The sequence below is a fragment of the Echeneis naucrates genome, chromosome 2 (genome assembly GCF_900963305.1).
Source record: "Echeneis naucrates chromosome 2, fEcheNa1.1, whole genome shotgun sequence".
Classification (NCBI taxonomy): Eukaryota; Metazoa; Chordata; class Actinopteri; order Carangiformes; family Echeneidae; genus Echeneis; species Echeneis naucrates.
The window spans coordinates 9,612,565-9,822,811 of NC_042512.1; the positions used below are offsets into that span (position 1 = coordinate 9,612,565).

The following is a 210,247-nucleotide window of genomic DNA, read 5'->3' on the forward strand; positions in this document are numbered from 1 at the left end:
TCATCCAGACCGTCAAAGATGAACACAACCTGGAAGTGATCAAAGCTGCAGATTCCTGCTTCTTTGGTTTCAGTGAAGAAGAGATGAACAAGTTCCACCAAGCTGAACTTCTTCTCTTTCAGCACATTCAGCTCTCTGAAGGTGAAGGGGAATGTGAATTCTATGTCCTGGTTGGCTTTGTCCTGAGCCCAGTCCAGAGTGAACTTCTGTGTTAAGACGGTTTTCCCAATGCCAGCCACTCCCTTTGTCATCACTGTTCTGATTGGTTGGTCTCTTCCAGGTGGGGGTTTAAAGATGTCTTCTTGTCTGATGCTTGTTTCTGCTCTGTCCTGTTTCCTGGATGCTGTTTCAATCTGTCTGACCTCATGTTCCTCATTGACCTCTCCAGTCCCTCCCTCTGTGATGTAGAGCTCTGTGTAGATCTGATTCAGAAGGGTTGGGTTTCCTGCTTTAGAGATCCCCTCAAACACACACTGGAACTTCTTCCTCAGCTCAGATTTGAGTTTACGCTGACACACTCGAGCAGGACTTCCTGAATAAACAAAAAATAAATAAATAAAAGATGAAAAAAAATTACTACAAGGTTGATATTTACTTCTCCTAAGGAATAAGAATATGATCATATTTCTCTCCGTCTCCTCAGACTTTAGTAAATGTCTAATTGATCCATCATGTTAGATCCTCTTACTGCTCTGCAGACAGTCAGCCAGCTCCTCCTGCTTCATCTTCCTCAGGAAGTTCACTGTGATCTTCAGAAATGCCTCTCTGCTCCTCCTCTGCTCTTCATCCACCTCATCATCCTCATTCTTGATGAATTGTGGGTAATCTGGACTCAGACTCGTTTTGATTTTCTTCAGCTCGTTCTTCACAAAACAGACGATGTTCTCCTCCAGCAGCTGGAACACAATAACATCCTGTGTAAAGTTCACTCTCAGTATAAACTGATGGATCAAAGCATCAGATCATCAGTCAGCAGAGTTCAACTTTAGCTGCTGCTGTATCATCTGCTGCCACGTCTCTTTCCAGAGCTACACAGAAAGATTCAGACCTGCTGACTTCACTAAACTAACTTCACTGGTGTAACTTACTAAGTTTGACTTTAGATTCTGACAACACAGAGATCCAGATCATCACATGAAGACCAAACTGATACAGCCCTTCAACACATCAACTTAGGAAGTTTTCTAGCTAAGTTAATGGTCAAAGGAAGACTTTTCTTTAGGATTCACTGTAGATGAAGAAGAAGGAGCAGAAATGTTTTTGTAAAAGTCTCCAACAGACCATATTCATACAGAACATATCTGTTGAGGCTGATGGATTATTGCTCTGTGGTGAACTACAACTCCCAGTCCTCTCCCACTCTCTCCCACCCCAAACCTGTTCAATCCCAATTCAACTCCTGTCTGTCACAGAGTAAAGCTCTACTGGTCTAAAGAGTGCAGCTTCAAACTCAAGTCTTTGTTGGTGTCTGTTGTAGTCACTGGATGAACATTTACACACCATAAATATGGAGTCCAGGTCTGTGTGATGATGTTTGTCAGACTGAACTCTGAGGAGAAAAGACACAAACACACAGTTTGTTCCAGGAGTTTTCTATCAACAGCAGAGAAACTGATAGACAATCTTTGATACCTTTAATGAGTCAAACAACAACAAATGATCAGCTTTTACCTTTTTTCTTTGATAAAATCATCCATAGACTGATCACTCTTCATGGACACACAACTGGATACAGCAGACTGTTGTCCATCCTTAAACATAATAGGTCGTTGCATAGACCCATCACTCTTCATGGACACACAGCTCAGTTCAGGAGAATCCGGTCTTGACTTCTGGTTGCTAGTAGAAACAGAGTTGACATTAAAAGAACTAACAACCAAGAAAGTGGGCAGAAAATCACTTTAAAATAAATCAGCCAAGTCCAGCTTTCATTTGTTTAGCCACAAATCATCCAGATTATTTTAATGTGCAATATTTTTGTTCATTTTAATGACAGTTACATATCACTTTGTGTGTTTGGATGTCATTCCATCTTATTATCATATTATTCCATTGAAATGTGCAAATCAAATAATAAATATATCTCGACATGCAGGCAGCACAGCAGCAGTATGGTTAGTGCTGTTGCTCCACAACAGCCATGTCCGTATGTCTGAGTGTGAGAGTGGCATATTTTTTGTCTCTGTCTGTCTGTGTGTGTTGGCCCTGTGATGCACTGGTGAATATGAATGAATGAATCTCCACATCCTGGGACGGAATAATGATGGATCAGTGATCTGAGTGCTGAGCTCTGACAGATGGACAGTTAGAGATCCTCATCTCACCTCTGAGCTTTGGTCTGACTCTCATGTTCCCCACACAGAGTGGTTTTAGAGGGAGGGGCTCCCTCCTCTCTGTCCTCACACTGATTCATAGCTGAGCCTCCACCTTCACACAAACACAACAAAAAGATTATTACAATAGGATTTACATCACAGGACACAATCCGCATTACTTTCACAAATGTGTCATTAACTTAAGAGTTTTACTCCCAACAACAAACTGTTTGACTTTTCTTTCTCTGTTTTAATTTCAGTCAGATTCTGTTATAAACAGAGAACATTCCTGATTCATGTTAATACCAATCTTCAATATTATACATTGGAATTAACACTAAATTTCAAACAAACTCAGATCATTATTTACTTTTAGCAGTGCAAGTTGAAGAATTATACAACCTTGACATAGTTGTGACCACCATAGGTTGGCACTTTTGAAGGTCCAGAATTTTAATGAAATACATTTCTGAGGGCCAAATGATTCCTTCAGAAGCCAAGTTAAAAAAACAAAAAAAAAAACAAAACCCAACTGTTACAACTAAACCAGTCTGACCTTTCAGGAAACCCCAGACCAGAGGAGGTGGTTCTCCCATCTGATGTTCAGGATCCATCTTAAGCATTTGTTTCTTTAACACATTATTTAAATACTGTGCCTCCACAACGTCACAGAAATCAGTCTGATCTGTCAGTAATCACTTCAAGTTCCAGAGAAATTTATCTCAGGTCTGATGGTGCTTCTTCTCTCTGTCCACTAGATGGTGGTATCTGACTGTAGGATGTGTTGATGCAACTGTGATTTAATTCATGTCACCTCATTGAGCAAATAACTTGACAATTTTGCCTTAAAGGATTCCAAAGAATAAAAACAAGGAGTGCTTCTTTAAATTTTCAATGGCTTCACTGTATCTAGAAATACTGAAAAGATACAATTAACAGTCAGAGTTCAAGTCACTCAGTTCAAGTTGATCCAAGGTTTCAGACCAGTTCTGACATGTTTGTTCTGTCATGGCTCAAATATAACACTCCATGCCAGTTCAAGGAAATCAACTTAAGCCTTATCAAGAAAGTTAAATTGATGAAAATTTCTGCTTCACTTTAGATTAATTTATGGTGACCATTTAAACACCTTTTAAGAAATGAAATCTGGTTTAACTCTGGTGAATCTTGAGTTTACTAAGTCTAAGAATCTTACTTTACATCAGAGCAAGAACAAAGTGAAGGAACTATTCACTACAAATTCCAGATAAAATACTGATAGATTAGGTCTGTAAATAGGAAGAAAGGAAGGAAGGTAAATAAACATGTCTACTGTTGTCAGCTCAGTGTGATCACAGTGATCCTGTTCAGACATTTACAGATTCTCACCTGCTGAACTCACTTCAGGGAGACTTTCTGACACTTTCCAGCTTCATGTGAAGAGAAGAAGCTGCTTGTTCTCCCTCATCAGTCCTGGTGTCTGTTTGATCTGAGGAAAAGTCACATCCTCATAACTTCAGAGTTCAATTTTAAAAAACTTTAGTGACATGAAAACCGTTCTAACCTGTGTTAGAAACCAAATCAGTGCCAGAGGACTCTTTGGGATGGTGCTGTGATTCTGCAACAACACCTCTAATGTCCTGACCCTCAACTCAGCAGAGGAAGATGTAAATGTGCTGCAACAATGTCAGTTTCTAAGTCTTGATGAAATTTTAAAATATCAGTAAGCAGTAAACAAATTATTCAGATCCAACAACAACTATGTCATTCTGAGTTTAACCAACAGATGGAGCCATGAGAAATCTGGATTTCTGTATTATTTCAATATTCAATTCTAATTTCTACTATTCATATACCTTAGTAATTGCCAAAGAGGACAATATCATGTAATAAAGGGGAAAATTATGTAAAAACAAGACAAAACATAAATGTCCAGGGGCAAGTGTTTTGCTGTTTGCTTCAACCTTGAACTGACATCTCTTTTCTAATCATCACCTTCTTCTCTACTGTCTTCAGTTTAAACTGTCCACTTCCATGTTTTTTGGTTTTGTTATTAAAAAGCAACAGAACTGAGACAATGTTTTCAGGAGTCACAGACCTTGAATATTACATGTTTTCAATCAGTGTTCTTATGGACTATGGTGATAAACAATAAAAAAATATTTTCCTAAGAAATTATTGTTAGCTCATCTTTGCTCTGGAACAAAATGGAAAGATTTTACATTAATGTTACTGAACCAGTTTTCTTCCTCATTACAGGAAACAAACAGGATGTGATGAAGTTCTACTATCTGTCCACTAGATGGTGATAACCAACACACCCTCAACGACCTGGTTTGCATTTAGTTTTGTATTTTTCTTTGGGAAAAATATCATTATTGAATAAGTATGCAAAGAAGAAAATGCTCAATTATACTGAAGAGGAAACAGTGATTGATCATACTGACAAAAGAAAATTATTATTATTTGAAAGCCCACGTTCTGATCCTCGCAACTAAATGAAACAAGATGAATGGCAGAAAGTAACTTTAGAAGAGAACACTGTTAGTCCTCAGCGACAGATTGTCACGGAAATGAAAAAGAAGCAGTCTGATTTAGAGCTGTGGCCAAGAAATACATTACTGCTCACAACATTAGTGTGCGATGCTGCTGGAGGAGCAGAGGGGACCCTGCTGCTCTCTACACTTGATGATCTATCCTTATCACAAAGAATAATAATCTGACTGATGTAGATCGTGCATGTTTCTGTTTATTTGTATAAAGATCCTTATCAGAATTAATAAAGTGTATCGTGACATTTTCTCAGGATTTAATTATATTCATTCTTAATATAAAAAAAAAAAAAGAATTGCTCACACTTCACTATCTTCAGCTTTTCTTTTGGTGAATTGTCAGATGACATTCTGCTGGTTTAACTGATATCATGCTGATGTTTTCAGCAGTAATTTTATGAGTTCATGTCTTCAACACAAAAACTTTAAGAGATCTTGTTACTAAGTAACCACATCATCCACAACCAACCCTCTTTATCTGGAATCTGAACAGGGAGCTGTGAGGAGTTTGATGGCTCATCATCACGATTAAAGCATTCACTGACTGCAACATTTAAATTAACAGTTTCCTTTAATAGTGAACATTAAACAGAACTGAGCAGTTTGTATTCTTTTATCACTTTGTCTATCTCCCTGTCTTTTTGTCATGTTCTTCAACTCTGAGCCCATCTGAGTTAGTAACTCTTCTTTATAAATCTGAGAAGGTAGCTGGTTGAAAATGATCATCATGGCCACAGATATGAGCATCAAACTGTCAGTTTTCAAATCAAATTTGTAAATGCCGATTCCTAAATAATAAATAATAATTTATTTTTAAGAGTCAGCAGGAGTGAAGTTCAGTATTTCATACGTCACTGTAGCTAAATCTTTTAATATTTTGTTGACTTTATAATCTGTTTTCAAATTGGTTCAACATTCACTGACACAAACAGGATGAAGGCTGTTGGTTACGTTACCTGATGGTCGAACTGATCTTCATGCAGCTGATGAGTGAAGGTGAACTTTAACTGCAGCTTCCATGAAAAAAAATATATAAATGTATATCTGACAGCAGGTTTTCTAAAGTTGTTGATCCAAACACAGTCTGAGCTCTCTGTGGAAAACTGAATATGACTTAGAGAAAAATCCAATACCAGAGCAGTTTCTGAACTTTGGAATGAATTGAAGTCAATCATTAACAGACAGTAATAATCCACATCAGGTAGATCACAAGGCTCCAATGACCTTTGATTTATATGATGTGGTGTACAATATGGGACAAATATATGATTTTATATTTTGATACTATAAGGCAACACTATTATACATGCCCACAGTCACAGTTATGTTTGTCTACAATATGCAGTTGAGCTATAGCATAAACAAAATGATCAGATTAGAAATGGCATAATGGCATACTATATCAGGGTTCTTGCACCATTTTCAGAGTAAAATGTAATGTTTTTTAAGACCTCAACAAATGAAATTTTAGACTTTTTTTTTTTTAAACTTGAAGACAATTTAAACCTGGCCCCGCTGTGGCAGCACGTGAGCGCGTTCCTCCTTTCATATGCGACTGGATGGCTTTGACCCCAAGGTCCCTTGCACATTGCCTCATTGTTGCTTTCAGCTGGTGCCAACCACCTCCTAAATGCACCCTCTTCCATCCATTTTTCATTAAATTTGCACTTCCCCATCTTTGCAAGTTGAACCGGTCACTTCATTTCGGAGTCTCTCATTAACTACACAGTCTTTGTACAAAGTTAATCAAAAAAATACACACTATGTTTTCCAATCACATAGCAAATTTATGGTGATTTTAAGATCATTTCAGGCCACAAATACCCAGATTTTAATTTAAGACATTTTAAGACTTATTAAGGACCCACCAGAAGCCTGTATATGTCAGCGCTTATTCACAAAGCTGGTTATCAACTTGCTAATCAAACCCAGATTTTCCATCTAGATCTGTGCACTTTCACCGACCCCAGGGAGAGGACACAATACTGAATTTCACAACTATAAAATTAAGAAAACAAAGACTATAAATCAATAAAATGAACAAAAAGCAACAGAGTTGCTGCTCACAGAAGCTGCAAAAAATGCTGGGAAATCAATCACAGAGTCTGTCAATGAATACATTACTGGGATTATATTATTAACGCTTCAGCACATTCAATATAAACACACATCATACAGCCCTGACCACTGTTGTATCCAGACTATGCTGACTGCTGCTTTTCATGGAGAGCAGCTGTGTTTTATATGTGTTGGATATTCCAAGCAGCACTGAGTTTCTCATGTCTGGATGTTGGTAAGAAAATAAGTTATTTAGCATTGTCTGAAAAAATGTACTGAATATGTTTTGAGCTACAAATGAACTGTCCGCTGTCTATTCTTCATTTCTTGTTTGTCACAATTCCAACCCTGCTCCTTTATCGGCGGCTTAAGACCGACAAAAGGAGGTCAAGAATTTCTACTATCACATCCTCCCCCTGAACACAGGAGTTTGGAGGACAAAGTTTACACATCATTAACTGTCTATAATCAAAATCAAACACCAAGTCAATTTCTTCTTCTCTGTATTTTCACCTGTCTGTCCAGGTGTGCTCTAACTAACAGGACTTCAGCCTGCTGACCTACACTGAGCTGCTCTGTTTCCTCTGAAAGAACAAGTCTTTAATTCATGTTCAAACTGAGGCAGTAACTGCAACAGCGAGAAATGTTTTTCCATGCTAACGAAGCCTAATTAGCTAATTAAGATACGTTAGCATGCTAGCTAAATTAGCGAAGTTAGCATGCTAACTAAATTAGCTAATTTAGCTATGTTAGCATAAGGACGTAAGGACCTTAAACAAGGAGGACTCTGCTAAATATGTCTATTAAATGTTGTTTAAGAACAGTTTCACATGCAAACAGAGAAAAGACAAGTTCTCATTAAAGTTCTTACCTGAACTCCGGTGAATATTTGCTACAGGAAGACGGAAGTTTGTTTCAAAACTCAGACTGGTGAATTTACAGCATTTAGCTTGCAGCACAACTTCCTGAACTTGTTTTCAGCACTGCTCCTCTTTTCAGTTCACTTCTAAGTTTTATTTTGTTTTCCATTTTCTCACAAAATGTCGAGTTGTAGCCACTTAAACAACTTTACACAACGCGCTGTCACTCCAAATGACTGACACCACTGACAGCCAATGACAACTGAGGGGACATGGAAGGACCAATCAGGTTTTCGGGGGAGGGAGCCTCAGCTGTGATCACGAGAGAATATTCTCATTCACTTCGACTCTTTCCTTCTCCTAATTTGTCCTAAAAAGGAACCAAGAAAGCCATCAAAGCTGAGCCACTTGGTTTTTCTTCATGCCAATCTGAACCAAAGACGAACTAAAACTGTTAGGATTTTCATTTACATCCTGTTGTATCATCCTTCATACTTGTCTATGTGGTTTAAATGTAAATAGTTCAACATTTTTAAATGATTTACATTTAATTAAAGATTACAAATATTTTCAAACTGAGTTGGATCTTTGGGTTTTTTCATTTATTATTTGTCATTATTATTTGCCATTTATCATTCGTTCGCGAAACGAGTCATGTGCGTCTTTGTGCGCATGCGCTCATCCATCTGACACGAGTGTCACGCGTGGGAGAGCGATTAAAGACAGGTAATGCCTTTGATCTCCAGTGACGTCACACACATCCTCAGCTCCATGTAGGTTGGAGCTAAGGATGTGATTTGAGAATGAAGTTGTTCTGAGCACACTCAGAAAACAGACAGGAAGTGTCATTTCTCCTGACGTGTAGCATGATTTTTGTGCTGGAAGTTGTTCATCAAACATAACCAGAAGCAGCCAGTAACCAATTTGAATGAAACCAGAACATGCTGTGATCCATCCAACCGTTGTTGGCAGGATTTGAACCTGCGCGGGGAAACCCCAATGGATTTCAAGTCCATCGCCTTAACCACTCGGCCACAACAACCATGCGCAGCAACGCTACCATGACTCAGCATTTTCCAGCCTGGAGAGTTTCCTCCTCAAATGACAGGCTCTTGCTGCCTTCACTTCCCATGGAAGAAAAATGTTCATGTGGCTACTTCTATGAAGTACACTTCCTGCTGTCTGAGTAATGATTGTTACAAAAGGCCATTTAGGAACAAACATTGTGCTTGATTGTAAGCGGGTGTCAGTAATGTATCTATTCACACTTTTATTCATTTCATATTTTGGTTGCAGGTTATGCTGGCAGAAAGCTAAATATGGAGAGGAAGGCCCAGAAGAAGTGGAGCAGAGTATTGTTGGAGGAAGAGCAGGGAGCAGGTTTTCAACTTCTGTTTAGTTGGATTTATAGTTGATTTGATTATATTTGATTTATAGTTTTTTTATGTCTAGTTAAATGAAACACACTAGTCCTGCGAGTTTAAAGAAGGACTAGTCAGATCACAGAAAAAAGATTAACCTTCCTCTAGTGTTAAGGTCGGGTTTTTTGGGGATAATGCTTCAGTTTTTAGGAAGGATAACAGGAAACTGAGATGGCCAGAAATCGAACCCAGGTCAACTGCTTGGAAGGCAGCTATGCTGACCAAAATAACACCATTGCAGGCAAATGTATTAATATGTAGACTACAGTTTTTTCCTTCATCTGAAGGGGTCAGTAATGTGACAGCAGGTTTTTAATTATGTCGAATAGCAGACAGAAACAGACAGGTAGAAACTAAATTCCTGCTGTTTTATTGTTCTGTAAGAGCTGAGAGAATAAATGTCTGTAAGTGTTGTTGTACATGTCTGTATTACTGCCATGTTGGAGTTGGAATAAATTCACTGACGCTTTAAAATGATCGCGGTACTGATGCTAATCCCGTTAGCCGGTCTATGGCGTTTTCCATTGTATGTTAGCATTAAACGGACATAACGGACTTTATGTTAAGATGAAATGATGGCAGTAATACTTATAATTACAATAATTACCATTATAATTATAATAATAATTATTAAATATGTGGGTGTTCAGTCATTTGTGTGCACATATTGCGTGATGTTTAATCAGATAACTTTGATCACGGCAGAAAATCATGACACTAAAAAAATGTGAGAAGCAGCGTGTGGAAGTATTTGTGGTTTTATTCTGTGGATGACAAAGTTACGCTTTCATTTTATTATTCACTCTTTCGGTCGAAAAAAGCCGAGTCCAGTCGAGGAGAGCCGAATCTTCAGAGAATCCGTGCAGACAGGGGGGTTATTTTGATGGACACACCATGAGGCCAATCACATGAGAGGACAAACTGATGTTTTCACAATAATATTCAGCTGGTAAATTGACATAGATATGAAGTTTTACAGGTGACCAAGAAGAGACGTTTTCTTTGCTCTACAACGTAACTTTGTGAAAATAACATGTCTGTGGTTGTTTTCTGATCCCTCCTTCGTTTCTTCATGTCTTCTGTTTGTGTCTCTCTCTCGGAGTGATGTTGTTACTGAAGCCGACTCTGACCCCTCACTGAGCGGGTCGGTGCGGAGAAACGCTCCGTTACCTCCGACAGCTGAGCGGTATCGCTTCTCGGCCTTTTGGCTAAGATCAAGTGTAGTATCTGTTCTTATCAGTTTAATATCTGATACGTTCCCTACCCGGGGACCATATATTAAATAGATTTTTAGAACAGGGAGATGGAATAGGGGCTTGCTCCGTCCACTCCACGCATCGACCTGGTATTGCAGTATCTCCAGGAACGGTGCACTCCCTCTGTGTGTTCAATACAAGTCCTGTTCAGCTCAACATCACCTTAAACACATGATGTTGTCTTCATGTGTGTAACGCTGAGTGTACAGAGTGTTCATGTTCAGTTTATGGTTTTAGAATCAGTGATGCATTCATGTAGAAACATCAGTTTAATGTTGCTGATTTCATCAGGTTATATTCTGCTGACCAGACTGAATTTTTGTTTCAACACGTCTTCGCTTAAATGTTGGTTGTATTTTGCATTTGTCAGCTGAATCCACAGTCACTGGAATTATTTAATTAGTTAATTTACAGTTTAAAAACAGTTTAATTTAATTAGTTTTGAACAAAGAGCTCCAGCAGATTGTTTGAGCTGAAGAAAACAATGCTGTCTGTTTCCAGATGATGAAGAACTCAGTTCTCAGTTGATGCTCAGTTATCTCCATCTAGTGGACAGATGGTAGAAGTTGATTCCTGAAAAGAGGAAGTGACTTTTCCTCAGATCAAATTTCTTCTCTTCACTTGTTTCCGCATTTGAGGTTTAAACCACTAACTCCTCATTATTAACTAAAGCTGTGCCCCGTGTGAGGCTCGAACTCACGACCTTCAGATTATGAGACTGACGCGCTGCCTACTGCACCAACGAGGCCTGTAACAAAACACCCAAAGGACCCCGGGCAGGTCGGGGGCACCCAGCACAGCACAGACTAACCTCAGCAGAACAGACCGTTGCCAAAAGGAACATCATCAAAATCCAAAAACATGGCAATTTTCATAAATCTAACCTGCAGGGATTGTCACAACGTTCACAAGTTGTACACAAGTACTGTAAATTACTGTGATGAGTGCTGATTCTCTCAAATAAAAATATGTTTAAAACAAACAAACCAAATCAATTAAACGGCTTTGCTTTGTCGTGACACCGTGTTTCCCACACAGGGTCAAACACAAGCTCCTCCTTTGTTATTCCGCTGAGTGAGATGGAGCTCTGATGTCACTCCTCAGTAAGGAAAGTCGCTAGTGGCTGTCCTAAAAGTCAGTAGAATTCGGTTCATTTTATTTGATAATTGTTTATTCATTATTCTTTTTTTTAAATGGCTGATGGTCTACAGACGTCTCCCATGACACTGGAGCCTCAAGCCAGCACCTTTGACCCACATCAAATCATGGACCTGTTGTTCCATCAGGGAACTCTGGACTTTGAATCCAATCTAGACTATGTAGTCTGTAGTTAATACATGTTGGTTGTATTTTGCATTTGTCTGCTGGAGCACACACAGAAAAAATAAGATTTTCTATTCCAACAATATACGTGATGTCCTCGCGTATGAATGAATGTTTCACTGATGCACAACTCCACAACGAGACTGTGTGACGTCACTCGAGATCAAAGGCATTTCCTGCCTTTCATTGATCTCCCACGCGACACAGATTCATACGTCACTCTCTCACGTTCGCTTCAAATGAATGAGTGCAGTCTCTGTAGTGTAGTGGTTGTCATGTTTACATCACACACTAAAAGTCTCTTCGCAGCTCCTCGTTAGTATAGTGGACAGTATCTCCGCCTGTCACGCGGAAGACCGGGGTTCGATTCCCCGACGGTGAGAGCACGTGTGTTTTTCTCTAATATGTTATTAACCAGAGTGATAGAAGTAAACAAAATGGCCACACTCCCACAGGACTCCGTTGTAGCTCTCTTCCGGTCAGCTCAGTAGGCTGACATGAACCACGTGACCACCCCGCGGTGAGATCAGGGAGTGTCGGGACTCTTCTCTCTCTGTCTGTCTGTATCATGTCAGAAACTCTGAAACACTCTGAACTTCTTTAAAACACGGTGGATTTACTGATATCAAAGTGTCCAGCGGTCCATGATGGATTATTATAGAAAGATATCAACTTCAATTCAAATACATTGTTGAATATAAACACAAAAATTAAAATAATCATCAGCAGCTTTTTTCTAATGTTAAAATGAATGAAGTCAGATCACAGACTGTTGTGTTGTTGGTCTCTGGTCCTCTGCTCCAGGTGGAGAGTCCTTCAGTTTGTGGAGGATTTCAGTGAAAATAAAGGATGAGGTCGTGTTGTGTGTATAGTGGCAGCATAAAGACTGGGTCCCGCTGTCTTACTCAGGCTGAACTACAGCGTCTATTCACGGGGGCTTTGACCTGCTCCGTGTCCGACCTGGGCCGGTGCACCCCTCCTTAGACGACCTGGTGATCCCGGGCTCCCCCCGGAGCACCATATCGATACCGAACTTAGTGCGGACACCCGATCGACATAGTCCGCTGCAGCCCAGAGCTCCTGAGCTCAAACGCTCCTCCAGCCTCAGCCTCCCGGTAACTTGGATTACAGGCGAGGGACACACTTCCTTTACGACAGTGACGTCATCAACATTTCCATAAATCTTTTCTGACTTCTAACTTCAAGGGTTTGAATTCACTGATGAATAATAAAGTCTAACCATGTAAAAATGAAAACTCTGATGCTTTTAGTATTCCCATAAACCTTTTCTGACTTCTAACTTTCCCTGCACAGTGATTTATCATGAAGTCTTTATCAGTGTGCTTCTAATGTGCAAAACTAAACTAAAGCAGACAGCAACAAAAACGGAGACACACAGAGACTGATCAGGAGAACAGCCTCTGTGGTCGGCCTGACTCTGGACTCTGTGCAGCTTGTCTAGAAACAGTTTATTCAATCAGACACCTGAAACACCTCCTTCGTGGAGAAACTGTTCTGAATGGTGACAGTGGGGCAGCCTTTGTGTTTACATCTGAAATTCTAAATAAATCTGATTTGATTGGTGGAGTGGCAGTGGAGCATTGTTACGGTTGTAATGACACCATGTTCAAATATAACCAACCACGCGAACAGGCTAACAGGCCCTTAACCATGCTACACCACTCTGCTGTAAACCCCAGATGGGAAACCACAATCCCTGGCTTAGGAGGCCAGTGCCTTATCCATTAGGCCACTGGGGCAGATGTGACAACAAGTGAATGGCTTCGAAGCCCACCAGGGACCTGCTGTGTTTAGTTAAGTGTTTAGTCCCAGACAACCCCTTCTGGTTCCATGGTGCATCCGACTTCGGATCAGAAAACTGAGGGTTCGAGTCCCTTTGTTGTTAGGCACCTGTGTATTACAGGTGAACGGACTAACGGATCTTTAAATCTTCAATCTAACGCTCTCCCAAATGAGCTATTTCAGCACAGCAAACAGTAGAAATGACTTCTCATTATTGCTTCCATGACCTGGAAGTGGAACTAAAGGTGTGTCCCTATCACCGGCCTTGATAATGATAACTGAGCACCAGTGAGTGCTCTGATCCTCTTAGATGAGTCCTAACAACAGCACTCAGCTGTGTCTCTCCCCAAATGGGAAACTTGGTCCATAAGAGGAAGTAAAAGTTGTTGGCAGGATTCGAACCTGCGCGGGGAAACCCCAATGGATTTCTAGTCCATCGCCTTAACCACTCGGCCACAACAACCACACACAGCAATGCTCCTGTGACTCAGCATTTTCCAGTCTGGATGGATGTGGAAGTGACACACAATTGTGAGGAGCACAAGCGTTGACTGACACAGACGTGGTTTTAGAAAAAAAACTGCAGAGAAACTGGCAGCACTGATGCGTCGCTGCTTAAAGTGTCTGTCTTATAAACAGGTCATCCTGCATTCAAACTCCAGCAGTGCTTCACTCTCAGTGGAGTTCCTGCTCATCACTTCCTGTATTACAGCTTTTACTTGCAGTCTCTGGACAAGTTGCTGTGTTGAGCAGATGGTGATTGCCCTTTTTTGACACAAGACAAATTTTGGTAAGAGTCATGATGGTCAGTCAATGATATTGGCAACGTAACACTAAGGGCTCGTCCGGGATTTGCTGAGTTAGATGTAACAAACTTAAGTTTCCAATGAGGACTCTGCTAACCATGTCTCTTCAACGCGCTACAGCTGTCACATTCATGCAGCTTGTGGAGAAACACATCTGGTTTGTGATATTTCTTCATATGATAGTGAGGTAAAATGTGTTCAGTGGGATGTGTGTGTATCCAGCAGGACTGACAGCTTCATGTGGGATTCTCACAGAGATGATTCAAACCTGATCACAGTGATCAGTATGGATATACAGTATGTTTGCTGTCAGTGGAGGAAACTCTCAGACAGGACTAATAGTCATGTTTGGGATGTTCCTGGATTTGAGTTGAATGAGTGTAAATTCTGTCTGATTCTAACACGTGTTCACACATCCACCTCTATTCAGACATGGAGTTTACATATTGTTTGGAATTCTAATATGAATGTCACAAACAGCATTTTTTGTCAACACTTGTTCTTATTATTAATGTTAAAACCCAGAAAGCAACATATTTGATTGATTGTTGCACCAACCTGAAGATGATCAGTGTTTATAGCTCATAACCTGATCACAGATCAATAATCAGCCATTGGAAGACGCTCTGAAACTTTCTTCTGCAGTCAGAACTCATCTACCTTCAGACTGGACATCTTCTGACTGTAGAACTGGAGCTTTTTATACATCTCACTGCAGCACAATAAAGTCCTCTGTGAGTATTGTGTGTCCCACAGTGTACATGACATCTGAGCAGCAATACTTCCACCTGCTGGAGATTTATTGTTACTACAGCTGTAAAATAAATCTATCAGAACATGAACTCAGTCTGTAGAATCCAGAAGATTAATGACACACTTTGTCCTGCTGTTATGGAATCAAATCCAACTTTAGGTTTTCTATATATTAAACTAATGGGCACTGTTGGGGATCAAACAGAAAAGGACAGAGGTCTGAAAGAAGATTTTTTTTCTTTTAATTAAAAGAAACAATGTCACAACAAATAACAATTTACATCATTAGGAAATATAACTCCAAAAAATTGACAATTATAGGTGCTGTTTAAGAAAGGTCAACTAAGCATAAGGAGACTGAACAGAACATACCTGACTCACAAATGGCACACTGGGGTTTTTAACTTTCATTTAACTCGACATAAGTCAAGTCAAAAAAAGTCAAAAGTAAAAAAAACTATAAATCAAACTAAACAGAAGCTGAAAACCTGCTCCCTGCTCTTCCTTCACCAATGCTCTGCTCCACTTCTTGTGGGTCGTCCTCTCCATATTTAGCTTCCTGCCAGGAACTCAGAACTAAAGGAAATATTTTAGACATCAAATGAAAAATAACATGAAACCAAGTTTCCCGGTTGGGGAGCTACAGAGGATGTTGGAGAATCTCTGTAATCTGCACAACATTAAAATCTGACAGTGTTACAGTTGGCTTTGTTTAAAGACAGCATGTATCCGTACTCTGTACTTTTCCACTGAACCTAAGTTTCTGTTTTTCACCTGTCCACTGAGCTCCTGTTACACAGTGTGTGACCTTGAAGGTCCAGAATTATGAGATAACATTTATAGAACTGGTCTACAGACCCAGGTAGGCTTGGAAGTCTACCAGGTCCAATTCTCTCCAGATGTCCCCAAACACACACTTCCCCTCCAGGTTTGTCATCTCCAGTATAATTCCCTTGATGGACTCTGGGAAAAAGAGTTGGAACCTGTGCTGGGAGCTTTGCTGTGTGTGGTTGTTGTGGCCGAGTGGTTAAGGCGATGGACTAGAAATCCATTGGGGTTTCCCCGCGCAGGTTCAAATCCTGCCAACAACGGTTAGTTGTTTTCATGGACCCAGTTTCACATGTTCCCAAGCATATTTGAGAATCTCTGTAATCTGCACAGCCTTAAAATATGACACAGCTGAGTGCTGTTGTTCGGACTCATCTAAAAGGATGAGAGCACTCACGGATGATCAGTTAGCATTATCAGGGCAGGCAGAGGGGCACACCTTTAGTTCCACTTCCAGATCATGGAAGCAATAATGAGAAGTCATTTCAGCTGTGTGCTTACCAACAGTGCAGAGAACAAATGATCTGACCTGATCTCTAGACCTGCTCTATATGTACTTGACGTAACTTCATTATGATGTTTTGACGTGAGTTTAAAAAAAGAGGCCGAAGCATTAGGAGTTTGCCTTTAAGTGGACTTCAATGGCTGCTGTTTTGTCATCACATGTACACTTGTGTTCACTTTGGTAATTTGGTAGGATGACTACACAGGATAAATTGCTCCAAGCTGAGTGGATAGTTGAGAGATCAGGGTGTTGCGCAAGATAAGTACTTCCTGTGCTTCATTATCAACGCTGGAGATGACGGGGATTGAACGCAGGGCCTCATACAGGCAAAGCATGCACTCTACCACTGAGCTACATCCCCTGCATGGTGCACAATGCCAGCTGGAAACTAATCACTAAACTGTTACAAAGGAAATGATCAATCTGCAGTCTTTGCTCTGATCATTGTAACTTTGTGTTATTGTTGTATCTGATAAGTTAAGCTGCACTTCTAATGACCACCAGGGGGCAGTTCCACTGGTTGGAAAAAAAACTTCAGACTGCATTGAAGTCTATGGAGAGAACAACATCAAGTTCTGAGATGCTGCTTGTGATTGAACCCATGACCTTGGCGTTATTAGCACCACGCTCTAACCAGCTGAGCTAACCGGCCTGTGTGAAAGTGTTTTTTTGGCTTATTTTTACAAATTTTTAACCAGCTGACAGTATTGGCTGTGAAATCATTCAGCCTGTTACCGGCTCAAGTCCACAGCACTGTCCTCAGCTGTTTTTGTTGGATAGTATCTGGTTTGGTTTAATCTCTTCCACAAAACGTCAGGATGTTCCAAAGGGAGACATGAAGACTCTGCAGTTACCTGATTGGTCAGAGAGTTTTAATGGAACTCCTGCAGAAGAAGTTATATGCCAGGTTCAATTCCCGGCCAATGCAATGGCCACTGCTCTCCATGAAAGGCAGCAGTCACAACTGCCTGGATACAACAGTGGTCAGGGCTGTATGATGTATGTTTATACTGAAACACTGACAGCTCTCCTCCATCTCCCTCTTTTACTTACTCTGGGTTCCAGGCCTCGATGGTGCAGCAGGCAGCACGTCAGTCTCATAATCTGAAGGTGGTGAGATGGAGCCTCTCACTTTTAGTTCCACTTCCAGGCCATGGAAGCAATAATGAGAAGTCATTTCCACTGTGTGCTGTCCAAGACGGAGAAACAACAAGTTAAAGGTTTCTGCATCGCTGTTCAGTCACATCAACAGCAGGCTGCCATCCACAGTTCATCACTTTTATTTTCATTCCTTCTTCAAATCTTTATTTTTATCATTTAATATGTTTTGCTGTGTTTGAACTCCTTAACGCTTTGAGCTACAGAAAGAACAGGAGCTGTCGCAACACACAAGCATTTCAAAATAAAAGCCGATTTAGATTATTTTATTTCTATCTTTAGCTCAGATGTAGGCAAAGCACAACACTGTCAAGAAGGATCTTTTCCACATCGGTGACTCAAAGTGACGGTGGCCACTGGAGAATCCAGCACCTTGGACCGCTCGGCTACACAACCACATACATCTGCTAGCTTCACTGCACTAATGCCACATGTCTCACATTTTGTGTCTCCTCAAAGCTGCGTCCAAAGGATAGGAGGAGAGAATAGAAATATGTCCTTGAAGCATCCTGGACACACAACCAGTCAGCGTGCAGCATCCAACCTCACAAACTCTCAAACAATATTTCATGGTTCTGGTGAAACCAAAGTCGAGGAAAAGGACAGCACAACTGTGTGAACATCAGCATGTCGTGTTCATGGAACAGACCCTGGCTTCAGGCTTGTAGACAGATTAAATTTGTTCTCCAAAGAACGGAAAAATGATGAGACAGGCGACAGGCAATGTGTTGCACTGATGGTGAGAGTTGAATAGCAGCCTCATCAAATCGACTGACTACAGAGGTGATGCCCCCTTGTTGCGAAAATCAGGGATTGACTCCAAATATCCAAAATTAACTGAAAAACGGCTCTGCTGTCACAATAAACACATTAAAACTGAAACAATTAAACTGTATAGTGTGAGCACATATTCATGGGTGTCACAAGATACTTGATGTCCTCACGTATGAATGAATGTTTCACTGATGCAGATTTTTTTTTTTTTTACATTCCTTTGGTTCCCATTTTCTGCTCAAGTGATGTTTTTGTGAGCTCTCTTCGGTACCAGAGCATCCCTGTGACCTTACTGTGACCTGTGGATCTCATTTCTGCCAGCCAGAGTCTGTTATGAATGATAAAATCTGAAAACATTCATGGAATAAATAGAAAACAGCATCACAGAGTGACAAATATTTTTAGAACTTTATAGCAAAGTATGTCACAATAAGTAGAAAAAATATGTTGATAGACCGACAGCATAGGTCTCACTTTGAGCGATGATTTAGAAAATAATGCTCAATGCTCATTTTCACAAAACTACAATGGATCACAGTTTAGTTCTGATAAAGTGAGTAACTTACAGGTTTAATCCATTTTCAGTTTATATTATTTTCATATCACAGCATATTTTAGGCATAATACAACAAATTGTCACATAATTTTTGATGGCAAATAAAAAAAACAAAAAACAAAAACACATGTTTCTATAAAGATGAATTAGCAGAACAAAAGTCAACATTTTTTATGCGTTTTATTGAAATTCTTTGACAAAACCTTTTTTTCTGGTATATATGTCACTGACTCAAACACAAATGAGTGAGGACAAAAAACAACAAAGCAAAAGTAAAAACAAATTACCAAACATGTTACAGTTTACTTTTGGTCAACCAGCAAAGATCCTGCAGTCACCTGCTTCGGTCTTTTTCTTCTTAACATTTGTCACAACCAAACGGTTTCCCCTCTGTATGGACCTCCATGTGAAATTTCAGGTTTCGCCTTAGTTTAAATGTTTTGCCACAAATATCACAGCTGAAGGGTCTCTCTCCTGTGTGGACTACCATGTGTGATTTAAGGGCGTTCTGTAGTTTAAACCTTTTCCCACAAACATCACAGCTGAAGGGTTTCTCTCCTGTGTGGACTACCATGTGTGATTTAAGGGTGTTCTGTAGTTTAAACCTTTTCCCACAAACATCACAGCTGAAGGGTCTCTCTCCTGTGTGGACTACCATGTGTGATTTAAGGGCGTTCTGTAGTTTAAACCTTTTCCCACAAACATCACAGCTGAAGGGTCTCCCTCCTGTGTGGACTACCATGTGTGATTTAAGGGCGTTCTGTAGTTTAAACCTTTTCCCACAAACATCACAGCTGAAGGGTCTCTCTCCTGTGTGGACTACCATGTGTTCTTTAAGGATTTTCTGTCGTTTAAACCTTTTCCCACAAACATCACAGCTGAAGGGTCTCTCTCCTGTGTGGACTACCATGTGTTCTTTAAGGATTTTCTGTCGTTTAAGCCTTTTCCCACAAACATCACAGCTGAAGGGTCTCTCTTCTGTGTGGACTACCTTGTGACTCTTCAGATCCCACTTTTTTTTAACGTTTTCCCACACTCAGGGCAGCTGAATGGTTTTTCACTGCTGTCACATCTTCTAACATTTACGTCACCTTCATCTATTTTCACATCTGACTGGGCCACTCTGGTTTCATTAGAATCATTCTCACTGATTTCAGTATCAGAGGAGTCTGAGACCTCTTCCTCTGGATCTGGATCTGGTTGAAGAGGACTCTGTGGATCACAGCTCCTGGCCGGTTCATTCATCTCTTCATCCTCACTCTTCACCTGAAACGGCCTCACAGGGTTCCTGGTCTCCTCCAGTCCTGGTACCTGGTCCTCCTCCTGTTCCTGTTTAAGGACTGGACTCTCTGAATCCTCCGGATCCGGACTGGAGGTGAACTCAGCAGGAACCTCTTTTTTCACCATCAGCTGCTGAACATCTGGAGGAAACGATTCAATAATGAATCCTCTTTATTAGCTACAATATGAACACAGTAATTCCTCCAGCTGCTTCATTCTACATCTGCCAAATACAGTCCTCAGCCTTTCTCACTCATAAAAACAACCGACCCGTTTTGTGGATCAGGACTTGGGGCTGCAGCAGCTCCAGCTGGCTCCTCTGCCGGTCGATCTCCTGCCTGAAGCCCGAAGCCTCCTCCTCATATCCGGCTACCATTCTGTCCACGGCCGCTAAGATCTCCTGGGAGGCGGCGGCGAGTCTGTCGGTGACAAAACCCTGCAGGACTTCTGCTGTGGACATTTTAGCTCCTTCACTTTCCAGCTGAGGGACAAAGACTGCCAGTCCTGTTTGTGTGGAGTGAATATACGGATATTACCAGTATGAGACACTTTATCAAAACATTTCCTATATTATTTTTCTAAACATTGATTCAATGTGGTCCTTAACCTGCAATTTGCCCTTTAAGGTAACATTTGTGACTATCTAACTACTTTCTTAACCCTCCACCCTCCATATCATTGATAAAACTTGCTGACTTGTGATTGACCTCTGAAATCACCAACATTACCCCAAAAATAGCACTTACTGCTCTCAGAACACAAGTCTGTGCTTCAGTTGAGGAAACGTTGATGACAAATGCATTAATTCAGCTGATCTGACGAAATGTATTAATTTTTGTCCAAATTCCATCCAGGACAACCCCAAAGAGAAGCACTTGTACAAAAGGAAGTCTTCCGTCTTTTTATTTGAAATGATCATTGTTGCATTCTAAGAAGAAGTTGTTGTCTTTGTCAGTCAGCACTGCTCCAACAAGTAGCACTTACTGAATTCAACAGTCAAGTCAGTGCTCAAGTTAAGGTAACATTTGTGGCTTTCAAACTACTTTCTCAACCCCCAATTGATAAAATTATAAAACTTGTTGTCCTGGTGATTGAATAAAAGACAGAATTGCATTCCTCATTTTTTTTGTCCAATTTCCATCCAGGACAACCCCAAAGAGAAGCACTTATGCACAAAGACTTCATGAGTGTCTCTGATTGGAGTGATCCGAGTTAGATCTGAAGAAAACGTGGCTCCAAGACTTATTGTTGTTTTTGTCAATTAACACTGAAAGTGGAAAAAGACAGCAATTGAATTGACTAAGTCCCATTAAGCTTTCATTTTTACCTCACTTAGGATCTTCTCCTCAAGAGTCTTTGCATTAACTTCCCAGTCGTGTCCAATGGACTCCCTTTCAGGCTTTTACCTGAATTTATCTTCTACCTGAATGAAACCACTCCCACAGCTGCCTGCCTACTTTGTTCGGGCGGTTTCAATGGTCTTGGTAATGGTTTGTAATGAAGAACACATTTAGTCCATCAGGAACAGACAACGATCCTCTTAAATTCATGAGGACCATTAGCATATGGTGAGAGGACTGTTAACTGCAGTGATTAGGGATCAGGGTTGTGTTGTTGTAGCTGATCTGAAGAAATCTATTTAAAATTGCAAATCATCATAATTTTTACTGAATTTCTGAGCAGGACAACCCCAAAGAAAAGCATTTATGTAGAAAGGAATAATTGTAACTGTCTGCGTTAGAGCTTGCTGTTGTGTTTGTCAGTCAACAAATAGCTGAGCTGTGTAGTTGTGTTGTGCTACACACCAAACATGTCCAGAAAAGACAGACTGTTCTGTGTATTTCCCTGAAGAGCTGTCAGACTGTGTTCACACCTTGATTCCTGCCATCACAGTTCACCTTTTGTGTCTTACTTTTGTTATCCTTTCCAAAATTTTATTTGCTGGCACAGAGGGACCCGAGGCACTAATAAAAAAAGGAGGGGGGCCTGAAAGTGTGACTTGGTTCCCATCGTTCATATTAAAGAGCCGTTAAAGAGACTCTCTGTGATCAGCTTAGGGTTAGCTGTCATGTTTCTAAAAGCATGTCTGAGGAAAGAAAGCGTCAACAATTGTTCAAGGCTTTTGATGGTGTAGTGGTGGTCAGTCATCATTGGTGGTTCATCTGTAGAATTCTCACCTGCCAGGCGGGAGGCCTGGGTTCAATTTTCTGGAATGTAAAACTCTGCTCTCCATGAAAAGCAGCAGTCAGCTCTGCCTGGATACAACAGTGGTCAGGGCTGTATGATGTATGTTTATACTGAAACACTGACAGCTCTCCTCCATCTCCCTCTTTTACTTACTCTGGGTTCCAGGCCTCGTTGGTGCAGCAGGCAGCGTGTCAGTCTCATAATCTGAAGGTTGTTGAGTTGGCCCCTCTCACCACTTCCAGTTCCACTTCCAGGCCATTGAAGCAACAATGAGAAGTCATTGTCATTGCTCAGTTGGTAGAGTCCCTGGTTCAATCCTGGATTTTAGTACCTGTGGTGTGTCCTTTAGAAGACTGTCTTTTTTAATTAATGAGAGATAAAAAGCTATTCAGGAAATGTCAAGGTGCCAAACAAACCAACATTTTCTACCAACATTTAATTGATGAATCAGTTGAATGAGGACAGATGTGACTTAAAGCAAAACAAAGTCAGCAATAAGGATCTTTTCTAAGAGGGCCCTCAGACAAAGAAGCTGGGTCACAGCACAGGACGGATCCAGAAGAGACTGCAGCACAGCCTGCTATGTGCAGAGTGGTGCAACAGGAGCGTGCTGGGCCCATAACCCAGAGGTTGATGGATCAAAACCATCCTCTGCTGTTCTAACACACTGGATGTTCCTTCACCGTCTTTGTCTTTTTCAGCAGCACTGATTTACAGGAAAACATGCAGAATGTCATTTATCACTTTCTCCAGTAATGTGTACAGTTGTCACTGTGCTCAGTGACTCAGTGATGCTGTTGGATGCTTAGAGGGCCGCCGTTCTTAAAGTGTGGGCTCCACCCCACTGGTGGGGAACAGAGACATGACAGGTGGGGCTTTGTTAATGCCTTTCTTTATGGACAACAAAGATCAGAAATTCAAAACAAAACACCCCCACACACACAAAGTCATCATTAACACTTAAAACAGAACTGCTCCTTTGACATGACCTTACAACCCTGTGGTTCCATGGTGTAATGGTTAGCACTCTGGACTTTGAATCCAGAGATCTGAGTTCATACCGCGGTGGAACCTCTGTCTTCTGATTTAGTGACTACATATAACAGTAACTCCACTCCACCCAAAACAGTGATCCACCCCTGAGCAGAGAAGAGGCTTCATGAAACAGTTTGTCTTTTCACCTGCTGCAGCAGCTCAGAGCCTCTGTGGTTCAGTAAAGGTCCAAAGAGGATGTAGCTCAGTGGTAGAGGACATGCCATATTGTGAATGAAGCTCACAGGACAGTCATGGTCACATACTCTTCTCTCCTCCAAACCTTTGAGGTTTCTCATAATGTCACATGGGTGTCATTCCTTCTGTGAAGGTGGTAGAGTGGCCGAGCAGTCCGACCTGCTGCATTAAGGCTCAAGTCTCTTCAGAGGCAAATAGTTTCAACTGCCAGCTTGTTATATCTGTAGTGTCTAACATTATGAACAAGGCACTGCTGTGATTCAAACCCAGGAGACAGGTGCTTTGACCAGCTAAGCCACAGCACCACTCTCATGTATATACAGAGGATCTGGTGATGGAAGTGTAATGTGTATACTGCAGCTGAGGTTGATGGTAAAGTGGTTTGTTTTAATGTAGGACTCTGAATCTACCTGAACCTGTTTGACTGCAGATGTGCATTTTCATTTGGACCCCAGGAAGAGTAGCTGCTGCCTCAGTGACAGCTAACGGGGATCCTAACAAGAGATAAACAATAAACAGACATTTCCAACCATCATCAAAATGTATTCTTTCATCAAATGTTCCTAAACTTCTATTAAAGGCAGCATTACTGCAGCAGTCAGCACCGTCGTACAGTGTTGGGGAAGTTACTTTAAAATGGAATCAGTTACAGATTACTAATCACTGTAAAAGGGATGAAACAGAACTATTTCATTCCTTCAAAAAGCTATAAGATAAATATATTCAACCACATTTTATTTCATTCAGAAAGTAAAAATAATGACATTAATAATTTTATGACATTGTTACACACAGTGACATATTTCAAGTGTTTATTTCTATTAATATTGCTCACTGTGACCTCCAGCTGATGAAAACCCAAAAGTAGTTTATTTCAACAACATTTGACTTCACCCACAAGGAACTGCTGGGATTTAAACAGACAGACTGCTGTGTCCTTTTAATTGAATTGAACTTCTATAGTTACATGAGGACCCAGTCAAGTGCTGGTATGCTGATGAAACTTTGAAGTTAATATGGCTTTATCTCAACAAAGAGGCACTGCTGGGATTTGAACCCAGGATCTCCTTTTTACTAGACAGGCACTTTGACCAACTAAGCCACAGCACCACTCTGAAGTACAAAGATCTACAGAGGATCTGAAAATATCGCAATATAAGTGGCTGACCATCATGACTGCTAGCAAAGTTTGTCTCCTGTGAAAAGCAGTCAATCACCAATTTCCCTTCTGTGCAGCACAGTTACAAAGTTACTGTTGCTTCACTTTACAAGATACTGCAAATAACACAACCAGCCAACCTCACACAGCTCCATATCATAACAACAACGAAAAAATACAGGTTCTGAGGTTATTCTGAGATGGAGAAATACTGAGTATCTGGTTCCAGAACAGCGGACAGGGGTCAGTTCAATCAACATTTAGGATAATTCTAGCTGGAACTGCAGACTGGAACATCATAGAGTACTTCAAAAAGTACTTTGCATTTTAAACATAACAGCTGAAGAAGAACATTTTACTTCTAAATCCCTCCTGATAGCCAGCAGGAGCTTCACTTGGACTTTGCTCACACTTCTGGAATATCCAGGCAGGGAAGGTTTCAGCTGTTGTCTTGTTATTGTTACAATACTTAACTACAATACTTAAGTCAGGAAACTGTGACAAGGCTTTTGAAATTCCTTCCACCTGCCTCCAACAAAATGTAAATGAAATATGCCAAACTTTAAAATTTAAAATGTGATGAAGTAACAGTAATGAAGTAACATAGTTTGTTTGCAGTTCACATGACACAACTGAACATCTTCTTTTCTCACCTATTTTGCTTCATCTGCTTTTTAGTGTCCAGGACACAGAGGAAGAGGACGTCTCCACATGCACACTTGTTCTTGATGTTTTCACTTACTGTTAAATTAAAAAAAATAAAATTTTAATTTATCCAAGTGTAATTAGTTGTTATGTAATATATTATATATATATATATATATATATATATACATAAAACAACTTTGTCCCCAAACACACCTTACAGCAGTTGAGGTGAAAGAAAAGCAGTTTCTGTCAGAAGTGGGATTTGAATTCACACATCAAGGGGAGGTTTTTCACTCAGACAGCTGTTTGCCACTCGAGGGCGTTCCTCCTTCCTGTTTCTCCAGCATTCTGGGGCTGAGGGGCTCACAGTGGGCGGAGTCTGCATCCATCAGAGAATGTCTCTCCTGGCTTGCCAATTCTAATAAGAATACATGTCCCATATGGTCTAGCGGTCAGGATTCCTGGTTTTCACCCAGGTTCAAATCCCGATATGGGAATTCTCTTGGATTACACGACACAAACCTGTGGAGGTGAAAAGGCTCCAGTGATGTAGAGCTCCTGGCACGTCAGTAGACCTCCTTTTTGTGAGCTCCCCTGTCCTGGTGAAGAGGGCAACACCTGGCAGGTCCTGTTGGCACTCTGGACCCTCCAGATGTGCTCCATCCTCCCACTGCCCAGCAGGGTAACTCCAAAGGAGTCATTGCTACTGTTTCATCTGAAAATTCTGTCATTCCGTGAATCAAAATGGCAGCATGGTATTGCATGGTACGTTGCACAATACTGTAATTAATATTTAACCCTGACTAGTCTGCAGCTCAGCTGCCTCATACACAGCTAACTGCAACTGTGTAGCTGACACTGTGCTATCAAAGCTAGCATCAACTCTTCTGTTTCCTCATCAGAGACTGGCAGAATGAATGTGATGCAGATTTTTACAGAACATCCAACCTTCCAACCACCATAATTAATTGAATTTTTGGTAGGATGACTAGGATGACTATGCTGACTGGATAATTGAGAGATCAGTGTTAGACAAGATAAGTACTTCCTGTGCTTCATTAGCAGAGAGACAACAGGGTAAAGCAAAGCACAACACTGTCCTGAGGATCTATCCCACATCGAAGTGATGGTGGCCATTGGTGCAATCCTGAAATGAGAAACCTCACAGTGAAAAAGTTTGTGTTTGCATGTGAAAACACATAGCGTTTGGCAGGGGGCACCCAGATTTGAACTGGGGACCGCTTGTCAAACGCTCCACCACTGAGCTACACCCCCCATAAACACACACAGCAATTTTGGTCTTTTAAAAGTTTGGGCGGTCAAAAGTAGGCCAAAACAACTTTGTCCACAAACACAACTTGCTGCAGTAGAGGTGAAAGAAAAGCACTTTGTGTCAGAAGTGGGATTTGAACCCACGCCTCCAGGGGAGACTGCGACCTGAACGCAGCGCCTTAGACCGCTCGGCCATTCTGACAACAAAAACCAGCAAATGACCCGAAAAATTTGTTGAAAAATTAGCCCATCAAGCGACAGAGACATGCAGAACTTGTCCTGTTGCAGCCTGCTATTCCAGCTAGAATTATCCTAAATATCTGCCTTTGAGGCCATCAACCATGACGAGGTGGCCGAGTGGTTAAGGCGATGGACTGCTAATCCATTGTGCTCTGCACGCGTGGGTTCGAATCCCATCCTCGTCGGTGGTTGCTTTAGTCTGTCTAAGTTGCAGCCTGCTATTCCAGTCAGAATTATCCTCAACGTCAGCTGGTGAGAGCGTTCCAGTATCAAGGGTGACATCGTTGATGACTGCAGTCATGGATTTGATCATACTGTGATAAATGACATTCTCCATGTTTTCCCTAACCCAAATCTGTAAATATTAGTCAAAGGAGACAAGAAGAGCAGTGGTTGAACAGCTCCCTTCGATAGCTCAGTTGGTAGAGCGGAGGACTGTAGAGGCTTACAGCTGAAATCCTTAGGTCGCTGGTTCAACTCCGGCTCGAAGGAGGTCTTTACTTTCATCGGCCTCATCCAGCAGAGTGATGAGTTTACAGACAGGAGGTGACCACTGTTGTATCCCTTTTCATGTAGAGCAGCTGTGTTTTATATTGCAAGCAGCACTGAGTTTCTAATATTCAGGAATTGAAATCCCAGTCTTCCACAAAACAGGCAGAGATCCTGTCCACAAAGGAGTTTAAACAAAGAACATCCCTGGGTGGGCTTGAACCACTGATCGTTGTAACCTACAGCTGATGGAGGTGAAGGTTTCAAATCCAGTTCAGTCCAAATAGTTCGAGTTTTGTTGTTGCTTCTGTCTGCAGAACTCAAAGGTATCTGGCAGGACCATGTTTGTCTTTTGAGCTTCATTAACAGAGTGCACTCTACTGTGGAGGTCATGACAAAAAAATGGGAGGAGTCTTTGATCTCTGTGATGTCATTAGTACCTTTGTGACATCACAGAATCAGCTTCTCCTTTGATGGTTACTGATGGAACAGGAAAAGGTCAGATCCTGATATAATCTTGTGAATCCACAAGTATGCCTTTCTTTGTTTGTGTACCAACAGCCTGAGCTCTGGTTCTGACTTTGTTTTGATGAACCTCATTATTTACACACAGCACATTCAGGACATTAATGTGACAGTTTATTATATGCTAAAGAAACTTTGGCAAGAGTCACAATTGTCAGCCACGTACATTGGGGGTCTTTTAAGATCCAAAATACATCCTGTCTTATCGGTTTGGTGCTGTGGCTTAGTTGGTCAAAGCGCCTGTCTAGTAAACAGGAGATCCTGGGTTCAAATCCCAGCAGCGGCTCATTGATCAAGTTATTAAGGTTGTTGAACTAAATTAACTGCATGGTCTTCATGTCTCTCTTTGGAGCATTAATCAAGTTTTGTGGAAGAGGTGAAACCAAACCAGATACTATCCAGCAAAAACAGCTGAGTAGAGTGCTGTGGATTTGAGCCGGTAACAGGTTGAATGATTCCAATGCAGATAAAGGTTGTGTATGTTGGCTGGTTAAAACAGCCTGTGTTTAAATCCCAGCAGTTCCTTGTTGCTAAAGTCAGATGTTGTAGAAATAAACTACCTTTGGGTTTTCATCAGCTGTAGGTTACAACATGATAAGCACATGATAAGCACTTCCTGTGCAAAAGGCCACTCTTTAACTAACTTTAACTAACTAACGGTAACTTTGTTACCGTTTTGGTACCGTTCATTTGTACTCCTATGGTTTTATAGATATTACATATTTCTGGTGATGGTGTCACCCAGCCCGCCATGTTCTCTGAATGGACCTGAAGTGGTACAGTTTGTCACTCTGCTAGATGAGTCCTAACAACAGCACTCAGCTGTGTCATATTTTAAGGCTGTGCAGATTACAGAGATTCTCCAACATGCTCTGTAGCTCCCCACCTGGGAAACTTGGTCCATGAAAGCAAACAACCGTCAGAGTCAGGCCGACCACAGAGCCTGTTCTCCTGATCAGCCTGTTCAAAGAGAAACCATCTGATGAAGCCTCCTCTCTGTTTTGGGTGGTGGGTGCATGTTATTCACATGTTATATAGGTGAAGGTTATTCTCAATCCCTCTCACACTAAATCAGATGGCAGAGGTTCCACTGAGAGCTGAACTCAGATCAGTGGATTCAAAGTACACAGTGCTAACCATTACACCATTTTAAGTCCTTAAAATGTCTAATCATATGCAATTACTGTGTGGCATCTTTTTACAAATGGGATTTTTTTCACAGATAGAAATGATTTCATTCAGTTCAAATCTGGGTGCCCCCTGCAAAACCTACATGTTTTCATACGCAAGCATGAACTCTGGTTGACTGTGATGTTTCTCATTTCAGCCCACCTGGTGTTGGTATCGTCTGTCACTGTAACTTTTGTTCACAGGGAGACGAAAAAATGGCCAAATTAGCTGATTAGTTTTCATTGACAAGAAACAAACTGGCAGTGGTGGGATTCGAAGCCACGCCTCCGAAGAGACTGGAGCCTAAATCCAGCGCCTTGGACCGCACGGCCACACTACCCTGTGAACAGAAGCTAAGGAAGCCATTTTCCTGTTGCAGCCTGCTATAAGATAAAAATTAAGATAAAAATATATATAATCTTGCTGTGCATGTGCAAATGAAGAGTCACGATGGTCAGCCACATACGTTGGGGGTATTTTCAGATCCAAAATACATCCCTGTACATCAGAGTGGTGCTGCTACGGAGTGTTGCATCAGTGGCCACCATCACTTCAAGTAACCCAAATGGGAAAGATCCTTATTGACAGCATTGTTGCGCTTTTACATCTGAACTAAAGATACAAATAAAATAATCTAAATTGGCTTTTATTTTGAAATGTTTGTATGGTGCGACTGCTCTTGTTCTTTCTGCAGCTCAAAGCGTCAAGGAGTTGAAACGCAGCATAATGATAAAAATAAACAGTCTGTATTTTTTCGGAATTTTTAGGAACATTTTTTGCAGCTTTAGCAGCCCGGCTAGCTCAGTCGGTAGAGCATGAGACTCTTAATCTCAGGGTCGTGGGTTCGAGCCCCACGTTGGGCGATAAGTAGTTTCTTTTTTTTAGACCCAGACTTACCCAGCAGAACACTGCCTGGTTATGAGCAGGTTAAAAAGTACTGAGACTTCCACCTGCAGTCTATCCAATGACCAGCAGGGGGCTCCACTGGTTGACAAAAACAGTCAGGATGGCCAAGCGGTCCAAGGCACTGTGTTCAGGTCGCAGTCTCCTCTGGAGGCGTGGGTTTGAAAGGGTCATCTCTGCAGTTGTTCTCTGAAACCGTCTGTATCTGTATCGTAGAAGAAGTAAAAACAAATGGGAAAATAACACTCAGTAACATTTATGTCTGTATGTACTGTATGTTGTTGTTGCAACATGGAAAGACTAACGCACCCACCAACGAGAATGCGATTCCAACCCACACGTGCAGAGCACAACAGATTAGCAGTCCATCACCTTAATCACTCGGCCTCCTCGTCAGGTTTGATACTTGTCCTGGAGTCTCCAGGGGAGACTGCGACCTGAACGCAGCACCTTAGAACGCTCAGCCATTCTGACGACAGAAGCTGAAAAATTTGCCCATCAAAGTGAGTCCAGTCATTCCAATACACAATGACCACGATCTGATAAGATCACATGGAGGCTCAGAGTTTGCACTTGCTCACACGTGTGGAGTGGACAAAACAGGTTGTCTACAGGTTAAGGTTTCACATTGGAACCTTCACTGTGTGAAAGGACAGATTTTCTTTCACCTCTACTGCTGTAAGGTTGGAATAGCAGTCCCATCTGGGGTGGTGTACAGCAGAGTGGCGCAGCGGAAGCGTGCTGGGCCCATAACCCAGAGGTCGATGGATCGAAACCATACTCTGCTAACAGCTCTTTAGCAACAGCTAGCTGTTCACTATCCAAAGTTGTTGTATTTCAAGATGACATAGTTACAATAGTAACAATGCCATACTGAAGCTGCACTAGCTGAAGAGGGGACATCTTCAGTCTTGAAAACATACTTCAGTATTAACCTTGCTTTTTTTAACTCCCAGCAGTTTTCCTTAGCAGTGGAATTAAAGCAGATTTCAATAGTTTTAGTGCTGAGTCTGCCTCCTCCTCTCACGAGTAGCTGCTTCCTCAGTGACAGCTAACAGGGATCCTAACAAGTGATAAACATAAAAACAGACATTTCAAATTTTCATCAAAATGTATTCATTCATCATTCTAAACTTCTATTAAAGGCAGCATTATTGCAGCAGGCAGCACTCTATGGTGGAGGTCATGAGAAAAAGTGGGAGGAGTCTTTGATCTCTGTGATGTCATTAGAACCTTTGTGACATCACAGAATATATAATAGGCATATAAAGTATGCCTTTCTTTGTTTGTGTACCAACAGCCTGAGCTCTGGTTCTGACTTTGTTTTGATGAACCTCATTATATACACACAGCACATTCAGGACATTAATGTGACAGTTTATTTTATGCTAAAGAAAATCCTTTGTTAGTTGTCACAGTGGACTTGGCTCATCATGTTTTGCTGACTAACTGGTATTTGAGTTGTGTAGAAAAAACAGAAAGATCTGACAACAGCTTTGAAAGCAGATACAGTCCATCCAGATAAACTTTGAATTAACCTTAAACAGGTTCCAAGGATATTTAGAGAATGTTCAAGAAGGGCCAACATGGACAGGCAGGATTCAAACCCACTACAAAGATCTGACATTCAAAAACATCAATTCCTGAATTAAAAACTTTACCTGCAGCATCTGGAGAAGAGAAACTGTATTTTAGTGGTTGGTGCTGTGTTTAGCAGAAAGACATGTGGTGACTGACCTCTTTTTACAGAAGACAGACCTCAGTAAGAACCATGGCAGTCAGGTGCTTGTGATTGTGACCTCTCTCACCCTCAGCAAGAATCATCCTAGACCAACGAGCCATTAGCAGCAAGACTTTAATGGCATTCAAAATGTTACACACCGCGTTTATGAGATGCTTTGAGTTCAACATGTTTCCCACCACATTTATCATACACTAAGACAGTAATGTTTACGGTGGCGTCATAAACATATTAGAACATTTTTAACAAACATGTTTGTTTGTCCAACTGTTTGTCTGGATCATTTTGTTTGTTTATTTTTTTTGTCTGTATCTGTCTGTGTTGCAATGGACAACAGATACACCCTTGACCCCCAGAATCCTCCCTGCAAAGAGGGGGCACATGGCTGTTGCAATGAAGTTTAACCACATTCTCACTGAAGCCAGGGTGAGTAATTATATCATACTTTACCTGAGTATACATGTGGGTGACAGGGAAAATGGCTTTGAATACAGGTCATTGATTAAACGTATCATGCACCTTAGGTCTCAGTCGGGACCCTCACAGATGCATCTACTGGCACTGGATGCGCAATCAAAAGTCAAAGCTAAACTATTCTTTCCACTGACAGCGTTCTAATTCAGCATGTGAGCCTTTGATGGAAATTCAGTCCATAAAAATGGTTGTGCAGCCTGAGTTCAATTCCCAGTCAGGGAAAATGCCTTTCTTTACTGACCCCATGACATAAATATGTTATCATGCACCTGCAGGGTATTCCAGGTAGGAGGTTCGATAAACTCTGAGTCATACAAAAGGGCTGTGATTTTGGCCATTTCCATGCAATGGGTGTATAGTGGTGAGCATAGCTGCCTTCTAAGCAGTTGACCAGGGTTCGATTCCCGGCCATTGCAGTTTACCTGTGTGTCTACAATTTAACTTTATGTTTTACGTTTGTTTTCCTTCCTGAGATCCCAAAATCCTGTAGATCTCAGGCCGATGGTGCCAAAGTCCTCCAGCTACAGACCTGTAACCCGTCCTCACCACAGCTGTACATCTGTTACACCCTGTAGTTGTCTCAGGGAAAGGGAAGCTGATTGTCATATAGTGATGGGATGGCTCCATACTCCAGAACATCCCTATGAACCCGGTCATACACCTTCTCCAGATCAAATCTTCCATGTGTCGACTAAAGTTCCAGTGGATAAGACAAAGCACGTCCCTGGGTGGGCTCAAACCACCATCCTTTCAGTGAACAGCCGAACACATTGATAATTGTGTCACAGAGACAGGTGAGGGACAAATTATGTGATAATTCTGTTTAAACTGCTCTAATTTGTTGCCAGATTGGGCTTCTTTTGATGAAATTGGGTTTCGCAAGATGGAAATTGGGCTGCTTTGGAATACATATGGGGCTTTTTGTTTAAATATTGTGAGCAATGTTACAGAACAAACTGTCCCCTGATGGTCAAAGCACATGATCCAAATAAAGAAATATCTGATTGATATGAGATCCAGCCAATGATGTTAGTGATCAGAGACAGCTGGACATGGCAGGTTTCAATCTTGGTGAAGTCCCTTTGAGGAACAGAGGGAACATCATCCTGTTGTTGATGAATAGTCCTGATTGGAGGTTTTTCTGTCATTTCTTGTGGTTGTCCTGCAGATTTTGTTCTCTGACTTCATTATAAATGTTGAAGTGTATGATCTATGCTCTGTGTGAGATCTTTGATGACCTGAAAGTTCTCCCCCTCAGAAAAAGTGTGTAGTTTGAGCTAATGGCTCGTTGTTCTAGGGGTATGATTCTCGCTTCCATCTGCTCAACTCAGGTAAAAGTTGTAATACAGGAATGATTATTTGTGGGTGTTTTTGAATTTTTGGATGTCAGATCTTTGTAGTCCATAAAGAAAGGATGAGCTAGCATTAACTTTTCTGTTTCCTCATCAGAGACTAGCAGCTGGAGACATGTCAGGATGGCCGAGTGGTCTAAGGTGCCAGACTTAAGTTACGCTACTTCCTGTGAAGCGGGGAATTCTGGTCTCTGAATAGAGGTGTGGGTTCGAACCCCACTCCTGACAACTTTTTGTGGATGAAAAATCTGCATAAAATGGGAATATGATTGCTTGACAATCAAGGGTTAGGACTGAAAACTCTAAAGCCTGTGGCTCCCTGTGGTAGAAATGGACAGCATTTGTTGGACTAAATATAACTTAGCTGTTACTGAATCATCTGTACAGGCTGAGTTAGATGTAGTGAACTTAAGTTTAACAGTATATATACAGATACAAAGAAGCTGGACTTGAGAGTTTGTGAGGTTGGATGCTACACGCTGATTGTTTGTGTGTCCAGGACGTTTCAAGGGCATCTTTCTGCCATTCTCTGCTCCAAACATTTCGATGCAACTTTCAGGGGTCAGAAACATGTGGCATTATTGCAGGCAAGCTAGGACTGACATGTGGTAGTGTGGCCGAGCGGTCCAAGGTGCTGGATTTAGGCTCCAGTCTCTTCAGAGGCGTGGGTTCGAATCCCACCACTGCCAAGCTTTGCACTTTGAGCTGACACTGTGCTATCAAAGCTAGCATTAACTTCTCTGTTTCCTCACCAGAGACTGGCAGCTGGACACACGTGTCAGGATGGCTCAGTGGTCTGAGGTAACAGACTCAAGAAAGACTCAGCAGAAAGTTTCAATTCCAACCACATCTCACATCACAAGTCTGTGCTTCAGTTCAGGAAATGTTGATGGCAAATTTGTGAATTTAGCTGATCTCAAGAAACAAATAAAATATTTTGTCAAAATTCCAAACAGGACAACCCCAAAGAGAAACACTCATGCAGAAAGGAATCAACAGTGTCTCTGACTGGTCTGATCTGAGTTAGGATGACATGGAGGAAGATGATCCCACAGTGCTGGAGGTCCTTCATGCCCCCAGCACATCCACACTGGCGTCCAGCCCTCTGCCTTCTACTTCCTCTTCTGTAGCTGCAGTTGATACTCAGGCTGAAGATGAAGAAATGGTAAATATCATTGTGTCCATTTGAGAACGCAGGAATATAAACAGGAGTCTAACTCTTGACTCGGTTTCTTCAAGTCCTTCTTGAATGATCTCGAAATTTATTTGTTTGTATAATGAGCATATGCCTGCAGGGTTACAGGGTGTAATGGTTAGCACTCTGGACTCTGAATCCAGCGATCTGAGTTCAAATCTCGGTGGAACCTAAATCTTACCAGTGAAACACTAAAATTCCTGTTTGTCCACTCTACAGCTTCTATGCGATCTAATCAGGCAGTCATTGTGCTGCGTTCAGGTTGCAGTCTCCCCAGGAGGTGTGGGTTCAAATCTCACTTCTGACAGAAGCTGCTTTTCTTTCCTCTGATGCCAAAAACCAGGGGCCTTTACAGCTTCAGTCTAACGCTCTCCCAAGTGAGCTGCGCACGCTAGCATGTTAGCACAGCAGAATTAGCTCAATGTGCAGGCTGCTGGCGTAGTATGTATTAGTATCAATAAGTCTTGTCTTGTAAACAGGACATGTTGCATTCAAACCCCAGCAGTGCTTTGCTCTCAGTGGAGTTCCTGCTCATCACTTCCTGTATTCCAGCTTTTGCTTGCAGTTTCTGGACAAGACAAAGTGGTTGTTGCTGTGTTGAGCAGATGGAAATGTGGTGACCGCTTTTCACAGGAGACAAACTTTGGGAAGATATTGGCAATATAACACCCGGGACCTCTCACACCCGAAGCGAGAATCATACCCCTAGACCAACGAGCCATTAGCTGCAATGACTTAAAGGTCCTGGATCTGAGGGAACCACAGGGAGCACACAGGCTTTAGTGTTTTAAGTCCTAACTTCTTTATTATGAAACAGTCAAATTCCCATTTTATGTGCCTTTTCAACATTGCATAGTGCATGAATGAGTGCAACATTGAATTGTTTAATTAAATCTAAAACTGATGTTAGACTGAAGATCTAAAGGTCCCTGGTTTGATCCCGGGTTTCAGCATCAGAGGTGGACCTTGTTTTGACCTACATTTCCAATATTCTGCCTCGTCTTTCAACCACACCACAACCACATGAAATATTGTGAGGTTGAATGCTGCACGCTGACTGGTTGTGTGTCCAAATGGCTTCAAAGACATCTTTCTGCCATTCACTCCTCCAAACCTTTGGACACAGCTTTGAGCTTTCTCACAGGTGACACAGGTGTCATTATTTCAGTGAAGATGTATGTGATATGGTGACCAAGGAACTGTATTCAGGCTCCAGTCTCTTTATGCAGGTCATCTCTCTCTCCGCCATTTACTAATATATATATATTATATTAGTATATTAGTATATATTATATATTCTTCATGACTCAAAGTTTGTCTCCAGCACCAACCACTAAAACACTGTTCCTCAGATTCTGCAGGTAAAAGCTGATTCAAAGAAAAGAGGGATTGGCATTCCTCATCTTTTTTGTCCAAATTCCAACCAGGACCAGAACACACAAAGAATTCATCAATGTCTCTGATCGGAGTGAATCAATAGATTCTGTAATTGAAGGCTTTCTTTGTCAGGAGTGGGATTCGAACCTACGTCTCCATTCAGAGACCAGAACACCCTTTAGTGCAGGAAGGAGCTAACCTTGAGTCTGGCGCCTTAGACCACTCGGCCATCCTGACAGACGGAGTGTTCATTGAATTTGAATTACTTCCATGTGACAAGTGTCTACGCTCTACTCTGCATTGCCATCATATTGGAGGTGGGAGTTTGTGAGTTTGGATGCTGCACGCTGACTGGTTGTGTGTCCAGGATGCTTCAAGGACAACTCTTCCAAAGTGGATGAAAAATCTGTATAAACTGCGAATTTGACTTTTTCACTATAAAGGGGTTAGGACTGAAGGTCAGTATCTGGAGGATTTTGCAGATGATGTGCTCCTTTCGGCACCATCAGCCTGAGAACGACAGCAATCATTGGTTCGGTTGCCATCCACAGTTCATCCCTTCTATTTTAATTCCTTCTTCAAATCTTCATTTTTATCATTCAGTATGTTTTGCTGTGTTTGAACTCCTTAACGCTTTGATCTACAGAAAGAGGACATGACCTGACTGTGTGTCTCATAAATGTATGAATCCAATCTGTTAAAGTGAAGCTGAAATGAATCCTTGTAGCATTAATTGTTCAGCAGCATGACTTGTCATGATACTGAGGTTGTGTCCTGTCTGGGGGTCACCACAGAGGAGGAGCTAGTGAGGACAGGCAGCATTATCAATGTCCTCATCTCATCCAGAAGGTTTCATCAGACAGATAAGTGATTTAGCTGTCACAGGAGCTCAGAAGCTGTCTGGTTAGCTAAAGCTACCACACCATGCAGGGGATGTAGCTCAGTGGGCGAGCGTACTGCACAGCTGGGGCAAACTGGCAGTGGTGGGATTCGAACCCACGCCTCCAAAGAGACTGGAGCCTAAATCCAGCACCTTGTAGTCCCATATGGTCTAGCAGTCAGGATTCCTGGGTTTCACCCAGGCGGCCTGGGAAAGTTTAACCACATCAGTGGAAGTGTAGTGATTTGATCCCAGGATTTCCTTTTTCCAGAAACAGGCCCTGTGAGCAGCTAAGCCACAGAACATCTTCAGTCAGACCAACAGCAGGCTGGAAAGTGAAGGAGGTAAAATGTCCACAGCAGAAGGGGGGCAGTTCATTGGACACGTCATATGAAGGGCTCATCTGGGATTTGAACCCTGGACCTCTCGCACCCAAAGCCAGAATCATACCCCTAGACCAACGAGCCCTTGATAAAGTTTTTTAAATTATTGAAAAAATTTTACTTTTCATTCTGCTCTTTATTCAAGCGTTCTTTATTGACAAGAAAGATCCAACATTAAGAACAGAACAGCTACACACAAACAAAATAATGATGAACAGCCCTTCAAGAAGGGGGACCAGAGGGTGTGTGCCAACTACAGGGTCATCATGAACCTCTGGGACTGGGATTTCAATTCCTGAATATTAGAAACTCAGTGCTGCTTGCAATATAAAACACAGCTGCTCTACATGAAAAGTGATACAGCAGTGGTCACCTCCTGTCTGTAGACAGACTCATCACTGTGCTGGATGAGGCCGATGAAAATAAAGACCTCCTTCGAGCCGGAGTTGAACCAGCGACCTAAGGATTTCAGCTGTAAGCCTCTACAGTCCTCCGCTCTACCAACTGAGCTATCGAAGGGAGCCGGTCAACCTCTCCTCTTCTTGTCTCCTTTGACTAATATTTACAGATTTGGGTTAGGGAAAACATGGAGAATGTCATTTATCACAGTCTGATCAAATCCATGAATGTGGTGTTATTAGCAACACACTCTAACCAGCTGACGTTGAGGATAATTCTGACTGGAATAGCAGGCTGCAACTTAGACAGACTAAAGCAACCACCGACGAGGACGGGATTCAAACCCACGCGTGCAGAGCACAATGGATTAGCAGTCCATCGCCTTAACCGCTCGGACACCTCGTCATGTTTGAATGCTTCAAAGGCAGATATTTATTAATTCTAGCTGGAATAGCAGGCTGCAACAGGACAATTTCTGCATGTCTCTGTCTCTTGATGGGCTAATTTTTCAACAAATTTTTCGGCTCATTTGCTAGCTTTAGTTGTCAGAATGGCAGAGTGGTCTAAGGTGCTGTGTTCAGGTTGCAGCCTCCCCTGGAGGTGTGGGTTCAAATCCCACTTCTGACAGAAAGTGCTTTTCTTTCACCTCTACTGCAGCAAGGTGGGTTTGTGGACAAAGTTGTTTTGGTCTACTTTTGACCGCCCAAACTTTTAAAAGACCAAAATTCCTTTGACATGTTGAAATATTGCCATTCTGTCCTTGGAAAATTTAAACAACCTGGTTCCAATCAACGAAAAGGAGGTCTACTGATGTGCCAGGAGCTCTACGTCACTGGAGCCTTTTCACCTCCACAGGTTTGTGTCGTGTAATCCAAGAGAATTCCCATACCGGGAGTTGAACCCGGGCCACCTGGGTGAAAACCAGGAATCCTGACCGCTAGACCATATGGGACATGTATTCTTATCAGAATTGGCAAGCCAGGAGAGACAGTCTCTGATGGATGCAGATCCATCCACTCCATCCACTGTGAGCCCCTCAGCCCCAGAATGCTGGAGAAACAGGAAGGAGGAACGCCCTCGACCAACAGTGGCAAACAGCTGTCTGAGTGAAAAACCTCCCCTTGATGTGTGGGTTCAAATCCCACTTCTGACAGAAACTGCTTTTCTTTCACCTCAACTGCTGTAAGGTGTGTTTGGGGACAAAGTTGTTTTATGTATATATATATATAATATATATAATATATATCACATAACAACTAATTACACTTGGATGAATTAAAATTTATTTTTTTTTAATTTAACAGTAAGTGAAAACATCAAGAACAAGTGTGCATGTGGAGACGTCCTCTTCCTCTGTGTCCTGGACACTAAAAAGCAGATGAAGCAAAATAGGTGAGAAAGGAAGATGTTCAGTTGTGTCATGTGAACTGTGAACAAACTATGTTATTTCTCCATCTCAGAATAACCTCAGAACCTGTATTTTTGTGCTGACTGCTGCAATAATGCTGCCTTTAATAGAAGTTTAGGAACATTTGATGAAAGAATACATTTTGAAATGTCTGTTTTTTGTTTATCACTTGTTAGGATCCCTGTTAGTTGTCACTGAGGCAGCAGCTACTCTTCCTGGGGTCCAAATGAAAATGCACATCTGCAGTCAAACAGGTTCAGGTAGATGCAGAGTCCTACATTAAAACAAACCACTTTACCATCAACCTCAACTGTAGTATACACATTACACTTCCATTACCAGATCCTCTGCATATACATGTACTTCAGTGTGGTTCTGTGGCTTAGCTGGTCAAAGTGTCTGTCTCTTAAACAGGAGATCCTGGGTATGGGTAGATATAACAAGCTGGCAGTTGAAACTATTTGCCTCTGAAGACACCTGAGCCTTAATGCAGCAGGTCGGACTGCTCGGCCACTCTACCACCTCCACAGAAGGAATGACATGATGAGAAACCTCAAAGGTTTGGAGGAGAGAAGAGTATGTGACCATGACTGTCCTGTGAGCTTCATTCACAATATGACATGTCCTCTACCACTGAGCTACATCCTCTTTGGACCTTTACTGAACCACAGAGGCTCTGAGCTGCTGCAGCAGGTGAAAAGACAAACTGTTTCATGAAGCCTCCTCTCTGCTCAGGGTTGGATCACTGTTTTGGGTGGAGTGGAGTTTCTGTTATATGTAGTCACTAAAACAGAAGACAGAGGTTCCACCGCGACTTGAACTCGGATCACTGGATTCAAAGTCCAGACTGCTAACCATTACACCATGGAACCACAGGGTTGTAAGGTCATGTCAAAGGAGCAGTTCTGTTTTAAGTGTTAATGATGTTTTGTGTGTGTGGGGGTGTTTTGTTTTGAATTTATGATCTTTGTTGTCCATAAAGAAAGGCATTAACAAAGCCCCACCTGTCATGTCTCTGTTCCCCACCAGTGGGGTGGAGCCCACACTTTAAGAACGGAGGCCCTATAAGCATCCAACAGCATCACTGAGTCAGGAGCAGCACAGTGACAACTGTACACATTACTGGAGGAAGTGATAAATGACATTCTGCATGTTTTCCTGTAAATCAGTGCTGCTGAAAAAGACAAAGACAGTGAAGGAACATCCAGTGTGTTAGAACAGCAGAGGATGGTTTTGATTCATCAACCTCTGGGTTATGGGCCCAGCACACTCCTGTTGCACCACTCTGCTCATAGTAGGCTGTGCTGCAGTCTCTTCTGGATCTGTGGGTTCAAATCCTCTGTGCTGTGCTGTGACCCAGCTTCTTTGTCTGAGGGCCCTCTGAGAAAAGATCCTTCTTGCTGACTTTGTTTTGCTTTAAGTCACATCTGTCCTCATTCAACTGATTCATCAGTTAAATGTTGGTAGAAAATGTTGGTTTGTTTGGCACCTTTACATTTCCTAAATAGCTTTTTATCTCTCATTAATTAAAAAAGACAGTCTTCTAAAGGATAAACCACAGGTACTAAAATCCAGGATTGAACCAGAGACTCTACCAACGGAGCTGTTTCAGCACAGCACACAGTGGAAATGACTTCTCAGTGTTGCTTCCATGGCCTGGAAGTGGAACGAAAGCTGTGAGGCTCCAACTCACCACCTTCAGATTATGAGACTGACGTGCTGCCTGCTGCACCAACGAGGCCTGGAACCCAGAGTAAGTAAAAGAGTGAGATGGAGGAGAGCTGTCAGTGTTTCAGTATAAACATACATCATACAGCCCTGACCACTGTTGTATCCAGGCAGAGCTGACTGCTGCTTTTCATGGAGAGCAGCAGAGTTTTACATTCCAGAAAATTGAACCCAGGCCTCCCGCCTGGCAGGGGAGAATTCTACCGATGAACCACCAATGATGACTGACCACCACTACACCATCAAAAGCCTTGAACACTTGTTGACGCTTTGTTTCCTCAGACATGCTTTTAGAAACATGACAGCTAACCCTAAGCTGATCACAGAGAGTCTCTTGAACGGCTCTTTAATATGAACGATGGGAACCAAGTCACACTTTCAGGCCCCCCTCCTTTTTTTATTAGTGCCTCTGGTCCCTCTGTGCCATCAAATAAAATTTTGAAAAGGACAACAAAAGTAAGACACAAAAGGTGAACTGTGATGGCAGGAATCATGGTGTGAACACACAGAACAGTCTGTCTTTTCTGGACATGTTTGGTGTGTAGCACAACACAACTACACAGCTCAGCTATTTGTTGACTGACAAACACAACAGCAAGCTCTAACTCAGACAGTTACAATTATTCATTTCTACATAAATGCTTTTCTTTGGGGTTGTCCTGCTCAGAAATTCAGTAAAAAATGATGATGATTTGCAATTTTAAATAGATTTCTTCAGATCAGCTGCAACAACACAACCCTGATCCCTAATCACTGCAGTTAACAGTCCTCTCATCATATGCTAACGGTCCTCATGAATTTAAGAGGATCGTTGTCTGTTCCTGATGGACTAAATGTGTTCTTCATTACAAACCATTACCAAGACCATTGAAAGTAAACAGGAAGCTGTGGGAGTGGTTTCATTCAGGTATAAGATAAATTCAGGTAGCCTGAAAGGGAGTCCATTGGAACGATGACACAACTGGAAAGTTGCTGCATAGACTCTTGAGGAGAAGATCCTAAGTGAGGTAAAAATGAAAGCTTAATGTGACTTATTCAATTCAATTGCTGTCTTTTTCCACTTTCAGTGTGAATTGGCAAAAACCACATTAATTCTTGGAGCCATGTTTTCTTCAGATCTAACTCGGATCACTCCAATCAGAGACACTGATGAAGTCTTTGTGCATAAGTGCTTCTCTTTGGGGTTGTCCTGGTTGTAAATTGGACAAAAGTTGTTGTCTTTTATTCAATCACCAGGACAACAAGTTTTATAATTTTATCAATTGGGGGTTGAGAAGTAGTCTGAAAGTCACAAATGTTACCTTAACTTGAGCACTGACTTGACTGTTGAATTCAGTAAGTGCTACTTGTTGGAGCAGTGCTGACTGACAAAGACAACAACTTCTTCTTAGAATGCAACAATGATCATTTCAAATAAAAAGACGGAAGACTTCCTGTTGTACAAGTGCTTCTCTTTGGGGTTGTCCTGGATGGAATTTGGACAAAAATTAATACATTTCGTCAGATCAGCTGAATTAGTGCATTTGTCACCAACGTTTCCCCAACTGAAGTGCAGACTTGTGTTCTGAGAGCAGTAAGTGCTATTTTTGGAGTAGTGTTGGTGATTTCAGAGGTCAATCACAAGTCAGCAAGTTTTATCAATGATATGGAGGGTGGGGGGTTAAGAAAGTAGTTAGAAAGTCACAAATGTTACCTTAAAGGGCATATTGCAGGTTAAGGACCACATTGAATCAATGTTTAAAAAAATAATATAGGAAATGTTTTGATAAAGTGTCTCATACTGATAACATCCGTATATTTGCTGCACACAAACAGGACTGATGGTCTTTTGTCCCTCAGCTGAAAATTGAACAAGGTAAAATGTCCACAGCAGAAGTCCTGCGGGGTTTTGTCACCGACAGACTCGCCGCCGCCTCCCGGGAGATCTTAGCGGCCGTGGACAGAATGGTAGCCGGATATGAGGAGGAGGCTTCGGGCTTCAGGCAGGAGATCGACCGGCAGAGGAGCCAGCTGGAGCTGCTGCAGCCCCGAGTCCTGATCCACAAAACGGGTCGGTTGTTTTTATGAGTGAGAAAGGCTGAGGACTGTATTTGGCAGATGTAGAATGAAGCAGCTGGAGGAATAACTGTGTTCATATTGTAGCTAATAAAGAGGATTCATTATTGAATCGTTTCCTCCAGATGTTCAGCAGCTGATGGTGAAAAAAGAGGTTCCTGCTGAGTTCACCTCCAGTCCGGATCCGGAGGATTCAGAGAGTCCAGTCCTTAAACAGGAACAGGAGGAGGACCAGGTACCAGGACTGGAGGAGACCAGGAACCCTGTGAGGCCGTTTCAGGTGAAGAGTGAGGATGAAGAGATGAATGAACCGGCCAGGAGCTGTGATCCACAGAGTCCTCTTCAACCAGATCCAGATCCAGAGGAAGAGGTCTCAGACTCCTCTGATACTGAAATCAGTGAAGATGATTATCATGAAACCAGAGTGGCCCAGTCAGATGTGAAAATAGATGAAGATGATGTAAATGTTACACGTGACAACAATGAGAAACCCATCAGCTGCCCTGAGCGTGGGAAAAAAACGTTTTTTCTTAAGACTCATATGAAGACCCACACAGGGGAGAAACATCACCGTTGTGATGTTTGCGGGAAAAGTTTTTTGTGGAAGGGCAATCTTAATTTTCACATGCAAGTTCACGCAGAAGAGAGGCCGTTTGGCTGCTCATTTTGTGGCAAAAGATTTAAGCGACAATATGATCTTAAATCACACACGGTAGTCCACACAGGAGAGAAACCCTTCAGCTGTGATGTTTGTGGGAAAAGATTTAACCGAAAGGGAATCTTTAACATGCACATGAGGGTCCATACAGGAGAGAAACCATTCAGCTGTGATGTTTGTGGGAAAATTTTTGAACTAAAGGCAGGCCTTAAAAAACACATGACGGTCCATAAAGAGGAGAAATCTTTCAGCTGTGATGTTTGTGGGAAAACGGTTAATTTCATTGAAAACCTTAAAAAACACATGGTAGTCCACACAGAAGAGAGACCATTCAGCTGTGATGTTTGTGGGAAAACATTTAAACTAATGGAAAACCTTAAAAAACACATGGTAGTCCACACAGAAGAGAGACCCTTCAGCTGTGATGTTTGTGGGAAAACATTTAAACTAAGGCGAACCCTGAAATCACACATGGCAGTCCACGCAGAAGAGAGACCCTTCAGCTGTGATGTTTGTGGGAAAAATTTTAAACTAAAGGGAATACTTACAATTCACATGAAGGTCCATACAGAAGAGAAACCCTTCAGCTGTGATGTTTGTGGGAAAACATTTAAACTAAAGAAAAACATTAAACCACACATGAAGGTCCATACAGAAGAGAAACCCTTCAGCTGTGATGTTTGTGGGAAAACATTTAAAGAAAAGGGAATACTTAAAATACACATGAAGGTCCATACAGAGGAGAAACCCTTCAGCTGTGATGTTTGTGGGAAAACATTTAAACTAAAGAAAAGCATTAAACCACATATGAGGGTCCACACAGAAGAGAAACCCTTCGGCTGTGATGTTTGTGGGAAAAGATTTAAACTAAAGAAACACATTAAACCACATATGAAGGTCCATACAGAAGAGAAACACTTCAGCTGTGATGTTTTTGGGAAAAGAATTAAATGAAAGAAAAGCCTTAAATTACACATGGAGGTCCATACAGAAGGGAAACCGTTTGGTTGTGACAACTGTCAAGAAAAAGACAGGATCTTTGCTGGTTGACCAAACGTAAACTGTAACTTGATTGGTCTTTGTTTTTTTTTTTTGCTTTGCTTTGTTTTGGTTTTTTTTGTCCTCGCTCATTTGTGTTTGGGTCAGTGACATATATACCAGAAAAAATTTTCTTTTTTTATATTTTGGTGTAAAATGAATATTTTCTAAATCATCACTCAATGTGAGACCTATGCCGTCGGTCTTACAACATATTTTCTACGTATTGTGATATTCTTTGCAATAAAATTCTAAAAATATTTGTGACTTTTGCTGATAATATTTTCTATGTATCCTGTGAAAGTTTTCAGATTCTACCATTCATAAAGGTATGTTATTTTCATGTGTAGCAGACTCTGGCTGGCAGAAATGAGATCCACAGGTCACAGTAAGGTCACAGGGATGCTCTTTCACTTCACTTGAACAGAAAACAGGAACTCCCTCAAAAAAATGAGGGACTTGTTTTTCATTTTTTCTTTATTTGACTGTATCTTTTATTTTTCTCACCGATTAGAGACAGGCAGGAAGTCGGGCTTTCAAAATGCAAGAGAATCCAGTTGGTTTTCAAAACAAAACTGCTGGCAGCGAGCGCGACGAATATGATTGGTCAGATCCAGAGAGAGTTAATTTCTATCACTCTGGTTAATGAGCTATTGAACTAAAATGAGCTAAAAATGCACTTGCTCTCCCCGTCGGGGAATCGAACCTCAGTCTTCCACGTGAGAAGTGGAGATACTGTCCACTATACTAACTAAGAGCAAGAACGAGGAACATTACGTGGTGTGTGACTTTTGTGAAACCGCCATATGAAACCCCATAGACTTCAATACACTCTGACTTCATTTACAACAATAACACAAAGTTACAGTGATCAGTCCAGGGACATTTCTGTGTGTCTTTGTGCGCATGCACTCATCCATTTGAAGCGAACGTGAGAGTGACGTATGCATCTGTGTCATGTTGGAGATCAATGAAAGACAGGAAATGCCTTTGATCTCCAGTGACGTCACACAGTCTCGTTGTGGAGTTATTAGTTGTTGATGTTGTTTTGAAAAATCTGCATCAGTGAAACATTCATTCATACACGAGGACATCATGTATATTGTTGGAAAAGAAAATCTTATTTTTTCTGTGTGTGCTCCTGAGAAAGAGGCTCAAATCCAAACCCAGGAGACAGAAGTTGAGTGAGTCAGTGAGGAAGAAGCTGCTCGTTCTCCTTCAACAGTTTGATCTGAGGAAAAGTCACTTCCTCAGATCATATGTACGGTAAAAAATTGCTGAATGTGACTTCTATTCTCTTTGCTCTCTTTTTCCACATTCAGTGTTAATTTACAAAAACAACATTAATTCTTGGAGCCATGTTTTCTTCAGATCTAACTCGGATCACTCCAATCAGAGACACTGATGGATTCTTGTGCATAAGTGCTTCTCTCTCTTTGTGAGATCAGCTAAATTCATGAATCAACATTTCCCGAACTGAAGCACAGACTTGTGCTGTGAGAGCAGTAAGTGCTATTAGTTGGGGTAATGTTGGTGATTTCAAATCAGCAAGTTTTATCAATGGTCGGGACGTGGGGATTAAGAACATCTGAACGTCACAAATGTTGCCTTAACCTGAGCATTGACTTGTTAATAATCACAAGTTAGTTGTTGGGACTAGAACCTCAGTTCCTTTAACAGTCTTGATGACCTGCAGTATCAGCCCCTGGCTGGGAAATGGCTGATTGTCCAATTAGCCAAGTTGGAATGATTAATTGAATTTCATTTGAATTATGCGCTCATCAGAAGCCTGAGTAGCTCAGTCGGTAGAGCATCAGACTTTTAATCTGAGGGTCCAGGGTTCAAGTCCCTGTTCAGGTGATGCATCTTCTTCCCTTCAGTGGTTCACATTATAGTCACAGCTGTTAGGCACAAACAGGAGGGGATCATCGGCATAGCAGTGAAAAGTAGTTCCAGTTCTGTTGTTGCTTCTGTCGGCAGAACTCAAAGCTATCTGGCATGACTACGTTTGTGTTTTGAGCTTCATTAACAGTGTGTACTCTATGGTGGAGGTCATGACTAAAAAGTGGGAGGAGTCTTTGATCTCTTTGATGTCATTAGAACCTTTGTGACATCACAGAATCAGCATCTCCTTTGATGGTTACTGATGGAACAGGAAAAGGTCAGATCCTGATATAATCTTGTGAATCCACAAGTATGCCTTTCTTTGTTTGTGTACCAACAGCCTGAGCTCTGGTTCTGACTTTGTTTTGATGAACCTCATTATTTACACACAGCACATTCAGGACATTAATGTAATTAATGTATTTTATGCTAAAGAAACTTTGATAAGAGTCATGATGGTCAGCCACGTATGTTGGGGGTATTTTAAGATCCAAAATACATCCCTGTACATCAGAGTGGTGCTGTGGTTTAGTTGGTCAAAGAGCCTTGTTGCTCAGGTCAGATGTTGTAGAAACAAACTACTTTTGGGTTTTCATCAGCTGTAGGTTACAACGATCATTTTGATGAACCTCATTATTTACACACAGCACATTCAGGACATTAATGTGACAGTTTATTATATGCTAAGATCCTGGGTTCAGTGTCTCATTGATAAAGTTTAAGGTTGTTGAGTTAAATTCATATAAGTTTCATTAAAAGGACACAGCACTCTCTCTGACCAGTCACTTAACTGCACAGTCTTCATGTCTCCCAGCAGTTCCTTGTTGCTAAAGTCAGATGTTGTAGAAAAAAAGTACTTCTGGGTTTTCATCAGCTGTAGGTTACAACGATCAATATTATAGATATGACAGACAGAGTTCTCAATGTTTTCCTGTTAATCAGTGCTGCTGAAAATCTCATGTTGTGTGTATAAACAGCAGAGGATGGTTTCGATCCATCGACCTCCAACATTATCCATCCAACATTAAGAACAGAACAGCTACACACAAACAAAATAATGATGAACATCCCTTCAAGAAGGGGGACCAGAGGGTGTGTGCCAACTACAGGGTCATCATGAACCTCTGTTTTGGGTGGTGGTTGGATGTTATTGGTTTTTCTTAATCAATATCAAACTAAATAATGGCAATAAAGGTTAAATAAATAAAGGTTGCAGACCCCTGATCGAGGGGTATGATTCTGACTTTGGGTGCAAGAGGTTCTGTGTGTAAATCCCAGAGGAGCCCCTCATATGATGTGTCCACTGTCTGCAGTTCCACTATTCAAGTGTCAGTAAGTTAGACAACATGAATTCAGGAAGGCTTCTCTGACTTCAACAGGTTCTGTTCAATGTGCTCTAACTGCTTATAAATGTCTCACTGGATCAAAAGCTTTGAGCTACGATAGGCTAAGTAATTATTTAAGTTTAATTTGTAAAAATAAGCCGAAAAAACACTTTCCCACAGGCCAGTTAGCTCAGCTGGTTAGAGCGTGGTGCTAATAGCGCCAAGGTCATGGGTTCAATCCCCATACTGGCCACATGCAGCATCTCAGAAGTTGATGTTGTTCTCTTCATATACTTCAATGCAGTCTGAAGTCTTTTTCCAACCAGTGGAACTGCCCCCTGGTGGTCATTAGAAGTACAGCTTAACTTATCAGATACAACAATAACACAAAGTTACAATGATCAGAGCAAAGACTGCAGACTGATCATTTCCTTTCAAGTCCAACAATCCATGAGGGGAGAAAAATTCATGGCACCCAGAGTGAGAAGCAAACCCCAAAACTAAGGAGCACAAATGCACATTGCATTTATCATACAAGATAAAAACACTTTTTTTTGGTTATTTATGCACTCAAAGGTTTTACCTGTCGCAGGATCTCAGAAGCTAAAGCTGCCACACCATGCAGGGGATGTAGCTCAGTGATCAAGATGGATCCAGTCAAGTGCTGGTCGAGACGATGGAACAGACGATAAACTGACAACAGGACATTAAAATCAGCCACACTCAGAGACCACGTGGCCTAAAGGACAAGTCGTCTAACTTTGTGGTTGGTCAGAGGTGTATTACAGGTGAAGGGAATTAACAATTTGAAATTTACTAAATATCTTTTTATCTCTCATTTCGGCTTTAACTTAAGAAACAATTCCTGGTATAAAAGGCGTTCATGTTGGAGACATAGAATCCGTGATGTGTTACACTAAGTGACTTTAACTCCATAATAAAAAAACAAAGCTCAGGGATTGTCTTTAAAAGGACCCACAATAGCTGCTTAAACCCGGGATTGAAACAGGGACCTTTAAACCTTCAATCTAACGCTCTCCCAAATGAGCTATTTCAGCACAGCACACAGTGGAAATGACTTCTCATTATTGCTTCCATGACCTGGAAGTGGAACTAAAGGTGTGACACTCTCACCAGCCTTGATAATGATAACTGAGCACCAGTGAGTGCTCTCCTCCTCTTAGATGAGTCCGAACAACAGCACTCAGCTGTGTCTCTCCCCAAATGGGAAACTTGGTCCATAAAAGGAAGTAAACGTTGTTGGCAGGATTTGAACCTGCGCGGGGAAACCCCAATGGATTTCTAGTCCATCGCCTTAACCACTCGGCCACAACAACCATGCACAGCAATGCTCCTGTGACTCAGCATTTTCCAGCCTGGATAGTTTTCTGCTCAAAGGACAGGGCACCTTCTTGTTGTGAGGAAGCACAGCTTTCAACCTTTGTGGAAGTGACACACAATTGTGAGGAGCACAAGCGTTGACTGACACAGACGTGGTTTTAGAAAAAAACTGCAGAGAAACTGGCAGCACTGATGCTTCGCTGCTTAAAGTGTCTGTCTTATAAACAGGACATCCTGCATTCAAACCCCAGCAGTGCTTCACTCTCAGTGGAGTTCCTGCTCATCACTTCCTGTATTACAGCTTTTACTTGCAGTTTCTGGACAAGTTGCTGTGTTGAGCAGATGGTGATTGCCCTTTTTTAACACAAGACAAATTTTGGTAAGAGTCGTGATGGTCAGTCAATGATATTGGCAACGTAACACTAAGGGCTCGTCTGGGATTTGTTGAGTTAGATGTAACAGTCTATTCAACGTGCTGCAGCTGTCACAGTCATGCAGCTTGTGTAGAAGCACATCTGGTTTGTGATATTTCTTCATATGATAGTGAGGTAAAATGTGTTCAGTGGGATGTGTGTGTATCCAGCAGGACTGACAGCTTCATGTGGGATTCTCACAGAGATGATTCAAACCTGATCACAGTGATCAGTATGGATATACAGTATGTTTGCTGTCAGTGGAGGAAACTCTCAGACAGGACTAATAGTCATGTTTGGGATGTTCCTGGATTTGAGTTGAATGAGTGTAAATTCTCTCTGATTTTAACACACGTTCACACATCCACCTCTATTCAGACATGGAGTTTACATATTGTTTGGAATTGGTTTGTAATGAAGATGATCAGTGTTTATAGCTCATAACCTGATCACAGATCAATAATCAGCCATTGGAAGACGCTCTGAAACTTTCTTCTGCAGTCAGAACTCATCCACCTTCAGACTGGACATCTTCTCACTGTAGAACTGGAGCTTTTTATACATCTCACTGCAGCACAATAAAGTCCTCTGTGAGTATTGTGTGTCCCACAGTGTACATGACATCTGAGCAGCAATACTTCCACCTGCTGGAGATTTATTGTTACTACAGCTGTAAAATCAATCTATCAGAACATGAACTCAGTCTGTAGAATCCAGAAGATTAATGACACACTTTGTCCTGCTGTTATGGAATCAAATCCTACTTTAGGTTTTCTATATATTAAACTAATGAGCACAGTTGGGGATCAAACAGAAAAGGACAGAGGTATGAAAGAAGATTTTGTTTTCTTTTAATTAACAGAAACAATGTCACAACAAATAAAAATTTACATCATTAGGAAATATAACTCTAAACTCTATTTAAGAAAGGTCAACTAAGCATAATGAGACTGAAGCTTAAACATAAATGAACAGAACATACCTGACTCACAAATGGCACGCTGGGGTTTTGAACCAATGAACTAATACTTCTTTAAACTCACGGGACAAGAGTGTTTCATTTAACTCGACATAATTCAGTGAAAAAAACTATCAATCAAACTAAACAGAAGCTGAAAATCTGCTCCCTGCTCTTCCTCCACCAATGCTCTGCTCCACTTCTTCTGGGCCTTCCTCTCCATATTTAGCTTCCTGCCAGGAACTCAGAACTGAAGGAAATATTTTAGACATCAAATGAAAAATAACATGAAACCAAGTTTCCCGGTTGGGGAGCTACAGAGGATGTTGGAGAATCTCTGTAATCTGCACAACATTAAAATATGACAGTGTTACAGTTGGCTTTGTTTAAAGACAGCATGTATCCTTACTCTGTACTTTTCCACTGAACCTAAGTTTCTGTTTTTCACCTGTCCACTGAGCTCCTGTTACACAGTGTGTGTCTTTGAAGGTCCAGAATTATAAGATAACATTTATAGAACTGGTCTACAGACCCAGGTAGGTTTGGAGGTCTACCAGGTCCAATTCTCTCCAGATGTCCCCAAACACATGGTTTGTCATCTCCAGTATAATTCCCTCAATGAACTCTGGGAAAAAGAGTTGGAAGCTGTGCTGGGAGCTTTGCTGTGCGTGGTTGTTGTGGCCGAGTGGTTAAGGCGATGGAATAGAAATCCGTTGGGGTTTCCCCGCGCAGGTTCAAATCCTGCCAACAACGGTTAGATGTTTTCATGGACCCAGTTTCACATGTTCCCAAGCATATTTGAGAATCTCTGTAATCTGTACAGCCTTAAAATATAACACAGCTGAGTGCTGTTGTTCGGACTCATCTAAAAGGATGAGAGCACTCACTGGTGATCAGTTACCAGCTTACCAGCTACCAGCAGGCATAGGGACACACCTTTAGTTCCACTTCCAGATCATGGAAGCGATAATGAGAAGTCATTTCAGCTGTGTGCTTACCAACAGTGCAGAGAATAGATGATCTGACCCTGAAGTGATTTGAACACGCAACCTTCTGATCTGGAGTCAGACGCGCTACCATTGAAAGCGCACATCGCTCTGCAGCTCTCAACAGCGGGTGCTGCCGTGAGCCCCGTCCCAAAGCCCTCACCTATTCAATCTATTTATGAAACATTTCAGAAGCCAAGCAGGCTCATGTAGTTTTCTTGCGGCTCATGTAGTTGTTGTGGCTGAGTGGTTAAGGCGATGGACTCGAAATCCCTTGCGGTTTCCCCGCGCAGGTTCAAATCCTGTCAACAACGTTTAGTTGTTTTCAAGGAGCAAGTTTCCCATGTTCACCATCCACTTCTCCAAAGTCCCACAGTGAAGGCTTCAAATGCACATCTCTCACAGTGTTATCATGCCTAGAGAAAGAACTGACTGATTCTGACAATGGGACATCACCATGGCCCAGTGACCACGTGGCCTAATGGACAAGGCGTCTGACTTCGGATCAGAAGACTGAGGGTTCGAGTCCCTTCGTGGTTGGGAATTATGTATTACAAGTTATACCATATTTAATGGCTCTGGTGAAACCAAAGTGGAGGAAAGGGGCAGTGCAACTTTGATAACATCAACGTGTCGTGGCAGTGATCAGCAAGTTGATCAATGTAGATGGTGCCGAAAGGAGCACATCATCTGCAAAATCCTCCAGATACTGACCTGGAACCCCTCCTCACCACGGCTCTCAAAATAATTGTAATAAGAGTTTGGTCTAGACCTGCTCTATATGTACTTGACGTAACTTCATTATGACGTTTTGACGTGAGTTTAAAAAAAGAGGCCGAAATATTTGGAGTTTGCCTTTAAGTGGACTTCAATGGCTGCTGTTTTGTCATCACATGTACACTTGTGTTCACTTTGGTAATTTGGTAGGATGACTGCACAGGATAAATTGCTCCAAGCTGAGTGGATAGTTGAGAGATCAGGGTGTTGCACAAGATAAGTACTTCCTGTGCTTCATTATCAACACTGAAGATGACGGGGATTGAACGCAGGGCCTCATACAGGCAAAGCATGCACTCTACCACTGAGCTACATCCCCTGCATGCTGCACAATGCCAGCTGAAACTAATCACTAAACTGTTACAAAGGAAATGATCTATCTGCAGTCTTTGCTCTGATCATTGTAACTTTGTGTTATTGTTGTATCTGATAAGTTAAGCAGCACTTCTAATGACCACCAGGGGGCAGTTCCACTGGTTGGAAAAAGACTTCAGGCTGCATTGAAGTATATGGAGAGAAGTATATGGAGAGTTTGTCTCCTGTGAAATGATCCACGCTCTAACCAGCTGACGTTGAGGATAATTCTGACTGGATAGATAATTTTAAGTGGAATAGCAGGCTGCAACTTAGACTGACTAAAGCAACCACCGACGAGAATGGGATTCGAACCCACGCGTGCAGAGCACAATGGATTAGCAGTCCATCGCCTTAACCACTCGGCCACCTCGTCATGTTTGATGGCTTCAAAGGCAGATATTTATTAATTCTAGCTGGAATAGCAGGCTGCAACAGAAAAAGTTGTGTCGTGTAATCCAAGAGAATTCCCATACCGGGAGTTGAACCCGGGCCGCCTGGGTGAAAACCAGGAATCCTGACCGCTAGACCTCCATTACTTTCTGAATGGAATAAAATGAATCAAAAAGTGGTTGAATATATTTATCTTATAGCGTTTTGAAGGAATGAAATAGTTCTGTTTCATCCCTTTTACAGTGATTAGTAATCTGTCACTGATTCCATTTTAAAGTAACTTCCCCAACACTGTACGACGGTGCTGACTGCTGCAATAATGCTGCCTTTAATAGAAGTTTAGGAACATTTGATGAAAGAATACATTTTGATGACGATTGGAAATGTCTGTTTATTGTTTATCACTTGTTAGGATCCCTGTTAGCTGTCACTGAGGCAGCAGCTACTCTTCCTGGGGTCCAAATGAAAACGCACATCTGCAGTCAAACAGGTTCAGGTAGATGCAGAGTCCTACATTAAAACAAACCACTTTACCATCAACCTCAGCTGCAGTATACACATTACACTTCCATTACCAGATCCTCTGTATATACATGTACATCAGAGTGGTGCTGTGGCTTAGCTGGTCAAAGCACCTGTCTCCTGGGTTTGAATCACAGCAGTGCCTTGTTCATAATGTTAGATACTATAGATATAACAAGCTGGCAGTTGAAACTATTTGCCTCCGAAGAGACCTGAACCTTAATCCAGCAGGTCGGACTGCTCGGCCACTCTACCACCTTCACAGAAGGAATGACACCTTCTGTCAGACTGCAGATGTCCAGTCTGAAGGTGGATGAGTTCTGACTGCAGAAGAAAGTTTCAGAGCGTCTTCCAATGGCTGATTATTGATCTGTGATCAGGTTATGAGCTATAAACACTGATCATCTTCAGGTTGGTACAACAATCAATCAAATATGCTGCTTTCTGGGTCTTAACATTAACAATAAGAACAAGTGTTGACAAAAAATGCTGTCTGTGACATTCACATTAGAATTCCAAACAATATGTAAACTCCATGTCTGAATAGAGGTGGATGTGTGAACGTGTGTTAAAATCAGAGAGAATTTACACTCATTCAACTCAAATCCAGGAACATCCCAAACATGACTATTAGTCCTGTCTGAGAGTTTCCTCCACTGACAGCAAACATACTGTATATCCATACTGATCACTGTGATCAGGTTTGAATCATCTCTGTGAGAATCCCACATGAAGCTGTCAGTCCTGCTGGATACACACACATCCCACTGAACACATTTTACCTCACTATCATATGAAGAAATATCACAAACCAGATGAACTTCTCAATGTGATGATCAGAGAGCCTTTAGATTTCATCATCATATGATAGAAACATGTTGGTTTTTTTATTTAGTATAAAAGTATATTTTAATTAGCAAATGGCAGAGAGGCCTTCAGGAAACAGAGAGGGAGAGAGAGAGAGAGAGAGAGAGAGAGAGATGACCTGCAGGATCAACCCCTGGCCACATTACAGACTCCACAGCAGTGACAGGTGACACTGATCTATGAAATAATGAAATCATGAGTCTTTCATGTTCAAGGCCCATTTGTGCAGGAAAGATCTTGAGTCTGTGACCTCAGACCACTGAGCCATCCTGACACGTGTGTCCAGCTGCCAGTCTCTGGTGAGGAAACAGAAAAGTTAATGATAGCTTTGATATCAGCAGGACAGGCAGCATTATCATGTTTTGTTTTGCGTCTGTAAAACTGCAGAGACACAGAGGACATGGCCTGACTGTGTGTCACATAAATGTCTGAAACCAATCTGTTACAGTTCCAATAGTTGACATAATTCACCTGTGACCTGCACCCACCTGCAGTATTTCAATTTCTAGATCTGCCCTCCTAAATCTGACGGTCCAAGTGCTGCATTTCTTTGAGAGTTTTTGGATTTTTTTCATCTGATGAATTTTGTAAATCTCTTTTACTGGTAACTGGTAACACATAAGGAGGACATTAAATCATACAGCTGCACATGAATTCCACAGAATGACCCTCTGATGTTTACTGAACATCCATCCATCTCAGGTTCTAGACCCAACCACTAAATTCTCATTATTAACTACAGACTACATAGTCTAGATTGGATTCAAAGTCCAGAGTGCTAACCATTACCTGATGGAACAACAGGTCCATGATTTGATGTGGGTCAAAGGTGCTGGCTTGAGGCTCCAGCGTCATGGGAGACGTCTGTAGACCATAAGCCATTTAAAAAAAAAGAATAATGAATAAACAATTATCAAATAAAATGAACCGAATTCTATTGACAGCCAATAGCGACTTTCCTTACTGAGGAGTGACATCAGAGCTCCGTCTCACTCAGCAGAAGAACAAAGGAGGAGCTTGTGTTTGACCCTGTGTGGGAAACACGGTGTCACGACAAAGCAAAGCCGTTTAATTGATTTGGTTTGTTTGTTTGTTTTAAACATATTTTTATTTGAGAGAATCAGCACTCATCACAGTCATTTACAGTAACAAGCGTCCCTCTGTCTTTTCTAACTAATTTCTAACCCCCCACTGCCACCCTGCTGCTACAGACCAACACAAGTAAACATATGCAACGTAAAATACAATAAAATATATAAAAACAAAAATAATAAAAACATTTAATTTGGGTTGTTGTTGGGTCTTGTGAACGTTGTGATAATCCCTGCAGGTTACATTCATGAAAGTTGCCGTATTTTTTATTTTGATGATGTTCCTTTTGGCAACGGTCTGTTCCCCTGAGGTTAGTCTGTGCTGTGCAGGGTGCGCTGAATCACATTTGATTTAGGAAATTCTTCAAAGCAGCTTCAAAGGAGGAGTTTCATTCTGTGAGTATTGTGACATCATCAGGTGATGTATCAAAGGCAGCAGCTCTTCAGACTCACACATCACTTCAAACCTTTGAGGAAGTGACACACAACTGTGAGGAGCACAAGAGTTCACTGACACAGACGTGGTTTCAGAGACAGACTGCAGAGAAACTGGCAGTACTGATGCTGAGCTGCTTAAAGTGTCTGTCTTGTAAACAGGACATCCTGCATTCACCCAGCAGAGCTTCACTCTGCTCATCATGTCTCTGTGACACAATCTGAAGGGATCAGTAGTGTGACAGGAGGTTTGTAATGATGTAGCAGATAGAAACAGACAGGTAGAAACTAAATTCCTGCTGTTTTATTGTTCTGCAAGAGCCGAATACATGTCTGTAAGTGTTGTTGTACATGTCTGTATTACTGCCATGTTGGAGTTGGAATAAATTCACTGACGCTTTAAAATGATCGCGGTACTGATGCTAATCCCGTTAGCCGGTCTATGGCGTTTTCCATTGTATGTTAGCATTAAGCGGACATAACGGACTAAATACGACATAATGTTAAGATAAAACGATGGCAGTAATTCTGGTTAAAATGACTTTGAATGCTATTTTAAATACGTGGCTGATCAGTCATTTGTGGTTTTATTTTGTGGATGACAAAGGAACTCATTTTATTATTCTCTCTTTCGGTCGAAAAAAGCCGAGTCCAGTCGAGGAGAGCCGAATCTTCAGAGAATCCGTGCAGACAGGGGGGTTATTTTGATGGACACACCATGAGGCCAATCACATGAGAGGACAAACTGATGTTTTCACAATAATATTCAGCTGGTAAATTGACATAGATATGAAGTTTTACAGGTGACCAAGAAGAGACGTTTTCTTTGCTCTACAACGTAACTTTGTGAAAATAACATGTCTGTGGTTGTTCTCTGATCCCTCCTTCGTTTCTTCATGTCTTCTGTTTGTGTCTCTCTCTCGGAGTGATGTTGTTACTGAAGCCGACTCTGACCCCTCACTGAGCGGGTCGGTGCGGAGAAACACTCCGTTACCTCCGACAGCTGAGCGGTATCGCTTCTCGGCCTTTTGGCTAAGATCAAGTGTAGTATCTGTTCTTATCAGTTTAATATCTGATACGTCCCCTACCCGGGGACCATATATTAAATAGATTTTTGGAACAGGGAGATGGAATAGGGGCTTGCTCCGTCCACTCCACGCATCGACCTGGTATTGCAGTATCTCCAGGAACGGTGCACTCCCTCTGTGTGTTCAATACAAGTCCTGTTCAGCTCAACATCACCTTAAACACATGATGTTGTCTTCATGTGTGTAACGCTGAGTGTACAGAGTGTTCATGTTCAGTTTATGGTTTTAGAATCAGTGATGCATTCATGTAGAAACATCAGTTTAATGTTGCTGATTTCATCAGGTTATATTCTGCTGACCAGACTGAATCAATAAAGTTTTGTTTCAACACGTCATCGTTTAAATGTTGGTTGTATTTTGCGTTTGTCAGCTGAATCCACAGAGTGACTGAAATGATGAAGTAAATCCAGGAAAGGAAAAACATTTGGCTCTGAATCTCAATGTAGATTTGAACAAAGAGCTCCAGCTGAAGAAAACAATGCTGTCTGTTTCCAGATGATGAAGAACTCAGTTCCCAGTTGATGCTCAGTTATCTCCATCTAGTGGACAGATGGTAGAAGTTGATTCCTGAAAAGAGGAAGTGACTTTTCCTCAGATCAAACTGTTGAAGGAGAACGAGCAGCTTCTTCCTCACTGACTCACTCAACCTCTGTCTCCTGGGTTTGGATTTAGGTCTGGGTCTGGGTCTGGGTCTAAGACCAGGTGGGCCTGCTCAGAGTCTCTGTGTTGGATGTGAGCTGCTGAAATCTCTGAAAACCATGAGTAACTGCAGTGAAAATACAAATATGCACTGAAAACGTGCATAGCAGCTTCTGTCAGAAGTTGTTAGTTGTGTTGTGTTAGTTGTAACCAATGAACCATGACACAATTGAACATCATCTGTTTTGCTTCATCTGCTTTTTAGTGTCCAGGACACAGAGGAAGAGGATGTCTCCACATGCACATTTGTTCTTGATGTTTTCACTCACTGTTTAATAAAAAAAAACAAAAAAACAATTTAATTCATCCAGGTGTGATCTTTTGTTGCTCTGTAATATCTTCAATTCACATTTTCTGTATAGCTTAGTCTTAAAATTATAATGGTTGTATGGTCAGCTCCTGCCTCATCAGAAGAAGTGGGATGGACAATAAATGCTGAATGGACTGTTGCTACTCTGCTTTCTCCATCACTATCAGACCACGAGTAAGTCAATAGGAATTAAAGCAAAATCAAGGAAATCCAATAATCCATCTACGGAAAAAAGAGCATTTGAATCATCAAAATATTTCCCCAGCTGACACAAACGTGATGCTTACCTCCAAAACTTATTTAAGTAATTCTTATATAGAGCTTTCAGTTGTCACCCCACCACCCCAAATGTAAAACTGACATTTATGAATATGGAATAATGCAATAACAGCCAAACAAGTACTTGGGTATGTGATTTTATTTATATTTAACATGCAATGTCTCAGTCTCTGCTGTCTGTTCCACAGAAGAACATGACAGTTCAGCGGGCTGACATGAACCACGTGACCACCCTGCAGTGAGATCAGGGAGTGTCGGGACTCTTCTCTCTCTGGGACACTGGATCTGTCTCTCTGTATCATGTCAGAAACTCTGAAACACTCTGAACTCCTCTAAAACACGCTGGATTTACTGATATCAAAGTGTCCAGCGGTCCATGATGGATTATCATAGAAAGACATCAGCTTTAATGAAATACATTGTTGCTTATAAGCACAGAAATTAAAATATTCATCTGTAAAACTTAAGATGTTGCCGAATAAATTATGCCAGTTGTGTGATGACGTCATGTGTCACTTTCCTTACTGAGGAGTGACAGCAGAGGAACAAAGGAGGAGCTTGTGTTTGAACCTGTGTGAGAAAAACAGAAAAAGAAGACTCTTTAGCAATGCTGGGGATTGCACCAAAGGATTCATACATGGAAAGCACACATTCTACCACTGAGCTACATTCCCTGCATGGTGTGGCAGCTTTAGCTAACCAGATAGCTTCTGAGCTCCTGCGACAGCTAAAACAGCGATCTGTCTGATGAAACCTTTTGGATGAGATGAGCCCGTTGATAATGGTTACTGAAAAATACTTTAAACATGAGCTCTGTGTCACATTCATGCAGCTTGTGTAGAAACAGTTCATTCCATCAGAATGAACCTTCACCTGTCACAGTGTGTTAGAAGCCCTGTGGGTGGCCACACAGGGGATGTAGCTCAGTGGGAGAGCGCATGCTTCGCATGTATGAGGCCCCGGGTTCAATCCCCGGCATCTCCAGCATTTATAATGAAGCGTAGGAAATCCTGAACTGCTCCATATTGTCCTGCTTACTCACTCAAACAAATTACTGACAACACACATACATATGTGTGAAAGACGTCATCCAGAGCTCCCTCATCCACTCTGAATGGACGCAAAATGGTACCGTTTGTTTGTGCTGTAAATTTTTTTATTTGTGCTGCTGCAGTTTTATCGATGTTAGACATTTTAATTTCTGGTGATGAAGTCACTCAGCCCCCCATGTTCTCCGAATGGACCCAAAGTGCAGTTGTCACCAAATTTATCGAACAGTAATGTCAGATGTTTAAAAGAAATGTTATTCTTAATTGAGCTCTTCATTCTGGATATGATTAATTTAACTTTATCTTTGGGTTATGAACCCCAGACTCCCCAACTTACTGTATTGGATATCCTTCTTCCTGGTTAGCTACCTGTGCTACTTTGTTCTGAAAATCCGATCTCAGTATCCTGTCTGCAGAAGTCTGATATCATAACAGTGAAAACTTAAGGTTCTCCCCCAACCTGTCAATGATCTGGATAGTCTTCATGTCTCCTTCTGGTCCAGCTTCAACTTTGGTTGAGGAGGTGAAACCAAGCAAAGATCCAGATAGCAGATACCAGGTCCATCCACAGCTAATGATCAGCTGAAAGCTAAAGGAAACAGTCAAAGCTGCATACACAACAACAGTCCTGCTTCTGTTTCCCAAAAGCCTCCAAAGTCCACCCTGTATGCTGTATCTCCAACAAAGAGCTAAAGTCTTGTGGAGAATGTGGGCAGCGATCCCACTATCTCTCACATGCTAAGCGAGCACGCTACCATTTGAGCTAATTCCCCTGTACTGGCATGCTCATTTGCTAGCTTTCGTTGTCAGAATGGCCGAGCGGTCTAAGGCGCTGCGTTCAGGTCGCAGTCTCCCCTGGAGGCGTGGGTTCAAATCCCACTTCTGACAGAAAGTGCTTTTCTTTCACCTCTACTGCAGCAAGGTGTGTTTGTGATGTCACAAAGGTTCTAAAGAGATCAAAGACTCCTCCCACTTTTTTGTCATGACCTCCACAGTAGAGTGCACTCTGTTAATGAAGACAATCATGGTCCTGCCAGATACCTTTGAGTTCTGCCGACAGAAGCAACAACAAAACTGGAACTATTTGGACTGAACCTGGTTTGTCTGTATTACTTCCAAGGTAGGTTTGGAGGTCTACCAGGTCCAATTCTCTCCAGATGTCCCCAAACACACGCTTCCCCTCCAGGTTTGTCATCGCCGACGTGGGGCTCGAACCCACAACCCTGAGATTAAGAGTCTCATGCTCTACCGACTGAGCTAGCCGGGCTGCTAGAAAAGCAAAACATCCTCCAAAAAATCGCCAAAAATCATTTCAAAATAAATAAATAAATAAATGACATTATGGGAAATCTCAAAACTGTGTAAAAATGTTTGGAGGAGAAAATGGAAGAAAGATGTGTTTGACAGCCTTTTGGACACACAACCAGTCAGCGTGACGCATCCAACCTCACAATATTTCATGGTGGGGTTGAAAGAGGAGGGAGAACATTGGAAATGTAGGTCAAAGAAACCTGAGCTTGCACCTCACTCAGGTACCTTTGATGCCGAAACCCGGGATTGAACCAGGGACCTTTAGATCTTCTGTCTAACGCCCTTAGTGTTACATTGATCATGCAGTGCCTCACCATCATGACTCTTACCAAAGTTTGTCTTCTGTTAAAAAAGAGCAATCACCATCTGCTCAACACAGCAGGCTCACAACTGACTGCTGTTTCTCTAGTCCAGAGACTGCAAGCAAAAGCTGTAACACAGGAAGTGATGGCAGCACCATGATTGCCTTTGGAGCTTCATTAACAGTGAGCACTCTATGGTGGAGGTCATGAGAAAAAATGGGAGGAGCCTTTGATCTCTGTGATGTCATTAAAACCTTTGTGACATCACAGAATCAGCATCTCCTTTGCTTACAAGCCCAGCTGTTGCCTTGCAGTCGTCAGGAGAGCTAACCCTTATGATATGGAGCTGTGTGAGGTTGGCTGGTTGTGTTATTTGTTGTATCTTGTAAAGTGAAGCAACAGTAACTTTGTGGCTCATGCTGTGCTGCGGAGAAGGGAAATTGGTGTTTTAGCTGTCGCAGGAGCTGCCTTGCCTGCCTTTCATTGATCCCCCACGCGACACAGATGGATACGTCACACTCTCACGTTCGCTTCAAATGAATGAGTGCATGCAGTTTCTGTATGCTCTACCGACTGAGCTACTCAGGCTTCTGATTGGTGTATAATTGGACGAGCCCTCTTCTTAACAGAAGATTTTAGATAAGAACCTACTTATCACCCAATGTGGGGCTCGAACCCACAACCCTGAGATTTAGAGTCTCATGCTCTACTGACTGAGCTGGCCGGGCTGCTAGAACTGCTAGAACCAAAAAATACAGAGTGTTATATGTATTTCAAGTGTGAACAAGAGAAGACCATGATTGTCTTTGGAGCTTCATTAACATTGTGCACTCCATGGTGGAGGTCATGACAAGAGATGGGCAGAGTCTCTAATCTCATACATACATATTGTCAGGAATTTGTTTGAGTGAAGAAGCAGGAGCAGTTGAGCAGTACGATTCATTATAAATGCTGGAGATGCCAGGGATTGAACACGGGGCCTCATACATGCAAAGCATGCGCGCTACCACTGAGCTACATCCCCTGGATGGCTGATCACAGGGCTTCTAACATACTGTGACAGGTGAAGGTTCATTCTGATGGAATGAACTGTTTTGACACACGCTGCATGAATGTGACACAGAGCTCATGTTTAAAGTATTTTTCTTCAGTACTCTTATTGTGTATGGAGCTCTGACTGTTGCCAAACGTGCAGGTGACCTAAATTCAGCAGGACAGGCAGCATTATCAATGGCCACTGCCTCATCATAGTCCTTGTAGCAGAAGAGTAGCTGCTTCCTCAGTGACAGCTAACAAGTGATAAACAATAAACAGACATTTCCAATTGTCATCAAAATGTATTCTTTCATGAAATGTTCCTAAACTTCTATTAAAGGCAGCATTATTGCAGCAGGCAGCACTCTATGGTGGAGGTCATGAGAAAAAGTGGGAGGAGCCTTTGATCTCTGTGATGTCATTAGAACCTTTGTGACATCACAGAATCAGCATCTCCTTTGATGGTTACTGATGGAACAGGAAAAGGTCAGATCCTGATATAATCTTGTGAATCCACAAGTATGCCTTTCTTTGTTTGTGTACCAACAGCCTGAGCTCTGGTTCTGACTTTGTTTTGATGAACCTCATTATTTACACACAGCACATTCAGGACATTAATGTGACCGTTTATTTTATGCTAAAGAAACTTTGGTAAGAGTCATGATGGTCAGCCACGTATGTTGGGGGTATTTTCAGATCCAAAATACATCCCTGTACATCAGAGTGGTGCTGTGGTTTAGTTGGTCAAAGAGCCTTGTTGCTCAGGTCAGATGTTGTAGAAACAAACTACTTTTGGGTTACAGTATTTAATTTCATCTGAATTATGCACCAATCAGAAGCCTGAGTAGCTCAGTTGGTAGAGCATCAGACTTTTAATCTGAGGGTCCAGGGTTCAAGTCCCTGTTCAGGCGATGCAGCTTCTTCCCTTTAGTGGTTCACATTATAGACTATAGACTCACTATACACCAAGAGACAAAGAAGCTGGACTTGAGAGTTTGTGAGGTTGGATGCTGCATGCTGATTGTTTGTGTGTCCAGGACGTTTCAAGGACATCTTTCTGCCATTCTCTGCTCCAAACATTTCGATGCAACTTTCAGGGGTCAGAAACATGTGGCATTATTGCAGGCAAGCTAGGACTGACATGCGGTAGTGTGGCCGAGCGGTCCAAGGCGCTGGATTTAGGCTCCAGTCTCTTCGGAGGCGTGGGTCCGAATCCCACCACTGCCAGTTTGTTTCTTGTCAATGAAAACCAATCCACTAAGTCAGGCACTTTTCATCTCCCTGTGAACAAAAGTTACAGTGACAGACGATACCAACACCAGCTGGGCTGAAATGAGAAACATCACAGTCAGCCTTTTCAGACCCAGGTAGGTTTGGAGGTCTACCAGGTCCAATTCTCTCCAGATGTCCCCAAACACACGCTTCCCCTCCAGGTTTGTCATCTCCAGTATAATTCCCTCAAGGAAAAAGAGTTGGAAGCTGTGTTGTGCGTGGTTGTTGTGGCCGAGTGGTTAAGGCGATGGACTAGAAATCCTTTGGGGTTTCCCCGCACAGGTTCAAATCCTGCCAACAACGGTTGGTTGTTTTTTCCGGTTTGGGAAGCCTTTCAATGTCGCTCCAGTTGTGCTTCTGAGCAAGCTATTAGCTTTTAAAACTAAATGTATTTTAAAGTCACAAGAGTATCTGAATCTCCAAAGAAATAACGATACAAAAATAACTATACTAAATAAATAAGACAAAATAAATTAATTGACCATTAACTGTTATTTTTATTTTTTTCCAAAATAAGCTTTTCCTCTGGAGCCACAGGTTGCCGACCCCTGCCCTAATCTAAGTGATTTCCATGTATTCTTCATTGTGAGTCAATGTTAAGGAGGGAATTAAAGTTATGTAAATATAATGATACATTATATCGTCTATATTAATTAACCCTAACCCTGAAATTTTTTGTCAGGCTTCCTCTCTTGCCTTGTTTGCAGAAACACTGTTGCAGTGTTTCTATTCTCGTTCTTGCGTCCATGGCCTGGAAGTGGAACTAAAGGTGTGTCCCTATCATCGACCTTGATAATGAAAACTGAGCACCAGTCAGTGCTCTGATCCTCTAAGATGAGTCCTAACAACATCACTCAGCTGTCCCATATTTTAATGCCGTGCATATTTAGGATGGATTTAGGCTCCAGTCTCTTCAGAGGCGTGGGTTCAAATCCCACCACTGCCAGTAGGCCAAGTTGTGTGCTGTGTGGTATGATCTTGAACTGAGCAGCTACCATAACTTTGAGTTTCCAAAGTGGGGACTGAGTTCAAGATACAAATAAAAGAATCCAAATGCACTTTCTTCTTGAAATGGTGCAGCTGCACTTGTTCTTTCTGGAACAAAAAGTTAAGGAGGTGAAACGCAGCGAAACATATTTAATGATAAAAATAAAGATTTGAAGAAGGAATGAAAATAAAAGTGCTGAACTGTGGATGGCAGCCTGCTGTTGATCTGACTGAAGATGTTCTGTGGCTTAGCTGCTCACAGGGCCTGTTTCTGGAAAAAGGAAATCCTGGGATCAAATCACTACACCTCCACTGATGTGATTAAATTTTCAATTCCTCAATTAACTTTCCTCAAAATATTTCCTCAATTTCAATTTCCTCAATTTCCTCAATTCCTCAATAATTCCTCAATTAACATTTTCTTTTTTTTTATTGTGGGACCAGTTCCTCATGTCTCTGTGGCGCAATCGGTCAGTGCGTTCGGCTGTTAACTGAAAGGATGGTGGTTGGAGCCCACCCAGGGACGATCTTTGTTTAATTCACTGGTATTATAGTTCACACATGGAAGACCGGAGGATTTTTAAGTTGATGCTCAGTTATCTCCATCTAGTGGACAGATGGTAGAAGTTGATTCCTGAAAAGAGGAAGTGACTTTTCCTCAGATCAAACTGTTGAAGGAGAACGAGCAGCTTCTTCCTCACTGACTCACTCAACCTCTGTCTCCTGGGTTTGGATTTAGGTCTGGGTCTGGGTCTGGGTCTAAGACCAGGTGGGCCTGCTCAGAGTCTCTGTGTTGGATGTGAGCTGCTGAAATCTCTGAACACCATGACACAGATAATATCAGTCTGATGTGTCATCTGTAATCCAGATGTTGTCAGCAACAAACAGATGTTCCTGACAGAAGCTGTGCTGATGATGATTCTGGACAGAAACTGGGAGGAAATAACTATTCTCTCTTTGTTTTTCCACGGAGGAAGTGAAGTTACAAACCACGTGATGATTTGTCTGTCCAGTTCCTCGTTAGTATAGTGGACAGTATCTCCGCCTGTCACGCGGAAGACCGGGGTTCGATTCCCCGACGGGGAGAACACGTGCATTTTCTTTAATAGCTCAGTGACAGAAGTTAACTCTCTGTGGTCAGCGGCGTCCCGCTCGCAGACAGCAGTTTTATTTACAACCGGATAGTTTTAGAAAGTCCAACTTCCTGCCTGTCTCATGTAAAGACAGAACAGCAGATCTGAGTTAGTTAGAGCAACTCTAAACTACAGTGGCTGGTAAGTTCAAAACAAAATTACTAAGTGCAAAACACTTTTACAAAGCGTGAAACAAATGTACATGTTGGGAAACATTTTTATCTTTTACTAAACAAAATTACACAATAAAAACACTCTTGCCAAAGACAAAATAAATTTATATTTTCAAAGACAAATTTAAAAGTGGCAGAACACTTTTACAAATCCCGAAACAAATTTCCAAACGACAGAATCTTCCGGAAGGGGAATGTACCAAATGCCGGAAGTGATCCAGAAGAAGATTGACTGTGAGCTCAAAAAGTTTGTATCGGTTTGTGTGGCGGGAAAACTTTGCAGAGTGAAAGTTTATGGCAGCATGGAGTAAATGATGTTTTGGCCGTTTTGTGGAAACAACTTGAGCCAATTTACGCGGTTGTGTTTTCCGTGCGGACGATCTGTAGAATGTTTAACGTTGATGAACGGACCAGACGGAAGGAGCACGCGCTCAGGAGACATCTAATAAACAGCCGGAAAATGCTAAACAAGCTAAGTGTAGCATCGCGCTAACTAGCTGAAGCTGCTGTCAGACATGCAGTGAATTAAAGTGCACCGTTTCATTTTGCAGCCAATCGTTGTCTACACGGAATAGCAACGCGTTTAGTTAGTATACGTTGCTAATATTTATTTATTTTTTATTTTAGGCTTAGAGTTATGCTAAATGCACAATTGTTGCTGATTGTTTTAGCTGCTGCTAACTTTCTGTTTTGATACGGAACTCCGTTCATTCCAGCAGAACAACCATGAACATCATATAAACAATTCATGGAGGACAGAAAGTCAAAGTCAAAAGAACTGTGGGCCGAAAGGAAACAGGTCCAGGTACGTGTGTGGATATATCTGTAAAATATGGAAGTCAATATGTGTGTGTGTGAAATGAATGATATCTTTTTGTTATTTTAGCAGATAAACATGGATTGATGGCGCCACATGGAGCTGATTTAAAAGCTCAGAGAGGGAAAACACTCCCATTATATACAGATCCGGAGGTAGCAGCACCTGATCTACTGAAGCAAGCTGTCCAAGAAATGAGAACATTTAACAAGAAGATGGATGAAGGAGCAGACCTTCTTTTGTATCCAGACTGTTCAGAGGTGCTCCATGTGCCTGGGTCAGAAAGCCCATTCAAACTGGCAGAATATAAAAAGGAAATAGGAAAGGCACTTTTTTCATTTGCCTAGAAACACACTTTAGAGGAGGTTTGTGGATCTCTTCATTCAATATTTTTACATATTTATTTACTCTGATGTAGCATAATTAATAATGTGTTGAATTGTTTGTTTTTACTACAGAGGTTGATACATCAGACTCTGATTCTGAAATTGTCATCACATCGAGGAGCACAGCTGAATTCAATGCAGCTGACACTGTGGTACATTCATTTTACATTTTGTACTTAATGTTTTTTTTTTTATTTATTTATTTATTGATAGGATATGCATTTGGTTTCAAGCATTAAGTCTAAGAACCAAGTCTTGATTATTTGGCATTTACTATTCCAATCAGACACCCTGATAACCTTTCACCATTGATATATACTGTATGTGGTGAGGGAACAATAATGGAAGCTGTTTAAAGTTGCTGACAATTGTGTGCTTTTCTTCTCAGGTTTTTGAACCAAAAAAAAAACACAGTTCTCCCACACAAACCTGAAGATAAAGGGTAGGTATTAGTTTTTACAAAAGAAGTCATTTGTCTTTAAGTTGTTGATGTGATTGTGATGAACATGTGGTAGAAAATATCATACGTGTAATATAATTTATAACAAAATCATCTTATTTATAAATCTTATGGTTCCTCTCTACCTCTAAATGTTACTCAAAGCTCTGTTATACTCTGTATCATAAAGTCAATCAGTTTATCAATTTTATCATGTTTCAGAGATTCATCCACAGCTCAGCCTGGACAGGTATTAAGGCAGATTATGGCAGCCTGATGTTCTTTGCTTTCAGTGTTGTTTCAGACATTTTCATTTGTTTTTCAGATAGTAATATCTGACACTGAGGATCTGGATCCACCTGAAACAAATCCAGTCAGGAGTACTTGCTACGGGTAAGTAAAAAAACAACAGCTCATTTAATTTTAATTTTAATTTATTGATTACATGGGAAAGATTTGCATTTGTAAGATGTTCAACATATTCTGAAACCTGTGACATGCTGGTAAAATTCACAGATGCTGCTGTTTTGGAAGAAGGAATTGACACAGGTGGGCTGAGACGAGAGTCTTTAACTCTACTGATGAAACATCTGAAAGACCGGCCCATTTCTGATGGACCAGAAGGACATCAGTTCTTGGTGTACAATGCAAATGGTATGAACAGGGTTAGATGTAAACACTAATGGTTAATGATCATTAACTTTATATATCACATGACATACGCTTTGTTGCTTGAACTATTTTTCAAAAACATTTACCCTGCCAAGTGCAAAGCAAGACAGAGTTTTTCTTTAAATCAGTAATGTTCAACACACAACCATTTTTACTCATTTCTATATGTTTGGGTGGATAGTCATTTTAGAAAACATTGAAGTTTCTTTGGGTCATTTAAATGTGAAACAATGTTTGTGGTCACTTTTTAGATTCAAAGATGGTCTTTCAGCTCTTCAGTTTCTGACTGCACTGCAGCAACAGCCTACTTTGCTGGCCCCTGTCCTGTGCCACTCTGAAAAGCCACTCACTGGTCTGGAACTTGAGACTCTTCAAACCTGACCTCAGTCCATCAGGAAGTAACAGGAGACTTAAAGAAAGTCAAACTTTGGGCGACTGGGCGGACTGTGTCTTTGAGTGGTCTTTGTCCACCACTCCAAATCAGATTTCATAGTTTGTCATTCACTTTTCCTTGTGATGTTTCCAAATGATTCTGGTACCTGTTCATCTGAAGAAATGAAACAATGGGAATGCAAATGTTATGTTTACAAACAATAAAAAAATAGCAAATATTTCCTTCTGATTGCATCTGTGATAGATTGGTTATGAGTTTTTTCCAAACTATTTTAAAACAGAAAAATTGCATGTTTTTCAGTCATGGCTCTTGACATGTATATTAAAAAAATTAATAAAATAGAAATAGGACAAACGCCATTGAGTAAGCACTTGATAATGTGGAAGGGAACATTCCCTTTCTCACTGACTCACAGCCGAGCAGTTTCTTTCAGCTTCTTGTACAGTTCTGTTGCAGACTCCCAGTTCTCTGGCTTCTGTAGTTTGTGCTCCATAACAAAGTCAAAGTCCTCCTGCATGTTTGAGTCCCCACATGGAGCTATTGACAGGCTCGCCTCTGGAACAGCATCCAAATCAGCTGGTTCAATCTCAAATCCAGTCTGTGGAGCCAAATCTGTGTTAGATACAATAAATAGCATTTATTTACATTTTAGCAATAAATAAATAAAACAAACATGGAAATATCAATCCATCACCAATATTACCTGTGTGGTCAGCAGTACAGTTCATTGGACATGACGCTGTTCTGGAAGTGTGAATCCTGTGACTGTTCCACAGTCTCACACACTCATCCAACATCACCATAGCAACATCTCAGAAGGCACTGATGCTCATGGCTCCCGTTGAAGTATCCAGCAAACAACTCCATCCAGAACTGAGACCTGTAGAAATGGATAGAATCGGAAGTAAATATATATTATTAGTAGAAGTGGAACTCCACCAAAATATATTTAATTAAAGGCTTTGTAATGAGTGAATTGAAATGAACGCGTTAAAGTCCCAGCCTCAATTATTATATATGTTTAGAGGAGTTCATCTGCGATAGAACATAAAGATAAAAATCAAATGAAAGGTCAGTCATAATAAAATGACTTCATGAAGGCCACTTACCTTCCCCTTCTAAATATGGCCCACCAGGATTCAACACGCTGCTTATTCGTGGATGAGCCATACATGTGGCTGGACGGCCCAGAGCAGCAGTCATCATGATGGAGGCGTAGGGGAGACTGAATGGCAGCCATAATGCCATTCTCCGTGCCACAATCAGTCCTCAGTCTCATGAGAGGAGATTCTCAGCGATCACTGTTGGCTTCTTGTTATTTGTCGGTCCACATTGGAGCCACAGCACTTTAGGTGAAAAAATCCATCCATGCGTCCTGAGAGAGCCAGTTTATCAGAACCATCTGCATGCCACATACAGTTCGCTCCCATTGAGTAGCAGCTTCTTCTTAGAAACCTTCTGCGTGCTCTCTCATTCATCACATCATCTCTCTTCACTCCAAGATTGGACTTTTGTCTGAGTACCTGCCACATCGTCCGATAGCCAAACAGTTGTCCAGGTCCACGAAGTTCCAACCTGATGGCGTTTGGAGAGGAATCATCCTTTTAAGAGTCCGCAGGCTGATGTTTGCACCGTGTAAACTTCACATCATGCTTCAGTAGATCAGGTGCTGCTACCTCCGGATCTGTATATAATGGGAGTGTTTTCACTCTCTGAGCTTTTAAATCAGCTCCATGTGGCGCCATAAATCCATGTTTATCTGCTAAAATAACAAAAAGATATCATTCATTTCACACACACACATATTTACTTCCATATTTTACAGATATATCCACACACGTACCTGGACCTGTTTCCTTTCGGCCCACAGTTCTTTTGACTTTGACTTTCTGTCCTCCATGAATTGTTTATATGATGTTCATGGTTGTTCTGCTGGAATGAACGGAGTTCCGTATCAAAACATAAAGTTAGCAGCAGCTAAAACAATCAACAACAATTGTGCATTTAGCGTAACTGAAAGCGTAAAACAAAAATAAATAAATAAAAACTAGCAACGCATACTAACTAAACGCGTTGCTATTCCGTGAAGACAACGATTGGCTGCTAAATGAAACGGTGCACTTTAATTCACTGCATGTCTGACAGCGGCTTCAGCTAGTTAGCGCGATGCTACACTTAGATTGTTTAGCATTTTCCGGCTGTTTATTAGATGTCTCCTGTGCGCGTGCTCCTTCCGTCTGGTCCGTTCATCAACGTTAAACATTCTACAGATCGTCCGCACGGAAAACACAACCGCATAAATTGGCTCAAGTTGTTTCCACAAAACGACCAAAACATCATTTAATCTATGCCTGCTAAGTTTTCCCGGCACACAAACTGATACAAACTTTTTGAGCTCACAGTCAATCTTCTTCTGGATCACTTCCGGCATTTGGTACATTCCCCTTCCGGAAGATTCTGTCGTTTGGAAATTTGTTTTATAAAATGTAAGTTTGTTTTGTCCGTTGTAAAAGTGTTTTTCTTGTGTAATTTTGTTGAATAAAATGTAAAAATGTTTCTTAACATGTAAATTTGTTTCACTTTTTCTAAAAGTGTGGCACTTTGTCATTTTGTTTTGCACTTACCGGCCACCGTATAAAACAGAGCAGGAACACGAAAGTAAGGGGCGGGGGGTGAAAACGACAGGAGGGTTAAAGAGCAGATTCTCTCTGAGGGGACGGATGTTGCCACAATACACAGTGTGTGTGCCATCACATGTGGAAGATGTGCGCAGACTGAAGCCTTGGTCTGCCACCGGGAATCGAACCCGGGCCTCCCGCGTGGCAGGCGAGAATTCTACCACTGAACCACCAATGCTTGTGTAATGAGTTTTACAATGACGTCACGATTCTCCAGTCATCGGCAGCCTTCAACACTTGCTGGCATGTTCTGAAGTACTTCCTGCATTTTATAACGTGGCAACTAACCCGATCAGGGAGTCTTCTTTTTTCTGTTTTTCTCACACAGGTTCAAACACAAGCTCCTCCTTTGTTCCTCCGCTGAGTGAGACGGCAACATTTTTTACAAGTTTTACAGATGATTATTGTAATTTCTGTGTTTATATGCAACAATGTATTTACATTAAAGTTGATATCTTTCTATAATAATCCATTATGGACTGCTGGACACTTTCATATCAGTAAATCCACCGTGTTTTAAAGAAGTTCAGAGTGTTTCAGAGTTTCTGACATGATACAGACAGACAGATCCAACAAAGTATTTAAATGAACTGAGAGCTCAGACCAGCAGAGAGAGCACACACACACACACACACACACACACACACACACACACACACACACACACACACAGTGGACGAGGTGCGACGCTTCGCTCATTCTGTTGAATGAGCACAAATTCAAATTCAGAAATTCAAACACAGATTCCAAAAATGAGTGAAAGCAGGAAAAGACACATTTTAATAAGTAGAAGGAGGAACAAACCAACAGATTTGGTTTTAGTTCAATTTAACGCCACTTATTTGTCGAATAACAGCTGATTTGTGTTTCACTTCATTCGTTCGCGAGACAAGCTTGAGATTCTTCGTGCGCATGCGCCGTTCCGGCTGAATCTAATGCGAGTGTGACGTTTGAGCTGGTGTCGCGTGGGAGAGCGATGAAGGACAGGAAATGTCATTGATCTCCAGTGACGTCACACAGTCTCTTTGTGAGGTGAGTAAACGGTTGTTGATGTTGTCAGAGAAACATTCATTCATCCTCAGAGTCATCTGCTTCTACCGATCTCCATTTTCATTTCCAACCACTCAGAGAGACAAGAACACACACAGACACACTCTCACTAACCAAACCATTCCAGGAACAATCAGGATGATTCTGGCTCAGGGTGTGAAAGGTCCGGGGTTCAAATCCCAGATGAGCCCTTTGTCAGCTGTTGTAAGAAGTGAAAAAGCCTCCTAAATGTGGAGGGAGGCCGACTCTGTCAGAGAGCAGTGTGCATTCTAGCTTCCTTTAGCTGTCAGCCTCTGATCATCAACTCTTCAGCTTCTATGACTTCAACAATTCCTTCTGAATGCAGTCTGAGGCAGTGATTGTGAAACTTTCATTCAGACAGAGATCCCACACTCAGAAGAAAACAGCCACACACAAACAAAGTCATCATGAACAGCCTACATGGAGCCTAAATGAAAAGAAGCAGGAACTAAAGTGTGAAAATAATGATGAACAAAGTGTCACACAGAGAGGCTGCAGCCTGGTGTGGACTATAACGTCAGAAAATGGATCAGTCTGTGACACGGAGCACTAAAGTTGGAAGGCTGAGTTCAGCTTCAGCTTCTTTCATGTTCTCCCTGTGAAAGAAAGAAGGTGAACATGAGCTTGATATGAGAACACAGCAGTGTGCATCATGGTGCTCATGTTCATATAGAAAGAAGGAGGAAAAGCAGCAGCTCTGGTTTGCTGTTTCACTCCCTTTCCCTCCCCGCTATGAGCTGTCACTCACCCACAGCACATACTGTAGACTGGTTCACAGTCAGACTCATGATTCATGACTCATTGGTTCAGAGTGGAACTCATGAGTCCCAGTTCAGCAGCAGCACATTCAGACAATATTATATCACTATATCAATAATTTGAACTTTATTAATACAAAACTTTTCAAACTAATAGCAATGTTACACAAAGTTCTTTAAACATTAAAATATAAAAATAAACAATATCCCCACCCAGGCCGCATCATCACCACACACACAGATTAAAACAGGACATTGTTTGTCTTACAAAGGTCTTTTAGTACAAGAAATAAAAATTGCAGTGTCCTCTGAGTTCTGCTCTTTCAGCATCCTGTTATGTATTTACATACTTTTTTTGGAACATGTTAAAAATAAGAATTAGTTGAGATAATGATTAAAAAAAAACACACAATTACATTTTATGAAGTGAAGAAAGGGCCTATTTAAAAGTTTAATCAGTGCCGACTGACAGTTAAATATTTCACATGGAAATATTTTATACGAACAAAAAAAATGCTTGTATAAATGTTCCCAAAGCAGCCCAAAGGGTCCAGAAGAAGCTGAACCTAAACCCCAGGTGGAGTTTGGAGGAGCTGGCTGAGAGGAGAGGAGGACTTGAGGAGTCTCTGGGATCATGGTGGACTGGACTCTGTTCTCAGACCAGTTCTGATTCCTCTGTCAGTCTCTGCTGGATGAAGCTCTCCTCTCCACCTCCCAGGAACATGGTCCAGAGTCTGGACAAGCTGCTGCTGCAACATCTGGATCATCAGGAAGCAGCTGATCCTCCATCAGCAGACACCTTCCTCTTCACCACCAGCAGCTATGAAGAGAAGAAGAGAGCAGATCCATCAGTGTTTCCTGACTCTGTCCATCAGCTGTCAGTCAGTGATGCAGATCCAGCATAAAGACCTGCAGGGACTTCAGTCCTGTTCAGTCCAGATGTGCAGCAGCTGCTTCCTCTCAGCTCATGTTAACGTGTTGGAGTGAACACACTGAGCTGGAAACTCACAGACCTCAAGTCTGCTGACTCAGCACATTTCTCTGAGTCCACAGTGGAGATAAAGAGCTGAGTCATGAAGGTTCATCACTTTACTGATGATTTACCAAAGGTTAATTTAAACAGAGAGACAGGTAGGCAGGCAGACAGACAGACAGACAGACAGACAGGATTCTGGTCTGCAGAAAGACCACATGCTGACAGTGTGATGAAAGAAGATCAGTGATGTGCAGCTTTCAGTCAGACTGATCTCAGAGCTGTGACAGATGAACCTGATCAGAGAACAAACAGTCTCAGCTCAGATCTGACAGTTTGATGGACGAGGACCAGAATCCGAACATCTCTGAGTTCTTCAGCTGGAATCTGCTTCATTTGATGGTCACATGATCACAACAGTCCTCTGACTGATCTGATTGGCTGACTGTTTTCTCTCTGTCTTTCTTTCTAATTCTGAAATCTGTTTCTGTTCTCCTCTCACAGCTTCACTGAGGAGTTTGAAGGTTCACAGGAGTTTTGCTCTGATACTGGATTTAAACAATATTACTCAAAGGAACATGAACTGAGTCCAACTCTACTGACCTCAGAGTCTCCAGTCTGAAGTCTGGACTCTTCACAAGACCAGAAAGATCCTTCAGATCTGAATCCTTCAGGTCGTTCTGATTCAGGTCCAGTTTTCTAAGATGGGAGGGGTTGGACTTCAGAGCTGAGACCAGAGAAGAACAGCTGATCTCTGACAAACTGCAGTTCTTCAACCTGAGTAAAGAATAAAAGATGAAGATCAAATCATTGATATAAATAAATCAGAAATGTCCTCAATGATCTTTGTGTTATTGAGTCACCATCATGTCTAAACACACATCATCCAAACAACAGCACAACATTCAAACTACAGCAGGTCCAGTCAGTGAACTGACCTCAGAGTCTCCAGTCCACAGTTTGGACTCTCCAGTCCAGCACACACCAGCTTCAGTCCTGAATCCTCTATGTGGACTCAGGTCCAGGTCTCTCAGATGGGAGGGGTTGGACTTTAGAGCTGAAGCCACAACATTGCACTCAGTCTTTGAGAGTCCACAACCAACAAGTCTGTGATGACACATATTACACAATATGTCACTGTGACAGAGGAAACTACATATTCGTCTGGAGGGTTTGAGGACTAAAGACTCAGACTTCTCTTCTGATTCAGATTTTGTCTTCTCACTGAATTTTTTCACTCTGACATGGAACTTTTGTTCTCATCTCTCTCACATTGAGTTTTAATCCAATTTTCAGGTGAAGACATAAAATGTGTCCTCAGTCTGTCAGGGACCTCATCCAGGTTTGGCCATGCTGACTTGAAAACATTTGGCTCTCTATGGTTTTGATTTTCACTGAGTTGAGCTCAGTGAACAGTGAAGCTGGTGAAGATGATCAGTCACTGATACCTGCTGATGTCCTCAGTCTTTAGGATTTCCACTAGAAACACAACTAAGTGAATATTTATCTCTGGCAGCATTTGAATCATCTGAAAACAAACAGCTGACAGTGAAACACCATCTGAATCAGATTGGATTTAAACACTTCAGAAGGATTGATGAGAATGAGAGTGGACTCACCGAGCCTTCCTGCAGTTCATCACAGCTGGGATCAGTCTCCGTCGTCCCTCCTCTGATGTGTTGTACTTCTTCAGGTCTAACTCATCCAGAACGTTCTCTGACATCTGTAGCATGTAGGCCAGACCTGAGCAGTGGATCAGGGAGAGTTTCTTCTCTGATCTGGTCTCTGACTTCAGGAACTCCTGGATCTCCTGATGAACTGAGTGATCCTTCAGCTCCATCAGACAGTGGAAGATGTTGATGCTTCTGTCAGGAGAGGTAAAATAACTGTTCATCCTCTTCAGGTTGTTGATGGCTCTCTGGATGGTCTCTGGTTTGGTTTCTGTCTGACCCAGCAGACCTCCTAAGAGTCTCTGGTTGGGCTGCAGAGAGAGACCATGAAGGAAGCGGACAAACAGGTCCAGGTGACCATTTTCACTTTCAAAGGATTTCTCCAGGACTGTGATCAGGAAGTCCTCCAGGGCTGAATCTTGCTGTTTTTTTCCCAGAAAGCCCTTCAGGACCTCCTTGTTCCTGTTGGTGTGACAGTGGAACATGTAGACTGCAGCCAGAAACTCCTGAACACTCAGATGAACAAAGCAGTAGACTGTTTTCTGGAAGATCACACTCTCTGTTTTGAAGATCTCAGTACAGAGTCCTGAGTACACCGAGGCCTCTGTGACATCAAGACCACACTGCTCCAGGTCTTCTTGGTAGAACATGATGTTCCCTTTCTCCAGATGTTCAAACGCCAGCCTCCCCAGCTTCAGAAGAACGTCCCTGTCAGCCTCCATCAGCTCCTGTGGACTTGTCTCATGTCCCTCATGGTACTTGATCCTCTTCCTCCTGGTCTGGACCAGCAGGAAGTGTGAGTACAGGTCAGTCATGGTCTGGGGCAGCTCTCCTTGCTGGTCTGTAGTCAACATGTGCTCCAGAACTGTAGCGATGATCCAGCAGAAAACTGGGACTTGACACATGATGTGAAGGCTTTTGGACTTCTTGATGTGTGAGATGATCCTGTTGGACAGCTCTTCATCCCTGGACCTCCTCCTGAAGTACTCCTCCTGCTGGGCGTCAGTGAAGCCTCGGACTTCTGTTAGCCTGTCAACACATGAAGGAGGGATCTGACTGGCTGCTGCAGGTCTGGAAGTGATCCAGACAAGAGCCGAGGGAAGCAGATTCCCCTGGATGAGGTTTGTCAGCAGCAGGTGGACCGATGACTCCTGTGTGACGTCAGACACGACCTCCCTGTTGGTGAAGTCCAGTGAAAGTCTGCTTTCATCCAGGCCGTCCAGGATGAACAGAACTTTACAGGCAGCCAGCTGCTCTGCTGTGACCTTCTGTAATGTTGGATGGAAAACATGAAGCAGCCTGAGAAGACTGTACTGCTGATCTCTGATCAGGTTCAGCTCCCTGAATGAAAGCAGAACCAGCAGACTGACATCCTGGTTCTCCAAGCCCTCTGCCCAGTCCAGACTGAACTTCTGCACAGAGAAAGTTTTTCCAACTCCAGCGACGCCGTTGGTCAGAACCAGTCTGATGGGACGCTGCTGGTCAGGTGAAACTTTAAAGATGTGGTGACATTTGATTGGAGCATCATGGAGGCTCTTCTTCTTAGAAGTTGTCTCCAGCTGCTTCACCTCATGTTGGGTATTCACCTCTTCACTCTGTCCCTCTGTGATGTAGAGCTCAGTGTAGATCCTGTTGAGGAGGGTTCCACTTCCTGTTCCTGTTCCTTCAGTCACATGTTGACATCTGGTCCTCAGACTGATCTTATGTTGATCTAAAACCTCCTGTAGAACACGATCTGCTGACAGAGAAGAGACAACGTCAGACTGCAGACAGAGAGTCTGAGGATCTGATGAAAAAGTCAGAAGTTCAGTCTCACTCTGCTCAGGGCTGGTCTGCAGACCTGGTCTGGTTCTGGATCTTTGTCCACACTGGGGACAGGAGGAGTCTCCTGAAGAAGTAGACTGGTCCCAGTGTGAGGTGCAACACTGTCTGCAGACCCAGTGTCCACAGCTGGTAGAGACTGGATCCTTCAGGACGTCCTGACACTGAGCACAGTGGGACGGCTGCTCCTCTTCAGAGACATGTCTTTTTCTCTTCCTGTCTCTGTGAAAACATAAACAACATTCTTTATAACTGACATGATCTGACTAACAACATATTTTGGAAAATGCCCAAATGCCCAAATGCTTCAGGATCATGAATATTAATCAATGAACAGATTTTTAATTCTCATCTCCGCAGTCTCTTACTTTGTCTCTGAGGGTCCAGGTTCATTACTGAAGTGTGGAGGATTCCATTCTTTGGACCAGTCAGACTTCAGAGACAGACAGATTGATCCTGGAGACTCTGGTCTGGCCTCCTCTTCCTCATCACAGTCCATCATCTTCAGGACAGAGTCAGTCTGAGAGGGAAACACTTTCTGACTGACAGAAGACAAAGAAGAAACAGGACAGTTTGTTCCAAAGCTACATACCCAAAAATACCAGGCAAATCCAAAAACACACAGTCCATCTTCTGGACGGAGTCAGTCTAAGAGGGAAACTGACAGAAGACCAGAATCTCTGTCACACACCAACACACACAGAAAAATAAAGTCCTGGTCAGGTTTGTTGGTTTCATTATAGGTTTCATGTGTATTATCCAGCTCATCATCACATTGAGTCAAACTGTTGAGGGGGAGAACAGGAAGTACCTCACTTCACTGTGTCCCCTCATTTTGTCTCGTTGTTTTTTGGGGGAACAGAGCTTCAATCAGACTCTTCCTCCTCCACAGTGGACAGAACATGCAACTGAGAGATGGGCAACATTTCTAATACATCTATTTTAAATACAAAACACTATTTTGTAATTAGTATTTTATGATGATTAAAAAAAATTATAAATAAAAAAAAAAATCTGCAAAGGAATTTAGTTGAAAAGTCCAAAACAAATAATAAAAATTTGCTCCACGTGCTGGTTGAGTTCCCGACTAAAACAAACTAACAAAATAGCAGCAAAAAAAAAAACCAAAAAAAAAAAAAAAAAAACCTAAGTGACAGTGAGAGTGAATAATGATGCAGCAGTGATCTGAGTGCTGAGCTCTGACAGATGGACAGTTAGAGATCCTCATCTCACCTCTGAGCTTTGGTCTGACTCTCATGTTCCCCACACAGAGTGGTTTTAGAGGGAGGGGCTCCCTCCTCTCTGTCCTCACACTGATTCATAGCTGAGCCTCTAACTGCTGGAAAAGTTACACAATCATCAACAAAAACAATGTCACTCTGAGCTCAATCAGAAATATAGTTCTCTTTATTATTTCAAAATTTTCTTTACCATTTATGTACATTGGTTTATTATCATGAGTCTGAGGACAATATCATGTGATAAAGAGGAAAATGAGGAAATTAATACCACAAATAAAAGTCCAGGGGCTCCAGTCACTTAACTATTTGTTCTTTTTGTTTTTGCTACATCAACATCAGTTTAGAAAACTGCACTTCCCTGTTTTTGTGGTTTCACTGTAAAAAAAAAAAAAATCAGCAGAACTGAGACAATGTTTTCAGGAGACACAGACCTTGATTATTAAATGTATTAAATTGGTGTCTTCATGGCTGAAGGTGATAAAGAATAAAAATTATTTCCCTGAAAAATGACTCGGTTTGTCTTTGATCTGAAACCATGTGTGAACATTTCACATTAAATCAATCACAGTGTGGATAAAAACCATCAAACTGCTTTTGTTGGACAAAACTGGTCACATAAAACTGCTGCCTTTATTTCTCATTCTTTCTGTTTGTATTGGAGGAAAAAAGAACCAGGAAACTAAGTCAAACAGAGTTCAGAGGCTTCTCAGCTGGTCGACCAGGTCTGAGGAAACTTTCAACAATAAACTTGGTTACAACCAATCTGCTGCCAAAAGTAACATGAAAATCTAAGATAAAAGTGACCTTGTTCAAAACATTTATAGATTCTCACCTGTTGAACTCCCTTCAGGTCCATTTACACACACAGATTTGTGTACTCAGGAAAAGTGCCGCTGCTTGTTCTTTCTCATCAGTCTTGTCCCGTGTTTGATGTGAGGAAAAGTCACTTCCTCAACACTGAACCAGTTTTCTTCCTCAAAATAGAATTTCTACATTCTATCCAATAGATAGAGAGAACTGAGTTCTTGGTCATCTTCAAACAGGCAGTTTGGATCAGAGATCATTGTTTTCTTCCTTTCTAGAGAATCACACTGAAAATGTGATGGAGCTCAACTTCACATTTAACCATTTGTTCAAATCTACATCAAGATAAATAGGCAAATACCTTTTCTTTGCTATACTAAAGACTGAGGAGGAAGCAGAATAACAAGTCCAGGTGTCCATATGGACCATGTGAGGCCTTGTCAGATACACTCTTTTAAAATGCAATTCCATGTTCCATGTTTTCTGCTGCTTCTATCACTCTTATGTCTGCAACTGAGCACTGTATTTATTTGTATAACTCATTTAAACTAACGATACAAACCATTTGTTGCATTAACGAGTTTACACAGCATTTGTGTACCTGATAAACTGCTCCTATTAGTTGTTTAACACAGTGATTCTCAACCGGGGGTCCGCGGACCCCTAGTGGTCTGTGGTGTGATTGCAAGGGGTCCGTGAAAAGGGGTCTCTTAAAAAAGATCCTATGACATTTATTGTTAAAGTTAATCTGTGACGCTGTTGATACAAACTTAACAGAATCTGCATCCCTTTCAAGTTATGAGGGCATGAGACTTAATTATAGACTTAATGATATATGATAATTATATGATATTCATTGAGGTTTCACACTTTATGTTTTTGTTCTTGAAGAGTGCATAAAAATATGTTTTATGACATTCATATTTATGAAAGCTACTGTATAATATATATTCTTTTACAATATCTGGAAGATAAAGTTCAGGAGATGCTGCATAAATGTTTTCCTACATATTTTTGGAAATGGCAAACTTTGTAGCATACTTTGTTACATTATGCCAAGAAGCTGAATAAGTATGATTTTTTTTTGTTCTGGAAGTTGCTATAGAAAGCTCATATTTGCCTCAAAGAGTGAATACATGCTATTTAAAATGCAGTTTCTCCTGTTTCTATCAAACTGGGTCCTCAGGGTCAATCTAAAACATGCAGGGGGTCCAGGACCCCAGAAAGGTTGAGAACCACTGGTTTAACATATCAGCTACTGAACATAGTATTTAGCTGCAACATGTATTTAACTGTTTATAGTGGCTGCTTCCTGTTTACAAACCTCTGAACTTATTATTTATTCACATGATAACGATAAAAGTACAAAGTAAGGCAACTAGCATTACCCGCTACAGCGGCCACGACATGCTGTATTAGCATCTGAGGCTAGCAGTAGTTAGCTGCCTTATTTACTGACGTTAACTACATTGTAAACACACACCACAACTTAAGAAATAAACTTAATATAACTGTATGAGGCGCTTTTGCACTTTGCTCACCTGTAGAACAGAAACAGAGACGGTCTTGGGTGAGTTTCGGCCTTCTGTGCTGCTTCCTGCTACAACAGGACTCCAGCGGCCGTCCGCCTCATTACAAAGCCGAGACTGACACCTTCTGACGCAAATGGGTGCTGATCTACAGTTACCTCAGGTGAAGGTGAGTGTTTTATCAGGGACACAGAGCGTTTTAAACTATATTCATGAGAAAAAATAATGCTGGGGGGGGAGGCAAGTGAATTGCAAGAACTAATTAGAAATAATTCTGGACATAATCTGAACGAATAAAACGTCCAGGGTGCCGCACTGTTCTTACACACTGGATATTCCTTCACTGTCCCATCATGAGATTTGACTTTGGCTGGAAAATGTCAGGAGTTTTTCAGCAGCACTGACTTACAGGAAAACATGGAGAATGTCATTTATCACTTTCTCCAGTAATGTGTACAGTTTTCACTGTGCTGCTCCTGAATCAGTGATGCTGTTGAATGTGTGTCGTCCCGCCCACACAATCAACACAATCAAATTGTGAACTGGAATTGGTTACATTTTTGTATTTATTATTTTTTTTTTCAAACATTGGACAATTTCCTCGCTAATTCACAGTTACAAATCTATAATGCACTTTAATCATTTTATTTGCTTCAAAAACGTCAAAAGTATAAGCTTTAATGTGAATCATCTTGCTTTTATGTGATTATAATTTTGCAAATATTTTGCACATAAACCAGGGTTAGGGTTCGGAACCAGCCTTCTTTGTGTTGTTCTCTTCCTACTCTTGTCTGTCATGACAATACAGAATCGTTGTGTTTTGATAAGCTGTTAACTCGCAGAGTGCGGCTGCATTACTTTCTTTCAGACAGGGACTTCCAACATTTACGCCAGGTTTTCTCCGAAACCATAAAACTGAGTTAAAAAGTAAATTGCCTATAATATCATTATAAATATGACACGGGAAATGATAATCACAATGTTTAAACCGACAACCGACAAATGTACAGATTTTCTCTGGTCTGGGGAGTATTGCTTGCTGAACGTGGTGACGTCATTTAGTGCGTATACATTCTTCCGATTCTGAGTAAATCGCCGTGTTACATTTGTCCTGTGTTACTTTGTACCGGCTCTCCCCAACGTGTTACTGCCATGTTAAAGCTGAAATAAGTTCATTGACGCTTTAAAATCATCGCGGTACTGATGATAATCCCGTTAGCCGGTCTATGACGTTTTCCATTGTATGTTACCATTAAGCTAATATTGGGTTAAAGTACTTTTAATGCTATTTTAAATATATGAGTGTTCAGTGATTTGTGGTTTTATTCTGTGGATGACAAAGTTACTCTTTCATTTTATTATTCTCACTTTCGGTCTAAAAAGCCGAGTCCAGTCGAGGAGAGCCGAATCTTCAGAGAATCCGTGCAGACAGGGGGGTTATTTTGATGGACACACCATGAGGCCAATCACATGAGAGGACAAACTGACGTTTTCACAATAATATTCAGCTGCTAAATTGACATAGATATGAAGTTTTACAGGTGACCAAGAAGAGACGTTTTCTTTGCTCTACAACGTCACTTTGTGAAAATAACATGTCTGTGGTTGTTCTCTGATCCCTCCTTCGTTTCTTCATGTCTTCTGTTTGTGTCTCTCTCTCGGAGTGATGTTGTTACTGAAGCCGACTCTGACCCCTCACTGAGCGGGTCGGTGCGGAGAAACACTCCGTTACCTCCGACAGCTGAGCGGTATCGCTTCTCGGCCTTTTGGCTAAGATCAAGTGTAGTATCTGTTCTTATCAGTTTAATATCTGATACGTCCCCTACCCGGGGACCATATATTAAATAGATTTTTGGAACAGGGAGATGGAATAGGGGCTTGCTCCGTCCACTCCACGCATCGACCTGGTATTGCAGTATCTCCAGGAACGGTGCACTCCCTCTGTGTGTTCAATACAAGTCCTGTTCAGCTCAACATCACCTTCAACACATGATGTTGTCTTCATGTGTGTAACGCTGAGTGTACAGAGTGTTCATGTTCAGTTTATGGTTTTAGAATCAGTGATGCATTCATGTAGAAACATCAGTTTAACGTTGCAGCTGATTTCATCAGGTTATATTCTGCTGACCAGACTGAATCAATAAAGTTTTGTTTCAACACTCATCGTTTAAATGTTGGTTGTATTTTGCATTTGTCAGCTGAATCCACAGAGTGACTGAAATGATGAAGTAAATCCAGGAAAGGAAAAACATTTGGCTCTGAATCTCAATGTAGATTTGAACAAAGAGCTCCAGCTGAAGAAAACAATGCTGTCTGTTTCCAGATGATGAAGAACTCAGTTCTCAGTTGATGCTCAGTTATCTCCATCTAGTGGACAGATGGTAGAAGTTGATTCCTGAAAAGAGGAAGTGACTTTTCCTCAGATCAAACTGTTGAAGGAGAACGAGCAGCTTCTTCCTCACTGACTCACTCAACCTCTGTCTCCTGGGTTTGGATTTAGGTCTGGGTCTGGGTCTGGGTCTAAGACCAGGTGGGCCTGCTCAGAGTCTCTGTGTTGTTGTGGCTGAGTGGTTAAGGTGATGGACTAGAAATCCATTGGGGTTTCCCTGTGCAGGTTCAAATCCTGCCAACAATGGTTTGTTGTTTCCATGGACCAAGTTTCCCATTTGGGGAGAGACACACCATGTTTGAGAATCTCTGTAATCTGCAAGGCATTAAGGTATGACAGAGCTGAGTGCTGCTGTTAGGACTCATCTAAGAGGATGAGAACATTTCCTCCAGTTTGTCACGCCCCACCTGTCATGTCTCTGTTCCCCACCAGTGGGGTGGAGCCCACACTTTAAGAACGGAGGCCCTATAAGAATTCAACAGCATCACTGAGTCAGACAACTGTACACATTACTGGAGAAAGTGATAAATGATGTTCTGCATGTTTTCCTGTTAATCAGTGCTGCTGAAAAACTCCTGACATTTTCCAGCTAAATGAAGAGACGTTCAGTGTGTTAGAATAGCAGAGGATGGTTTTGATCCATTGACCTCTGGGTTATGAGCTTGTGCTTGCACATGAAAACATGCAGTGGCAGGGGGCACCCAGATGCACGGGGGATTTCTAGTCCATCACCTTAACCACTCGGCCACAACACCCACACGCAGGAAAGCTCCCGTGACTCAACATTTTCCAGCCTGGATAGTTTCCTCCTCAACTGTTACCAAACTGTTACCTTAACAGGTGAAGGTTCATTCTGATGGAATGAACTGTTTCTACACAAGCTGCATGAATGTGACACAGAGCTCATGTTTAAAGTTTTTTTCTTCAGTACTCTTATTGTGTATGGAGCTCTGACTGTTGACATAAGTGCAGGTGACCTAAATTCAGCAGCATCATCAATGTCCTCATCTCATCCAAAAGGCTTCATCAGACAGATCGGTTTTGCAGGAGCTCAGAAGCTATCTGGTTAGCTAATGCTGCCAGACCATGCAGGGGATGTAGCTCAGTGGTAGAACGTGCACTTCCCATGTGTAAGGGTCTATCTACAACATCTTACATTATGAATGAGGCACTGCTGGGATTTGAACCCAGGATCTCCTGTTTACGAAACAGGCACTTTGACCAGCTAAGCCACAGCACCACTGTGAAGTACATGTATATACAGAGGATCTGGTGATGGAAGTGTAATGTGTATACTGCAGCTGAGGTTGATGGTAAAGTGGTTTGTTTTAATGTCGGACTCTGCATCTACCTGAACCTGTTTGACTGCAGATGTGCATTTTCATTTGGACCCCAGGAAGAGTAGCTGCTGCCTCAGTGACAGCTAACGGGGATCCTGACAAGTGATAAACAATAAACAGACGTTTCCAACCGTCATCAAAATGTATTCTTTAATTAAATGTTCCAGAGCTCAGACTGTTGGTACACAAACAAAGAAAGGCATACTTGTGGATTCACAAGATTATATCAGGATCTGACCTTTTCCTGTTCCATCAGTAACCATCAAAGGAGATGCTGATTCTGTGATGTCACAAAGGTTCTAATGACATCACAGAGATCAAAGACTCCTCCCACTTTTTCTCATGACCTCCACCATAGAGTGCTGCAATAATTCTGCCTTTAATAGAAGTTTAGGAACATTTCATGAAAGAATATATTTTCTTTCATCTTTCATCTTTCTGGTTCTGACTTTGTTTTGATGAACCTCATTATTTACACACAGCACATTCAGGACATTAATGTGACCGTTTATTTTATGCTAAAGAAACTTTGGTAAGAGTCATGATGGTCAGCCACGTATGTTGGGGGAATTTTCAGATCCAAAATACATCCCTGTACATCAGAGTGGTGCTGTGGCTTAGTTGGTCAAAGAGCCTTGTTGCTCAGGTCAGATGTTGTAGAAACAAACTACTTTGGGGTTTTCATCAGCTGTAGGTTACAACGATCAATATTATAGATATGACAGACAAAATTCTCCATGTCTTCCTGTTAATCAGTGCTGCTGAAAAAGTGGGACATCCAGTATGTACATGTAGCAGTATGCATAAATAGCAGAGGATGGTTTCGATCCATCGACCTCTGGGTTATGGGCCCAGCACGCTTCTGCTGCGCCACTCTGCTCAGGGTGCTCAGATTTTCTCTGGAGATTAGTGTAATTTTTAACCGCCACATCCACTTTCTGTCAAAGTGGTTGTGATCATCTGGGAAAGATTTTGTGTTTGTCGAAGCACACTTCAGTAATTACAGAAAAGGCTGCTTTAACAACATCAACAGGTTTCAAAGCTATCTCGAGAGAGTTCAAAATAATTAAATTTTTCAATCACCTGTATTTTTCAGTAAAAACACTTTCCCTGACCGGGAATTGAACCCGGGCCACGGCAGTGAGAGCGCCAAATCCTAGCCACTAGACCACCAGGGAAAGATGAAAGTACTGCTCCATATTATCCTGCTTAGTCACTCAACCAAATTACTGACTAAACTCCTGCAGAAGAAGTTACATGAGGTTATCTCAACAACCTTAAACTTCAATAAAGAGGCACTGCTGGGAAGTTGAATGCTTGAATGCACGCTGTGTTGCGCTTTGAGCTAAAGATACAAATACAATTATCTAAATTAGCTTTATTTTCAAATGCTTGTGTGGTGCGACTGCTCTTGTTCTTTCTGATCACTGGACATCTGATCACTGGATTCAAAGTCCAGAGTGCTAACCATTATACCATGGAACCACAGCTAGTGTTAGCTGATCATGATCATGTCATTGATGGAGCCAAACCGTCTCCACTTCTTATATGGTGAATGTGTGCTTCTGTGTTTTTTTTTTCTTTTGCAAGAAAATGTAAAATGTTTACTTCTCCTACGATACAGATACAGACGTTTCAGAGAACAACTGCAGAGATGACTTTCTGCTTAGTTGAGGTGATGACGAGGAACTCCACTGAGAGTGAAGCACTGCTGGGGTTTGGATGCAGGATGTCCTGTTTATAAGACAGACACTTTAAGCAGCTCAGCATCAGTACTGCCAGTTTCTCTTTGAAAATCTGAGTATCCAGTTCCAGAACAGCTGATCTTAGTTGGTTCATGTTCACGTTGAGTTGCATGCATGCACAACCTCTATAAAAAGCCATCATCAATGGAGATCCAGTTACTTCAACACAGTGGAGTTGGCGGTCTTAAAGCAGGCCCACGGAGAGGATGAGCAAGTTTCACCGAAAATGTAACAGCTGCAGCAGCAAAGGAGAAACAGCATGAGAAGAAATTACTACCCGAGTCAACGTATAAATTTGGATGTACTCTTAAATTGATTTTACATTTAACTTTAAGAGATCGTAGTTTACAGTTATAAATATAAATGGGGATAAAATCAGATTTTCATTTCATTTCAAAACTCTCGAGTGGTGAATGCACAACTTCTTGAACTTGTTTTCAAAATTGCTCCCTTTCTTTCAGCTCACTTCTAAAATTAATTTTATTTGACATTTTCTTGCTGAAGATAAAGCAGAGAGGAGGCTTCATCAGACAATTTGCATGCATTCATACGTGTAGAGTGGACAAAAGGAGGTTGTTTCCATTTTCGAAGGACAGAGTGGCAATATTTTGACAGGACTCTCAGTGTTCCATTGGTAAGATTCAGGTTCCACCGAGACTTGAACTCGGATCGCTGGATTCAGAGTCCAGAGTGCTAACTCTAAAGGAAGGAAAGAAAGGAATTTTAAAAGTGTGGGCGGTCAAAAGTCGACCAAAATACCAGTCTCTCCTGGAGGCGTGGGTTCAAATCCCACTTCTGACAGAAACCACTTTCATTTCACCTCTACTGCAGCAAGGTGTGTTTTTTGAGGACAAAGTTGTTTTGGTCTATTCTTGACCGCCCAAACTTTTAAAAGACCAAAATTCCTTTGACATGTCGAAATATTGCTACTCAGTCCTTCGAAAATATGTTCACACCAAATAACACACACCTGCCAAATGGGAGGCCTGGGTTCAATTCCCAACCGATGCAAAGGAACCAATTGTCAACATCCAACATATGTAAAAATTGTCATGTTCACCTCACAAACTAAAGGTCTCTGGATAGAAGCTGTTAGGAAACAACTTTATTCTCCTTGTTTATCCACAGAGGAAGTGAAGTCACACACCACGTGATGTTTCTCTTTCCTTTCCTCCCTACATTACCTCGTCTGTGCAAGTACTGTATGCTGCTTTTCGAGTGTCTTCTTTTGACAGCATGTAAAAAAATCCATGAGGCCTTGTAGACACCAAAAAGGCAGCCTACAAACTTGGAGAGCACCAGCATTGATCCTAACAGAAGTTTAACACAGAGCCTTCAGATGTGCAGTCAGTCTTCCTGGAATTCAGATATCTGAAAGGATGGTGGTTCAAGCCCACCCAGGGATGTTCTTTGTTTAAACCCCTTTGTGGATAAGATCTCTGCCTGTCTTGTGGAAGACTGGGATTTCAATTCCTGAATGTTAGAAACTCAGTGCTGTAGACAGACTCATCACTCTGCTGGATGAGGCTGATGAAAATAAATACCTCCTTCGAGCCGGAGTTGAACCAGCGACCTAAGGATATCAGCTTTAAGCCTCTACAGTCCTCCGCTCTACCAACTGAGCTATCGAAGGGAGCTGTTCAACCTCTCCTCTTCTTGTCTCTTCTTGTCTCCTTTGACTAATGTTTACAGATTTGGGTTAGGGAAAACCTGGAGAATGTCATTTATCACAGTATGATCAAGAAAGTGGCTCAGCTCTAACCAGCTGACGTTGAGGACAATTCTGACTGGATAGATAATTTTAGGTGGAATAGCAGGCTGTAACTTAGACTAAAGCAACCACCGACGAGGATGGGATTCAAACCCACGCGTGCAGAGCACAATGGATTAGCAGTCCATCGCCTTAACCACTCTGCCACCTCGTCATGTTTGATTGCTTCAAAGGCAGATATTTATTAATTCTAGCTGGAATAACAGGCTGCAACAGGACAAGTTCTGCATGTCGCTGTCTCTTGATGGGCTAATTTTTCAACAAATTTTTCGGCTCATTTGCTAGCTTTCGTTGTCAGAATGGCCGAGCGGTCTAAGGCGCTGCGTTCAGGTCGCAGTCCCCCCTGGAGGCGTGGGTTCAAATCCTACTTCTGACAGAAAGTGCTTTTCTTTCACCTCCACTGCAGCAAGGTGTGTTTGTGATGTCACAAAGGTTCTAACGACATCAAAGAGATCAAAGACTCCTCCCACTTTTTTGTCATGACCTCCACAGTAGAGTGCACTCTGTTAATGAAGCTCAAAAGGCAATCATGGTGCTGCCAGATACCTTTGAGTTCTGCCGACAGAAGCAACAACAAAACTGGAACTATTTGGACAGAACCTGGTTTGTCTGTATTACTTCCAAGGTAGGTTTGGAGGTTTACCAGGTCCAGTTCTCTCCAGATGTCCCCAAACACACGCTTCCCCTCCAGGTTTGTCATCTCCGACGTGGGGCTCGAACCCACAACCCTGAGATTAAGAGTCTCATGCTCTACTGACTGAACTAGCCAGGCTGCTAGAAAAGCAAAACATCCTCCAAAAAATCGCCAAAAATCATTCAAAATAAATAAATAAATAAATGACATTATGGGAAATCTCAAAACTGTGTACAAATGTTTGGAGGAGAAAATGGAAGAAAGATGTGTTTGACAGCCTTTTGGACACACAACCAGTCAGCGTGACGCATCCAACCTCACAATATTTCATGGTGGGGTTGAAAGAGGAGGGAGAACATTGGAAATGTAGGTCAAAGAAACCTGAGCTTGCACCTCACTCAGGTACCTTTGATGCCGAAACCCGAGATTGAACCAGGGACCTTTAGATCTTCTGTCTAACGCCCTTAGTGTTACATTGATCATGCAGTGCCTCACCATCATGACTCTTACCAAAGTTTGTCTTCTGTTAAAAAAGAGCAATCACCATCTGCTCAACACAGCAGGCTCACAACTGACTGCTGTTTCTCTAGTCCAGAGACTGCAAGCGAAAGCTGTAATACAGGAAGTGATGGCAGCACCATGATTGCCTTTTGAGCCTCATTAACAGTGAGCACTCTATGGTGGAGGTCATGAGAAAAAATGGGAGGAGCCTTTGATCTCTGTGATGTCATTAAAACCTTTGTGACATCACAGAATCAGCATCTCATTTGCTTACAAGCCCAGCTGTTGCCTTGCAGTCGTCAGGAGAGCTAACCCTTATGATATGGAGCTGTGTGAGGTTGGCTGGTTGTGTTATTTGTAGTGTCTTGTAAAGTGAAGCAACAGTAACTTTGTGGCTCATGCTGTGCTGCGGAGAAGGGAAATTGGTGTTTTAGCTGTCGCAGGAGCTGCCTTGCCTGCCTTTCATTGATCCCCCACGCGACACAGATGGATACGTCACACTCTCACGTTCGCTTCAAATGAATGAGTGCATGCAGTTTCTGTATGCTCTACCGACTGAGCTACTCAGGCTTCTGATTGGTGTATAATTGGACGAGCCCTCTTCTTAACAGAAGATTTTAGATAAGAACCTACTTATCACCCAATGTGGGGCTCGAACCCACAACCCTGAGATTTAGAGTCTCATGCTCTACTGACTGAGCTGGCCGGGCTGCTAGAACTGCTAGAATGTCATTAGAACCTTTGTGACATCACAGAATCAGCATCTCCTTTGATGGTTACTGATGGAACAGGAAAAGGTCAGATCCTGATATAATCTTGTGAATCCACAAGTATGCCTTTCTTTGTTTGTGTACCAACAGCCTGAGCTCTGGTTCTGACTTTGTTTTGATGAACCTCATTATTTACACACAGCACATTCAGGACATTAATGTGACAGTTTATTATATGATAAAGAAACCTTGTTCAGACTCATGATGGTCAGCCACGTATGTTGGGGGTATTTTCAGATCCAAAATACATCCCTGTACATCAGAGTGGTGCTGTGGCTTAGTTGGTCAAAGAGCCTTGTTGCTCAGGTCAGATGTTGTAGAAACAAACTACTTTTGGGTTACAGTATGTATAAATAGCAGAGGATGGTTTCGATCCATCGACCTCTGGGTTATGAAATAATTAATTTAATTTCAATTAATTTAATTTAAATTCATCTGATGCTCAGTCGGTAGAGCATCAGACTTTTAATCTGAGGGTCCAGGGTTCAAGTCCCTGTTTAGGCGATGCAGCTTCTTCCCTTTAGTGGTTCACATTATAGACTCCACAGCAGTGATAGGTGACACTGATCTATGAAATTATGAAACCATGAGTCTTTCATGTTCAAGGCCCATTTGTGCAGGAGAGATCTTGAGTCTGTTACCTCAGACCACTGAGCCATCCTGGCACGTGGGTCCAGCTGCCAGTCTCCCTCTCTCAACCCAACCGGTCGAGGCAGATGGCCGCCCCCCCGAGCCTGGTTCTGCCCGAGCTTTCTGCCTCTTAAAGGAAGTTTTTCCTTGCCACTGGCACCGAGTGCTTGCTCATCGGGGGATCTGTTGAGTCTCTAAATAATTTTAGAGTTTTGTCTAGACCTGCTGTTTATGTAAAGATGATTGATGTAACTTTGTTGTGATTTGGTGCTCTACAAATAAATCTGATTTGATTGGTGGAGCATTGTTACGGTTGTAATGACACCATTTTCAAATATAACCAACCATAGATCGCGAACAGCTAGATTAGCAGAGGTTTGGTTTTGTTCATCAACCTCTAGGTTATGGGCCCATAACCACGCTACACCACTCTGCTGCAAACCACCCCAGATGGGACTTGAACCTAATAGTGACTTGTGGGTTCAAGTCCCATCTGGGGTGGTTGCACGCTGCAACAACATGTCTCTTTGGGTTAATTGGTCAGCGTGTTCACTGAAGCAGCTGTTCACTGAAAGGATGGTGGTTCAAGCCCACCCAGGGAAGTGCTTTGTCTTATCCACTGGAACTTTAGTCGACACATGGAAGATTTGATTTGGAGAAGGTGTGTGTCCGGGTTCCCAGGGATGTTCTGTGGGAATATAGAACCATCCCATCACTATACACCAAGATACAAAGAAGCTGGACCTGAGAGTTTGTGAGGTTGGATGCTGCACGCTGATTGTTTGTGTGTCCAGGACGTTTCAAGGACATCTTTCTGCCATTCTCATGTGGTAGTGTGGCCGAGCGGTCCAAGGCGCTGTATTTAGGCTCCAGTCTCTTCAGAGGCGTGGGTTCGAATCCCACCACTGCCAAGCTTTGCACTCTGCAGTATAATCTTGAAGTGTTTAAATCTAAAGCTCTTATGAATATAGTGTTCCACCAGTGGCTACCATCACTTTGAGTTACTGAAGTGGGGACCGACATACAAATAAAATAATCTAAATCTGCTTTTATTAGCGGAGCGACTGCTCTTGTTCTTTCTGTAGCTAAAAGTTGAAACCCAGCAAAACATATCAAATGATAAAAATAAAGATTTGAAGAAGGAATGAAAATAAAAGTGATGAACTGTGGATGGCAGCCTGCTGTTGATCTGACTGAACAACAATGCAGAAACAACAGACAAAGTCAAATTAATCAGAATTAAGAATTAAGAATTAAAGGTTCAATTCAGTATATAATGTCTTTTTAATCATCTGACATCACAGACCTTCTGACATCATAGATCATCTGACATCACAGATCGTCTGCCATGGCAAAAGCAGCGCAAAAGTTCACTGCAAATGCAGTAAAAAAAAAATATCACTGCAAATGCACTGCAAACTCAACTGAGAGTGAAGCACTGCTGGGGTTTGAATGCAGGATGTCCTGTTTATAAGACAGACACTTTAAGCAGCGAAGCATCAGTGCTGCCAGTTTCTCTGCAGTTTTTCTCTAAAACCACGTCTGTGTCAGTCAACGCTTGTGCTCCTCACAATTGTGTGTCACTTCCACAAAGGTTGAAAGCTGTGCTTCCTCACAACAAGAAGGTGCCCTGTCCTTTGAGTAGAAAACTATCCAGGCTGGAAAATGCTGAGTCACAGGAGCATTGCTGTGCATGGTTGTTGTGGCCGAGTGGTTAAGGCGAGGGATAGAAATCCATTGGGGTTTCCCCGTGCAGGTTTGAATCAGATGGTTTCTCTTTTCACCTGCTGCAGTAGCTCAGAGCCTCTGTGGTTAGGTTAAGGTCCAAAGAAGATGTAGATCAGTGGTAGACGTTCATCAAAAAAAAAGGCCACTCAAAGCAGAAACACTGCTCAGGCTAAAGACCAGACCGTCTTCAGACCACATGTTCAGGTAAACGTTAACAGGACGAGGTCGCCGAGTGGTTAAGGCGATGGACTGCTAATCCATTGTGCTCTGCACGCGTGGGTTGGAAACCCATCCTCGTTAGTACATATTTGCCCATCAAAGTGAGTCCACAATACACAAAGACTGCCTGATTAGATGGCACAGAGGCTCAAAATTTGCATTTCTTCACACGTGTAGCGTGGACAAATGCAGGTTGTTCCCATTTTCCAAGGATGGCGTAGCAACATTTCTACATGTTGATGTCTGTTATATCTATAACATCTAACATTAGGCGCAAGGCACTGCTGGGATTTGAACCCAGGATCTCCTGTTTACAAGACAGGTGCTTTGACCAGCTAAGCCACAGCACCACTCTGAAGTACATGTATATGCAGAGTTATGATTCTTAACAATTTTTGTCACCTGTGAAAAGTGGTCACCAAATTTCCTTCTGCTACACACAAAATGAAAATGCATTTAAAATGTTCTGAGGCGGAGAACTTTTCAGTCATCAAAAATCTCACACACTACAACATTTAGTGTCAGCACATTCCCTGATGGTCTAGTGGCTAGGATTCGGCGCTCTCACCGCCGCGGCCAGGGTTCGATTCCCGGTCAGGGAAAATGTTTTTAACAGATATTGATAACGGTATCGGGGAAAAATTTCATATCGGTGCATCAGTAGTTTGAAGGTTTGAAGTCTTCTGTGTGACAGGCAGAGATACTGTCCACTATATTAACGAGGAGCAGGAAAGAGAAACATCATGTGGTGTGTGAGTTCACTTCCTCTGTGGAAAAACAAACTGTGAATGAAGTTCTCTAATGTCTTGTGAATGATAGTCCAATAGTCCTCCTGGAATTCTAAAATTGTCTGTGATGTGAAGAAATGAAATGGATCATCAGAAAAACACTTCCTGCTGCACCACAGAGTATGTGAGCGTTTACCAAAAGGTGCAAACAGATGATATGACCCTGACGTGAGTTGAACACGCAACCTTCTGATCTGGAGTCAGACGCGCTACCATTGCGCCACAGAGTCGCAAAACTGTGACAACCTTTTTTTCATCACATTTTTCATCCACTTTGGAAGAGTTTGGATCACAAATTTTGCAAAATGCTTTCTTTGTCAGGAGTGGGATTCGAACCCACGTCTCCATTCAGAGACCAGAATGCCCTTCAGTGAAGGAAGGAGTTTACCTTGAGTCTGGCGCCTTAGACCACTCGGCCATCCTGACAGACAGATGGTCATTTGAATTTGAATTACTTCCATGTGACAAGTGTGACTCTGCATTGCCATCATATTGGAGGTGGGTTTGGCTGTGCGGTCAGCATTGGTGGTTCAGTGGTAGAATTCTCGCCAGCAGTCAGCACTGCCTGGATGCAACAGTGGTCAGGGCTGTATGTTTATACTGAAACACTGACAGCTCTCCTCCATCTCACTCTTTTACTTACTCTGGGTTCCAGGCCTTGTTGGTGCAGTAGGTAGTGTGTCAGTCTCATGAAGTTCCACTTCCAGGCCATGGAAGCAACAATGAGAAGTCATTTTCACTGTGTGATGTACAAGACGGAGAAAAAAGTTAAAGGTTTCTGCATCGCTGTTCAGTCAGATCAACAGCAGGCTGCCTTCCACAGTACATCATTTTTATTTTCATTCTTTCTTCAAATCTTTATTTTTATCATTTAATATGTTTTGCTGTGTTTGAACTCCTTAACGCTTTGAGCTACAGAAAGAACAGGAGCTGTCGCAACACACAAGCATTTCAAAATAAAAGCCGATTTAGATTATTTTATTTGTATCTTCAGCTCAGATGTAGGCAAAACACAACACTGTCGTCAAGAAGGATCTTTTCCACATCGGTGACTCAAAGTGACGGTGGCCACTGGAGAATCCAGCACCTTGGACCGCTCGGCTACACAACCACATACATCTGCTAGCTTCACTGCACTAATGCCACATGTCTCACATTTTGTGTCTCCTCAAAGCTGCGTCCAAACGTTAGGAGGAGAGAGTACCAGAAAGATGTCCTTGAAGCATCCTGGACACACAACCAGTCAGCGTGCAGCATCCAACCTCACAAACTCTCAAACTATATTTCATGGTTCTGGTGAAACCAAAGTCGAGGAAAAGGACAGCACAACTGTACGAACGTCAGCATGTCGTGTTCATGGAACAGACCCTGGCTTCAGGTTTGTAGACAGATTAAATTTGTTCTCCAAAGAACGGAAAAATGATGAGACAGGCAACAGGCAATGTGTTGCACTGATGGTGAGAGTTGAATAGCAGCCTCGTCAAACCAACTGACTACAGAGGTGATGCCCCCTTGTTGCGAAAATCAGGGATTGACTTCAAATATCCAAAATTAACTGAAAAAAGGCTCTGCTGTCACAATAAACACATCAAAACTGAAACAATTAAACTGTATAGTGTGAGCACATATTCATGGGTGTCACAATATACTTGATGTCCTCACGTATGAATGAATGTTTCACTGATGCAGATTTTTTTTTTTTTTAATTCCTTTTGTTCCTGTTTTCTGCTCAAGTGATATTTTTATGAGCTCTCTTCGGTACCAGAGCATCCCTGTGACCTTACTGTGACCTGTGGATCTCATTTCTGCCAGCCAGAGTCTGTTATGAAAGATAAAATCTGAAAACATTCATGGAATACATAGAAAACAGCATCACAGAGTGACAAATATTGGGAGAACTTTATAGCAAAGTATGTCACAATAAGTAGAAAATATGTTGATAGACCGACAGCATAGGTCTCACTTTGAGCGATGATTTAGAAAATAATGCTCAATGCTCATTTTCACAAAACTACAATGGATCACCGTTTAGTTCTGATAAATGACTTTGATAAAGTGAGTAACTTACAGGTTTAATCCATTTTCAGTTTATATTATTTTCATATCACAGCATATTTTAGGCATAATACAACAAATTGTCACATAATTTCTGATTGCAAATAAAAAAAACAAAAAACAAAAACACATGTTTCTATAAAGATGAATTAGCAGAACAAAAGTCAACATTTTTTATGCGTTTTATTGAAATTCATTGACAAAACCTTTTTTTCTGGTATATATGTCAGTGACTCAAACACAACTGAGTGAGGACAAAAAACAACAAAGCAAAAGTAAAAACAAATTACCAAACATGTTACAGTTTACTTTTGGTCAACCAGCAAAGATCCTGCAGTCACCTGCTTCGGTCTTTCTCTTCTTAACATTTGTCACAACCAGACGGTTTCCCCTCTGTATGGGCCTCCATGTGAAATTTCAGGTTTCGCCTTAGTTTAAATTTTTTGCCACAAATATCACAGCTGAAGGGTCTCTCTTCTGTGTGGACTACCATGTGTGCTTTAAGGATTTTCTGTCGTTTAAACCTTTTCCCACAAACATCACAGCTGAAGGGTTTCTCTCCTGTGTGGACTACCATGTGTGATTTAAGGGCGTTCTGTAGTTTAAACCTTTTCCCACAAACATCACAGCTGAAGGGTTTCTCTCCTGTGTGGACTACCATGTGTGATTTAAGGGCGTTCTGTAGTTTAAACCTTTTCCCACAAACATCACAGCTGAAGGGTCTCTCTTCTGTGTGGACTACCTTGTGACTCTTCAGATCCCACTTTTTTTTAAACGTTTTCCCACACTCAGGGCAGCTGAATGGTTTTTCACTGCTGTCACATCTTCTAACATTTGCATCACCTTCATGTATTTTCACATCTAACTGGGCCACTCTGGTTGCATTAGAATCATTCTCACTGATTTCAGTATCAGAGGAGTCTGAGACCTCTTCCTCTGGATCTGGATCTGGTTGAAGAGGACTCTGTGGATCACAGCTCCTGGCCGGTTCATTCATCTCTTCATCCTCACTCTTCACCTGAAACGGCCTCACAGGGTTCCTGGTCTCCTCCAGTCCTGGTACCTGGTCCTCCTCCTGTTCCTGTTTAAGGACTGGACTCTCTGAATCCTCAGGATCCGGACTGGAGGTGAACTCAGCAGGAACCTCTTTTTTCACCATCAGCTGCTGAACATCTGGAGGAAACGATTCAATAATGAATCCTCTTTATTAGCTACAATATGAACACAGTTATTCCTCCAGCTGCTTCATTCTACATCTGCCAAATACAGTCCTCAGCCTTTCTCACTCATAAAAACAACCGACCCGTTTTGTGGATCAGGACTCGGGGCTGCAGCAGCTCCAGCTGGCTCCTCTGCCGGTCGATCTCCTGCCTGAAGCCCGAAGCCTCCTCCTCATATCCGGCTACCATTCTGTCCACGGCCGCTAAGATCTCTCGGCAGGCGGCGGCGAGTCTGTCGGTGACAAAACCCTGCAGGACTTCTGCTGTGGACATTTTAGCTCCTTCACTTTTCAGCTGAGGGACAAAAGACCGTCAGTCCGGTTTGTGTGGAGCGAATATACGGATATTATCAGTATGAGACACTTTATCAAAACATTTCCTATATATTTTTCTAAACATTGATTCAATGTGGTCCTTAACCTGCAATACGCCCTTTAAGGTAACATTTGTGACTTTCTAACTACTTTCTTAGCGCCCCACCCTCCATATCATTGATAAAACTTGCTGACTTGTGATTGACTTCTGAAATCACCAACACTACCCCAAAAATACCACTTACTGCTCTCAGAACAGAAGTCTGTGCTTCAGTTGGGGAAACATTGGTGACAAATGCACTAATTCAGCTGATCTGAAGAAATGTGTTAATTTTTGTTCAAATTCCATCCAGGACAGCCCCAAAGAGAAGCAGTTGTACAAAAGGAAGTCTTCCGTCTTTTTATTTGAAATGATCATTGTTGTATTCTAAGAAGAAGTTGTTGTCTTTGTCAGTCAGCACTGCTCCAACAAGTAGCACTTACTGAATTCAACAGTCAAGTCAGTGCTCAAGTTAAGGTAACATTTGTGACTTTCAGACTACTTTCTTTGCCCCCAATTGATAAAATTATAAAACTTGTTGTCCTGGTGATTGAATAAAAGACAGAATTGCATTCCTCATTTTTTTTGTCCAATTTCCATCCAGGACAACCCCAAAGAGAAGCACTTATGCACAAAGACTTCATCAGTGTCTCTGATTGGAGTGATCCGAGTTAGATCTGAAGAAAACATGGCTCCAAGACTTACTGTTGTTTTTGTCAATTAACACTGAAAGTGGAAAAAGAGAGCAATTGAATTGATTAAGTCACATTAAGCTTTCATTTTTACCTCACTTAGGATCTTCTCCTCAAGAGTCTATGCAGCAACTTTCCAGTTGTGTCATCGTTCCAATGGACTCCCTTTCAGGCTTTTACCTGAATTTATCTTATACCTGAATGAAACCACTCCCACAGCTGCCTGCCTACTTTGTTTGGGCGGTTTCAATGGTCTTGGTAATGGTTTGTAATGAAGAACACATTTAGTCCATCAGGAACAGACAACGATCCTCTTAAATTTATGAGGACCATTAGCATATGGTGAGAGGACTGTTAACTGCAGTGATTAGGGATTAGGGTTGTGTTGTTGCAGCTGATCTGAAGAAATCTATTTAAAATTGCAAATCATCATAATTTTTACTGAATTTCTGAGCAGGACAACCCCAAAGAGAAGGATTTATGTAGAAAGGAATAATTGTAGCTGTCTGAGTTAGAGCTTGCTGTTGTGTTTGTCAGTCAACAAGTAGCTGAGCTGTGTAGTTGTGTTGTGTTAGAAACACCAAACATGTCCAGAAAAGACAGACTGTTCTGTGTATTTCCCTGAAGAGTTGCACGACTGTGTTCACACCATGATTCCTGCCATCACAGTTCACCTTTTGTGTCTTACTTTTGTTATCCTTTTCAAAATTTTATTTGATGGCACAGAGGGACCCGAGGCACTAATGAAAAAAGGAGGGGGGCCTGAAAGTGTGACTTGGTTCCCATCGTTCATATTAAACAGCCGTTCAAGAGACTCTCTGTGATCAGCTTAGGGTTAGCTGTCATGTTTCTAAAAGCATGTCTGAGGAAACAGTGCGTCAACAACTGTTGAAGGCTTTTGATGGTGTAGTGGTGGTCAGTCATCATTGGTGGTTCATCTGTAGAATTCTCACCTGCCAGGCGGGAGGCCTGCGTTCAATTTTCTGGAATGTAAAACTCAGCTGCTCTCCATGAAAAGCAGCAGTCAGCTCTGCCTGGATACAACAGTGGTCAGGGCTGTATGATGTATGTTTATACTGAAACACTGACAGCTCTCCTCCATCTCACTCTTTTACTTACTCTGGGTTCCAGGCCTCGTTGGTGCAGCAGGCAGCACGTCAGTCTCATAATCTGAAGGTGGTGAGTTGGTGCCTCTCACCACTTCCAGTTCCACTTCCAGGCCATTGAAGCAACTATGAGAAGTCATTTCCACTGTGTGCTGTGCTGAAACAGCTCAGTTGGTAGAGTCTCTGGTTCAATCCTGGATTTTAGTACCTGTGGTGTGTCCTTTAGAAGACTGTCTTTTTTAATTAATGAGAGATAAAAAGCTATTTAGGAAATGTAAAGGTGCCAAACAAACCAACAGTTTCTACCAACATTTAATTGAGGAATCAGTTGAATGAGGACAGATGTGATTGAAAGCAAAACAATCACAGCACAGCACAGAGGATTTGAACCCACAGATCCAGAAGAGACTGCAGCACAGCCTGCTATGAGCAGAGTGGAGCAGCGGAAGTGTTTTGGGCCTGTAATACAGAAGTTGATGGATCAAAACCCTCCTCTGCTATCCTAACACAGTGGCTGAATGTCATTTATCACTTCCTCCAGTAATGTGTACAGACACACTGTGCTGCTCCTGGAACCTCGAGCCAGCGCCTTTGATAAAGATCAGCTAACAGTCCTGTGGTTCCATGGTGTAATGGTTAGCACTCTGGACTTTGAATCCAGTGATCCGAGTTCAAGTCTCGGTGGAACCTCTGTCTTCTGATTTAGTGACTACATATAACAGTAACTCCACTCCACCCAAAACAGTGATCCACCCCTGAGCAGAGAGGAGGCTTCATGAAACAGTTTATCTTTTCACCTGCTGCAGCAGCTCAGAGCCTCTGTGGTTCAGGAAAAACGACAGACTAAAGAAAGACATTTCAGGTGCATGTGATTACACTGAAATAATATAATTTGATTTATTTCATTTTATTCCATTCAGAAAGTAAAAATAATATATTTTATGACATCATTACACACAGTGACATATTTCAAGTGTTTATTTCATTTAATATTGATCATTGTGACCTCCAGCTGATAAAAACCCAAAAGTAGTTTATTTCAACAACATTTGACTTCACCTACAAGGAACTGCTGGGATTTAAACACAGGCTGCTTTAACAAAGTTTGTCTCCTGTGAAAAGCAGTCAATCACTAATTTCCCCTCTCCTCAGCACAGCATGAGCCACAAAGTTACTGTTGCTTCACTTTACAAGATACTGCCAGTAACACAACCAGCCAACCTCACACAGCTCCATATAATAAGAGTTAGCTCCCCTGATGACTGCAAGACAACAGCTGGGCTCGTCCAGGATTTGAACTCTGAGTATCCGGTTCCAGAACAGCAGACAGTCGTTGGCTCAATCAACATTTGGGATAATTCTAGCTGGAACTGCAGACTGGAACATGGAGAAGTCAATGTGTCTCTGTGGCGCAATCGGTCAGCGCGTTCGGCTGTTAACCGAAAGGATGGTGGTTCGAGCCCACCCAGGGACGATCTTTGTTTTTAAGCTGATTACTGCCACTACATGTTGATGTAGTCTTTCCTCTACTTTGGTTTCACCAGAACCATTAAATATGGTATAACCTGTAATACATAACTGCCCAACCACGAAGTGGTTAATTGTTCAGCATCTGTCGTCAGAATGGCTGAGCGGTCTAAGGCGCTGCGTTCAGGTCGCAGTCTCCCCTGGAGGCGTGGGTTCAGAAGCTGCTTTTTTTTTCATCTCTACTTAACTCCCTCAGGGACCACCTCTGATGCCAAAAACAAGGAGCCTTTCCATCTTCAGTCTAAAACTCTCCCAAGTGAGCTATGTCATGACTTAGTGGATACTTAGGGTGAGGGATCTTCAGCATACTATGAAAATTTGTCCTATTACGGGCAGTAATTTTGCACAAAGGCAACACAACACTATCTCAAAGTAAATGAAAGGGATCACATCAAAGGGATGAAAGACTCCTCCCACTTTTTTGTCATGAACTCCACAGTCCACATGGCTCGTTGGTCTAGGGGTATGATTCTCGCTTAGGGTGCGAGAGGTCCTGGGTTCAAATCCCGGACGAGCCCATCTGTTGCCTTTCAGTCAATAAGGGTGCTAACTGTTACACTATGGAGCTGTGTGAGGTTTGCTGTCTGGTAGGCTATGTAATTATTTAAGATTGAACATCTTACATTACTGTTTGATAAATTTGGTGACAACTGCACTTTGGGTCCATTCGGAGAACATGGGGGGCTGTGTGACTTCATCACCAGAAATTAAAATGTCTAACATCGCTAAAACCGCAGCAGCACAAATAAGAATTTTTACAGCGCAAACAAACGGTACCATTTCACGTCCATTCGGAGGGGATGCCATTTTGCATGCAATGGTGGTATAGTGGTGAGCATAGCTGCCTTCCAAGCAGTTGACCTGGGTTCGATTCCCGGCCGTTGCAGTTTAACTTACAGCTTGAGATCCTGTAGATTTCATGCCAATGGTGCCCAACTGGTTGACAGACCAAGAGGAGGATGAAACTGTTCTATCTATTCAGCTACAGTTGGTCTGTTACAGTAGATACTCACACACATTGTTTAACATATTCTAAGAACAAGTCATGGACAGTGGTTGGCCTGTCCATCACCCTGGTAACTGGCCAGTTATATTCAGTTTACGCCAAGTTCATGGGTTCAAGCCCCATACTGGCCACATGCAACCTCTCAAAACTTGATTTCTTCCTCATTAAAGGTGTGTGTGTGTATACAAGTACAAATGCTAATAAAGATAAGTATAAGCACCACAAAGGGCCTCTGATATAATAACACCGCTGCAGCAGCAAAGGAGAAACAGCATGAGAAGCATTTACTACTCAAGTCAACGTGTAAGTTTGGATGTACTCTTCAATTGATTTTACATTTACCTTTAAGAGATCGTAGTTTACAGTTACAAATATAAATGGGAATAAAATCAGATTTTCATTTCATCATCAAGAGGGTGTCTCCACATGCACACTTGTTCTTGGTGTTTTCACAAATTGTTAAATAAAAAAATACTATTTCATTCATCCAAGCGTAATTAGTTGTTATGTAATATATATTTTCTGTGTGGCTTAGTCTTAAAATTATAATGGTTGTGCGATCAACTCCTGCCTGAAATTTGCTTAAAAATTAGCCCATCAAAGTGAGTCCACAATACTCAAAGACCGCCTGATTAGATCGTACAGAGGCTTTAGTCCATTAGTTTAATATATAGAAAATATATATATAATATATAGAAAACCTAAAGTAGGATTTGATTCCATAACAGCAGGACAAAGTGTGTCATTAATCTTCTGGATTCTACAGACTGAGTTCATGTTCTGATAGATTTATTTTACAGCTGTAGTAACAATAAATCTCCAGCAGGTGGAAGTATTGCTGCTCAGATGTCATGTACACTGTGGGACACACAATACTCACAGAGGACTTTATTGTGCTGCAGTGAGATGTATAAAAAGCTCCAGTTCTACAGTCAGAAGATGTCCAGTCTGAAGGTGGATGAGTTCTGACTGCAGAAGAAAGTTTCAGAGCGTCTTCCAATGGCTGATTATTGATCAGTGATCAGATTATCAATCAAATATGCTGCTTTCTGGGTCTTAACATTAATAATAAGAACAAGTGTTTACAAAAAATGCAGTTGAGGTTGATGGTAAAGTGGTTTGTTTTAATGTAGACACTCTGTGTCTACCTGAACCTGCAGATGTGCATTTTCATTTGGACCCCAGGAAGAGTAGCTGCTGCCTCATTTGTGAAACATTCATTCATACGCGAGGACATCACGAATATTTTATTTTTTCTGTGTGTGCTCCTGAGAAAGAGGCTCAAATCCAAACCCAGGAGACAGAGGTTGAGTGAGTCAGTGAGGAATAAGCTGCTCGTTCTCCTTCAACAGTTTGATCTGAGGAAAAGTCACTTCCTCTTTTCAGGAATCAACTTCTACCATCTGTCCACTAGATGGAGATAACTGAGCATCAACTGAGAACTGAGTTCTTCATCATCTGGAAACAGACAGCATTGTTTTCTTCAGCTGGAGCTCTTTGTTCAAATCTACATTGAGATTCAGAGCCAAATGTTTTTCCTTTCCTGGATTTACTTCATCATTTCAGTCACTCTGTGGATTCAGCTGACAAATGCAAAACACAACCAACATTTAAACGATGACGTGTTGAAACAAAACTTTATTGATTCAGTCTGGTCAGCAGAATATAACCTGATGAAATCAGCAACATTAAACTGATGTTTCCACATGAATGCATCACTGATTGTAAAACCATAAACTGAACATGAACACTCTGTACACTCAGCGTTACACACATGAAGACAACATCATGTGTTTAAGGTGATGTTGAGCTGAACAGGACTTGTATTGAACACACAGAGGGAGTGCACCGTTCCTGGAGATACTGCAATACCAGGTCGATGTGTGGAGTGGACGGAGCAAGCCCCTATTCCATCTCCCTGTTCCAAAAATCTATTTAATATATGGTCCCCGGGTAGGGGACGTATCAGATATTAAACTGATAAGAACAGATGCTACACTTGATCTTAGCCAAAAGGCCGAGAAGCGATACCGCTCAGCTGTCGGAGGTAACGGAGTGTTTCTCCGCACCGACCCGCTCAGTGAGGGGTCAGAGTCGGCTTCAGTAACAACATCACTCCGAGAGAGAGACACAAACAGAAGACATGAAGAAACGAAGGAGGGATCAGAAAACAACCACAGACATGTTATTTTCACAAAGTTACGTTGTAGAGCAAAGAAAACGTCTCTTCTTGGTCACCTGTAAAACTTCATATCTATGTCAATTTACCAGCTGAATATTATTGTGAAAACGTCAGTTTGTCCTCTCATGTGATTGGCCTCATGGTGTGTCCATCAAAATAACCCCCCTGTCTGCACGGATTCTCTGAAGATTCGGCTCTCCTCGACTGGACTCGGCTTTTTTCGACCGAAAGTGAGAATAATAAAATGATACTTTGTCATCCACAGAATAAAACCACAAATGACTGAACACACACATATTTAAAATAGCATTCAAAGTCATTTTAACCAGCATTACGGCCATCATTTTATCTTAACATAAAGTCCGCTATGCCCGTTTAATGCTAACATACAATGGAAAACGCCATAGACCGGCTAACGGGATTAGCATCAGTACCGCGATCATTTTAAAGCGTCAGTGAATTTATTCAAACTCAAACATGGCAGTAATACTTCCAAACACAGTTGGCAGAATACAGACCTGCAAAGGGAAACCACACTGGATCATTAGTGTAAAGGTTGGTATTTTTCAGTAATGGCTGCATCACTGCTGATGTAAAGACAGAAGGAACAACCCCGGAAGATTTATAAACGTCCTATCAATGACTGGAAAAATATCTGAAGATTGAAAAGATGTTAAAAGTATTGTGGGTATATCATCTAAAATAGAAGAGGAAGATTTCATGCTATTAATAGTCTTCATTAGCTCTGAATGAGACACTGGGTGAAATATAGAAAAGGTCTGTAGAGGAAATAGATTGCGCAATCTGAGCTCTGATGTTTGAACCTCTTTCAGCAGGAAGGATCGATATGATTCACATCTTGGAATACAAAATAATAGGATAGAACAAGATAAAATGATACCTTTGTCCTTTTCTGTTTGATTCCCAACAGTGCTCATTAGTTTAATATATAGAAAACCTAAAGTTGGATTTGATTCCATAACAGCAGGACAAAGTGTGTCATTAATCTTCTGGATTCTACAGACTGAGTTCATGTTCTGGTAGATTTATTTTACAGCTGTAGTAACAATAAATCTCCAGCAGGTGGAGGTATTGCTGCTCAGATGTCATGTACACTGTGGGACACACAATACTCACAGAGGACTTTATTGTGCTGCAGTGAGATGTATATGTATGTATCTGCTGGTTCTGCCCTGTTTTATGAATGTGTCCCAAACTGCACACACACTGAATTACACAATGATGCTCTAACGGAGATGATCAGAATCAGAAAGACGTTATTAAAAATTCTGCTGTTTGGTATCTTCTCCTCTAAAAGTTCAGGAAATGGACGGATCTGTAGAACTTCATTGCTCTCCGACAGAGAAGCTGGATGCTGCTGTTGTGCCCTTAAACAGGAAAATATTGAGTTGACAGGGACGAAGAAACACACACAGCTCTCACTTTCACTCGTCTGCACAATCAACCTAGACATAAACACAAATGACCAATTCGTATTATTTACTCTGGCTGTATATTCTTCACAGTTTTAACATCAACCTTAGCCACACAGAAATAACAACATAAGAAGTAAAAATTGATGAAATCATGGATTCTGAAAAATGCTATTGTTCTTATCTACCATGTGTTTTTTTTATATTATATTATTTCTCCTTTTTCTTTCTTAATGCTCATGCTATTGCATGACATGTTTCACAAACCATTTTTATTACTTAGAATGTAAATATAAATTTTGAAAACTTTAGTTATTTACAACCATTGATATTAAATTTCAGACAATGTCTCAGGCGGTCTTTGAACATCGATCTACAAATATTTACAAACCAATCAGATTTCACAATGAGGTGCTGCACAAATTATTATTTTTATCTAAAAACTCACGGTCGATATCTCTGTCCTTCGTTTTACTGCTGTCACTCCAACATCTTTCTCCTCTCCTTTAGCAACCAACTGTTGCTTCTTGCCTAATAATATTTTGATTGGCTGACGTGGTGCATTTTTCCACCAATAGGAAAGGGGGCGCCATGTTTCTTTCTGCTTGTGAGCGCTTCCCTTTTTTGACTGAACGGGACAACAACATTCAGGAAAGAGCAAGAATGACGCAGTCGCTTATTACTCGGCCTATCAGTCAGGTTTAAAAACAGTATATAGTTTGAAGACCTCACTTTGGACCCAAGTTGAAATGGAGACTCAGTGAAGAAGGGAAATATGAGGCACAGTAACACCCATATCAGAGGAAACACAAACACACGCATTCCCATGCAGGGTTGTGTGACTTCCAGTAACCGCAGCAGCTAAAAGTAAAAGTGTTCAGAGTTCAGCCTCCATTTTGAAGCTGTCGGAGCAGAAGCAGGGAAACTGAAGGCTGAGGCCGGTGAGTGTTAACATTATTATTATTTCACTGTCAGTTTGTCCCTGTGGACTGTGGAGGGACGAAGACTCACAGTGGACTTCTGTAACACTGAGACACTGAGACATGGAGGTCAGAGTTCACTTTGACGAACAGAGAAAAACTCCAGCTGAGCTGAGAACAGACCGTAATGTCTGATAGTATCAAAGGATGAAGGATCTACCTGATACAGAAAGTTCAGAGCTGCTCTGGAATCAGATTTTACTGTAAGTCATATTCAGTTTTCCACAGAGAACCTGTTATTTAGGAATAAAGCGTATTTCGTGTTCTCTTCTGAAGTTACTTTCTGCCATTCACCTTGTTTCATTTAGTTGCTAAGGTCAGAACTTGGCCTTTCAAATAATGTGTGTTACCTTTTGTCAGGTTGATCAATCATTGTTTCCTCTTCAGTAAAATTGAGCTTCTTTTTTGCTTACTTATTCAATAATTAAATTTTTTCCTAAAGAAAAGTACAAAACTAAATGCAATCCAGCCAACTGAGGGTGTGTTGGTTATCACCATGTAGTGGACAGATAGTAGAACTTCATCACATCCTGTTTGTTTTCTATGAGGAAGAAGAAAACCGGTAATAGTAATTACCATAGTAATGAGTAAGTGAAGAACGAGCAGCAGCATATTTTCTGAACACACAAAGCTGGAATGTGTGTAAATCAACCTGAAGTGAGTTCAGCAGGTGAGAATCTTTATATTTCTGATCAACAGGATCACTGTGATCACATTGTGCTTGTTCATTTAGATTTTTATCTTACTTTTGGCAGCAGTTTGATTATAATCTGAGTTTATTGATGGAGGTTCCTCAGAACTGGTCAGCTGGCTAAGAGGCCTCTGAACTCAGTTTGACTTCAGTTTCCTCGGTTCATTTGTCTTCCAATACATTTAGAAACAAGAAGAAACAAAGGTAACACTTTAATATGACCAGTTTTGTTCCGCATAAACTGTTTGATTTCTCCACGCTGTGACTGATTTAATGTAAAATGTTCCCACATTGTTTATCACCATCTAGTGGATAGATAGTAAAACTTCATCACATCATGTTTGTTTCCTGTAATGAGGAAGAAAACAGGTTCAGTAACATTGATGTCAACTCTTTCCACATTATTCCAGATCAAAGATGATGTGACTATAATGTTTTTAGGAAAATAATTTTTCTTGTTTATCATCTCCATCCATAAAGACACTGATTTAATACATATAATATTCAAGGTCTGTGTCTCCTGAAAACATTGTCTCAGTTCTGTTGCTTTTTTAAGACTGAAACCACAAAAACATGGAAGTGGACAATTTTCTAAACTGAAGACAGTAGAGAAGATGGTGATGATGAAAAGAGATGTCAGTTCAGGGTTGAAGCAAAAACCGATAAACAAATTGAACAAACAGTAAAGTGATAAGTGAATTTTGTTTAGTTTTTTCATTATTTCCGTCATTATTACATATTATTGTCCTCTTTGACAATTACCAAGGTATTCTGATGGCTCCATCTGTTGGTTGAACTCAGAACGACATAGTTGTTGTTGGCTCTGAATGATTTGTTTAGTGCTTACTGTTGTTTTGAACTTCATCAAGACTTAGAAATTCACATTGTTGCAGCACATTTACATCTTCTTCTGCTGAGCTGAGGGTCAGGAGATTAGAGGTGTTGTTGCAGAATTACAGCACCATCCCAAAGAGTCCTCTGGCACTGATTTGGTTTCTAACACAGGTTAGAACGGTTTTCATGTCACGAAAGATTTTCGAAATTTAACCCTGACGTTATGAGGATGTGACTTTTCCTCAGGTCAAACACTCACCAGGACTGATGAGGGAGAACAAGCAGCTTCTTCTCTTCACATGTTTCTTCGACACATGAAGCTGGAAAGTGACTGTAAGTCAAGTTCAAGTGAGTTCAGCAGGTGAGAATCTGTAAATGTCTGAACAGGATCACAGTGATCACACTGAGCTGTTTATTTACCTTTCTTCCTTTCTTCCTATTTACAGACCTAATCTATCAGTATTTTATCTGGAATTTGTAGTGAATAGTTTCTTCACTTTGTTCTTGCTCTGATGTAAAGTAAGATTCTTAGACTTAGTAAACTCAAGATTTTAAATCACCAGAGTTAAACCAGATTTTATTTTTTAAAGATGTTTAAATGGTCACCACAAATTAATCTAAAGTGAAGCAGAAATTTTTTATCAACTTAACTTTCTTCATAAGGCTGAAGTTGATTTCCTTGAACTGGTCTGATACTTTGGATGAACATGGCTGAGTGAATTGAACTCTTACTGTTAATGGTACATTTTGAGTACAGTGAAGCCACTGAAGGTATAAAGCGGCGCTACTTGTTTTTATTGTTTGGAATAATTTGAGGCAAAACAGAAATCTTTAAATTGTCAAGTAGTTTGCTCAATAAGTTGACATGAATTAAATCATAGTGCAAACAACACATCCCACAGTCAGATACCACCATCTAGTGGACAGAGAGAAGAAGCACCATCAGATCTGAGATACATTTCTCTGAAACTTTCAGATTACTGACAGATCAGACTGATTTCTAGTTATGGAGGCATGCTATTTAAATAATGTGTCAAAGAAACTGATGTTTGAGATACATCCTGAACATCAGATGAGAGAACCACCTCCTCTGGTCTGGGGTTTTTCTGACAGGTCAGACTGGTTTAGTTGTAACTGATGTTTTTTTTTTGTTTGTTTGTTTGTTTGTTTTTTTTAAACTTCTGAAGGAATGATTTGGGCCTCAAAAATGTATTTAACTAAAATTCTGGACCTTCAAATGTGCCAACCTATGGTGATCACAACTATGTCAAGGTTCAATAATTCTTCAACTTGCACTGCTAAAAGTAAATGGTGATCTGAGTTTGTTTGAAATTTAGTTTTAATGCCAATGTATAACATTGAAGATTGGGATTAACATGAATCAGGAATGTTCTCTGTTTATAACAGAATCTGACTGAAATCAACACAGAGAGAGAAGAATCAAACAGTTTGTTGTTGGGAGTTAAAGGCTGAAGTTAATGATGTATTAGTGACAGTAATGCTGATTATGTGCTGATTATGTGTGATGCAAATCCTGTTGTAATGAAGCTTTTTGTTGTGTTTGTGTGAAGGTGGAGGCTCAGCTATGAATCAGTGTGAGGACAGAGAGGAGGGAGCCCCTCCCTCTAAAACCACTCTGTGTGGGGAACATGAGAGTCAGACCAAAGCTCAGAGGTGAGATGAGGATCTCTAACTGTCCATCTGTCAGAGCTCAGCACTCAGATCACTGCTCCATCATCATTCACTCTCACTGTCACTTACATGTTTTACTGCTTCAGTTTTTTGTTTTGTTTTTTTGTCTTCACTGGGAGCTCAACAAGCATGTGGAGAATTATTACTATTTTTATTATTATTATTACTTTTATATTTGTCCTACAATTTTGAATTAAAGTAACTGAAAGTAAATGAAAAACACCCAGACAGTCAAAGTGATATCTGAATAATGGCTGGAATAAATGAAAACTGGACCTGACTGATTTAATTTAAACTGATAATTTTCTGCCCATTTTCTTGGTTGTTCATTCTTTCAATGTCAACTCTCTTTCTACTAGCAACCAGAAGTCAAGACCAGATTCTCCTGACCTGAGCTGTGTGTCCATGAAGAGTGATCGGTCTATGGAGCAACCTATTGTCTTTAAGGGAGGACAACAGTCTGCTGTATCCAGCTGTGTGTCCATGAAGAGTGATCAGTCTGTGGATGATTTTATCAAAGAAAAAAGGTAAAAGCTGATCATTTGTTGTTGTTTGACTGATTCAAGGTATCAAAGCTTGTCTATCAGTTTCTCTGCTGTTCATAGAAAACTCCTGGAACAAACTGTGTGTTTGTGTCTTTTCTCCTCAGAGTTCAGTCTGACAAACATCATCACACAGACCTGGACTCCATATTTATGGTGTGTAAATGTTCATCCAGTGACTACAACAGACACCAACAAAGACTTGAGTTTGAAGCTGCACTCTTTAGACCAGTAGAGCTTTAATCTGTGACAGACAGGAGTTGAATTGGGATTGAACAGGTTTGGGGTGGGAGAGAGTGGGAGAGGACTGGGAGTTGTAGTTCACCACAGAGCAATAATCCATCAGCCTCAACAGATATGTTCTGTATGAATATGGTCTGTTGGAGACTTTTACAAAACATTTCTGCTCCTTCTTCTTCATCTACAGTGAATCTTAAAGAAAAGTTTATTTAGTTGTTTTCCAGATAATTTCAGCTGTGACTTAATAACAAAGACCAAAGTTAATCAGATTCAGTCCTGGACCTCCATGGACTCTGTCTCTACAGGGTTTAAAGATGGAATAATTCATCAGTGAACTAGTTCAGGTGGTCTGATCCATCTTCAGCCACAGTCACAGTTAATACCCTGAATTTTCACTTCCTAAGTTGATGTGTTGAAGGGCTGTATCAGTTTGGTCTTCATGTGATGATCAGGATCTCTGTGTTGTCAGAATCTAAAGTCAAACTTAGTAAGTTACACCAGTGAAGTTAGTTTAGTGAAGTCAGCAGGTCTGAATCTTTCTGTGTAGCTCTGGAAAGAGACGTGGCAGCAGATGATACAGCAGCAGCTAAAGTTGAACTCTGCTGACTGATGATCTGATGCTTTGATCCATCAGTTTATACTGAGAGTGAACTTTACACAGGATGTTATTGTGTTCCAGCTGCTGGAGGAGAACATCGTCTGTTTTGTGATGAACGAGCTGAAGAAAATGAAAAGGAGTCTGAGTCCAGATTACCCACAATTCATGAAGAATGAGGATGATGAGGTGGATGAAGAGCAGAGGAGGAGCAGAGAGGCATTTCTGAAGATCACAGTGAACTTCCTGAGGAGGATGAAGCAGGAGGAGCTGGCTGACTGTCTGCAGAGCAGTAAGAGGATTTAACATGATGGATCAATTAGACATTTAAAGTCTGAGGAGACGGAGAGAAATGTGTTGTCATATTATTATTCCTTAGGAGTAAATATCAATGCTGTTGTTTATTCTTATTTCACCCATTCAGAGTTTATTGCCCCAGATTGTCAGCGCAAACTCAAATCTGGCCTGAAGAAGAAATTCCAGTGTGTGTTTGAGGGGATCTCTAAAGCAGGAAAGCCAACCCTTCTGAATCAGATCTACACAGAGCTCTACATCACAGAGGGAGGGACTGGAGAGGTCAATGAGGAACATGAGGTCAGACAGATTGAAACAGCATCCAGGAAACAGGACAGAGCAGAAACAAGCATCAGACAAGAAGACATCTTTAAACCCCCACCTGGAAGAGACCAACCAATCAGAACAGTGATGACAAAGGGAGTGGCTGGCATTGGGAAAACCGTCTTAACACAGAAGTTCACTCTGGACTGGGCTGAAGACAAAGCCAACCAGGACATAGAGTTCACATTCCCCTTCACCTTCAGAGAGCTGAATGTGCTGAAAGAGAAGAAGTTCAGCTTGGTGGAACTTGTTCATCTCTTCTTCACTGAAACCAAAGAAGCAGGAATCTGCAGCTTTGATCACTTCCAGGTTGTGTTCATCTTTGACGGTCTGGATGAGTGTCGACTTCCTCTGGACTTCCACAACACTGAGGTCCTGACTGATCCTACAGAGTCCACCTCAGTGGACGTGCTGCTGACAAACCTCATCAGGGGGAAACTGCTTCCCTCTGCTCGCCTCTGGATAACCACACGACCTGCAGCAGCCAATCAGATCCCTCCTCAGTGTGTTGACATGGTGACAGAGGTCAGAGGGTTCAATGACCTCCAGAAGGAGGAGTACTTCAGGAAGAGGTTCAGACATGAGGAGCAGGCCAGCAGGATCATCTCCCACATCAAGACCTCACGAAGCCTCCACATCATGTGCCACATCCCAGTCTTCTGCTGGATCACTGCTACAGTTCTGGAGGAGGTGTTGAAGACCAGAGAGGGAGGAGAGCTGCCCAAGACCCTGACTGAGATGTACATCCACTTCCTGGTGGTTCAGTCCAAAGTGAAGAAGGTCAAGTACGATGGAGGAGCTGAGTCAGATCCTCACTGGAGTCCAGAGACCAGGAAGATGATTGAGTCTCTGGGAAAAGTGGCTTTTGAGCAGCTGCAGAAAGGAAACCTGATCTTCTATGAATCAGACCTGACAGAGTGTGGCATCGATATCAGAGCAGCATCAGTTTACTCAGGAGTGTTGACACAGATCTTCAAAGAGGAGACAGGGCTGTACCAGGACAAGGTCTTCTGCTTCGTCCATCTGAGTGTTCAGGAGTTTCTGGCTGCTCTTCATGTCCATCTGACCTTCATCAACTCTGGAGTCAATCTGATGTCAGAAAAAAAAACTACTCGAAAGTTTGAATTAATAAGGACTGGATCTAAAACAACACGTCTCTACCAGAGTGCTGTGGATGAGGCCTTACAGAGTCCACATGGACACCTGGACTTGTTCCTCCGGTTCCTTCTGGGTCTTTCACTGCAGACCAACCAAACTCTCCTACGAGGCCTGGTGACACAGACAGGAAGTAGCTCAGAGACCAATCAGAAAACAGTCCAGTACGTCAAGACAAAGATCAGTGAGAATCTGTCTCCAGAGAAAAGTATGAACCTGTTTCACTGTCTGAATGAACTGAATGATGGTTCTCTGGTGGAGGCGATCCAACAGTCCCTGAGATCAGGAAGTCTCTCCACAGATAAACTGTCTCCTGCTCAATGGTCAGCTCTGGTCTTCATCTTACTGTCATCAGAAAAAGATCTGGACGTGTTTGACCTGAAGAAATACTCTGCTTCAGAGGAGGCTCTTCTGAGGCTGCTGCCAGTGGTCAAAGCCTCCAACAAAGTTCTGTATGTGCAAATAAATCCATCCAGATAAACTAAATCTTTTTATGTGGTTGGAATCAATAAGCGTTTTTGTATAACAATTTTTATAATAGTTTTCTCTTGTTTTGCCGTTTCCTCCTCAGATTGAGTGGCTGTAACCTCTCAGACAGAAGCTGTGAAGCTCTGTCCTCAGTCCTCAGCTCCCAGTCCTCTAGTCTGAGAGATCTGGACCTGAGTAACAACAACCTGCAGGATTCAGGAGTGAAGCTGCTGTGTGTTGGACTGAAGAGTCCACACTGTGAGCTGGAAACTCTCAGGTCAGAGTTCATGTTTGTGTCAAGACTTTTGATTTAATTTTTATTTTTATTTTATTTAATATTTTCATTAAATTGAGTAAAATGAACTGAAGAGGTTTGTAGATTTGGGAGATTGTCTTCAGTATCAAATAATAATAATCCGTATGGAGCTTAATGTTCCATAATGACTCACTGATTTGATTCAACTCTGAGAACACACTCAGTGAAATCAAACACACACACACACATGTTGCTCAGCCAACAGGTGAATGCTGGGTCATGCTTGTGTCCTCCTGGTGAATCCTCCACTGCTTACTTCCATATTCACTGAGGATCATTTCCTTTTAGGGAGGTGGACACAACCTTTCTGCTGCTTTTGGTATCTGTCACAGTTGTGATGATGGAGTTGTCATTCAGGAAAATATTTAAGGGGCTCAAAGACTCCAGAGGTTGAGTGGACTGCTGATATGATGTTCTGTGGATGAATGAACACAGAGCAGAAGCAATGCATCACTATACAGTGTTTGTGTTCCTGAAAAAGTAACTCTTTTTACTTTAATCAGTGTGTTTGTAGTTCAGCTGTTGTGTTGCTCTGCTTTGGTTTATCTTTGTGGATTCTCTCATGGTGTTTCTTTGTTCTGCTGTTCATTCGAAGTGTTTGCAATGTCTGTAGACCTGATTCTATAGTATTTATCAGGTCAGGTGGGGGAGGGGACTCCAAGAAGACTTAATGCTGACCTGATTTTTGGTGAATAATCACAGACCAAAGTCAGAGTCACAGAGTGTGTGTATGTGTGTGTGTTCAGTCTGTCAGGATGCCTGCTCTCAGAGGAAGGCTGTTCTTCTCTGGCCTCAGCTCTCAGCTCCAACCCCTCCCATCTGAGAGAACTGGACCTGAGCTACAATCATCCAGGAGACTCAGGAGTGAAGCTTCTGTCTGCTGGACTGGAGGATCCAGACTGGAGACTGGACACTCTCAGGTCTGGACAGCTCTGAGGAACTCTGCTTCATGTTTGATGGTGGATCAAGTTGATCCTGACTCTGTTTCTTCCTCCAGGGTGGACCATGGTGGACCACAGAGACTGAGACCTGGTCTGAGGAAGTGTGAGTGTGTTTTCACTTTGATTCATGAAAACTCAGCTGCTCATGTTACACTAGATTTTTACATTTCTGACTGAAGTACAAAGATGAGTTTCATTCAGGATCAACACTTCATGTGTTTATTGATGTGGATCTCCATCAGCCGTCATCTTTGACTCCACAGCAGAAAAAAAGCAGAACATTGCTGACATCTTGACTCTGTTGATGTTCTAACTGGATTGTTGGCTTTTAATTTAAATGTAGTCAAACATTATTCACAGGTGATGAAATGTACGTTTGAATGATTCACTTTCAGTAAAGTTGTTGATAAATGAACAGATGATAAACTGCAGCTGTTGTTTCTTGTTCTCTCCATCAGATGTCTGTGAACTGGAACTGGACACAAACACAATCCACAGAAACCTCAAACTGTCTGACAACAACAGGAAGGTGACACATGTAGCAGAGTATCAGTCATATCCTGATCATCCAGACAGATTTAATAACTGTCCTCAGCTGCTGTGTAGAAATGCTCTGACTGGTCGCTGTTACTGGGAGGTTGAGTGGAGTGGACTGGTTTATATCTCAGTGAGCTACAGAGGAATCAGAAGGAAAGGATACAGTGCTGACTGTGTGTTTGGAAGAAATGATCAGTCCTGGAGTCTGATCTGTTCTGATGGTGGTTACGCTGTCTGTCACAACAACAGAGAAACACCCCTCTCCTCCTCCTCCTCCTCTGACTCTGTCCCTAACAGAGTAGCAGTGTATGTGGACTGTCCTGCTGGCTCTCTGTCCTTCTACAGAGTCTCCTCTGACTCACTGATCCAGCTCCACACCTTCAACACCACATTCACTGATCCTCTCTATCCTGGGTTCAGGATCTGGTCTGGTTCAGTGTCTCTGAGGAAGTTGTGTTGAAGTATACAAAAAACTGAGAGGCTTCATTTCTCAGCTTTTGAGTCTCCATCAGTTCCAGATTGGAGACAGAACTGGACTTTACTGTCTAAATCTGTGTGTTCCTGAAATGCAGACCTCTGGGGTGTAGTGTAGTGTGTGTGTGTGTGTGTGTGTGTGTGTGTGCTCTCTCTGCTGGTCTGAGCTCTCAGTTCATTTAAATACTTTGTTGGATCTGTCTGTCTGTATCATGTCAGAAACTCTGAAACACTCTGAACTTCTTTAAAACACGCTGGATTTACTGATATCAAAGTGTCCAGCAGTCCATGATGGATCATTATAGAAAGATATCAGCTTTAATGTAAATACAGAAATTACAATAATCATCTGTAAAACTTGTAAAAAAATGTTGCCGTCTCACTCAGCGGAGGAACAAAGGAGGAGCTTGTGTTTGAACCTTTGTGAGAAAAACAGAAAAAATAAGACTCTCCCTGATCGGGTTAGTTGCCACGTTATAAAATGCAGGAAGTTCTTCTGAACATGCCAGCAAGTGTTGGAGGCTGCTGATGCCTGGAGATTCATGACGTCATGGTGAAACTCAATAAATAAGCATTGGTGGTTCAGTGGTAGAATTCTCGCCTGCCACGCGGGAGGCCCGGGTTCGATTCCCGCCCAATGCAGAGTAACTCTTTACCAACATCCAGATGTTAGAAACACAGTGCTGCTTGGAAAATACCCTGATAGACTCCAACACACTGACTTTGTGAAACAACCAGTGGAGCCCCCTGGTGGTCAGTAGAAGTGCAGCCCCTCTGAGCTGGTGGCAGACCAAGGCTTCAGTCTGCACACATCTTCCACATGTGATGGCACACACACTGTGTATTGTGGCAACATCCGTCCCCTCAGAGAGAATCTGCTCTTTAACCCTCCTGTCGTTTTCACCCCCCGCCCCTTACTTTAGTGTTCCTGCTCTGTTTTATACGGTGGCCGGTAAGTGCAAAACTAAATTACAAAGTGTCAAACACTTTTACAAATCGTCAAACAAATTTACATGTTGGGGAAACATTTTTACATTTTTATAAACAAAATTACATAATAAAAACACTTTCACCACGGACAAAACTAATTTAGAAGTGGCAGAACACTTTTACAAATCCCGAAACAATTTCCGAACGACAGAATCTTCCGGAAGGGGAATGTACCAAATGCCGGAAGTGATCCAGAAGAAGATTGACTGTGAGCTCAAAAAGTTTGTATCGGTTTGTGTGGCGGGAAAACTTTGCGGAGTGAAAGTTTATGGCAGCATGGAGTAAATGATGTTTTGGCCGTTTTGTGGAAATAACTTGAGCCAATTTACGCGGTTGTGTTTTCCGTGCGGACGGTCTGTAGAATGTTTAACGTTGATGAACGGACCAGACGGAAGGAGCACGCGCACAGGAGACATCTAATAAACAGCCGGAAAATGCTAAACAAGCTAAGTGTAGCATCGCGCTAACTAGCTGAAGCCGCTGTCAGACATGCAGTGAATTAAAGTGCACCGTTTCATTTTGCAGCCAATCGTTGTCTTCACGGAATAGCGACGCGTTTAGTTAGTATGCGTTGCTAGTTTTTATTTATTTATTTTATTTTAGGCGTATATTTATGCTAAATGCACAATTGTTGCTGATTGTTTTAGCTGCTGCTAACTTTCTGTTTTGATACGGAACTCCGTTCATTCCAGCAGAACAACCATGAACATCATATAAACAATTCATGGAGGACAGAAAGTCAAAAGAACTGTGGGCCGAAAGGAAACAGGTCCAGGTATGTGTGTGGATATATCTGTAAAATATGGAAGTAAATATATATATGTGTGTGTGTGTGTGAAATGAATGATATCTTTTTGTTATTTTAGCAGATAAACATGGATTGATGGCGCCACATGGAGCTGATTTAAAAGCTCAGAGAGGGAAAACACTCCCATTATATACAGATCCGGAGGTAGCAGCACCTGATCTACTGAAGCAAGCTGTCCAAGAAATGAGAACATTTAACAAGAAGATGGATGAAGGAGCAGACCTTCTTTTGTATCCAGACTGTTCAGAGGTGCTCCATGTGCCTGGGTCAGAAAGCCCATTCAAACTGGCAGAATATAAAAAGGAAATAGGAAAGGCACTTTTTTCATTTGCCTAGAAACACACTTTAGAGGAGGTTTGTGGATCTCTTCATTCAATATTTTCACACATTTATTTACTCTGATGTAGCATAATTAATAATGTGTTGAATTGTTTGTTTTTACTGCAGAGGTTGATACATCAGACTCTGATTCTGAAATTGTCATCACATCGAGGAGCACAGCTGAATTCAATGCAGCTGAAACTGTGGTACGTTCATTTTACATTTTGTACTTTGATTCCTTTTTTTTTTTTTTGTTGTTCCTTTATTTATTGATGGGATTTGCATTTGGTTTCAAGCATTAAGTCTAAGAACCAAGTCTTGATTATTTGGCATTTACTATTCCAATCAGACACCCTGATAACCTTTCACCATTGATATATACTGTATGTGGTGAGGGAACAATAATGGAAGCTGTTTAAAGTTGCTGACAATTGTGTGCTTTTGCAGTTCTCCCAAACACAAACCTGAAGATAAAGGGTAGGTATTTGTTTTTACAAAAGAAGTAATTTGTCTTTAAGTTGTTGATGTGATTGTGATGAACGTGGTAGAAAATACCATACGTGTAATATCATTTATAACAAAATCATCTTATTTATAAATCTTATGGTTCCTCTCTACCTCTAAATGTTACTCAAAGCTCTGTTATACTCTGTATCATAAAGTTCATCAGTTTATCAATTTTATCATGTTTCAGAGCTTCATCCACAGCTCAGCCTGGACAGGTATTAAGGCAGATTATGGCAGCCTGATGTTCTTTGCTTTCAGTGTGTTGTTTCAGACATTTTCATTTGTTTTTCCAGACAGTAATATCTGACACTGAGGATCTGGATCCACCTGAAACAAATCCAGTCAGGAGTACTTGCTACTTTTTCTGGTAAGTAAAAAAAACGACTCACTTAATTTAATTTTTTATTTCTTGATTAAATGGGAAAGACATTTGCATTTGTAAGATGTTCAACATATTCTGAAACCTGTGACATGTTGGTAAAATTCACAGATGATGCTGCTGTTTTGGAAGAAGGAATTGACACAGGTGGGCCGAGACGAGAGTTTTTAACTCTACTGATGAAACACCTGAAAGACCGGCCCATTTCTGATGGACCAGAAGGACATCAGTTCTTGGTGTACAATGCAAATGGTATGAACAGGGTTAGATGTAAACAATACTAATGGTTAATGATCATTAACTTTATATATCACATGACATACGCTTTGTTGCTTGAACTATTTTTCAAAAACATTTACCCTGCCAAGTGCAAAGCAAGACACAGAGTTCTTCTTTAAATCAGTAATGTTCAACACACAACCATTTTTACTCATTTCTGTATGTTTGGGTGGATAGTCATTTTAGAAAACATTGAAGTTTCTTTAGGTCATTTAAATGTGAAACAATGTTTGTGGTGACTTTTTAGATTCAAAGATGGTCTTTCAGCTCTTCAGTTTCCGACTGCACTGCAGCAACAGCCTACTTTGCTGGCCCCTGTCCTGTGCCACTCTGAAAAGCCACTCACTGGTCTGGAACTTGAGACTGTTCAAACCTGACCTCAGTCCATCAGGAAGTAACAGGAGACTTAAAGAAAGTCAAACTTTGGGCTACTGGGCGTACTGTGTCTTTTATTGTGAAGGTTTGTAAATCACAATTTTCTTTTTATATAATTTGTTGAGAAAATACATGGCCAAGATGTAACTGGAGGTTTTTCTTTGCAGAAGGTCAGGCTGCTGTGTCTCTGGAGGATGTTTTGATGTTTGCAGCTGGGCTGACTTCACCTCCCCCGTCCGGATTGGAACCATCGCCAAGAATAGAGTTCCTGGATGACTCTCCATTCCCAGTTCCCAATACATGTTCAAACACATTGAAAGTAGCACTCCAAGATTCACACACTGTGTTTAAGTCACACATGGACTTGTAACTGTAACTTGTAATTGGTAACTAGATCACCCCTCAAGACCAGACTCCGAAAAGGTGTTTTTTTTTTTTTTTTTTTTTTTTCTCGCCACACAGTTAAGATTTTCACTGTTAAGTTTTAGACAAAACAAATTGCAGGAAGTTTTGTATTCCATACTTACAAAAATATAGGACTCATTACTTTGCTATAGTTTTTATCAATTGATTTCAAACTCAGCAAAAGCTGTGACACTTGGTGTTCAGACAGACTGCAGTGTTCCACCACTCCAACTCAGATTTCTTAGCTTGTCATTCACTTTTCCTTGTGATGTTTCCAAATGATTCTGGTACCTGTTCATCTGAAGAAATGAAACAATGCAAATGTTATGTTTACAAACAAAGAAATTACAAATATTTCCTTCTGATTGCATCTGTGATAGATTGGTTATGAGTTTTTCAGTCATGGCAATATTTGATTCAATTCTGTGTTACTTGTCTAATACCAAATCACAGCACAGTCATCTCATGGCTCTTGACATGTATATTAAAAAAAAATAATTAATTTAAAAAATAAATAAATAAATAGAAATAGGACAGAAACCTCAATGAACAAGCACTTGATAATGCATGAAGGGAAAATTCCCTTTGTCACTGACTCACAGCTGAGCAGTTTCTTTCAGCTTCATGTACAGTTCTGTTGCAGACTCCCAGTTCTCTGGCTTCTGTAGTTGTTTGTGCTCCATAACAAAGTCAAAGTCCTCCTGCATGTTTGAGTCCCCACATGGAGCTATTGACAGGCTCGCCTCTGGAACAGCATCCAAATCAGCTGGTTCAATCTCAAATCCAGTCTGTGGAGCCAAATCTGTGTTAGATACAATAAATAGCATTTATTTACATTTTAGCAATAAATAAATAAAACAAACATGGAAATATCAATCCATCACCAATGTTAGCTGTGTGGTCAGCAGTACAGTTCATTGGACATGACGCTGTTCTGGAAGTGTGAATCCTGTGACTGTTCCACAGTCTCACACACTCATCCAACATCACCATAGCAACATCTCAGAAGGCACTGATGCTCATGGCTCCCGTTGAAGTATCCAGCAAACAACTCCATCCAGAACTGAGACCTGGAGAAATGGATAGAATCGGAAGTAAATATATATTATTAGTAGAAGTGGGACTCCATTAAAAAAAATCTAATTCATTAAAGGTTTTGTAATGAATGAATTGAACGCGTTAAAGTCCCAGCCTCAATTATTATATATGTTTAGAGGAGTTCATCTGCGATAGAAGATAAAGATAAAAATCAAATGAAAGGTCAGTCATAATAAAATGACTTCATGAAGGCCACTTACCTTCCCCTTCTAAATATGGCCCACCAGGATTCAACACGCTGCTTATTCGTGGATGAGCCATACATGTGGCTGGACGGCCCAGAGCAGCAGTCATCATGATGGAGGCGTAGGGGAGACTGAATGGCAGCCATAATGCCATTCTCCGTGCCACAATCAGTCCTCAGTCTCATGAGAGGAGATTCTCAGCGATCACTGTTGGCTTCTTGTTATTTGTCGGTCCACATTGGAGCCACAGCACTTTAGGTGAAAAAATCCATCCATGCGTCCTGAGAGAGCCAGTTTATCAGAACCATCTGCATGCCACATACAGTTCGCTCCCATTGAGGAGCAGCTTCTTCTTAGAAACCTTCTGCGTGCTCTCTCATTCATCACATCATCTCTCTTCACTCGAAGATTGGACTTTTGTCTGAGTACCTGCCACATCGTCCGATAGCCAAACAGTTGTCCAGGTCCACGAAGTTCCAACCTGATGGCGTTTGGAGAGGAATCATCCTTTTAAGAGTCCGCAGGCTGATGTTTGCACCGTGTAAACTTCACATCATGCTTCAGTAGATCAGGTGCTGCTACCTCCGGATCTGTATATAATGGGAGTGTTTTCCCTCTCTGAGCTTTTAAATCAGCTCCATGTGGCGCCATCAATCCATGTTTATCTGCTAAAATAACAAAAAGATATCATTCATTTCACACACACACATATTTACTTCCATATTTTACAGATATATCCACACACGTACCTGGACCTGTTTCCTTTCGGCCCACAGTTCTTTTGACTTTGACTTTCTGTCCTCCATGAATTGTTTATATGATGTTCATGGTTGTTCTGCTGGAATGAACGGAGTTCCGTATCAAAACAGAAAGTTAGCAGCAGCTAAAACAATCAGCAACAATTGTGCATTTAGCACAACTGTAAGCCTAAAATAAAAAATAAATACTAGCAACGCATACTAACTAAACGCGTTGCTATTCCGTGAAGACAACGATTGGCTGCTAAATGAAACGGTGCACTTTAATTCACTGCATGTCTGACAGCGGCTTCAGCTAGTTAGCGCGATGCTACACTTAGCTTGTTTAGCATTTTCCGGCTGTTTATTAGATGTCTGCTGTGCGCGTGCTCCTTCCGTCTGGTCCGTTCATCAACGTTAAACATTCTACAGATCGTCCGCACGGAAAACACAACCGCGTAAATTGGCTCAAGTTGTTTCCACAAAACGGCCAAAACATCATTTAATCAATGCTGCCATAAACTTTCACTCTGCAAAGTTTTCCCGCCACACAAACTGATACAAACTTTTTGAGCTCACAGTCAATCTTCTTCTGGATCACTTCCGGCATTTGGTACATTCCCCTTCCGGAAGATTCTGTCGTTTGGAAATTTGTTTCGGGATTTGTACAAGTGTTCTGCCACTTGTAAATTAGTCTTTTTTAAAAATATAAATTAATGTTGTCTGTGGTAAAAGTTTTTTTCTAATGTAAATTTGTTTAATTAAAGTAAAAATGTTTCTCAACATGTAAATTTGTTTCACGCTTTGTAAAAGTGTTTCGCACTTTGTAATTTTGTTTTGCACTTACCGGCCACCGTAGTTTAGAGTTTGGGGTGCACGCACTTAACTACTCCGAGATGATCTAACTAACTCATCTGCTGTTCTGTCTTTACATGAGACAGGCAGGAAGTTGGACTTTCTAAAGCAAAGAGAATCCGGTTGATTTTCAAAATAAAACTGCTGTCTGCGAGCGGGACGCCGCTGAGCAGAGAGAGTTAACTTCTGTCACTGAGCTATTAAAGAAAAACACACGTGCTCTCCCCGTCGGGGAATCGAACCCCGGTCTTCCGCGTGACAGGCGGAGATACTGTCCACTATACTAACGAGGAGCTGGGCAGAGAAACATCACGTAATGTAACTTCACTTCCTTCGTGGAATAACTAAAGGAGAATAAAGTTATTTCCTCCCAGTTTATATCCAGAATCATCATCAGCACAGCTTCTGTCAGGAACATCTGTTTGTTGCTGACAACATCTGGATTACAGATGACACATCAGACTGATATTATCTGTGTCATGGTGTTCAGAGATTTCAGCAGCTCACATCCAACACAGAGACTCTGAGCAGGCCCACCTGGTCTTAGACCCAGACCCAGACCCAGACCTAAATCCAAACCCAGGAGACAGAGGTTGAGTGAGTCAGTGAGGAAGAAGCTGCTCGTTCTCCTTCAACAGTTTGATCTGAGGAAAAGTCACTTCCTCTTTTCAGGAATCAACTTCTACCATCTGTCCACTAGATGGAGATAACTGAGCATCAGCTTAAAAATCCTCCGGTCTTCCATGTGTGAACTATAATACCAGTGAATTAAACAAAGATCGGCCCTGGGTGGGCTCGAACCACCATCCTTTCGGTTAACAGCCGAACGCGCTGACCGATTGCGCCACAGAGACATGATGACCAGTTCCTGTTACAGCCTGCTGTTCCAGCTATAACTATCCTAAATGTTGCTCCTTTTGTGTCTCACAGAGATCCTGCCTGTTTGGGAGAGCGTTACATTAAAGATTTAAAGGTCCCTGTTTCAATCCTGGGTTTCAGCAGCTGTTGTGGGTCCTTTTGTTCGCTCCCCCAAATGAGCTATTTCAGCACAGCACACAGTAGAAATGACTTCTCATTATTGCTTCCATGACCTGGAAGTGGAACTAAAGGTGTGTCCCTATCACCGGCCTTGATAATGATAACTGAGCACCAGTGAGTGCTCTCCTCCTCTTAGAGTCCGAACAACAGCACTCAGCTGTGTCATATTTTAAGGCTGTGCAGATAACAGAGATTCTCAAACATGCTGCATCTCTCCCCAAATGGGAAACTTGGTCCATTTAAAAAAACTAACCGTTACTGGCAGGATTTGAACCTGCACGGGGATTTCTAGTCCATCACCTTAACCACTCAGCCACAACACCCACACACAGGAAAGCTCCCGTGACTCAACATTTTCCAGCCTGGATAGTTTCCTCCTCAACTGTTACCAAACTGTTACCTTAACAGGTGAAGGTTCATTCTGATGGAATGAACTGTTTCTACACAAGCTGCATGAATGTGACACAGAGCTCATGTTTAAAGTATTTTTCTTCAGTACTCTTATTGTGTATGGAGCTCTGACTGTTGACATAAGTGCAGGTGACCTAAATTCAGCAGCATCATCAATGTCCTCATCTCATCCAAAAGGCTTCATCAGACAGATCAGTGTTGCAGGAGCTCAGAAGCTATCTGGTTAGCTAATGCTGCCAGCCCATGCAGAGGGTGTAGGTCAGTGGTAGAACATGCACTTCCCATGTGCAAGTGTCTAACTACAACATCTTACATTATGAACGAGGCACTGCTGGGATTTGAACCCAGGATCTCCTGTTTACAAGACAGGCGCTTTGACCAGCTAAGCCACAGCACCACTCTGAAGTACATGTATATACAGAGGATCTGGTAATGGAAGTGTAATGTGTATACTGCAGCTGAGGTTGATGGTAAAGTGGTTTGTTTTAATGTAGGACTCTGCATCTACCTGAACCTGTTTGACTGCAGATGTGCATTTTCATTTGGACCCCAGGAAGAGTAGCTGCTGCCTCAGTGACAGCTAACGGGGATCCTAACAAGTGATAAACAATAAACAGACGTTTCCAACCGTCATCAAAATTTATTCTTTAATTAAATGTTCCAGAGCTCAGGCTGTTGGTACACAAACAAAGAAAGGCATACTTGTGGATTCACAAGATTATATCAGGATCTGACCTTTTCCTGTTCCATCAGTAACCATCAAAGGAGATGCTGATTCTGTGTGGCGATTTTTTGGAGGATGTTTTGAGTTTCTAGCAGCCCGGCTAGCTCAGTCGGTAGAGCTTCCAGCACAGGTTCCAACTCTTTTTCCCAGAGTTCATTGAGGGAATTATACTGGAGATGACAAACCTGCAGGGAGAGCGTGTGTTTGGGGACATCTGGACATCTCCAACCCTACCTGGGTCTGAAAAGGCTGACTGTGATGTTTCTCATTTCAGCCCAGCTGGTGTTGGTATCATCTGTCACTGTAACTTTTGTTCACAGGGAGATGAAAAGTGCCTGACTTAGTGGATTGGTTTCCATTGACAAGAAACAAACTGGCAGTGGTGGGATTTGAACCCAGGCCTCCAAAGAGACTGGAGCCTTAATCCAGCGCCTTGGACCGCTCGGCCACACTACCGCTGTATGACTGTCTAAATTCATGCTGGATGTTCACCACCCACTTCTCCAAAGTCCAACAGTGAAGGTTTCAAATCCAGTTCAGTCCAAATAGTTCCAGTTTTGTTGTTGCTTCTGTCTGGCAGAACTCAAAGGTATCTGGCAGGACCATGTTTGTCTTCAGAGCTTCATTAACAGAGTGCACTCTCCTGTGGAGGTCATGACTAAAAAGTGGGAGGAGCCTTTGATCTCTGTGATGTCATTAGAACCTTTGTGACATCACAGAATCAGCATCTCCTTTGATGGTTACTGATGGAACAGGAAAAGGTCAGATCCTGATATAATCTTGTGAATCCACAAGTATGCCTTTCTTTGTTTGTGTACCAACAGCCTGAGCTCTGGTTCTGACTTTGTTTTGATGAACCTCATTATTTACACACAGCACATTCAGGACATTAATGTGACAGTTTATTTTATGCTAAAGAAACCTTGTTCAGACTCATGATGGTCAGCCACGTATGTTGGGGGTATTTTCAGATCCAAAATACATCCCTGTACATCAGAGTGGTGCTGTGGTTTAGTTGGTCAAAGCGCCTGTCTAGTAAACAGGAGATCTTGGGTTCAGTGTCTCATTGATAAAGTTTAAGGTTGTTGAGTTAAATTCATATAAGTTTCATTAAAAGGACACAGCACTCTCTCTGACCAGTCACTTAACTGCACAGTCTTCATGTCTCCCAGCAGTTCCTTGTTGCTAAAGTCAGATGTTGTAGAAAAAAAGTACTTTTGGGTTTTCATCAGCTGTAGGTTACAATGATCAATATTATAGATATGACAGACAGAGTTCTCGGTGTTTTCCTGTTAATCAGTGCTGCTGAAAATCTCATGTAGTGTGTATAAACAGCAGAGGATGGTTTTGATCCATCGATCTCTGGGTTATGGGCCCAGCACGCTTCCGCTGCGCCTCTCTGCTCGTTACGGTCAGGTCGCAGTGTCCTCTGGAGTTTTGTGTAATTTTTAACCACCACATCCACTTTCTCTCTCTTCCACCTGCAGTCTATCTAATAACCACCAGGGGGCGGCTCCACTGGTTGGAAAATGAAGTCAGAGTGTATTGAAGTCTATGGGGTTTCATACAGACAGAGAGGAGAGAGAGAAGAAATCAAGTTTTGAGAGGTTGCATGTGGCCAGTATGGGGCTTGAACCCACCAACTTGGCGTAAACTGAATATAACTGGCCAGTTACCAGGGTCATGGACAGGCCAACCACTGTCCATGACTTGTTCTTAGAATGTGTTAAACAATGTGTGTGAGTGTTGTTGTGGGTGTGTACCTACTGTAACAGAATGACTGTAGCTGAATAGATAGAACAGTTTCATCCTCCTCCTGGTCTGTAGACCAGTTGGGCACCATTGGCATGAGATCTACAGGATCTCAAGTTAAATTGTAGACACACAGTTAAACTGCAATGGCCGGGAATCGAACCCGGGTCAACTGCTTGGAAGGCAGCTATGCTCACCACTATACCACCATTGCATGCAAAATGGTGAGCATCCACTCCGAATGGACGCGAAATGGTACCGTTTGTTTGCGCTGCAAAAATTCTTATTTGTGCTGCTACGGTTTTATCGATGTTAGACATTTTAATTTCTGGTGATGAAGTCACACAGCCCCCCATGTTCTCCAAATGGACCCAAAGTGCAGTTGTCACCAAATTTATCAAACAGTAATGTAAGATGTTCAATCTTAAATAATTACATAGCCTACCAGACAGCAAACCTCACACAGCTCCATAGTGTAACAGTTATCTCCCCTAATGACTGCAAGTCAACAGATGGGCTCGTCCGGGATTTGAACCCAGGACCTCTCGCACCCTAAGCGAGAATCATACCCCTAGACCAACGAGCCATGTGGAATGCAGAGTTCATGACAAAAAAGTGGGAGGAGTCTTTCATCCCTTTGATGTCATGATGGAACATTTGTGGCGTTTTTTTTTTTTTTTTTTTTTCATTATTTACACACAGCAAATTCATGTGACAGTTAATGTGACAGTTTATTATATGCTAAAGAAACTTTGGTAAGAGTCATGATGGTCAGCCACATATGTTGGGGGTATTTTCAGATCCAAAATACATCCCTGTACATCAGAGTGGTGCTGCTACGGAGTGTTGCATCAGTGGCCACCATCACTTCAAGTAACCCAAATGGAGAGTGTTAGACTGGAGATGTAAAGGCTTCTGGTTTTTGGCATCAGAGGTGGTCCCTGAGGGGGTTAAGTGGAGATGAAAGAAAAGCCACTTCTGTCAGAAGTGGGATTTGAACCCACGCCTCCAGGGGTCCATTCGGAGAACATGGGGGGCTGTGTGACTTCATCACCAGAAATTAAAATGTCTAACACCGATAAAACCGTAGCAGCACTCTCTCCAGGGGAGACTGCGATCTGAACGCAGCGCCTTAGACCGCTCGGCCATTCTGACGACAGATGCTGAAAAATTAACCGCTTCGTGGTTGGGCAGTTATGTTTTACAGGTTATACCATATTTAATGGTTCTGGTGAAACCAAAGTAGAGGAAAGACTACATCAACATGTAGTGGCTGTAATCAGCTTAAAAACAAAGATCGTCCCTGGGTGGGCTCGAACCACCATCCTTTCGGTTAACAGCCGAACGCGCTGACCGATTGCGCCACAGAGACACATTGACTTATCCATGTTCCAGTCTGCTGTTCTAGCTAGAATTATCATAAATGTTGATTGAACCAGCTCCTGTCTGCTGTTCTGGAACCGGATACTCAGAGTTCAAATCCTGGACGAGCCCAGCTGTTGCCTTGCAGTCATCAGGGGAGCTAACTCTTATTATATGGAGCTGTGTGAGGTTGGCTGGTTGTGTTATTGGCGGTATCTTGTAAAGTGAAGCAACAGTAACTTTGTGGCTCATGCTGTGCTGCATAGAGGGGAAATTAGTGATTGACTGCTTTTCACAGGAGACAAACTTTGTTAAAGCAGCCTGTGTTTAAATCCCAACAGTTCCTTGTGGGTGAAGTCAAATGTTGTTGAAATAAACTACTTTTGGGTTTTTATCAGCTGGAGGTCACAATGATCAATATTAAAAGAAATAAACACTTGAAATATGTCACTGTGTGTAATGATGTCATAAAATATATTATTTTTACTTTCTGAATGGAATAAAATGAAATAAATCAAATTATATTATTTCAGTGTAATTACATGCACCTGAAATGTCTTTCTTTAGTCTGTTGTTTTTCCTGAACCACAGAGGCTCTGAGCTACTGCAGCAGGTGAAAAGAGAAACTGTTTCATGAAGCCTCCTCTCTGCTCAGGGTTGGATCCCTGTTTTGGGGGGAAGTTATTTGTAGTTACTATCCCACTAAATCAGAAGAGAGAGAGGTTCCACCAAGACTTGAACTCAGATCACTGGATTCAAAGTCCAGAGTGCTAACCATTACACCATGGAACCACAGGACTGTTAGCTGAGCTTTATCAAAGGTGCTAACTCGAGGTTCCAGTGTCGAGGGATGTCAGTGATGGAGCCAAACCGTCTCCACTTCTTATATGGTGAATGTGTGCTCTGTGTTTTTTTTTTCTTTTGCAAGAAAATGTAAAATAAAGGAGAGCTGTCAGTGTTTCAGTATAAACATACATCATACAGCCCTGACCACTGTTGTATCCAGGCAGAGCTGACTGCTGCTTTTCATGGAGAGCAGCTGAGTTTTACATTCCAGAAAATTGAACCCAGGCCTCCCGCCTGGCAGGCGAGAATTCTACAGATGAAGCACCAATGATGACTGACCACCACTACACCATCAAAAGCCTTCAACACTTGTTGACGCATTGTTTCCTCAGACATGCTTTTAGAAACATGACAGCTAACCCTAAGCTGATCACAGAGAGTCTCTTGAACGGCTCTTTAATATGAACGATGGGAACCAAGTCACACTTTCAGGCCCCCCTTCTTTTTTTATTAGTGCCTCGGGTCCCTCTGTGCCATCAAATAAAATTTTGGAAAGGATAACAAAAGTAAGACACAAAAGGTGAACTGTGATGGCAGGAATCATGGTGTGACACAGTCTGGCAGCTTTTCAGCCAGCTGGAGCTGCTGCAGCCCCGAGTCCTGATCCACAAAACGGGTCGGTTGTTTTTATGAGTGAGAAAGGCTGAGGACTGTATTTGGCAGATGTAGAATGAAGCAGCTGGAGGAATAACTGTGTTCATATTGTAGCTAATAAAGAGGATTCATTATTGAATCGTTTCCTCCAGATGTTCAGCAGCTGATGGTGAAAAAAGAGGTTCCTACTGAGTTCACCTCCAGTCCGGATCCGGAGGATTCAGAGAGTCCAGTCCTTAAACAGGAACAGGAGGAGGACCAGGTACCAGGACTGGAGGAGACCAGGAACCCTGTGAGGCCGTTTCAGGTGAAGAGTGAGGATGAAGAGATGAATGAACCGGCCAGGAGCTGTGATCCACAGAGTCCTCTTCAACCAGATCCAGATCCAGAGGAAGAGGTCTCAGACTCCTCTGATACTGAAATCAGTGAGAATGATTCTAATGAAACCAGAGTGGCCCGGTTAGATGTGAAAATACATGAAGGTGATGCAAATGTTAGAAGATGTGACAGCAATGAAAAACCCATCAGCTGCTCTGAGTGTGGGGAAACGTTTAAAAAAAAGTGGGATCTGAAGATTCACAAGGTAGTCCACACAGGAGAGAAACTATTCTGCTGTGATGTTTGTGGGACATTTTTTTTGCAGAAGGCCAATCTGAGGCTTCACATGGTAGTTCACTCAGAAGAGAGACCCTTCACCTGTGATGTTTGTGGGAAAAGGTTTAAACTACAGAAAATCCTTAAAGCACACATGGTAGTCCACACAGAAGAGAAACTCTTCAGCTGTGATGTTTGTGGGAAAAGGTTTAAACTACAGAAAATCCTTAAAGCACACATGGTAGTCCACACAGGAGAGAGACCCTTCATCTGTGATGTTTGTGGGAAAAGGTTTAAACTACAGAAAATCCTTAAAGCACACATGGTAGTCCACACAGAAGAGAAACCCTTCAGCTGTGATATTTGTGGGAAAAAATTTAAACTAAGGCGAAACCTGAAATTTCACATGGAGGTCCATATAGAGGGGAAACCGTTTGGTTGTGACAAATGTTAAGAAGAGAAAGACCGAAGCAGGTGACTGCAGGATCTTTGCTGGTTGACCAAAAGTAAACTGTAACATGTTTGGTAATTTGTTTTTACTTTTGCTTTGTTGTTTTTTGTCCTCACTCATTTGTGTTTGAGTCAGTGACATATATACCAGAAAAAAAGGTTTTGTCAACGAATTTCAATAAAACGCATAAAAAATGTTGACTTTTGTTCTGCTAATTCATCTTTATAGAAACATGTGTTTTTGTTTTTTGTTTTTTTTATTTGCAATCAGAAATTATGTGACAATTTGTTGTATTATGCCTAAAATATGCTGTGATATGAAAATAATATAAACTGAAAATGGATTAAACCTGTAAGTTACTCACTTTATCAAAGTCATTTATCAGAACTAAACGGTGATCCATTGTAGTTTTGTGAAAATGAGCATTGAGCATTATTTTCTAAATCATCGCTCAAAGTGAGACCTATGCTGTCGGTCTATCAACATATTTTCTACTTATTGTGACATACTTTGCTATAAAGTTCTAACAATATTTGTCACTCTGTGATGCTGTTTTCTATGTATTCCATGAATGTTTTCAGATTTTATCTTTCATAACAGACTCTGGCTGGCAGAAATGAGATCCACAGGTCACAGTAAGGTCACAGGGATGCTCTGGTACCGAAGAGAGCTCATAAAAATATCACTTGAGCAGAAAACAGGAACAAAAGGAATAAAAAAAAAAAAAAATCTGCATCAGTGAAACATTAATTCATACGTGAGGACATCAAGTATATTGTGACACCCATGAATATGTGCTCACACTATACAGTTTAATTGTTTCAGTTTTGATGTGTTTATTGTGACAGCAGAGCCGTTTTTCAGTTAATTTTGGATATTTGAAGTCAATTCCTGGTTTTCGCAACAAGGGGGCATCACCTCTGTAGTCAGTCGGTTTGATGAGGCTGCTATTCAACTCTCACCATCAGTGCAACACATTGCCTGTTGCCTGTCTCATAATTTTTCCGTTCTTTGGAGAACAAATTTAATCTGTCTACAAACCTGAAGCCAGGGTCTGTTCCATGAACACGACATGCTGATGTTCACACAGTTGTGCTGTCCTTTTCCTCGACTTTGGTTTCAGAACCATGAAATATTGTTTGAGAGTTTGTGAGGTTGGATGCTGCACGCTGACTGGTTGTGTGTCCAGGATGCTTCAAGGACATCTTTCTGGTATTCTCTCCTCCGAACCTTTGGACGCAGCTTTGAGGAGACACAAAATGTGAGACATGTGGCATTAGTGCAGTGAAGCTAGCAGATGTATGTGGTGGTGTAGCCGAGCGGTCCAAGGTGCTGGATTCTCCAGTGGCCACCGTCACTTTGAGTCACCAAAGTGGAAAAGATTCTTCTTGACGACAGTGTTGTGCTTTGCCTACATCTGAGCTAAAGATACAAATAAAATAATCTAAATCGGCTTTTATTTTGAAATGCTTGTGTGTTGCGACAGCTCCTGTTCTTTCTGTAGCTCAAAGCGTTAAGGAGTTCAAACACAGCAAAACATATTAAATGATAAAAATAAAGATTTGAAGAAGGAATGAAAATAAAAGTGATGAACTGTGGATGGCAGCCTGCTGTTGAACTGACTGAACAACAATGCAGAAACCTTTAACTTGTTGTTTCTCCGTCTTGTACGTCACACAATCTAACTTTTCTGTTTTCTCATGAGAGACCGGCAGCTGGACACACACATCTGGATGGCCGAGTGGTCTAAGGTGCCAGACTCAAGGTTAACTCCTTCCTGTGCTAAAGGGCATTCTGGTCTCTGAATGCAGATGTGGGTTCAAATCCCATTCCTAACAAAGAAAGCACTTTGCTAAATTTGTGGTCCAAAGTGGATGAAACACTTTCTCATAATAAAGTGGTTCGGACTGAAAACACTAAAGCCTGTGGCTCCCTGTGGTAGGAATGGACAGCAGTTGTTGGACTAAAGATAACTCAGCTGTTACTGAATCATCTGTAGCTCAGTGGAGCATCAGAAAGGAGCAGCTGTTCTACTCCGAGTCTCTCCCAGATGTCTGAGCTCCTCAGAAACCCGTCTAACGTAGCTGAGTTAGATGCTTATCATGTCTATTGAATGTTGTTGAAGAACACATGCAAACAGAGAAAAGACAAGTGTAGAGTTCTTACCTGATCTCTGGGGAATATTTGCTACAGGTGCTGCAGGATGTGGGTCAAGGTGCTGGGTTGATGTTCCAGTATCAGGGGAGACATTGTTGATGGTGCAAAACCATACGGTGGATGTGTGGGCTGTGGGATGTAAAGGCCCCTGACTTTTGGACACACAACCAGTCAGCGTGACGCATCCACCCTCACAATATTTCATGCTGTGGTTGAAAGAGGAGGGAGAATATTGGAAATGTAGGTTAAAAAAAAGCCCAAGTTTGAATCTCACTCAGGTACCACCTCAGATGCTGAAACCCGGGATTGAACCAGGGACCTTTAGATCTTCAGTCTAACGCTCTCCTAACTGAGTTATTTCGGCTGGATGGCTCCATTTCTGCTGGATGTTCTGTGACAGTTCTGCTTGTTTTTGCCCATTAACACTGCTCTTTAACCCTCCTGTCATTTTCACCCCCCGCCCCCCCTTCCAAACCTTGGTTGGAATTTCAATTAAAACGATCACAAGTTTTAAATTGTTGTCTTCTTAGACGTTAGATGACTTCAATTACAGAATCTATTGATTCACTCCAATCAGAGACACTGATGAATTCTTTGTGTTTCTCTGTTCTGGTCCTGGTTGGAATTTGGGCAAAAAAGATGAGGAATGCCAATCCCTCTTTTCTTTGAATCAGCTTTTACCTGCAGAATCTGGACAAGAGGAACAGTGTTTTAGTGGTTGGTGCTGGTTGGTACAAATATACTAATATAATATATATATATTAGTAAATGGCGGAGAGAGAGATGACCTGCATAAAGAGACTGGAGCCTGAATACAGTTCCTTGGTCACCATATCACATACATCTTCACTGAAATAATGACAGCTGTGTCACCTGTGAGACAGCTCAAAGCTGTGTCCAAAGGTTTGGAGGAGTGAATGGCAGAAAGATGTCTTTGAAGCCATTTGGTCACACAACCAGTCAGCGTGCAGCATTCAACCTCACAATATTTCATGTGGTTGTGGTTGAAAGACGAGGCAGAATATTGGAAATGTATTGGAATTTGACTGTTTCATAATAAAGAAGTTAGGATTTAAAACTGTAAAGCCTGTGTGCTCCCTGTGGCTCCCTCAGATCCAGGACCTTTAAGTCATTGCACCTAATGGCTCGTTGGTCTAGGGGTATGATTCTCGCTTCGGGTGTGAGAGGTCCCGGGTTCAAATCCCGGACGAGCCCTTAGTGTTATATTGCCAATATCTTCCCAAAGTTTGTCTCCTGTGAAAAGCGGTCACCACATTTCAAACTGTACTAGCATGCATACAGAGGAATTAGCTCAAATGGTAGAGCGCTCGCTTAGCATGTGAGAGGTAGTGGGATCGATGCCCACATTCTCCACAAGACTTTAGGAACAGTTCAGAGAACAGAACATCAGGTCAGTATAAATCTAGCTATATGTCTGTTTTCTGTACAACTGCATAAAGAGGAATCTCTCCTGTGTCCCAAACACCGCAACAAGGAAGTGGCTGCAAAGACTCTTTGGAGGAGATCATGTGAGGTAAAAATGAGAGGTTAATGTGACTTCTGTTCTGTTTTCCCCTTTCAGTTAATTCACAAAAACAGCATTAATTCTTGGAGCCATGTTTTCTTCAGATCTAACTCGGATCACTCCAATCAGAGACACTGATGAAGTCTTTGTGCATAAGTGCTTCTCTTTTGGGTTGTCCTGGTTGGAATTTGACAAAACATTGCTAAATTGATTCATTGTGATCAGTTAAATTCACAACTTTGTCTTTCCCCTTTGTATTTCTCCAACTGAAGCACAGACTTGTGTTCTGAGAGCAGTAAGTGCTATTAGTTGGGGTAATGTTGGTGATTTCAGAAGTTTTCCTTCCTTTACCCATTTCCCATTAGATTCTTCTTAGAATCTAACTTAGACCACCTCAATCAGAAATGCTGATGAATTCTTCTCTTTGGGGTTGTCCTGGTTAGAGTTTCAACAAACTGATTCCCATTTTTAACAGATTTCTTCAGGATCACTCCAATCAGAGACACTGATGAATTCTTGTGCGTAAGTGCTTCTCTTTGGGGTTGTCCTGGTTGGAATTTGGACAAAAGTTATAACCAGTTTTAGTCCCATTGAAATTCAACCAACCAACCTCAACATTTACTTGAGTTTTGAATTTACTTGACGGTCAGCAATGCAAATGATCGATTTAAGGCGATCGTGAATGATTTCTAAATATCTTTGAAACCTGTTGACGGTGAACTCAGAGGTCGTTAAAGGGGCCTTTTCCCAAAGCTTAGCTTGCATGCTAGCATGTCAGAATGTGGGATCGATGCCCACATTCTCCACAAGACTTTAGCTCTCATTTCAAAGTAAAGCAGATTTAGATTATTTTGTATGTATCTTTAGCTCAGATGTAGGCAAAGTGCAGTGTGAGGATGAAGTAAACTGTAATCTCACTTTAAGCAACGTAGAACATTGTTTATTATTTGATCACTGCCTGAGCAGAGGATGGTTTCCATCATCCACCTCTGGGTTTTGGGCCCAGCACTCTTCCACTGCTCCACTCTCCTTACAGGTGATGTTACCAACCTGTGATCATGATGATGATGATTTGTTTACTTTGTGCGTCAAATCTTTAAGAAAAAAAAAAAAAATCCATCAATGACGGAGAATTCTCGGTTAATGCAAGCCCTGGTGGATTTGGCCATGTGGAATTTGTTTGGGCATGTTGTTGTTTTTCACAGATTTGAGTTTAAATGGAGGAGAGTTTAGCTTAAGCAAGTTTTGCAATTTAAAAATGAAGAAGTCTAAACTTATGAACTCCCTTCCTTCTCCTGCACTGTTGTTATGTTCTAATATGTCTCTGACTCCACCTTGAAGTTCATTGTCTGATAAATGTGCTATGCAACATGACAACGGGCTCGTCCGGGATTTGAACCCGGGCCCTCTCGCATCCGAAGTGAGAATAATACCCCTTGACCAACGAGCCTTGTACAGCAGGGGATTTATGGAATTTAAAATGTTCTGAGGGGGAGAACTTTTCAGTCATCAAAAAAAAAATCTCACACAGAGCATTGATCATACACTACAACATTTGGTGCCCACACGCTCCCTGGTGGTCTAGTGGCTAGGATTCGGCGCTCTCACCGCCGCGGCCCGGGTTCGATTCCCGGTCAGGGAAAACATTTTTACTGAAAAATACAGGTGATTGACCCCAGAACATAAATCTGTCATCATGCACCTGGGGGGTATTTCAGGGAGGACTTTCAACAAACTTTGAGTCTATCCCTAAACTCTGAGTTGACTTACTCTGAGATGAGAAACTCTAAGTCTCCAAATCTCCAGGAGTAAAATGATTCAATCACTGTCTCAATCTCAATTGACAATCTCTGTATTATATCAGAGGCCCTTTGCGGTACATATACTTATCTTTATTAGCATTTGTATCTGTACACACACGCACACAAGCACACACACCACGTTTTCCAGCCCTCATGGTTCTTGGGGAATCCATACATGTGGAAACCCTTCTCGGACTGATTGGAGCATCCAAACGCTGCACTCCTACATTAAAACAAACCACTTTACCATCAACCTCAGCTGCAGTATACACATTACACTTCCATTACCAGATCCTCTGTATATAGATGTTCTTCAGAGTGGTGCTGTGGCTTAGCTGGTCAAAGCGCCTGTCTTGTAAACAGGAGATCCTGAGTTCAAATCCCAGCAGTGCCTTGCGCATAATGTTAAATGTTATAGATATAACAGACACAGCTTTAGTTAATAATGAGAATTTAGTGGTTTCAACCTCAAATCCTTGAACACCGTCTGGTTGACATGTTTCGGTGATGTTGGACTTCTATGGACCATTTTTGCAGAATCAACAACTAATAACTCCACAACGAGACTGTGTGACGTCACTGGAGATCAAAGGCATTTCCTGCCTTTCATTGATGCCCCACGCGACACAGATGGATACATCACACTCTCACGTTCGCTTCAAATGAATGAGTGCATGCAGTTTCTGTAGTGTAGTGACCATCATGACTCTGAACAAAGTTTGTCTCCTGTTAAAAAAGGGCAATCACCACATTTCAACAGCAGGGTACAACTAAGACATACTAAAGCCAGCTGAACACCGACGAGGATGGGATTCAAACCCACGCGTGCAGAGCACAATGGATTAGCAGTCCATCACCTTCACCACTCGGCCACCTCGTCATGAACCCAAAGGTACATGTGATGACAATGAACCCTGGATCCTCAGATTAAAAGTCTGATGCTCTTCAATAAGATCTGACTTCATTTTCCAAGCTGCCCCCTCGTGGTCATTTGATACACTGCAGGTGGAAATCTCAGAACTTTTTAACCACCACAGCCGCTTTGACAGAAAGTGAATGTAGTGGTTAAAAATTACACAAAACTCCAGAGGACAAATTGAACATAGTGAGCTACATAGTGAGCAGAGTGGTGCATCATGTGGTGGTGCATCATGTCTCATGATGTCCCATCATGATGTCCCATCATGAGACATGAGTTTATCAGCAGCACTGATTAACAGGAAAACACAGAGAATGTTGTCTATCATATCTATAATACTGAGAGTTGAGCAGCAGAGTGCTGCAGTGGCACTTCTGTTGTTGGCTACAAGACATCCTGCAGTGCTTCTCTCTCAGTGGAGTTCCTGCTCATCACTTCCTTTATTACAGCTTTGTTCAGCAGAAGGAAATTTGGCGATTAACCGCTTTTCACGCTCGGAAAACTTTAGTCAGACTAATGACAGCCCGTCAGAAAGTTGTGTCCAAATGTTTGGATGTCAGGACAAAGCAAAGCCGTTTAATTGATTTGGTTTGTTTGTTTTAAACATATTCTTATTTGAGAGAATCAATCAATATATACAGTTTGGACAACAGTACGTCACAAATTCTTCATCATTCTTATCATTCTTATCATGTTTCGGAGAATCATCAAACATGACGAGTTGGCCGAGTGGTTCAGGCGCTGGACAACCAGTGGAGCCGCCCCCTGGTGGTTATTAGGAACGACTGGGACTGCTGCGTCCTTCAGAAGACTGTCTTTTTTACTTAATGAGAGATAAAAAGCTATTTAGGAAATGTCAAGGTGCCAAACAAACCAACAAACCCACACATCAAGGGGAGGTTTTTCACTCAGACAGCTGTTTGCCACTGTTGGTAGAGGGCGTTTCTCCTTTCTACTGTGTCCTGTTTCTCCAGCATTCTGGGGCTGAGGGGCTCACAGTGGGCAGAGTCTGCATCTCCAATTCTGATAAGAACAAGAATACATGTCCCATATGGTCTAGCGGTCAGGATTCCTGGTTTTCACCCAGGCGGCCCGGGTTGGACTCCCGGTATGGGAATGCTCTTTGATTACACAACACATGAACGAACAAACCTGGCATTAAGAGCATTTGTGTTATGATTTAATTCAATTTTGACTTGACTTAATGGAATAAATTAGCAAACGCTGTTGACGAGGACGTCTGAATTGACTATGCTCTACTCTACATTGCCATCATATTGGAGGTGGGTTTGTCGATGCAGTCAGCATTGGTGGTTCAGTGGTAGAATTCTCGCCTGGATAGTTTTCTACTCAAAGGACAGGGCACCTTCTTGTTGTGAGGAAGCACAGCTTTCAACCTTTGTGGAAGTGACACACAATTGTGAGGAGCACAAGCGTTGACTGACACAGACGTGGTTTTAGAGAAAAACTGCAGAGAAACTGGCAGCACTGATGCTTCGCTGCTTAAAGTGTCTGTCTTATAAACAGGACATCCTGCATTCAAACCCCAGCAGTGCTTCACTCTCAGTTGAGTTTGCAGTGCATTTGCAGTGATATTTTTTTTTACTGCATTTGCAGTGAACTTTTGCGCTGCTTTTGCCATGGCAGACGATCTGTGATGTCAGATGATCTATGATGTCAGAAGGTCTGTGATGTCAGATGATTAAAAAGACATTTTATACTGAATTGAACCCTTAATTCTTAATTCTTAATTCTGATTCATTTGGCTTTGTCTGTTATTTCTGCATTGTTGTTCAGTCAGATCAACAGCAGGCTGCCATCCACAGTTCATCACTTTGATTTTCATTCCTTCTTCAAATCTTTATTTTTATCATTTGATATGTTTTGCTGGGTTTCAACTTTTAGCTACAGAAAGAACAAGAGCAGTCGCTCCGCTAATAAAAGCAGATTTAGATTATTTTATTTGTATGTCGGTCCCCACTTCAGTAACTCAAAGTGATGGTAGCCACTGGTGGAACACTGTATTCATAAGAGCTTTAGATTTAAACACTTCAAGATTACACTGCAGAGTGCAAAGCTTGGCAGTGGTGGGATTCCAACCCACGCCTCTGAAGAGACTGGAGCCTAAATCCAGCGCCTTGGACCGCTCGGCCACACTACCACATGAGAATGGCAGAAAGATGTCCTTGAAACGTCCTGGACACGCAAACAATCAGCATGCAGCATCCCACCTCTCAAACTCTCAAGTCCAGCTTCTTTGTATCTTGTGTATCGTGTATAGTGATGGGATGGTTCTATATTCCCACAGAACATCCCTGGGAACCTGGACACACACCTTCTCCAAATCAAATCTTCCATGTGTCGACTAAAGTTCCAGTGAATAAGACAAAGCACTTCCCTGGGTGGGTTTGAACCACCATCCTTTCAGTGAACAGCTGCTTCAGTGAACACGCTGACCGATTGCCCCACAGAGACATGTTGTTGCAGCGTGCAACCACCCCAGATGGGACTTGAACCCACAAGTCACTATTAGGTTCAAGTCCCATCTGGGGTGGTTTGCAGCAGAGTGGTGTTGCGTGGTTATGGGCCCATAACCTAGAGGTTGATGAACAAAACCAATCCTCTGCTAAGCTAGCTGTTCGCGATCTATGGTTGGTTATATTTGAAAATTGTGTCATTACAACCGTAACAATGCTCCACTGCCGCTCCACCAATCAAATCAGATTTATTTGTATAGCACCAAATCACAACAAAGTGACATCAATCATCTTTACATAAAGAGCAGGTCTAGACAAAACTCTAAAATTATTTAGACACTCAACAGATCCCCCGATGAGCAAGCACTTGGTGCCAGTGGCAAGGAAAAACTTCCTTTAAGAGGCAGGCTCAGGGGGGGCGGCCATCTGCCTCGACCGGTTGGGTTGAGAGAGGGAGAGAGAGCTGACACTGTCCTATCAAAGCTTACATTAACTTTTCTGTTTCCTCACCAGAGACTGGCAGCTGGACACACGTGTCCAGCACCACACTCTAACCATTGCAGTTAGCTGTGTATGAGGCAGCTGAGCTGCAGACCGTTTGGTGTGTATCACCTGCCTGGTGAACACATGGCACCAGGATCCACCGTGGAAGAAGGCCAGCTGGCAGAGGCAGAGTTCTGCTGGGTAACTTTGGGTCTAGAAAATCACCCAACATGGGGCTCAAACCCACAACCTTGAGATTTAGACTCTCATGCTCTACCGACTGAACTAGCCAGGTTGCTACAGTTGTGTGTCACTTCCTCAACTGTTTGAAGTGATGTGTGAGTCTGAAGAGCTGCTGCCTTTGACACATCACCTGATGATGTCACGATACTCACAGAATGAAACTTTTCCTTTGAAGCTGCTTTGAAGAATTTCCAAAATCACATGTGATTCAGATGTAAACACAAAGGCTGCCCCACTGTCACCATTCAGAACAGCTGAGAAGATTATTGATACTCATACATGCTAATAACACCAAGGTCATGGGTTCAATCCCCGTACTGGCCAGCTACAAAGTCCTTGAAGTCATTCAGGAGTTCCTAACAGAAAAATGTTTTTGCTGACACAGTCACAAGGTTAACCCCTGTAGCAGCCACCTGGGTGAAAACAGCAGCTGGTGTTTGCTCATGATGACTCCATGCAGGGCTTTAATGGTTACTTTATGTGTGGGTGTTTTTGAATGTCAGATCTTTGTAGTGGGTACGAATCCTGCCTGTCCATGTTGGTCCTTCTTGAACATTCTCTAAATATCCTTGGAACCTGTTTAAGGTTAATTCAAAGTTTATCTGGATGGACTGTATCTGCTTTCAAAGCTGTTGTCAGAGCTTTCTGTTTTTTCTACACAACTCCAATACCAATTAGTCAGCAAAACATGATGAGCCAAGTCCACTGAGACAAATAACAAAGGATTTTCTTTAGCAAAAAATAAACTATCACATTAATAACTGTGTTAATCACTTTCAGTCTGTCTCTGAAACCACGTCTGTGTCGGTCAAGGCTTGTGCTCCTCACAGTTGTGTGTCTGAAGAGACTGACTGCCTGATTAGATCGCACACAGGCTCAAAACTTGCACTTCCTCACACATGTAGAATGGACAAACCAGGTTGTCTATATGTGAAGGGAGTTTCAGTGTAAGATTCAGGTTCCACCGAACCCTGCAGGTGTGCAATGAAAGGAATTGTAGTCTTTGAAAAGTGTTGACCAAAATACCTTTGTCCCCAAACACACCTCACAGCAGGAGAGGTGGAAGATAAGTGGTTTCTGTCAGAAGTGGGATTTCACAGCTACCAAAGTCGTGCGAACCAACTAGCAGACAATTGGTCACCTGCCAAGATAAAAATATATAATCACGCTGTGCACGTGCAAATGAAGATCATTATATGCATCATAATCATGGACCAGCAAAGATGGTGACAGATAGAACATCATGTTATGTCAGCACCACAAAAGTAGTACAAAGAAGGACCAAGATGTACAGAGGATCTGAAAATATTGCAAAGTAAGTGGCTGACCATCATCTAACCCTCCTACCAAAGTTTGTCTCCTGTGAAAAGCAGTCAATCAACAATATCCCTTCTCCTCAGCACAGCATGAGCCACAAAGCTACCATTGCTCTTGCTTCAGTTGCCAAGATACTGCAACTAACAACCAGACAGCAAACCTCACACAGCTCCATAGTGTAACAGTTAGTACCCTCATTGACTGAAAGGCAACATATGGGCTTGTCCGGGATTTAAACCCGGGACCTCTCGCACCCTAAGCGAGAATCATACCCCTAGACCAACGAGCCATGTGGACTGCTGAGTTCATGACAAAAAAGTGGGAGGAGTCTTTCATCCCTTTGATGTCATTAGAACTTTTGTGACATCACAGAATCAGCATCTCCTTTGATGGTTACTGATGGAACATTTGTGGCGTTTTTTTTTTTTTTTTTTCATTATTTACACACAGCACATTCATGTGACAGTTAATGTGACAGTTTATTATATGCTAAAGAAACCTTGGTAAGAGTCATGATGGTCAGCCACGTACGTTGGGGGTATTTTCAGATCCAAAATACATCCCTGTACATCAGAGTGGTGCTGCTACGGAGTGTTGCATTAGTGACCACCATCACTTCAAGGAACCCAAATGGGAAAGATCCTTATTGACAGCAACAGCTGCTGCTGTTGAAGCAGAGTTCAAAAACATGAAAAATGGGCTTTTCAAACATGAAAACCTCCCCATTCGTGCCAACCAATCTTTCCTTCATCGAGGGAAACATGAGGATTCGTTCTGCAAAACAAAAACGTTAAATGGATGATGTAGCTGATGCAACAACTGTCATAGGACCTGACCCTGACTCCACTACTTCCCAGAATGCTCATCCTGGTGAGGAGGCTGATGAAGCTCCAAACAGTCCTCCAATGGATGACAATGCTGTTGAAAACTGAAGAGGCTTTGTAGTTCCACCTGTCTCTGCCTGTCTTGTGGAAGACTGGGATTTCCTGAATGTTAGAAACTCAGTGCTGCTTGCAGTATAAAACACAGCTGCTCTACATGAAAAGTGATACAACAGTGGTCACCTCCTGTCTGTAGACTCATCACTCTGCTGGATAAGGCCGATGAAAACAAAGACCTCCTTCGAGCCGGAGTTGAACCAGCGACCTAAGGATCATGTTGGTTCAAACTGATGTTAAGATATTTGACTCTAGCAGTCATTGTTGGTCGATGTATGCTGGATAAGAGAAAGTAGATTAAACACAGCACGTCTCTCAGTGGGCTCCAAAAGACCACTGAGCCATCCTGACATGTCTGACAAAAAATTGACAAAAAACACAGACTGTTATGTGTATTTCCTTCTTCAAATCTTTATTTTGGTCATTTAATATGTTTTGATGCATTTCAACTCCTACAGTTGTGCACTTCTGCGAGACTCTGTGGCGCAATGGTAGCGCATCTGACTCCAGATCAGAAGGTTGCGTGTTCAACTCACGTCAGGGTCAGATCATCTGTTTGCACTTTTGGTAAACGCTCACAGACTCTGTGGTGCAGCAGGACGTGTTTTTCTGATGATCCATTTAATTTCTTCACATCACATTTCACATCACTATTTCCCATTATTTTAGATGGACACACATCACCATTTGATTTTATTTCAGTTTATTTTGAACAATATAAAAAAAAACAAAAACCCAAAAGTCAGCAAGTTTTATCAATGATATGGAGGGTGGAGGGTTTAGAAAGTAGTTAGAAAGTCACACATGTTACCTTAAAGGGCATATTGCAGGTTAAGGACCACATTGAATCAATGTTTAAAAAAAATAATATTGGAAATGTTTTGCTGCAAAGTGAAGGAGGTAAAATGTCCACAGCAGAAGGGGGGCAGATCATTGGACAAGTCATACAAAGGGCTCGTCCGGGATTTGAACCAGAGACCTCTCGCACCCAAAGCGAGAATCATACCCCTAGACCAAAAAGCCCTTGATAAGGTTTTTTAAATTATTGAAAAAATTTTACTTTTCATTCTGATCTTTATTCAAGCATTCTTCATTGACAAGAAAGATCCAACATTAAGAACAGAACAGCGACACACAAACAAAATAATGATGAACAGCCCTTCAAGAAGGGGGACCAGAGGGTGTGTGCCAACTACAGGGTCATCATGAACCTCTGTTTTGGGTGGTGGTTGGATGTTATTGGTTTTTCTTAATCAATATCAAACTAAATAATGGCAATAAAGGTTAAATAAATAAAGGTTGCAGACCCCTGATCGAGGGGTATGATTCTGACTTTGGGTACAAGAGGTTCTGTGTGTAAATCCCAGAGGAGCCCCTCATATGATGTGTCCACTGTCTGCAGTTCCACTATTCAAGTGTCAGTAAGTTACACAACATGAATTCAGGAAGGCTTCTCTGACTTCAACAGGTTCTGTTCAATGTGCTCTAACTGCTTATAAATGTCTCACTGGATCAAAAGCTTTGAGCTACGGTAGGCTAGCTAGCATGGTAACCATGCGCTCTCCCACTGAGCTACATCCCCTTGATAGTTCAGCAGCTTTAGCAGCTTTCTGATGCTCCACTGACTGAGCTACGATGATTCAGTAACAGCTGAGTTATCTTTAGTCCAACTACATAAGCAGCTTATCATAGATGATAGAGCCGTACATTTCTTAAAGGAAATAAATAATTTTTAACATAAGCTGCAATGCTTCTTCACAACAAGAAGGTTATGGGTTCAGGGCGTTTGCGAGTGGAGTTGCCATTTCTCCTAAAGCATAGCATGATTCCTGTGCTGTGGTTGGAGTGAAGATAGAAACTCCAACAGGGCATCCCATATGACCAGGACTGCAGCAGAACTGAAGAGATTAATTTAAAGAATCATGAGGCAAAAACCTCATGGTGGCAGGATTTGAACCTGCGCTGGGAAACCCCAATGGATTTCAAGTCCATCGCCTTAACCACTCAGCCACAACAACCATGCACAACGCTCCCATCAAAGGAGATGCTGATGTCACAAAGGTTCTAATAATATCACAGAGATCAAAGACTCCTCCCACTTTTTCTCATGAACTCCACCATAGAGTGCTCACTGTTAATGAAGCTCCAAAGGCAATCATGGTCCTGCCATCACTTCCTGTATTACAGCTTTTGTTTGCAGTCTCTGGACTAGAGAGACAGTAGTTTTGTGTTTGTTGCTGTGTGGAGCTCTGTGTGAGATTTTTGATGACTGAAAAGTTCTCCCCCTCAGAATATTTAAAACTGAGCTATTTTGGCTGGATGTGCCCCTTAATGCTGGATGTTCTGTTCACCATCCACTTCTCCAAAGTCCCACAGTGAAGGCTTCAAATTCACATCTCTCAACAACATTGAAATGAACCTGTTTAAGTCAGAGAACCTTTACTTAGTTCTTATCTCTATACGAATGTATGATAGTGTGGCCGAGTGGTCCAAGGCGCTGGATTTAGGCTCCAGTCTCTTCGGAGGCATGGGTTCAAATCCCAGTAGTCCAAGCTGTGCATTCTGTGGTATGTGATAGAAATCTAACAGCTGCTGTCATTTTGAGTTTCCAAAGTGGGGACTGAGCTGAAGATACAAATGAAACAATCTAAATTGGCTCTCTTTTTAAATGCTTCCATGGTTGTTCTTGGTTGCTCTCCCAACACAGACGTCACACTCTCTCGCGTTCGATTCAGATGGATGCTTTCTGCCTAATCTAAGTGATTTCCATGTATTCTTCATTGTGAGACAATGTCAGGGAGGGAATTAAAGTTATTTAATGATACATTATATCGTCTATATCAGTTTACATGATCTGAAATTTTTTGTCAGGCTTCCTCTCTCGCCTTGTTTGCAGAAACACTGTTGCAGTGTTGCAGTTCTCCCCCGAAAGTGGAACTAAAAGTGTGTCGCTATCATCGACCTTGATAATGAAAACTAAAGCTAAAGCTACCACACCATGCAGGGGATGTAGCTCAGTGGGAGAGTGCATGCTTTGCATGTATGAGGCCCCGGATTCATTCCCCGGCATCTCCAGCATAGGACACAGGAAGTACTTATCTTATCTAAAACTTAGATTTTTACGATGAGAGCAGAGGAGTATCTGATGAAGGAAGTTCAACAGAGCCGGGCTTTGTTTGGGTGTAGTTTCTGTCAGAAGTGGGATTTGAACCTACGCCTCCAGGGGAGACTGCGACCTGAACACCAGCTGCAGAAGGATCGTTCGACCTGCCACAAGAAAATGGCAGAAAGATGTTGTTGACAGCCTTTTGGACACACAACCAGTCAGCGTGACGCATCCACCCTTGTAGGTCAAAAACCCGAGCTTTAACCTCACTCAGGTACCACCTCAGATGCCAAAACCCGGGATTGAACCAGGGACCTTTAGATCTTCAGTCTAACGCTCTCCCAACTGAGCTATTTCGGCTGGATGGCTCCACTTATACTGGATGTTCTGTGACAGGTAAAACACAAAATCTACTAAAACCGATCTACTAAAACTTACAACTTTTTTCCAAATTCCAACCAGGACAACCCCAAAGAGAAGCACTTGTGCACAGGAATGCATTTAGACTATATAGAGTCTAAAGATAGACTGCTAATCCATTGTGCTCTGCACACGTGTAGTAGCGTTAGCTCAATGGGTACTGCTGAAAATCTCATGTGGTGTGTAGAAATAGCAGAGGATGGTTTCGATCCATCGACCTCTGGGTTATGGGCCCAGCACGCTTCCTCTGCGCCACTCTGCTCGCTACGTTCAGTTTGCAGTGGGCCGAGCGGTCCAAGGCACTGGATTAAGGCTCCAGTCTCCAGTCTCTTTGGAGGTGTGGGTTGGAATCCCACTGCTGCCAGTTTGTTGTTGCTGCTGGGGTTTGAATGCAGGATGACCTTCCTCAAAGGTTTGAAGTGATGTGTGAGTCTGAAGAGCTGCTGCCTTTGATACATCACCTGATGATGTCACCTGATGATGTCACAGTACTCACAGAATGAAACTCCTCCTTTGAAGCTGCTTTGAAGAATTTCCAAAATCACATGTGGTTCAGATGTAAACACAAAGGCTGCCTCACTGTCACCATTCAGAACAGCTGAGAAGATTATTGATCATTCATTGATTATTAATGAACAGCTCAGAACCAAACAGTGTATCTTTCATCCAAACCCTGACAGTTTCTCCACACAGGAGGTGTTTCAGGTGTCTGGTTCCTCCATTTAAACTCAAATCTGTGAAAAACTTGTGACATGGCCAAACCCCCCTCCCCCTCCTGAAACATACAAGTGTTCACCGACACAGACGTGGTTTCAGAGACAAACTGCAGAGAAACTCAGAAACTCAGAAACTCTGAGTCTGTCTCTCAGTGAACTTTTGTGCTCCTCAGAATTGTGTCCCACTTCCTCAAAGGTTTGAAGTGAAGTGTGAGTCTGAAGAGGTGCTGCCTTTGATCCATCACCTGATGATGTCACAATGCTAAAAAACTGAGCAGACTGCTGTGGACTTCAGTGAAACAGTGAAAGGATTTCAGCGGTGTTACATTTTCGGCGAAACATTTGCTCATCCTCTCCATGGGCCTGCATTAAGACCTCCGACTCCACTGGGTTGAAATAACTGGATCTTTTTTTTTTCTCGGTTGTCGTGGTGACAGGACTCCATAGATGATGGCCTTGATAGAGGTTGTGCACGTGTGCAACTCAAGCTGAACATAATCAGAGTTGATTGAACCAACTAAGATCAGCTGTTCTGGAACCAGATACTCAGAGTAAGTCAACTCAGAGTTCAGGGAGAGACTCAAGTTCGTTTGAACTCCTATGTGGAATACTTTATAGAAAATTCCAGCTTGCCACATCAGTAAACGAGTTTATTTTACTGAGGACAAAGAAAAAAGGCAGACTCACTTGTAGAGCTGCTGGTAAAACAGGGACAGTCTGAGATTGCTCGGACATCCTGACTGCACAAAAGAGAGAAATTTCAGGATGCCTGCTTGGCTCCTCGCCCAGTTTGGTTCTTTCTTCTGTCTGCAGAACTCAAAGGTATCTGGCACGACCATGATTGTCTTTGGAGCCTCATTAACAGTGTGCACTCTATGGTGGAGGTCATGAGAAAAAGTGGGAGGAGCCTTTGACCTCATTCGAACCTTTGTGACATATAGATTTCTTTTTTTTTTTTTTTTGCTGCACTCTGGTGCAAAGTTTATTCCAGGAGTAATCCACAGACTGACAGAAGGTCAGCCAGCTGCTCCAGCTGAGGCATCACTCTTCAGGTTACTGTCTTATATGTCCTGCACGCTGACCGATTGCATCACAGGAGCCTGTGGAGTGAGTCTGCCAACACACATCACAGGATACATCCAGCAACAGGAAGGTTCTGGAGCTGAGCTGCTCTGGGGATCTAGTTTCCTGGTGCTGTAGCTTAGCTGGTCTAGTAAACAGGTTCAAATCCCAGCAGTGCCTTGTTGTAAATGTTGGAGAAACAACATGGCTGATGTAAGTTTCCCCGTCTTGATTAGAAATTTCCGGAACTATTTGTGAAGGTGCTGCTGGCTAACAGGAGTATTATATTTTAGAAGTAAAGTATTCCCTTTTTTCAGCTATTCCACTGTGATGTTTAAAATGCAAAGTACCTTTTTAACCAACATCAAAATACTGGAAACACCGTGCTGTGGCTCGCCCCGTCCGGGCGTGTGAGGCCGGGGGGAGCCGGCCTCGCCGCTGTGAGGCAGGACCCTTGCTGGTGGCTCTGTGCCGCTGTGCTCTGTTTGTGTTGTCCGGTGTGTGCCCAATGGCCCTGGGGTCCTTTTGTTGGCCCCTGTGATCGAGGCCTCGTTGGCGCAGTAGGCAGAGCGTCAGTCTCATAATCTGAAGGTCGTGAGTTCAAGCCTCACACGGGGCACTTCTTTAGTTAATAATGAGGAGTTAGTGGTTGGGTCTAGAAGCTCAGTTCTTTTAACACTCTCTGGTTAACATGTTTCAATGATATCTTTGGACCGTCTACGGACCATTTCACTGCTCCGCGTGGACAAATATGTGAACTTTTATAGCTGACCAAGAAGAGACATTTTCTTTGCTCTGCAACGTAACTTTCTGAAAATAACATGTCGGTGGTTGTTTTCAGTTTAATATCTGATACGTCCCCTACCCGGGGACCATATATTAAATAGATTTTTGGAACAGGGAGATGGAATAGGGGCTTGCTCCGTCCACTCCACGCATCGACCTGGTATTGCAGTATCTCCAGGAACGGTCCACTCAAATGGATAAGCGCGTGCGCGCAAAGATGCACAGAAAGTTTGTTGGTGTTTGGTGGGAGTTTCTCTTTGGTTCCAGAGCATCCCTGTGACCTTACTGTGACCTGTGGATCTCATTTCTGCCAGCCAGAGTCTGCTACATGTGAAAATATCATACCTTTATGAATGATAAAATCTGAAAACATTCATGGAATACATAGAAAACAGTATCACAGAGTGACAAATATTTTTAGAACTTTATAGCAAAGTATGTCACAATAAGTAGAAAATATGTTGAAAGACTGACGGCATAGGTCTCACTTTGAGCGATGATTTAGAAAATAATGCTCAAATTTAATTCATTTTCACAAAACTATAATGGATCACAGTTTAGTTCTGATAAATGACTTTGATAAAGTGAGTAACTTACAGGTTTAATCCATTTTCAGTTTATACTATTTTCATGTCACGCCATGTGATGATTTTAGGCATAATCCAACAAATTGTCACATAATTGCAGATACCAATGAAAAATCTAAACACAACATGTTTCTATACAGATGAGAGTTAGTAGAGCAAAAATCAACCTTTTTTGTTCCTCTCTTATTTAAATTTTTTACAAAACCTTTTTTTGGTATAGGGTTAGGGTTAGCAACAGCAAAGAAAAGTAAAAAAAAAAAATATATATGTTTGTTTACTTTTGGTCAACCAGCAAAGATCCTGCAGTCAGCCGCTTCGGTCTTTCTCTTTATAGTCGTCACAACCAAACAGTTTCTGTTCTGTATGGATCCCCATGTGTACTTTAAGGCTTTTCTTTGGTTTAAATCTTTTCCCATAAACATCACAGCTGAAGGGTTTCTCTTCTGTATGGATCGTCATGTGTCTGTTAAGGGTTGCCTTTAGTTTAAATCTTTTCCCACATACATCACAGCTGAAGGGTCTCTCATCTGTGTGGACTGCCAAATGTGCTTTAAGCATTCCCTTTAGTTGAAAGCTTTTCCCACAAACATCACAGCTGAAGGGTTTCTCTTCTGTATGGATCATCATGTGTCTTTTTAGTTGTACCTTCAGTTTAAATTTTTTCCCACAAACATCACAGCTGAAGGGTCTCACTTCTGTGTGGACTGCCATGTGTTTTTTAAGGCTTCCCTTTACTTTAAATCTTTTCCCACAAATGTCACAACTGAATGGTGTCTCTTCTGTGTGGGTCTTCATGTGAGTCTTCAAATCCTTTTTTTTAAACGTTTTCCCACAAACATGACAGCTGAAGGGTTTCTCCTCTGTGTGGACTACCATGTGTAATTTAAGATAATCTTGTCGCTTAAATCTTTTGCCACAAAATGAGCAGCCAAACGGTCTCTCTTCTGAGTGAACTTGCATGTGCTGTTTCTTCATGTGAGTCTTCAGACACAACTTTTTTTTAAATGTTTTCCCACACTCAGAGCAGCTGATGGGTTTTTCATTGCTGTCACATCTACTACCATTTACATCACCATCATCTATTTTCACATCTGACTGGGCCACTCTGGTTTCATTAGAATCATTCTCACTGATTTCAGTATCAGAGGAGTCTGAGACCTCTTTCTCTGGATCTGGATCTGGTTGAAGAGGACTCTGTGGATCACAGCTCCTGGCCGGTTCATTCATCTCTTCATCCTCACTCTTCACCTGAAACGGCCTCACAGGGTTCCTGGTCTCCTCCAGTCCTGGTACCTGGTCCTCCTCCTGTTCCTGTTTAAGGACTGGACTCTCTGAATCCTCCGGATCCGGACTGGAGGTGAACTCAGGAGGAACCTCTTTTTTCACCATCAGCTGCTGAACATCTGGAGGAAACGATTCAATAATGAATCCTCTTTATTAGCTACAATATGAACACAGTAATTCCTCCAGCTGCTTCATTCTACATCTGCCAAATACAGTCCTCAGCCTTTCTCACTCATAAAAACAACCGACCCGTTTTGTGGATCAGGACTCGGGGCTGCAGCAGCTCCAGCTGGCTCCTCTGCCGGTCGATCTCCTGCCTGAAGCCCGAAGCCTCCTCCTCATATCCGGCTACCATTCTGTCCACGGCCGCTAAGATCTCCCGGCAGGCGGCGGCGAGTCTGTCAGTGACAAAACCCCGCAGGACTGCTGCTGTGGACATTTTAGCTCCTTCACTTTCCAGCTGAGGGACAAAAGACCATCAGTCCTGTTTGTGTGGAGCGAATATACGGATATCACCAGTATGAGACACTTTATCAAAACATTTCCTATATTATTTTTCTAAACATTGATTCAATGTGGTCATTAACCTGCAATATGCCCTTTAAGGTAACATTTGTGACTTTCTAACTACTTTCTTAACCCTCCACCCTCCATATCATTGATAAAACTTGCTGACTTGTGATTGACCTCTGGAATCACCAACACTACCCCAACAAATAGCACTTACTGCTATCAGAACAGAAGTCTGTGCTTCAGTTGAGGAAACGTTGGTGACAAATGCACTAATTCAGCTGATCTGACGAAATGTATTAATTTGTCCAAAATGTCCATTTTGACATTTTAAATGTCCAAATTTCATCCAGGACAACCCCAAAGAGAAGCACTTGTACAACAGGAAGTCTTCCGTCTTTTTATTTGAAATGATCATTGTTGCATTCTAAGAAGAAGTTGTTGTCTTTGTCAGTCAGCACTGCTCCAACAAGTAGCACTTACTGAATTCAACAGCCAAGTCAGTGCTCAGGTTAAGGTAACATTTGTGACTTTTAGATTACTTTCTTAACCCCCAATTGATTAATTGATAAAACTTGGTGTCCTGGTGATTGAAGAAAAGAAGGAATTGCATTCCTCATCTTTTTTGTCCAATTTCCATCCAGGACAACCCCAAAGAGAAGCACTTATGCACAAAGACTTCATCAGTGTCTCTGATTGGAGTGATCTGAGTTAGATCTGAAGAAAACATGGCTCCAAGAATTAATGCTGTTTTTGTCAATTAACACTGAAAGTGGAAAAAGAGAGCAATTGAATTGATTAAGTCACATTAAGCTTTCATTTTTACCTCACTTAGGATCTTCTCCTCAAGAGTCTTTGCATTAACTTCCCAGTCGTGTCCAATGGACTCCCTTTCAGGCTTTTACCTGAATTTATCTTCTACCTGAATGAAACCACTCCCACAGCTGCCTGTTTACTTTATTTGGGCAGTTTCAATGGTCTTGGTAATGGTTTGTAATGAAGAACACATTTAGTCCATCAGGAACAGACAACGATCCTCTTAAATTCATGAGGACCGTTAGCATATGGTGAGAGGACTGTTAACTGCAGTGATTAGAGATTAGGGTTGTGTTGTTGTGGCTGATCTGAAGAAATCTATTTAAAATAGCAAATCATCATCATTTTTTACTGAATTTCTGAGCAGGACAACTCCAAAGAAAGGAATAATTGTAACTGTCTGAGTTAGAGCTTGCCTTTGTGTTTGTCAGTCAACAAATAGCTGAGCTGTGTAGTTGTGTTGTGCTACACACCAAACATGTCCAGAAAAGACAGACTGTTCTGTGTATTTCCCTGAAGAGCTGTCAGACTGTGTTCACACCTTGATTCCTGCCATCACAGTTCACCTTTTGTGTCTTACTTTTGTTATCCTTTCCAAAATTTTATTTGATGGCACAGAGGGACCCGAGGCACTAATAAAAAAAGGAGGGGGGCCTGAAAGTGTGACTTGGTTCCCATCGTTCATATTAAAGAGCCGTTAAAGAGACTCTCTGTGATCAGCTTAGGGTTAGCTGTCATGTTTCTAAAAGCATGTCTGAGGAAACAAAGCGTCAACAAGTGTTCAAGGCTTTTGATGGTGTAGTGGTGGTCAGTCATCATTGGTGCTTCATCTGTAGAATTCTCACCTGCCAGGCGGGAGGCCTGGGTTCAATTTTCTGGAATGTAAAACTCAGCTGCTCTCCATGAAAAGCAGCAGTCAGCTCTGCCTGGATACAACAGTGGTCAGGGCTGTATGATGTATGTTTATACTGAAACACTGACAGCTCTCCTCCATCTCACTCTTTTACTTACTCTGGGTTCCAGCCTCGTTGGTGCAGCAGGCAGCGTGTCAGTCTCATAATCTGAAGGTGGTGAGTTGGAGCCTCACAGCTTTAGTTCCATTTCCAGGCCATGGAAGCAACAATGAGAAGTCATTTCCACTGTGTGCTGTGCTGAAACAGCTCAGTTGGTAGAGTCCCTGGTTCAATCCTGGATTTTAGTACCTGTGGTTTATCCTTTAGAAGACTGTCTTTTTTAATTAATGAGAGATAAAAAGCTATTTAGGAAATGTCAAGGTGCCAAACAAACCAACATTTTCTACGGACGGAGTGGCAATATTTCAACATGTCAAAGGAATTTTGGTTGGACGGTCAAAAGTAGACCAAAACAACTTTGTCCCAAACACACCTTGCTGCAGTGGAGGTTAAAGAAAAGCTACAGAAAGAGGACATGACCTCACTGTGTGTCACATAAATGTATGAATCCAATCTGTTAAAATGAAGCTGAAATGAATCCTTGTAGCATTAATTGTTCAGCAGCATGACTTGTCATGATACTGAGGTTGTGTCCTGTTTGGGGGTCACCACAGAGGAGGAGCTAGTGAGGACAGGCAGCATTATCAATGTCCTCATCTCATCCAAAAGGTTTCATCAGACAGATAATTGATTTAGCTGTCAGGCTCCAGTGTCATGGGAGACGTCGGTAGACCATAAGCCATTTAAAAGAAAAATCCAGTTTGATGATGATTGGAAATGTCTGTTTATTGTTTATCACTTGTTAGGATCCCTGTTAGCTGTCACTGAGGCAGCAGCTACTCTTCCTGGGGTCCAAATGAAAATGCGCATCTGCAGTCAAACAGGTTCACAAACCACTTTACCATCAACCTCAACTGTATACACATTACACTTCCATTACCAGATCCTCTGTATATAGATGAATGTTGCAGTGCTGCTGTGGCTTAGCTGGTCAAAGCACCTGTCTTGTAAGAGTCATGATGGTCAGCTACTTATGTTGGAATATTTTAAGACCCTCTGTACATTTCTGTACATCAGAGTGGTGCTGTGGCTTAGTTGATCAAAGTGCCTGTCTAGTAAACAGGAGATCCTGGGTTCAAATCCCAGCAGTACCTGTTTTAAGGTTGTTGAGATAAACTCATGTAACTTCTTCTGCAGGAGTTCCATTAAAACTCTCTGACCAATCAGGTAACTGCAGAGTCTTGATGTCTCCCTTTGGAACATCCTGACGTTTTGTGGAAGAGATTAAACCAACAATCCAGTACTATCCAACAAAAACAGCTGAGGACAGTGCTGTGGACTTGAGCTGGTAACAGGCTGAATGATTTTACAGCCAATGCTGTTAGCTGGTTAAAGATTTGTAAAAATAAGCCAAAAAAAATGCTTTCACACAGGCTGGTTAGCTCAGCTGGTTAGAGCGTGGTGGTAATAACGCCAAGGTCATGGGTTCAATCCCCATACTGGCCACAAGCAGCATCTCAGAACTTGGTGTTGTTCTCTCCATATACTTCAATGCAGTCTGAAAGGGAAGCTTGTTGTCATATAGTGATGGGATGGCTCCATACTCCAGAACATCCCTGTGAACCTGGTCATACACCTTCTCCAGATCAAATCTTGGGGTTCCACATGTCCACTATAATTCCAGTGGATAGGACAAGTCAATCACAAGTTTTATCAGTTTTTAGGGTGTGGGGGTTAAGAACATCTGAATTAGTTTGAAAGTCACAATTGTTACCTTAACCTTAGCATTTAAAGAAACGCATCATCAGCAAACACCAGCTGCTGTTTTCACCCAGGTGGCTGCTACATGGGTTCAACTTGTGACTGTGGTTGTTGTCAGTGAAAAGGATTCTGTTACAAACTCCTAAACTACTTCAAGAACCCTGTAGCTGGCCAGTATGGAAATTGAACCCATGACCTTGGCGTTATTAGCACCACGCTCTAACCAGCTGAGCTAACCGGCCTGCTTGGATGCTTCTACGGCTTATTATAAAAGTATACAGAACAAATAGCAGCTTGAACTTTTTGGAAAATTCAGCATGCTGGCATCGGCTGCTGGCTTAGCATGTATTTGTATCAATAAGCCTCTCAGCTGTTCTGAATGGTGACAGTGGGGCAGCCTTTGTGTTTACATCTGAATCACATGTGATTTTGGAAATTCTTCAAAGCAGCTTCAAAGGAAAAGTTTCATTCTGTGAGTACTGTGACATCATCAGTCCAGAGTGATTTCTGTGTGTCTGTGCTCATCCATTTGAAGGGAACGTGAGAGAGTGTGTATGCATCTGTGTCATGTTGGAGATCAATGAAAGACGGGAAATGCCTTTGATCTCCAGTGACGTCACACAGTCTCATTGTGGAGTTATTAGTTGTTGATGTTGTTCTGTAAAAATCTGCATCAGTGAAACATTCATTCCAAACTGATATTATCTGTGTCATGGTGTTCAGAGATTTCAGCAGCTCACATCCAACACAGAGACTCTGAGCAGGCCCACCTGGTCTTAGACCCAGACCCAGACCCAGACCTAAATCCAAACCCAGGAGACAGAGGTTGAGTGAGTCAGTGAGGAAGAAGCTGCTCGTTCTCCTTCAACAGTTTGATCTGAGGAAAAGTCGCCTTCCTCTTTTCAGGAATCAACTTCTACCATCTGTCCACTAGATGGAGATAACTGAGCATCAACTGAGAACTGAGTTCTTCATCATCTGGAAACAGACAGCATTGTTTTCTTCAGCTGGAGCTCTTTGTTCAAATCTACATTGAGATTCAGAGCCAAATGTTTTTCCTTTCCTGGATTTACTTGATCATTTCAGTCTCCACTCTGTGGATTCAGCTGACAAATGCAAAATACAACCAACATTTAAACGATGACGTGTTGAAACAAAACTTTATTGATTCAGTCTGGTCAGCAGAATATAACCTGATGAAATCAGCAACATTAAACTGATGTTTCTACATGAATGCATCACTGATTCTAAAACCATAAACTGAACATGAACACTCTGTACACTCAGCGTTACACACATGAAGACAGCATCATGTGTTTAAGGTGATGTTGAGCTGAACAGGACTTGTATTGAACACACAGAGGGAGTGCACCGTTCCTGGAGATACTGCAATACCAGGTCGATGCGTGGAGTGGACGGAGCAAGCCCCTATTCCATCTCCCTGTTCCAAAAATCTATTTAATATATGGTCCCCGGGTAGGGGACGTATCAGATATTAAACTGATAAGAACAGATACTACACTTGATCTTAGCCAAAAGGCCGAGAAGCGATACCGCTCAGCTGTCGGAGGTAACGGAGTGTTTCTCCGCACCGACCCGCTCAGTGAGGGGTCAGAGTCGGCTTCAGTAACAACATCACTCCGAGAGAGAGACACAAACAGAAGACATGAAGAAACGAAGGAGGGATCAGAAAACAACCACATGTTATTTTCACAAAGTTACGTTGTAGAGCAAAGAAAACGTCTCTTCTTGGTCACCTGTAAAACTTCATATCTATGTCAATTTACCAGCTGAATATTATTGTGAAAACATCAGTTTGTCCTCTCATGTGATTGGCCTCATGGTGTGTCCATCAAAATAACCCCCCTGTCTGCACGGATTCTCTGAAGATTCGGCTCTCCTCGACTGGACTCGGCTTTTTTCCACCGAAAGAGAGAATAATAAAATGAAAGAGGAACTTTCTCTTCCACAGAATAAGACCACAAATGACTGAACACCCACAAATTTAAAATAGCATTCAAAGTCATTTTAACCAGAATTACTGCCATCATTTTATCTTAAAATAACGTCCGCTATGTCCATTCAATGCTAACATGCAATAGAAAACTCCATAGACCGGCTAACGGGATTAGCATCAGTACCGCGATCATTTTAAAGCGTCAGTGAATTTATTCAAACTCCAACATCAAATCCTGCCAACAACGGTTGGATGGATCACAGCATGTTCTGGTTTCATGCTTCTTTAAATTGGTCACTGGTTGCTTCTGGTTATGTTTGATGAACAACTTCCAGCACAAAAATCATGCTACACGTCAGGAGAAATGACACTTCCTGTCCGTTTTCTGAGTGTGCTCAGAACATCACATCCTCAGCTCCAACCTACATGGAGCTACGACACTGTGTGACGTCACTGGAGATCAAAGGCATTACCTGTCTTTAATCGCTCTCCCACGCGTGACACTAGCGTTCGTGTCAGATGGATGAGCGCATGCGCACAAAGACGCACACGACTCGTTTCGCAAATGAATGATAAATGGCAAATAATAATGACAAATAATAAATGAAAAAGCACAAAAACCCAAAGATCCAACTCAGTTTGAAAATATTTTTAATCTTTAATTAAATGTAAATCATTTAAAAATGTTGAACTACTTACATTTAAACCACATAGACAAGTATAAAGGATGATACGACAGGATGTCAATGAAAATCCTAACAGTTTTATCTCGTCTTTGGTTCAGATTGGCATGAAGAAAAACCAAGTGGCTCAGCTTTGATGGCTCTCTTGGGTCCTTTTTAGGACAAATAAGGAGAAGGAAAGAGTCGAAGTGAATGAGAATATTCTCTCGTGATCACAGCTGAGGCTCCCGCCCCCGAAAACCTGATTGGTCCTTCCATGTCCCCTCAGCTGTCATTGGCTCTCAGTGGTGCCATTCATTTGGAGTGACAGCGCGTTGTGTAAAGTTGTTTAAGTGGCTACAACTCGACATTTGGTGAGAAAATGGAAAACAAAATAAAACATAGAAGTGAACTGATAAGAGGAGCAGTGCTGAAAACAAGTTCAGGAAGTTGTGCTGCAAGCTAAATGCTGTAAATTCACCAGTCTGAGTTTTGAAACAAACTTCCGTCTTACTGCAGCACCTGTAGCAAATATTCACCGGAGTTCAGGTAAGAACTCTGATGAGAACTTTCACGCTCAATTTCTGTAAAGTTGTCTTTTCTCTGTTTGCATGTGAAACTGTTCTGTTCTGTTCTGTTCTGTTAAACAACATTTAATCGACATGATTAGCAGAGTCCTCCTTGTTTAAGGTCGTTAGGTCGTTATGCTAACACAGCTAAGTTAGCTAATTTGGTTAGCATGCAAACTGTGCTAATTTAGCTAGCATGTTAGCGTATCTCAATTAGCTAATTAGGCTTCGTTAGCATGGAAGAAAATTTCTCACTGTTGCAGTTACTGCCTCAGTTTGAACTCGAATTGAAGACTTGTTCTTTCAGAGGAAACAGAGCAGCTCAGTGTAGGTCAGCAGGCTGAAGTCCTGTTAGTCAGAGCACACCTGGAAATACAGAGAAGAAGAAATTGACTTGGTGTTTGATTATGATTATTGACAGTTAAAGATGTGTAAACTTTGTCCTCCAAACTTTTGGACACACCAGGGAAGGATAAGGACCCTGATGAAGACATCACTGAATCTGATGACAGCAGCAGAAGGTCCTTTCTGTGATGGAGTGATGGGAGGGGGGGAGGAGGTTTGTCCACATCTGGTTATGGATGGCTGGCTCCTGTGTTCAGGGGGAGGATGTGATAGTAGAAATTCTTGACCTCCTTTTGTTGGTCTTAAGCCGCCGATAAAGGAGGAGGGTTGGAATTGTGACAAACAAGAAATGAAGAATAGACAGCGGACAGTTCATTTGTAGCTCAAAACCTATTCAGTACATTTTTTCAGACAATGCTAAATAACTTATTTTCTTAGCAACATCCAGACATGAGAAACTCAGTGCTGCTTGGAATATCCAACACATATAAAACACAGCTGCTCTCCATGAAAAGCAGCAGTCAGCACAGTCTGGATACAACAGTGGTCAGGGCTGTATGATGTGTGTTTATATTGAATGTGCTGAAGCGTTAATAATATAATCCCAGTAATGTAATCATTGACAGACTCTGTGATTGATTTCCCAGCATTTTTTGCAGCTTCTGTGAGCAGCAACTCTGTTGCTTTTTGTTCATTTTATTGATTTATAGTCTTTGTTTTCTTAATTTTATAGTTGTGAAATTCAGTATTGTGTCTTCTCCATGGGGTCGGTGAAAGTGCACAGATCTAGATGGAAAATCTGGGTTTGATTAGCAAGTTGATAACCAGCTTTGTGAATAAGCGCTGACATATACAGGCTTCTGGTGGGTCCTTAAAAAGTCTTAAAATGTCTTAAATTAAAATCTGGGTATTTGTGGCCTGAAATGATCTTAAAATCACCATAAATTTGCTATAGGTATAACATTTCCAGGCGGTTAAGGTTAGGGTTATGCCAATGGGAAAGCACAGTGATTGGAAAACATAGTGTGTGTTTGTTTGATTAACTTTGTACAAAGACTGTGTAGTTAATGAGAGACTCCGAAATGAAGTGAGCGGTTCAACATGCAAAGATGGGGAAGTGCAAATTTAATGAAAAATGGATGGAAGAGGGTGCATTTAGGAGGTGGTTGGCGCCAGCTGAAAGCAACAATGAGGCAATGTGCAAGGGACCTTGGGGTCAAAGCCATCCAGTCGCATATGAAAGGAGGAAAGCGCTCACATGCTGCCACAGCGGGGCCAAGTTTAAATTGTCTTCAAGTTTAAAAAAAAAAAAAAAAAAAAAAAGTCTAAAATTTCATTTGTTGAGGTCTTAAAAAACATTACATTTTACTCTTAAAATGGTGCAAGAACCCTGATATAGTATGCCATTATGCCATTTCCAATCTGATCATTTTGTTTATGCTATAGCTCAACTGCATATTGTAGACAAACATAACTGTGACTGTGGGCATGTATAATAGTGTTGCCTTATAGTATCAAAATATAAAATCATATATTTGTCCCATATTGTACACCACATCATATAAATCAAAGGTCATTGGAGCCTTGTGATCTACCTGATGTGGATTATTACTGTCTGTTAATGATTGACTTCAATTCATTTCAAAGTTTAGAACTGCTCTGGTATCGGATTTTCCTCTAAGTCATATTCAGTTTTACACAGAGAGCTCAGACTGTGTTTGGATCAACAACTTTAGAAAACCTGCTGTCAGATATACATTTATATATTTTTTTTCATGGAAGCTGCAGTTAAAGTTCACCTTCACTCATCAGCTGCATGAAGATCAGTTCGACCATCAGGTAACATAACCAATCCTGTTTGTGTCAGTGAATGTTGAACTGATTTAAAAACAGATTGTAAAGCCAACAAAATGGAAATTTAAAATTATTTAGTTGCATAGATGTATAAAATACTAAACTTCACTCCTTCTGACTCCTGATATATCAGTGATATACTATTTAGGAATTGACATTTATAAATTTATTTGAAAACTGACAGTTTGATGCTCATATCTGGGGCCATGCTGATCATTTTCAACCAGCTACCTTCTCATATATATATATAGATATATGAGAGTCACTAACTAAGAAGAGTCACTAACTGAGATGGGCTGTTGAAGAACATGAAAAAAAAGACAAGGAGATAGACAAAGTGCTAAAACAACAAAAACTGGTCAGTTCTGTTTCATATTCACTATTAAAGGAAACTGGTCTATTAATTTAAATGTTGCTTTAATCATGATGATGAACCATCAAACTCCTCACAGCTCCCTGTTCAGATTCCAGATAAAGAGGGTTGGTTGTGGATGATGTGGTTACTTCTTAACAAGAGCTCTTAAAATGTTTGTGATAAAGACATGAACTCATAAAATAGCTGCTGAAAACATCAGCATGATATCAGTTAAACCAGCAGAATGTCATCTGACAATTCACTTTAATTTGTTTCAAGGAAGATCTTCTCATGAAATACAATACAATATATAAAAGATAATGATTAAAAGATTTTGTGGCTTTTTTTTTTTTTTAAACATCAAGATCAGTTTTCCATCAACGCTACAAGATGTAAAATTTCAGTAAAATATTAACACTAGAGATTATAAAACTACACTGCAGTTGTTGATACAAACATAACTTGTGGGGGATGTGGCTCAGAAAAAAACTAATCATGAAGATGGTATTTCTTCAGCTGTTGACTTGATTCGGGGTTTCAATTGTTAGTAAACACATTTCAAAATGTTTCACATGGAAATATTAGCTTTATGATGGGATATTATCCTCAGGTAAGAAACAAAAATTAGACTTTGATATTAAAGTCATGAAGAAATCCATATTTCTGATCTGTTGGGTGAACTCGGTGACATAGTTGTTGCTGTTGGCTCTGAAGGATTGTGTAACTTTTCCAGCAGGTGGATGCTCAGCTATGAATCAGTGTGAGGACAGAGAGGAGGGAGCCCCTCCCTCTAAAACCACTCTGTGTGGGGAACATGAGAGTCAGACCAAAGCTCAGAGGTGAGATGAGGATCTCTAACTGTCCATCTGTCAGAGCTCAGCACTCAGATCACTGCTCCATCATTATTCACTCTCACTGACACTTAGGTTTTTTTTACTGTATTTACTGTATTAATAGAGAGCTCAACCAACATGACTAGATATTAATATTATTATTAGTAGTAGTAGTAGTAGTAGTTGTAGCATAAGTATTTGTCTTGCACATTTCAATTAAAGTAACAGAATGATTCATAGCTATACAAATTAAAACCTAACCTCAGTATTTTATTTTAAACTGATCTTTTTCTGTTCAGTTTATTGGTTGTTGATCATTTTACTTCCAGCGATGTTTGTACTAGCAACAAGAGGTCGAAACCAGATTCCCATGTGAGCTGTGTCTCCATGAAGAGTGATCAGTCAATGGGTCCTCCAAAGAACTTGAAGGGTGGTCAACAGTCTGCTGTGTCCAGCTGTGTGTCCATGAAGAGTGATTGGTCTATGGATCGTCCTATTATTTTTAAGGGAGGACCACAGTCTGCTGTATCCAGCCGTGTGTCCATGAAGAGTGATTGGTCTATGGATCGTCCTATTATTTTTAAGGGAGGACCACAGTCTGCTGTATCCAGCCGTGTGTCCATGAAGAGTGATCGGTCTATGGATGACTTTATCAAAGAAAAAAGGTAAAAGCTGATCATTTGTTGTTGTTTGACTCATTAAAGGTATCAAAGCTTGTCTATCAGTTTCTCTGCTGTTCATAGAAAACTCCTGGAACAAACTGTGTGTTTGTGTCTTTTCTCCTCAGAGTTCAGTCTGACAAACATCATCACACAGACCTGGACTCCATATTTATGGTGTGTAAATGTTCATCCAGTGACTACAACAGACACCAACAAAGACTTGAGTTTGAAGCTGCACTCTTTAGACCAGTAGAGCTTTACTCTGTGACAGACAGGAGTTGAATTGGGATTGAACAGGTTTGGGGTGGGAGAGAGTGGGAGAGGACTGGGAGTTGTAGTTCACCACAGAGCAATAATCCATCAGACTCAACAGATATGTTCTGTATGAATATGGTCTGTTGGAGACTTTCACAAAACATTTCTGCTCCTTTTTTTTTCATCTATGGTGAGTCCTTAAGAAAAGTCTATTTAGTTGTTTTCCAGATAATTTGAGCTGTGACTTAATAACAAAGACCAAAGTTAATCAGATTCAGTCCTGGACCTCCATGGACTCTGTCTCTACAGGGTTTAAAGATGGAATAATTCATCAGTGAACTAGTTCAGGTGGTCTGATCCATCTTCAGCCACAGTCACAGTTAATACCCTGAATTTTCACTTCCTAAGTTGATGTGTTGAAGGGCTGTATCAGTTTGGTCTTCATGTGATGATCAGGATCTCTGTGTTGTCAGAATCTAAAGTCAAACTTAGTAAGTTACACCAGTGAAGTTAGTTTAGTGAAGTCAGCAGGTCTGAATCTTTCTGTGTAGCTCTGGAAAGAGACGTGGCAGCAGATGATACAGCAGCAGCTAAAGTTGAACTCTGCTGACTGATGATCTGATGCTTTGATCCATCAGTTTATACTGAGAGTGAACTTTATACAGGATGTTATTGTGTTCCAGCTGCTGGAGGAGAACATCGTCTGTTTTGTGAAGAACGAGCTGAAGAAAATCAAAAGGAGTCTGAGTCCAGATTACCCACAATTCATCAAGAATGAGGATGATGAGGTGGATGAAGAGCAGAGGAGGAGCAGAGAGGCATTTCTGAAGATTACAGTGAACTTCCTGAGGAGGATGAAGCAGGAGGAGCTGGCTGACTGTCTGCAGAGCAGTAGGAGGATTTAACATGATGGATCAATTAGACATTTACTAAAGTCTCAGGAGACAGAAAAAAATATGATCATACTCTACATCCTTAGGAGAAGTAAACATCAACCTTGTAGTTTGAATTTCTTAATTTCATTTGTTTTTGTTTATTCAGAAAGCCGTGCTCGAGTGTGTCAGCGTAAACTCAAATCTGGCCTGAAGAAGAAGTTCCAGTGTGTGTTTGAGGGGATCTCTAAAGCAGGAAACCCAACCCTTCTGAATCAGATCTACACAGAGCTCTACATCACAGAGGGAGGGACTGGAGAGGTCAATGAGGAACATGAGGTCAGACAGATTGAAACAGCATCCAGGAAACAGGACAGAGCAGAAACAAGCATCAGACAAGAAGACATCTTTAAACCCCCACCTGGAAGAGACCAACCAATCAGAACAGTGATGACAAAGGGAGTGGCTGGCATTGGGAAAACCGTCTTAACACAGAAGTTCACTCTGGACTGGGCTGAAGACAAAGCCAACCAGGACATAGAGTTCACATTCCCCTTCACCTTCAGAGAGCTGAATGTGCTGAAAGAGAAGAAGTTCAGCTTGGTGGAACTTGTTCATCTCTTCTTCACTGAAACCAAATAAGCAGGAATGTGCAGCTTTGATCAGTTCCAGGTTGTGTTCATCTTTGACGGTCTGGATGAGTGTCGACTTCCTCTGGACTTCCACAACACTGAGGTCCTGACTGATCCTACAGAGTCCACCTCAGTGGACGTGCTGCTGACAAACCTCATCAGGGGGAAACTGCTTCCCTCTGCTCGCCTCTGGATAACCACACGACCTGCAGCAGCCAATCAGATCCCTCCTCAGTGTGTTGGCATGGTGACAGAGGTCAGAGGGTTCAATGACCCCCAGAAGGAGGAGTACTTCAGGAAGAGGAGACATTTAAACTGTTAAATGGTGGAAAGTAACTTTTGAAAAGAAGTTTTTAATTATTTGAAAATGACATTTGGATTTTACTCCGTTGAAATTCACATTGCCAGTTTGAGTCAGTTCAGGTTCTTTACAGTGTTGTTTAATTTCCTCATGAAATCTTGTCACTGTTTGTATTTGACTGTTGTGAAGCTGCTTCCTGTTGGTTCAGCTGTTTGACTTTCATTTTCTAAACTTCTACTTTCTAAACCTTCAGCTCTAAACAGATGATGTAACATTGACACTTTCGAGCAGGAACTTTGTCTCCTAAAGTCACATCTTTTATTCTTTACTCAGGTTGGAGAGCTGCAGTTTGTCAGAGATCAGCTGTTCTTCTCTGGTCTCAACTCTGAAGTCCAACCCCTCCCATCTCAGAGAACTGGACCTGAGTTGGAACAACCTGAAGGATTCAGAGCTGAAGAATCTGTCTGATCTTGTGGAGAATCCAGACTTCAGACTGGAGACTCTGAGGTCAGTAGAGTTGGACTCAGTTCATCTTCCTTTCAGTAATATTGTTTAAATCCAGTATCAGAGCAAAGACTGTGTTTCCTGTGCAGCTGTGAGAGGAGAACAAATAGATTTCAGAATTAGACAGAAAAACAGAGAGAAAACAGTCAGCCAATCAGATCAGTCAAACGGCTGTTGTGATCATGAGAGAACTCAGACATTCAGGTTCTGAATCTGGAAGCACTGCAGCTTAGTGGTTAACGCTGTCACCGCACAACAAGAAGGTCACTGGTTTGGTTTCCAGCCAGCCGCCTTTCTGTGCAGAGTTTGAACAGTGGGTTGCATGGGTGTCCTCCCACGATCTGGTCTGGCCTGGTGACCAGGACAAGGTGTACCCCAAGTTGAGGGCCCTGTACACCCTGAACTCAGAGATGTTCAGATTCTGGTCCTCGTCCATCAAACTGTCAGATCTGAGCTGAGACTGTTTGTTCTCTGATCAGGTTCATCTGTCACAGCTCTGAGATCAGTCTGACTGAAAGCTGCACATCACTGATCTTCTTTCATCACACTGTCACCATGTGGTCTTTCTGCAGACCAGAATCTGTCTGTCTGTCTGTCTGTCTGTCTGTCTGTCTGAGTCTCTCTGTTTAAATGGACCTTCAGAAAATCATCACCTTCATGACTCAGCTCTTTATCTCCACTGTGGACTCAGGGAAATGTGCTGAGTCAGCAGACTTGAGGTCTGTGAGTTTCCAGCTCAGTGTGTTCACTCCAACACGTTAACATGAGCTGAGAGGAAGCAGCTGCTGCACATCTGGACTGAACAGGACTGAAGTCCCTGCAGGTCTTTATGCTGGATCTGCATCACTGACTGACAGCTGATGGACAGCTGCAACAGCGTACTTCATCTTCTGAAAGGAAAATTTTTATTAAGTGTACTAAATTATTTTTGGGAGTCAAACTTAACATCCTGTTTTAATCTGAATGTCGCTGTGTGTGTGCGTATGCATTTATGTGTGGATGATGATGTGGCCTGTTTGGGGGATCTTGTCCTGATTATTCTTATTTTTTAATGTGTAAAGCACTTTGTGGAACATTGTTTTTTGTTTGAAAGGGGCTGTATAAATAAACTAAAGTTTAAAGCAGCGATTGATTTGTTGGTTAGTTAATTGACTGATATAATGATGTAATACAGTCCAATAATGTTCTAGCGGAGTCGTGCAGCAGACTCTCAGCTCAGTGTGTGAATGTGCTGCTGCTGAACTGGGACTCATGAGTTCCACTCTGAACCAATGAGTCATGAATCATGAGTCTGACTGTGAACCAGTCTACAGTATGTGCTGTGGGTGAGTGACAGCTCATAGCGGGGAGGGAAAGGGAGTGAAACAGCAAACCAGAGCTGCTGCTTTTCCTCCTTCTTTCTATATGAACATGAGCACCATGATGCACACTGCTGTGTTCTCATATCAAGCTCATGTTCACCTTCTTTCTTTCACAGGGAGAACATGAAAGAAGCTGAAGCTGAACTCAGCCTTCCAACTTTAGTGCTCCGTGTCACAGACTGATCCATTTTCTGACGTTATAGTCCACACCAGGCTGCAGCCTCTCTGTGTGACACTTTGTTCATCATTATTTTCACACTTTACTTCCTGCTTCTTTTCATTTCGGCTCCATGTAGGCTGTACATGATGACTTTGTTTGTGTGTGGCTGTTTTCTTCTGAATGTGGGATCTCTGTCTGAATAAAAGTTTCACAATCACTGCCTCAGACTGCATTCAGAAGGAATTGTTGAAGTCATAGAAGCTGAAGAGTTGATGATCAGAGGCTGACAGCTAAAGGAAGCTAGAATGCACACTGCTCTCTGACAGAGTCGGCCTCCCTCCACATTTAGGAGGCTTTTTCACTTCTTACAACAGCTGACAAAGGGCTCATCTGGGATTTGAACCCCGGACCTGTCACACCCTGAGCCAGAATCATCCTGATTGTTCCTGGAATGGTTTGGTTAGTCAGAGTGTGTCTGTGTGTGTTCTTGTCTCTCTGAGTGGTTGGAAATGAAAATGGAGATCGGTAGAAGCAGATGACTCTGAGGATGAATGAATGTTTCACTGACAACATCAACAACTGTTTACTCACCTCACAAAGAGACTGTGTGACGTCACTGGAGATCAAAGTCATTTCCTGTCCTTCATCGCTCTCCCACGCGACACCAACTCAAATGTCACACTCGCATAAGATTCAGCCGGAACGGCGCATGCGCACGAAGACGCCCACGCTTGTCTCAAGAGTGAAAGTGAAACACAAATCAGCTGTTATTAGACAAATAAGTGGCGTTAAATTGAACTAAAACTAAATCTATTGGTTTGTTCCTCCTTCTACTGATTAAAATGCTTATTTTCCTGCTTTTGCTCATTTTTGGAATCACAGACTGAGCGAAGTTGCGCACCTCGTCCACTGTGTGTGTGTGTGTGTGTGTGTGTGCTCTCTCTGCTGGTCTGAGTTCATTTAAATACATTGTTGGATCTGTCTGTCTGTATCATGTCAGAAACTCTGAAACACTCTGAACTTCTTTAAAATATGGTGGATTTACTGATATGAAAGAGTCCAGCAGTCCATGATGGATTATTATAGAAAGATATCAGCTTTAATGTAAATACATTGTTGTATATTAATACTGAAATTACAATAAAACTTAAGATGTTGCCAAATAAATTATACAAGTTGTGAGATGACGTCATGAATCCTGATTGAGGAGTGACACCTGTGTGAGGAAAAACAGAAAAAAGAAGACTCTCCCTGATCAGGTTAGTTGCCACGTTATAAAATGCAGGAAGTGTTGAAGGCTGCTGATGACTGGAGATTCATGACGTCATGGTGAAAGTCGTTAATAAGCATTGGTGGTTCAGTGGTAGAATTCTCGCCTGCCACGCGGGAGGCCCGTGTTCGATTCCCGGCCAATGCACAGTAACTTTTTGCCAACATCCAGATGTTAGAAACACAGTGCTGCTGGGAAAATACCCAGATAGACTCCAACACACTGTGACTTTGTGAAACAACCAGTGGAGCCCCCTGGTGGTCAGTAGAAGTGCAGCCCCTCTGAGCTGGTGGCAGACCAAGGCTTCAGTCTGCACACATCTTCCACATGTGATGGCACACACACTGTGTATTGTGGCAACATCCGTCCCCTCAGAGAGAATCTGCTCTTTAACCCTCCTGTCGTTTTCACCCCCCGCCCCTTACTTTAGTGTTCCTGCTCTGTTTGATACGGTGGCCGGTAAGTGCAAAACTAAATTACAAAGTGCCAAACACTTTTACATGTCGGGAAACATTTTTACATTTTATTCAACAAAATTACATAAGAAAAAGACTTTTACCACGGAAAAAACAAACATTACATTTTAGAAAACAAATTTACAAGTTGCGAAACAAATTTCCAAACGACAGAATCTTCCGGAAGGGGAATGTACCAAATGCCGGAAGTGATCCAGAAGAAGATTGACTGTGAGCTCAAAAAGTTTGTGTCGGTTTGTGTGGCGGGAAAACTTTGCGGAGTGAAAGTTTATGGCAGCATGGAGTAAATGATGTTTTGGCCGTTTTGTGGAAACAACTTGAGCCAATTTACGCGGTTGTGTTTTCCGTGCGGACGATCTGTAGAATGTTTAACGTTGATGAACGGACCAGACGGAAGGAGCACGCGCACAGCAGACATCTAATAAACAGCCGGAAAATGCTAAACAAGCTAAATGTAGCATCGCGCTAACTAGCTGAAGCCGCTGTCAGACATGCAGTGAATTAAAGTGCACCGTTTCATGGAGGACAGAAAGTCAAAATCAAAAGAACTGTGGGCAGGAAAAGGAAACAGGTCCAGGTACGTGTGTGGATATATCTGTAAAATATGGAAGTACATATATATATGTGTGTGTGTGTGTGTGTGTGTGTGAAATGAATGATATCTTTTTGTTATTTTAGCAGATAAACATGGATTGATGGCGCCACATGGAGCTGATTTAAAAGCTCAGAGAGGGAAAACACTCCCATTATATACAGATCCGGAGGTAGCAGCACTTCTACTGAAGCATGATGTGAAGTTTACACGGTGCAAACATCAGCCTGCGGACTCTTAAAAGGATGATTCCTCTCCAAACGCCATCAGGTTGGAACTTCGTGGACCTGGACAACTGTTTGGCTATCGGATGATGTGGCAGGTACTCAGACAAAAGTCCAATCTTCGAGTGAAGAGAGATGATGTGATGAATGAGAGAGCACGCAGAAGGTTTCTAAGAAGAAGCTGCTCCTCAATGGGAGCGAACTGTATGTGGCATGCAGATGGTTCTGATAAACTGGCTCTCTCAGGACGCATGGATGGATTTTTTCACCTAAAGTGCTGTGGCTCCAATGTGGACCGACAAATAACAAGAAGCCAACAGTGATCGCTGAGAATCTCCTCTCATGAGACTGAGGACTGATTGTGGCACGGAGAATGGCATTATGGCTGCCATTCAGTCTCCCCTACGCCTCCATCATGATGACTGCTGCTCTGGGCCGTCCAGCCACATGTATGGCTCATCCACGAATAAGCAGCGTGTTGAATCCTGGTGGGCCATATTTAGAAGGGGAAGGTAAGTGGCCTTCATGAAGTCATTTTATTATGACGAACCTTTCATTTGATTTTTATCTTTATGTTCTATCGCAGATGAACTCCTCTAAACATATATAATAATTGAGGCTGGGACTTTAACGCCTTCGTTTCAATTCATTCATTACAAAGCCTTTAATGAATTAGATTTTTTTTAATGGAGTCCCACTTCTACTAATAATCTATATTTACTTCCGATTCTATCAATTTCTATAGGTCTCAGTTCTGGATGGAGTTGTTTGCTGGATACTTCAACGGGAGCCATGAGCATCAGTGCCTTCTGAGATGTTGCTATGGTGATGTTGGATGAGTGTGTGAGACTGTGGAACAGTCACAGGATTCACACTTCCAGAACAGCGTCATGTCCAATGAACTGTACTGCTGACCACACAGGTAATATTGGTGATGATTGATATTTCCATGTTTGTTTTATTATTATTGGTTAAATGTAAATAAATAATATAAACTATTTATTGTATCTAACACAGATTTGGCTCCACAGACTGGATTTGAGATTGAACCAGCTGATTTGGATGCTGTTCCAGAGGCGAGCCTGTCAATAGCTCCATGTGGGGACTCAAACATGCAGGAGGACTTTGACTTTGTTATGGAGCACAAACAACTACAGAAGCCAGAGAACTGGGAGTCTGCAACAGAACTGTACATGAAGCTGAAAGAAACTGCTCAGCTGTAAGTCAGTGACAAAGGGAATTTTCCCTTCCTGCATTATCAAGTGCTTACTCATTGAGGTTTCAGTCCTATTTCTACTTTATTTATTTTTTTAATTGATTAATTTTTTTAATATACATGTCAAGAGCCATGAGATGACTGTGCTGTGATTTGGTATTAGACAAGTAACACAGAATTGAATCAAATATTGCCATGACTGAAAAACATGCAATTTTTCCGGTTTCAAATAGTTTGGAAAAAACTCATAACTAATCTCTCACAGATGCAATCAGAAGGAAATATTTGCAATTTTTTTATTGTTTGTAAACATAACATTTGCATTCCCATTGTTTCATTTCTTCAGATGAACAGGTACCAGAATCATTCGGAAACATCACAAGGAAAAGTGAATGACAAACTATGAAATCTGATTTGGAGTGGTGGAACACTGCAGTCTGTCTGAACACCAAGTGTCACAGCTTCATTTTTCCTGAGTTTGAAATCAATTGATAAAAACTATAGCAAAGTAATGAGTCCTATATTTTTGTAAGTATGGAAAACAAAACTTCTTGAAATTTGTTTTGTCTAAAACTTAACAGTGAAAATCTTAACTGTGTGGAGAGAGAAAAAAAAACAACACCTTTTTGGAGTCTGGTCTCGAGGGGTGATCTAGTTACCAGTTACAAGTTACAGTTACAAGTTACAGTTACAAGTCCACATGTGACTTAAACACAGTGTGTGAATCTAGGAGTGCTAATTTCAAAGTGTTTGAACATGTATTGGGAACTGGGAATGGAGAGTCATCCAGGAACTCTATTCTTGGCGATGGTTCCAATCCGGACGGGGGAGGTGAAGTCAGCCCAGCTGCAAACATCAAAACATCCTCCAGAGACACAGCAGCCTGACCTTCTGCAAAGAAAAACCTTCAGTTACATCTTGGCAATGTATTTTCTCAACAAATTACAAAAAAAAGTGATTTACAAACCTTCACAATAAAAGACACAGTCCGCCCAGTAGCCCAAAGTTTGACTTTCTTTAAGTCTCCTGTTACTTCCTGATGGACTGAGGTCAGGTTTGAAGAGTCTCAAGTTCCAGACCAGTGAGTGGCTTTTCAGAGTGGCACAGGACGGGGGCCAGCAAAGTAGGCTGTTGCTGCAGTGCAGTCAGAAACTGAAGAGCTGAAAGACCATCTTTGAATCTAAAAAGTCACCACAAACATTGTTTCACATTTAAATGACCAAAAGAAACTTCAATGTTTTCTAAAATAACTATCCACCCAAACATATAGAAATGAGTAAAAATGGTTGTGTTGAACATTACTGATTTAAAGAAGAACTCTGTGTCTTGCTTTGCACTTGGCAGGGTAATTGTTACTCTACAGACTGCAAGAATTACGCACACAAACACAAGACTGGAATGACATGAGCACCTTTTGATTGGCATAAGACAGAGGAAGGGGAGACAGACATCACACAGCAATTATACTAAACTAAGGCACACATTCTGACACACTGACTCAGAGCTAAAGAATATACATTCTTAATAAACCACAGAGGGGGATGATGAGGCATTTCAAACTAAAATATCTTAAATACAAAAAAATAAAAATCACATCATTACAAATATGATCTTACCTGTCAATTACAGATGAGTTGCGGTCAATAATGTACCATCGGAGGGAGTCTGACAGGATTTCTTTCTTTTCTTCAACAGCAGCAACACGTCTCAGACAGCCTGCTGTCTGTAACATTGTGCTGCGTCTCATGATGCATTCTCACAGACCATCCACTGAAGAAACATTCTCAATCTGAGATGAAACAACACATTTTTTAAAAATAGTTCAAGCAACAAAGCGTATGTCATGTGATATATAAAGTTAATGATCATTAACCATTAGTGTTGTTTACATCTAACCCTGTTCATACCATTTGCATTGTACACCAAGAACTGATGTCCTTCTGGTCCATCAGAAATGGGCCGGTCTTTCAGATGTTTCATCAGTAGAGTTAAAAACTCTCATGTCGGCCCACCTGTGTCAATTCCTTCTTCCTAAACAGCATCATCTGTGAATTTTACCAGCATGTCACAGGTTTCAGAATATGTTGAACATCTTACAAATGCAAATATCTTTCCCATGTAATCAATAAATTAAAATTAAATTAAGTGAGTCGCTGTTGTTTTTTTACTTACCCGTAGCAAGTACTCCTGACTGGATTTGTTTCAGGTGAATCCAGATCCTCAGTGTCAGATATTACTGTCTGAAAAACAAATGAAAATGTCTGAAACAACACACTGAAAGCAAAGAACATCAGACTGCCATAATCTGCCTTAATACCTGTCCAGGCTGAGCTGTGGATGAATCTCTGAAACATGATAAAATTGAGAAACTGATTAACTTTATGATTCAGAGTATAACAGAGCTTTGAGTAACATTTAGAGGTAGAGAGGAACCATCAGATTTATAAATAAGAGATTATTTTGTTATAAATAATATTACATGTATGATATTTTCTACCACATGTTCATCACAATCACATCAACAACTTAAAGACAAATGACTTCTTTTGTAAAAACTAATACCTACCCTTTATCTTCAGGTTTGTGTGGGAGAACTGTGTTTTTTTTGGTTCAAAAACCTGAGAAGAAAAGCACACAATTGTCAGCAACTTTAAACAGCTTCCATTATTGTTCCCTCACCACATACAGTATATATCAATGGTGAAAGGTTATCAGGGTGTCTGATTGGAATAGTAAATGCCAAATAATCAAGACTTGGTTCTTAGACTTTATGCTTAAAAACCAAATGCATATTCTATCAATAAATAAATAAAAAAACTGAAAGTACAAAATGTAAAAATGAACGTACCACAGTGTCAGCTGCATTGAATTCAGCTGTGCTCCTCGATGTGATGACAATTTCAGAATCAGAGTCTGATGTATCAACCTCTGTAGTAAAAACAAACAACACATTATTAATTATGCTACATCAGAATGAATAAATATGTAAAAATACTGAATGAAGAGATCCACAAACCTCCTCTAAAGTGTGTTTCTAGGCAAATGAAAAAAGTGCCTTTCCTATTTCCTTTTTATATTCTGCCAGTTTGAATGGGCTTTCTGACCCAGGCACATGGAGCACCTCTGAACAGTCTGGATACAAAAGAAGGTCTGCTCCTTCATCCATCTTCTTGTTAAATGTTCTCATTTCTTGGACAGCTTGCTTCAGTAGATCAGGTGCTGCTACCTCCGGATCTGTATATAATGGGAGTGTTTTCCCTCTCTGAGCTTTTAAATCAGCTCCATGTGGCGCCATCAATCCATGTTTATCTGCTAAAATAACAAAAAGATATCATTCATTTCACACACACACACATATTTACTTCCATATTTTACAGATATATCCACACACGTACCTGGACCTGTTTCCTTTCGGCCCACAGTTCTTTTGACTTTGACTTTCTGTCCTCCATGAATTGTTTATATGATGTTCATGGTTGTTCTGCTGGAATGAACGGAGTTCCGTATCAAAACAGAAAGTTAGCAGCAGCTAAAACAATCAGCAACAATTGTGCGTTTAGCATAAATATACGCCTAAAATAAAATAAATAAATAAAAACTAGCGACGCATACTAACTAAACGCGTCGCTATTCCGTGAAGACAACGATTGGCTGCTAAATGAAACGGTGCACTTTAATTCACTGCATGTCTGACAGCGGCTTCAGCTAGTTAGCGCGATGCTACACTTAGCTTGTTTAGCATTTTCCGGCTGTTTATTAGATGTCTCCTGTGCGCGTGCTCCTTCCGTCTGGTCCGTTCATCAACGTTAAACATTCTACAGATCGTCCGCACGGAAAACACAACCGCGTAAATTGGCTCAAGTTGTTTCCACAAAACGGCCAAAACATCATTTACTCCATGCTGCCATAAACTTTCACTCTGCAAAGTTTTCCCGCCACACAAACCGATACAAACTTTTTGAGCTCACAGTCAATCTTCTTCTGGATCACTTCCGGCATTTGGTACATTCCCCTTCCGGAAGATTCTGTCGTTTGGAAATTTATTTCGATACATGTAAATTTATTTTCTAAAATGTAAATTTGTTTTGTCCGGGGTAAAAGTGTTTTTCTTGTGTAATTTTGTCGAAAATGTAAAAATGTTTCCCAACATGTAAATTTGTTTACATGCTTTGTAAAAGTGTTTGGCACTTTGTAATTTAGTTTTGCACTTACCGGCCACCGTATAAAACAGAGCAGGAACACTAAAGTAAGGGGCGGGGGGGTGAAAACGACAGGAGGGTTAAAGAGCAGATTCTCTCTGAGGGGACGGATGTTGCCACAATACACAGTGTGTGTGCCATCACATGTGGAAGATGTGTGCAGACTGAAGCCTTGGTCTGCCACCAGCTCAGAGGGGCTGCATTTCTACTGACCACCAGGGGGCTCCACTGGTTGTTTCACAAAGTCACAGTGTGTTGGAGTCTATCTGGGTATTTTCCAAGCAGCACTGTGTTTCTAACATCTGGATGTTGATAAAGAGTTCCTCTGCATTGGCCGGGAATCGAACCCGGGCCTCCCGCGTGGCAGGCGAGAATTCTACCACTGAACCACCAATGCTTACTGAACAGCTTTTACCATGACGTCATGAATCTCCAGGCATCAGCAGCCTTTCACAGATGATTATTCTAATTTCTGTATTAATATATAACAATGTATTTACATTCAAGCTGATAATCCATCATGGACTGCTGGACACTTTCATATCAGTAAATCCAGCGTGTTTTAAAGAAGTTCAGAGTGTTTCAGAGTTTCTGACATGATACAGACAGACAGATCCAACAAAGCATTTAAATTAACTGAGAGCTCAGACCAGCAGAGAGAGCACACACACACACACACACACACACACACACACACACACACACACACACACACACACACACACACACAGTGGACGAGGTGCGCGATTTCAAAAATGAGCGAAAGCTGGAAAAGAAGCATTTTAATAAGTAGAAGGCAAAACAGACATCTGAGTATGTGGGAGGAACAAACCAACCGATTTGATTTTAGTTCAATTTAACGGCACTTATTTGTCTCACAGCTGATTTGTGTTTCACTTCATTCGTTTGCGAGACAAGCGTGAGCATCTTTGTGCGCATGCGCCATTCCATCTGACTCTTTTACGCTTCCGTCTTTCATCTCCAGTGACGTCACACAGCCTCATAGAGGTGAGCAAACAGTTGATGTTGTCAGTGAAACATTCATTCATCCTCAGAGTCATCTGCTTCTACCGATCTCCATTTTCATTTCCAACCACTCAGAGAGACAAGAACACACACAGACACACTCTGACTAACCAAACCATTCCAGGAACAATCAGGATGATTCTGGCTCAGGGTGTGACAGGTCCGGGGTTCAAATCCCAGATGAGCCCTTTGTCAGCTGTTGTAAGAAGTGAAAAAGCCTCCTAAATGTGGAGGGAGGCCGACTCTGTCAGAGAGCAGTGTGCATTCTAGCTTCCTTTAGCTGTCAGCCTCTGATCATCAACTCTTCAGCTTCTATGACTTCAACAATTCCTTCTGAATGCAGTCTGAGGCAGTGATTGTGAAACTTTCATTCAGACAGAGATCCCACATTCAGAAGAAAACAGCCACACGCAAACAAAGTCATCATGAACAGCCTACATGGAGCCTAAATGAAAAGAAGCAGCAACTAAAGTGTGAAAATAATGATGAACAAAGTGTCACACAGAGAGGCTGCAGCCTGGTGTGGACTATAACGTCAGAAAATGGATCAGTCTGTGACACGGAGCACTAAAGTTGGAAGGCTGAGTTCAGCTTCAGCTTCTTTCATGTTCTCCCTGTGAAAGAAAGAAGGTGAACATGAGCTTGATATGAGAACACAGCAGTGTGCATCATGGTGCTCATGTTCATATAGAAAGAAGGAGGAAAAGCAGCAGCTCTGGTTTGCTGTTTCACTCCCTTTCCCTCCCCGCTATGAGCTGTCACTCACCCACAGCACATACTGTAGACTGGTTCACAGTCAGACTCATGATTCATGACTCATTGGTTCAGAGTGGAACTCATGAGTCCCAGTTCAGCAGCAGCACATTCACACACTGAGCTGAGAGTCTGCTGCATGACTCCAGCAGTAAATTATGGGACTGTATTATATCAATCTTTTAAACTTTATTTATAAAGCACTTTTCAAACAATTTACAATGTTGCACGAAGTACTTCACACATTAAAATATAAAAATAAATAAGACAATATCCCCCACCTGGACCAGATCACAATCCAGACAGACAGAGACACTCAGATTAAAGCAGGACTTTGTTTGTCGCACAAAGGTTATTTAGTACATTAAGTAAAAATTGTGCTTTCAAAAGATAAACTGCTGCAGTGTCCTCTGAGTTCAGCCCTTTCAGCATCCTGTTATTTGTTTAAATAAGATATTTTTTGCTACATGTTAAAAATAAAAATTATTTGAGAAAATCAAAAACAAAAAACAACAACAACAAAAAAAGACAATTCACATTTTATGAAGGGAAGGGCCAATTTAAAAGTTTAATCAGTGCCGACTGACAGTCACATGTTTCACATCAAAATGACATCTTTTATAGAGTAATGCTTCTATAAACACTCCCAAAGCAGCCCAAAGGGTCCAGAAGAAGCTGAACCTAAACCCCAGGTGGAGTTTGGAGGAGCTGGCTGAGAGGAGAGGAGGACTTGAGGAGTCTCTGGGATCATGGTGGACTGGACTCTGTTCTCAGACCAGTTCTGATTCCTCTGTCAGTCTCTGCTGGATGAAGCTCTCCTCTCCACCTCCCAGGAACATGGTCCAGAGTCTGGACAAGCTGCTGCTGCAACATCTGGATCATCAGGAAGCAGCTGATCCTCCATCAGCACACACCTTCCTCTTCACCACCACCTGTGTAGAGAAGAAGAGAGCAGATCCATCAGTGTTTCCTGACTCTGTCCATCAGCTGTCAGTCAGTGATGCAGATCCAGCATAAAGACCTGCAGGGACTTCAGTCCTGTTCAGTCCAGATGTGCAGCAGCTGCTTCCTCTCAGCTCATGTTAACGTGTTGCAGTGAACACACTGAGCTGGAAACTCACAGACCTCAAGTCTGCTGACTCAGCACATTTCTCTGAGTCCACAGTGGAGATAAAGAGCTGAGTCATGAAGGTTCATCACTTTACTGATGATTTACTGAAGGTCCATTTAAACTGAGAGACTCAGACAGACAGACAGACAGACAGACAGACAGGATTCTGGTCTGCAGAAAGACCACATGGTGACAGTGTGATGAAAGAAGATCAGTGATGTGCAGCTTTCAGTCAGACTGATCTCAGAGCTGTGACAGATGAACCTGATCAGAGAACAAACAGTCTCAGCTCAGATCTGACAGTTTGATGGACGAGGACCAGAATCTGAACATCTCTGAGTTCTTCAGCTGGAATCTGCTTCATTTGATGGTCACATGATCACAACAGTCCTCTGACTGATCTGATTGGCTGACTGTTTTCTCTCTGTCTTTCTGTCTAATCCTGAAATCTGTTTCTGTTCTCCTCTCACAGCTTCACTGAGGGTTAGAGTGAAACAATATTACTGAAAGGAACATGAACTGAGTTCAACTGTAGCAGAAATAAAACATGAGTCTGACCTCAGAGTCTCCAGTCTACAGTGACGACTCTTCAGAAAATCACACAGATCCTTCAGGTCTGAATCCTCCATGTCGTTCCAACTCAGGTCCAGTTCTCTGAGATGGGAGGGGTTGGACTTCAGAGCTGAGACCAGAGAAGAACAGCTGATCTCTGACAACCTGCAGCTCCCCAACCTGAGTAAAGAATAAAAAAATGTGACTTTAGGAGACAAAGTTCCTGCTTGAAAGTGTTTTGTCATCTGTTCAGAGCGAATTATGTTTTAGTGAAGGGACTTGTGGTAGCTGATTTTATTTCTGTGGTTTGGGAAATAAGGCAAAATATTTTTTTTGGTTGATTGATTTGTTTAAAAATGTACCATTATGACCTGAGAAAAGGAAAATAATGTATCTGTGTATGTTTATATGCAGATATATGAGAGTTCAGGTTGTTACAACAGCCACTGGATGATTAAATACGTCTTATAAACCCATGTGGGTTGGACATTTTTATGAATGACACGCAAATAAATTAATAAATGAAATAAACCACAGACTAAAATCTGCATACTAACATACAAATATATATGAATATGTGATGTCCCCTTTCAAAAATATAAGATTGATTGATAAGCTGCAAGAAATTAAAACATCTTTTTCAATTTAATAAAAATCTGTTTTCCAAAGTTAAACCTGCAAACTGCAGTTCCCCAACCTGAGTAAAGAATAAAAGATGTGACTTTAGGAGACAAAGTTCCTGCTTGAAAGCGTTCAATGTTTCATCAAGTCAACATATGATTCAAAACATCTGGAACGTTTTCATTTAATTCAGCGGTGACCACGTTTAACATGCTGAGTTTGGTCTGAATCTTTCAGTCTGCTTGAGTCACATGATGTTGGAACATGAAAACACTGAATATTAGTGCTGTACCCAAAGAAAAAAAACATAAAAGATTGATATAAGAATCACATTTCTTATTTACTATGATTCAGAATCGATTCAAAATGTCCCAAAATCAATTTAAAAAATAAAACAATGCTGACAAAGACGCTGTCTGACGTCACCACAGAGCTGGTTCTGGAACATACACATGCACCAAAACAAGGAGGAAACTACAATAATGGAGGAAAGAGAGATTCAACAGGCCCCGTCCTCGTTGCAGGCAAAGATTCTGACTCATTTTGGTTTTTACTGACCTTGACATGACTTATTTTATAGCTTGCTGCTCAGAGTAGCAGTTTTGGTCCACAAACATTTGAAAAGGCACTTTCCTTAAAATTTAAAAGGCAGCATGTTTAACTGCTCTTTTTTTTTTTTTTTATAGAGACACTTTTATTTTTGCTATTCAAGAAATATGTGATATTGTATTGAACAACAGTTGCAACAATTCCATCTGGGCATGGATAAATGTTTAAAACTTAATAAATGTCAAAAAGACACTTTAATGTCTCCATTGGTCATTCTGTCTTGCAAAGCAGACTGGAGTAGACCATGAGGATCCTTTGCACACTTATAGATTGAAGCAGAAATGACTGAATCGAATTGTTTTGAATCCAAAATCATTTTGAATAAAGAATCGATTTTGAATCGAATCATAGCCACAAAAATCCAAATCGAATTGTTCCAGAATGAATGATTCCGAACCCACTGAATATATATTTGTCCATGTCAGTGAGGAAAAATATTTCCTGTCATTGAAACACTGAAGGATTATTATTATTTTTTTAAGTTTTTAATCTGTAGTTCAACATTTCTCTGCCACACTGACTGCACTAAACCAGAGAAGAAGAAAACAGACGTCAGCATGAAGATCCTCAGTGAGGATCAGTATAATATCAGCCTGATGTCTGCAGGTCAGAGTCACCACAACTGTAACATCATATTAATCTGAGAGCAGAAATAAAACATGAGTCTGACCTCAGAGTCTCCAGTCTGCAGTGAGGACTCTTCAGAAAACCACACAGATCCTTCAGTCCTGAATCCTTCAGGTTGTTCTCACTCAGGTCCAGTTCTCTGAGATGGGAGGGGTTGGACTTCAGAGCTGACACCAGAGAAGAACAGCTGATCTCTGACAAACTGCAGTTGTCCAACCTGAGTAAAGAATAAAAGATGTGACCTTAGGAGGTGAAATTCCTGCTTGAAAGTGTTTTGTCATCTGTTCAGAGCGAATTATGTTTTAGTGAAGGGACTTGTGGTAGCCGATTTTATTTCTGTGGTTTGGGAAAGAAGGCAAAATATTTTTTTTGGTTGATTGTGTTGTTTAAAATGTACCATTATGACTTGAGAAAAGGAAAATAATGCATTTGTGTATGTTTATATGCAGATATATGAGAGTTTAGGTTGCTACAACAGCCACTGGATGATTAAATACGTCTTATAAACCCATGTGGGTTGGACATTTTTATGAATGACACACAAATTAATAAATGAAATGAACCACAGACTAAAATCTGCATACTAACATACAAATATATATGAATATATGATGTCCCCTTTCAAAAATACAAGATTGATTGATAAACTTCTAGCAATTAAAACGTCTTTTCCAATTTAATAAAAATAGAATAAAAGATGTGACTTCAGGAGACAAAGTTCCTGCTTGAAAGCGTTCAATGTTTCATCAAGTCAACACATGATTCACAACATCTGGAACGTTTTCACTTAATTCAGCGGTGACCACGTTTAACATGCTGAGTTTGGTCTGAATCTTTTAGTCTGCTTGAGTCACATGACTTTACAGTCGTGTTGGAACACAAAAACACTGAATATTAGTGCTGTACCCAAAGTTAAAAAAAACAAACAAAAAAAACTATTGATATAAGAATCACAATTCTCATTTACTATGATTCAGAATCGATTCAAAATGTCCCAAAATCAATTTAAAAAAATAAAACAATGCTGACAAAGACACTGTCTGACGTCACCACGGAGCTGGTTCTGGAACATACACATGCACCAAAACAAGGAGGAAACTACAATAATGGAGGAAAGAGAGATTCAACAGGCCCCGTCCTCGTTGCAGGCAAAGATTCTGACTCATTTTGGTTTTTACTGAGCTTGACATGACTTATTTTATAGCTTGCTGCTCAGAGTAGCAGTTGTGGTCCACACACATTTGAAAAGGCACTTTCCTTAAAATTTTAAAGGCAGCATGTTTAACTGCTCATTTTTTTTAAAGAGACACTTTTAGAATATAGATATATATATAGAATAAAGAATCAATTTTGAATCGAATCATAGCCCGAAAAATCCAAATTGAATCAAATTGTTCCAGAGTGAATGATTCCGACCCCACTGAATATATATTTGTCCATGTTGGTGAGGAAAAAGTATTTCCTGTCATTGAAACACTGAAGGTTTTTTATTATTTTTTATAGGTTTTAAATCTGTAGGTCAACATTTCTCTGCCACACTGACTGGACTAAACCAGAGAAGAAGAAAACAGACGTCAGCATGAAGATCCTCAGTGAGGATCAGTATAATATCAGCCTGATGTCTGCAGGTCAGAGTCACCACAACTGTAACATCATATTAATCTGAGAGCAGAAATAAAACATGAGTCTGACCTCAGAGTCTCCAGTTTGCAGTGAGGACTCTTCAGAAAACCACACAGATCCTTCAGTCCTGAATCCTTCAGGTCGTTCCAACTCAGATCCAGTTCTCTGAGATGGGAGGGGTTGGACTTCAGAGCTGAGACCAGAGAAGAACAGCTGATCTCTGACAAACTGCAGCTTCTTAACCTGAGTAAAGAATAAAAGATGTGACCTTAGGAGACAAAGTTCCTGCTTGAAAGTGTTGAAGGTTTAGAAAGTAGAAGTTTAGAAAATGAAAGTCAAACAGCTGAACCAACAAGAAGCAGCTTCACAACAGTCAAATACAAACAGTGACAAGATTTAATGAGAAAATGGAACTGGAACCAGCTGGGCTAACACGCATGCGTGCGCGCACACACACCTCAAAACAAACTTTTACTCATCTTCATGTTACACAGGAAGCTTGATCTGGACTAACCCACACATCCCTCCATTCTTTTTGGGGCATTGATGATTTAAGTTTTGTGTTGCCATCATTTGTGATAACAGGGTGAACTGTGTACTGTGATATTTAGTTTATGTCTGCCAATCAACCTTCCGAGCAAATATTGCTTTGAGAGATTTTGATTTGTAGTGTGTATATTGGGTTACACATTACAGGTGCTTTTTTTTTAAGGAATCTCAATTTGATTTATGTATTAAAACCCCTTTGATTTAGAGTTAACCTTGACATTTTCTCCGCATATCTTTTTGTAGGTAGGAGTAACAGCTAGCCGGTGAATTTCTTTAGGTTACCCACACACCTAAATAATGACATCAAATCTGACAGGACTATAGTGTCTTTTGATCCAGCTCCTGTCTCCTGTCTGGCGCCCAACTACAAAGTGTGTTTGTAACCGTTTCTAGACCCGAAGCTAGAAGGTTCATTCATCCACAGATCATCATATCAGCAGTCCACTCAACCTCTGGTGTCTTTGAGCCCCTTAAATATTCTCCTGAATGAGAAAGGTTGTGTCCACCTCCCTAAAAGTAAATGATCCTCAGTGAACATAGAAGACACCACTACGAACCAAAACCTACAAACCTCGTCAGTTTTCAATTTTTACTCATTTAAATAAAAATGTATCATAAAAAACTAAATCCAGTTTTAGTATTCACACAAACATGAACTCTGACCTGAGAGCTTCCAGCTCACAGTGTGGACTCTCCAGTTCAGCAGACAGAAGCTTCACTCCTGAATCCTGCAGGTTGTTGTTACTCAGGTCCAGATCTCTCAGACTAGAGGACTGGGAGCTGAGGACTGAGGACAGAGCTTCACAGCTTCTGTCTGAGAGGTTACAGCTGCTCAGTCTGAGGAGAAATCAGCAAAACAAGATAAATTATTAAAGAAACATGTTTTTGATTCTCAACTAAAAAGAGATCCAGTTGATCTGGATGGATTTATTTGCACATACAGAACTTTGTTGGAGGCTTTGACCACTGGCAGCAGCCTCAGAAGAGCCTCCTCTGAAGCAGAGTATTTCTTCAGGTCAAACACATCCAGATCTTTTTCTGATGACAGTAAGATGAAGACCAGAGCTGACCATTGAGCAGGAGACAGTTTATCTGTGGAGAAACGTCCTGATCTCAGGGACTGTTGGATCTCCTCCACCAGAGAACCATCATTCAGTTCATTCAGACAGTGAAACAGGTTGATACTTTTCTCTGGAGACAGATTCTCACTGATCTTTGTCTTGATGTACTGGACTGTTTCCTGATTGGTCTCTGAGCTACTTCCTGTCTGTGTCACCAGGCCTCGTAGGAGAGTTTGGTTGGTCTGCAGTGAAAGACCCAGAAGGAACCGGAGGAACAAGTCCAGGTGTCCATGTGGACTCTGTAAGGCCTCATCCACAGCACTCTGATAGAGACATGTTGGTTTAGATCCTGTCCTTATTGGTTTAAACTTTTGAGTTGTTTGTTTTTCTGACATCAGACTGACTCCAGAGTTGATGAAGGTCAGATGGACATGAAGAGCAGCCAGAAACTCCTGAACACTCAGATGGACAAAGCAGAAGACCTTGTCCTGGTACAGCCCTGTCTCCTCTTTGAAGATCTGTGTCAACACTCCTGAGTAAACTGATGCTGCTCTGATATCGATGCCACACTCTGTCAGGTCTGATTCATAGAAGATCAGGTTTCCTTTCTGCAGCTGCTCAAAAGCCACTTTTCCCAGAGACTCAATCATCTTCCTGGTCTCTGGACTCCAATGAGGATCTGACTCAGCTCCTCCATCGTACTTGATGTTCTTCAGTTTGGACTGAACCACCAGGAAGTGGATGTACATCTCAGTCAGGGTCTTGGGCAGCTCTCCTCCCTCTCTGGTCTTCAACACCTCCTCCAGAACTGTAGCAGTGATCCAGCAGAAGATTGGGATGTGGCACATGATGTGGAGGCTTCGTGAGGTCTTGATGTGGGAGATGATCCTGCTGGCCTGCTTCTTATGTCTGAACCTCTTCCTGAAATACTCCTCCTTCTGGGGGTCATTGAACCCTCTGACCTCTGTCACCATGTCAACACACTGAGGAGGGATCTGATTGGCTGCTGCAGGTCGTGTGGTTATCCAGAGGCGAGCAGAGGGAAGCAGTTTCCCCCTGATGAGGTTTGTCAGCAGCACGTCCACTGAGGTGGACTCTGTAGGATCAGTCAGGACCTCAGTGTTGTGGAAGTCCAGAGGAAGTCGACACTCATCCAGACCGTCAAAGATGAACACAACCTGGAAGTGATCAAAGCTGCAGATTCCTGCTTCTTTGGTTTCAGTGAAGAAGAGATGAACAAGTTCCACCAAGCTGAACTTCTTTTCTTTCAGCACATTCAGCTCTCTGAAGGTGAAGGGGAATGTGAACTCTATGTCCTGGTTGGCTTTGTCTTTAGCCCAGTCCAGAGTGAACTTCTGTGTTAAGACGGTTTTCCCAATGCCAGCCACTCCCTTTGTCATCACTGTTCTGATTGGTTGGTCTCTTCCAGGTGGGCGTTTAAAGATGTCTTTTTGTCTGATGCTTGTTTCTGCTCTGTCCTGTTTCCTGGATGCTGTTTCAATCTGTCTGACCTCATGTTCCTCATTGACCTCTCCAGTCCCTCCCTCTGTGATGTAGAGCTCTGTGTAGATCTGATTCAGAAGGGTTGGGTTTCCTGCTTTAGAGATCCCCTCAAACACACACTGGAACTTCTTCTTCAGGCCAGATTTGAGTTTACGTTGACAAACTTGAACATGACTTTCTGAATGAACAAAAACAAATGAAATTTAAAAAATTCAAACTTCAAGATTGATGTTTACTTTTCCTAAGGAATAAGAATATGATCATATTTCTCTTCGTCTCCTGAGACTTTAGTAAATGTCTAATTGATCCATCATGTCAAATCCTCTTACTTCTCTGCAGACAGTCAGCCAGCTCCTCCTGCTTCATCCTCCTCAGGAAGTTCACTGTGATCTTCAGAAATGCCTCTCTGCTCCTCCTCTGCTCTTCATCCACCTCATCATCCTCATTCTTGATGAATTGTGGGTAATCTGGACTCAGACTCCTTTTCATTTTCTTCAGCTCGTTCTTCACAAAACAGACGATGTTCTCCTCCAGCAGCTGGAACACAATAACATCCTGTGTAAAGTTCACTCTCAGTATAAACTGATGGATCAAAGCATCAGATCATCAGTCAGCAGAGTTCAACTTTAGCTGCTGCTGTATCATCTGCTGCCACGTCTCTTTCCAGAGCTACACAGAAAGATTCAGACCTGCTGACTTCACTAAACTAACTTCACTGGTGTAACTTACTAAGTTTGACTTTAGATTCTGACAACACAGAGATCCTGATCATCACATGAAGACCAAACTGATACAGCCCTTCAACACATCAACTCAGGAAGTGAAAATTCAGGGTATTAACTGTGACTGTAGCTGGATGAACATTTACACACCATAAATATGGAGTCCAGGTCTGTGTGATGATGTTTGTCAGACTTAAATCTGAGGAGAAAAGACACAAACACACAGTTTGTTCCAGGAGTTTTCTATGAACACCAGAAACTGATAGACAAGCTTTGATACCTTTAATGAGTCAAACAACAATAAATTATCAACTTTTACCTTTTTTCTTTGATAAAGTTTTCCATAGACCGATCACGCTTCATGGACACACAGCTGGATACAGCAGACTGTTGTCCATCCTTAAATGTAATAGGATGATTCATAGACTGATCACTCTTCATGGACATACAGCTCAGTTCAGGAAAATCTGGTCTTGACTTCTGGTAGCTGGTAGAAACAAAGCTGACAGTAAAAAAATTAAAAACCAAGAAAGTTGGCAGAAAATTATCAGTTTAAAATAAATCAGACAAGTTCAGCTTTTACCTGTTTAGCCATCCAGATTATTTTTTTGTTCAATGTTTTTGTTCATTTTAATGACATTTCAGGATCATTTTGACAGTTTGGATATTTTTCATTTGACTCGCATGAAGTTTTATTGACCTGTGCAAGTCAAATAATAATAATAATAATAATAATAATAAATATATCTCAACATGCATGCAGCACAACGGCATCGTGGTTAGTGGTGTTGCTCCACAACAGCCATGTCTGTAGGTTTGAGTGTGAGTGTGGCAGATTGTCACTGTGTGTATCTGTGTGTTGGCCCTGTGATGGACTGGTGAATATGAATGAATGAATCTCCACATCCTGGTTGAGCTTCCAATGGAGACAAGGACAAACTAAACAACAGCAGTAAAATTTCAGCAGTAAAAAATGTAAGTGACAGTGAGAGTGAATAATGATGGAGCAGTGATCTGAGTGCTGAGCTCTGACAGATGGACAGTTAGAGATCCTCATCTCACCTCTGAGCTTTGGTCTGACTCTCATGTTCCCCACACAGAGTGGTTTTAGAGGGAGGGGCTCCCTCCTCTCTGTCCTCACACTGATTCATAGCTGAGCCTCCACCTTCACACAAACACAACAAAAAGCTTCATTACAACAGGATTTGCATCACAGGACACATAATCAGCATTACTGTCACTAATATGTCATTAACTTCAGCCTTTAACTCCCAACAACAAACTGTTTGACTTTTCTCTCTCTCTCTGTTGATTTCAGTCAGATTTTGTGTTAAACAGAGAACATTCCTGTTAATCTCAATCTTCATTGTTATACATTTGCATTAACACTAAATTTCAAACAAACCCAGATCACCATTTACTTTTATTAGAGCAAGTTGAAGAATTATGGATCCTTGACACAGTTGTGATCACCATAGGTTGGCATCATTTGAAGGTCCAGAATTGTCATGACATTTTTGAGGGCCAGATTATTCCTTCAGAAGCCAAGTAAAAAAACAAACAAACAAAACAAAAACAAAAAAACAAAAAAAAAGCTGTTACAACTAAACCAGTCTGACCTGTCAGAAAAACCCCAGACCAGAGGAGGTGGTTCTCTCATCTGATGTTCAGGATGCATCTTAAACATTTGTTTCTTTGACACATTATTTAAATAGTATGCCTCCTCAACTTCACATAAAAATCAGTCTGATCTGTCAGTAATCTGCAAGTTTCAGAGAAATGTATCTCAGATCTGATGGTGCTTCTTCTCTCTGTCCACTAGATGGTGGTATCTGACTGTAGGATGTGTTGATGGAGTTGATTTAATTCATGTCACCTTATTGAGCAAACAAGAAGTGCTGCTTCAATCAATGGCTTCACCGTATCTGGAAAAATGTTAACTGTACCATTAACAGTAAGAGTTCAATTCACTCAGCCAAGTTCATCCAAAGTATCAGACCACTTCTGACATGTTTGTTCTGTCATGGCTCAACTATAACACTGCACACCAGTTCAAGGAAATCAACTTAAGCCTTATGAAGAAAGTTAAGTTGACAAAAAAATCTGCTTCACTTTAGATGAATTTGTGGTGACCATTTAAATACCATTTAAATAAAATCGAGTTTAACTCTGGTTATTTAAAAGTCTTGGGTTTACTAAGTCTAAGATTCTGACTGTATATCAGAGCAAGAACAAAGCGAAGGAACTATTCACTACAAATTCCAGATACAATACTGATAGATTCAGTCTGTAAATAGGAAGAAAGGAAGGAAGGTAAATAAACATGTCTACTGTTGTCAGCTCAGTGTGATCACAGTGATCCTGTTCACACATTTACAGATTCTCAGCTTCTGAACTCACTTCAGGGAGACTTTGACACTTTCCAGCTTCATGTGAAGAGAAGAAGCTGCTTGTTCTCCCTCGTCAGTCCTGGTGTCTGTTTGATCTGAGGAAAAGTTACATCCTCATAACTTCAGAGCTCAATTTTTAAAAACTTTAGTGATATGAAACAACTATGTCATTTTGAGCTCAACCAAAAGATGGAACCTTCAGAAATTTTGATTTTTTTATCATTTCAATATTCAATTCTAATTTCTACTATTCATATACCTTGGTAATTTTCACAGAAGAAAATTTCATGTCCAGGGGCAACTGTTTCTTAATTGTCTGTATTATTTTGTATTTTCTCATGGATTAAGAGGATAAATAATAAAATTCTAAAAAAAATATGGTTGGCTCATCTTTGCTCTGGAACAAAATGGAAAGATCTTACATTCATGACACTGAACCAGTTTTCTTCCTCATTACAGGAAACAAACATGATGTGATGAAGTTCTACTATCTGTCCACTAGATGGTGATAAACAATGTGGGAACATTTTACATTAAATCAGTCACAGCGTGGAGAAATCAAACAGTTTGTGCGGAACAAAACTGGTCATATTAAAGTGTTACCTTTGTTTCTTCTTGTTTCTAAATGTATTGGAAGACAAATGAACCAAGGAAACTGAAGTCTGGCCTCTTTAAAGAGATCTTTTATTTAATTGAGCCGTTCATTCTAGATTTGGTTAATCTGACTTTATTTCTGGGTTATGTACCTCAGGCACTTAAGACTGCGGTCATCAAACCCCAGCTTAAAAAGCCTAATCTTCATCCAGATGTTTTGGCAAACTATAGACCCATATCGAACCTTCCATTTATTTCTAAAATCATTGAGAAAGCTGTAGCAAAACAGTTACACGAGCATCGAGAAGCCAAATGAAGTCACTCAGATAGTCAGACTGCGGGCATGTCTTGAAGACATAAAAGTCTGGATGACTGGAAATTTTTTACTTCTCAACTCTGACAAAACAGAAGTTATTGTACTCGGTCCTAAGCAGCTCAGAAAAATACTATCTAATCATCTCATCAATCTGGACGGCATTACTTTGGCTTCCAGCTCCACTGTAAGAAACCTTGGAGTAATTTTTGACCAGGACATGTCCTTTGTCTCTCACATAAAACAAGTTAGTCGAGCAGCTTTCTTCCACCTGAGAAACTGTTAGAATAAATTTACATAAAGTGATTATCACAGTACTGCTCAACTTTTACTGACCTTGCAAGAATGCAGAAACCTGTGTTTTTATTAGCAGGAGCAGAGGTCATACCTCCGAAGAAGAAGCAACTACCTTCGAAGAAGATTTATGAAGAAAGGGAGGATGTCGAAGCGAGATTACTTCGTTCATAAACTAACCCTCAATGTGTTTGAGTTTCTTGTGACTTATAACTTGAATATAAATCATATAACAAGCGTCTATTCATTCACTACTTGCAGCTGTGTATTCTCACCTTTAGAGCTGCAAGATCTTGTAACTAGGGACCACCCTAAGGAAATAAAAAGGGGGAACAGAAGAGATACTCCAGAGCGGGTAAAGAGTGTCACTGAGCACATCTCTGTCTGTTCTCCTTGCAAGTAAAATGAGCGCTGTTGTCCTTTGTCTTTCTTCCCTGTGTGTTTAATAATGTTCTAGGTGGGTTAAACCTGACAGAAACATTAGGAAAATCAGAAACATCCTTTCTCAGGATGATGCAGAAAAACTAGTCCATGCATTTTTAACTTCTAGGCTGGACTACTGTAACTCATTACTATCTGGATGTCCAAACAAATCTCTAAAAGGCCTTCAGTTAATTCAGAACGCTGCTGCACGAATATTAACAGGAACTAGGAAAAGAGATCACATCTCTCCTGTGTTAGCTGCTCTTCATTGGCTGCCAGTAAAATACAGAGTAGAATTCAAAATCCTTCTTTTTAACGTATAAAGCTCTTAATGGCCAAGCTCCATCATATCTCAGAGAGCTCATAGTTCCTTACTGTCCTAGCAGGCCACTCCGCTCTCTAGATGGAGGTTTACTTGTGGTTCCTCAAGTCTCCAAGAGTAAATCTGGAGGCAGATCGTTCAGTTATCAGGCTCCTCTTCTATGGAACCAACTCCCAGCATCGGTCCGGGGGGCGGACTCTTTAGTAACTTTCAAGACCAGGCTTAAAGTCCTCTACTCTTTAGGTATGCTGCTATAGGCCTAGGCTGCTGGGGGAAGGACTGAGTTTCTTTCTTTTTCTCTCTCTCTCTCTATTATAATTATTAAAGTGTACAGTGACATTTACTCAGGATAGAATTATATTCATTCTTATTAGAAAAAAAGAATTGCTCACACTTCACTATCTTCAATTTTTCCTAAAGTGAATTGTCAGATGACATTCTGCTGGTTTAACTGATATCATGCTGATGTTTTCAGCAGTAAGTTCATGTCTTTATCACAAACATTTGGAGAGATCTCGTTAATAAGTAACCACATCATCCACAACCAACCCTCTTTATCTGGAATCTGAACAGGGAGCTGTGAGGAGTTTGATGGCTCATCATCACGATTAAAGCATTCACTGACTGCAACATTTAAATTAACAGTTTCATTTAATAGTGAACATTAAACAGAACAGACCTGTTTGTGTTATTTTAGCACTTTGTCTATCTCCCTGTCTTTTTGTCATGTTCTTCAACAGCCCATCTCAGTTAGTTACTCTTCTTTATATATCTAAGAAGGTAGCTGATTGAAAATGATCATCATGTCCAGATATGAGCATCAAACTGTCAGTTTTCAAATAAAAGTTGTAAATACTAATTCCTAAGTAATAGGTTTTCAAAGGTTGTTGATCCAAACACAGTCTGAGCTCTCTGTGGAAAATATGAATATGACTTACAGTAAAATCTGATTCCAGAGCAGCTCTGAACTTTCTGTATCAGGTAGATCCTTCATCCTTTGATACTATCAGACATTACGGTCTGTTCTCAGCTCAGCTGGAGTTTTTCTCTGTTCGTCAAAGTGAACTCTGACCTCCATGTCTCAGTGTCTCAGTGTTACAAAAGTCCACTGTGAGTCTTCGTCCCTCCACAGTCCACAGGGACAAACTGACAGTGAAATAATAATAATGTTAACACTCACCGGCCTCAGCCTTCAGTTTCCCTGCTTCTGCTCCGACAGCTTCAAAATGGAGGCTGAACTCTGAACACTTCTCCTTTTAGCTGCTGCGGTGAAGCACACGACCCTCTGTGTGTGTGTGTGTGTGTGTGTGTGTGTGTGTGTGTGTGTGTGTGTGTTTCCTCTTGTGAGTGTAACTGTGAAATATTTCCCCCTTCATTTTTAAACATGTAACACAGCTAAGGTGACCAGACGTCCCAAACAATTCGGGACAGCCTCGAAATTAAAGCAGTTGTCCTAAATCCCGAATCTTGCCCCACTCGTCCCGAAAATCACACTAGAGTAGAGTCTGGAGTTATTTCCTGATAAAACATTAAAAACTGATCTGATGGTTGAGTCCTCCTGCAGCCAGCTCCCTCCGATGATGAAAAGAGCGGAAGTCGCAGCCGCGAGAAGGAGTGATGAGACGTTGCAGTGCAGTCAGACAGTGTTGGAAAAGTTCCCTTTCTACATTAACTAGCTAATAGTTCAGTTTACAAATTTTAAAATGAACTAGTTCAGACCATGGTTTATGAAAGTTTGCATTAAATTATGTTTTTCTGACATGTCCCGAATTTTACCCATTCTGAATTGGTCACGTTAGTCCAGGGACGTTTCTGTCTTTGTGCGCATGCGCTCATCCATTAGAAGCGAACGTGAAAGAGTGTGCATGCATCTGTGTCGCGCGGGAGATCAATGAAAGACAGGAAATGCCTTTGATCTCCAGTGACGTCACACAGTCTCGTTGTGGAGTTATTCGTTGTTGATGTTCTGTAAAAATCTGCATCAGTGAAACATTCATTCATACACGAGGACATCACGTATATTGTTGGAATAGAAAATCTTATTTTTTCTGTGTGTGCTCCTGAGAAAGAGGCTCATGTGCTGGTTGAAGTGAATCAGCACAGCTTCTGTCAGGAACATCTGTTTGTTGCTGACAACATCTGGATTACAGATGACACATCAGACTGATATTATCTGTGTCATGGTGTTCAGAGATTTCAGCAGCTCACATCCAACACAGAGACTCTGAGCAGGCCAAAGCACCTGCTGGCCTTCATGGTTAAGCAACAGAGTTCCATCACTCATGAACAAGACCTGAGATACTTGAACTCCTTCACTTGATACAAGGACTCATTCCCCACCTGCAGCAGAAACCACCATACTTTCTGTTAACAGAAGAATGCACTGAGCGATTGTGCCACAGAGACATGATGAGCAGAGTGAAGCATTGCTGGGTGAATGCAGGATGTCCTGTTTACAAGACAGACACTTTAAGCAGGTCAGCATCAGTGCTGCCAGTTTCTCTGCAGTCTGTCTCTGAAACCACATCTGTGTGGGTGAACACTTCACTGCCATGTTCATCATATAGCGCAACATCACACCACTACATAAGCAACAGAGTTCCATCACTCATGAACAAGACCTGAGATACTTTCCTTTTCCCTTTTCCTTTACTTTTCCTGAGATAGTTTCCTCCTGAGAACCATGGCCTCAGATTTAGAGGTGCTGATCCTCGTCCCTGCTGCTTCATACTCAGCTGTGAACCGATCCAATGAGTGCTGTAGATCACTATAATATCAGTGAATCAGTCAAAGTGCCTCCCTGGGTGGGCTAGAACCACCATACTTTCAGTTAACAGCCGAACGTGCTGAGCGATTGTGTCACAGAGACATGATGAGCAGAGTGAATGCAGGATGTCCTGTTTACAAGACAGACACTTTAAGCAGCTCAGCATCAGTACTGCCAGTTTCTCTGCAGTCTGTCTCGGTCAACACATGTGCTCCTCACAGTTGTGTGTCACTTCCTCAAAGGTTTGAAGTGATGTGTGAGTCTGAAGAGCTGCTGCCTTTGATACATCACCTGATGATGTCACAATACTCACAGAATTGAACTCGTCCTAGAAGCTGCTTTGAAAAATTTCCAAAATCACGTGATTCAGATGTAAACACAAAGGCTGACCCACTGTCACCATTCAGAACAGCTGAGAAGCTTATTGATCATTTAAGACCAACTTTGTACAGTAATATTCATATAAAATGAGAATAAATGGCAAAATAAAATAAAATATATGAATCCATACAAAAAATAAATAAATAAAAAACATGTCAAAGTTAAAACAACAGCAGAACAGCAGCTGGTTCAGTTCAGGATATGTTCAGGTAACAGTCACAAGTCCATTCACCATGACAGTCCTGCATCTGTTAACCAAAAGGCTCCAAAGTCCACCCAGGGACTTGCTGTGTTTAGTTCACTTGTTGCTGTATCTCCAACAAAGAGCTAAGGACTTGTAGAGAATGTGTGTCGATCCCACTACCTCTCACATGTTACGCGAGCGCTCTACAATTCGAGCTAATTCCCCTGGGCTAGCATGCTAGCATGTTGTATTTAACACATTGTAGCTAAGCTTTGCGAAAAGGCCCCTTGAACAACCTCTGAGTTCACCATCAACAGGTCTCAAAGATCTGCTTTTCACAGAGGAAGAGGATGTCTCCACATGCACACTTCATTCTTCGTGTTTTCACTTATTGTTAAATAAAAAAAATACAATTTCATTCATCCATGTGTAATTAGTTGTTATGTAATATATATTTTCTGTGTGGCTTAGTCTTAAAATTATAATGGTTGTGTGGTCAACTACTGCCTGAAATTTGCTGAAAAATTTGCCCATCAAAGTCGACCAAAACAACTTTGTCCCCAAACACACTTTACAACAGTAGAGAAAAGAAAAGCAGCTTCTGTCAGAAGAGGGATTTGAAACTACACCTCCAGGAGAGACTGCAATGTGAACACAGCACCTTAGACCGCTCGGCCATCCTGACTCTAAAAAAACTGGCTGAAAAATTAGCACATCAAAGTGACTACACAATATGTACACCATGTAGCAGCCACCTGTGTGAAAACAGCAGCTGGTCTTTGCTGCTCATTCATGCTAAGCATGGCCTCTATCACTGAACTACATCCCCTGCTCGATGTGTTGGCTTTGGCTGACCACACATACTGCGACAGGTAAAACACCAATCTGTCTAATGACGCCTCCTGGATGAGAGGTCAAATGTCTTCAGAAATGTAGAACCAAGTCTGGTTGCCTTAGACATATTATAACGGGATGACTGAAAACCCTGATAGACTCCAACACACTGTGACTTTGTGAAACAACCAGTGGAGCCCCCTGGTGGTCAGTAGAAGTGCAGCCCCTCTGAGCTGGTGGCAGACCAAGGCTTCAGTCTGCACACATCTTCCACATGTGATGGCACACACACTGTGTATTGTGGCAACATCCGTCCCCTCAGAGAGAATCTGCTCTTTAACCCTCCTGTCGTTTTCACCCCCCGCCCCTTACTTTAGTGTTCCTGCTCTGTTTTAACTGCTCTTAAATTAACAAAAAAACCATCAATCACCACCAAATTTTTGTTTAACACTCTTTAGCTGTTAAAATTGTCTAATAATAATAATAAAAAAAGAAATAGAAAACCAGAGACCAAACTCCTCAACATGAAGTTGTGTGTGTGTGTGTGTGTGTGTGTGTGTGTTTGTGTGTATGTGAATTCATGCACGAGTGGCATTTGACACTCTGGTCAGAGTGGACCTTACAAACATAGATGTCACATTTGCAGCATCTCAGGCTTGTTTTGTTGTCTCTTTTCAGACCCAGGTAGGTTTGGAGGTCTACCAGGTCCAATTCTCTCCAGATGTCCACTCCCCTCCAGGTCTGTCATCTCCAGTATAATTCCCTCAATGAACTGTGGGAAAAAGAGTTGGAAGCTGTGCTTTCTCACAACAAGAAGGAAGAAGAAGAAGAAGCAGAAGAAGAAGAAGAAGAAGCTGGAGTTGGGGGGGCATTGCTGTGCGTGGTTGTTGTGGCCGAGTGGTTAAGGCGATGGACTAGAAATCCATTGGGGTTTCCCCGCGCAGGTTCAAATCCTGCCAACAACGGTTGGTTGCTGTCACTGTATGGTCTGATTTCACGCTTCTTCATTTTGCTGTCACAGTCCTGGTCTGATTGGATGAATTGTTGGAGTTACTGCCTTTACTCCGGACGCCCAGCACAAGAATCATGTGTTCATCATCAGCCATTGGAAGAAGCTCTGAAACTTTCTTCTGCAGTCAGAACTCATCCACCTTCAGACTGGACATCTTCTGACTGTAGAACTGGAGCTTTTTATACATCTCACTGCAGCACAATAAAGTCCTCTGTGAGTATTGTGTGTCCCACATTGTGTCCCACAGTGTACATGACATCTGCGCAGCAATACTTCCACCTGCTGGAGATTCAGTGTTACTACAGCTGTAAAAACAAATCTGAACATGAATTCCACATTACTGATGTTTGAATATTGGAAGTATAAAGCACAGAACAAATCACATTAAGAATGCAGAAGATGTTACATGAGTTTATGTCAACAACCTTAAACTTCAATAAAGAGGTACTGCTGGGATTTGAACCCAGGATCTCCTGTTTACTAGACAGGCGCTTTGACCAACTAAGCCACAGCACCACTCTTAAAATGCTTAAAATATTTCAACATAAGTAGCTGACTTACCAAATTTTGTCTCCTGTGAAAAGCAGTCAATCAACAAATTTCCTTCTCCCAAACCCAGCATGAGCCACAAAATTACTACTGCGCATGCTTCACTTGTCAATATCCTGCTCGATCCGGCTTGTGGAAGACTCATGGTTTCATTGTGCATAACGTCTTCATGGTGTCACCTATCACTGCTGTGGAGTCTATGATGTGAACCACTAAAGGGAAGAAGCTTCATCACCTGAACAGGGACTTGAACCCTGGACCCTCAGATTAAAAGTCTGATGCTCTACCAACTGAGCTACTCAGGCTTCTGGTTACTGATTCCAACTTGGCTTGTTGAACCAGCCAGGGCACCCGACCTGATACTGCAGGTCATCCCTCTCTCTCTCCCTGATATTCTTCATATTTGATCATAAAATCTTTAAGGTCATAATGTATTGACAGTCAGTAATCAGTACTGTTATTGTGTATGGAGCTCTGACTGTTGCCAAAAGTGCAGGTGACCTAAATTCAGCAGGACAGGCAGCATTATCAACGGGCTCATCTCATCCAAAAGGTTTCATCAGACAGATCGCTGTTTTCGCTATCGCAGGAGCTCAGAAGCTATCTGGTTAGCTAAAGCTGCTAAAGCTGCCACACCACGCAGGGGATGTAGCTCAGTGGTAGAATGTGTGCTTTCCATGTATGAATCCTTTGGTGCAATCCCCAGCATTGCTAAACAAGCACAGGAAGTACTTGTTTTGTCTAACATGCTGATATTTCAACTGGCACGCTGACTGGTTGTGTGTCCAAAAGGCTTCAAAGACATCTTTCTACCATTCTGTCCTCCAAACCTTTGGACACAGCATCAAGGTTTCTCATAATGTGTCATTCTGAAGTGTCCAAGGTGCTGGATTAAGGCTCCACCCTTTTAGGAGGTGTGGGTTTGAATCCCACCACTGCCAGTTGCCTCCACTCCTCTGGATCCTGTATACAACATCAGTTGAGTGTGACGACTGAGTTCTCAGTTTAACACATGATGGATTCTAGGTCTCCCACATGAATACCTTTTATACCATGCATTGCTTCTTAATGCTGAAATGAGGGATAAAAAGCTATGTAGGAAATGTCAAGGTGCCAAAGGTGCCACAGTTTCTACTAACAGTTCATTTAAAAAATTTAAATCAGTCAAAAATTATGATGATCTGCTATTTTAAATAGATTTCTTGGGATCAGCTGCAACAACACAACCCTAATCGCTAATCACTGCAGTTAACAGTCCTCTCATCATATGCTAACAGTCCTCATGAATTTAAGAGAATCGTTGTCTGATCATTCTGTTCTTCAAACTGTTACCAAGACCACAGAAACTTCCTGCTGAAGGAGGACAACACATTTATTCAACAAACTGCTTGAAAAACGTTTCGAGAAGGTTTTCTGAAAGTCACAATTTATTATCCAACCTGAGTTTTGACTTGAGTTTTGAATTCAGGAAGTGCTGATTGTTGGGGCAGCGTTAACTGACAAAGACAATAAAGAAGTAAAGAATCAATTTCTTCTTAGTATCTAACTCAGATCACATCAGTCAGAGACACTATTGATTCCTTTCTGCAAAAGTGTTTCTCTTTGGGGTTGTCCTGTTTGGCATTTTGACAAAATATTTTATTTGTTTCTTGAGATCAGCTAAATTCATGAATTTGTCATCAACATTTCCTGAACTGAAACACAGACTTGTGATGTGAGATGTGGCTGGAATTGAAACGTTCTGCTGAAGGAGGACAGGGTGCATCATTTTAGTTTAAGATAAGTCAGGTGAGTAAAATAAAATAAGTAAGTCTGAAAGAGAGTCCATTGCAACGGTGGCACAAAGATTAATCTGAAACAAAGGCTTTATGTGACTTGGTGGATTCAGTGAGAGACACTGATGATTATTTTCTGCATCAGTGCTTCTCTTTGGAGTTGTTCTTGTTCGATGGTCAACAAAAAAAAGAAAGAGATAAAGATTGCCATTTATTTAGATTCTTCTGTGCAATCAGCTGATTTCATGAATTCATCCCCAACATTAACCAAAGTGAAGCACAGTTCTGTGTTCTGAGAGCAGTAAGTGATATTTGTTGGGGCAGAGTTGATGATTTCAAAAGTCAATCACAAGGACAGCAAGTTTTATCAGTGTTTTTGGGGGTTGGGGGTGAAGAAAATAGTTTGAAAGTCATGATTCATGAAGATTCATGAGTCACGCTGCTGTGTCCTGGTATGAAGCACAGTGGTTCTGTCAATGTGTCCTTTCTTTCTTCTTACCTTGACTGTTGGATTCAGTAATAGCTACTTCTTAGGGGAAAAGTTTGTGACCTCTAAAGAATTTTTTTGAAGTCCCAAATGTTACTTTAACTGGAGGTGGCATGTGGATCAGTGCTTCTCTTAGTGGACATTATATTTATTTCCACCGTTCTCTGCAGTCATGCTAATTCTCAACTGTACATATATTCTTACTGGCTCCTTTTGTAAATTTATTCAAACTTTTTTTACTATGTCTTTCTTATTTTATAAATGCATTTTGCAGAACAGAGTTGTCTTTAAAGTTTGTTATACATCGTGTATGATGACAATAAAAGCATTCTAATTCTAATTAATTCTTTGAGCTTGCTCTGGTTGAAATGTTTCTTGAGATCAGTTAAAAGCATACATTTGTCATCAACATTTCCCCAAATGAAGCACAGACTTGTGTTTTCAGAGCAGTAAGTGCTATTAGTTGGGGCAGAGTTGGTGATTTCAAAAGTTGTTCATTCCGTCCAAGCATTAATCAGGACAGAGAGTTTATGCAACCATTTGGTAGAAAAGAAGTTTTGGTTGAAATAAAAACAACAACAAAGATGGCCATTTTGAAAAGATTTGTTCAGATCAGCTGCAGCAACACCAATCACTGCAGTTAGCTGTCCTCTCGTCATATGCTAACGGACCTCATGAATTTAAGAGGATCGTTGTCTGTTCCTGATGGACTAAATATGTTCTTCATTACAAACCATTACCAAGACCATTGAAACCGCCCAAACTAAGTAGACAGGCAGCTGTGGGAGTGGTTTCATTCAGGTATAAGATGGGCAAAAGCTTGAAAGGGAGTCCATTGGAACGGTGACACAACAAGGAAGTGGCTGCAAAGACTCTTTGGAGGAGATCATGTGAGGTAAAAATGAGAGGTTAATGTGACTTCTATTCTCTTTGCTCTCTTTTTCCCCTTTGGTGTTAATTTACAAAAACAGCATTAATTCTTGGAGCCATGTTTTCTTCAGATCTAACTCGGATCACTCCAATGAACTGATGAATACTTTGTGCATAAGTGCTTCTCTTTGGGGTTGTCCTGGTTGGAATTTGACAAAACATTGCTAAATTGATTCATTGTGATCAGTTAAATTCCCAACTTTGTCTTTCCCCTTTGTATTTCCCCAACTGAAGCACAGACTTGTGTTCTGAGAGCAGTAAGTGCTATCAGTTGGGGTAGAGTTGGTGATTTCAGAAGTTTTCCTTCCTTTACCCATTTCCCATTAGACTCTTAGAATCTAACTCAGATCACCTCAATCAGAAACACTGATGAATTCTTTGTGCACAAGTGCTTCTCTTTGGGGTTGTACTGGTTAGAGTTTCAACAAAATGATGAAGATTCCCATTTTGAACAGATTTCTCCCGATCAATTGAAACAACACTACCCTAATCAGTAATCACCAGAGTTATGTCAGAATGAAAGCTTAATGTGACTTAGCCAATTCAATGAGAGACATTGACTATTTTCTGCATGAATGTTTCTATTCTCTTTGCTCTTTGCTCTCTTTTTCCACTTCTCCCACTTCCATTGTTAAATGGCAAAAACAACAGTAAGTCTTGGAGCCATGTTTTCTTCAGATCTTACTCAGATCACTCCAATCAGAGACACTGATGAAGTCTTTGTGCATAAGTGCTTCTCTTTGGGGTTGTCCTGGTTGGAAATTGGACAAAAAAGATGAGGAATGCCATTCCTTCTTTTCTTCAATCACCAGGACAGCAGGAATTACCAGTGATATGGGGGTGAGGGTTAAGGAAGTAATTTAAAAGTCACAAATGTTACCTTAACTTGAGCACTGACTCGACTGTTGAATTCAGTAAGTGCTACTTGTTGGGGCAGTGCTGACTGACAAAAACAACAACATCTTCTTAGAATACAATACTGACCATTTCAATTACACAGACAACTTCCTTTTGTATAAATGCTTTTCTATGTGGTTGTCCTGGATGGTATTAAAACCAGTTTTTATAGATTTCTTCAGATCAGCTGAGTGAGTGAATTTGTCATCAGCATTTCCCCAACTGAAGCACAGACTTGTGTTCTGAGTAAGTGCTATTTGTTGGGGTAGTGTTGGTGATTTCAGAAGTCAATCACTAGTTTTATCAGTTTTTGGGGTGTGGGGGTTAAGAACATCTGAATTAGTTTGAAAGTCACCTTAACTTGAGCACTGACTTGACTGTTGAATTCAGTAAGTGCTACTTGTTGGGGCAGTGCTGACTGACAAAGACAGCAGGTTTGGTGGGAGCCATGACTCACAACACAAATGCAGATATGTTTATCTAGAGACTAAGTCTTGGTTGGAATATAAAAAAAAACGTTGTCATCAACATTTCCTGAATTGAAACACAGACGTATGGACATAAGGCAGTAAATGCTGTTTGGTGGTGCTGTGTCATGCTAATGGTCCTCATGAATTTAAGAGGATTGTTCCTGATGGACTAAATGTGATCTTCATTACATTCCATTACCAAGACCATTGAAACTGCCTGAACTAAGTAGAAGATGTAAGATGGGTAAAAGCCTAAATGGGAGTCCATTGGAACTGCGACACAACAAGGAAGTGGGTGCAAAGACTCTTTGGAGGAGATCATGTGAGGTAAAAATGAGAGGTTAATGTGACTTCTATTCTCTTTGCTCTCTTTTTCCCCTTTGGTGTTAATTTACAAAAACAGCATTAATTCTTGGAACCATGTTTTCTTCAGATCTAACTCGGATCACTCCAATCAGAGACACTGATGAAGTCTTGTCCATAAGTGCTTCTCTTTGGGGTTGTCCTGGCTGGAATTTGGACAAAAATTACAATCAGTTTTAGTAGTTTTAGTTCGACATCTAGTTTTAGTAATTTTGTGAGATCAGCTAAATTCATGAACTTGTCATCAACATTTCCCCAACTGAAGCACAGACTTGTGCTGTGAGAGCAGTAAGTGCTATTAGTTGGGGTCGTGTTGGTGAGTTCAGATCAGTAAGTTTTATCAATGTTTGGGGAGTGGGGGTTGTGAACGTTTGAATTTGTTTGAACGGGGGAGAACTTTTCAGTCATCAAAAATCTCACACAGAGCATTGATCATACATTACAACCTTTAGTTGGTGCTTCAGTTCGGGAAATGTTCATGACAAATTCGCAAATTTAGCTGATTTAAAGAAATCTACCAAAACTTTAATTCCATCCAGGACAACCCCAAAGAGAAGCACTTATGCACAAAGACTTCATCAGTGTCTCTGATTGGAGTGATCCGAGTTAGATCTGAAGAAAACATGGCTCCAAGAATTAATGTCGTTTTTGTGAATTAACCCTGAAAGGGGAACAGAGAGCAAAGAGAATAGAAGTCAGATTGAGCTCAAATTTTTACCTCACATGATCTCCTCCTTTGCAGCCACTTCCCAGTTGTGTTGCAGTTCCAATGGACTCCCTTTCAGGCTTTTGCCCATCTTATACCTGAATGAAACCACTCCCACAGCTCCCTGTCTACTTAGTTTGGGCGGTTTCAATGGTCTTGGTAATGGTTTGTAATGAAGAACACATTTAGTCCATCAGGAACAGACAACGATCCTCTTAAATTCATGAGGACCGTTAGCATATGATGAGAGGACAGCTAACTCTGGTGATTAGTGTTGCTGCAGCTGATCTGAACTTATCTTTTCAAAATGGCAATCTTTGTTGTTGTTTTCATTTCAACCAAAACTTTTTTCCACCAAATTGTTAAATAAACTCTCTGTCCTGGTTAATCCTTGGACGGAATGAAAAACATTTGAAATCACAAACTTCACCCCAACAAATAGCACTTACTGCTCTCAGAACACAAGTCTGTGCTTCAGTTGGGGAAATGCTGATGACAAATTAATACATTACACAGCTAATCCTGCTGACTAATTTTTCCTCAATATTCCAACCAGGACAACCCTGGTTGAGAGGATGTTGTTGAATCATCAATGTCTCTGATTGAAATGATCAGAGTTAGATTTTGAAATTGCTCCCAAACCTCCTGTTGTCTTTGTCAGTCAGCACTGCCCCAACAAGTAGCACTTACTGAAATCAACAACCAAGTCAGTGCTCAAGTTAAGGTAACATTTGTGACTTTCAAATTACTTTCTTAACCCTCACCACCCAAAAATTGATAGAACCTCATCTGCTTGTGATTGGCTTTTGAAATCACCAACATTACCCCAACTAATAGCACTTACTGCTCTCAGAATACAAGTCTGTGCTTCAGTTCGGGAAATGTTCATGACAAATTCGCAAATTTAGCTGTTTTAAAGAAATCGATCAAAACTTTAATTCCATCCAGGACAACCCCAAAGAGAAGCACTTATGCACAAAGACTTCATCAATGCCTCTGATTGGAGTGATCTGAGTTAGATCTGAAGAAAACATGGCTCCAAGAATTAATGTCGTTTTTGTGAATTAACCCTGAAAGGGGAACAGAGAGCAAAGAGAATAGAAGTCAGATTGAGCTCAAATTTTTACCTCACATGATCTCCTCCAAAGAGTCTTTGCAGCCACTTCCCAGTTGTGTTGCAGGTCCAATGGACTCCCTTACAGGCTTTTGCCCATCTTATACCTGAATGAAACCACTCCCACAGCTCCCTGTCTACTTTGTTTGGGCGGTTTCAATGGTCTTGGTAATGGTTTGTAATGAAGAACACATTTAGTCCATCAGGAACAGACAACGACCCTCTTAAATTCATGAGGACCGTTAGCATATGGTGAGAGGACAGCTAACTCTGGTGATTAATGTTGCTGCAGCTGATCTGAACAAATCTTTTCAAAATGGCCATCTTTGTTGTTGTTTTTATTCCAACCAAAACTTTTTTCCACCAAATTGTTAAATAAACTCTCTGTCCTGGTTAACCCTTGGATGGAATGAAAAACATTTGAAATCACAAACTCTGCCCCAACAAATAGTCCAGAAAAGACAGACTGTTCTGTGTATTTCCCTGAAGAGTTGCCAGATTGTGTTCACACCTTGATTACTGCCATCACAGTTCACCTTTTGTGTCTTTCTTTTGTCATCCTTCACAAAATTTTATTTGCTGGCACAGAGGCACGAATAGAAAAATGGCGAGGGGGGCTGTGACTTGGTTCCCATCATTCATATTAAAGAGCCGTTCAAGAGACTCTCTGTGATCTCTGTGAACATAAATCTTTACCTCGGTCTTCTGATCCAAAGTCAAACACCTTGTCCTTTGGGCCATGTGGGGTCTGAGTGTGGCCCATTTTAATGTCCTGTTGTCAGTTTAGTGTCTGTTCTTGTCATATTTCATTGCTTCAACATTCATCAGGATGAAGGCAGCATCAAGCAGCAGAGGTCAGTGTTGGCCATGACCTGATCAGATCCACCTTCTGTGGAGGAGATAAAAACCTCACTGATTTCTGTAAAATGGACACAGTTAGGTCCGTTCACCTACACACAACTGCCCAACCACGAAGGGACTCGAACCCTCAGTCTTCTGATCCGAAGTCAGACGCCTTGTCCATTAGGCCACGTGGTCACTGGGCCATGTTAATGTCCCATTGTCAGTCAGTCAGCACTGCCTGGATACAACAGTGGTCAGGGCTCCAGGAAAGTAGATCCCTCGAACTGGTTCAAACCTGAACCTTCTACTGATGGATGTGCTCCTGTGATGTGCGTTTGCAGAAGCGTGGCACAATCAGCCCGTACGCGGTTCTTATATGATAGTAACCTGCTGAGGTTGTGAGTTCAAGCCTCAGCTGGTTGAGCTGTTTGAAGAAAGGTGGTATCTTCTTACAGCGCAAAAATTCTTTCTTTCTTTGTGGATGATGTCACAGTACTCACAGAATGAAACTCCTCCTTTGAAGCTGCTTTGAAGAATTTCCAAAATCACATGTGATTCAAATGTAAACACAAAGGCTGCCTCACTGTCACCATTCAGAACAGCTGAGAAGATTATTGATCATTCATTGATTGATTATTAATGATCAGCTCAGAACCAAACAGTGTATCTGAAGCACGGGAAAGAGTTCTGCTCTCCAACACTCTGATCCCTCAGTTACCATCGAGTGCACACTGTTAATGAAGCTCAGGTAGACACAGGTAGATGAATAGTCCTACATTAAAACCGTGGATGGATTTCCCCAACAAGCCTTTTGATAGTAGCTGTAGAAGGTGCTGTGTTCAGGTGACAGTCTCCTCTGGAATTGAGGGTTTAAATACCACTCCTGACAGTCTGTGCTGTTACCCAGCTTCTTTGTCTGAGGGCCTTCTGGGAAAGATCTTTGTTGTGCTTCAAGTCACATCTGTCCTCATTCAACTGATTCCTCAACTAACTGTTAGTAGAAACTGTTTGTAAATGACATCTTTGTACATCTGACTGCCAGTTATATTTGGTTGTGTGAAAGTCCAACCTCTGTTCGGGGCAGACCCAGCTCAAGAAGATAAATGTGAAACTTTTCCAGATATCAGGGCTCTTTCTGGCAGAGATCCTGGGGGAGCTCTGTCACTTCAAGCCCAGCGCTGCCTTACTTTACCGGTGACCTTAATAAATGTTTCAACTGTGAACTGAAGATTACTCCAACTCATTGTTGGGCTTCCAAGAAAATAGTTATTGCCCAACATGGGGCCTGCTAGTGGTAGGTCCATTGTTGTAAAGGAATTTCCCATACCGGGAGTCGAACGCGGGCCAGCTGGGTGAAAACCAGGAATCCTGACCGCTAGACCATATGGGAGATGCAACCACGCATCTCAGCATTCTAATGTTCATGCAGCCATTTTTGTGGACGATCCAATGAACCCTGTAGATCTCAGGCTGATGGTGCCAAAAGGACCACATCATCATCAATTTTGCGATCTTCCACAAGAGAATAATGGCGTCTTTGACAGCCTTTTGGACACACAACCAGTCAGCGTGACACATCCACCCTCACAATATTTCATGGTGTGGTTGAAAGAGGAGGGAGAATATTGGAAATGTAGGTGACAAAAAAACCTGCGTTTGAATCTCACTCAGGTACCACCTCAGATGCCGAAACCCGGGATTGAACCAGGGACCTTTAGATCTTCAGTCTAACGCTCTCCCAACTGAGCTATTCCGGCTGAGTGGCTGCATTTCTGCTGGATGTTCTGTGACAGTTCTGCTTGTTTTTGCCCATTAACACTGCTCTTTAACCCTCCTGTCATTTTCACCCCCCGCCCCCCCTTCCAAACCTTGGTTGGAATTTCAATTAAAAGTTAAAAGTTTTAAATTGATGTCTTCTTAGACGTTAGATGACTTCAATTACAGAATCTATTGATTCACTCCAATCAGAGACACTGATGAATTCTTTGTGTTTCTCTGTTCTGGTCCTGGTTGGAATTTGGACAAAAAAGCTGAGGAATGCCAATCCCTCTTTTCTTTGAATCAGCTTTTACCTGCAGAATCTGGACAAGAGGAACAGTGTTTTAGTGGTTGGTGCTGGTTGGTACTAATATACTAATATAATATATATATATTAGTAAATGGCAGAGAGAGAGATGACCTGAATACAGTTCCTTGGTCACCATATCACAGACATCTTCACTGAAATAATGACCCCTGTGTCACCTGTGAGAAAGCTCAAAGCTGTGTCCAAAGGTTTGGAGGAGTGAATGGCAGAAAGATGTCTTTGAAGCCATTTGGACACACAACCAGTCAGCGTGCAGCATTCAACCTCACAATATTTCATGTGGTTGTGGTGTGGTTGAAAGACGAGGCAGAATATTGGAAATGTAGGTCAAAACAAGGTCCACCTCTGATGCTGAAACCCGGGATCAAACCAGGGACCTTTAGATCTTCAGTCTAACATCAGTTTTAGATTTAATTAAACAATTCAATGTTGCACTCATTCATGCACTATGCAATGTTGAAAAGGCACATAAAATGGGAATTTGACTGTTTCATAATAAAGGAGTTAGGACTTAAAACACTAAAGCCTGTGTGCTCCCTGTGGTTCCCTCAGATCCAGGACCTTTAAGTCATTGCAGGTAATGGCTCGTTGGTCTAGGGGTATGATTCTCGCTTCGGGTGTGAGAGGTCCTGGGTTCAAATCCTGGACGAGCTCTCAGTGTTATATATCCCAATATCTTCCCAAAGTTTGTCTCCTGTGAAAAGCAACAACCACTTTGTCTTGTCCAGAAACTGCAAGCGAAAGCTCTAATACAGGAAGTGATGAGCAGGAACTCCACTGAGAGCAAAGCACTGCTGGGGTTTGAATGCAACATGTCCTGTTTACAAGACAAGACTTATTGATACTAATACATACTAAGCCAGCAGTCTGCCCATTGAGCTAATTCCGCTGTGCTAACATGCTAGCGTGCGCAGCTCACTTGGGAGAGCGTTAGACTGAAGCTGTAAAGGCCCCTGGTTTTTGGCATCAGAGGAAAGAAAAGCAGCTTCTGTCAGAAGTGGGATTTGAACTCACACCTCCTGGGGAGACTGCTACCTGAACGCAGCACAATGACTGCCTGATTAGATCGCATAGAAGCTGTAGAGTGGACAAACAGGAATTTTAGTGTTTCACTGGTAAGATTTAGGTTCTACTGAGATTTGAACTCGGATCGCTGGATTCAGAGTCCAGAGTGCTAACCATTACACCATGGAACCCTGCAGACATATGCTCATTATACAAACAAACAAATTTCGAGATCATTCAAGAAGGACTTGAAGAAGCCTAGTCAAGAGTTACACTCATGAACGTGCAAATAAAGATCAGTATATGTATATGTATCTGGGGCTGGGTGATGTCATCACCAGAAATTAAAATGTGTACTAGCATGCATACAGGGGAATTAGCTCAAATGGTAGAGCGCTCGCCTAGCATGTGAGAGGTAGTGGGATCGATGCCCACATTCTCCACAGAATTTTAGCTTTTTGGAGATACAGCATACAGGGTGGACTTTGGAGGCTTTTGGTAAACAGAAGCAAGACTGTTATTGTGTTATCATTATCATGTAAATCATCATAATTTTTACTGAATTTCTGAGCAGGACAATCCCAAAGAGAAGCATTTATGTAGAAAGGAATAACTGTAGCTGTCTGAGTTAGAGCCTCAGATATGGCTATGGAAGTGCAACAAATTCAAAGTTTATCTGGACGGACTGTATCCGCTTTCAAAGCTGTTGTCAGATCTTTCTGTTTTAATTACACAACTCCAATACCAGTTAGTCAGCAAAACATGATGAGCCAAGTCCACTGTAACAAATAACAAAGGATTTTCTTTAGCATAAAATAAACTGTCTCATATCAATCAGAAAAACGGCTGACAGTTTGAGATTCAAACCAACGATCTTCTTATTGTGGGACCAGTTCCTCTTACAGCAGGCTGTAAGAGGAACTGGTCATCATGTCTCTGTGGCGCAATCGGTCAGCGTGTTGGGCTGTTAACTGAAAGGATGGTGTTTCGAGCCCACCCAGGGACGATCTTTGTTTAATTCACTGGTATTATAGTTCACACATGGAAGAACGGAGGATTTTTAAGTTGATGCTCAGCTATCTCCATCTAGTGGACAGATGGTCGAAGTTGATTCCTGAAAAGAGGAAGTGACTTTTCCTCAGATCAAACTGTTGAAGGAGAACGAGCAGCCTGGTCTTAGACCCAGACCCAGATTTAATCATTTTACTCCTGGAGATACTTTCACAGCGAACAAACTAGAAGACAATCGGTCACCTGCCAAGATAAAAATATATATAATCACACTGTGCATGTGCAAATAAAGATGAGTATATGCATCATAATCATGGACCAGTAAAGTTGGTGACAGATAGAACATCATGTTATGTCATCACATTCTAAATTTTCACGTTTGACATATTTCATTACCATTTTGGTGGCGCCATGACGAGGTGGCCGAGTGGTTAAGGCGATGGACTGCTAATCCATTGTGCTCTGCACGCGTGGGTTCGAATCCCATCCTTGTCGGTGTTCAGCTTGTTTTTGTCTCTCCATGTTGCTGCCTGCTGTTCCAGGTGGAATTATCCTAGATTTTTGAAGACGTTTGACCTCTCGTCCAAGAGGCGTCATTAGATAGATTGGTGTTTTACCTGTTGCAGTATCTTAGAAGCATGAAATGCTTCATGAAATTTTCTTCCCCAAATACAGTACAAACTACAAAAATTCTGTCACCCCTCTTTCTCTTGTCATGATAACAGTGTGAGAGATGTGAATTTTTAGCTTCATTGTGGGACTTTGGAGAAGTGGTTGGTGAACAGAACATCCAGCATGGCAGGGGGCCAAGCTGTGGTATGATCTTAAGTTTAGCAGCTACCATCACTTCGAGTTTCCAAAGTGGGGATTGAGCTGAAGATACAAATAAAATAATCAAAATGTGCTTTCTTCTTGAAATGCTTCCATGGTGCAACTGCTCTTGTTCTCTCTTTCATATCATAGCAACATCGACAACTAATAACTAACCAATACCACCAATCACCAATATCCCTTCTCCTCAGCACAGCATGAGCTACAAAACCATTGCTCTTGCTTCAGATACTGCAACTCACAACCGGACAGCAAACCTCACACAGCTCCATAGTGTAACAGTTCGCACCGCTATTGACTGAAAGGCAACAGATGGGCTCGTCCGGGATTTGAACCTGGGACCTCTTGCACCCCAAGCGAGAAGCATACTCCTAGACCAACGAGCCATGTGGGCTGTGGAGTTCATGACAAAAAAGTGGGAGGAGTCTTTCATCCCTTTGATGTCATTAGAACCTTTGTGACATCACAGAATCAGCATCTCCTTTGAAAGAAACTTTGGTAAGAGTCATGATGGTCAGCCACATACGTTGGGGATATTTTCAGATCCAAAATACATCCCTGTACATCAGAGTGGTTCTGCTACGGAGTGTTGCATCAGTGGCCACCATCACTTCAAGTAACCCAAATGGGAAAGATCCTTATTGACAGCATTGTTGCGCTTTGCTACATCTGAACTAAAGATACAAATAAAATAATCTAAATTGGCTTTTATTTTGAAATGTTTGTATGGTGCAACTGCTCTTGTTCTTTCTGCAGCTCAAAGCATCAAGGAGTTGAAACGCAGCATAATGATAAAAATGAACCGTCTGTATTTTTTGGGAATTTTTAGGATCATTTTTTGCAGCTTTAGCAGCCCGGCTAGCTCAGTCGGTAGAGCATGAGACTCTTAATCTCAGGGTCGTGGTTTTGAGCCCCACGTTGAGCGATAAGTAGTTTCTTTTTTTTAGACCCAAACTTACCCAGCAGAACACTGCCTGGTTATGAGCAGGTTAAAAAGTACTGAGACTTCCACCTGCAGTCTATCCAATGACCAGCAGGGGGCTCCACTGGTTGACAAAAACAGTCAGGATGGCCGAGCGGTCCAAGGCACTGTGTTCAGGTCGCAGTCTCCTCTGGAGGCGTGGGTTTGAAAGGGTCATCTCTGCAGTTGTTCTCTGAAACCGTCTGTATCTGTATCGTAGAAGAAGTAAAAACAAATGGGAAAATAACACTCAGTAACATTTATGTTTGTATGTATGTTGTTGTTGCAACATGGAAAGACTAACGCAATTCGAACCCACGCGTGCAGAGCACAACGGATTAGCAGTCCATCGCCTTAATCACTCGGCCACCTGCTAATCCGGACAACGGATTCGGCCGTCTCATCATGAGGAGGCCGAGTGATTAAGGCGATGGACTGCTAATCCGTTGTGCTCTGCACGCGTGGGTTCAAATCCCATCCTTGTCGGTACATATTTGCCCATCAAAGTGAGTCCACAACACACAAAGACTGCCTGATTACATCGCACACGTGTAGCGTGGACAAATACAGGTTGTTTCCATTTTCCAAAGATGGCGGAGCAACATTTCTACATGTTGATGTCTGTTATATCTATAACATCTAACATTAGGCGCAAGGCACTGCTGGGATTTGAACCCAGGATCTCCTGTTTACAAGAGAGGCGCTTTGACCAGCTAAGCCACAGCACCACTCTGACGTTCATGTATATGCAGAGTTATGATTCTTAACAATTTTTGTCACCTGTGAAAAGTGGTCACCAAGTTTCCTTCTGCTAAACACAAAATGAAAATGCATTTAAAATGTTCTGAGGGGGAGAAATTTTCAGTCATTAAAAATCTCACACACTACAACATTTAGTGTCCGCACACTCCCTGATGGTCTAGTGGCTAGGATTTGGCGCTCTCACCGCCGCGGCCGGGGTTCGATTCCCGGTCAGGGAAAGTGTTTTTACTGAAAAATACAGGTGATTGAAAAATATCTTTTAACAGATATTGATAATGGTATCGGGGAAAAATTTCATATCGGTGCATCAGTAGTTTGAAGGTTTGAAGTCTTCTGTGTGACAGGCAGAGATACTGTCCACTATATTAACGAGGAGCAGGAAAGAGAAACATCATGTGGTGTGTGACTTCACTTCCTCTGTGGAAAAACAAGCAGAGAATGAAGTTCTCTAATGTTTTGGCCTCTTTTTTTAACTCACGTCAAAACTTCACAATGAAGTTACGGTCTAGTACATAATTTGATTAAAATAACAAGTGACCTGAAAACCACTGTCTTCAGATTTAGCTCCAGGTGGTTCTGACCACACCAGACGACCAGTCTGTCCACCTGCTGTCTGTAGGCGGACTCATCACTGTGCTGGATGAGGCCGATGAAAAAAATGGTCTCCTTCGAGCCAGATTTGAACCAGCAACCAGCAACCTAAGGATTTCAATGATGAACCACTACAGTCCTTCGCTCTACCAACTGAGCTATCGAAGTATGAGTGAAAACCAAGTGAAGCTGCTGCTATTTAGAAGTAAAATGTCCCCTTAAAACAGCAATTTTTAAATAGTAAAAATTTTGCATTGTGAGCCACACAGAGGAAGGCAGAGAGCATCCTAAAATACTCTGACCGTCCACTTCATACCATCCTAGTGGATCAGAGATCAATAATCAGCCATTGGTGGTTTTTCTGCTGCTCTTATTTCATTTCTTGTGGTTGTCCTGCAGAGTTGGTTGTCTGACTGTTCTCTGTGTTATTGATGCAGTTAAAAAGCTTTGTGAGCTCTTGACGTGTTTCGTGGCTTCGTTGGTCACATTTGCTCCCTTTGTGTCTGACAGAGATCCTGAACCTTCCCACTGCTGGATGTACTCCTGTTATGTGTGTTGGCCAATTCATTTCAAATGTTTCTAAATCTGTCAGAAGGTCATTTCCCATCTGTGTTCTTTGATCTTATGGTTAGCACTGTGGACTTTGAATCCAGTCATCTGAGTTCAAATCTCAGTGGAACCTCTGTCATCTGATTCAGTGTGATAGTGATTAAGAATAACACCCAAAACAGATGCTCACCGACCTCTGTGGTTAGGTAAAGGTCCAAAGAGGATGTAGATCAGTGGTAGATGTTCATCAAAACAAAAGGCCACTCAAAGCAGAACCGCTGCTCAGTCTAACATTCAGACAACAAATTGACAACAAACATGACGAGGTGGCCGACGACTCTCTCCTTCATTGCTGATAGATACATTAATGTGAGCAGTGAACTATCCGTCTATTCACACACAGTCCAGGTCGCTGCATGCTGAGGTGGCAGAGTGTTTAAGGTGATGGACTGCTAATCTACTGTATCCTGTGTGTGGGTTCACATCTCATTGTCTTCTGTGTTCAGCTGTCCATGTTGCAGCCTGCTATTCTAGGTAGAGTAATCCTAAACGTCTGACTTCAGGTCCATATATCAATCAAACCTGTTGAAGTTTAATTCAAAGGTTATCTGGATGTGTTGTATCTGCTTTCAGAGTTGTTGTCAGGTCATTAAGATTAAATAAGGAGCTTACAACTCCAATACCAGTTAGTCAGAAAAATATGATGAGCCAAGTCCACTGTGACAAATAACATTAATGTCCTGAATGTGCTGTGTGTAAATAATGAGATCCTGGGTTCAAATCCCAGCAGTGCCTTGCTCCTAATGTTAGATGTTGTGGATAGAAAGGACTCATACATGGAGAGCACAAAATATAAAATACATTTGTCCCCAAAATACACCTTACAGCAGTAGAGGTGAAAGGAAAAGCAGCTTCCATCAGAGGTGGAATTTGAACCCACGCATCAAAGGGGAGAATGCAGAAAGATAAACATGAAGACACACTGAATGTTCCTTTACATTATGAGACATGACTTCAGCTGGAAA

General features: G+C 41.6%; 1 protein-coding gene, 93 non-coding genes and 1 pseudogene across 94 annotated transcripts; 48 read left to right on the forward strand and 47 right to left on the reverse strand.

Annotated features, from left to right (window-relative positions):
• Window positions 1-8,724: 8,724 nt before the first annotated feature.
• trnas-uga (transfer RNA serine (anticodon UGA)) lies at window positions 8,725-8,806 on the reverse strand. Its single transcript has one exon. It is a non-coding gene; the product is annotated as a tRNA-Ser (tRNA).
• Window positions 8,807-10,373: 1,567 nt separating this feature from the next.
• Window positions 10,374-10,564, forward strand: LOC115057882 (U2 spliceosomal RNA). Its single transcript, XR_003841975.1, has one exon. It is a non-coding gene; the product is annotated as a U2 spliceosomal RNA (small nuclear RNA).
• A 552-nt stretch (window positions 10,565-11,116) lies between these two features.
• On the reverse strand, window positions 11,117-11,189 carry trnam-cau (transfer RNA methionine (anticodon CAU)). Its single transcript has one exon. It is a non-coding gene; the product is annotated as a tRNA-Met (tRNA).
• An 885-nt stretch (window positions 11,190-12,074) lies between these two features.
• On the forward strand, window positions 12,075-12,146 carry trnad-guc (transfer RNA aspartic acid (anticodon GUC)). Its single transcript has one exon. It is a non-coding gene; the product is annotated as a tRNA-Asp (tRNA).
• A 1,802-nt stretch (window positions 12,147-13,948) lies between these two features.
• trnas-aga (transfer RNA serine (anticodon AGA)) lies at window positions 13,949-14,030 on the reverse strand. Its single transcript has one exon. It is a non-coding gene; the product is annotated as a tRNA-Ser (tRNA).
• A 2,105-nt stretch (window positions 14,031-16,135) lies between these two features.
• On the forward strand, window positions 16,136-16,217 carry trnas-aga (transfer RNA serine (anticodon AGA)). Its single transcript has one exon. It is a non-coding gene; the product is annotated as a tRNA-Ser (tRNA).
• A 7,200-nt stretch (window positions 16,218-23,417) lies between these two features.
• Window positions 23,418-23,489, forward strand: trnaq-uug (transfer RNA glutamine (anticodon UUG)). The gene has a single exon. It is a non-coding gene; the product is annotated as a tRNA-Gln (tRNA).
• A 1,192-nt stretch (window positions 23,490-24,681) lies between these two features.
• Window positions 24,682-24,755, reverse strand: trnat-agu (transfer RNA threonine (anticodon AGU)). Its single transcript has one exon. It is a non-coding gene; the product is annotated as a tRNA-Thr (tRNA).
• A 2,088-nt stretch (window positions 24,756-26,843) lies between these two features.
• trnal-cag (transfer RNA leucine (anticodon CAG)) lies at window positions 26,844-26,926 on the reverse strand. The gene has a single exon. It is a non-coding gene; the product is annotated as a tRNA-Leu (tRNA).
• A 141-nt stretch (window positions 26,927-27,067) lies between these two features.
• On the forward strand, window positions 27,068-27,149 carry trnas-gcu (transfer RNA serine (anticodon GCU)). The gene has a single exon. It is a non-coding gene; the product is annotated as a tRNA-Ser (tRNA).
• Window positions 27,150-27,368: 219 nt separating this feature from the next.
• trnay-gua (transfer RNA tyrosine (anticodon GUA)) lies at window positions 27,369-27,456 on the forward strand. The gene is given in 2 exon segments: window positions 27,369-27,405; window positions 27,421-27,456. It is a non-coding gene; the product is annotated as a tRNA-Tyr (tRNA).
• Window positions 27,457-28,190: 734 nt separating this feature from the next.
• Window positions 28,191-28,264, forward strand: trnat-agu (transfer RNA threonine (anticodon AGU)). The gene has a single exon. It is a non-coding gene; the product is annotated as a tRNA-Thr (tRNA).
• A 1,674-nt stretch (window positions 28,265-29,938) lies between these two features.
• On the forward strand, window positions 29,939-30,011 carry trnak-cuu (transfer RNA lysine (anticodon CUU)). The gene has a single exon. It is a non-coding gene; the product is annotated as a tRNA-Lys (tRNA).
• A 3,724-nt stretch (window positions 30,012-33,735) lies between these two features.
• trnal-uaa (transfer RNA leucine (anticodon UAA)) lies at window positions 33,736-33,846 on the forward strand. Its single transcript has 2 exons — window positions 33,736-33,773; window positions 33,801-33,846. It is a non-coding gene; the product is annotated as a tRNA-Leu (tRNA).
• A 379-nt stretch (window positions 33,847-34,225) lies between these two features.
• trnal-uag (transfer RNA leucine (anticodon UAG)) lies at window positions 34,226-34,307 on the forward strand. The gene has a single exon. It is a non-coding gene; the product is annotated as a tRNA-Leu (tRNA).
• A 2,009-nt stretch (window positions 34,308-36,316) lies between these two features.
• On the reverse strand, window positions 36,317-36,427 carry trnal-caa (transfer RNA leucine (anticodon CAA)). The gene is made up of 2 exons: window positions 36,390-36,427; window positions 36,317-36,362 (listed from the first exon to the last, which is right to left on the reverse strand). It is a non-coding gene; the product is annotated as a tRNA-Leu (tRNA).
• Window positions 36,428-37,465: 1,038 nt separating this feature from the next.
• trnap-ugg (transfer RNA proline (anticodon UGG)) lies at window positions 37,466-37,537 on the reverse strand. The gene has a single exon. It is a non-coding gene; the product is annotated as a tRNA-Pro (tRNA).
• Window positions 37,538-37,884: 347 nt separating this feature from the next.
• trnay-gua (transfer RNA tyrosine (anticodon GUA)) lies at window positions 37,885-37,972 on the reverse strand. Its single transcript is given in 2 exon segments — window positions 37,885-37,920; window positions 37,936-37,972. It is a non-coding gene; the product is annotated as a tRNA-Tyr (tRNA).
• A 424-nt stretch (window positions 37,973-38,396) lies between these two features.
• Window positions 38,397-38,479, forward strand: trnal-cag (transfer RNA leucine (anticodon CAG)). Its single transcript has one exon. It is a non-coding gene; the product is annotated as a tRNA-Leu (tRNA).
• A 253-nt stretch (window positions 38,480-38,732) lies between these two features.
• Window positions 38,733-38,804, reverse strand: trnae-uuc (transfer RNA glutamic acid (anticodon UUC)). The gene has a single exon. It is a non-coding gene; the product is annotated as a tRNA-Glu (tRNA).
• A 1,256-nt stretch (window positions 38,805-40,060) lies between these two features.
• trnaq-uug (transfer RNA glutamine (anticodon UUG)) lies at window positions 40,061-40,132 on the reverse strand. Its single transcript has one exon. It is a non-coding gene; the product is annotated as a tRNA-Gln (tRNA).
• A 6,394-nt stretch (window positions 40,133-46,526) lies between these two features.
• On the forward strand, window positions 46,527-46,599 carry trnak-uuu (transfer RNA lysine (anticodon UUU)). The gene has a single exon. It is a non-coding gene; the product is annotated as a tRNA-Lys (tRNA).
• A 1,528-nt stretch (window positions 46,600-48,127) lies between these two features.
• trnai-aau (transfer RNA isoleucine (anticodon AAU)) lies at window positions 48,128-48,201 on the forward strand. The gene has a single exon. It is a non-coding gene; the product is annotated as a tRNA-Ile (tRNA).
• Window positions 48,202-49,203: 1,002 nt separating this feature from the next.
• Window positions 49,204-49,285, reverse strand: trnas-aga (transfer RNA serine (anticodon AGA)). Its single transcript has one exon. It is a non-coding gene; the product is annotated as a tRNA-Ser (tRNA).
• Window positions 49,286-51,331: 2,046 nt separating this feature from the next.
• Window positions 51,332-51,413, forward strand: trnas-aga (transfer RNA serine (anticodon AGA)). Its single transcript has one exon. It is a non-coding gene; the product is annotated as a tRNA-Ser (tRNA).
• A 465-nt stretch (window positions 51,414-51,878) lies between these two features.
• trnas-cga (transfer RNA serine (anticodon CGA)) lies at window positions 51,879-51,960 on the forward strand. Its single transcript has one exon. It is a non-coding gene; the product is annotated as a tRNA-Ser (tRNA).
• A 153-nt stretch (window positions 51,961-52,113) lies between these two features.
• On the forward strand, window positions 52,114-52,186 carry trnar-ucg (transfer RNA arginine (anticodon UCG)). The gene has a single exon. It is a non-coding gene; the product is annotated as a tRNA-Arg (tRNA).
• Window positions 52,187-53,071: 885 nt separating this feature from the next.
• Window positions 53,072-53,153, reverse strand: trnas-gcu (transfer RNA serine (anticodon GCU)). Its single transcript has one exon. It is a non-coding gene; the product is annotated as a tRNA-Ser (tRNA).
• A 3,944-nt stretch (window positions 53,154-57,097) lies between these two features.
• LOC115057743 (U2 spliceosomal RNA) lies at window positions 57,098-57,288 on the forward strand. The gene has a single exon (XR_003841949.1). It is a non-coding gene; the product is annotated as a U2 spliceosomal RNA (small nuclear RNA).
• Window positions 57,289-59,373: 2,085 nt separating this feature from the next.
• trnaa-cgc (transfer RNA alanine (anticodon CGC)) lies at window positions 59,374-59,445 on the forward strand. The gene has a single exon. It is a non-coding gene; the product is annotated as a tRNA-Ala (tRNA).
• An 870-nt stretch (window positions 59,446-60,315) lies between these two features.
• On the forward strand, window positions 60,316-60,398 carry trnal-cag (transfer RNA leucine (anticodon CAG)). Its single transcript has one exon. It is a non-coding gene; the product is annotated as a tRNA-Leu (tRNA).
• A 307-nt stretch (window positions 60,399-60,705) lies between these two features.
• Window positions 60,706-60,777, reverse strand: trnak-cuu (transfer RNA lysine (anticodon CUU)). The gene has a single exon. It is a non-coding gene; the product is annotated as a tRNA-Lys (tRNA).
• Window positions 60,778-62,996: 2,219 nt separating this feature from the next.
• Window positions 62,997-63,069, forward strand: trnak-uuu (transfer RNA lysine (anticodon UUU)). Its single transcript has one exon. It is a non-coding gene; the product is annotated as a tRNA-Lys (tRNA).
• A 234-nt stretch (window positions 63,070-63,303) lies between these two features.
• trnal-uag (transfer RNA leucine (anticodon UAG)) lies at window positions 63,304-63,385 on the forward strand. The gene has a single exon. It is a non-coding gene; the product is annotated as a tRNA-Leu (tRNA).
• Window positions 63,386-63,651: 266 nt separating this feature from the next.
• trnas-aga (transfer RNA serine (anticodon AGA)) lies at window positions 63,652-63,733 on the forward strand. The gene has a single exon. It is a non-coding gene; the product is annotated as a tRNA-Ser (tRNA).
• Window positions 63,734-65,431: 1,698 nt separating this feature from the next.
• Window positions 65,432-65,503, forward strand: trnad-guc (transfer RNA aspartic acid (anticodon GUC)). Its single transcript has one exon. It is a non-coding gene; the product is annotated as a tRNA-Asp (tRNA).
• A 5,706-nt stretch (window positions 65,504-71,209) lies between these two features.
• trnag-gcc (transfer RNA glycine (anticodon GCC)) lies at window positions 71,210-71,287 on the reverse strand. The gene has a single exon. It is a non-coding gene; the product is annotated as a tRNA-Gly (tRNA).
• An 11,439-nt stretch (window positions 71,288-82,726) lies between these two features.
• LOC115057749 (U2 spliceosomal RNA) lies at window positions 82,727-82,917 on the forward strand. Its single transcript, XR_003841950.1, has one exon. It is a non-coding gene; the product is annotated as a U2 spliceosomal RNA (small nuclear RNA).
• Window positions 82,918-83,529: 612 nt separating this feature from the next.
• On the forward strand, window positions 83,530-83,611 carry trnas-aga (transfer RNA serine (anticodon AGA)). Its single transcript has one exon. It is a non-coding gene; the product is annotated as a tRNA-Ser (tRNA).
• A 920-nt stretch (window positions 83,612-84,531) lies between these two features.
• Window positions 84,532-84,605, reverse strand: trnat-cgu (transfer RNA threonine (anticodon CGU)). Its single transcript has one exon. It is a non-coding gene; the product is annotated as a tRNA-Thr (tRNA).
• A 1,206-nt stretch (window positions 84,606-85,811) lies between these two features.
• trnae-cuc (transfer RNA glutamic acid (anticodon CUC)) lies at window positions 85,812-85,883 on the reverse strand. Its single transcript has one exon. It is a non-coding gene; the product is annotated as a tRNA-Glu (tRNA).
• A 2,112-nt stretch (window positions 85,884-87,995) lies between these two features.
• On the reverse strand, window positions 87,996-88,083 carry trnay-gua (transfer RNA tyrosine (anticodon GUA)). Its single transcript is given in 2 exon segments — window positions 87,996-88,031; window positions 88,047-88,083. It is a non-coding gene; the product is annotated as a tRNA-Tyr (tRNA).
• Window positions 88,084-88,293: 210 nt separating this feature from the next.
• On the reverse strand, window positions 88,294-88,375 carry trnas-gcu (transfer RNA serine (anticodon GCU)). The gene has a single exon. It is a non-coding gene; the product is annotated as a tRNA-Ser (tRNA).
• Window positions 88,376-88,514: 139 nt separating this feature from the next.
• trnal-cag (transfer RNA leucine (anticodon CAG)) lies at window positions 88,515-88,597 on the forward strand. Its single transcript has one exon. It is a non-coding gene; the product is annotated as a tRNA-Leu (tRNA).
• Window positions 88,598-91,585: 2,988 nt separating this feature from the next.
• Window positions 91,586-91,667, forward strand: trnal-uag (transfer RNA leucine (anticodon UAG)). Its single transcript has one exon. It is a non-coding gene; the product is annotated as a tRNA-Leu (tRNA).
• A 1,312-nt stretch (window positions 91,668-92,979) lies between these two features.
• Window positions 92,980-93,053, reverse strand: trnat-ugu (transfer RNA threonine (anticodon UGU)). The gene has a single exon. It is a non-coding gene; the product is annotated as a tRNA-Thr (tRNA).
• Window positions 93,054-93,233: 180 nt separating this feature from the next.
• Window positions 93,234-93,305, forward strand: trnae-cuc (transfer RNA glutamic acid (anticodon CUC)). Its single transcript has one exon. It is a non-coding gene; the product is annotated as a tRNA-Glu (tRNA).
• Window positions 93,306-93,649: 344 nt separating this feature from the next.
• trnaw-cca (transfer RNA tryptophan (anticodon CCA)) lies at window positions 93,650-93,721 on the reverse strand. Its single transcript has one exon. It is a non-coding gene; the product is annotated as a tRNA-Trp (tRNA).
• Window positions 93,722-93,806: 85 nt separating this feature from the next.
• trnal-caa (transfer RNA leucine (anticodon CAA)) lies at window positions 93,807-93,917 on the reverse strand. Its single transcript has 2 exons — window positions 93,880-93,917; window positions 93,807-93,852 (listed from the first exon to the last, which is right to left on the reverse strand). It is a non-coding gene; the product is annotated as a tRNA-Leu (tRNA).
• A 5,619-nt stretch (window positions 93,918-99,536) lies between these two features.
• Window positions 99,537-99,608, forward strand: trnaq-uug (transfer RNA glutamine (anticodon UUG)). The gene has a single exon. It is a non-coding gene; the product is annotated as a tRNA-Gln (tRNA).
• Window positions 99,609-100,318: 710 nt separating this feature from the next.
• Window positions 100,319-100,392, forward strand: trnan-guu (transfer RNA asparagine (anticodon GUU)). Its single transcript has one exon. It is a non-coding gene; the product is annotated as a tRNA-Asn (tRNA).
• A 499-nt stretch (window positions 100,393-100,891) lies between these two features.
• trnap-agg (transfer RNA proline (anticodon AGG)) lies at window positions 100,892-100,963 on the forward strand. The gene has a single exon. It is a non-coding gene; the product is annotated as a tRNA-Pro (tRNA).
• Window positions 100,964-101,259: 296 nt separating this feature from the next.
• trnag-ucc (transfer RNA glycine (anticodon UCC)) lies at window positions 101,260-101,331 on the forward strand. The gene has a single exon. It is a non-coding gene; the product is annotated as a tRNA-Gly (tRNA).
• Window positions 101,332-103,289: 1,958 nt separating this feature from the next.
• Window positions 103,290-103,480, reverse strand: LOC115058020 (U2 spliceosomal RNA). The gene has a single exon (XR_003842010.1). It is a non-coding gene; the product is annotated as a U2 spliceosomal RNA (small nuclear RNA).
• Window positions 103,481-109,922: 6,442 nt separating this feature from the next.
• On the forward strand, window positions 109,923-115,380 carry LOC115055906 (NLR family CARD domain-containing protein 3-like; the record flags this gene model as incomplete). The annotated part of the gene is made up of 7 exons (XM_029521984.1): window positions 109,923-109,961; window positions 110,725-110,932; window positions 111,065-112,865; window positions 112,985-113,158; window positions 113,944-114,117; window positions 114,195-114,241; window positions 114,597-115,380. Coding segments are annotated over 7 exons (2,982 nt in total), but the record flags the coding sequence as incomplete, so codon positions are not given.
• A 340-nt stretch (window positions 115,381-115,720) lies between these two features.
• Window positions 115,721-115,791, forward strand: trnag-gcc (transfer RNA glycine (anticodon GCC)). The gene has a single exon. It is a non-coding gene; the product is annotated as a tRNA-Gly (tRNA).
• Window positions 115,792-122,309: 6,518 nt separating this feature from the next.
• Window positions 122,310-122,381, reverse strand: trnad-guc (transfer RNA aspartic acid (anticodon GUC)). The gene has a single exon. It is a non-coding gene; the product is annotated as a tRNA-Asp (tRNA).
• A 487-nt stretch (window positions 122,382-122,868) lies between these two features.
• On the reverse strand, window positions 122,869-122,942 carry trnan-guu (transfer RNA asparagine (anticodon GUU)). The gene has a single exon. It is a non-coding gene; the product is annotated as a tRNA-Asn (tRNA).
• Window positions 122,943-123,860: 918 nt separating this feature from the next.
• On the reverse strand, window positions 123,861-123,934 carry trnat-ugu (transfer RNA threonine (anticodon UGU)). Its single transcript has one exon. It is a non-coding gene; the product is annotated as a tRNA-Thr (tRNA).
• A 701-nt stretch (window positions 123,935-124,635) lies between these two features.
• Window positions 124,636-124,717, reverse strand: trnal-aag (transfer RNA leucine (anticodon AAG)). Its single transcript has one exon. It is a non-coding gene; the product is annotated as a tRNA-Leu (tRNA).
• A 1,438-nt stretch (window positions 124,718-126,155) lies between these two features.
• trnag-ucc (transfer RNA glycine (anticodon UCC)) lies at window positions 126,156-126,227 on the reverse strand. The gene has a single exon. It is a non-coding gene; the product is annotated as a tRNA-Gly (tRNA).
• A 300-nt stretch (window positions 126,228-126,527) lies between these two features.
• Window positions 126,528-126,599, reverse strand: trnap-agg (transfer RNA proline (anticodon AGG)). Its single transcript has one exon. It is a non-coding gene; the product is annotated as a tRNA-Pro (tRNA).
• Window positions 126,600-127,311: 712 nt separating this feature from the next.
• Window positions 127,312-127,385, reverse strand: trnan-guu (transfer RNA asparagine (anticodon GUU)). Its single transcript has one exon. It is a non-coding gene; the product is annotated as a tRNA-Asn (tRNA).
• Window positions 127,386-128,095: 710 nt separating this feature from the next.
• On the reverse strand, window positions 128,096-128,167 carry trnaq-uug (transfer RNA glutamine (anticodon UUG)). Its single transcript has one exon. It is a non-coding gene; the product is annotated as a tRNA-Gln (tRNA).
• A 4,993-nt stretch (window positions 128,168-133,160) lies between these two features.
• Window positions 133,161-133,232, forward strand: trnap-cgg (transfer RNA proline (anticodon CGG)). The gene has a single exon. It is a non-coding gene; the product is annotated as a tRNA-Pro (tRNA).
• A 1,688-nt stretch (window positions 133,233-134,920) lies between these two features.
• trnap-cgg (transfer RNA proline (anticodon CGG)) lies at window positions 134,921-134,992 on the reverse strand. Its single transcript has one exon. It is a non-coding gene; the product is annotated as a tRNA-Pro (tRNA).
• Window positions 134,993-135,112: 120 nt separating this feature from the next.
• On the forward strand, window positions 135,113-135,184 carry trnae-cuc (transfer RNA glutamic acid (anticodon CUC)). Its single transcript has one exon. It is a non-coding gene; the product is annotated as a tRNA-Glu (tRNA).
• A 480-nt stretch (window positions 135,185-135,664) lies between these two features.
• trnat-ugu (transfer RNA threonine (anticodon UGU)) lies at window positions 135,665-135,738 on the forward strand. Its single transcript has one exon. It is a non-coding gene; the product is annotated as a tRNA-Thr (tRNA).
• A 404-nt stretch (window positions 135,739-136,142) lies between these two features.
• trnas-gcu (transfer RNA serine (anticodon GCU)) lies at window positions 136,143-136,224 on the reverse strand. Its single transcript has one exon. It is a non-coding gene; the product is annotated as a tRNA-Ser (tRNA).
• Window positions 136,225-137,308: 1,084 nt separating this feature from the next.
• Window positions 137,309-137,380, forward strand: trnae-uuc (transfer RNA glutamic acid (anticodon UUC)). Its single transcript has one exon. It is a non-coding gene; the product is annotated as a tRNA-Glu (tRNA).
• Window positions 137,381-138,342: 962 nt separating this feature from the next.
• Window positions 138,343-138,424, reverse strand: trnal-uag (transfer RNA leucine (anticodon UAG)). The gene has a single exon. It is a non-coding gene; the product is annotated as a tRNA-Leu (tRNA).
• A 2,576-nt stretch (window positions 138,425-141,000) lies between these two features.
• trnap-agg (transfer RNA proline (anticodon AGG)) lies at window positions 141,001-141,072 on the reverse strand. The gene has a single exon. It is a non-coding gene; the product is annotated as a tRNA-Pro (tRNA).
• Window positions 141,073-142,195: 1,123 nt separating this feature from the next.
• trnaw-cca (transfer RNA tryptophan (anticodon CCA)) lies at window positions 142,196-142,267 on the forward strand. The gene has a single exon. It is a non-coding gene; the product is annotated as a tRNA-Trp (tRNA).
• A 405-nt stretch (window positions 142,268-142,672) lies between these two features.
• trnap-ugg (transfer RNA proline (anticodon UGG)) lies at window positions 142,673-142,744 on the reverse strand. The gene has a single exon. It is a non-coding gene; the product is annotated as a tRNA-Pro (tRNA).
• Window positions 142,745-143,657: 913 nt separating this feature from the next.
• trnas-uga (transfer RNA serine (anticodon UGA)) lies at window positions 143,658-143,739 on the reverse strand. The gene has a single exon. It is a non-coding gene; the product is annotated as a tRNA-Ser (tRNA).
• A 1,375-nt stretch (window positions 143,740-145,114) lies between these two features.
• trnaf-gaa (transfer RNA phenylalanine (anticodon GAA)) lies at window positions 145,115-145,187 on the reverse strand. The gene has a single exon. It is a non-coding gene; the product is annotated as a tRNA-Phe (tRNA).
• A 2,640-nt stretch (window positions 145,188-147,827) lies between these two features.
• On the forward strand, window positions 147,828-148,005 carry LOC115058233 (uncharacterized; annotated as a pseudogene).
• A 5,036-nt stretch (window positions 148,006-153,041) lies between these two features.
• On the forward strand, window positions 153,042-153,115 carry trnat-agu (transfer RNA threonine (anticodon AGU)). Its single transcript has one exon. It is a non-coding gene; the product is annotated as a tRNA-Thr (tRNA).
• Window positions 153,116-153,393: 278 nt separating this feature from the next.
• Window positions 153,394-153,467, forward strand: trnai-aau (transfer RNA isoleucine (anticodon AAU)). Its single transcript has one exon. It is a non-coding gene; the product is annotated as a tRNA-Ile (tRNA).
• Window positions 153,468-153,890: 423 nt separating this feature from the next.
• Window positions 153,891-153,964, reverse strand: trnai-aau (transfer RNA isoleucine (anticodon AAU)). The gene has a single exon. It is a non-coding gene; the product is annotated as a tRNA-Ile (tRNA).
• Window positions 153,965-155,083: 1,119 nt separating this feature from the next.
• Window positions 155,084-155,274, reverse strand: LOC115057755 (U2 spliceosomal RNA). The gene has a single exon (XR_003841951.1). It is a non-coding gene; the product is annotated as a U2 spliceosomal RNA (small nuclear RNA).
• Window positions 155,275-166,390: 11,116 nt separating this feature from the next.
• Window positions 166,391-166,461, forward strand: trnag-gcc (transfer RNA glycine (anticodon GCC)). Its single transcript has one exon. It is a non-coding gene; the product is annotated as a tRNA-Gly (tRNA).
• A 6,886-nt stretch (window positions 166,462-173,347) lies between these two features.
• Window positions 173,348-173,418, reverse strand: trnag-gcc (transfer RNA glycine (anticodon GCC)). Its single transcript has one exon. It is a non-coding gene; the product is annotated as a tRNA-Gly (tRNA).
• A 19,745-nt stretch (window positions 173,419-193,163) lies between these two features.
• Window positions 193,164-193,245, forward strand: trnas-aga (transfer RNA serine (anticodon AGA)). The gene has a single exon. It is a non-coding gene; the product is annotated as a tRNA-Ser (tRNA).
• Window positions 193,246-193,734: 489 nt separating this feature from the next.
• Window positions 193,735-193,808, reverse strand: trnat-agu (transfer RNA threonine (anticodon AGU)). The gene has a single exon. It is a non-coding gene; the product is annotated as a tRNA-Thr (tRNA).
• Window positions 193,809-194,073: 265 nt separating this feature from the next.
• On the reverse strand, window positions 194,074-194,146 carry trnak-uuu (transfer RNA lysine (anticodon UUU)). Its single transcript has one exon. It is a non-coding gene; the product is annotated as a tRNA-Lys (tRNA).
• Window positions 194,147-201,548: 7,402 nt separating this feature from the next.
• On the reverse strand, window positions 201,549-201,621 carry trnar-ucg (transfer RNA arginine (anticodon UCG)). Its single transcript has one exon. It is a non-coding gene; the product is annotated as a tRNA-Arg (tRNA).
• A 1,123-nt stretch (window positions 201,622-202,744) lies between these two features.
• trnae-uuc (transfer RNA glutamic acid (anticodon UUC)) lies at window positions 202,745-202,816 on the reverse strand. The gene has a single exon. It is a non-coding gene; the product is annotated as a tRNA-Glu (tRNA).
• Window positions 202,817-203,110: 294 nt separating this feature from the next.
• trnaf-gaa (transfer RNA phenylalanine (anticodon GAA)) lies at window positions 203,111-203,183 on the reverse strand. Its single transcript has one exon. It is a non-coding gene; the product is annotated as a tRNA-Phe (tRNA).
• Window positions 203,184-204,094: 911 nt separating this feature from the next.
• trnap-cgg (transfer RNA proline (anticodon CGG)) lies at window positions 204,095-204,166 on the forward strand. Its single transcript has one exon. It is a non-coding gene; the product is annotated as a tRNA-Pro (tRNA).
• A 470-nt stretch (window positions 204,167-204,636) lies between these two features.
• trnaq-cug (transfer RNA glutamine (anticodon CUG)) lies at window positions 204,637-204,708 on the reverse strand. Its single transcript has one exon. It is a non-coding gene; the product is annotated as a tRNA-Gln (tRNA).
• Window positions 204,709-204,887: 179 nt separating this feature from the next.
• Window positions 204,888-204,960, forward strand: trnaa-agc (transfer RNA alanine (anticodon AGC)). The gene has a single exon. It is a non-coding gene; the product is annotated as a tRNA-Ala (tRNA).
• A 981-nt stretch (window positions 204,961-205,941) lies between these two features.
• On the forward strand, window positions 205,942-206,023 carry trnas-gcu (transfer RNA serine (anticodon GCU)). The gene has a single exon. It is a non-coding gene; the product is annotated as a tRNA-Ser (tRNA).
• A 1,951-nt stretch (window positions 206,024-207,974) lies between these two features.
• On the reverse strand, window positions 207,975-208,048 carry trnat-ugu (transfer RNA threonine (anticodon UGU)). The gene has a single exon. It is a non-coding gene; the product is annotated as a tRNA-Thr (tRNA).
• A 180-nt stretch (window positions 208,049-208,228) lies between these two features.
• On the forward strand, window positions 208,229-208,300 carry trnae-cuc (transfer RNA glutamic acid (anticodon CUC)). Its single transcript has one exon. It is a non-coding gene; the product is annotated as a tRNA-Glu (tRNA).
• The last annotated feature ends 1,947 nt before the right edge of the window (window positions 208,301-210,247 follow it).